Source organism: Microcaecilia unicolor, chromosome 1, assembly GCF_901765095.1.
Source record: "Microcaecilia unicolor chromosome 1, aMicUni1.1, whole genome shotgun sequence".
Taxonomy (NCBI): Eukaryota; Metazoa; Chordata; class Amphibia; order Gymnophiona; family Siphonopidae; genus Microcaecilia; species Microcaecilia unicolor.
Genome location: NC_044031.1, coordinates 384,217,329 through 384,505,686, shown reverse-complemented (window position 1 = coordinate 384,505,686; position 288,358 = coordinate 384,217,329). Strand labels below are relative to the sequence as shown.

The window sequence follows — 288,358 nt, the reverse complement described above, 5'->3', positions numbered from 1 at the left end:
AAAGAGGTTGTTGGGGTGAGTGTGTGTGTGCACATGTTTTGGGGAGTTTATTGTGTTTGGGGGTTTTTTAAAGGAAAAAAAACTTCCAATGTGTGGTTGTGGCCTCATTTTACATTTTAAACATTAATTGAAAAAAGAAAAAGGACATAGACTATGCATTGTTAAAGAGGGGGGGGGGGTCTACATATGAATGTGCAGCTATTTCTGTGTCCAGGTAATTTCCAGGTGAGAAGACTTGGAAAATACAATGTTTGGAAAGGATTGCTATAGATTTAAGACCTGGAGCCTCTTCATGATGCCAGAAGTAGAGCAAAAGACATAGCAGATGGAGCTGAAACGCATGATTGAACAAATTAAAATTTCCTAATTTCCTTAAAGCATTAATATGGCAAATGTTCTCAGGATAAATTTATGGAAATTGTAACTAATTCCAGGTGACTTGAGCTCATTTGAGTTCAGTTTCTTTAGTAGCTACAAATATGCATTATCATTTAACAAGTTAACACATGCTGCTTGGGTTCTAATGAAGAGTTTTTATACTGTCTATAGATAGCTTGAGGGGAAAAGAGCTGCACGTGCTGCAGAATTATTGTTGTTTAAATCATTCTCCTCAGTAAAATGCTAAAGAAAAAGCAGAAGAAAATTATTTGATACCTGTTTACACAACTACTCATCTGCCTCATTTCTAAATTAAAGGTGTGTATTAGCTGCCTTGTTTTCACGTACTCAATTACGGTGAGCAGTGCCATTCCAAAACCCAGAGGTTCAGCCATGCTACTTATGATGCCTGTTCCTGTTTGAGCACTGATATGTCCAGATCTGGTATGGTGTTTTTTCCAGTCAATTAAGCACATTCTTCAGAGCTCAAGCACAGAAAATTCTTCTAAGAGATTTTGGTTTGTTTTTTCGTTTTTAGGGCGTTTGCTCTGAATACACATCATACCTTGAATTTAGTCTTGATGCATTATCTAAACCAGAGAACTTAAAAGTTTAGGATGCATCACACATTCCTAGTACTTACATACATTTGCACATTCTCACTTGGGTTAGAAAAGAGCAGCAAGGCTATGTCAACTGGCCAGTATTTTTCTGCTGGCAAAGATTCTGCCAAAATATGTGTGTGGTCCTGCCAATTTATTTTAAAAATACAATGTTAAATTCAGTTTACTCAATTATTCTTTTCATGGAGTTTTACTGATTCTTTATACACTCTTTACCAAACTAGAAAGCTGCAGTTATGTGGGTAGTTTTCCAGGTAGTCATGTTGCTGCCATTGTTTTCATGAGGTTTTTTTAATGTGCTACTCTTGCCATTTTTCAGTAAAATTCTTTATTCAAAGTTGAAGTGCCTTGCACTGCTATTTAACACTGTGCACACCTATTGGGTGAATATGGGTTGACTGAAATATATTCAGTTAATAGAGATTTCTGTAATCAGGCAACCCAGAAGGTTAGCAAAAGTGACCAGTTTATTGCCTACCCCAGACATCTAGATAAAGTAATTTTGGGTTTAGCAGGTCTGACAATTGCAGTTGAGGATTTTATTTGGTAACATGATTACTGTAACTTCTAATTTTCTAAATGTTATCCTAGACAGAAGTGTGAAAGTGCCAGTGGGAAAACTGCCTTCTCTCTCCCATCCAATTTGGTTGGCCAGGGGCATCCAAGGAAGGAGGAAAGGGGGACCACCTACACCTTTTAAACATGCCACTGCCACTCTTTTTAAATACATACTTAAGAATTAGCTGCTCAATTCTTCATACTCAGTTCACACCCACTATGCTTTGACTCAACTTTACTTGTCTGGCTTGCTTTTTGTTATTTCAGTGAGATGTTTTTTTTCCATCTGCCCACATTACCTTTAACTTGGTTAAAGAAAGTGATGCGATTTTAATTATGTCTAAATTACTGATAAAATTGAATAGAATTGCCTATTTTTTTAAATATTAGTTTAGAGAAAAGCAACAGTTCATGCCATCATTTTTCCGCTTTGGATGTTGCTTTTTTTCCCAGGGTATTACAGTAGTGACAGTGCTTTCTAGTTTTTTATTTTCAAGATATGTTTAAGGGGTAATGTCTCGGAAACAATTTCTTTCAAGACCTTTTTGAGTAAGTTGGATGGCTTTAAATTTGTGAGGCAAAAGCTAGGTACACCAAAATATATAGAAAAGCATAATATCACTTTTATTTACATTTTGGTCTCTATTGGCCATTCTTATATAAGCAGGCCATAGGATATATATACTCATCCTCAAACTTGCCAAAGTCCAGAAGAGCTGCAACTGATATTTCTTCATGCTGACATGTGAAGTAGAAAAAATGCTTTCCATTCTTTTAATCCCAAACTTTCAAATCAACATTGTTACAGCTACTTACCTACCTACCTACTCAATATTTGTAATATACTGCCTGGAAAAAAAATGTCCTGGGTAAGCTCAGGGTTAAGTAATGGATGTGTGTTTATCCTGTGATTTGCTGATACTATAATCCTGAAGAAAGTCTAAATAGAGAACTGAAGTATTGATTACATTATATTCTTTTTTTTTGTCATGTTTTGATGTTTCTGACTTCTAAGTGCTGATTATTTTGCTTGGAAATATGGAGCACCAAGTATGCTCTAGTATGCAGCTCCCTATGCCATGTATATAAGTGTCAGGATAGCAGCACATGTAGAGTATGTCCTCTGTTCCCCTCATGCTGTACATTTTTCAGTTAACCTCTCCCCCCTTTTTTTGGGGGGGGGGGGGGGTTAACACCAATTTTATGAGCTAGGTAAATAGGCAGTGTTTAACTTCCACTGTTTGTGGTCTTCGGATCAGGGCACTCACTTTTGGCTCCATCTTTTCTGATGAAATAAGGAGCTTTCATGTTCTTACCTCTCCATTTCTAAACGTAGCACTTTCCAAATTATTACCTTAGCAGTGGTTCAAAGAGAGGCAGATAGACATTTCATAGCACCTGTGGTGTTCCATAGGGGGATAGAGTCAGCCATTTAAGAGGCTCAAAACAAAACAGCTTGGGAAAGTGCAAATTATTTTCCATGTATCCTCAACTAAAAAAAACTTTATTTACACAGTTGAAATACTGTGATAAATAAACTCAAAGATTATTTCTCACTTTCAGTTTGCATCACAGCTTAGGTAGTATTTTCTTAATAAATAAAATCTTAATATTTTGACATATTACTGCAGCGCTGAAAATGGTTGGGTTGGTTTTTGTTTGTTTTTTTTTCAATTCGCTATACCACCCCTTATATCCAAATATCAAGGCAGTTTACAAACTTAATTAGTGAAAAGGAAAGTAGAACTCAAGGGGGGAAAAAAGGAAGATTGAGTATCCCGATAGAACAGCGGTCCAGAGGGACCAAAAGTCACATCACAGTTCTTTTTGCATCAGGTGAAGGTATAGGATAATCCCCACCCCCCAAAAGCCTGCCGTCTTTGAATAATAATGCCAATATGCCTTATGATAGTTGTGCATAGTTACTGTGAAGCAACTGGACATGTGACCCTTGATTAAAAGTATAAGAACATATCTTGACTTCTAAACTATGTTGGATCTATTTTCTTCCAGGTATAAAGGGTTTTCCAACCTAGCCTGAGACTCTACATACGAGTAATATAATGTGATTCTGATCAGTACGTTAAAAAAAGGATAATCACTGTGCTGTACTTTCTGCTAGATTTCCCAGCCCACCCCAGGCCCCTCATGCCTCACTCCCAGTATGTAACCGTAAATCTTTTAATAACCTGAGGCTGAGCAAGATAACTGTAGAGTGACCAAGGCTGTGGTACTTCCTTTACTGTGTGTTTATATAATTACTATTCCAAACACTGCCGCAACTGCATGATCCAACATTTGGAATGTACTTTAAATTCAGCCTTCACTGTTTGTTCTAAACAATGTAATTGACAGCATTCCATTCTCTGATCCTTTTTTTACATGCTGATTATCAGGAACTGAATTCGTTTCCCACTTCAGGCACAGGCAGCTCCTTGTGACTCTGGGCAAGTCACTTAACCCTCCATTGCCCCATGTGAGCCGCATTCAGCCTGCCTTGAGTGGGAAAGCGCGGGGTACAAATGTAACAACAACAAAAAACTAATTTTCTCAGAGCATTTCAGCTAACCTTGTTCTGCTCTTGAAATTGCCACTGGCTATTTAAAGATTCTAAGCTTTTGTGTGCCTACCATTGCCACACACAACAGATCCTTAGTGAGGCTGATATATGATGATCCTACATGCTCCCTTTTAAATCCACTGTCCTAACGCATTCTGAAGTGTAAATTTGTGAAATTATTGCTTCCATTTCACCCGGTAAGAAAAACATGACCCTGTACCAGTAGCATAAAATTTCCGATAAGCGTAACAAGGTCCCTTTCTGTGCCATTTAGAGATGGTACTGAAAGATGTACAGTTCCAGGCCTTCATCCCCTTATATATGAGACTTTTCTTTTTCAAAATGTTTTGTATATATTTGTCAATTCTAATATTCTGAATATTTTTTTTTCATTTAGTGAATCTGTACTTTTTAAATTAAGTAACTAATAACAAGGCAGCATGTTTAAGGCAAAATCATTCTGAGCTGTTTTGGTTGAGAAAGAATGAGGGAGGACTGAGGAAGGGTGTTAAAAAGATGCTGATTTGTTTGTGAAGGAATTGTTAACCTTTAGAAGCAGAAATGCATCCATCAGAGAACTGGGGTTTCCCAACACATTTTTCCCTGTCATCTTTATTTCCTTTCTTTCCTTCACCATTATCGGAAGCTGCCAAAAGTGCAACATATACTTTATTTGACCATGTTTGACATAAAATTGCACAAGTTTCAGAATGGCTTCCATTTGAGGAGAGAGTTTATGAAACAGCCTTATTAAAGGGATCCAATTGCACAGGGTACTGCAGTATAGCAGGTATTACAATCAATAAATTACAGGAAAAATACATGTATGCGTAACATAGCCCCATTGCACCATTCCATTAGTAAATATAGGGAAAGATTGCTTGGAGCCTGTTGACAGAAAAGCTTGATGTAAACATCTAGCTTTCATCTTGCACATTACAGGTAGATAGGGGACACAGTTCCTGCTGCCCACCCTAAATCAGTATCTTAGACCAGCAAAAATAATGTGGAAACTGCAGGGATTGTTTGGTTTGAAAGTTTTGTTCAGATAATACAGTATTTTGTTTCCCATATTTGAAGTCACCTTTTGCATGAGGGGTGCGAGGGAGTATGTAAGACAACTTTGGAGGTTAGGGCTGGACTTGATTTGAAAACTAGTGAATGTTTTGTTAAGCAAGACATGCTGTCAGCCTCCCAGTGACATTATCAGACAAGGTGAAACTTTTGAAGGGCCATTACAAATAACCACAAAAAAACAGGGAAAGGTTATACTTCTTTGGAAACATCTGGGAGCTCCTGATGCATACTTCATCTTGTTGGCTCAGTGAGAGAGGTGTTAGCATGGAGAAATCGAGAGCATAATGCCATTAAAATTTGTGGTAGTGATGGATCCAGGGAAGAAAATTAACTGCTAGCCAGTGAATATGGCACTTTCATAACAAAGAAGCTGCCACAAGAGCTGTGTTTTGTAGAAAACCTATATTAATAAGCTGGCTCCTGTGGTACTTTATTCACTCCCTGGCCTTCTCTGCCCCTTGTCTTTCTGGTGTGTTCCTGCGGAGTTTGGTGGTTCTTGTTTTCTTCACTTTCACAACAATAGCATCCAAAAGGTATAAGATCAAAAGATTACAGCATGTGCCGTTCCAGGGAACAGCCATCTCCAGGAAAGGAAAAGTCATAATCTTCTCCTGAGCCACAAACATAAGCAGCAGCTTATATTCCTGAATTCCTTTTCTAGGCACTGGGGCATTACTTGGACACAGAAATATTGCACATGAGTAGTGCAGGTGTTTACGACCGGCTGAGACCACACCTTTGTTTTTTCCTTTTAAATATATTTGTATTATTTTAGTGTAGTGGGTACTATCAAAACTGAATAAATCACTGGTTCACTTAAAAGATGTTAAAACTCTACTAATGTACAAATAAGCTCCGTTGCATTTTATGTGTACTTCTGTTGCCATAGCAGGTACTGTATTTTTCTCATGCTGGATTAAAGGGGCTGGGGAGAAGTTGTTTTTACTGGAGTGCGAGTGTAATAAAGAATTCATAAGGAATACAAAGTCATTAGCATTTCATGGGGGGAAAACCCTGTATGATGAGGATTATTATACATATAGAAGAGTTTTCTGAAGTTTTTGTTTTGTGTTTTTTTGTTTGTTTTGTTTTTGTTTTTTGCTTTTAACAGCTTTTTTAAAAAAAATTTTGTTTTCTTTCTGTTTTAGAAAAACTTGATTGTATTATGTGCAACTCAGTTGCTTGCGTTATAACTACGATATTTGGGTTTCTGGAAAAAAATAATAAATGTGTTTGGCTGCTATGTATTTAATACAACAGTTTCCCGTCTTATTTTTTTCATTGTTGTCTGGTGCTTGGATTTAGCTGAAATTGTTTTATTAAAAACAAAAATACATAAATAAAATGCTAATTGTACAATTGATAGCACTTCCAGAGTTCACAAGGTAAGCGATAGCATCTGAATGACAAAAGAGAATTGGCAGAGTGACGTGGCAGGGCATTTTCAAAGGGACGTCCAAGTCAGAATGTCCCAAAGAGACCTCCATCTCGCATGTATTTTCAAACAGTGGAGTGGAGGAGTGGCCTAGTGATTAGAGCACCACTCTTGCAATCCAGAGGTGGCCAGTTCAAATCCTCCTGCTGCACCTTGTGATCTTGGGCAAGTCACTTAACCCTCCATTGCCTCAGGTACAAACTTAGATTTTGAGCCCGCCTGGGACAGAGAAATATCCAGTGTACCTGAATGTAACTCACCTTGAGCTACTACTGAAAAAGGTGGTGAGCAAAATATAAATAAACAGGATAAAGTGTGTTCAAAAATACATGAGATGGACATCATGCACTGAAAACGTCCAGCATGAACATCCATTTTACAAACTGAAACTTCCAAATTTTGAACCGGGAAAAACAAGGGACATGGATGTCTGTGTATCAACATTCTTAGAAAATGGTCACACATATGTCCAATAACCAAAACATCACAACACATTTTATATTCATACATTCTTAAGTATGATGATCAATAAATCCTAATACACTGTGAAGGAGTCTCTGCAGCGATTTTTCACATAAACTCATCATCATTGGCTCCATAATAAACTCACTGCATACTATTTCATCTCTTCCTTAATTTTCAGTTTCTAATCTAACCTTTAAACATAACTTTTCTTGCTCCCAAGCACTAATTCAACACACCCTTGTTACACAGGACTTCTGCCAACATGGGCCATATTTCTGCATCATGAGATACCCCCACTGAAACAAAGCCCTGGACTGGAAAGTGTTGTTTTTCACACAGATGTCCATCCAGAACAGAGGGTCAGCCTAGTGGTTAGTGCAGTGGAATGTAAACCAAGGGACCCAGGTTCAAATCCCACTCTTAACTCTGTTTTTGTAATTGTGAGCCCTCCAGGAACACAAAAATGCTTACTGTACTGAAGGTACACCACTTCAATAGCCTTCAGACTTGCAGGTGGCTTACATATTTAAGTATAATAGGTATTTTCTGTTTCTGGAATGTTCCAAATTTTAAAAAGCTTGAAGCAGGATTTGAACTTGGGTCCTTTGGTTTTACAGTCCACTGAACTAACCACTAGGCTGCTCAGACCTACTTCTTGCTTTAAGAATGCCTATAATACTTGAAAATATCATAGAGCCTGATATCCCCTTCTGGTTTCACTTTCAGGGCAGAGGGAGGGGGACAGCAACCAACTACTACTACTACTACTACTTAACATTTCTAGAGCGCTACTAGGGTTACGCAGCGCTGTACAATTTAACAAAGAGAGACAGTCCCTGCTCAAAGAGCTTACAATCTAATAGACAAGTGAACGGTCGGTCCGATAGGGGCAGTCAATTGGGGCAGTCTGGATTCACTGAACGGTAAGGGTTAGGTGCCGAACGCAGCATTGAAGAGGTGGGCTTTAAGCAAAGACTTGAAGATGGGCAGGGAGGGGGATTAAGGAGGTGGCATGCCTTATATCCTCCAGTGGATAGGTGCTCAGTCAGAGCACCTTTCTTGTAACCTGGATATTCCTGAAATAGGTCTACATAAGAAACATCCTTTTTAGACATGAACATTTCTTCCCCTTTAGAAATCACTGTTGGACATCCTGATTTTGGTCCCTCTCTAGTCCTGTCCAAAACATGCTACTAGGACATACTACAGTGTTGGATTGTCCCTATTCTGTCTTTGCAAAATTGGGATTTGGATGTTTCAAGCACAGAGACATCCATATGCTTTGAAAATGAAGGCCATAATGTTCTAGGTCACCACTTCAGATTTGCCTCAGCTTGATGTGGACTTTAAAGAAATAACCTGTATGTGAAAACAATTTTGTGATCTCGTTGCTGTCAGTGTTTTTTTTTTTTATTGATATGGACATTATTCTGAGTTTGTCACCAATTGGCAGCCACTGAGAGGACAAAGATTGTACAGACATGGACACTTGAGTTTTTCACTCAGCTGTAGACTTATCGGAGTTCTGTCAGGAACATTCCACTGCCACTCACTGTAATGTACCTGTGTCACGTTTCCAAAGCAGGAAGTAGGTTTGTGAGCCCTTGGACCACTGCCGAGGAGCGGCAGCAGCAGGCAAAACCACCCCCAAACCGGAGACGGCAGAACAGAAACTGGAACCCCGGACTGGAGTTGCAGCAGAGGCAAACAAGCAGGGCAGGCACACAAACTTCACCTGCGCATGGCCGCTTTTCACCAGGAGTTGAGCTCCTGGCTGCAGGTGGCCGCAGGACTGGATACCCACTAGGCTGAACCAGGACTGAGGGTCAGAGGGGAAAGGAAAATACCAGGACAGCAGGGCAAGGAAGGGCTAAGCTAAAGGACAAGACTGAAAGCTGCAAGCAGCACACTAAAACAGGGAACAAATATGAAAGACACAAACAAACAAGGGACTAGACACAAGACTACAACTCACAAGACTAGAGAACAAGCAACAACCTAATCTAAAACTACACACAGACTAACTAGAACAGACAAGAATCTCATTCTCAGTTAAGAATCAATACAATAAAGCCAGACTAGACAGACGTGCACACAGCACACCGACAAAACCTCAGGGCCTTAGGCAATGCAAAGGCAAAGCAGAAAGGTTTCAAAACTAGCTAATAAACCCAGCAGCAGCTGAGGCTCACTGCAGCAATCACCTGGGAACTACGGCTGCTGTGTAGGTTCAAACAGAAAGAGCAAGTCTGGAGAGTGGTTCCCAAAAAAATCCGAGTCCCAGTACAGAGTCCATGGAGAGCCTCTAATGGTGAAGGCCCAACTCCCTCACGATTCCATGGTGGTGGACTCTGCTCTCAGAAGAGCCAAGAGTGCTAGAGACTATGGCCTCGGTGCCCCCAGGCAGCGAGTCTAGGACCTTAGATTCTTTTGGGAGGAGAACGTATCAGGCCGCTATGCTCGCCGCCAAGATCCAAACTACCAGCTCTACATGAGCATCCACTTGCAGACTCGGTGAGGCAACTGTCTAGTTTGGTTGAAGCACTTTCTCCGGAGCTCACCAAACCTTTTCACCAGGAGGTCAGTCAACAGAAGGCGTGTCGCAAATTCCTGGCCAGGGGAACTTAAGACACTTTTGATGTAGCATCCCGAGTAGCGTGCTCAGATTATACTGATGTGCAGACTTTCATGGCTCTGTGTCTCTGACCTGGATCATAAGACCCAGCAGGCGAATGGCAGATGTTCCTTGCCCGGGGCATAATCTTTTTGGAGAGAAAGTAGAGGACATGGTTGATCAGATCAAAAAGCACCATGATGCTATGGATTCTCTCTCCCGCCGGGCGTCTTCTGCTACCACCTCCTCATCCAGGAGGTTTTTTGGAGGGAGGAGGAGTGCTCCCTATTCCTATAATAGGCATAGGTACACTCCTGCTTCTCGGCAGGCCGTTCAGGCTCAGTCCCAGCATGCGTGTTCCCATCAACGCAGTGCGCCTAAGGGCCCCTAGGGCTCCCCAGCAAAAGCAAGGGACGGGTTTTTGACTAGCTCCAGTGCAGCATAGCCTCAGAAAAAGTGTCCGGGCCGGACGGCTTGCCCGTCGGGGGGAGGTTATTTTTTCACCGAAGGTGGCTTCTTATAACCTCCGACAGGTGGGTTCTTCAGATAGTCCAGTTAGGATACACTCTCAATCTAGTATCCAAGCCTCCAAATTGCCCACCGGGAGCTCAGTCCTTCAGCTCCCAGCACAAGGCAGGTACTTGCAGAGGAACTCTCCGCCCTTCTGAAGGCCAATGCAGTCGAACCCGTTCCACCAGGGGAAGAGGGGCTGGGATTCTATTCCGGTACTTCCTTGTGCAAAGAAAACAGGGGGGGATGCATCCCATCCTAGACCTAAGGGCCCTGAACAAATTCCTAGTCCAAGAAAAGTTCAGGATGGGTTTCCCTGGGCACCCTTCTTCCCATGATTCAGGAAAACGATTGGCTGTGCCCACTGGACTTAAAGGATGCCTATACTCACATCTCCATACGTCCAGCTCACAGGAAGTATCTTCGATTTCGCTTGGGAACTCAGCACTTTCAGTACTGTTTACTACCCTTTGGCCTCGCAGCATCACTACGCAGACTGGGACGTGCATGTGTTCCCTTATCTCGACGATTGGCTGGTGAAGAGCACCTCGGAGGCAGGGGCTCTAAAGTTCATGCGTATGACTATTCGACTGTTGGAGCTACTGGGGTTTGTAATCATTATCCCAAGTCTCACCTTGTCCCAGTACAGAAATTGAAGTTCATTGGAGCTCTGTTGGACACACAGATGTCTCGAGCTTATCTTTCCCAGGCAAGGGCAGACAATCTCCTGGCCCTAGTGTCCTTCGCTCGAAGCGTCTCAACAGATTACTGCTCGGCAGATGTTGAGACTTTTAGGGCACATGGCTTCCACAGTTCATGGACTCTCATGGCACGCGTACATATGAGATCCGCTGAATGGACCCTAGCTTCCCAGTGGTGCCAGGCCACAGGGGATCTAGAAGATGTAATCCATCTTTCCCACCGATTTTTGCAATTCCCTTCAATGGTGGACCATTCGCTCCAATCTATGTATTATACCAACAAGCGGGGGCACCAGATCTCGCCTTCAGTGTCAGGAAGCCGTCAGGATGTGGCTTTGGGCGCATCATCACGGCATGCGTCTCCAGGTCACTTATCTAGCAGGTGTAAAAAAACAGTCTGGCTGACAGGATGAGCAAGATCATGCAACTTCACGAGTGGTCTCTGAACATGGATGTTGTCCACAAGATCTTCCAAGAGTGGGACACCCCCTCGGTGGATCTTTTTGCCACTCAGATCAATCACAAAGTCCCTCAATTCTGTTCCAGACTTCAGGCCCAAAACAGACTAGCATCAGATGCTTTTCTCCTATATTGGGGGACAGGCCTTCTGTACGCATATCCTCCCATACCGCTAGTAGAGAAGACTTTGCTGAAACTCAAGCAGACAGAGGAACTATGATCCTGATTGCTCCTTTTTGGCCTTGTCATATCTGGTTCCCTCTTCTTCTGGAGTTGCTTCCGAAGAACCGTGGAGATTGGAGTGTTTCCGACCCTCATCACCCAGAACGAGGGTCACTTCTACATTCCAACCTCCAGTCTCTGGCTCTCACAGCCTGGATGTTGAGAGCTTAGAAGTTGCCTCCTTGGGTCTTTCGGAGGATGTCTCCCGAGTCTTGCTTGCTTCCAGGAAAGATTCCACAAAAAAGTGTTACTCAAATGGAGGAGGCTTGCCATCTGGTGTGACAGCAAGGCCATAGATCCTTCTTGTCCTACATGGACCCTGCTTGAATACCTTCTACGCTTGTCAGAGTCTGGTCTCAAGACCAACTCAGTAAGGGTTCATCTTAGTGCAATCAGTGCTTACCAACAGCGTGTAGAAGGTCAGCCTATCTCTGGACAGCCTTTAGTTGTTCGCTTCATGAGAGGATTGCTTTTGTCAAAACCCCTGTCCAACCTCCACCAGTGTCATGGGATCTCAATGTCGTTCTAACCCAGCTGATTGAAAGCTCCCTTTGAGCCACTGAATTCCTGCCATCTGAAGTACTTGACCTGGAAGGTCATTTTCTTGGTGGCTGTTACTTCAGCTCGTAGAGTCAGTGAGCTCCAAGCCCTAGTAGTGCATGCATCTTATATCAAGTTTCATCATAATAGAGTAGTCCTCCGCACTCACCCTAAGTTCTTGCCGAAGGTGGTGTCTGAGTTCCATCTGAACCAGTCAATTGTCTTGCCAACATTTTTCCCCGTCCTCATACCCGCCCTGGTGAAGACAAGTTGCACACCTTGGACTGCAAGAGAGCATTGGCCTTTTACGTGGAGCGAAGAAGCCTTACAGGACAGTCCGCCCAGTTGTTTGTTTCTTTTGACCCCAACAGGAGGCGAGTCGCCATCGGAAAACGCACAATCTCCAATTGGCTAGCAGATTGCATCTCCTTCACTTATGCCCAAGCTGGGCTGTCTTTGGAGGGCCATGTCACGGCTCATAATGTTAGAGCCATGGCTGCATCAGTGGCTCACTTGAAGTCAGCCTCTGTTGAAGAGATTTGCAAAGCTGCAACGTGGTCATCAGTCCACACATTCACATCGCATTACTGCCTCAGCAGGATAGCTGACGCGACAGTCGGTTTGGGCAGGTCGGTGCTGCAGAATCTGTTCGGGATTTAGAATCCAACTCCACCCTCCTAGGCCCATTTCTGTTCTGTTCCAGGCTGCACTCTCACTCAGCTGTGTTTCTTTTTAGGTCAATCTATGTTATGTCCTCGCCGTTGCGAGGCCCAATTGACCAATGTTCTTTGTTTTGAGTGAGGGATACCCCATCAGAATATTCAGCCTGCTTGTCCTCGGAGAAGATGAAGATACATACCTGTAGCAGGTATTCTCCGAGGACAGCAGGCTGAATATTCTTTCAAACCCTCCCTCCTCCCCTTTGGAGTTGTTCCAGTTCTATATTTTGCTTTTTATTAAACTAAGTAAGGACACGCTCACGTCAAGGGTGGGAAGCCGTTCGCGCATGTGCACTGTGCTCCCACGCGACGAACGTTTCCAGATACTTCTTTTTTGCTTTGAAAGTTCCGGTCTCGTGGGCCGTCGCGGACGACAACCCATCAGTGAGAATATTCAGCCTGCTGTCCTAGGAGAATACCTGCTACAGGTATGTATCTTCATTAAACTACTAGATAGTACTGTCAACAGATTTCAGTTTAGTCATAGGGTGCCACTGTCCCACAGTAAGAGTTGTTGCCATATTTCTCTTGCCAGTAGTTGGCAATACACATAGCAATTAGTAGCAAACTACATGTTTCAGTCACTAGGTTTCACAGTTGAATTTACAATAAAGAAAATTAAATGTACACCTAAATCACTAAGACCCAGTTCAGCAAGTGTAGGATTAAGCATATGGAATATGTCACATGGAATAATTTCCACCTTCTCTGTGCATGTTTGTATGTCTGTGACCAAGAGAGTAGAAAAAAAGGGGGAAGCATTTGAAAAGAAACTGCTTCTCCAATAAAAATGTGGGCTATTTATTTCTAAGAGCTTATTTCTCAAACCCCTGGTTCAATGTGGCCCATTTTTATTGTATTTTACTGGCTTTTCCTCAATACCATATTTGAGCCCATTCTATTAAACTTTATTTTGCCTCCAGATCATTCTTTTCAGCATCTATTGGGTTGGAAAGAATAAAAAGGAAAACAGTACCATAATTTTACTTTATATACTGAGCACTCATATAGGCCCTAAAGTGAGTGACTAGATTAGAAAGTGGTTGAGTGGGAGTGTGGTAATTTGAGTGAAGGTGGACCTGGAGCCAGGACAAACTGAAACCATACAAGTGCAGGTGAAAGAGAACAGTTTATTGTAAGTATTGGGTAGAGGTTGGGTTCCGTTCACTGGTGGAGGTAAAAGTCAAACACAAAACTAATCTGCAACCATAGCAATGTTCTTGGGTGGTCTACTCCTGTAGAGCCACAGCATACCTTACTGTCTCCTTCTCTGGTGGCATGCTTTACTTGTCTGGCCTGCTTCCCCACTGTAGTGGCTAGCAGTTACTTGGGTGAAACATCCCCAAAGATGCAAGTTTCCAAGCTGAACGTGGCCTACCCCCCCCCCCCACCCCCGGGTAGCAGTTGTAGTTCACATGTAGGTGGTGGAGGCAAATGCAGTTTGGGTGTCAACTGCTTCCCTCTAGGCTGTCTCGACCTAGCTGGTGCCCCAGGGTTTTATACTTCCTGGACCATACCCTCCTGGCTCCATCTCTCCTGTGTCACTTCACCTCAGGTAGGACTATGGGTTTTAAGGTGGCTCTGACACTGTGAGGGAGTATCCTAAAGAGGAGTGGGCAGCATCCTATAGACTTTGACATAGCCCTCCCCCTAGGCTTAGCCATGCCTGCCACGTCAGAGTTCACCTCTTGCAACAAAAAAAAAAGGCATTGGCATGATCTCAGCCCACCCAATGTTGAACCTCAAAACTAAAGGGGCCGGAGGCTGAGAAACCACCACATGATGTGGGCATTTTGTTTCCTTGTGGTGAGCCATCCATGTGAGGGGTTTTTGGCCTATAACGTCCCAACAAATAATAAATATTTCCAAGGCTCACTTGACAACTAGGGCCTCTTTTTTCAATCACTGCATAGTTTCACTCCCTAGGAAACAGCTTCTAGCAGATGTAGACCACAGGGTGTACTTCACCATCCACATCTTGGGCTAAGACTGCCCCAAGCTCAACCTCCAATGCATCTGTGTCTGATATTTCCTCAGCGAAAGTATCTCTGATATTAATTGTTGCTCTTAGATCATATATTATTTTGTATTAATATGGATTATGTTCTTATGTTGGTTTTTGTAAGTTTCGTAGTTTATTTTTTGTTATTTGCTTATGGATGTGTTTTTGTACTCTGCCCAGAATTGTAGATGGTGCAGATTAGAAATATTTAAATAAATAAATCTGTACCACCAAGGGCTGCCTGAAGTCTGGGCTCACCAGCACTGACTCCAAGCAGATGGCCGCCTTTAGGGTCTGGAAAGCAGTGTCCAGTTCCAATCTCCCATGCACCTTCCCAGGAGCTTTCTTCTGCAGGAGGCAGGTCTTTGGTTCCATCTTCTGAGCACACCTTTGAATGAATTGTCAGTAATACCCAACAAGCCCCAGGAAGGCACACACCTGCTTCTTGGTCTGGGGTACCAGCACTTGCGTGTTCGACTCCATCTTCCAGACCTGGGGTTTCACTTGCCCCTTTTTGACAGAGTATCCTAGGTACTGGACTTCCTGTCCTCCCAGGAAGCATTCCATTGGATTTGCAGTCAATCCAACTATCCAATACTGCTTTCACCTGGATCAGGTGGGTCCTCCAGTCTTTGCGAAAATGACAATGGGAGAAAAGTCAAACACAAATTAGTTTGCAACCAACCAATTTTCTGAGAAGTTCTGAGAGAAAAGGACATTTCTGTGGGTAAGTGACATTATTTTATTCTGTGCTTGGTAACTTAAAGATTGGGCTTAAAAGAGGAATTGTAGGATATTGATAAACACAGAATTAAGAAAAAAAGCATCAAACTTTCTTAGCTAGTCTCTATGCACTTTTCCCCATAGTTTTAAAACATTAATTTTCTGCCACAGCATTAAGCGATAGTCTACAGAAGGCACAGTAGGGCCTAGTTCAGTCTTAGAAAAATAAATAAATAAAAGGGGGTCACGTGATGCGCTGAGAGCAGCAGCAGTGTTTGGGCTGTGCTCCGGGTTCCCTTCTCTCCGTTATTGCATTATAAATCGACAGAACTTCCCTCCTGAATTACCCAAAAAGAGGTGAGAGAGCTTCGCAAGTGTGTATGGACGCCTACCTAGTTTCATGCCCGTCGGAACAGCGAAAAGAACCGCTAAAGGCGATAAAAACAAAGTACACATCCACCCGTTGCTGAATCCAAGATGGCTGATTCAAAGATCGAGACGCAGCCAGAGTTTCGGAAAAGCAGCTTGCACAGCTGACAGCGGCGTCGGGGTTTGCTTTGGAACCCAGATTTGAGTCACTCGCTGGACATTGTGAGAAATTAGAGGCGAACATGGCTATACGACGAAGCGCACTACAGAACTTGAAAAGCGGCATGTCTGAGGCGGAGGACTCCTGGAACAAGCATCTGCCAGTAATCAAGGAGCTTGAGAGAAATTAAAAGCCCAGAGTGTGTAGCTTGAGGACTTTGAAAGTAGGGCGCCGTCGTTCAAACATACGAATTGTTGGAATCCCTGAGTCCACGCCAGAAAAGAACCTGGGGCCTTTACTTGAAACATGGCTGCAGCAGGAGTTCGCGCTTGGGACAGCCGCGGGGGCCTTCTGTATTGAGAGAGCGCATCTGCCTGGGGACGATTACAAACGGAGCAGTCAAGACCACGTGTAGTAATTGTGAAAAGTCACATTACATACACAAGAAGAATTATGCATGGCTACAGGTCCAAATGAGCCACATTACGGTACGACGGCGCTCCAATTTTGATTTTTCCGGATTATCCAGCGAGTATTCAAGAAAAGCGATGACGCTTCCACCCAAAAGGCAAATCCACTTCATGCTGTCCTACCCCGCAAACCTTAAAGATTCAAATCGGAGGCAAATGGCATAAGTTTGACTCGGAGAAAGCGGCACTGGAATTCATAACAAGCAACCCGCAGAATGATACTTCACCCTGAGGGAAATCAGTTGCTAGGATGGCTGTGCTGGTAATAAACCAGGAATCTTACCGCCAGTATAACGAGATTGTGAAGAGGAGGGACTTGAACTGGTGTTAATTTGACTTTTTCTTATGATATTCGGTTTTAAATGCATGACAATTTCAGACGGAGAGGGGGACCCCTTGCATTAAGGTGACGTCCTGTGATGAAAGCCACATCATCACTAAGTTGTGAGACGTGTTGGGGTTTCAAGGTTATTGGGGGTGGGGAGGGAGGGATTGGGAGGGTCAAGCACCTGGGATAAAGGGGAATCTTGGAGCTATGTTATGTGTTGTTAGAGGGCACGTTGATATACTGTATGAGCTTCTTATCCTGCAAAGTAGTGGCACTGAGGAGATTGGTGATGGGGGGAGGGGCTGGGTCCCCACACTCATGGATATAGTTTACCCGGACTTTCTGTTCGATTTCCCACTCAACAGGGTCTCTATCATATAACTTGGTAACTTGGAATGTGGGGGGGATTTCCTCTCCCATAAAACGGACGAAGGTCCTCACACATTTAAAGCGTCTCCATACTGACATAGCTTGTCTCCAGGAGACCAGATTATCGGATGGAGAACATGAAAAGCTGAAGAGAATGTGGGTGGGGCAGGTGGACTATGTTTCCTCGGGAGGGAGAAAGGAGGGAGTAGCCATCTTGTACCGCAGGCACCTAGTTTACTCTTCTGAAATTCTTTTGCAGGATGATGAGGGCAGATATCTGATGGTCAAGCTTAATATACAGGGGAAAGAATTATATTTGCTTCAGTGTACACTCCCACTCCCCAAAAGCCAGGGTTTTTCCGGACCTTCTGCGGGCTCTTCTCCCGTATCGGGACAAGGAGATAATTCTGGCTGGGGACATGAAATGCCATAATGAAACACGCAGGTAGACTGCACAGGGAGAAGGCACATAAGGTTGGACTCGACATGGACAGGGTTTGTTGTCTTCCTTTGCGACCTCTCTGGGGCTGATAGATACCTGGAGGGTCCTTTACCCGGAGGGCAGGGACTTCACACATAGATCACGGGCGCATGGGACATGGGCTCGCCTTGATTACATTTTAATATCTGAATCCCTGTTCCCATGTGTCACAGCGATTGACATTGAGCAGGCGGTGGTCTCTGATCACTCTCCGGTGCGGCTCACACTAGATACAGGGACCGGGGCCCCTTTCAGACAACACTGGAGGTTCCCTGGTTATTTAGTGAAAGACGCAGAGTTTCGTACCTTTCTACAGCGGAAGTGGGAGAAATTCTCGACACATAATCAGGAGCATAGATCTGATCCTGCCCTGATCTGGTGTACCGCAAAAACAGTTATGAGGGGGGAGGTTATCTCCTACATGGCCACTAGGAAAAAAAAAAGTAGCAGCTAGTATCCTCAATCTGACGAGTCAGCTGAATAGGCCTAAACGTACATTTATAGCCACCCCCACACAAAGGCACAGGGACAACTACGAGGCCTTACAGGTTACAATTAATTCTTTGATTCAAGAGCAAACTCAGAAGCATTTCCTGTATCACAAACTTAGGTTGCACAAGTACAGGAACAGACAGGGCAGCCTGTTAGCTCGAATGGCTGGTCCTAGGACAGGAAGCCGCACTATCGTAGCCATGAGGGACGCTCAAGGAACCTTACACAATAAAACCACTGAGCTATTACGGCTATTGCGGCATCATTTTAGTGATGTGTATGCCCCCTCTGAGCCTTCACCTAGTGACGCAGTACACAAGTTTTTGGATAACTCAGGGATGCCAAAGTTGGGCACTGAAGCTCGTGACTGTTTGGGGTTGCCTTTACAACCAAAAGAGCTTCAGAAAGCTATTTGTGGCCTAAAGATGGGTTCGGCACCAGGTGTCGATGGTTTCTCAGGGGAATTCTACAAAACACTGCAGTTGTCCCTAGTTGCACCTTTACTGGACTATTTCCAGGCAGTGATAGATGATGGAGCATTTCCCCAACATGAAAACACTGCCTTGATCACATTATTACTTAAACAGGGTAAACAGGTAGAGGACCCAGAATCATATCATCCTATTTCTCTCATTAATGTGGACATTAAACTCTTGGCAAAAATTCTGGCCAACCGACTGACCGAATATATCCCAGACTTAATAAGCACTGCGCAAGTGGGGTTTGTTCCTAAACGCCACTCGGTCCTCCATATACGGCGAATTCTCCTTGTAATGGCCCAATGCACTGGTCAGAAGGAACCCTGTATGTTGGTCAGCCTAGATGCGGCAAAGGCCTTTGACCGTGTGGATTGGAGCTATTTATTCTGGGTGCTGGAGTGGTTGGAATTCCCGGAGGGTTTTATTAAGTCCATTCGGGTGTTATACACAGGGTTGGGTGCTCAAGTAGTGGCAAATGGGGGACGATCTGATTGGTTCCCAGTTTGTAAGGGGACGAGACAGGGGTGTCCCTTGTCACCGTTTTTATTTGATATCTATTTGGAGCCTTTGATAAGGGTGCTAAACGGTACAAGGGACATTAAAGAGGTGTCTGTTGGACGTGAAGAAGTGAAAACCCTGGCCTACGCGGACGATATTCTGCTAGTCTTGAGAGACCCGCAGACCTCTTTGCAACTTACTTTAGAAATCCTTAGTCATTATGGGACGCTCTCCGGATTCTTGTTAAATCTCCAGAAGTCCTGCGCTCTGGCGCTGGGTGATACACTGCAACAGAACTGGAGGGGGAACTTCCCGTTATGATGGGTGGATATAGAATTAAAGTACTTAGGCATCTTAATTCCCCGGGAATTGTCGACACTCTATCGAATTAATGTTGGCCCCTTAATAGAGAGTATGAAACAAAAACTGCAGCTGTGGGAAGCTCTCCCGCTTTCGTTATGGGGGCGGGCTGCACTCTTTAACATGCTCTTTGCACCACGGTGGCTATACCTTTTCCTACAGCTCCCGTTGTTTCTGCGTGTGAGAGAAGAGAAGGCTGTAAATAAGCTTACACAGAGATTTCTTTGGCAGGGTAAGCATCCCAGACTTCCTTTATCAGTGATTACCACCCCATGGGAGCAAGGGGGGATGGGACTGTTGAGCCTACGGAATCTTTCAGTGGCATGTGCCATGCGTCACATCAATGATTGGTTTCGGGGCACAACAGAGTTTTCCAATACTGAGACAGAGATAGCGGTCTTCCCTCAGACTCACTTTAGTTATCTTCTACACACGGGACGTAGCTTACCCCCACAGGCCTTTCAAAGACATCCCCTTTTACACTCGCTCAGAGCTACTTGGCGGTGGGTATGTCGGAGGCACAATTTTAATGCACAGGTTACCCCATTGCTCTCCATTTGCAACAACCCAGATTTCCCTCCGGGGGTGGGCACTAGTGTTTTCAGCCACTGGAGAGCAAGGGGAGTCATTTACTTGTCGCGGTTGGTTACTGAAGGGGGCAGCTTAAAACATTGGATACCCTCACAAAAGAGTTTCACATTCCTAGATCACACTATTTTGCATATGCCCCAGTTAAAGCACTATGTGTCCTCTTTACAATGGACAGATCTGACGGAAGATGTGATAGAGCCCTTACGGGAATACTCTCTGGGGGCACAGGCCTCAGTTCCCTTACGGTCCACCCTCAAACAACTAAAGACACTACTCAGGGAATAGATTTTGAGCGGGTGACTAATGTTGGACAGAGGATTTAGGCTGTACAATTACACCAGACATTGGTAGGAGTCCTGGGGAGCATACATAGGATGCATTTCTCGGTCCCTCAGGGCGAGCGGCTATATAATTTTTCATGAGAACTTATATGGCGCCAAGATAGTAGCTTGAATAACTGAAGTATGTGATGGGACTTGTGCAGATGTGGAAGTGGGTCAGCTACCCGGGGCCCTTGTTCTGGCTTTGCCGTTGGTGCAACTTCTTTGGGTGCTGTTCTTTCCTCAATACAAACACAATGGGGATGCTCGGTGGTGCGTGACCCTCTGATACTATTTCTAGATATACATTTACAAGGACGCCATCCTAGAAGTTTTAAGAGATATGTTCAGTGGTCAATTTTATTTGGGATCACCACGATTTTGAAGTCCTGGCGATCGGACCTGATGCCACCGACGACGTGTTGGCGTGCGCAGATGATTCAGCAAATGAGGCTTGATAGATGCAGAGTGAAATCGTTGGACAGCGTGGAGGGAGAGGAGTTTCGCCAGCTATGGGAACCTTTGTGGTTAACTTTGCCCTCCAGGGCACGCAGCTATATTTTGAACATTTAAATAGCTCACAAGCGGGGGTGGGGGGGGGTGGGTGGGGGGACTTGTTCTAGTTGGAGTTTGGGGAGGGTAACGTTTCTGTGTATAACTTAAATCCAACAGTGCTGTATTGGCTTGGGCGTTTTGTTCACATTCTGTGATGTCTTATCTGCAATTGTTGTTAATAAAAATGATATTACACATAAAATAATAAAAAAGTGTCACATCTGTGGCCGTGACCACCCTCAGACTTACCTATTTCTGGGGGTCAGCTTCTAAGCTGGCTTCTGCTATCCTTTCTGGAGGTAGTTTTCCTTCTGTGTGCTGGCTGCTTCCAGCATGGCTCTAATTGCTCCACTCTACTGCACCTGGGGGTGCTGCCTGAGTTAGCTCTACCTCTGTCTCCAGCCTGGCTCTGTTTGCTCCTCTGTGCTGCACCTAGGTATTCTAAGTCTCTCTATGTTCTGTGTGGCGCTCTGCCTGCTCCTTGGTTTGTGCTCCTCTCACCCAGCTGGTGGCCAGAGCCAGTGGCTGCCATAGTTTGTCTTGCTGTTCCTACCCATTTCCAGACTTTAGCCCAGTCCAGTTCTTTCAGGCTGCCGGACTTGTCTCTCTTGTTTGTGCCTGGACAGCCTCCGTATTGCTTACTGATGGCTGCAGCTGCTCCTCAGGTGTTGAAGGGCTTTAGTAATCACTTAGAGACTGCAGCCTTGGCCTTGCAGTTGTCTAAGGTCCCTGGTATGTTAGAGTGCTCTGTGCACTGCTACCTTGTCCAGTTCAGTGTGAGTTTCTAGCTTGTTACTAGTAGCTTGGGCATAGCTTTTCTGTTGGTTTGGTACAGCTTTACTAGTTCTCCTGTGTGTTGTGTTGTGTGAGTTCCTAGCGTGTGACTAGTTAGCTTGGGCATAGCTTGCTTGTTAGCTTGTGTACAGCTTTACTAGTTCTCCTGTGTTTTGCTTAGTGTGAGTTTCTAGCTTGTGACTAGTTAGCTTGGGCCTAGCTTTCTTGTTAGCTTGTGTACAGCTTTACTAGTTTTCTTGTGTTTAGCTTTCTGGTTTTCCCGTTGTGTTTTCCTTTGCTTCTGAGCTTCAGCCCTAGTCCTGTCCGCTGCCAGTACTCCTTCCTACTGGAGCTCCAGTCTTGCTGCCTGACCTGACTGCTGCCTGAACCCCAATACTTGCCGCCTGCATGCTGACCCTGCTACTGCCTGAACCAGATATTCTCCTAGCCTGTGGTCCCAGACCTGACTATTGCCGGAACCCGGAACATACCCTGCCTGTCTGCCTTGCTTTCGCCTAGGTGCCTGGGGGCACTTCTGTATCCTGATTCCTGTTGTTCCTGCTTGCTAGTTCTAGTTCCGGTTTTCCTGTAAGGCCTGCCGGCTGCCCGAACCTAAGAGCTCAACCTTCGGGGAACGGTGGCTAAGCATAGGTGAAGCCTAGGTCCAGTGTGTTCCTGTCCAGCGGGTTACGGTCCCATGTGTTCCAGTCCAGTGGACACCACTCCAGTGTGTACCAGTCCAGTGGGTTCCAGTCCACTGCACACCCGTCCGGTGCATTCCAGTCCTGTGTATTCCAGTGCAGAACTCCAGTCCATGGTTCCAGTCCAGCCTTGCCTCGTCTCTGCTTTGAAGGTGACCTTGCCTGCCACTGCCGCTCCACGGTAGTGGTCCAAGGGCTCACAAACCCAGTGCTTCCAGGGAAGAAGCCTGAGAAAGAGAGAGAAGTAAGCATTATTAACTAGTTTCCATAGTGTAAACCCTTTCCCCATAATTTTAAACTGAAATTTTCTATAGAGGTAGAAATTTAACAGCGAAGAGTATAAACAGGATAGTAGCAAGGCTTAAACTGTCCTAAAATAAAGTTATTTTCTGTTCTTGACTACTGGAGAGGTAGCACTGCTATTTACCTGAATCAGGTGTTAATTAAAGTGTGAGGAAGTAGAATATTTACAAAGATTACTACGGGCAATCTGATAACTGGGCTAGCTTCAAAGGGTGTGTTTAAAACAGCCTGCTTAGAATCCAAACTATATAGAGAGGAAAGGTCCCACTTAAATTTCTTTCTGAGAAGTTCAGAGAGAAGAGGACATTTTTGTGGGTAAGTGACATTATTTTATTCTGTGCTTGGTAACTTAAAGATTGGGTTTAAAAGAGAAATTGTAGGATATTGATAACCACAGATTTAAAAAGAAAAAATATAGAGGGTCACGTGATGCAGTTGGAGCGATAGCAACGTTTTGCTGCTGCTCCGCGGACCCCGCTCGCTCCCGGCGCCCTACAAATTGATTGACCTCAACTACACTAACCTCGTCCCATCAAAGTGTGGTGGAAGGTGCATGGACCCATTTCTCGTACCCATGCCGCTTGGAAGCACGAGGAAGAGCTCCAAAACGAAAAAGAAAAGATCCTGATAATGAGCGGCGAATCCAAGATGGCGGCCGCGTCGCCGCGAGGCGGAATTTACCACCAGACAGCTCTCGCAGCTAGTAGCGGCGGTGGGCACAGCGTTAGAGCCTCGATTCCTCACATTAGAGGGAAGCTGGAAAAACTGGACAGCCGATTGGGAGAAATCAATAGTAGAACCGCGGAGGTGGAAAGGAGAGTATCTGAAATCGAAGAAACTTGGCAGCAACAAGAACCAGAACTTTCCAACCTAAAAAAACGCCTGGCCGCCCAAGAGGAGAAGCTGGATGAGCTAGAAAACAGAGCCAGACGATGCAACCTTAGGCTGGTGGGACTGCCTGAAACAATTCCGGATAAAAATCTGGGCACGCTGCTTGAAAGTTGGATGTCTAAAGAATTTGCTATCTCAGACAGCAGAGGCCCACTATGCATTGAAAGAGCACATAGGCTGGGGAAACCACGCCTAAATGGAGCTAAACCTAGAGTGGTAATTATAAAAATTCACAACTATATCCACAAAGAAGAAATCCTACAGGGATTCCGCCAGAAAAGAGATTCGCTTAACTACGCAGGTGCCAAGATTCGCATATTTCAAGATTACTCAGCCAGTATACAAGAAAGGAGAAGGAAATTTCACCCGGTGTGTACAACTTTGATCGAACAAAATACCAGGTTTATGTTGCTTTACCCTGCCACTCTAAAAATTATGGAAAATGGGAAGTGGATATCATTTACTTCAGAACACTTAGCACGACAACATATTAATCAAGAGCTGAAAAGCCAGGAAGCGCCAGCTTGAACCAGTTCTGAGCACATGGTGGTGAGCACATTCTGCAGTTGATTGAACTGTCTTGATGGGACAAACAGCACTGTAAAGACGTGATACATAGAGGTCATAGTTTATGTGTTTTATTATTGCATTGATGGGCCTGGGGGTGAGTGGGGAACCGGCACGTTGTGATTCTGCCTAGATGGGGTTATCCATCTTGGGGCCAATCTTGGAGCAAAGGGGGGGGGAATAAGGGGGTTAGACACAGGGAGGGAGGGAGGGAGGGGGGTGGGCAAGGACGGGAGGGCAGAGATAGCAGTGGAGCCATGTTATAAAATAGCGAAGAAGTTCTTAATAATGTTTGTTCTCACAAATGGAGTATTTGGGACAATGGAAAATCTCCCACATTCTGAATATACCCTCTGGGGGAGGCTGGGCCCCTGGAGGAATAATTTGATGATGTTTAAAATAGTTTCAATGAAATGCAGAAAAGATCAGTCGAACTAGTCTTAAGATTTTGTCATGGAATGTCTCAGGAGTCACATCACCTGTAAAACGATACAAAATTCTGACACAGATAAAGAGACAAGGTATAGACATTGCATGTTTACAGGAAACAAAGTTATCTGACTCAGAACACAAAAAATTATGTCAGCGCTGGGTGGGGGAAAGCCACTTCTCCTCTTCGGGTAATAGGAGGAGCGGGGTAGCAATACTTATTCGTAAGGGATTACCCTGCACAGTAAAGCTAATCCATAAAGACAATGAGGGACGACTTGTACTTCTACAAATAAACTACCAAGGGCAAAAGTTTTACGTTTGTGCAATATATGCCCCAAACACATATAGCTCAGCTTTTTTCCAGTCCCTTATAACACTAGGACTACAACACAGCGATGCTCCCTGGATATGGGCGGGAGATTTTAATCAAGTGCTAGACCCGAATCTAGATAGATCCTCGTCAACCGCCATTCCCGGGTTAGGTAAAGGAAAGGGGATACCAATGCTCTGCAAACACCTCCAACTAATTGATCCATGGCGCACCCTTCATCCCACAACAAAAGACTACACACATCAGTCTAAAGTACATTCCTCCTGGTCCAGAATTGACTACATACTAATATCACAACACTGGTTCTTTAAAGTCCAGCAAGCCATTATTGGCCCGATGGAAATATCGGACCATAACATGATATGGGTGGAGATCAATATGGGTGGAGGTGGTGGAGGAAGCAACAAATGGAGATTTCCTGCATACTTATACCGAGATAAGCAATTATTAGAACACATGCAAGAAAAATGGCAATTGTATGAAGATACAAACTTATTATCATGTGATTCTCCTACAATATACTGGGAAGCCTCTAAGGCGGTCATGCGGGGAGAAATAATAGCATTTCAGTGTGCTAGGAAAAAACGCCTGGCAGCCGGCATACTACAACTAGAATCAGCTTATATAAAGGCCAAGAGAAAATACTTAAGTAATCCCACAATACTTAATAGAGACCTAATGTCGGCAGCCTTAGTAGCATTGAATTCCCTGATACATGAGCAAACAAAGAAACAATTAATAGCGCGACGTTTGAATTTTCAAAGATTTGGGAACAAGTCTGGGAAATTATTGACAAGAGTGGCCAGGGCAACTACCACCCAGCGATTTATCCCCTCGATTGAAAATGCCAGGGGAGACAAGTTCAATCAGCTACAGGACATAGTAAATGCATTCCATGAGCACTTTTCACAGATGTATACTTCACAAAATAGGGTCCAAGGCCCCCTAACTAAAGATTACTTAGAGGATGCAAAAATGCCACGATTGCCAGAGGAAGCCAGGCAAATACTATCTAAACCTTTGCAAACACAAGAAGTATTCAAAGTAATAAAAAATTTACAAATAGGGTCGGCGCCAGGATTGGACGGCTTCTCTCATGAGTACTATAAAATGCTAACGCCACAACTATGTGGAGCACTAACTGACTACCTAGAAGCAGTGGTTGCCAGGGGAGCCTTTTCACCCAGAGAAAATGAGGCGTTAATCACCCTAATACCTAAACCAGGCAAACCTAAAGATCAAGTAGAATCTTATAGGCCTATTTCCCTCATTAACGTCGATGTAAAGATTCTATCCCGAATCCTGGCAAATAGATTGATGCGTTACTTACCAGTATTAATTGGAGAACACCAGGTGGGGTTTGTAAAAGGCCGTCAAGCAGTTCAGCAGGTACGGAAAGCACTATTGGCAGTGGCATATGGGCAAGCTACAGGGGACCCTCTCATATTGGTTAGCCTAGATGCAGCCAAAGCATTTGACAAAGTTAATTGGGACTATATGTTCCAAGTACTTGAATATACAGGCTTGGATGGCTGGTTTTTGAAAGCTACAAAAACACTGTACAAAAACACTACAGCACAACTACTAATAAATGGTACCAGGTCTAAGCCATTCGGAGTAGAACGTGGTACTAGACAGGGGTGCCCGCTTTCCCCTTTACTATTTCTCATATATTTAGAACCGCTGTTGCGTACCATGCTTTTGGACCCAGACATACAGGGAGTTACGCTTCATGGGACACAAATTAAGACCCTGGCTTTTGCCGATGATATGCTTCTCACACTCACTCAACCAAAAACCTCAGTTCAACGTCTATTAGAAGTCATAGACGAATTTGGGTTCTACTCAGGATTGCAATTAAACCTGCAAAAATCACTGGCCCTTTCAGTACAGGACGCGGTGCAGGAGGAGTGGGAGGGTCCTTTTCCCTTTCAATGGGCGCAGGGCTCACTTAAGTACCTAGGGGTCAAGGTACCGAGAGATCTAACAAAGCTATATAAGGAAAATATGGACCCCTTAATGAGACATACAGGGGAGGCTCTGCAGGGGTGGCAGGGCTTACCTTTGTCTTTAAGGGGAAGAATCACTATGTATAACATGTTTATATTTCCCAAATGGACATATACCTTCCAGATGATTCCTGCTGTACTGGGATATAAGGAGGAGAGGTGGCTAAAAAAAACCCTTACAACCTTTTTGTGGCAAGGAAAGCGCGCACGTATTGGCTTACATAAACTTATGAGACCGTGCCTAAAAGGAGGGCTGGGGCTGCTTGATCTAAAGCTTATTTCAATTGCTTGTAACCTGAGACATTTATCAGATTGGTTTCGTTCTAGAGAGTTTTTCTCCTGTACGAAAGTGGAAACCCTGTTGATGGCCCCAATGGGATTTGCTTATTGGCTGCAAGCCCCTCCAGGGGAACTCCCAAACCTGGGCTCATATAGATTTCTATTGAACCCTTTGCGGAAGACATGGAAATGGTTGAGTAAAAAACACAAATGGAATAGTGGGGTGTCCCCATTATTACCTATTAAAGGTAACTCAGCATTCCCGGAGGGAGGACAATCTATGCTATTTAGGAAATGGGAAATATGTGGCATTAAATATCTATTCCAAGTGGTGTCGGAGACAGGGATTATTAAAACATTTCAGGCCCTGTGTACAGAATTTGGACTTGGACAAAAAGACTATTTTCAATATTTGCAACTTAAACATTACATATGCACGTTGCCGGCCATGGCTCTCACCCAACAAATATGGGAATCAATGAGCGAGATGATGGGCCTAGAAGCACAATTAAAAGTACCACTAAAATACTTTCATCATCACTTAAGAGACTTACAGGAAACACCTGACTACACGCAGGTGTCACAGCAATGGCATCAGGAGCTCCGATGGAAACTGGATCCAGAGCAGATAAAACTGAGCTTAAAGAGTGTGTACAGTGTGACGGAGAATGTAACCTGGCAGGAGATGCATTATAAATTTATCATGAGAATGTATATATCACCACACCGGGCCTACAAGGCGACTTTGAGAGCAACAGACGACTGCCCAAAATGTGGAACGAGGGGGGCATCTCTGGGACATATGTTCTGGCACTGCCCAAGGGTAAAGCCCTTCTGGATAGAACTTGGACATCAAGTATCACAAATGTGGAACATACACTGGCAGCCAACACCAGGACAATTATTTGATGTCTTTAAAATTGGTGGCAAGTCACCAGAGAGACTCAAAGAGTTTTGAAAAGAGTAATTCTGATGGGCAAACGTACCATATTACAACTATGGTTACAACCAGACCCACCCGAAGCACCACAATGGCGTGGTGCTATGATGCAATGTTGTATGTTGGAAAAAAAAAAAGTGGGAGACTTAGCCTCAAGGAAGGGAGACCAGTTCTGTAAAACCTGGCTCCCGTTTTGGGATACCTTGACACCCGTTGTGAGAAGTAGGATATTGAATTGTTAACAGAACTTGTAGCGGAATAGTTGAGGGTGGGAGAGGGGGGGGGGGAGGGGGGAGGGAATATACAAAAAAGTTGATGACATTATTGTATGTACTGTTTGCATTATTTGATGTGCTATGTTCATGTTATCAATAAAATGATATGGAAAAAAAAAAAAGAAAAAATAAACTTTATTAGCTAGTCTCCTTACCCTTTTCCCCATAGATTTAAAACTTTAATTTTCTGCCACATCGTTAACAGTCTCTAGAAGGCACAGTAGAGCCTAGTTCGGTCCTCATTCCCGTGTACATTCCCCAACTCTCATCCACTCCTAATTCAACTCTTCATTAATAGTCAATTATTCTAATTAGGAGAAGAGGGGAGTTTTCATTAGTTTTAATTATATTTAATTAGTTTTTGAGAAGCAAACACAAATAAATTATACATTACACCAGTCTTAAGGCTCTTTATATTCATCTGATATCCCTAGAACCTTAAGAAGTTTTAATTAAACAACTCTATAATACTAAGATGCAGAAAGCAATCCAGCAGCGAGAGGGGTGCTATCCAGTCTTTTACATTGAGTGTCACATGTATGATTATGTGTGTGGTCGATGCAAAGAGCTCCTATCTCTCAGAGAATTAGTCCATTCTCTTGAGGCTAGAGGAGCAGAGGGAAACAGAGAGGTACATAGCAGAGGCCTATTGAGACATTGTAGAGAAGTCCCACCTCTAAGCCCCTGTGCTGCCTTGGAGGAGGGAGGCCTTCTAAAAAGAGAGCATCACCGTGGTGCAGCTGGAAGTAATCTTATAGACAAGACCAGCACGCCAGTGATGCAATATCCTCTTGCACCGAGGATGTGTCTCCAGGAGCTACTGCCCAGGAGGGAAGGGTTAGCATTTGATTATTAGGCATGTAGATAGCTGGGTGGATATGAGCATCACCTGATCACTTGCCTGCCTGATGTGAAGATGCCAGACCTCATGCATCACCTAGATAGGATTTTAGATAGTGCTGGGGAAGAGCCAGTTGTCTTGGTACATGTGGGTACCAGTGAAATAGGAAAATGTGGGACAGAGGTTCTGGAAGCCAAATTTAGGCTCTTAGGTAGAAAGCTCAAATCCAGAACCTCTAGGGTAGCATTTTCCAAAGTGCTACCTGTTCCACATGCAGAGCCCAAGAGACAGGCAGATCTCCAGTCTCAATGCAGGGAGGAGGGTTTTAGATTTGTAAGGAAGGTGAGCGAGTCAATATTGTGTATCTGGATTTTCAAAACACATTTGACAAAGTACCTCATGAAAGACTCCAGAGGAAATTGAAGAGTCATGGGAGTGAAGTTAGTGTCCTATTGTGGATTAAAAACTGGTTAAAACAGAGAGTAGGGTTAAATGGTCAGTATTCTCTTGGAGAAGGGTAGATAGTGGAGTTCCCCAGGGGTCTTTGCTGGGACTGCTGCTTTTTAACATACAGTGAAACCTCGGTTTTCGTTGACTTCGGTTATCGTCGGTTTTGGTTTTCGTTGATTTTTTCATTGAAAATTTTGTCTCAGATTTCGTTGGTTGCCTCGGTTTTCGTTAATAATTTTGCGAAAACAAAGGGTGACCCACGCATTCTCCTGCTCATTGTGGCATTGTTTCTCGTTTTGTGAGCATCACCCCGCGCGTCTAACGCAACGCACGCAAGATAAAATCACATGTGCTAAAATCTCATTTTCCCTGTTAAGTGTTTCCCTTGCTAATAAGTTAACCCTTTCCCTTTAGCTCCATCATGGGACTATATTTATTCTCTATAAAATGTGTTTTTGGTATGTATTTTGGAGTGTCTAGAACGAATTAATTGGATTTACATTGATTAATATGGAAATAATTGCCTCGGTTTTCATCCGTTTCAGTTTTCATTGATTGTTTTCGGACGGATTATCAATGAAAACCGAGGTATCACTGTATTTATAAATGATCTAGAGATGGGAGTAACTAGTGAGGTAATTAAATTTGCTGACACAAAATTATTCAAAGTTGTTAAATCGCAAGAGGATTGTGAAAAATGACAAGAGGACCTTACGAGACTGGGAGACTGGGCATCTAAATGGCAGATGACGTTTAATGTGAGCAAGTGCAAAGTGTTTATTGTGGGAAAGAAGAACCCAAATTATAACTAAGTAATGCAAGGTTCCACAATAGGAGCCACCGATCAGGAAAGGGATCTAGGCATCATCGTTGATACATTGAAACCCTCTGTTCAGTGTGCGGTGGCAGCTAACAAAGCAAATAGAAAGTTGGGTCTTATTAGGAAAGGAATGGAAAACAAAAATGAGGAAGTTATAATGCCTTTGTATTGCTCCATGGTGCGACTGCACCTCAAATATTGTGTTCAATTCTGGTCACCGCATCTAAAAAAATATATAGTGGAATTAGAAAAGGTACAGAGAAGAGCGATGAAAATGATATAGGGGATGGGACGACTTCCCTATGAGGAGAGGCTAAAGCAGCTAGGGTTCTTCAGCTTGGAGAAAAGATGGCTGAGGGGAGTTATGAAAGAGGTCTATAAAATAATGAGTGGAGTGGAACAGATACACGTGAATCACTTGTTTACTCTTTCCAAAAATATTAGGACTAGGAGGCACGCAATGAAGTTACAAAGTAGTAAATTTAAAACAAATCGGAGAAAATCTTTCTTCACTCAATGTGTAATTAAACTCTGGAATTTGTTGCCAGAGAATGTAGTAAAGGCAGTTAGCAGGGTTTAAAAAAGGTTTGGACGGCTTCCTAAAGGAAAAGTCCATAGACCATTATTAAAATGGACTTGGGGAAAATCCACTGTTTATTTCTAGGATAAGCAGCATAAAATTTATTGTACTTTTTGGGGATCTTACCAGGTACTTGTGACCTGGAGTGGCCACTGTTGGAAATAGGATGCTGGGCTTGATGGACCTTCGGGCTGTCCCAGTATGGCAATACTTATGTACTTATGACCTGTTCCTGCACGGCCACAGCATACATTACTGTCTGCCAATCTGGTGGCACTCTTGTCCTCTGGCTCGGTTCCCTAGAGTTATCACTGTAGTGGCTAGCAGTTATTTGGGTCAAACATTTATTTATTTTATTTATTGCATTTGTATCCCACATTCCCCCACCTATTTGCAGGCTCAATGTGGCTTACATAGATTTGTTGACATTGTCATATCAGGAAATCAGATACAGTTAGTAGTGTGTAGCGATCAAGAAATGGAAGAGGGAAGAAGGGAGGGAGTGATTTCGGATAGCTGTATAAGGTAAGCTTTCATAGTTGAGAGGGTTGGTGAGGTGAGTTAATGAGGTTATGGGTGCTCATTGTAGGCCTTGTTGAAGAGGAATGTTTTCAGCAATTTTTGAAAGACAGTTGTTTCATTGATTGCTTTCAAGTCTGTGGGTAATGCATTCCATAACTGCGTGCTCATGTACGAGAAGGTAGTGGCATGCATCAGTTTGAAGTCCTTTGCAGCTGGGGTAGTGTAGGTTAAGAAATTTGCGAGATGATCTTGTGGCGTTTCTGGGCAGTAGGTCCACGAGGTTTAGCATGTAGATTGGGGCATCTGCATGAATGATTTTGTGTACAATTGTGCAGATCTTGAACGCAATGCGTTCCTTCAGTGGAAGCCAGTGAAGTTTCTCTCTTAGTGGTTTTGCACTTTCATATTTAGTTTTTCCAAATATGAGTCTGGCGGCTGTATTCTGGGCAGTTTGGAGTTTTTTGATTGTTCTTTGCACCCGGCGTACAGTGCATTGCAGTAGTCCAGATGACTTATTACCATTGACTGTACCAGGGTACGGAAGATGTATCTCGGGAAGAAAGGTTTTACTCTTTTAAGTTTCCACATGGTGAAGAACATCTTTTTGGTCGTGTTTTTCACGTGGGTGTCGAGAGTGAGGTTTCGATCAATGGTGACCTCAAGAATTGTCAAGTTTTGTGAGAACGGAAGGGAACAGTATGGCGTAGTTATGGTGTTGAAGTTTTATGTTGTGAGGTGAGTACAAGGCATTGTGTTTTTTCTGCATTTTTTGCATCTAAAGGTGCAAAGGTTTCAAGCTGAACTTGGCCTTACCTGACTGTAGCAGATGCATTTCACACGTAGGTAGTGGATGCAAGTGTAGTTGGGCGTCGCTGCTTCCCCTCTGGGCCTCCTCAACCTAGCTGTGCCCCAGGGTTTTATAATTCCTGGACCATGCCCTTCTGGCACCACCCTCTTCCTGTGTCATTCTGTAGGGGTATTTACCTGAGATCTCACCTTTGCTGGTCTTGGCCTAAACAATATGGATTTTAGCCTGAGCCTGTAACCATCAGAAACCAGCTTGGTTACAAAGGAACATTAGTGCTGAGCATTGCAAGATGACTTCAAGGAAATATTCTGTGTTGCAAACTGGCTGCTATCTCCTGGGAAGATTATAGGAGAGAAACACAGGGCTACAGGAGTATCTGAGGAGACAGGGAGGTTGCATGCCATTGAACAAAGGCTCACTTCTTGACCATGAAGTTGGCTGGACATTATGTCATTGTATGTGATTGGTCCACAGGTATCATCTGACCCTTGGATACCAAAAAAGTTTTGGACTGAAGAGGAAGAGGAGACGACCGGAGGATTGGCAGGTGAACAGAATGCTTGAAAGAGCCAGAGACTGATTTTCCTAACACCAGTGATCTGCTTGCCTTGTAACCATGCTAATACGTTTCCACTGGCGCCAAAGTAATTGAGTAACTGTAGTAAGATGCGATGGTTCACCATGTCAAAAGCGCTGGACATGTCAAATTGCAATAGTAGAATGCTCTTCCCGAGTGCTATTTCCCGCTTAAAGTTGGTCAGGAGCGTGACGAGCACGTACTCAGTGCTATGAAGTGGATGGAATCCCGACTGTGAATCATGGAAAATATTGAACTTGTCCAAGTATTTATTGAGCTGCTTATTCACCATGCTCTCCATTAATTTCACAAAGAGCGGGATAGAAGCAATCGGCCGATAGTTGGTAAGATCATGGCGTTTTTTCTTTGCATCTTTTGGAATCGGGGTAAGATATTTCCATAATTCTCCGGGTACTTTCCACTGCCAAGCAACTGACAAGGCCTGCTCAGCTACAATATCAGACCTTATCTAAGACTGTATCATTTGTATCCAGAATTCAAATCTCAGACCTTATTCCTGGACTGAGAGACTCACTGAGAATTCAGTTTGAGTCGAGAGGAGAAATCCGCTTCTGAACCATTGGAAGTCTGCCACAGACTGCAGGGAGAGATCGGGATTTATTCCTATGGCCAGGGGGATAATTAGTCCTTAACTTTATTCTGTGACAGATGGGTTATGTCATGACTTATGGTCTGCGAATTTAGCTGCTACAGTATTTTGCATAAGACGTGTGGTATAGCTTCTGATGCTAATCATTAGGATTTCAGTACTGTAATTGGTGGTGTAATCATTCATTTAGTTCATTAGGATAATCATATGTCATTACCTATATTTTGGTTATAATCTTGTATTTTGTTCTTGTATTTTGCTTGGCATTTTGCTGCAGAACTATTTTTATACATATATTTTTCTTTACATATATACACAGAAGGTATATATATATATATATACCTTCTGTGGCATTGTTCCTTTTCCAGCACAGCTAGCTTGTCATTGGGATAAAGAGGTACGCTTCCCTAGACATAAGTTCAGAATATTGCTATTTAGTAGTGTTCTGTCAGCTAAGTACCTCTTGTAAAGAACATACCCTACAATTCCCCCCCCCCCCCCCACTTGGGTGGGACTATGGGTTTAAGGTGGCTCTGACACTGTGAGAGAGAGATTTTAAGGGGAAATGGCAGTAGAGGCAGCAAAGGGTAGTGGTAAATGAGTTAATTCTAAGTGAAAGGGCATCAGTGGTGTACCACAAGGATCAGTCCTTGGTCATTTTCAAGATTTTTATATATATATTCATCTCTGAGGATATGCAGGATATTGACTACATTAGTGGTTTCACTTATGGAGCCCAATGCAGGAATACTACTTCAGTGTAGGTTTCTTTCAACTAGTTCACTGTACATGTGTGCCACTTTCTACCTGCCATGTGGGACCACTTCAATGTTAAGTTTTCTGCAGAGCCAGTCAGATGTGCATTTCCCACATCGTGACAGACTTTTTACATACCAATCAACTTTTTGGACTTTTTGTAATTTTTTATACTTGAGTCCTGTTGGTGTCATACAGTGCTGTTCCTGATGGAGCCTTAGATTTTTCAAACAATGTTTCCATCATTTTTCTTTTTGTTTCATTCTCTGAGACCTAGAGCTCTAGTTAAGTAACTTTGCATTATTGTCTCATTTGATTTTATTGCAGCTATTTTTCTGGATGATATATTCCGAAGAAAGCCTTCAGCAACTTCAAAAATACATCTGATGCAACAGAACCATATCTATAATGGGTTCTTATAATAGATGCTACAGTGCCTGGGGCAGAACATTATTCCTTTTCTTGTAAATGATGTTGTCCATGTCCAGTTAGGATGTTGCAGACACACATGGTTAGTTTCTCAGTAAACTGTTATTGTGATGATCTTAAGGTGGCCAAACAGGTAGAAAAGGTGACGGTGAAAGCTAGAAGGTTGCTTGGGTCCATAGGGTGAGGAATGGCCAGTAGGAAAAAGGTGATACCCTGCATAAGACTCATGCATAAATCTGCTTCTTGAGAACTACCTATCTAATCATACGCGAGATTGCTTGGACTTTCTCCACTCCTGGGACTTTGTCTGCTGTAATCATCAGGCAACCCACTCAAAAGGACACACACTTGACCTCCTCTCCCTCAAGACTGCTGATACACATCCCTTGCAATTAACCAAGGTTCATTGGTCAGCTATCCCTTGGTCGGACCATTTTAAGCTCACATGTACCTTATTATGGCAGGTTAAAGGTTCATATCATACCAAACCCCAGCCATCTTTTAGCACAAGAGGTTTCATTGGTCCCAAGGTATTCTGGCAGACCATCTATGAGACAGCATGGCCAGAACCGGTGGATTCCGAGAATTTCCTCTTACACTGGGGTGACCGATGTGGAAGAGTACTGGATGCCATAGTACCCATCAGAGCAAGGACCAGAAAGCGGGCCGCCACTGCCCCTTGGTTTAACGATGACCTTAAAAAACTAGAAACCATTAGCAGAAGACTTGAACGGGCATGGAGAAAGTGTCAGGACACTCATCATCTCACTGCATGAAAGCAGTCGCAGAGAACGTACAAATATGCACTTAGGCGAGCTAGAAAACTCTACTACAAAACCAAAATTGGGCCGGACTACAAAGACACAAAAAAACTCTTCCATTTTGTTCACAAATTATTAGATACCACTGCACTCACATCATCCAATACAGAGTCCCATCTGCTGCTAGCCTGACCAAATATTTAAAGGAAAAAATTGAAACATTACAGAGTTCCTTACCTCAGAAAAATTATAGCGTAAGTGATTTCATCAATGGCCTGGATCCGGGTACAGTAGAACACCCAGCTGACCGCACTTTCTCAGACTTCAAACCCCTTTCTGAGGATTCAGTCAAGCAAGAGCTCCGCAGATTTTCCAGGAAGTTTTGCAAACTAGATATTTGTCCGACTTACTTGCTCCAATTTGCTCCTAATTGCTTCCTTGCAGATTTAGCACTACATATTTACTTCATGCTTGGCAGTGGAAAGTACCCGGAGAATTATGGAAATATCTTACCCCAATTCCAAAAGATGCAAAGAAAAAACGCCATGATCTTACCAACTAACGGCCGATTGCTTCTATCCCGCTCTTTGTGAAATTAATGGCGAGCATGGTGAATAAGCAGCTCAATAAATACTTGGACAAGTTCAATATTTTCCATGATTCACAGTCGGGATTCCATCCACTTCATAGCACTGAGTCCGTGCTCGTCATGCTCCTGACCAACTTTAAGCGGGAAATAGCAGTCGGGAAGAGCATTCTACTATTGCAATTTGACATGTCCAGCGCTTTTGACATGGTGAACCATCGCATCTTACTACAGTTACTCGATTACTTTGGCGCCAGTGGAAACGTATTAGCATGGTTGAAAGTTTTTTTAACATCAAGAACCTATCAAGTGCACTCCAGCTCAAGCTTATCTCCTATCTGGAAGGCAGCCAGCGGTGTGCCACAGGGCTCCCCACTTTCGCCGACTCTCTTCAACATCTGCTGGTCCCTCTGGCCACTGCCCTATCCAAACTTGGTCTTAACCCGTTTATTTATGCTGATGACATCACTATCTCTATTCCTTTTAAAACAGCAAGATCCATGAGGAAATAAGACTTGGATTACACCATGCTCAATTGGGCCAACTCCTTTCAGTTTAAGCTCAATACTGAGAAAACCCATTGTCTCATTCTTTCCTTCCCTTATAACAAATACGCACCGCAAGCATTAATTACTCCTGAGCTTGCCCTTCCAATCTCTGAATCCCTGAAAATCCTAGGAGTGATTGTCGATCGAAACTTGACGCTAGAGCAACATACGACTTCTACCATCAGAAGCATGTTCTTCACTCTTTTGAAACTTAAACGCATAAAACCATATTTTCCTACAGACGTCTTTCGCACTTTGGTACAATCACTGGTCATTAGCCATCTTGATTATTGCAATGGCATCTACTCAGGGTGCAGAGATGTGCTCCTGAAAAAAACTACAGACAGCTCAGAATACGGCTGCCAGGCTAATTTATGGTGCATGTAGATTTGAAAGTACAAGACCCCTGCGAGAGAAACTGCACTGGCTTCCTGTCAAGGACCGTATCACTTTTAAAATTTGCGCTCTGGTGCATAAAATCATCTATGGTGAAGCCCCAGCATACATGGACACCCTAATCAACTTGCCACCAAGGAACTCCCACAGATCTGCACGATCGTACTTAAACCTCCATTACCCAGTATATAATGGACTTAAATACAAAAGCACCTACGCATCAACTTTCTCCTACACTAGCGCTCATCTCTGGAATGATCTGCCTAAACTGGTGAAACTTACTACTGATCATCCTACCTTCAAAAAGCGCCTCAAGACCTTTCTATTTGGCAAAGCGTATGCACCAACTCCCGCCAGGCATCTCTACCTTCTGATCTGTCTTTACCCCAGTGTCATATTAATCACCGCTGCTCTTTCTCTTTTTCTTTCCCTTGCTTTTGCCTTTTTCCCATTATACTTCTAGGACATTAATTGTTTGACCCCTGATTTGCTGTGTGTTTATGTAGACTGTTGTAAGCCACATTGGGCCTACCCATGAGTGGGAAATTGTGGGATATAAATGCTGTAAATACATAAATAAATATAATTTAGAAGATTGTATACAATTCTGGAGACTGCACCTTCAAAAAGATATAAATGGGATGGAGTCGATCCAGAGGGTGGCTACTAAAATGGTCAGTGGCCTTTATCATAAAGCATATGAAGATGGACTTCAATATCTCAATATGTATACTTTGGAAGAAAGGCAAGAGAAAGGAGATATGATAGAGACATTTAAATTCCTATATAGCATAAATGCACAGGAGACTAGTTTCAATTGAAAGGAAGCTTTGGAACAAGGGGGCGTAGGATGAAAGTGAAAGGGATAGACTCAGAAGTAACCTGAGGGAATACTTCTTAATGGAAGGGGTGGTAAATTTGTAGAACGGCCTCCCTGTAGAAGTGATAGAGATAAAAACGGTATCTGAATTAAAGAGTGCTTGGGACAAGTACATAGGATTTCTAAGGGAGTGATAGGGAGAGTAGATGGCATGGATGGGTAGACTGGATAGGCCATATGGTCTTTATCTGCCTAAATTTTTCTATGTTTCCCTAGCATGATAGCATCAAATTCCAACCAATAGCAGAGTACCTTACCTTCCTGCCCAGCCTAGTGTGCCTTTCTTTCCATCTTTTCTCTTCCACACTGGAATGCAGAAGTTTCAGACTTCTCCTTCATTGTCTAAGGGAAACAATATTGAGACAAAGGATGGTGCTGGGACAAAGGGCCTAAAACAGGTACTGGAGGGCTCACAAAAGCTCAAAGAACAGAGCAAATTTCACCCAAAGGACTCTTCCTGAGTATCGAGGGGGCAAGGCACAAGCTCTTCAGTAACTTCTGCCAGCTCTCCCTCTGGGTGACGCTGCAAATCAATAAATCTGCTCATACAGACAGAAAAAAATAAGCACAGCTGCAAGTAATAAATCTGCCTTTTCCACAGCGTCCCAACAGCACTATACAGAGGGGTAAAGTTGGTGGAGCTGCCAGGAAATCCACACCCTCCCTGCACACAAATTAGTCAGCTGTGCCCCTAACAAACAAGAAAACTGCCAAAGCACACCCAATGTCTCTTACAGTGCTGCTTCTCCAGCAGCACACTTCCATAGCTGTCTCTGTACCAACTTCTGTTCCAGACAACCCAAGAAGCCATTTTACTATTGGTGCAATTATTTCAAATAATATTGCACCAGCCTTCTTTACAAGTTCCAACTAGTTCCTCGCCAGTTCAGCCACAGATTTTCAGGTCCCAGGCTTCCTTACCCTCATAGCCCTTCACCAGCATTATGTTTATTCCCTCAGACCCCATCATCTCAGTCTCCAAGGTGGAACCTGTTTCCCTCTCAAAAGGAATTTAACCATGCTGAAAAGTATCTTATCTCAGAAGGAGCGCTCATAACAGAAGAAATACAACCTGAAACTCACAAACAGGATAGCACTGAATGCAAGGATTCTAATCAAGAACCCTCAGTGGACTCTAGCTACATTAAATTTCTTCAGAAAATTCTTAAAGACCTTGCTTTATAATCTTCTGTTAGCTTTCCAGATAAGAGGTATTTTGAAGCCACCATGAAATCCTTTGACTCCCCTAAAGGTCCAATTGCAGTTCCAATTCACATAGCCTTACAGAATCTTCAATCTAAGATCTGGCAGAATTCCTATTCAATTCAACCCATCTCCGAGCATTTATATTCCTAATGCCTGGCAACAACTTCCTCACTATTCTGTAGTTCTGGATGATGGCCTCAAGTTAAAATTCACTAAAACTACCTTTCAGTACCCTCTGGGTAAGGACCCGAAAGCTATGGACACTGTTGGAAGGAAAGTATTCCTGAGAGCCATACTTACTGAACAAATAGCAGCTCACCAACTACAAATATTACTTTTTTTAGCATTCTCAGCTATTTGGCTTTTCTAATTTAACTGCCTCCCTCTCAGACATTATAGCCAACATAGAGAAGTGCACCATACACCTAATAAAAACACCTGTTATTCAGATTGGGAGCTGTTGGCATAGCTGCTAGAAGAGTTGCATGGCTTAGAGCCTCAGGTTTAAGAGAAGACCTGTATGACAGGTTGGCAGATGCTCCCTAATTGGGAGACCGACCTATTTGGAAATAAAGTTAATGATACTGTCACTCCAGTAAAAGACAACTGTTGTACCATCAGAGAACTAAGTTTTCCAGTTAAAGATCCTGCCTACAGAAAGCCCCATGTGTCATATTCTCGCAAACCATACCGATCACAATATTACCATCAAGCAAATTGTCAAAAGAGATTTCAACCATATTCTAGTCTGTCTCAATCTTTCTCCTCAACTCAATCCTCTTTTCAATGCCAATGAACAAGAGACAAGAAAATACAATCTTCCACTACTGTAGCACCCTCAAAACCTACATCTAGGTTTTGACAGTTATCCAGTATGGGGAAGATTTTGTTGTTTTCAGGATGCTTGGATCTCTGTCATGACAGATTCATGGGTACTACAAATTATCAAAACAGGTTACAAAATAAACTTTGAATGTCTTTCTCCCAACTCACCCCCTCCTCTCAGAACTTCAACTTCACAGTATCCAATCCTGCAAAAAGAAATTAATTATCTCTTCCAGGCCAATGCAATCGAGATTGTACCAACATCAAAGATCAGGCAAGGCAGAGCTTCTTAAACTATTTTCTAATTCCAAAGAAGTCCAGAGGCCTCAGGCCTATCTTTGAGCTCAGAAAATTGAACAGGTTTGTGAAAAAAAGAAATATTCCAAATATACTCCCTAGAAACCATCCTACCATTGCTCACTTCCAAACAGCTAGCTAGCTTGTTTTGCTGGTCTTAAAGGATGCACATACTCACATTCCAATACACCCATCTCATTGGAAATTCCTTTGCTTTCAATTTAATCAAACTCATTATCAGTATAAAGTATTTCCATTCAGTTCCCAGAGTTTTTATAAAATTCCTGGCTGTAGTAACTGCATTCCTCAAAATATCTCAAATATTTATATTTCTCCGAGGACAAGCAGGCTGCTTGTTCTCACTGATGGGTGACGTCCACGGCAGCCCCTCCAATCGGAAACTTCACTAGCAAAGTCCTTTGCTAGTCCTCGCGCGCCCGCGCGGCCGTCTTCCCGCCCGAAACCGGCTCGAGCCGGCCAGTCTTCTTTTGTCCGCACTCGGTACGGTCGTGTTTCACCGTGTCGGGCCCGGAAAGTTGACCTCGCGCGTCCAAATTGTTTTTTGAGCGTGTTTTTTCTTCGGAAAAGCTTTTTCTAAAGTCGGGAAGTGCTCCGGAAACCCTCCACCGGGTTTCGTGTCAATCCTCCCCGTACTTCCAGCTTTTTGCCCCGGTAAGTTTTCTTTCGTCGTCGGGGTAGGCCTCTTTTTGGCCTCGGTCGAGATTTTTCTCCCTCTAAATTTTGGTGCTTCAATTTTCGCCATTTCGGCTTTTGATTTCGCCGGCGTGATTTTTCCGCCCATGACATCGAAGCCTTCCAGCGGCTTCAAGAAGTGCACCCAGTGCGCCCGGGTTATCTCGCTCACTGATCGACACTCATCGTGTCTTCAGTGTCTGGGGGCCGAGCACCGCCCTCAGAACTGCAGTCTGTGTTCCCTGCTTCAAAGGCGGACTCAGGTAGCGAGACTAGCCCAGTGGAACGTGTTGTTCTCGGGCTCTTCGTCGGCATCGGCACCGGGATCTTCGAGTGCATCGACGTCGTCAGCGTCCAGACCATCTTCCTCGGCCGCCCTTGCATCGAGCGCATCGAGGCATCGGGCCTCTGCATCGGCGCCGAGACATCGGATAGCTGCATCGACGTCGGTGGTACCAGGACCTCGTCTGCTGATGTCGTCGGACGGTGGTGCATCAGGTGGAGTGCAGGTGAGGGCTGTCCATTCCCCTGCTGGTGGCGGTGAGCCCTCGGGTGGGTCTCCTCCTACCCTGAGGGCTCCTGCGGTACAGCCCCCCCGAGATCGACCCTCTTCGGTCTCGGCCCCGAGGAAGCGACGGGTGGATTCGACGTCCTCCTCGTCGGTGCCGGGGAGCTCCGGTGACATGCTTCGGAAGAAGTCGAAGAAGCATCGACACCGGTCCCCTCCCCGCGTCGGCACCGAGAGCTCTGGGTCGCCGAGGGAGTCGGCACCCAGCAGGCATCGGCACCGAGAGGACCGCTCACCCTCTGTTCAGGAGGTGTCGATGCGCTCCGCTCTGGACAGCCCGGAACAGCCTCCACGCCCGGAACAGGTACTGACGTCGACGCCTGCATCGACCTCCATGCCTTTCTCTGCAGCTGCTCTGAACGAGAGCCTCCGGGCCGTTCTCCCAGAGATTCTGGGGGAGCTGTTGCGCCCTACCCCTCCGGTACCGGCGGTGCTTGCGCCTCCGGTACCGTCGAGCGTGGCGCCGGCTGGCCCATCACCCGGGGTGAGGTCCCCGACGTCGGTACCGCGTGCGGTGCCGACTGCGGCCACCTCCCAGGAGGGCTCCCCGACTACGTCGGCGGAGGGAGCTTCGCCGATGCGGGCGAGGGAGTCTACCTCTCGACGCCCCCATCGTGGACGTGGCTCCACGGAGTCGAGCCGGGCCCGGTTGCAGACGCAGGTCCGTGAACTTGTGTCTGACACCGAGGGTGAGGCCTCGTGGGAAGAAGAAGAAGATCCCAGATATTTCTCTGACGAGGAGTCTGAGGGTCTCCCTTCTGATCCCACTCCCTCTCCTGAAAGACAGCTTTCTCCTCCTGAGAGTCTGTCTTTTGCTTCCTTTGTCCGGGAGATGTCTACGGCCATCCCTTCCCGGTGGTTGTGGAGGACGAGCCCAGGGCTGAAATGTTTGAGCTCCTGGACTATCCTTCTCCACCTAAGGAAGCGTCCACTGTTCCCTTGCATCATGTCCTAAAAAAGACATTGCTTGCGAACTGGACGAAACCTCTAACTAATCCCCACATCCCCAAGAAGATCGAGTCCCAGTACCGGATCCATGGGGACCCAGAGCTGATGCGCACCCAGTTGCCTCACGACTCTGGAGTTGTGGATCTGGCCCTAAAGAAGGCTAAGAGTTCTAGGGAGCATGCTTCGGCGCCCCTGGGCAAAGACTCTAGAACCTTAGACTCCTTTGGGAGGAAGGCCTACCATTCCTCTATGCTCGTGTCCAAGATCCAGTCTTACCAGCTCTACACGAGCATCCACATGCGGAACAATGTGCGGCAGTTGGCGGGCTTGGTTGATGCTCTTCCCCCTGAGCAAGCCAAGCCTTTTCAGGAGGTGGTCAGGCAGCTGAAGGCGTGCAGAAAATTCCTGGCCAGAGGAGTTTATGACACTTTTGATGTTGCGTCCAGGGCCGCTGCTCAAGGTGTGGTGATGCGCAGGCTCTCATGGCTGCGTGCCGCCGACCTGGAGAATAGAATCCAGCAGCGGATTGCGGACTCGCCTTGCCGTGCGGATAACATTTTTGGCGAAAAAGTCGAACAGGTGGTAGAGTCTCTCCACCAGCGGGACACCGCATTCGACAAATTCGCCCGCCGGCAGCCTTCAGCTTCTACCTCTACAGGTAGACGATTTTTCGGGGGAAGGAAGACTGTTCCCTATACTTCTGGCAAGCGTAGGTACAATCCTCCTTCCCGACAGCCTGCGGCCCAGGCTAAGCCCCAGCGCGCTCGCTCTCGGCAGCAGCGTGCGCCTCAGCAAGGCCCCGCGGCTCCCCAGCAAAAGCAAGGGGCGAGCTTTTGACTGGCTCCAGCAGAGCATAGCCGACATCCAAGTGTCAGTGCCGGGCGACCTGCCAGTCGGGGGGAGGTTGAAAGCTTTTCACCAAAGGTGGCCTCTCATAACCTCCGATCTGTGGGTTCTCCAAATAGTCCGGCAAGGATACACCCTCAATTTGGCCTCAAAACCTCCAAATTGTCCACCGGGAGCTCAGTCTTACAGCTTCCAGCACAAGCAGGTACTTGCAGAGGAACTCTCCGCCCTTCTCAGCGCCAATGCGGTCGAGCCCGTGCCATCCGGGCAAGAAGGGCTGGGATTCTATTCCAGGTACTTCCTTGTGGAAAAGAAAACAGGGGGGATGCGTCCCATCCTAAACCTAAGGGCCCTGAACAAGTATCTCGTAAAAGAAAAGTTCAGGATGCTTTCCCTGGGCACCCTTCTCCCCATGATTCAGCAAAACGATTGGCTATGCTCTCTGGACTTGAAGGATGCCTATACACACATCCCGATACTGCCAGCTCACAGACAGTATCTGCGATTTCAGCTGGGCACACGCCACTTCCAGTACTGTGTGCTACCCTTTGGGCTCGCCTCTGCACCCAGGGTGTTCACAAAGTGCCTAGCTGTGGTAGCAGCGGCGCTTCGCAGGCTGGGGGTGCACGTGTTCCCATATCTCGACGATTGGCTGGTGAAGAACACATCCGAGGCAGGAGCCCTGCAGTCCATGCAGATGACTATTCGCCTCCTGGAGCTACTGGGGTTTGTGATAAATTACCCAAAGTCCCATCTTCTCCCAGTGCAGAAACTCGAATTCATCGGAGCCCTGCTGGATTCTCGGACGGCTCGCGCCTATCTCCCAGAGACGAGAGCCAACAACTTGTTGTCCCTCGTCTCGCGGGTGCGAGCGTCCCAGCAGATCACAGCTCGGCAGATGTTGAGATTGCTGGGCCACATGGCCTCCACAGTTCATGTGACTCCCATGGCCCGCCTTCACATGAGATCTGCTCAATGGACCCTAGCCTCCCAGTGGTATCAGGCCGCTGGGGGTCTAGAGGACGTGATCCACCTGTCCACGAGTTTTCTCGAATCCCTGTTTTGGTGGACGATTTGCTCCAATTTGACTCTGGGACGTCCCTTCCAAATTCCTCAGCCACAAAAAGTGCTGACCACGGATGCGTCTCTCCTGGGATGGGGAGCTCATGTCGATGGGCTTCACACCCAAGGAAGTTGGTCCCTCCAAGAACGCGATCTACAGATCAATCTTCTGGAGTTGCGAGCGATCTGGAACGCTCTGAAGGCTTTCAGAGATCGGCTGTCCCACCAAATTATCCAAATTCAGACAGACAATCAGGTTGCCATGTACTATGTCAACAAGCAGGGGGGCACCGGATCTCGCCCCCTGTGTCAGGAAGCCGTCAGCATGTGGCTCTGGGCTCGCCGTCAGGGCATGGTGCTCCAAGCCACATATCTGGCAGGCGTAAACAACAGTCTGGCCGACAGGTTGAGCAGGATTATGCAACCTCACGAGTGGTCGCTCAATTCCCGTGTGGTGCGACAGATCTTCCAGGCGTGGGGCACCCCCCTGGTGGATCTCTTCGCATCTCAAGTGAACCACAAGGTCCCTCAGTTCTGTTCCAGGCTTCAGGCCCACGGCAGACTGGCGTCAGATGCCTTCCTCCTGGATTGGGGGGAAGGTCTGCTGTATGCTTATCCTCCCATACCTCTGGTGGGGAAGACTTTGTTGAAACTCAAGCAAGACCGAGGCACCATGATTCTGATTGCTCCCTTTTGGCCGCGTCAGATCTGGTTCCCTCTTCTTCTGGAGTTATCCTCCGAAGAACCGTGGAGATTGGAGTGTTTTCCGACCCTCATCACGCAGGACGACGGGGCTCTTCTGCATCCCAACCTCCAGTCCCTGGCTCTCACGGCCTGGATGTTGAGGGCGTAGACTTTGCCTCTTTGGGTCTGCCAGAGGGTGTCTCCCGCATCTTGCTTGCTTCCAGGAAAGACTCCACTAAGAGAAGTTACTTCTTTCATTGGAGGAGGTTTGCCGTCTGGTGTGACAGCAAGGCCCTAGATCCTCGCTCTTGTCCTACACAGACCCTGCTTGAATACCTTCTGCACTTGTCTGAGTCTGGTCTCAAGACCAACTCCGTAAGGGTTCACCTTAGTGCAATCAGTGCATACCATTACCAAGTGGAAGGTAAGCCGATCTCAGGACAGCCTTTAGTTGTTCGCTTCATGAGAGGTTTGCTTTTGTCAAAGCCCCCTGTCAAGCCTCCTACAGTGTCATGGGATCTCAATGTCGTTCTCACCCAGCTGATGAAACCTCCTTTTGAGCCACTGAATTCCTGCCATCCGAAGTACTTGACCTGGAAGGTCATTTTCTTGGTGGCAGTTACTTCGGCTCGTAGAGTCAGCGAGCTTCAGGCCCTGGTAGCCCAGGCCCCTTACACCAAATTTCATCACAACAGAGTAGTCCTCCGCACTCACCCTAAGTTTCTGCCAAAGGTCGTGTCGGAGTTCCATCTGAACCAGTCAATTGTCTTGCCAACATTCTTTCCCCGTCCTCATTCCTGCCCTGCTGAACGTCAGCTGCACACATTGGACTGCAAGAGAGCATTGGCCTTCTACCTGGAGCGGACACAGCCCACCAGACAGTCCGCCCAATTGTTTGTTTCTTTTGACCCCAATAGGAGGGGAGTGGCTGTAGGGAAACGCACCATATCCAATTGGCTAGCAGATTGCATTTCCTTCACTTACGCCCAGGCGGGGCTGGCTCTTGAGGGTCATGTCACGGCTCATAATGTCAGAGCCATGGCTGCGTCGGTAGCCCACTTGAAGTCAGCCTCCATTGAAGAAATTTGCAAAGCTGCGACGTGGTCATCTGTCCACACATTCACATCTCATTACTGCCTGCAGCAGGATACCCGACGCGACAGTCGGTTCGGGCAGTCAGTTCTTCAGAACCTGTTTGGGCTTTAGGATCCAACTCCACCCCCCGAGGGCCCTGTTTGTTCTGTTCCAGGCTGCACTCTCAGTTAGTTGGTAAATTTTTTAGGTCAATCTCAGTTATGTCCTCGCCGTTGCGAGGTCCAATTGACCATGGTTGTTGTTTTGAGTGAGCCTGGGGGCTAGGGATACCCCATCAGTGAGAACAAGCAGCCTGCTTGTCCTCGGAGAAAGCGAATGCTACATACCTGTAGAAGGTATTCTCCGAGGACAGCAGGCTGATTGTTCTCACAAACCCGCCCGCCTCCCCTTTGGAGTTGTGTCTTCCCTTGAAGTGTATTGTCTTGCTACATACTGGACTGGCCGGCTCGAGCCGTTTTCGGGCGGGAAGACGGCCGCGCATGCGCGGTGCGCGCGGGCGCGCGAGGACTAGCAAAGGACTTTGCTAGTGAAGTTTCCGATTGGAGGGGCTGCCGTGGACGTCACCCATCAGTGAGAACAATCAGCCTGCTGTCCTCGGAGAATACCTTCTACAGGTATGTAGCATTCGCTTTCCCTACTTAGACAATTTGCTTATTGCTGGGCAATTGAAGCAGGAATTATTAAACTCAATACAAATTACACTTTCAGCCTTCTGGATCTTAGGATTTTTAGTCAATCTGGAGTGGCCTAGTGGTTAGGGTGGTGGACTTTGGTCCTGGGGAACTGAGGAACTGAGTTCAATTCCCACTTCAGGCACAGGCAGCTCCTTGTGACTCTGGGCAAGTCACTTAACCCTCCATTGCCCCATGTAAGCCGCATTGAGCCTGCCATGAGTGGGAAAGCGCGGGGTACAAATGTAACAAAAAAAAAATTCAAATTTGATCTCCTCTGAATCTCTTCAGTTTACAAGCACGAGAGTTTGTTCTTCAGAATCGAGCACAAACTTTTAGAGACTTAGCTCTCCATGTTCAGTCTTCTCACAGATACAGAGCAATGACAGCAGTCCTTCCATTGGCCAGACTACACATGACACCTATTTTAATGGGGTCTCAAACTTCAGTGGACCCAATCCACTCATCAACTGTCACAAAAAAATCTTGACGCAACTCAAATAAAGGATACACTTCAGTGGTGGACATAAAACCTGGTAATGGAAACTTCCTTCCAAAGCTTCAGCCTGGATTGCACTCTCACCACAGATGCTTCTCTAACAGGATGGGGAGCTCACCTTCTAGACAGACATACACAAGGAGGGGTATTTTCAAAGCACTTAAACTTACAAAGTTACAATAGTAACCTGTGGATCTTTGTAAGTCTAAGTGCTTTAAAAACAAACCCCATAGTCTTTGAACCACAGAAGAAATCAAGCTTCATGTCAATCTATTCAAGCTAAAAGCAATCCACAATGCTGTTGTAGTGTTCCAGACTTATTTATCTGGAATAGTAATCCTACTCAAAATGGCAACCAAATAGCAACATATATAAACAAACAAGGGGGAATGGGCTCACTTCACTTCATGGCAATAGACCTCCCAATTCAATTAGGAACTCACCCATCACTACTCACTCAGCAACAAGAGGACATAATACATCCCAACCTCAAAAAAATTGTCTGTCACAGCATGAAGACTCAAGGGCCAGCTTTAACTCTTCTTTCTGCAAAGATTCAAGAAGTCATCAGAGAATCTAGGAAACAGTCTACTCAGAAATCCTACCATTTTCACCACTCTGTGCACTACTCATGATTCAATCCTCATTCCTTTTCCATTTCTGTTATACTACAGTACCTGATGTACCTTTCCAATATTGGTCTTACTACTTCATCAGTGAGAGTACATTTGGCAGCAATGTCTGCCTTTCATGATCTTTTCAATAATAAAATGATTTCTTCTCATTCTCTAATAGTCAAAAATATCAAGGGAGTAGGGAACATCAGACCTCCCATTCGACTGCAGCCTCCTGATTAGGACCTCAACCTGGTGCTTTATTCACTCATGTCTACTCCATTTGACCCCCTGAGGACAATAGACCTTAAGCTCCTTAGTTAGAAAACACTGTTTCTTGTGGGTATAAAGTTGGCAAGAAGAAGTAGTGAAATCCAAGCACATAAGAACATAAGAGTAGCCATACTGGGTCAGATCAATGGTCCATCTAGCCCAGTATACTGCTTCCAACAATGGCCAAGCCAGGTCACAAGTACCTGGCAGTACCCCAATTAGTGGTAACATTCCATGCTACCAATCCTGGGACAAGCAATGTGCTATGTAAACACTACACTCCTTATACCAGAGTTTTTCCTAATAAAGTAGAACTTCATACACACCCCTAAGTTTTTGCCCAAAGTTGTATCTCCTTTTCAGTTGAATCAGAAATATATCTTCACATCTTTTTTTCTAAAACCCCCACATCTAGTCAGTGGAACAAACTTTGCATACCCTGGACTCCATAGAACATTACTCTACTTTCTGGATCGTACCAAGACCTTACAAAATACATTGCAATTGTGTCTTCTGCACAGTAGTCATTGGGTAATTCTGTGACCAATCGTACTTTATCAAACTGAATTGCTGACTGCATTTGCTTTTGTTACCATTGGGCTAATCTGGTTTTTCCTCACCAAATAGGAGCCCACTGCTTGAGATCAATGTCTATCTCCTCACCACATCTTAGAGGTATTTCTCTACTAGACATTTGCAAAGCAGTAACTTGGTGGTCTTTACATCTTTTTTTCCAAACATTGCTATATTGAGTCTATGTCAAGATCTGATTGTAAATATGGTCAAGCAGTACTGCATAATATATACTTTGCCACCCATTTCTATTGGGTTGCCTGTCTAATTTGATCTATGTAACTGCAACCCTTTGCTAGGGAAGCACCAAGTTTGTTTGCTTTTGCCACATCTAGTTAGGATAATGCAATGTTGCTTACCTGTAACAGGGGTTCTCTGTGTACAGTTGGATAATGCAGACACACCTTCCCACTCACCGTCCCCTCAAAATAATTTTTTTTCAATTGACTCATTGTAAAGACTTTATTTCTTCATGCCTTATTCAGTTTTCCAGTTTAATTAGAACATCTATGAATTTTTGTTCAATGCAGCTCTGCTCTATTCTGTTTTGACAATTCAACCAGTTCTTTGTTTATGATTATATGCAAAAAAAAAATCTTTGGAGTTTATATTGAGAAACAGCTTTATTCTCATTTAATCCCGCCTTTCCTACTTTCTTTATATTGTCCAACTTTTTATACGCTAACTACAAAATGACTGACAAGAAAGGAACCCTAGGATAGATGGGAAAGTAAGGTACTCTGCTGTTGGTTCAACTTTTATGCTATCACACTAGTGAGGGCAGCTCCACACTAACAGCTTGAAGAGAAACTAACCAAGTGTACCCGCATCATCCTGACACCTGTAACAGAGGTTCTCCATGAAACAACTTCGCTTTCATAGATGTCCAAGAGAGGGATTCATGGTCATGAAAAACTGTACAAATAGAATTTTGGCATAGATCAGCCCATTGACGTCATCACCAGAAACATTGGCCTCAATGGGTCCTATAGCTGCAACAAATGCTGGAGATGCATTGGCATTGAGAGTGTCTCAATCACCCTTGATATTGAGCGTCAGCAGAGATCATGGAGATTGATCATCATCACACTCGCACCCAAAGAAAAGGAAGGATTCATCCTTGTCCTCATCGGCATTGAGGGATCATGATGTTGAAGGCTGATGCACATTGACATAGTGCCTCTTTGAAGCAAAATGCCAAGAGCATCAAGACAGTAGGGTCACAAGTGTCCTGGAAGCATCCCTGACATTAGGACTGTTCATCCTCCAGGACATCAGAAGAAAAGTGCCAGCCTCCAAGGACCCAAGACCCTACTTCTGATACACCACAGGTTACTCAGGACATGGATACACTTACTGGTCTTTTGTGGTTTAATGCTGCAGCTTCAACATCATCAATGACATTCACCCCTTCAAATAAATGTAGTAGATTGGTGAGGCAAGATTTCCCTTCACTAAATCCATGTTGGTTTTGTCTCATTAATTCATGCTTATTTATATGCCTTATAATTTTGTTCTTTATAATGGTCTGTACCATTTTGCCCATCACTGACGTAAGGCTCAACTAAACAGGCGGCGACTCGGACTTCTCCTCTAGAGTATTTTTCTGAGCCTGAATTTGAGCATGCCTGGGATCCTATGATCCTGAGGAGGGCTCATCTGGCTTAGCATCAGATCCCTCACCACCTCATGAGAGAAGAAAGTCCCCACCAAAGGAACTCTCATTCATTGATTTTATAAGGGAGATGACTCATGCTATCTCATTTAAGTTAGAGAAGGAGGAGGAGACGGCAGAAATATAAGATATTATCCAGTTCCTTGTCCCTCTGCCCCTTAAAGGAAGCTGTGTCAGTGCCTCCGGTAACCTTCACCCCTTTGTGATACTCCATTTGAGTTTGATCTGCCTGTCCTCTCCCACCCCCACAGCGCACACAATCTGTCTCTCTCCCTCCTCCTGTGCCACCCCCTATTCTCCAGTGACCCTCAACCCTTTGTGGTAGTCACCCCACTTGAGCTTGATCTGCTTGCCATCTAAGTCTGTTCACATAATCCTGAAGGACATACAGATGAGAATGTGGGAGACCCCTATCTCTGTACCTCAGCTTAACAAGAAAGTTGACACACTGTAGAGTCTAGAACCCTGATGGCGAACCTATGACACGCGTAGCCATTTTTGGTGACAAGCGGCCGCATGTGGCCGCATACAGAGAAGCAGCGGCGTCCTTGCTGACACCCGGGCGGATCGCCGATGCACCCCCCCCAGGTGCAGCGCCACCTCCCCCCCCGGCGAAATCACCCCCCCAGTGCATGTTTACCCGCTGGGGGGTGCCATGTGCGCTCCTATTGGCTCCCTCCGAGTCCTCCGCTTGTTCCCTCCCTGCTGCTCCCTCTGCCCCGGCTCCTGCACGGCCGTTAGGGGATCTTTGACCTCACTTCCAGCCGGCGGAGCAGAGAGCAGCGGAATACCGTGGGGGACGCATCTCTGGGGGCCCTGTGATCGCCATTACCAGCAACCACAGAAACCATCATCCAATCTACTGTTCTGGGGTGTCGTGGATTTCTAATTGACCATCATTACTGAGATAGGTGAGGGGGAGGCTGGGAGAGGCAAGGGCATGTGCTATGGGTGCCATTAGCCATCTTAATATACATAAGGTGGTCAGTTAGGCTAGTTAACCCCTAATTGCCTGCAGGGCTAACAGGCTATCTATAATTCTATCTTCTGTCACTGCCCCCCTGATGGAGAACCCAAAAAATAAAAAACCAAGGTTAAGTAAAGGAAGTGGTAATAGCAGTAGCCGACCCTTTCAAGAGACATGGACCAAGATGTATGGCATTATAGAAAAAAATGGCAGATCATTTTGCGTTCTATGTACTGAAACAGTAGTAAGCAGAACGTGGAATATAAATAGACATTTTGAAACTAATCATTCCCAGCTCTTGAAAAAAAGTGAGGATGAAAGGAAGGAATACATTTCCAGGCAGCTACACTTTTATAAGAGCCAATCTAATTCCATCCTTACATTTGTAAAAGGTTCTACAAATTTAACATCTGCAAGTTTGAGCATTGCTCACTCCATAGCTCAGCATGGAAAAGCACTCAGTGAGGGAGAATTTATTAAAGAAACTCTCCTAAGATGTGCACCAGTTCTATTTCACGATATGCAGAATAAAGATGCAATTATTAAGAGAATATCCGAGTTACCACTCAGTAGAAATATCATAAAAGACCGAATAATGAGACTGAACACAAACGTACATCATCAATTAAAGAGAGACATAAGTAATTGTAAATATTTTTTGATCTCTCTTGATTAAACTACTGAGCCAAGGCAAAGTTCTTGAGCACTTTGTGGAGTGCTTTGAAGAAATTAAGGTATTTCTTGAGGATAAGGATCTGGGAAACTTTCCTCAGCTCAATGATAAGTGGGTCAACACCCTGATGTTTTTTACAGATCTCTCTGTTCATATTAATTAACTGAACTTAAAGTTACAAGGTTTTGGCAAAAGTATTGCCGTTATGTTTGGATACATAAAAGCTTTTGAAAGTAAACTTAAAATTTTCAAGCGAGATGTAGAAACAAAGTATTTTGAGAAGGCCAGTGCAGCTATACAAAATGAAATGGAACCCTTGCATATAAAGTACCAGCATGTTTTAGACTCGTTACTTGACCAGTTCAGTGATAGATTTAATCAATTTAGAAACCTAGAACAGACCATGAAAATAATTAAGTATCCTGATGTAGTAGTCTACAGTAGTTTGGAATTAAAATGGTTTCCAATGGATGCAAATTGATGATTTGGAGATGCAACTTGTAGAATTTCAAGACAGCATCTGGGCTCAGGTGTTTGTCGACTTGAGGTCAAAGCTTGAGAATCTGGAAAGGGTGCCGCTTGGAAAATCAAGAGGAGTGCCACTACGAACAGGAAATTTGGAGTGCCTGGAACCGATTACTAGACACTTTTAGCACCCTGAAAAATATAGCAATGGCTTTACTCACAATTTTTCCCTCTACGTACTTTTGTGAAACCTTATTCTCAGCGTTAAATAATATCAAAACCAACAAAAGAAACAGATTGACAGATGAAGTTAGTAGCGCTTGCTTGGGCTTGAAGTGTACAAAATACCAACCTTCAATTGAAGATTTAGCCAATGAAATTCAGCAACAAAAAAATCACTAATAGGCAGATTAGTTAAAGAATTCCCCCTCCCCCTCACTTATCTTAGTTCACGGCACCCCACACAAGTTAAATAATATCAAGACCAACAAAAGAAACCGACTGACAGATGAACAAAGAAGTCACTAAGCAGGTAAGTTAAATAATTAGTTTTTGGTTTATTAAATACAGTTATATATTACAATTATACATTTTTGTTATTTAAACTATAAATATCGCGAAATTATGTTTTTTTTCTCGAAGTGACACACCACCCGAGTTATGCTCGGTTTTTTTGGCGAATTTTGACACACCAAGCTCAAAAGGTTGCCCATCACTGGTTTAGAAGGCTCTTGGATTTAAGAAATGGTAGTCATATCTGTCCTCAAAAGAGCTAAATGTTCCAAGACTCACTCCTTGGTGCCCCCAAGGAGTGAGACTTGGACACTGGAGTATTTTGGGAGGAAGTTTTTTTCACAATGCCATGCTAACCTCCAGCATAGCATCCTACCAGCTCTTTATGGGCATGTACGTATGAGACATTGTGCACGGTGCAGTGGAATTTGCCAATACTCTCCCTAGAGAGAAGGCCAAAGAACTCCTCTCATTAATATCTAAAGGGAAGGAATTTGGAAAATACATGGTCCATGCAATTTATAATATTTTCAACCAGCTTTGCAGACAAAACTAGGGTTTTGGTTTGGCTTATCTCCATAAGAAAATAACAAGTATTCCTGTGTCCATACAGGATAACCTACTGGTAGGAAGGAAGCTCAGCTTCTTTGCAAACTGCTGGTCCCTTATAACTTCTGATCAGGAGTTCTAAAGATCATCCAGCTTGGAAACCATCTTTGCCTATTCAGACTTCCTCCAAATTGTCTAGCTAGAGCATCAAGAATAAGCTCTTAGCATTAGGACATACCTACAAAAGAACTTTCCTCCTTCTTGGAAGCCAATGCAATAGAACCCTGTTCCACTAGAGAAAAGAGGGCAGAGAATTTCTTCATCACAAAAAAAAAAAGATGAGGCGGGTTCCATCCCATTCTAGATTTAAGGACCCTGATCAGAAAGAAGCTCAGTATGGATTCTCTAGGCACTCCAGTTCTGTTCCTCTAAAAAGGAGATTGGCAATGTTTTCTGGACTTAAAGGATATTTACACTCACATAGAGATGCTTCTTGTGATTGTGGTGTATCTCAAATTTGTCATAGGAAAACACTTGCAGTACCTGCTGCTTCTTGGCCTCCTGTCAGCCAGGGGCGTAGCCAGACAGACAATTTTGGGTGGGCCTGAGTCCAAGGTGGGTGGGCATGGAATTCATGCCCCCTTCTGCTCTGCTTCGCTCACTGCTTCATCTGCAAGTCCAAAATATTAAATACCTGATTAGGAGGGGATCTGCAAACCCCACCAGCTGAAGATTTCCTCTTGCTCAGGCAGTCAACGCGCTTCCAAACAGCAGCCAGGAGCACTTTCCTCGAGCTGATGCCACAGCCAGCAGGCTGTGCATGCAGGACAGCTAAGCATGCGCAGAAGGGCTGGTGTTGGTTTCAGTTCGAGGCAAGTGCTGCCAGCTGCCATTTAGAAGAGCACTGGCCGCCTGAAGAGGAGGAAATCTTCAGCTAGCGGGTTTGAGGATCTCTGCCAGCCATAGCAAGAGTACCACAACTTTGGGTGGGCCTGAGTCCAAATAGGGTGGGCCCTGGCCCACCCAGGCCCACCCATGGCTACGCCACTGCTGTCAGCCCTTGGGTTTTCATTCAAATGCCTTGTAGTCATTCAATTCAAATCAATTTTTGTATACTGCTAATATCCCCTTTCTAGGTTCAGTGTGGTTTACATTCTAGGTGAGACAAAAGCAAAAAGTGTTAGTGTGAGGTATGGGAAACATTAGAGACCATTGGTGTAATGCATGAGACTAAAAACATTAAGGCAGTGCATCTACACAAACTGGAATAGCACGTGCTTCCTTATTTTGAACAATTGTCAAGAGTGCTTCTCTGGAAGGGGCAGAAGAATCAGAATGCACAACCTTTCAGGTTCAGGATTTACTAGAATTTTCATAAATTACTCCAAAGTTCACCTAAACCCATCACAATTGGAATTCATAGGAACCCTGCTAGTCATGACTGGGAAACAGCCTTTCTTCCTCAGGAAGATCCATTCCTTCTTGTTTAGAAGGAATGAATCTATGGAATCTTAGTGGAGATTGGGTGGTGAATAAAACTGGTGTAGGACGAACTTCTATGGTCTGTGCCCTGATCGTGACTGAATACATATGGAGGGGCTGGAGTGTAAATTTTAAAGGGCTTCGATGTTAGCTTCAGAACTTTTAGTACAGGAACAGTGCTGGGCAGACTTTTACGGGTCTATGCCTTGAGAAGGGCAGGGACAAATCAAACTTGGGTATACATATAAAGTATTACGTACCATGTAAAATTAGTTTATCTTGTTGGGCAGGTTGGATGGACCGTTCTGGTCTTTATCTGCCGTCATTTACTATTGTTACTATGTTAGGAGAGGATTCCCAATTTAATGTCTATAGGGGAAGAAATCCAAATGAGTTATGTATCAGCATGGTAGATGCTGAGGAGTTTAGGTCACGTGGCCATACCATATATGTCACACCTCTGGTATATCAGAATTTGAGAGAGGCTCAATGGACCTTGTGCACTCAGCGGGCACAGGCTACTGGAATGCTCCAGTATGTACTTTCTGACTCCAGTCCTGCCCCAAATTCACTGTCTTGGTAGATGAATAAATCCAATCTGGGGAAAGATGTCCCCGTCCAAATTCCTCCTGTTCAAGCAGTTTTTATGATAGATGTATCCAAACTAGGCTGGGGATCAAGGTAGATGGACTTCACTCTCAGGGAATGTGATCCTCCCAGATACCTTTATTGGAATTAAAAGCAATATGGAATGCTCTAAAGGTTTTCAAAGACTGACTGGCCAACTGATTTGTTTTAATTCAATCAGGTAGCTGACAGCAGGGAGGAACAGGATCCTACCTCCTGTGTATGGAGACTTTAGGATGTGGAACTGGGACATCTCTCATTAGATGATCCTCAGAGCCACATGCCTAGCAAACTGAGTCCAATTTACAACCACTTGTGGTCCCTGGATGAGAAGGTGACTAATAATTTTAAAGAATGGGGCACCCCTTTGATACATCTTTTTTTTTGCTATGCTTTGCAATAGGAAAATCCCTCAGCTCTGCACCAAGATAGTGACACATAGCAAGCCAGCCTCAGATGCATTCCTCCTAGATTGGGGAGACAGAATTCTGTAGCCGTATCCTCCCATATAACAAAACTGTACTGAAACTCAAATGTTAATAATAATAATACTGTGACTTCACTGAGCCTGCCAGGCAGTATGTCAGAAGTCATTTTGGCTTTCTGAAGAGATCCCACGAGGAGGTCATGCAGTTGTAAATGAAAAAGGTTTGCCATCTGATGTTATGGAAAGGCCATTGAAACCATTTTCCTGTCCCACACAAAACTGCTTGAGTACTGTCTACATTTTTGCAATTTTAAGCCCTTATTGCTCTCTGCAGCTCCTCCCCACTTATGGGCTCATTCAACTTATTGTTTTCTGCCTCCGACAATCTAGGCAGATTGCGCTCCCTAAGGAATGCCTCTACCTGTCCTCTCTGTCCACCCCCTTCTGCTGTATACAATCCTTTGTAAAACTGGGTGAAAATCCTTTCCAACTGCTGCTGCTCTGTAACCACCCTTCCCCCTGGCTCACACAGCGCCGATATCGTTGACTGGCCTGACCAATTTTTAACAACACTCGCTAACAGTTTGCCAGGCTTGTTCCCAAACCTAAATAGCCGATATTTAAAGTAAAATGCATTTTTCTGCGCCTGCTCTTGCAACATATTATTCAACGCTCCTTGAACCCTTTCCAGAGCATGTCTGCCAGCCTCAGTAGGGTGCGAGGTCCACTGCCATTTCAACATTCTAATCTTCCTCTCCAACTCCACCTCTAGCCTGCTGCCTCCGCCTCTTCACCACATATGCTATTATTTCTTCCCTAATAACAGCCTTTCCCGCCTCCCACATCAATATTGGATTGCTTAAGTGGTCCCTGTTGTTAGTGAGATATTACTCCCATTTATTACCAAGATACTGTCTGAAGCCTGGATCTGCATACAAATGGACTGGAAATTTCCACCTCCCCTTACCCTGCTGACCCACTCTTCCCGATTGCAATTGTACCAATATAGGCGTATGATCAGAGATCACTAAAGGCCCAATTTCCGCCCTTAACACTGTGTGAAACAGGTCCCACGTTACAAAGATATAATCAATTCTGGACTTTGTCATATGCGCCCTGGAGATGTGAGTATAGTCCCGCTCCTGTGGATGCAAGGTTCTCCAGGGATCCACGAGATCCAGGCTCTGCAGCACAACTCCCAACCCCTCCTGAGATCGGGGCCTAGACCGCTGTGATCCCGCTGTGGTGTCCATACTCTGATCCAATACTGTATTAAAATCCCCCAGCAGCATCATAGGCCCCGTTATCTTAGACAATTTTGCCACCAAGCTTTTAAAAACCCCTCTCTGTTTTACATTAGGAGCATAGACCGATACCAAAGTAAGCGGTGACTGATTCATCCTACCCTCCACAATTACAAACCTCCCATGTTCATCCTTCAGAACCTGTTTGTGAACAAAAGGAATCCCCTTACGTATCAAAAGGGCCACCCCCGTCTTACTCTTAGGCGCTGATGCATAGTAACATTGTCCCACCCAAGAGCGCATCAATTTCTGGTGTTCTACATCATTCAGCTTTGTTTCCTGCAATCCTACCACATCAGCTTTATGCGAACCCAAATACTGTATAATTTTAGCTCTCTTAATGGGTGAGTTTACTCCCGCTACATTCCAAGACATATATGTTACCCCTTAGGTGTCCCCATCAACCATGAAAAAACAACCTTGCCAGACTAGCCCATTCCCCCTAACCTTCAGGCCTCTACCCTGTGGAGCCCAGCCCTCTCCACAGCGAACATCAAACAATCACTCCACTCGCCCCTTAGATGTCACTCTCCAACTCCTTCCCTCCCCCTCTCTCCTGTCCACCATCCGGTGGAGTGGAGTGGAGGGGAGCAGACATCTACGACAATATTAGACCAATATTTTGTACGTGATTACTCCCTTGATGCGGTCCTCTGGGTCTCACTTCCTAATAGAGCTTACAGGCAATTGACGTCTAACCCTTTTGTGTCTCATCTATTGACGTTATGGGCGTTTCTAAAGCATAAGCTTCAGGGCTCTAGTGGTTCTTCAACGTTTGCGCATCTCACTCAGGAGCCAAGATTTCCTACTGTTTTACAGCGAGTAGCATTTTCAGACTGGACCCGTCACGGTTTTCGTAGGTTTCGGGATTTTTTGGATGTGGGTGAGATGCGTTCTTTTGGGGAGCTGTGTGAGTCTTATGGCTTTTTTTTCCTTCTTTTTGGCATATTTACAAGTAAAACATTATATTTCTAGTCAGAGCTGGCTGCGGGTGGATCCAGATGACACTGAACATTTAGAGAATTTGTGGGCTTCATTAGGGAAAATGGGTAAAGCTATCACTCATGTTTATCGTTTTATTAGGGGATTTGATTTTGTTAAGGTAAAATTATGTATCATACCTGATAATTTTCTTTCCATTAATCATAGCTGATCAATCCATAGACTGGTGGGTTGTGTCCATCTACCAGCAGGTGGAGATAGAGAGCAATCCTTTTGCCTCCCTATATGTGGTCATGTGCTGCCGGAAACTCCTCAGTATGTCGATATCAAAGCTCCATCCGCAGGACTCAGCACTTAGAGAATTACACCCACAAAGGGACACTCTGCCCAGCTCACCACCGCCGAAACGGGGGAGGGGAATTAACCCAGCTCATCCCCACACAAGTGGGGGGGGGGGGAATCCATCCAGCTCATCCCCGCGGAGCGGGGGAGGGACAACACACCCGCCGATGCGGGGGGATCTGGCTTATCCTGCAACCGCGGGAGGAGCTGACTGACCCTAACACCGCCGAAGCGGGAGGGGTACAAAACCGCCCTACAGCCGCACGAAGCGGGAGGGAGCGCCGGCCGAATTTAGGTATCAATCCAGCCCCATAAAACGGGGGGGGGGGGGGGGGGAGAGGAATGCAGCAGCTCACTGTAACACAAAATCGTCTCAACTCCTGAAGAATCCAATTGAAAAAACTTGAACACGAAGTCCTCCTGAACAGGAACTGAAGACTAAACTTGCACCTGAAATGCAACCAGAATATAAACAGTACAGATATCCGGGAGGGGCTATGGATTGATCAGCTATGATTAATGGAAAGAAAATTATCAGGTATGATACATAATTTTACCTTCCATATCATCATGCTGATCAATCCATAGACTGGTGGGATGTACCGAAGCAGTACTCACCCAGGGCGGGACACAGAAATCCCTGACCGCAACACTGAAGCTCCAAACCGGGCCTCCGCCCGAGCAGCCACAGTCAAGCGGTAATGTCTGCAGAAGGTATGAGCCGATGCCCAAGTTGCCGCCCTACAAATCTCTTCCAAGTAGACGGACTCAGCCTCTGCCATCGAGGCCGCCTTCTTGTAGAGTGAGACTTCAGCTGGATAGGCGGCACCTTCCCTGCGGCCACATAAGCCGCTGCAATGGGTTCCTTGACCCATTGTGCCACTGTAGGCTTGGCAGCCTGCAGACCCTTAGGAGGACCTGCGAACAGCACAAACAGATGATCCGACTTCCGGAATCATTGGTCACCTCCAAGTATCTGATGATGACTCGCCTCACATCTAAATATTTGAGAGCAGAGTAGTCCTCCCTACGAAAGGAGGGTAGACAGAGCTGCTGATTCACATGGAAGCGAGGACCAATCTTGGGCAGGAAGGAAGGCACTGTGCGAATAGACACTCCTGCCTCAGTGAACTGCAGAAAGGGCTCTCGACATGATAGCGCCTGGAGCTCGGAAACTCTTCTGGCTGAAGCGATAGCCACCAAAAGACTGCTTTCAACGTCAGGTCTTTCAGAGATGCCCTCGACAAGGGTTCACAAGGCGGCTTCTGCAAGGCTCTTAGCACCAGATTGAGATTCCACGCAGGTACTACTGCGTGCAGAGGAGGGCGCAAGTGAATAACTCTCTTGAGAAAGTGCACCACATCTGGCTGCAATGCCAGGGAAACACCCTTCAGGTGACCCCTGAAGCAAGCAAGAGCCGCTACCTGGACCTTAAGGGAACTGAGCGACAGGCCTTTTTCCAGACCTTCTTGCAGGAACGCCAACACTGATGAAATTGGAGCAGTGAAGGGAGAAAGTGAGCCTGCCTCACACCACGATGCAAAGGTACGCAAAACCCTGGCATAATCAGTAGAAGTAGAGAGCTTCCTCGCTCTGAGCATAGTGGCGATGACCTTGTCTGAGAAGCTCTGCTTGCTCCGACGCTGCCGCTCAATAGCCAGGCCGTAAGACCAAAGGGGGAGGGATCCTCCATCATCACGGGACCTGATGCAACAGGCCCCACTCCGCTGGCATCTGCAGAGGTCCGTCCACTGAGAGCCTGATAAAGTCCGCATACCAGGGACGTCTGGGCCAATCCGGACTCACCAGGATTATCCGGCCCGGATGCTTTGTCACCCGGCCTAGCACCCTGCCCAACATGGGCCAAGGCGGGAACACAAAGAGGAGCTCCTGAGTCGGCCACTGTGGGAGAAGAACATCTACTCCCAGAGATCGAGGGTCCTGTCCTCTGCTGAAAAAGCGCGGCACTTGGCAATTGGCCGAAGACGCCATCAAATCTAGGCTCGGCTGGCCCCAGCGCTTCGTGATGTCCAAGAACGCCTGAGCAATATTCATGACTTCCACAATGTGGGCCGCCGACAGCTGTTCCAGGTTTGCTTCCGCCCACAGGCATAGCTACATGGCCTCCTTGGCTAGAGGGGCACTCCTGGTACCTCCCCGGTGATTGACATAGGCCACAGCCGTGGCATTGTCCAACAGGACCCATACTGGCTTCAGCGCCAGGCCCAGGAGAAACTTCAAAGGCGCCAACCGAATGGCTCTGAGTTCTGGGAGGTTGATAGACCACTCTGTCTCTGCAGGGGACCAGAGCCCCTGCGCTGTCCTTCCCAAGCAGTGGGCTCCCCAGCCCGTCAAAGAGGCGTCCGCCGTGACGACAACCCACTCCGGGGTCACAAGAGGCATTCCTGCGGACGGCGGCTTGTCTGGCCTCAGCCACCAGCTCAGCGCCTTGCGCACTGCTGGATCCAAGGGAAGGCGCACAGCGTAATCCTCCGAAGCTGGAGTCCATCGCTGCAGCAGAGAGAGCTGTATAGGTCTCATATGGGCCCTGACCCAGGGCACTACTTCCATCGTGGCCGTCATAGAGCCCAACAGCTGCCCATAGTCCCGAGCCCGAAGAGAAGAGGCTGCTAGGAACTTGTCCACCTGAGCCTGAAGCTTGACAATCCCATTGTCTGGCAGGAACACTCTGCCCACTTGGGGGTCGAATCGAACTCCCAGATACTCTAGGGACTGAGTCGGGCGCAGCTGGTTTTTCTCCCAGTTGATGATCCACCTCAGGGAGCTCAAAAGAGCAATCACTCGGTCTGAAGCTCTGCCGCACTCTGCATAAGAGGGGGCTTGAATCAACCAGTCATCCAGATAAGAATGGACTTGTACTCCTTTCTTGTGTAGGAAGGCCGCGATGACCACCATAACTTGGAGAAGGTCCGCGGAGCAGTAGCCAACCCGAAAGGGAGGGCTCTGAACTGGGAGTGTCCTCAGAACTGCAAAACGCGGAAAGCGTTGATGAGGAGGCCAGATGGGAATATGCAAGTAAGCTTCCTTGATGTCCAAGGATGCCAGGAACTCCCCTGCCTGTACTGCCGCTATAACAGAGTGGAGAGTCTCCATTCGGAAGTGCCGAACTTCCAAAGCCCGATTGACCCCTTGAGGTCGAGGATAGGCCGGACAAAACCTCCTTTCTTAGGTACCACAAAGAAATGGAGTAACGTCCCTTGCCAGAGGATCTTCTGGCACCGGAACGACCGCACCCAGGCGGATCAGATTGTCCAAAGTCTGCTGCACTGCCACAGCTTGACCGGAGACTTGCAGGGAGAGTGCACAAACCCGATTCTTAAGGGTCGGCAGAACTCTAGCTTGTAGCTGTCTCTGATGACTTCCAGCACTCAAGCGTCCGAAGTTACCCTGGTCCACTCGCCCAGAAACGAGGATAGGTGTCCTCCAATCTGCTCTGGGCCATGGACCAGCGCCCCGTCATTGAGTATGAGACCCTGGGGGAGGACCGGAGGAGGCACCTCCGGGACGGCGGTCTCTGGGAAAGGAATGCTGCTTGGGGGAGAAATTCCTTTTGATGGAAGAGGGCAGAGGAGCTCGACTTGCCCGGGCAATACCGACGGGCTTCCTGAAACCATCCTTTGGAGGAATCGGGGCGGGCACAATTGGCCCGAGCCCTGACCTCCGGTAACCTCTTGCCCTTAGACGTGCCGAGATTGGTCACAATCTTGTCCAGCTCGACCCCAAAGAGCAGCTTGCCTTTAAAAGGCAACTTAGCCAGGTGAGACTTAGAGGCATGGTCAGCAGACCAATGCTTCAGCCAAAGCCACCGCCGTGCAGAGACTGTCTGAGCCATACCTTTAGCCGAGGCTCTCAAGACATCATACAGCCAGCCTGCCAAGTAGGCCAAGCCCGATTCCAGGGCTGGCCAATCAGCCCTCAAGGAAGGATCCGAGGGGGAAGCCCGCTGCGCAAGCGTCCGGCACGCCCTGGCCACATAGGAGCCACAAATTGAGGCCTGTAAACTTAAAGCAGCCGCCTCGGACGACTTTAAAGCCGCCTCCAAACTCCTGTCTTGGGCGTCCTTTAGGGCCGTGCCACCTTCCACCGGCAACGTCGTTTTCTTAGTCACCGCAGTGATTAAAGAATTTACGGTAGGCCCAAGAAAGGCCTCCCGTTCACCTTCAGGCAGAGGATAGAGGCGGGACATAGCTCTAGCCACTTTAAGGCTCGCTTCTGGGAAATCCCATTGAGCCGAAATCAAGGTGTGCAATCATGCACGTGGAAGGTCCTAGGCAGGCGCTTAGTCCCCCGCATAATGGCAGAGCCAACAGAGGCTGAGGGAGAGACGTCCTCCGGAGAGGAACTCTTCAAAATGCTCATGGCCTGCACTAACAGGTTGGGCAAATCCTCTGAGCGAAAGATCCGTGCTGCAGAGGGTTCATCCGCTCCATCCGAGCGGGAATCCATCTCTTCCAAGGAATCCCCAAAGGACCGTTGGGAGAACTCAGATACGCTGCCCTCATCTACATCAGAGGAGATCGAGTCCTCTAGGGCCTGGAAGTCCACCCGAGGGCGTATGCTTCCGGAACCCTCAGCCCCTTGATCAGAGGGGGGAGCCGGGGCAGCATTTATCATAAGAAAAGCCTGATGCAGCAGCAAAAAGAACTCAGGGGAGAAACCCCCTAGACTGTGCACTTCTGTCGCCTGGGCCACGGCCCTAGATGCACCCTCAATCGGCGCTCGCAAGAGCGGGGGAGAAACATGCTGCACATCCAAAATGGCGTCCGGTGCGAAACTCCGAGGAGCCGCGTGGGAAGAACGGCGCTTAACTTTTGCCGCTTTCTTGCCATCGCCCGAATCAAGGGTGACCATAGCATTAACATCTCCCAGCTCGAGAGCGGCCCAAGAAGAAGCCGTCCGAGCAGAGTGGCCGGCCAACATGGAGTGGGCGAGCAGTGGGGGATGGGCGCTTATGGTGGGAAAAACCGCCGCACCGGAGGAAGAACCGGGACACTGACCGGACTCCAAACTGATGCCCAACAAAGGCGATACAGGCTTTGAAAACCCCCGCATCCCCGCTAGACGCACACACGCGGTCCAGGGAGCGAATCTTCGCGCCCTCGCCCTCCGACGCCATAAGCCACGTGGAGACCGAACGGGGAACCCCCTGCCCGCTATAAAAAGGTAAAATTACCTGCTTCTCGCTCCGAGCTGTAACGAACTGGTGTCCCAGTGAGCAGCTACAATAAACGCTGATATAAATGTTGAAATAAACGTTGAAATAAACGCCCTTAAAGGACGTCAAATTTTTTTTTTTTTAAATGGAGCCAGCGGGAGGGGTGAGAAAAGGAGGGACCTGGCACCACCAGGTTTGCACTTGCTCAAGAAGAGCCCTCAACCCCAGGTACTCAACAAAACCTTAAGATTAGGCTTGGAGACCTAGCCAGAGCTGCTGCTGTGTGTGACCACCACCTGCTGAGATAGAGAACATACTGAGGAGTTTCCGGCAGCACATGACCACATATAGCAGTGATGGCGAACCTATGGCACGCGTGCCAGAGAGGGCACGCACGCCGCCGGTCGCCTCACCCGAGACTTTCAGCCCTCCCACCCACCCGGCGTCAATCATTCCTTCCTCCCTCCCTCCCACCCGGCGTCAAGCGTTCCTCTCTCCCTCCCACCCACCCAGCACCAGCCCGCCCGACCTCCATCCCTCCCTCCGAACCGGAAGAAATTTAAAAGTCTTCCCTTGTCTGAGTAGGCGGCGTCAGCATCAGCAGTAGCAGCGAAAAGCGTGCTGCTGGTTCGGCGCATCTTCAGCCTTCCGTCTCTCAAGCTCTCTGGTCCCGCCCTCATTTCCTGTTAGGGCGGGACCAGAGAGCTTGAGAGACGGAAGGCTGAAAATGCGCCAAACCAGCAGCACGCTTTTCGCTGCTACTGCTGACGCCGCCTACTCAGACTAGGGAAGACTTTTAAATTTCTTCGGGTTCGGAGGGAGGGAGGGATGGCGGGCTGGTGCCGGGTGGGAGGGAGGGAGGAATGCTTGACGCCGGGTGGGAGGGAGGGAGGGAGGAAGGAATGATTGACGCCGGGTGGGTGGGTGGGAGTGCTGATTGGAAGGGAGGGAGGGAGGCCTGCCTGGTGCTTGGGTGGGTGTTCTGGTGCTTGGGTGGGAGTGCTGGGTGGGTGGATGGCCTGGTGCTGGGTGGGAGGGAGGGAGGCTTGGGTGGCCTGGTGCTTGGGTGGGAGTGCTGGGTGGGTGCATGGCCTGGTGCTTGGGTGGGAGGGAGGGAGGCCTGGTGCTGGGTGGGTGGCTTGGTGCTGGGAGGCTTGGGTGGGAGGCCTGGTGCTTGGGTGGGAGTGCTGGGTGGGTGCATGGCCTGGTGCTGGGTGGGTGGCCTGGTGCTGGGTGGGAGGGAGACTTGGTGCTGGGTGGTAGGGAGGCCTGCCCGGGGGAGGGCAGGGGAGAGAGGAGGGTGGCTGGACATGGGTGGCTGGAGGGGAGAGGAGGGTTGCTGGACATGGATGGAGGGCAAGAAATGAAGAAGAAAGGAGGAAAGTAAAGAAATAAATGGAAAGGAAGCCCTGGAAACGGAGTTAAGAGAACAGATAGAGAGCAGCAGAATCAGCGACTAGGACCAATATGGATAGAAAAACAATATCACCAGACAACAAAGGTAGAAAAAATCATTTTATTTTCATTTTAGTGTTTGGAATATGTCCAATTTGAGAATTTACATCTGCTGTCTTATTTTGCACTGGGTATACTGGAGCTGTAATAACTTAAAGAAATGATTTATAATGAAAGAAAATCATGTTATTTTTTTCTCCTATACTAGTATAATATTTTCAATGATGTCTGTTTATATGCGCCATGGCTGGTGTAAGGGGGTGTGGCTATCATAGGGGTGGAGTCATATGTGGTGACCCCCACCCATAATGAGTACCGGCACTTCGCGATGAGTAATTAGATTTTGGGTTGCTGTTTGGGCACTCGGTCTCTGAAAGGTTTGCCATCACTGACATATAGGGAGGCAAAAGGATTGCTATCTCCACCTGCTGGTAGATGGACACAACCCACCAGTCTATGGATTGATCAGCATGATGATATGGAAGCTGCCATACATGTGTGCTTGGGAGAGGGACTTGAGATGTGAATTGAGTTTGAATGAATGGAAGGCTGTGTGTTTAGAGGTGAAAAAAAGCATCTATCTTCTTGGTTAGGGAAATCGCAGAGGGAAGAAATGGCAAAGTCAGACTAAGAGGATTAGCCTTGCTGCTGCACAATGACTTATCTCCATTACCACAAAATGAAGAATCAAGGAGATGAAAAATACACAGCTTAATATGGAATCCATATTATTTGAATTTTTGGGTAGAGATTAAAGTTTCATGTATTTTTGCTTTAACTTACATTGACATTTCAAACATTGCACATAAGTATATATTTATCATACAATGAAGGGACTATTCAAAGCCATATGTAAAGAAGTGTTTTACTTGCAGTAGTGGCCGTTTAAAAATTTGCCCACCCACAATGCAGGTAAAATTGTACATGTTCAACAATATGCATACCTTTATCTGCACTACTAGGAGATAGTCAAGATTAGGTTGGGGTGAGGGGTGCAGTAGTACATCTAATATTGGAGTTTCAAATCAACATGCATTGTTTTGAATATAAAAGCTACCCCCAGAAAAAGCTGATACAAATATCTGAATATTTTTTCCTTGTTTAGTAATCAAAGCAAACAATGTGCATAGTTTTGCTTAGATTATTGGTGCAGAGCCTACAGGTAAAAGCTCACCTATGGAGTTTGCACCAATTCAGGTAATTTGATTATTGTTTCCAAAGCGTAATAGCATTTCTTCAATTGGGTTGTCATTACCGGAATTCAAACATGCGTGGGATAAACATAATGGCATCCTGTGCAGAAGGAAGGGATCCTCAGGAGCTTAGCCTAGAATGGGTGGCAGAGCTGGTGGTTGGGAGGCGGAGCTAGTGCTGGGCAGACTTATATGGTCTGTGCCAGACCCGGTGGTGGGAGGCAGGGATAGTGCTGGGCACACTTATACAGTCTGTGTCAGAGCTGGTGGTGGGAGGCGGGGATAGGGCTGGCCAGACTTATACGGTCTGTGCCCTGAAGAGGACAGTACAAATAAAAAAGTAGCACATATGAATTTATCTTCTTGGGCAGACTGGATGGACTGTGCAGGTCTTTTTCTGCCGTCATCTACTATGTAAAACTAGTTATAGTGGCCCACTGGAAACGGAAGAATGGACCTACAATTGCCAACTGGCTGTTGAGAGTAAAATTGGTTGGAGATCTGGAGAAATTAATTAAGCAATAAAGAGAGTGGGGAAGGGGGGATTCAAAAGTTTGCTAATGGGGGGGGGGGGGGGGGGTAGGGCTGGTACTATTAGGGGGGTTACAAGGTAAAATTATGTATAATCATACCTGATAATTTTCTTTCCATTAATCATAGCTGATCAATCCATAGACTGGTGGGTTGTGTCCATCTACCAGCAGGTGGAGATAGAGAGCAAACTTTTGCCTCCCTATATGTGGTCATGTGCTGCCGGAAACTCCTCAGTATGTCGATATCAAAGCTCCATCTGCAGGACTCAGCACTTAGAGAATTACACCCACAAAGGGACACTCTGCCCAGCTCACCACCGCCGAAACGGGGGAGGGGAATTAACCCAGCTCATCCCCACACAAGTGGGGGAGGGGAATTAACCCAGCTCATCCCCGTGGAGCGGGGGAGGGACACCACACCCGCCGATGCGGGGGGATCTGGCTTATCCTGCAACCGCAACCGCGGGAGGAGCTGACTGACCCTAGCACCGCCGAAGCGGGAGGGGTACAAAACTGCCCTACAACCGCACGAAGCGGGAGGGAGTGCCGGCAGAATTTATGTCTCAATCCAGCCCCGTAAAACGGAGGGGAGAGGAATGCAGCAGCTCACTGTAACACAAACTCGTCTCAACTCTTGAAGAATCCAAGTGAAAAAACTTGAACCCGAAGTCTTCCTGAAGTAACTGAAGACTAAACTTGAACCTGAAATGCAACCAGAATAGAAACCATACAGATATCTGGGCGGGGCTATGGATTGATCAGCTATGATTAATGGAAAGAAAATTATCAGGTATGATTATACATAATTTTACCTTCCATATCATCAAGCTGATCAATCCATAGACTGGTGGGATGTACCGAAGCAGTACTCACCCAGGGCGGGACATAGGAATCCCTGAACTCAACACTGAAGCTCCACACCGGGCCTCCGCCCGTGCCGCCACAGTCAAGCGGTAATGCTTGGAGAATGTATGGGCCGATGCCCAAGTTGCCGCCTTGCATATCTCTTCCAAGGAGACGGACCCGGCCTCTGCCATCGAGGCCGCCTGAGCTCTAGTGGAGTGAGCCCTCAGCTGGATAGGCGGCACCTTCCCCGCGGCCACATAAGCCGCGGCAATGACTTCCTTGACCCATCTTGCCACTGGAGGCTTAGCAGCCTGCAGACCCTTACGAGGACCTGCCAGCAGGACAAACAGATGATCCGATTTCCGGAAATCATTGGTCACTTCCAGGTATCTGATGATGACTCGTCTCACATCCAGATATTTAAGAGCAGAGTACTCCTCTGGGTAGTCCTCCCTACGAAAGGAAGGGAGACAGAGCTGCTGATTCACATGGAAGCGAGAAACAATCTTGGGCAGGAAGGAAGGCACTGTGCGAATACTCACTCCTGCCTCAGTGAACTGCAGAAAAGACTCTCGACATGAGAGTGCCTGGAGCTCGGAAACTCTTCTGGCTGAAGTGATAGCCACCAAAAAGACTGCTTTCAACGTCAGGTCTTTCAGAGATGCCCTCAACAAGGGTTCAAAAGGCGGCTTCTGTAATGCTCTGAGCACCAGGTTAAAATTCCACGCAGGCACCATTGAGTGCAGAGGAGGGCGCAGGTGCTTAACTCCCTTGAGAAAACTCACCACATCTGGCTACGAAGCCAGGGAAGCACCCTTCAGGCGGCCCCTGAAGCAAGCCAGGGCCGCTACCTGGACTTAAAGGGAACTGAGCGACAGGCCTTTCTCCAGACCTTCTTGCAGGAATGCCAACACTGAAGAAATTGGAGCAGTGAATGAAGAAAATGAGCCTGCTTCGCCACGCTGCAAAGGTACGCCAAACCCTGGCGTAAGCAGTAAAAGTAGAGCGCTTCCTCGCTCTCAGCATAGTGGCGATGACCTTGTCTGAGAAGTCCTTCTTCCTCAGACGCTGCCACTCAATAGCCAGGCCGTAAGACCAAAGGGGGAGGGATCCTCCATCACCACGGGACCCTGATGTAACAGACCCTGCTCCACTGGCAGCCCCACCAGGATTATCCGGCCCGGATGCTTTGCCAATCGGTCTAGCACCCTGCCCAACATGGGCCAGGGCGGGAACACATAGAGAAGCTCTTGTGTTGGCCACTGTTAGAGGAGAGCATCTACTCCCAGAGATCGAGGGTCCCGTCCTCTGCTGAAAAAGCGCGGCACTTGGCAACTGGCCGATGACGCCAATAGATCTAGGCTCGGCTGGCCCCAGCGCTTCGTGATATCCAAGAATGCCTGAGCCGATAACTGCCACTCTCCGGGATCCAAGGTATGGCGACTGAGAAGTGCGCCTTGACATTCATGACTCCGGCAATGTGGGCTGCTGACAGCTGCTCCAGGCTCGCTACCGCCCACTGGCATAGATTCATGGCTGCCTTGGCTAGAGGGGCGCTCTTGGTACCTCCCTGGCGGTTGACATAGACCACAGCCGTGGCATTGTCCAACAGGGCCCGTACTGGCTTCAACGCCAGTACCGGGATGAACTCCAAAAACGCCAACCGAATGGCTCTGAGTTCCAGGAGGTTGATAGACCACTTTGCCTCTGCAGGAGACCAGAGCCCCTGCGCTGTCCTTCCCAAGAAGTGGGCTCCCCAGCCCGACAAAGAGGCGTCCGTCGTGACGACAATCCACTCCGGGGTCACCAGAGGCATTCCTGCAGACAACTTGTCTGTCTGCGTCCACCAGCTCAGCGCCTTGCGCACTGCTGGGTCCAAGGGAAGGCGCAAAGCATAATCCTCCGACATCGGAGTCCAGCGCAGCAGCAGAGATTGTCGAAGTGGTCTCATATGAGCCCTGGCCCAGGGCACTACATCCATCGTGGCCGACATAGAGCCCAACAGCTGCACATAGTCCCAAGTCCGAATAGGAGAGGCTACTAGGAACTAGTCCACCTGAGCCTGAAGCTTGACAATCCAATTGTCTGGCAGGAACACTCTGCCCACTTGGGTGTCGAATCGAACTCCCAGATGCTCCAGGGACTGAGTCGGGCGCAGCTGGCTTTTCTCCCAGTTGATGATCCACCTCAGGGAGCTCGAAGAGCAACCACCGGGTTCACAGCTTTGCCGCACTCTGCATAAGAGGGGCTTGGATCAACCAGTCGTCCAGATAAGAATGGACTTGAACTCCTTCCTTCCACAGGAAGGCCACGATGACCACCATTACTTTAGAGAAGGTCCGCGGAGCAGTAGCCAACCCGAACGGGAGGGCTCTGAACTGGAAGTGTCGGCCAGTACTGCAAAACGCAAAAAGCGTTGATGAGGAGGCCAGATGGGAATATGCAAGTACGCGTCCTTGAAGTCCAAGGATGCCAGGAACTCTCCTGCCTACACTGCCGCTATAACAGAGCGGAGGGTCTCCATGCGAAAGTGCCGAACTTTCAAGGCCCAATGGACCCCTTGAGGTCGAGGATAGGCCGTACAGAACCTCCTTTCTTTGGAATCACAAAGAAAAAGGAGTAACGTCCCTTGCCAGGCTGATTCTCTGGCACCGGAACGACCGCCCCCAGGCGGAACAGATTGTCCAAGGTCTGCTGCACTGCCACAGCTTTGACCGGAGACTTGCAGGGAGAGAGTACAAACCCGTCTTTTAAGGGTCGGCAGAACTCTAGCTTGTAGCCGTCTCTGATGACTTCCAGCACTCAAGCATCTGAAGTTATTGTGGTCCACTCGCCCATAAACGAGGACAGCCGTCCTCCAATCTGCACTGAGGCGTGGACCAAGGCCCCGTCATTGGGTACCAGACCCTGGGGGAGGACCGGAGGGAGCACCTCCGGGACGGCGGTCTCTGCGAAAGGAATGCTGCTTGGGGGAGAAGTTCCTCTTGAAGGAAGAGAGGGCAGAGGAGCCCGACCTGCCCGGGCGGTACCGACGGGCTTCCTGAGCCCGTCCTCTGGAGGTACCAGGGCGAGTACTAGCCCGAGCCCTGACCTCTGGTAACTTCTTGCCCTTAGACATTCCGAGATCGGTCACGATTTTGTCCAGCTCGACCCCAAAGAGCAGCTTGCCTTTAAAAGGCAATCTAGCCAGGCGGGATTTAGAGGCATGGTCAGCAGACCAATGTTTCAGCCAAAGCCACCGCCGCGCAGAGATTGTCTGAGCCATGCCTTTAGCTGAGGCTCTCAAGACATCATACAGCAAGTCTGCCAAATAGGCTAAGCCCGATTCCAGGGCCGGCCAAACAGCCCTCAAGGAATGATCCGAGGGGGAAGCCCGCTGCACCATAGTCAGGCACGCCCTGGCCACATAGGAGCCGCAAACTGAGGCCTGCAAACTTAAAGCAGCCGCCTCAAAGGACGACCTTAAGGCCGCCTCCAATCCTCTGTCTTGGGCGTCCTTTAGGGCCGTACCACCTTCCACTGGTAACGCCGTTTTCTTAGTCACCGCAGTGATTAAAGAATCCACGGTAGGCCACAGAAAGGCCTCACGTTCACCTTCAGGCAAAGGATAGCGGCGGGACATAGCCCTAGCCACTTTAAGGCTCGCTTCCGGGACATCCCATTGAGCCGAAATTAAGGAGTGCATGGCATCATGCATGTGGAAGGTTCTAGGCGGGCGCTTCGTCCCCAGCATAATGGCAAAGCCAACAGGGGCTGAGGGAGAGACGTCCTGCGGAGAGGAAATCTTCAAAATGCCCATGGCCTGCAATAACAGGTTGGGCAAATCCTCTGAGCTAAAGAGCCGCTGCAGAGGGGTCATCCGCTCCATCCGAGCGGGGATCCGTCTCCTCCAAGGAATCCGCAAAGGACCGTTGGGAGACCTCAGACACGCTGCCCTCATCTACATCGGAGGAGACAAAGTCCTCCAAGGCCTGGGAATCAACCCGAGGGCGTTTACCTCTGGGAACCTCAACCTCTTTACCAGACGAGGGAGCAGGGGCAGCGTTTTGCATGAGGAAAGCCTGATGCAGCAGCAAAACAAACTCGGGGGAGAAACCCCCCCGACTGTGCACTTCCGCAGCCTGGGCAACAGCCCTAGACGCACCCTCCACCGGCGCTCGCAAGAGCGGGGGAGAGACATGCTGCGCATCCAAAATGGCGTCCGGCGCGACACTCCGCGAAGGAGCCGCGCGGGAAGAACGGCACTTAACTTTAGCCGCTTTGTGCCGTCGCCCAAATTAAGGGCGTTCATGGCATTAATGTCTCCAAACTCAAGGGCGGCCCACGAAGAAGCCGTCCGAGCCGCGTGGCCGGCCAAGATGGCGGAGGCGAGGAGCGGGGGATGGGCGTTTATGGCGGGAAAAACCGCCACGCCGGAGGAAGGACCGGGACATTCATCGGTCACGAAACTGTCACCCAACAAGGGCGAATCAGGCTGTAAGACCCCCGCATCCCCTCTAGAAGCGCTCAAGCGATCCGGGGAGCGACCCTTTGCGCCCTCGCCCTCCGACGCCATATGCCACGAGGAGAAGAATCGGGGAACCCCCTGCCCGCTATAAAAAGGTAAAAATTACCTGCTGTCCGCTCCGAGCTGTAACGAACTGGTGTCCCAGTGAGTAGCTGCAATGAACGTTTAAATAAACGTCTTTAAGGACGTTAAAAATTTTTTTTTTTTTTTTTTAAACGGAGCCAGCGGGAGGGGGGGAGAAAAGGAGGGACCTGGCACCACCAGATTTGCACTTGCTCAAAAGAGCCCTCAACCCCAGGCACTCAACAAAACCTAAAAATTAGGCTTGGAGGCCTAGCCAGAGCTGCTGCTGTGTGTGACCACCACCTGCTGAGATAGAGAACATACTGAGGAGTTTCGGGCAGCACATGACCACATATAGGGAGGCAAAAGTTTGCTCTCTATCTCCACCTGCTGGTAGATGGACACAACCCACCAGTCTATGGATTGATCAGCTTGATGATATGGAATGTTAAATCTTGATGTGATATTAAGTATTGTGTATACTTTGGTGTGGTATGGTTTTTTTTTCACATCTGATTAAAAAAGGTTTTGTTTTGTTATCAATCAAATCAAATTACAGAATACAGGATTATTTGGTCCATTGATTTTTCCGGTGGTTGTGGAGTTTAGTGCTTGTTTGCTGTTTTGGGTAGGGTTACCATATGGCTCCAGAAAAAGGATCTTGCCAGGTACTTGACCTGGATTGGCCACTGTTGGAAACAGGATGCTGGGCTTGATGGACCTTCGCTCGGTCTGACTCTGTGCAAGTCAGGACTCCAAAAGCGAAACGGGAGCAAGCACCAAACTCCACAACCACTGGAAAAATCAATGTGCCAACTAATCCTGTATTCTGTAATTTGATTTTATTGATAACAAACAAACAAACAAACAAACAAACAGTTTAATAGTGATTTGGCAAAACTAAAGTATAGCGATTGTCAGGCGTAACCAGCGGTCTATGCCCGATGCGGCCGCGCCTCCGTCCCACGTGCTAGCAAACGTGCGCACGCGCCACAAGTCCACGGCACCGCTGAGGCTTCAGGGGGGTGCGAATGTGTGCTCACACTGGCAGGCTGCCTGTCTCTCTCTCCACGCAGTGAGTATGGCGGCGGGTGGCCCAGACCCTTATGAGACCGAAGCCCCAATGGTTAGTAGTCCTGCCACGTCTGGTTCTACTGCCGGACCGGGCGAGGAGTTCAATCGCTACCGCTCGCCCCTGGTCTCGCGCTATGCCAGTCGCGAGATGGCCTTCAACTTCAGCGAGAGGAAGAAGTTTTGCACATGGCGAACGCTCTGGCTGCTCCTGGCCCGGGCCCAGAAGGTATGGACGTATAGGCGGCGGCACTTCATAATTCATGCGCCCGCGTCTTTCTTGTGACGTCACCGGATAACGTCCCGAAAGAAAGCTTTGATCTGATTGGTTGCTGGGTTTTTCTGTCATTTTTTTCCCTCCGGGGCTTTCAATCATGAAACTTCCTTGTGTCAAGTACTGGTGTGACGTGATGAATCATTTAAACAAGTGGCCCATGGAATGCTTTACAATCGTTTTGTACAATTCTATGTGTCCGTGTTGGGGCCAGGGGCAGTTGGGGGGTGGAGTAATTTGCGGAGTCACGGGACAGTTGGAGTTTGGGGAGGCGTTGGAGTAGGGGTAGATTTTGGCGCGGAGGGGGCAGGTGGGGTAATTTTTGGGGAATGAGGGCAATTTGTGGAGTTGGGGTGTTGAGGCAGTTGTAGCAGGAGTTAATTCTAGAGGGTGTGGAAGCGTCAGGGTGTAGTTTTGGTGATTGGGTGCAATTTGTGGTATGGTGGGGCAGTTGAAGTTTTTTTTTTTTTTTGGGGGGGGGGGGGGGGTTAGTGTAGGTGGGACAGTTGTAGTTGGGGGTAGAGTACAGTTTGGTGGGTTGGCAGAGTAGAGAACTGGGCCATGGAGTTTGAAAGGAGGAATTCAGTAACTGCTATGTTTCCAGCTTGTGTAAGTTTCTATGTAAGGTTGGCAGAAAAGCACAAGGAGACATCAGATAGGTACATTATTAAATAAACCTGACCGTGTTTCGGTAAGCTGCCTGCAACTTATGCAGAAACAAATGTATCAATCGTTTACTAGAGAGATATAATCTGACTTTGTAGACAAAAACAATCTTAAACGGAGAAGATGCCTCTGACGCAAAACAAAACGATGCCATGAAAGCGCTTCCGCATAATGTAAACTTACTGCACTCAGCAAACTGGTGCTGTTGGGTAAACTCTGTCCTAGGCAGTGTTTCTCATGTATCAGTGGTTGCCATCCTGCTCTATATTTTCAGTACCAGCAGTGCTGCCAGATGGTGAACATTTTTCCAGCCCAAAAATAACACAATATAAATATTAATAAGGTCAATATGAATAATAAAGTAGTCGTAATCAGCAGCATAATCAGAATCGTAATCAGCAGCACCCATTATTAGCACAATCAGCACCATAATCACAGCAACATCGTAATCATAATTAGAAATTCATAATCCCATCCACCCACTGCAAACCATCTCTCTCTTTTGATCTAGGCACAGGAAAAAAAAAGATTTTACATGCTGCCAGGTTTCAACCTAAATCATGTTTAATGTGGGATATAAATATTATAAATAAGTAAATAGAAAAACGAATTGTTGAGCATCTGATTCTAATAACGTGATGTCTGTTTTAGTGGCCCTTTACCAGGAGAAAAAAAAATCTCTGCATGAATATGACGTGGGTTTCCCTATAATAAGCCCCACCAAATAACACACTGATTACGATTTATAACAAATTACTACTCTACCTATGAAAAGTTATTCAGTTGTTATGCTTTCTCTGTGTACACCCGTATGCTGCACAAGATGGCATGGTTGAAAGTATAAGTGAGATTAAATAAAAATGCTACCAATAATAAAGCATGACAATGTGGATGCAGCAGCTTGAAGCTGGGCTGATTCCCCCTCCGCCCAGGCTCCCTCCCCCTATCTTGGACTCACTGCGCTGTCTTCTGTCTCCTGTCTGGTGGCGGCCGCAGGTCTCCCTCTCCTGATGATCTGCTCTCTGACTCAGCAGATCAGGAGGGGAGCCAACACTGTCTGTGACCGACGCAGTCACCTCGCCTCTGGCTGAGAAGTACGCCCGGCGTGTGGCACATCAGTCACTCCCAGAGAGTTGAGACGAGAGAGGAAAAAAAAAGGCACGCGTGGGTAGTACTTTAAACAGGTCCAGATCTCACCTCCCGTTGGTTAAGGAGCAGCCAACCTGCGTCTGCTGGGATGAAAAATCTCCCAAACCGCGACAAAAATAACCCAAAAAGCCGCAACTTGTGGACTTAAAAACCCTGCAGAGAGGAGCTGGAAATAGCCCAGATCTGTGGTCTTACTGCAGAATTGGCAATTTTAAATACCAGTTGATCCAGTCTGTTTTATCTCACTGCCTTCAGGGCTGTTGCAAGGGGTGGGCAATCAGGAGACTGGCATATTGCCCATTTGAGTCAGTCTCAGAGTGTAGGCACACGAGCCTAAAAAGGAAGTGGAGGGAACCATTGAAAGCACCCTTTGCCAGGGACTGCCTGAGGGTATCTGATACCCTAGGCTGGGGGTGTCCAACCTTGGCCCTCATCCCAGTCGGGTTTTTAGGATTTCCCCAATGAATATGCATGAGCTCTATTTGAATATAATGGAGACAATGCATGTAGATAGATCTCATACATATTGGGAAAATCCTGAAAACCTGACTGGGCTGAGGGCCAAGGTTGGATACCCTGCCGTAGGAAAACCTAGCTCTTTTTTGTTGTTTTTTTTAATTATCTGGGTTATCTTTCTGATGTACTAGTTATTATCATTTTTTTTTTCAGTGCTCTTCTCAAAGTTGTTTGTTACAACTTCCTTCACTTCAGGCAATTAAATTAACAACTACAAGGAAGAGAGCTTTGAGTAGTATGGAACTTTCATTGTGGAATACATTGCTGCCTAACATTAGTAGCATGACCAGTTGTTTAGGATTTCGTAAATTGCTGAAAACTTGGATGTTTGAAACTCATTTTCATTACTCAGTGGTATGACTGCCATCATGTTTTGTATAGTGCTGCTTTATTTAATTAATGTTTTATAGCTTATTCGATTTATGTGCTTTATATTTAATATACAAGACTAAAACGTTTGTATTAAGTGGTATATCAAGCTAATAAATCCAATTTAGCTGTGCATTCCCCTTCCCCCCCCACCAAGGTGGCTGAAGGCCTCATAGTCCAGCGTTTCCTCTTCCCTTGTCTTCACTGCGCCTATAGTCCAACATCTCATGCCATCAGGTGGCCAGCTTTTCCTGTTCCCCCTTTGTGGTCAGGAATTCCCTTATTCCCTCCCCTCTAACCCCCCCTCCAGTGGCCAGCATATCCCTTCTCTGAGCTGTGCCATGTCCAGCATCTTCCTTCTGTTCCCATCCCCAGGCCCTGTCATGCCTGCTACTGCTGTCTGATGCTGAGGTTGCAGAAGTAACTGGGCATGGTTTGGGTACTTGACCAGGTTCATGCTCAAGTACTGCTGTGACTCTCCCCCCACCCCTCCCGCCCCCCATGCAAACTTCTATTGGTGGGAAAGGGGGATAGGCCTGTTCTTTTATAGGTCCCACACTGTGCTTTGCCACATTGGAGCTTCTGGTCTGGTTTGAAATGAAGTGAGGCAGCAGACTTGGCTCAGCAAGGGGAGAGGGGGGAAATCAGCACTGCCACCTCATATTGTGCTGCCCTAGGTGGACGTCTGTTTTGCCTAGTGGTAGAGCCGGTCCTGAGCTTTACCTAGGACATTGTTTTGCCCAGCAGCTGCTGCCTGCACGGTGTTTGTAGCCCTGCTTTTCAGGACACCAGAACTGTGTCTGTGCATATAGTAGGGTAAAACTAGGACTTGATCAACCTGCCCTGAAAATCTGGAGCCAGTTGACAAGCCTTCATGTGCCATTTTTCAGTTCTAGTCTTAATTACTGTGCCTTTTGAATGTTGAAATTGTTACTGTTTTCTGTGGGCAGCCATGGTTAGATGAGTGCTACATTCCCTCAACCCTGTCCTCAGGGTATACCTACCTAGTCTGGTTTTCAGAATATCCACAATTACTATGTGAATATGCAAAGTTCATATATGTATATATTCATTGTGTATATCCTGAAAGTCAGACTGGCTAGGTGTATTCCAAGGACCACTGTCATAAAACAATCAGTTCTAGAAAGTTAGAAGGGAGTTTGCAGCAAAACTTCTGGGAGTGCAGATAAAATGTGTCCCTGCCTGCAGATCTTCAGAATCAACAAGGAAAAAGTAAACTTTCCCCAGGGAGTGATGTGGAGTGGAGGAGCCTAATGATTAATTAGTGCAGTGGACTGAGAACCGTATGACTTTGGGCAAGTCACTTAACTCACCATTGCCCCAGGTGCAAAAACTTAGGCTCCTGTTTACAAAGCCGTGTTGTACTGCTGACACGTATACAATAGGTAAATTGTTTTAGTTGTAGCACAGAAGAAAGTGTATCATATGCATGACCCATACATCCTGATGAATATATATTACTGCTGCCACATCTGCTTCTATTTGCTACAGGAAATGGGGATTAGTTACATAGAAACAGATTCTGATGATTGATCTTGCATGTGTTTGCACTGTGGAATTCATTAATCTCATTACTAACCTGTATTACCAAATACGCTAATGCACATTATTTAACACAAGCCCCATTAATGTGGATTAGTGAAAACCTATGTAAGGGATGCAGGAGTTCAGGCCTGTAGTGCTGTTAACAGGTCAGGTTTTCAGGATATCCCTAATGAACATGCATGAATGAGATATGCATGCCTACTGCCTCCATTGTGTGCATTTCTCCTTCATGCATATTCATTAGGGATATCCTGAAAACCTGACCTGTTTACAGCACTCCAGGTCTGAACTCCTGCATCTGTGCATTCTGAAAAAATATTTTGGGACAAATACTTATTTTAAAGAAGATTAGTTGAATGAGTAAGAAGAACATAAGAATAGCCATGCTGAGTCAGATAAAGGTCCTCTTCCCACTTGTTTGTTTACACCTTCAAGAGTCTCTTAAATTGGTAAGGCTTGAATTTTCTGAACCTATGCTGACTCATTCCCATTAGCTGTGGCTGTATATATAGTCAGCAATTTTGTTTTTTTAGTATAGCTTTGACCACTTTACATAGTGCTGACAACAGACTTGTTGGTCTATAGTTTTCCTGGATTATTTCTGGAGCCCTTTTTAAAAACTGGCATTAGATTGATCATCCTCTAATCTTTATGTATCGTGGCTTTTTTGAAAGATTGCTAACCTGTCACTACTGATCTGTATTCTATCTCATAGGACTTTTGTGAAATGAGTAACATTTATTTATTTAAAAGATTTATTGGCCGCACAATCCCATAGTACTCAGCGGAGAACAAATTAATATCCATAATGAAAATACAAAACACCTCAAAAACATAAAATACAAAACATGCCCCACTTCACTAAAAACTATCACATCACTGTGTCTTACAGAAATAATTTCACTCAATTTGAGTGAAGAACCTCACAAAAAACTAAATCATTCATGAATTACCCTTCAGTGCACATCCAAATGCATGCTGAAACAAAAAAGTTTTAAAATTACATTAAACTCAGTACAGTTCTGTAGATCTCTCAGTGAGGAAGGCAATTCCAGAGTTTTGGTCCCATAACCTTGAACATTGTGGCCTGATATTCTACAAGTCTAATATGCTTAAAAGTTAGTATTTCTGGGGGGCGTTCCAAGATGGTGACCTGAACGCCGCTGTTGAGACCGGTCTGAGAAGCGCTGGAAGAAAAAAATTTCCTACAATGCCACATACTAAGCGTAAAGGAGCGGTGAGGACCCAGCTGCCGAGGGCACTTATTTCAACTCCAGACCAGCAGACTCTCGACCGTTTTATACAGAGAACCATGCAGGAGTCCGGTTTGGCAAGTCCGCTGTTGAGCCGAGACGAAGGAGCGTCGGAGCTTCTTGGACGAGAGGTTTCCCTCACGCCGCCAGAGTTGGTAGAGCCTCCCTGCCCAGCGAAGGTCAGAGGTGAGGAAACCCCGTTTGTTCCGGAAGGCGCTGCTAGCGGCGTTTCGATCGGCGGATCACCCCAAGACCTAAGCGGGGAAGATTTGATATCGAGGGAAGACCCAGGAGAGGTGACTCTTACGGAGGTTTGGAAAGCGGTTCAAGGTTTGACCGTGGCAGTGACTAAGTCTATCAACGAGATTACAACGGTTGTAAGTAAGTTAGAAAAAAATTGATGCCTCACTTGAAAAAGTTAAAAAAGATGCGTCTGAACAGGCTCAGCAAAACCAAATTGTGGCTAATGAATTAAAATCTTCAGTAGACGCATTGATAAAAGATAAACAAATAACTCAGCGAAAAATTGAACAAATGGAGAACTATAATCATCATTTAAACTTGAGGTTCCTGAATTTTCCTATTTCATCACTATTAAAATCAAGCGATTTATTTAGAATGTACCTTCAGGAAATTTTACAGATAGATTCTTCTAATATGCCCCCATATAATAAGATGTATTATTTGCCTTTAAAAGACTCTGTAAAGAAGGTACAAGGAGAAAAGCAGGAGCCTCAGAATTTAACTGCATTCTTAGAAGAATCGGATGTTAAAATAACTAATCGTGGTACTTTAATTGTTCAATTTGTTTTTGAACAAGATTTAAATCAGGTCTTGAAGCTTTATTTTAAAAATTCATCAAAATTGTTTCATGGACAAAAAGTTTGGGTTTACCCTGACGTTGTGAAAGCAACGCAAGAGAGGAGGAAACAATTTTTGGACTTAAGAAATGAGACCAGAGCCTTAGGGGCGACATATATGTTAGCATATCCATGTAAGTGTAGGATCAATTTTCAAGGAACTAAATATGTGTTTTATGACCCATCACAGCTACGGACATTCTTGGACTTGAAGAACCTAAGTAAATGCAATATAGAAACAACTTTACCAACTAAAGAATAATAGTTATGGTTCCAGGTTAAGCCGATTTATTTTAAATATTGAGGTTAATTTCTCCACTTAAATACCTGTCGCCCCCCTCTAACCACATAATTGAGGTCTAAGGAAGATATAAAGTGTTTCTTTGAATGGATAGTGATGTATATTACTGCTATGTAATTTTAGCAGGGTTGGATCTGTTTTTCCTTTGCAAGTGGATGTTAACTTGTAAAATAAATTTAATAAACAAATTAAAAAAAAAAGTTAGTATTTCTATTAAATTCAAATTTTTTGCTTTTGAGTATGTCAGTTTGAGCTACTTCATCCTCTAGACCAGTGGTTCTCAACCAGTGTGTCATCAGGCGCTGGGAAGTTTTATCATCAAAAATTTGACACAGCAAGCCTGTGCTTTCCTTAATTACTAACTGCTGTGCGAGACTAGAGAGCTAGGGAGTCAGATATTTAAAATCCCCATAACCAGTCCCTTTCTGCTTCCTCACCTCTACCCTTCCAAGGGTCACTTCTGCCACCAGCCCCAACTGGAAATCTGCAGGTCTGCTGTTCCCCCTCCCCCATTTCCTTCAGTCATCACCACCGCTGGGTCCTGCACCTATCTCTGCTGCAGCCATCATAATTGTAGCCACCAACTTTGGCTAGAAATACTGCATTCTGTACCCTCTGTTGTGGTACAGTCGCCACTACCAGGTAGGCCCTGTAATGGGGATTCCTATTTTGGAGGTGGAGAAGAAGATGGCCAAGGAGACTCCCCTTCACTCCAGTGAGTGGAGGAGTAGCCTAATGGTTAGTGCAGTGGACTTTGATACTGGGGAACTGAGTTCAATTCCCACTGCAGCTCCTTGTGACTCTGGGCAAATCACTTAAACCTCCATTGCCCCTGGTACAAAATAAGTACCTGAATATATGTAAACTGCTTTGAATGTCATCATTGGCCCATTTTATATATTTTCTTTACATGAATAAAGAGTGCAAACTTCATTCAAAAAATTCTTAAACTCATCAATTCTTAAATAGTATTTAGTACTTAGCTTTAATCAGCCCATGGTCTGGAAAATCTGTCGGATTACGGTGCTACTGATGGTCCTAAAAATGTTTTTAGGCAGTGATCTGACTTAAAGTGAATGTTTTATATAGACTGAAGACTGAAGTACTGGTTGATTGAATGTAAGCTTAAATAACAAGCCAGAAGGTTTTTACTGGAATTCATTGTATAGAACACTAGCTTAAGTCTGCAGTCTTGCATCTAACTTTGGTGCTAGCATTTGTGAATGCTCACATCCAAAGTCCCAGCAGTTAGACACAGTAATGATAGTAGTATATAACCTTGTGAATATGCCCCCGATCTGCCCATGTCCTCTTTGCAGTTGAATGCGATTAAAATTAGGCATGGAGGTTATAGAATATGGTGTAAGGCATTTCCACTTGTAACTACTAATTGGCTCCAATTAATGTGTGCTAAGATTAATTGATTTAGTGCCAATTGAGCCAATTAACCTATTAAGTTACCCATAGAATTCTGCATCTAACTATGGGTGTCATCTATAGAATCTGGGGGTTTGTCCTGTCATCTCTGTGATCATAGAGGCTGGAGATGGTGAGTTTTAAAAGGAGGACTAGAGGGGGAGGGGTATTGAAAGGGGAAAGCATAGGGGTATGGAGTCTGAGTGGGTGAGACTTGGTGTTAGAAGAGATGAGCCTGGTTCATTTGTGTTCCTACAATAGAGGAACCCTATTTTGGGGTTGACAAGTGGCCTCCCTGAAAAAATGGTTTTCAGGATTGAGATTGGTTGGGCATGAGGAAAAACAGGTACTCAGGGGTTGGGTGAGGATTCAGGGAATAGGTGAGAGTATGGTTAATTAGTTATTGAATAGGGACTTGAGGATGGTGGTAGTAAGGGCAAGCAGCTGGGTGGGAGTATGTGTAGGGATTTGTTAAATAGGATAGGGTGTATAGGAGCAGGGGATAGAATGGTAGAGGGAGGTTAAGAGATGATGTGAAACTGTGGAGGTGCTGGAAAAGGGCTGAGACTGAGGAAAGGAGAGCCAGAAAATGGAAAAATTGAGTTGCTGGAGAGAAGGTAAAAGGGAGTATGGAAACCTAAATGTGGGTAACTGACAGAAGAAAGGACTGGAGGTCAGGGAGGAGATGAGTGACAGGGAAGGAGATGGTGCTGATAATTGAATAAGAGGCAGAGGAAGCTAGATTAGTGCTGGGTGTCACGGAAGTTGAGCCCTTGGGCCGCAGCCGAGTTGACACTCTCTAACTAGCCCAAAGGCTAGGAAGGCCCCAATTAGCAGCAGGCAAGTCATGTGCAGGCTAGGACCAGGGCAGCCAAATCTATAGGTTCACCAGTAGAGTAGAGAGTACTGCAACAGAGGCCTCAGTAGGCAAGCTGGTCCAGATACCAACAATGGTATTGAAGAGAGTCAAGACAGTCCTGGGGGTTGGGTCTGGCTGCGTAGAGGAGACAAGCCAAGATCAAAGCTGAGGTCAGTCCAAGGAAGGGAGCAGAAACAAGGCTGAAGGGACATACTGGAAAAGTGTCAGGCAGATGGGGGAGATGTACTGGAACCAAGGCAGGAAGACTGGGGCGGTGTACAGGATCCAAGACAGAAGGCGGTTCTTAGAAAAACCTTTGGGGGCTTCACGAAGCAAGAACCCTAGAACAGGGCTAAGTAGGTAACAGACAGGAACACAGGGATGGAACAAGGCAGAAACTCAGGAACTGGACAAAGCAGGAACTCAGGAACAAGTGAAGCAAATCATCACAGGCAGAGCAGAAGAGCCCCAGGTTCCTTTATAAGGTCCTAGCTTCATGATGTCATCACCCGGCGTTCTGGACAGATCCTGCCGCTGGCCCTTCAAAGAGAATTATTCATCGTGGATGTGCCTAAGGAAGCCAGCATTGGCCTGTGCTGGGGATGTAGCACAGGAGCGGTCTGCTCGATCGGTGGAGAACCCCAGAATGCCAGGGTTGGCTGCGAAGATGGCCTGCCATGTTGGATCGCCGGAAGCCCCCTGGAATCCAAGGAGCCCGACCTCCAGTGGAAGGGGCGTGGGGCACGGCCGTGGCCATGACACGGGACTAGATGAGGGTTGAAAATTGTGTTTATTTATTTATTACATTTGTACCCCGCTCTTTCCCACATACAGCAGGTCCAGTGCGGCTTACATAGTAAAAGAAAGCATCTTACATGGTAAAGAATACAGTAAAAAACAAATCGACTAAAAGGCAGAAGGGAAGCAGAAGGTTTGAGAGAAAATCTGAGGGGCAGAGAGAATGGGTTGAGTGGGAAGGAGGGGACAAGGGAGATGAAGGGCAAGTAAGTAGGCAAGAGTTCAGGGAGATTGAGGACTGGGGGGTGGAGAGGCAAAAATCTAGCTATAAGTGGATAGAGAGGCACAGAAGAGATGTTTTGGCTTTGTTCATACAGTGGGGGAAATAAGTATTTGATCCCTTGCTGATTTTGTAAGTTTGCCCACTGACAAAGACATGAGCAGCCCATAATTGAAGGGTAGGTTATTGGTAACAGTGAGAGATAGCACATCACAAATTAAATCCGGAAAATCACATTGTGGAAAGTATATGAATTTATTTGCATTCTGCAGAGGGAAATAAGTATTTGATCCCCCACCAACCAGTAAGAGATCTGGCCCCTACAGACCAGGTAGATGCTCCAAATCAACTCGTTACCTGCATGACAGACAGCTGTCGGCAATGGTCACCTGTATGAAAGACACCTGTCCACAGACTCAGTGAATCAGTCAGACTCTAACCTCTACAAAATGGCCAAGAGCAAGGAGCTGTCTAAGGATGTCAGGGACAAGATCATACACCTGCACAAGGCTGGAATGGGCTACAAAACCATCAGTAAGACGCTGGGCAAGAAGGAGACAACTGTTGGTGCCATAGTAAGAAAATGGAAGAAGTACAAAATGACTGTCAATCGACAAAGATCTGGGGCTCCACGCAAAATCTCACCTCGTGGGGTATCCTTGATCATGAGGAAGGTTAGAAATCAGCCTACAACTACAAGGGGGGAACTTGTCAATGATCTCAAGGCAGCTGGGACCACTGTCACCACGAAAACCATTGGTAACACATTACGACATAACGGATTGCAATCCTGCAGTGCCCGCAAGGTCCCCCTGCTCCGGAAGGCACATGTGACGGCCCGTCTGAAGTTTGCCAGTGAACACCTGGATGATGCCGAGAGTGATTGGGAGAAGGTGCTGTGGTCAGATGAGACAAAAATTGAGCTCTTTGGCATGAACTCAACTCGCCGTGTTTGGAGGAAGAGAAATGCTGCCTATGACCCAAAGAACACCGTCCCCACTGTCAAGCATGGAGGTGGAAATGTTATGTTTTGGGGGTGTTTCTCTGCTAAGGGCACAGGACTACTTCACCGCATCAATGGGAGAATGGATGGGGCCATGTACCGTACAATTCTGAGTGACAACCTCCTTCCCTCCGCCAGGGCCTTAAAAATGGGTCGTGGCTGGGTCTTCCAGCACGACAATGACCCAAAACATACAGCCAAGGCAACAAAGGAGTGGCTCAGGAAGAAGCACATTAGGGTCATGGAGTGGCCTAGCCAGTCACCAGACCTTAATCCCATTGAAAACTTATGGAGGGAGCTGAAGCTGCGAGTTGCCAAGCGACAGCCCAGAACTCTTAATGATTTAGAGATGATCTGCAAAGAGGAGTGGACCAAAATTCCTCCTGACATGTGTGCAAACCTCATCATCAACTACAGAAGACGTCTGACCGCTGTGCTTGCCAACAAGGGTTTTGCCACCAAGTATTAGGTCTTGTTTGCCAGAGGGATTAAATACTTATTTCCCTCTGCAGAATGCAAATAAATTCATATACTTTCCACAATGTGATTTTCCGGATTTAATTTGTGATGTGCTATCTCTCACTGTTACCAATAACCTACCCTTCAATTATGGGCTGCTCATGTCTTTGTCAGTGGGCAAACTTACAAAATCAGCAAGGGATCAAATACTTATTTCCCCCACTGTATCTCTGTTGTGTTAAAGTAAAAAAAAAAAAAAAACCCCACAAAACTATTTTTAGTTTAAGGGGCCTTTTACTAAGGTGTGCTAGAGTTTTTAGTGTGAATTAAAAATGGTAGCGCACCTAGTAAAACACCCCAAATGATTTTAAAAAATCTATGTTATTTAAATACTAGTAAAAAAGGCCCGTTTCTGACACATATGAAACGGGCGCTAGCAAGGTTTTCCTCATAATGTGTATGTTTTGGAGAGTGTATGTGAGAGTGACTGTGTGTGATAGAGAGAGTGAAAGTGTGAGTGTGTGTGAGAGAGAGAGTGAGTCTGGGTGTGAGCGTGTCTGTGAGAGAGTGTGTGTGTGAGAATGAGAGTGTGTGCAATTGCGTATGGGAGACACAGTGTGATAGAGAGAGAGAGAGTGTGTTTCACACAGATACAGTGTGTGCGTGAATGAGAGTGTGTGTGAGGCACAGATTGTCTGTGAGACTGAGTGTATGAGACCAAGCGAGTATGTAAGTGACTGTGTGACACATAGAGAGTGAATGTGATACAATGTGAGACATAGAGTGTATGAGAGTGAGAGACAGAAACACATTGTCTGTGAGAGAGAGAGTGTATGTGTGTGTGACAGAGATACCTCCCTCCCTCCCTCCCTCTCTCTCTATGGTGTCAGGCCCCCCTCTTTCTCTGGTGTCTGAGATTGCTGCCACTGCACCTAAGCAATTGGTGTGCTGGAGGAGAGGAAGAGAGAGAGAGAGTGTGTGTGTGGGATGGGGGGGGATGTGTTGGAGGGGTTCAGCTTGGAAGAAGAGGGGTGTGGGGGATTCTGGATGCGCTGCCAGATGAACGTAAGTGAGTATGTGTGTGTGTGGGGGGGGGGGGTTCAGGAAGCAATGGCAGATGACAGAGTGAGGGAGTGTGTGTGTGTGGGGGGGGGGGGGGCAGGGGGTACAGGAAGCTCTGCCAGATGAGAGAGTGAGTGTGTGTGTATGGGGTTTCATGAAGCGCTCCCATCCTTGAACCCCCTCCCCACCTCAGTCCCCTTCTCTCATTCAAGAACCCCCTCCCCAGTCTCTCCCATCCAAAAACCCCAGTCCCCTCCCCACCCGTCCCCTTCTCCAATCCGAGAACCCCCTCCCCAGTCTCTCCCATCCAAAAACCCCAGTGCCCTTCCCACCCGTCCCCTTCAAGCATCCAAGAACCCCCTCCCCCATCCTTGAACCCCCTCCCCACCTCAGTCTCCTTCTCCCATTCAAGAACCCCCTCCCCAGTCTCTCCCATCCAAAAACCCCAGTCCCCTCCCCACTCGTCCTCTTCAAGTATCCAAGAACCCCCTCCCCACCTCAGTCCCCTTCTCCCATTCAAGAATCCCAGTCCTCTCCCCATCCGTCCCCTTCTCCCATCCGAGAACCCCCTCCCCAGTCTCTCCCATCCAAGAATCCCAGTCCCCTCCCCACCCGTCCCCTTCAACTATCCAAGAACCCCCTCCCCACCCCCTTCTGCTTCTTCCATCCATGAACCCCTCCCACCTCAGTCTCCTTCCCATTTGAGAACCCCCTCCCCCCCACCTGAGAGCCCCACACCCTTCCCCCATCTGAGTCCCTCCCCACCTACCAGCTCCATTCTCCTGCCGCCCAGGCCCACCACCCTCACTGCCTTAAAAAAACCCCAATTTGAAGCACTGGAGTAACAGGCAGCAGCGCCTCGCGTCTGCCCTTCTACTAAAAATCTCTTCCACGACGTCATTGGGCCTTCCCACATTGAGTCCCACCCGCCCTCGCGGTAATTGGAAGTTACCTGAGAGGAGGGCGGGACTCAATGTGGGAAGGCCCAATGACGTCGTCGAAGAGATTTTTAGTAGAAGGGCAGACGCGAGGCGCTGCTGCCTGTTACTCCAGCGCTTCAAATTGGGTTTTAAAGGCAGGACAGCGCCGGGAGCGGACTCGCAGCACCCCCCACTCGCTGACATCTGAGGCGGAGCGCCCCCACCACGTCGCCGTCGCGCGTTGCTGAACTTGGGAGGGAGGGAGAGTGGTGCTCGGACGGTCGGGGCGGGGCTACCTGAGGAGCGCGCGGCGCGGTTGGTAGCCAGCGTTTCCTTGGCAGGGGGAGGAGTAGGGAAACACGCTCAGCGTGTTTCCCTACTCCTCCCCCTTCCTTGATGCGGTCCCTGCTTTCATTTTTCTGTTGGTTTTCCGCCCTCGACGTCATGACGTTTGACGCGAGGGCGGGGCAGCAAGTCGTTCAGTGGCTTCACCACCACGAACTTACGAACCGTTCTGGGAGTCTGAGTGACTTCAGAACGTTGTCCTCAGAACGTTGAGGGTGTCTTTTATTATATTAGATAGATCCAGATTTCAACAGTTCAGTGTGACCACAAAATTTGGATAAACTACACAAAACAAATAGGGAATGGATTTTTAAAAAGCGTTCCAGGGGTGATCTGGGAAATTGCAGACCAGTAAGCCTGACGTCAGTGCCGGATAAAACAGTGGAAACTATTATAAATAATAAAATTACGAAACACACAGATAAACGTGGTTTCAACCAAGGGAAGTCTTGCTTGCCTCACCAATATGCTTAGTTTTTTTTTTTAAACGTGAATAAACATGTTGATAAAGGTGAACCAGTTGATGTAGTGTATCTAGATTTTCAGAAAACCTTTGATGAGTTCCTCATGAGAGACTCCTGAGAAAGTATGAGTCATGGGATAGGAGGCGATGTTCTGCTGTGGTTTAGGAATTGATTATTGGACAAAAAACAGAGGGTAGGATTAAATGGCCATTTCTCTCAATGGTGGAGGGTAAATAGGGATCTGTACTGGGACTGGTGCTATTTAATTTAACATATTTATAAATGATCTGGAAAATGGAACGATAAGATGACAAACTATTCAAGTTTGTTAAAACACAGACTGTGAAAAATAGCAGGAAGACCTTAGTAAATTGGAAGATTGGGCATCCAAATGGCAGATGAAATTTAATCTGGACAAATGCAAAGTGATGCATAATGGGAACAATAATCCGAATCTTCCTTGTCATCAGCAGCAGATGAATCCATTATGAATGGGTTGTGTCCACCTACCAGCAGGGGGAGATAGAGAACACTGAAAACCGTAGTGCCTCTAGGATGGCTAGCTCCATCTGCCTCTCAGTATTTCTCTATCTCCCAGTAGGGTTGGACGCAGCTTGTTCAGCTCCTTCAAGATTCTGCCTGAGGTGACTTCTGTGCTTTTGCCAGTTGTAGCAGGGGTGTTGTGGCTAAGTGGAGCCCACTTTAAAGGCGCATAGGTTCGCCCTTTCCCTGCTTTACCCTTCCCCCTGTGTGGATGCAGGCATATAGGTTCGCCCTTTCCCTGCCTTTCCCACCCTCTTCTGCCTCCGGAGTACCTCTGTAGCTGTTTGCCTCCAACTTTCCTCACAGCGTTAAAAAAAAAATGCGCTTTTCAGCGCTGCTATTTCTGAGGCTTTTCCTGACTGTGCAGTGTGACCGGAGCTCGTGGACTTGGTCCTTTGAGGTATGAGCGGTACTCAGCTCCTCCGGGGAGGGCCTGCGGACGGCGTTCCGATCGGGGTGATTTTGACGCGAAGCCGCCATTTTGAATTTTATTCCGCCGTTTTTTGGCGATGGCTGCTGAGGGAGTTAAGCGCTGTTCCCGTTGTGGCAAGCGCAGACCAGCAGCGGGGCTCAGTAAAACGTGCTGTTTACGGTAGAGCCAGTACAAGCATGGCTGAGCGATGATTCTTCCCGCTCGATGGAGCTGGCAGCGGGCGCCATCTTGGAAGCGCCGCATGGTTCGACCCCCGCGGTTGCGGAGGAGTCTGAGAGCAGAGGGGCGCCTCGGGCCGAGGCTACCAGAGGAGCTCCGTTCCCCGTGGCTCCTAATGTGGAGATGGGAGGTCAGGGTGAGTTTTTCTCCCCCGAGTTTGTGCTTATTTTACATAAAGCCTTCATGCTGAAAAGAGCTCTGCCACAGGTGGCTGACACTGCATTGCTACCTGGTCTCCCTCCGACTGATGATGGCCTGGGGCTGATGTCAGATGTGGATGCCCCTGAGCGTTGGATGCTCGCAAAGCATAGACGGGTAAATTCCCCGTCGGAGAGTGGCGCACCCTCATTTTCCCCCCCATGGTCGGGCTGTGGGGACTCTGAGGGATCTGGCAGGCCTTCGTGGTCTGAGGAGCCAGAGGAAGGTGCTGGTTTGCCACTAGATCTGGATGATCCCACTGCGGTTCGGATTTTCCACCACGATGAGCTGCCAGCACTTATCTCTGATGCCTTACAGGCCCTCTCTATTGATGATCCTGTTAAAGGCGAGGCATCCTCTAGTAATCCGAGGATGGCGAGTACTAAGAAGCCTGCTCGTGCCTTTCCTTTGCATGACTCCATCCATGACCCCGAGGGGCCCTTGAAAGTGCCAGGGCGATGGGGGCATCTTTTCCCTCTAAGTGAGGAGCACTTGGCCCGTTTTGGGATGCCTAAAGTGGATGCCTTAGTCACGGCAGTGACAAAAAAGACCACCCTCCCAGTAGAGGGAGGGGTCGCCCTGAAGGACATTCAGGACCGGCGGCTGGAATCAGCGCTAAAATGGGCCTTTGAGATTTCGGGCCTAGCCTTAAGGGTGTTTGTTTGCAGTTCTTATGCTGCTTGAGCCTACCTCTCTTGGTTACAACAGGCAGTGGAACAGCCTGTGGATGGTGCGGAGTCCCTCGCTGCGGTTGCACTGTGCATGGAGTCGGCGTTGTCATTTTTAGCTGACGCCCTCTATGATCTGGTCAGAGCTTCGGCTAAACATGTCTGTGGCTGTGTCCGCTCGCCACCTTCTATGGCTAAGGCATTGGGCGGCTGACATGGCCTCTAAGCAAAGGCTGGTGAAGTTGCCCTTTCGGGGCCTTCTGTTATTTGGAGAGGAGTTGGAGAAGATTGTTAAAGACCCGGGGGATGCTAAACCCCAGCGGTTACCTGAGGATAGGCCGCGGCCTTCTTCCTTGGGTCAGTTGGTTCCCTTCTCCTCCAGACCTCGCTTCCGTGAAGCTAGAAGGTATCGCCCGAGGCGCTCTGCTGGGTTTACTCAACGTGCCCGCTTTCAGCAGAGGAACTCCTTTCGCTCAGACAAGTGCTCCGCAGCGGCAGGCTCAAGGCCAGGAGTTCAGGGCCGTCCTCCACAATGATAAGACGCCGGTCCACGCCTCCTTTACAGCTGTATGAGGACGCCCTTCCCTCTTTCTCGAGGAGTGGACCAAGATTACCTCAGATTAGTTGCTCCTGGACCTGATCAGAGAAGGTTACCGATTGGATTTCGGTGCCCCGGTGAGAAACGTGTTTGTGGAGACCCGATGCGGCACTGCCGTTAAACGGGCGGCGGTAGAGGAGACCTTACAAGTCTTGTTGCACCTTGGAGCGGTGATCTCTGTGCCGCTCTCCGAACACAGCTGGGGTCGTTACTCCATTTATTCTGTGGTGCCGCGAAAAAGCGGGTCTTTTGACCCATTCTCGACTTAAAGAAAGTCAACAAGTCATTAAGAGTGCGGCATTTTCACATGGAAACCCTGCGCTCCGTCATTGCGGCGGTACAGCCAGGAGAGTTCCTCACGTCTCTGGACTTAAAAGAAGCTTACTGGCACATTCCTATATGGCCCCCGCACCAACGGTTCCTCCGTTTTGCGGTGTTGGGAAAATATTTCCAGTTTCAGGCCTTGCCTTTTGGCCTCTCCACAGCTCCCCGAACCTTTTCTAAGGAAATGGTGGTAGTACCTGCCTTTCTCAGGTGAGAGGGTATCCGGGTTCACCCGTACCTCGACGACTGGCTCATCAGAGCAGACTCTGCAGAAGAGAGTCGTCATGTAACAGCCAGAGTGGTCTCAGTGCTGTAATCTCTGGGCTGAGTCGTCAATATTCCCGACCTAAGGCGCGGTGCAAGCTTCAGAATCAGGTCCGTCTGCTCCTGATGATGCCTCGCCCGCGAGCTTGGGACTTTGTCCAGCTGTTGGGGTCGATGACGGCCACCTTGGAAGTGGTGCCATGGGCGAGAGCGCACATGAGACCTCTGCAGATTGCCCTGCTTCAACGATTGTCTCCTATGTCCCAGGATTATCAATGCAGACTCACGTGTCTCCCTGCGGTCCGACTCAGTATGGAGTGGTGGCTCTCAGACAGCATGCTGCGGCGAGGAATGCCGCTAGCACTTCCCGATTGGTGCCTGGTGGTAATGGATGCCAGCCTGAAGGGCTGGGGAGTACATTGCCAGGGAAGCTATGCCCAGGGTCTGTGGACACCTGAGGAAACGGGGTGGTCCATCAATCGCTTGGGACTGAGAGCGATATTCCAGGCTCTTCTGGCCTTTCACAAGACTCTGGAGGGACTTTCTGTCAGAGTTCTGTTGGACAATACGATGGCAGTGGCCTACATAAATCGACAAGGCGGCACTCAGTGTCAAGCACTGGCCGCAGAGCCCGCTCAGATATGCCACTGGGCTGAGGTACATCTGCAGCTTCTGTCAGCAGCTCACATAGCAGGTCAGAGCAACGTGCAAGCCGACTTTCTAAGTAGGTATCAAATCGACCCTGCGGAGTGGGAACTGGCAGACGAAGTGTTCCTTCAGATCTGTGCCAAATGAGGAACGCCCGTAGCGGATCTTATGGCCTCAAGCACGAATGCCAAAGTCCCGTCCTTTTTCAGCAGGCGGAGAGATCCTCGCTTGGCGGGTTGGATGCCTTGGCTCAACCCTGGCCCCCGGGCCTCCTGTATGTGTTCCCTCCTTGGCCCTTAATAGGGTGACTCCTCCTGCAAATTCGGCTGCATCAAGGAGTAGTGATCCTCATTGCCCCGGATTGGCCCAGGCGGCCATGGTATGCGGACCTCCGGCGGATGCTGGTGGAGGCTCCCCTTCCTTTGCCTCTGGTACCGAACCTGTTGACGCAGGGCCCGGTTACCATGGAGGATCCCTGCCGCTTTGGTCTTACAGCATGGCTATTGAGAGGGCGCAATTGAGAGAGAAGCGCTATTCTTACAAGGTCATCTCCACTTTTGCAGGCCCGCAAGCGTTCCACTTCCGTTGCCTATGCTCGGATCTGGCGCCAGTTTGAGGCTCGGTGTGTTTCTAAAGCGATCACACCCATGCGGGCTTCTGTCTCGCCGATACTTGACTTTTTGCCGGATGGTATACAAAAAAGCTTGGCCTATATTTTCCTGCGTGTTCAGGTGGCAGCCTTGGCATGTTTTCAAGGGAAGGTCGCTGGCCTCTCCCTGGCTGCGCATCCGGACATTGCATGGTTTCTTAGAGGGGTGCTTCGGCTCTGGCCTCCTGTGCGGGCCCCTTGTCCGGCTTGGAACCTGGGGCTAGTATTAAAGGCTCTTCAGTGTTCGCCCTTCGAGCGGCTGAGGCGAGCTTCGGAGAAGGATGTGACTCTAAAGACAGTCTTTTTGGTGGCCATTACATCGGTGAGACGGGTGTCTGAGCTCCAGGCGCTGTCCTGTCGAGACCCATTTCTGCAATTCAGAGTCCAGAGTAACGGTACGTACTGTGCCTTCCTACCTGCCTAAGGTGGTTTCAGCGTTTCACCTAAACCAGCCTATTTATCTGTCCTCCTTTACTAGGGAGGAGTTTCCGGAATCTTTTGGGCAGTTGCACCTTCTGGATGTGCGCAGGGCTCTGTTGCAGTAGCTGTAGATGTCTAATGCTTTCAGGACCTCTGATCACCTTTTTGTATTGTTGTCAGGTCCTCGCAGAGGTATAGCCCTTTGGCTTAAGGAAGCCATTTTTTCTGCATATCTGCTATCTGGCCGGCCTCCACCTGATGCCTTTAAGGCACATTCCACAAGAGCGATTTCTTCCGCTTGGGCTGAGACGGGAGCACTCTCTCTTCAAGAGATATGTAGTGCAGCTACTTGGGTTTCTAAGCTCTCTTTTGCCCGTCATTACAGGCTGGATGTGGCTGCCAGGAGGGACACGCTTTTTGGAGCACAAGTGCTTGCGCGTGGTGTGGCTTGTTCCCGCCCTATCTAGGGATTGCTTTGATACATCCCATTCGTAATGGATTCATCTGCTGCTGATGACAAGGAAGGGAAAATTAGGTTCTTACCTTGGCAATTTTCTTTCCTTTAGTCACAGCAGATGAATCCATGATCCCTCCCTGATTGACTCTGTTTTGTGTTCAGTTTTTCCTGAAGACATGTTCCCTCATTGGGAGAAGTTGGAAAACAGTCTTCAGGATTTCTGTTCTACTACAGGAGGTTGAATTCGTCCCTCCTTTGATGCTCCTGTTCTGGGGCGGTGGTTCGCTGTGAGGAAAGTTCATGTTATGCTACTTTGCGGTTTAACACTGCTTTGGAAGCTTCAAAATACTGAGAGGCAGATGGAGCTAGGCGTCCTAGAGGCATTATGATTTTCAGTGTTCTCTATATCCCCCTGCTGGTAGGTGGACACAACCCATTCGTAATGGATTCATCTGCTGTGACTAAAGGAAAGAAAATTACCAAGGTAAGAACCTAATTTTCCCATAGTTACCTGATTCTAGGGTCCACCTTGAGGGTCAGCATCCAAGAAAAAGATCTGGGTGTGGTAGATAATATTCTGAAATCTTCTGCTTAATGTGTGGTGGCAGCCAAAAAAGCAAACAGAATGCTAGGAATTGTTAGGAATGGGATGCAAAATAAGAGCAAGAATATTATAATACCTGTGTATTGTTCCATGCTGAGACCTCACCTCGAGTATTGCATTCGGTTCTGTTCACCTTATCTCAAAAAAGATATAGCGGAATTAGAAAAGGTTCAAAGAAGAGCAACCAAAATAATAGAGAGGGTGGAGCGCCTCTTATATGAAGGGGGATATGATCAAGGTCTACAAAATCCTGAGTGGTATAGAATAAGAGAAGTGGATCAATTTATTTTTATTTATTTATTTTTTAACTCTTTCAAAAAGTACAAAGACCAGGGGACACTCAATGAAATTACATGGAAATACTTATAGGAGGAAATATTTTTTTCACTCGACATAGTTAAGCTCTGGAACTCGTTGCCAGAGGATGTGGTAACAGTGGTTAGCGTATCTGGGTTTAAAAAAGGTTTGGACAAGTTCCTGGAGGAAAAGGCCATAGTCCCACTATTGAGACAGACATGGGAAGCCACTGCTTGCCCTCAGATTGGTAGCATGGAATGCTGCTACTATTTGGATTTCTGCCAGTTACTTGTGACCTGGATTGGACACTATTGGAAGCAGGTCTAGATGGACCATTGATTTGACCCAGCATGGCTGTTATGTTCTTATGGCACGTGCCTCTTAGTTGAAATCTTTTTTAGAAACATAGAAACATGACGGCAAATAAGGGCCAAATGGCTCATCCAGTCTGCCCCTTCTAATTAACCACTTCTTCTTTTCCCAAGGGATCCCATGTGCTTGTTCCACACTTTCTTAAGTTCCAACACAGTCCTCATCTCCACGACCTCCACCGGGAGGCCATTCCACACAACCACCATCCTTTCCATGAAATAATATTTTCTCAGATTCCTTCTAAGCCTATTTCCTCATAATTTCATTCTATGCCCTCTCATTCCACAGTTTTCCTTTATTTGAAAAAGGCTCACCTCCTGTACATTAAAGCCACTGAGGTATTTACACATCTCTATCATATCCCCTCTCTCCTGCCTTTCTTTCAGCGTATACACGTTGAGGTCCATAAGCCTGTCCCTATATGTTTTATGACAGAGACTGTTTACCAATTTGGTAGCCGCCCTCTGGACTGACTCCATCGGGTCCGAAGGAATAGACGCGCTGTTGTAAAGGTGGCCGCAGGATCTCCTGTATGTCTTTCCTCCGTGGCCCATGATCGGTTGGATCGCGCGACACGACTCCGGATTGGCCCAGGCGTCCTTGGTATGCGGATTTAGTGAGTCTGTTGATAGACGAACCGTTGAGGCTGTCGAACATTCCCGGTCTTCTGGTTCAGGGACCAGTGATGCCGTACCTCTATTATAATAGAGGTGCCGTACCTCTATTATCACTATAGGAGTGTCAAGAGGGGTACTTGATTAATTTAAAGCCAGAAATCATTGTTATATTTACATTCCCAGTGATAATGACACTGATGATTCCATTATAAAGGCATTACAAAACCTTTTTGCCTTAGCTTACAAAATTAACTACTAAATCAGGTGTTGATACTGTAGTCTGGTACATTATTCCCTATGTTCAGAGGTTTGTTTTAAGCCACCTTGTTACTACTCTCAGTACAAGACGAACTACTTTTCCATCATAAATTTTGTGTAGGACCACTGCTGTTTATTTTACCTATTAATGCCTGTAACGCAAGTGTACCTCTTTTATTAAGGAAGATATTTATTCTGCTTATGCTGTTTAATTGAACTATTATACATTTCTTTCTAGTTTGTTACATTTTGCTAATTTGTATAGACAGGTTTAGATTGGGTTATTTTTTCCATTTTTAGACTGTTGATTCATCACTGGACCTCAAATAGTAACTAAGCAGACTGTTTTCTACTGTTGATGATTTCTCAATCATCAAGAGGGGAGGTAATGATAACCTTGCCTCTGCCTCCAGTTGTCCAAAAGCTCCCACAGTTGAAGCCTTGGTGCACTGGAAGTATTACACCAGCCACCCTCACCAGTCCAATGATTGCCACTCCTCCTAAACCATTAGCCACCACTTCCTGACCTGATACCTATGTCAGAATGGTGTATTCCAAATTTAAACAAAGAAAAACAAACAGCTGTCCTGTTAAACTATTTTCCTTTTGAGAGGGTTAGTTTGTAATGGGCTAAGTTATATGAAATGTTCAGCATGTATAGAAAAGATATTCAAGTTAGCTAGAAGGAATAAGAAATGTGAAAGTTATTTTAACAGGAATGTATAAGGATTGTATAGTTTCAGAACAGTGACCCCTACAGTTGTGTTGTCGTGACAGGATATTTTGTCATGTTTGATAATGCTTCTGTCTACATAATTAGATTTTTACATATACCTTGAACTGTGCAAAGAATGACATCTGCAAAATGCCCTTAAATTAATGACGTTACTAATGAAGTGGTCAACTATTGGATGGACTGTTCAAGTAATTGGAAACCACAAGAAGCTCTTCAGTAGAAGTCTCCTAGATGTCTTCCATGTGAATCCCCTGCCTGCTTGAGTGGGCCTGCCTGAGTGAATCCTTCAACAGTATACAGACTGCTGTTTCACCATACCTGAACCACCTACAATGAAATTTTAAGTGACTTTGAATTCCCTGATTTCTAGCTGCTTACATTTTAAAACTACACATTCTGGACTCTTTTCCAAAAGATTTTATTCTTGTTACTGAATTATCCCTTTATATCATAAGCTGTTTTAGGCATTGTTAATGTTATACAAATGTTCACCATGCTAGGGAAAACTTTTATATTGCTGTATAACATCCTGTATCAAAAGTTTAGTACAACACCCTATAGCTGATACCAAGCTTATTGGCTGCAACAAAAGGTGTTCCTATGTATTTTCAAAAAACACTATAACTCAGCAGTGCCTCCATATATGATCTAGATCTATTACACCCAGCAGTAAGATAATGGCAAAACTCTTATCTTGCTCATAATTGTAAAACTATTATCTTGCTCATAATTGCAAAACTATTATCTTGCCCATAATTATAAGACTACTGCAGGTTAAGCAGCAGGCTCTTCATATATAATGTAGGCCTATAACACCCATAGCTTACTTGTAATTATAATGCTCCTGAGTTTGCAGTAGTTATTCATTATTTGGCCAATATTAATCCTTTTTAAATGCTAAAATGAAATATTTGTTCCCTATTAACACCAGTTTTAGCTATATTTACACATTCAAAGTTTGACTAATGATAAACTTTGATTGAAAATTTTCTTTCCCTCGCCTTCCAACATCAGCTTTGTAATCATGATATATTAATTAATTGCAATCAAATGCACTTAACCTCATTGATTCCATTGTATGGTACCTAGATTTGGTTGACTTCACATGTTTCCAAGTCTCGCTCCGCCCTAGAGGGGTGGGTGTAGCATAGTTAGACCCCTTGGGTTGGTTATGATAAAAGGGGAATCCTAAAGCTGCATCTCATCCAGCATATAATTATATATCCACATACTGACTCTTGCTATGGCCTTGCCCCTTATTGTGCCAGAGCACCCCTGTCACCTCAATCCTATACATTCCCCCCCCCCACAGGACTCTAAGAGCCCTCTGGAAAGGACGGCCACACCCACACTAGTAGTCATGTGTGCAGCCCCCCCTGAGGGGCCTGGCAAGAGGGGAATGAAGAGTTATGCTAGCCCTTGCTCTCAGTAAAATACAGGCCAATGGCTCATAATAAGAGCTAGGCTTCTTAAAATCAAAATCATCTCTGATACAAAAGAGAGCTAGCTTGTAAGAATCAGTGATCACCTTTGACACAGTTACATTTCACTGTAGCAAGTGCTGAGCTGGCAAGGGAGGGGGGCTTTGCTCCCTGAGACTGGCACCTACAAGACGTCATGAGCAAGATTGCTATAGTTATGTAGAGATAGTACTGGGTCAGCTGCACCCCGGGTGAGAACATCCAAAGGAGGGGGCTAGGGAAAGTTTGGGGAAAATGTAAAGTCATCTAATAAGATGCGCTCTGAGCATATCTTGTTTATACTTAGAGCTTGAGAGTATGTGAAGTCATTTCGATCAACTGATAAGGTCCAAGAACCCTGGTGACAAAGCTAGGGTCCATTGAAATGAATAGGGTGAAAATAGTATAAAAATGGGAGTCAGAAGGGTATTAGATCAGAAGAAGAAGAGAGCAGAAGACTCCAGAAGGTCAGACAGAGATAGGACGTGTCGTGGACTGCTGTTCAAATCATATGACTGCCTGATTTGCTATTGGTAAGATTGAAATAAACTATCTCCTTATATCCCAGCGAGTCCTTCTGATTGTGGAATCCATTAATTCCTGGACTGTGTAAGAGCAGTCTGGGGGAGGATGAGGTCAGAATAGGTGGTGGGAACATGCAGAATTATTAACAATCTCCACGACCTCCACCGGGAGGCCATTCCACACAACCACCATCCTTTCCATGAAATAATATTTTCTCAGATTCCTCCTAAGCCTATTTCCTCATAATTTCATTCTATGCCCTCTCATTCCACAGTTTTCCTTTATTTGAAAAAGGCTCACCTCCTGTACATTAAAGCCACTGAGGTATTTACACATCTCTATCATATCCCCTCTCTCCTGCCTCTCTTTCAGCGTATACACATTGAGGTCCATAAGCCTGTCCCTATATGTTTTATGACAGAGACTGTTTACCAATTTGGTAGCCGCCCTCTGGACTGACTCCATCGGGTCCGAAGGAATAGACGCGCTGTTGTAAAGGTGGCCGCAGGATCTCCTGTATGTCTTTCCTCCATGGCCCATGATCGGTCGGGTGGTCGGTAGGATCACGTGACGTCCAGGAGTAGTCATTCTGGTGACTCTGGATTGGCCCAGGCGTCCTTGGTATGCGGATTTAGTGAGTCTGTTGATAGACGAACCGTTGAGGCTGTCGAACATTTCCGATCTTCTGGTTCAGGGACCAGTGATCATGCAGGATCCCTTCCCATTTGGTCTTACGGCTTGGCTATTGAGAGGTCGCGACTCAGACGCAAAGGATATTCTGAGTCGATGATTGGGACGATGTTGCAGGCGCGCAAGTGATCTACTTCTTCGGCGTATGCTAGGGTCTGGTGAACCTTTGTATCTTGGTGTTCGTCGTCAGGCATCTCACTGGAGTCGGCCCCTCTCATGTCTATTCTAGCCTTTTTGCAGGAGGGGTTTGAGAAGCCGCTGTCATTAAGCTCTCTTAAGGTACAGGTGGCGGCGTTGGCCTGTTTTAGAGGCCGCTTAGGTGGTTGTTCGTTGGCCTCTTATCCGGATGTAGTTCGTTTTCTCCAAGGCGTTAGCCATGTTAGACAGCCTTGAGTGCCGGTGGTGCAGGAATGGAATCTGAACCTAGTACTGCGGGCATTTTTAGCGGGCTCCGTTTGAGCCAATTTGTAAGACGTCTTTGAAGGATCTGACGTTGAAGACGGTGTTTTTGGTGGCAATGGCTTTGGCCAGAAGGGTATCGGAACTTCAGGCTCTGTCGTGCAGGGACCCATTTCTGCGTTTTTCGGAAGCAGGGGTCTCGATTCGTACGGTGCCATCCTTTCTACCAAAGGTGATCTTTCGTTTTCACGTCAACCAAGAAGTGAATTTGCCGGCCTTCAAGTGGGAAGATTACTCGGAAGATTTTCGTCAGTTACGGTGTGGATGTAAAAAGGGCCCTGATGGCCTATTTGGAAGCGACTAATTCCTTCCGGAAGTCCGATCATCTGTTTGTCCTGTTTGCTGGACACAAAAAGGGAGATATGGCTTCCAAAGCTATGATCGCTCGCTGGCTTCGGGAGGCGATCAGGTCTGCTTACCTTTCCATGGGGAATCCTCTTCCTCTTTAGATTCGAGCGCATTCAACTAGGGCTCAGTCTGCGTCATTTGCAGAGTACCAGCTGGTACCGTTGGAGGACATTTGTAAAGCAGCTACTTGGGTGTCGGTTCATACTTTTTTCTAAACATTACCGGCTAGATGTCGCTGCGCATCAGGATGTGCTTTTTGGCGCTTCTGTTTTGGCTTCCGGGGGAGTTCGATCCCACCCTTCTTGAGGATTGCTTTGGTACATCCCACAAGTCTCTGGATTGATCTGGGGATGCAATGGAAGGTAAAATTAGTTCTTACCTGATAATTTTCTTTCCATTAGTCCCATCAGTTCAGTCCAGAGGCCCTCCCTGGGGTTCGTGTTAGCTGATTTTATTTTATTTTTTATTATTTTATTGCATTTGTATCCCACATTTTCCCACCTATTTGCGGGCTCAAAACCTTCCATATATACATCTGTATGATGTATATATGGAAGGTTTTGGTATGGTTGCTGTTGCTTCTGTTCATGTTCTTCTGTTTAGTCTAGAAGTTTTGGTTTAAACAAGTTATTAGAAAACAGTTGTTACTGTGGAGCAGCTTGGAGGTTTTCCTTCAGATTATATGCTGCATTCGAGAGGCAGGAGAGTGAACTATTGTTCAAATGATTTCTTACTGCTTTGGTATCGTATACTGAAGTTAGGCTGGCTGCACATGCTCTCTAGGGGCGAACTTCGTGTTCTCTCTATCTAACCTGCTAGTGGAGGGACATAACCCACAAGTCTCTGGATTGATCTGATGGGACTAATGGAAAGTAAATTATCAGGTAAGAACTAATTTTACCTTCCATCTTTTACAAACAGCAGGCAGATTCCTGGGAAGTTGTCCACACACATGAAACCCACTGGCTTTGATGCAAACACTTTCACATCCTACACTGTACAGGCATTACTACATCAATGGGTGACCTCTGATGATGGGTAATTATTTACAAACAGTATAGAACAAAGTCTCAGAAGGACACAAATTAAGAAGGATAAGAAAAGCTGAAAAAAATAGAAAGAAGGAATGGGGGGTGGGGGCTAGGAGGTGAGGTGTATAGAGATATCTTGGGCCTGTGGATGACGGTGCCTGCCGCTTCTTTTAGCCACAGTTCTAAACTTGTGATTAGAACTCCTCATTTGTAGGCTTAACTGGACTGAAACCTGTGACCTAAAGAGAAGATGTGGTCCCAGAAAGGGAAAGGAGGTAGAGGAGGAGCTCCAGTCTAGAGAATGATACTGGGACAAAATTTTTCCCCGCCCCATCGCCATGGGTTTTGTCTCTGTCCCCACCTTGTCTCTACCCCTGTCCCTTCCCCACAGGTTCTGTCCCTGCCCCCGCCCCATCCCTGTGTGCTCTGTTCTCATCTGCTGAAGCCTTGAACACTTATGATTTTATATTTAAATCTTTTTATTAAACTATGAAAAGGAACAATATGCTGTGCAACTGTTGTGTATAAATTACAAATAGAAAACAATAACAATGAGCAGCTATAATAAACCTTCCCACTACCACCACCCTCTACCCTTCCAACCTCAACAATAGCTGACTTCTACTACCCCAAGGAATCCTAATCCACCCTGTTAAAATGTCAAGGGGTACAAAATACAACCTGTTCTGTATGCCCTAGAGGGGAGAAATATGCCCTATGAAGCACTGTTATGAATTTTTAAATCTGTGGGTGAATAAGAAGTCATCAACAATCTCAGGATTCAGTCTAACTCCTGTCTTCTACAGTCCCTCCTGCAACAGAAGATGTCTTTGTAGCAGGATGCACAGGATCCCCCATGCAAATTTTGCTAGCTGTGGCCAGCATACTTGTTGCGTCAAGCCAACATAAATACAGTCCAGTTCATTAACAGGCTTCAAAGTAGAAAATGACATGGGGACAAAGTTTATCCCTGTCCTCATGGGCTCTGTCCCCATCCCTGTGGTTACCACGGGTCCCCGTCCCTGTGTCATTTTCTACTCCAGTCATTAGCAGATGCCCCTCTGATGTGACACCAACAGGGGGCTCTGCCCCACTCTTTCACACTGCTCTTGAGGCATCCTCCCTCCTGGCAACCGGGCTAGTTGGTCAATGGCACAACTCCGCTAATGCTGATTAGCTACTGGGTTCATAATGGGACTTGGTTAGAGAGCTCTGTCGTCAGAAGAAACATAGTCTTTGGATTCTCAGCCAGTGTCTTTCTCCCTATGTGAATGCAAGGTCTTTGAGGTAAGGGTATTTTTATTGAGAGGTCTGCACTGGTGAGAAGTTGGAGATGACTGAGGTCATGGCTATATTTTTGGAAGGGGAAGGTACTGAGTGCAGCGTTGCACCCTTCCAAGCTTGCTCAGCACCTGTTTGTTTCATGTGTACTAATTCTAGTCTTGGATAGCCTCCATAAACTTGTGCTCTTTGCAAGCTGATACTCAAAGAAATCTGAGTGTGTTTGAGTGCTCTCCATTCCAGAAATATACAAGACAAGCAGCATGGTCTCAGTTCTGATTTCTACTGCTAAATTTTTATTTTTCTGAGTCTGAGGAGTTTTCCCCTTCCTGGCCCTGAGAGCAGCCATGTTAGAAGAATGTCAAACACTTATACTAGTCCAGTGGTTCCCAAATGTTCTCGTGTCACGGCGCAACCTAGGCTACACATTTCCTCTCAGGTCCCTCCCCTTCAACAGTGTTGGGTCCTACCTTTGGTGGCGGGGATGCTCAAGCCCCGCCAACTGAAGAGGTCCACTGCCCGAGGCCCGAGCTCCATGCTGCTTGTGCAGCAAGCAAATCAGTGGCATGATTCAGCCACCGACGCCTGCATCCCCATGCATGCCCTCCTCCTCTCTTTTCATCCAGCCTTTGCCCTCCCTCACTCCCCACTTTCATCCTACCGCAGCCCTCCCTCTACCCCTTCCACTCAGCTTCTGCCCTTTCCCTCCCCTTCCATCCAGCCTAAGCCTCTTCTCTGTTCCCACTTTCCCCACACACCCATCTCTGCTGTTGCTGCTTCTGTAGACCAAAAGCAAAGCAAGCTACAGCCACCACAAGGCAGGAATCTTCTTTCACCCGGCTGCCGGTTGTGTCCCGGAACTGGAAGTGACATCCAAGGAGGTAGGACTGACCCTACGTTGGCTGCTGCTTGTTTTGCCGCTGCTGCTGCTCATCTAGAGAAGCAGTAGTAGCTGCTTGGGTGGCGGTGGGAAGGAGGTGGGGAAAATATGGTGCGACACCCCTGAGCTTTCGCTGCAGCAGCCCAGGGAGCTGTGGCGCACAGTTTGGGAGCTATTGTACTAGTCTGATGGTTCTTGTGTAGTATGTCATTTGTAATACGTTTTAGCTATGGAAACTATAATAGATATATCATCATGGACACTTCCATATCATCATGCTGATCAATCCATAGACTGGTGGGTTGTGTCCATCTACCAGCAGGTGGAGATAGAGAGCAATCCTTTTGCCTCCCTATATGTGGTCATGTGCTGCCAGAAACTCCTCAGTATGTTCTCTATCTCAGCAGGTGGTGGTCACACACAGCAGCAGCTCTGGCTAGGCCTCCAAGCCTAATTTTTAGGTTTTGTTGAGTGCCTGGGGTTGAGGGCTGTTCTTGAGCAAGTGCAAACCTGGTGGTTGCAGGTCCCTCCTTTTCTCCCCCCTCATTTGAGAGTAATGGACACAGGCATGTGCATATAAAAGAGCCACAAAGCAAAGTACGATTGACTTTCTTTTTGTGACATAACAAATATAGTTAAAAAGATGCTGGAGGGAGAGAGATCCAGTTCCATAATAGTGAGAGCAATAGAGGGTACACGGGCCTAGGAGAAGCTCTCCTTTAACACTGCATGGACAGAGGGATGGTGTGGGAGCGTTACTTCCTAGAGCAGTGCTCCTTGATCCTCTCTTGGAGGCACACTTAACCAGTCAACAATGAATATGCATGAGATAAAGGTGCATACAAAGGGTCTCTAATGTAGGTGAGGGTTAAGAAGCACTTCTCTATAGACTGACTGCTCTGGACATATCTTACTGCAGATACCCATGGAGTAAATTATGCTGTGAACTAATACTGTTTTGGGCACATGACTGCCAGCAAGCCAGCTGAGGATTCATTCATGACTTCTTAAATCTGTCCTGGTGATCCCAGAGCTTGACAGGTTTTCAGGATATCCACCAATATGCACGAGATCAATTTTTGCATGTCTTCACTGTATATCGATTGATTTCATGAGTGTTCATTTTAGAGGTTGTAGAAACCCTTATGGTCACCAGGACAGATTTTGGAACTCCTGGCTGAATCAATTCATCTAGGTTCTGGCTTTCAGGATCTTAGAAAGAGATGCACTAAGCTTACTGGGTCAGCACATGCTTCCAGCCAGTTCAGCGAGCACGTTATTGAACGGGGAAATGCACAAGGGGTTCTGCAGGCTTTTTACCATTCATGGCTGCAGACACCAGCAATTGCATGGTAATTTATGTAAGTGAAGTGGTCAGTATTTAAATGTACATTCCAAAGGATACATAGCCATTTATGAGCAATGCACAGAGAGGCATTTTCTGGGCAGTCTGGAACAGCTGTAGTGTAGTTTCTCAGCGGGGCAATCTGCTGCACAACATCGTGGAGGCGGATCAGAGACTTGTGGGTGGTGTGGTGGATCAAAATGTAGGCAAGGCATCAGATGGTTCCAGGGCAGGGATTTTATCAGGTGAAACCAGGCCACGGGGCTGATCAATGTGTACGAACTTCCAAACCTTCCCTATTCCCCGGTACACATGGAGAGCTGGCTGACAGCAGCTTCAGCAAAGCAACTGTGAATTCAAGAGCACATGTGTCATGCTAGCCTAAAGCCTACTTTCCATGTGCCTCTCTTGAAAGAGAAGATAACCTCCCCCTGACCCGTTGTAGCCTGGTGGCAATACCCGCAACGTGCCCTCTTCGTTTCTGGGCAGTGATCACTAAAAACCTGAGCAGCTTAGCCCCAGCACCTACCACTAGGAAGGACAGATCAAAAAAGTTTGAAAAAAAAAAAAAAAAAAAGCTACCCACTGCTTTCATATACAACTTGTATACGTATATGAAAGCTGTGGGTACTACACTGAGCATGCGGAGAGCTGCGGTTGATTGTTCTGCGCATGTGTAACTTAGTGATTAACTTTTTCCATATGGAACTGCTCGGTGTTTTTGCAAGCAGCTCATTTGCATTTGACTTTTTTTTTTTTTTGAGCATCACTTGCTATTTCCACCTTAGTCATTTTTACTGAGGTGGAAATAGTGAGTGGTGGTTTACGGGGACTTTTGTGTATTAGACTCTGATTCAGTATAGATGTCTCCATAATTACTGACTAGAGAAAAATCCTTTGTCAACATGATGCTGAGTCTGTTTCCTTCTGCTGTTGTATTTTCAGCAGATGGTTTTGAAAGCTTGTATACTATGTATCTGTTTTGTTGATCCTTAAGAGGTATCAAAGCTGATAAAAATTGCTAATTTTTTTTTGGCTAGTACCAACATAGCTGCTGTAATTAGCAGCAGTCAGACTGCTGACAGTGGTGATTTAGATAATTCCTTTTATGCAGGCTGACTCTCAGCATGATTTAAATAAAAATTTCATGTAGGTGCCTCCAGGATGGAAAATCTAACTACTGAATTTGGATCCTTGATTTTTCTGGCAGTGTGAGAAGTGGGAAGGCACTTCAGTAAATGCAATGGTGTTTATACTAAATTTTATTTAGGTAACACATCATGTAGAGAGAAAAATGTCAATCACCCATCTAGAGAATTAAAGAAGGCTATTGGAAATCTTGGAACGTTGACTGAATATCTCATCTGGTATCCTGAGTTTGGAAAATGTCTGCTAAGAAGCCCAAATGGTGGTGATTATCCTGATATATTGAGCATATAATGAAGGACTATTTAATAAGCCTCTTCCCAAGTTACAGAATGCATTTTCTGGCTTATTAAAGTATACAGAGGATCACTGTCCCTTTTTTGGAACATGCTGTTGACATGTCCAAGACATCTTTGCATCTCTGATGGAATCTCACAGTGTATGTGCAAAGACTGATGTTAGCCTTATACATTTATGTATCATTTGAAATAAAGCCTTTCCAGTAAATCAGTGGTCGTGCCTTACACTACCATGCATTAAGCCAGTTTCTAAGTCCAGTTTCTTCTCTTAGGTTTGGCCAGGACATGGGAGGATACTACAGAAGTAGCATTCGCAGCCCCTGGAGAAAGATTGGGGTGTTTTCTTACTGAACAGCAACACCAAGTAGTCAGACCCAGGGTACACACACATTATGGGCTCTTGAGGGAGTTGTGGACTCTGGGCACGGAACTGTAACTTTGATGACTAAACTAGACAGCCAAGGGATGAGAATGATACAGAAAAAATATCCAAGTAGTTAGGAAAGCTAAGTTACTTACCTGTAGCAGGTGTTCTCTGAGGACAGCAGGTATATATTCTCACATTTGGGTGACGTCATCCATAGAGCTCAGTGCAGACATATAGTGCACTGTCACTTTAAAACTTTGAGGCAGTGCCCCCACCGCACGTGTGCTAGTGCCTTCCTGCCCATGCGTAGGACCAGCAGTACAGTACTAAAGCTAAGAAGATAATTCCAAAGGTAGACGGGAGAGATGTGAGAATATTATGCGTGCTGTCCTCGGAGAGCATCTGCTATAGGTAAGTAACTTAGCTTTCTCCGAGGTTAAGCAGGCATAATATCCTCACATGTGGGACACGCTAGCTGATAAGCTCAAAATATATTAATGAACCTGGCAACTATGAAAAACCCCAGATGCCAAAAAAAATGGAACCTAGGTTCAGCACCCCTGAGCATATGTTCACTTCGCTGAAGCTGGGGAAGGGAGAAAAGCAGTTCCGGTTTCTCTTTCCTCTACAGCTACATGTTGATGCAGTCACAGGCACGCACACACTGCCCCCCCCCCCCCCCCCCCCGGCGCTGATCAGAAGTGAAGGAAAGAGTGGCTTGTGTCAGGTCACATCTTTCTCCTCTGCTGCTTTGGCACTAAAGGTAAAATTTGAACCTTGTGGTGCTGGAGGAGTGTGCTTTTGACCTGATGCAAGTTCTCTTTCCTTCTGCTTCTGATCAGCGCCAGGTGAGGGGGGTTGACGAGGGAGCAAGATGCTGTCAGGACTTCGCTCTGTATCTTCACAGCTCCAGCACCATCACAGTCCTATCTTTCTCAGCACCATACACCAACCACTCTGAGGATTTTAAGTCCTGCAAATAGTGTCTCAAGAAAACAGGAAATTCACTAAAATGCTTTATTCTCTCCTTAAGTTCAACCAGAGTTCTCCCTCTGCCGGGTATATTCAAACTTTAACACAGTTAGATCTTGATAAGGCTCTTCTACCCCATTCAGAGTAGTCATCTTTTCACTGCAGTTCCCTTTTTACAAAGCTCCTTACACAGTTCAGTAAATTAGGTTTCCAACTGCAGCCCCCTTAGCACTGCTCCAATTAAGCTGCTCACTGTAGCTCACGTTAGCAAAGCTCCTCATGCAGTTCAGTTCAAGTAGGTATTCACTTGCAGCTTAGCCAAGCTCCTCCCACAGCTCAATTAATTAAATTTTTAACTGCAGCTCACGTTAACAAAGCTCTACACACAGTTCAGCTCAATTAGGTTTTCACCTGCAGCATACATTAGCAAAGCTCCTTCCACGGCTCATTTCAATTAAGTTTTCAACCACAGCTCCGTTTACCAATGCTTCCCCATCCAGTTCAACTTAGCAGTGCTTTTCCCCTACAGTTCAACTTAGCAATGCTTTTCCCCTACAGTTCAGTTCAGCAAGGCTTTCCCACACAGTTCAATTTAGCAAGGCTTTCCCCACACAGTTCAGTTCAGCAATGCTTTCCCACAGAGTTCAGTTCAGCAAGGCTTTCCCACACAGTTCAATTCAGCAATGCTTTTCCACACAGTTCAATTTAGCAATAAGGTCCAAGTCACATTCTCACTCTTAGACCTAATGACCCACCTCCCTCATTTGTCAGCACAGAACTTCCTGACATCCACCCACCGGGTCACAGCTAGACATCTTCATTCACTCTCTTATCAATCAATAGGTTATTTTAGGAGCCCTCCACCGTCACCTCCATTTCCTCCTGTCTCTCTTCTTCTTCTACCTCCCCCAGTTCCATTTTCTGATCCCCTTCCTCTCCATTTCGGGGCTCCTCCCCTTCCACATCTGATTCCATTTCCCAATCACTCCCCGTCTCCTCCCTTTCTTGCATGCCAGCCTCTCCCTTCCCCTGATTCCTCTGCTGCTGCACTGCCTTCTGGGGTTTGTAGTTTCTTGTATCCTGATTTCCCTGATGCTGCATTGCTTTCTGGGTTTTGTAGATTCTTATTTCTTGATTCCTCTTAGGCAGTTGATTCCTCTGAGGCTGCACTGCCTTCTGGGCTTTGTAGTTTCTTTGCTCCTCACAATGCGAGTGTGCCACAGAGGGGGCTAAGAGGTGAATGTCTGAGTGCCGGAGTGGGCTGGGTGTCTGTGTGCTGGAGTGCAGGAGCTAGAGAGGAAAGCGTAGATAGAGGAGAGAGAAATCTGGAGAGAGGTATGGGGGTTTGTATAATAGAGAGATTGAGAGAGAGAGAGTGCTACAGGGAAGGCAGAGAGAGAGGGGGGAGGGGTATCTGTTCTGGAAAGGCAGCCCACATGGAGCCTTTGGGAGCCGCCTTAATCAGGAGGATAACCTAACTCCAGCAAGACCCCTAATTCTGTCTGCTCCCAAAGTCTTCTGCAGTCAGTAACTCAACCTCTCATTCTCTCTCCACCCCTTGGCACACACCCTGATGTCTTATTTGTCCCTCCCCTCCCAGCATACAACCCCTACCTCTCATTCCTATTCTCCCGCTCCCCACCCCCCCGGCATACACCCCTACTTCTAATTTTTTCTCCTCCTTTCCCCAGCTATCATTGTGTCTCTCCTCCACCATTCCTACGGCACACCCTCAAACTTGATCTCCTCTTACACCAGTGGCACACTCTGACTTTAACTTGCTGTGCATCACCTTGAGCACATTATGAATGTGATTTATGAATGTGCATAAATAAAAATTCCAGCCATTTCAGGTCTGGTTGGCTCCTAGATCCTAAAAAAACTTGTTAAGCCCTGTCCTAGAGTCTAGGTATATCCTTGAGATTCCGTCAGGAAGGTTTAAGAAACGTAAATCTATGTCATCAAAGCTATCGGGGCTAAAGAGCGAGGGTCTGGGTGGAGGAGGGACCCCTCATTCTGTGTTACTAGGTTTGGAAAAGGATCTAACATCAATAAGTACATAAGTAATGCCACACTGGGAAAAGACCAAGGGTCTTTGGAGCCCAGCATCCTGTCCACGACAGCGGCCAATCCAGGCCAAGGGCACCTGGCAAGCTTCCCAAACGTACAAACATTCTATACATGTTATTCCTGGAATTGTGGATTTTTCCCAAGTCCCAAGTCAATGTTTCATTGGACAATAACTCTAGGAGAAGATGGAACTAAATTTAAATTGGCTAATAGGAAGCAATTAGGATCATGGTCCCTTGATCTTGATGGAGTTTGAAAAGAGTTTTCCCTGTGAGAGGTAGTGGGGGAAAAGCATATAGAAAGTCCATTCCTCAGTGTAGCAAGAAGGCCTCTGGGGCTGTATTGTTGGGAGCATAGATCTGAAACAAAAGCAGTGAAGCTTGTTCTGAGGAGAAGCGGTCTGTTGCTGGGGGTCTACTACTGCTGGAGTAGTCAACAAACTACAGAGATGCTGAGTGACCATTTGTGAGGATGAAGGACTCTATTCAGTTTGCCACAGCATTCTGTTTGCCAGCTAGGTATACAACTCTTGATGTTTCAAGAAGCTGCCCAAGTCCATACCTGGATTGCTTGCCGACAGCTGTGGTAAGAACCTGTTCCTCCTTGTTTGTTCAGGTAATACATTGTAACCCAGTTGCCTGTGCAAATGAGCATTATCTAGTTGAAAATGCAGCCTTGGAAAGTTTTGAGGGCATTCCAGACTGCTCAGAATTCTAGGAGATTGATATGATGTTTCTCTCATGGGGTCCAAGAACCCTGTGTGTGGAGACCATTGAGGTGAGCACCGCAACCTACCATGGAGGCATCAGTGGTGAGTACTTTGTTGAGATGGAAGACCCTGGGTGAGATTCTGGGATACAATCTACCATTGTAGAGAGTGGCGTAGCCGTGGAGTGATTCAAGTACTGGTGAAGAGCAAGCCCTTGGCTTGGGACCACTAAGAGGAGAGTATTCACTGAGGAATGCAGAAGTGGAGTTGAGCCAATGTTATTATATGGACAGTTGAAGCCATCAGACTGAGTAGGTGGAGCATCTGACGAGCAGATACTTGGGTGGATTTGAACACCTGAGCGGAGAAATGCAGTATGTTTGCACTTGGTTGAGGTAGGAAGGCTCAGCTGTGAGTAGTATCGAGGAGAGCTCCGGTGAACTGTAAGGTCTGAACAGGTTGAAGTTGGATTTGGGGTAATTGATCACAAACCTGAGGAATTCTAGGAGCTGTATGGTAGATAAAATGGAAGTCTGTGCCCACTCCTGGGAGGCTGCCTTGTTTAACCAGTCATTGAAGTAGGGGAAGACGTTAGTTACCGAATTTATAGTCCGCTATTACCAAATGTAGTTCAAAATGGATAATAATAAGAGATCAAACATCTAGGAACATACATTAAGTTGATAACAAAGATCATAACTAATTCACTGTATTTAAAACATATTTCCTAAAAAGGTAGGTTTTAAGCATTAACAAAATTAGACAAGGCTGTAATCCCATTTGGGAGATATGACAGAAAAGCTGCTGCTTGATACATAAAAATTGTCTGAAATAATTTCCAGTAATGAACACTTTTAGGACTGGGAGATATTAAAAAATTAGAAAGTTGTATAAGATGCATTCTCCCATATACTGGCCTGCATATTAATGTCAACATATAGCCCAGAATAGCACCATACAATATTTTAAAAATTAGGCTACCCAATTTGAACATAATCTGGCCCTCAACTGGAAACCAGTGAGTCATTACATAGAATGGAGTAATATGTGAAGAAACTTTTAATGAAAAAAATCAGATGGATGGCAGTATTTTGTATAGTTAGCAACCATTTAAAAAGATTCTTAGCCACTCCCAAATAAACTATAATGCAGTAGGGCAGTTTGCTGAAAACTAAAGACTGAACTACCAGTTGAAACTGCTCGCGATTAATATATTTTCTAATTCTCAATTTCTGCATTACCCAAAAACAAATCTGTCTGGTGATTTGTTTGTTCCATCATGGTCATCTTGCAATTGACGATAACCCCTAGAATCTTGATTTTTCTAGCATGTATGTTGTATTGTTCACTATAAATGTGAAATCATCATCAACCTCAACATCTTTCCCAGTCAGCAAAATTTGTCTTTTCCTTATTAAGCAGCAGAAAATTCATACCCATCCAAGACAAATATCTTGTGAATTCTGGCAATAAATCCTCTAGTTTAGATGTAATTGGAAACATTATTGTAATGTCATCAGCATATATATAAGTTTGGTAACCAAGCTTTTAAAATGAGTATCCGAAAGATGATAACACATTAAAGAGAAGAGGCAACAGTGGGAAGCCCTGAGGCACCCCACAACCAGTTGACCACCCATCTGAAAGTTCACCCCGTATCTTAACCAAGTAGGATCTTTGAGAAAGAAAGCCCCTAAACCAATTCAGGATTCTGCTTGATATTCCAATATTGTCTAATTTCTGCAAAAGAACATCATGCAACACTAAATCAAATGAACTTGACAAATCCAGTTGCATTATTAAAGCCTGATCTCCAAAGCTAAAAAGTTGTTAGTTGTGAAAACAGAGTATATAACAACATTTCTGTACTATGTAACGCATAGAAACCTGATTGAGAAATGTGTAAGACATTAAATTGATCTAAATAATCAGCTAAATATTTGGTAACTAGTCCCTCCATGATCTTGACAAAATATGGAATTGAAGCCAGTGGTCTGTAGTTGGTAACTAACATCTGATGCTGGAATTAACGTTGTTCATTATAGGATTGAGAACAATCTTACCAAATTCAATGGGAAATTCACCTAAATCAAAATAATACTCAAGCCAAGACATTAAGTTGCTTCAAAAACAAATTGGTGCAAACTTTATCAGATATGTGAGACACTTATCTAAGATACAGTGAGATTTAGAAAATTTACAGATCAGTTAAGATCCTCTAACATAACTGGTGGAAAAGAGCACCATGGCATATTTTCTGTATAATAATTTAGTCCTATTCCAGAGACTATCTCTAGGCAATAATCTCAGTACTGATTGGTTATTCAACTTTAATTGTAGTTTCTCAATTTTAGATCTAAAACACAAAGCTAACTGTGAAGCTGTGGGTAGCATTAGTTCTAGACGTGATCTTATTTGTATCAGTAAGGTCTCTCACTCTCTGAAAAAGTTTACTGATATTCAAAATATCCCCATCAATTATGTAAGAATAGTATGCTGTCTTAGCCTGCTCTATAGCAAGTTTATATATTTTTAGTTTTTCTCCAGTTCCCTTTATTCACTGTGTTAGGATCTTTACGCCATTTATTCTGATGTTTTTTTTAAACCTTCCTAGTTTGCATTGGTACAATTTTATTTAATACTTGTTCACTAACTTCATTCCAGGTATTTAACCACAATCCATGATCCACTAAATTTTCTGAAATCTTAGATATTATAATAGACCAAAACCGTTTCTGATCAATTTTACCTCTGGTCGTATATATAAGTGGATCACGATTAATCTTTCTCTCTGATTTTAAATATTTCCATTACATTGTAAAGCATAAAAGATAATGATCTGACCATAAAGTAGGAGACCATCTAGTATTTGAAAACAAGATATCCTTTGAATTAGAGAAAGCAAACAGATCCAACTGATGGTGCTTTTCATGGGTTGGTTGATTAGGAGGAAATAAATAGCCTAGACTTGCCAAATTGATTTTCAGACTCAAGTACGTGCTTATTCTCTCTATTTTCAAGATGCAAATTTATATCCCCTATCAATAAATTATTCTGAAAACTCAGGGGGTCTTTTACTAAAGATTAGCTCGAGTTATCTGCTGCAGGGCCCATAGGAATAAAATGGGCCGTGCTGCAGATAACTCCAGCTAATCTTTAGTAAAAGACCCCCACAATGAGTTCTTAAACACAAAATCATAAAAAAATTCTTGTCTCTGTTATCATTTACCCGAGGTACATAAGATAAAATACAATTAAAAAACCCTGATAGGAAAGGGCTTTTATTCTGACAAGCTAGAATCTTTAAAACTGGGGAATTTAAAAACTCTACTAGGTCAACAGAGAAAGAATCTTTATACAATAGTCCTATACCTTTTAACTCTCTGTCCCTGTCTAGCTACAGATAAAAGTGTATATGCTGAAGGACAAAGCCCTTTATAATAGGGTCATCAGATGACTTGAACCAGTTTTCAGTTAAAACATAACATCAGATGAACATTCTGCAATCCAATCTCTTAAAAGTAGTGCCTTATTCACAACAGATCTAACATTCAAGTAAGCACAATTAAGAGATATAAATGATTGTTCTGAAGGTACTGCTAAAGGCACTTTCACAATATTTCTTCTATGCTGCCAACTCGATGTCTAAGATGTTTATAACGCTTTTTTCTATTATGCATGATGGCACTACTCCAGTCTCTATAAGCTGAAAAAGTGGAATGAGGAGAATAACAGTCCACATATAACAAATATATTCAGGATAGTCTTGATGGCTGGTTCAAGGGTACATAGGAATGTGTTAATGGCGTATCAACAGTAGTAAACAAACCATGTTTTTTTGTTTTTTTAAACTTACAATCAATGAGGTGCTTTACATGCAGAAATAAGTGCATAACCAGGTTCGATTCCCTTTGCAGCTCCTTGTGACCCTGGGAAAGTCAGTTAACTCTCCATTGCTCCAGGTACAAAACAACAAACAACGTGAGCCCACTAGGGACAGAGAAAGTGCCTGTATATAATATGTAAACTACTATATGGTAACTGAGAAGGTTCTGACAGGCAGCTCCTTGTGACTCTGGGCAAGTCACTTAACCCTCCATTACCCCAAGTAAGCCGCATTGAGCCTGCCATGAGTGGGAAAGCGCGGGGTACAAATGTAACAAAAAAAATGGTCATAAGTTATTACGATTATTTTACTTTGAATGTTTCTTTTGGAGTACTTTTGTACTTTGTTGCTTTTCGCTGTATAGCAATGGTTTGTCTCTTTGCTGAAGAATAAATAAAGTAAAAAAAAAAGTAAATAAAAATAAAATAAAAAAAATTATACATATATATATATATATATATATATATATATATATATATATATATATATATACACTGCTTTGGTTTTACTACAGAACGGTGGTATATCAAATGCATTACCCCTTACCTTAGAAGTAGACTTCTTGAGGATAGATATTGGGTGGAACTAAAGAACTGCAATATTTGTGGCTATATTATAAAATGAACAAGTATCCTCAGAGACTTAAGAGCAGGGCCAATGCCAATCATGTGGACTAGGCATCCGCCTATGGCAGCACAACGGAGGGGGGGAGCAGCACAGTAGCAGTAATCAGTGTATCTATATTCAGCATCTCCCCATCTGCCTCCCAAGGTGTACAGCTGCTTCCCTTCCTTACCTCAGCTGCACCAGCATGTCAGTCAGCTGATCACTGTGGGGAGAGGATGGAGAGATGCTGGCCACGTGGGTGGTAGGGAAGGAGAAGAGAGATACTGAACACCAGGTGGGGGGAGGTAGGGGAGAAGTGATGCTAGATGTGAGTGGGGTATGGGGGAGGGACGAGCCACCTTGGGGCAGAGGTGAAGCCGCCTGTCTTCAGATAGCCTTGGGCTGACCCTGTTTAAGAGGAATAGCTACTTCTGCTTCAAGCAGATGTAATTTTTGGAAGCTGTTTAATAGAGGTCCATAGATGTGTTATGTAACCTTTTATAAATTAGGAACAATATACTGTATGTATCTTTGTGCTTTCACAACTCAGTCATTCTATTTATAAAATTACCCTCGTAGTCCTCTGTTTCCAATCTTTTAATCTGTTATGAAGCAACAATAGAACACTGTTTACTATTCCAGTCATTTTAATTCTTGGGGAATCTCTCCTTAGGGAGAGGTGGCAATAATTCACCTGCTATCCATGTAGCTAAGCTGTTTAATTAAGGATAGTGAAAAGGCCTAAACTAAATAGCTTTACCTATACGGATAGTAGCTGAATTGTAGCCACTCTCCAAAGATCTGGTCTGTATATCAGTGATACAGATCATGAGTTTTGAGAGAGAGGGTTGGCATGTGTGTGAAAGGGATGTAGGGGTGATTGCGCCCCAGAACAGTGTAAATGCCACCCTAATAGAGGTGGGTATGGGCACAGCAAAGATAACAGTATCTGGAGAAAGTTTGAGGTGGGTGTGTCCCTTCATTTCTTATGTGGAAGATAATGTTTAACAGTTATGGCTTCTGTCTGTTTTTTCATAAGGAGCTGTGTAAACTGTCAACACTTGACTGTCACTTTTATAATAATAATAAAAACAGGGCTTATTACCCGCTCAAGCCTTCCAGTTCAGAGTGGTTCACAGAATAAGAAGCTGGTTATAACCAGGAAATTCAATAAATCCAAACTACTGAAAAGGTTTTCATAAATCTTAATTAGACCAAATTATGTTATTCAGAGTTTAAATATACTTCCTAGATAAAAATGTTTGTTTTGATAAAATTCCAAATAGGAGACAGAAGATCTAATTATAATTGAGATATCTTTTTCTAATCTTGCAGCTTGAAAAGCCAGCAAGCATTCAAGGATTTTTCAATCGTGTAATATCTTTAGGAGATGGAAAAGAAAAAAAAATTGTCATATTCTTTCCTAAACTTCCTGGTGCTAGTCCCCAGCTTAAAATGGTGATAAAAATATGAAGTAACTAAACCATATGAAACATTTATAAAGAAAACATAATTTAAATAAAATTCTCACATCAACTTGGCAGCCAATACAGTTTAACATAGAATTGAGATAGTCTATCAAATTTTTTCAAAGAAATAAAATAAAGTGTTGTGTTTTGGATGGTTTGAAGCTTTTTGAATAACTGTTTTGAACCACCTAGATAGATAACATTTATAATAGTCCAGTTGACATAAAATGATCGATTTTATACTAATATCTTAAACTGATCTTCCATAAAGTACTTATATATCTGCTGTAGTTTCATAAAAATGAGAAATGTTTAACTAATTAAATTTACTTACGACTATAGTGTTTGTTAACTTACTGTCTAGATGAATTCCTAAAATTTTAATACTGGGTGACAGTATATAATTTTTTTAACCATTATTATTGATGGAGTCAAAGTAGATGAATTTCCTAAACACATAAACTTTGTTTTATCTGAATTTAGGGCCCTGTTTACTAAGCCTTGTTATAGGCACGTTAGCATTTTTAACGCGTGTTAACCATGTATGCACGGTAACCGTGTATGTGCCTACAATATCCCTATAGGCACCTACACTTTTAGCGCACTCGCTAATTGTAGGCACGTTAAAAACGCTAATGCGCCTTAGTAAACAGGGCCCTTTGTGTTTAAACATCCACTCTTCTATTAGATCTAATCCCTTTTGCACGTTAGACAACTCCAAATCTCACCAACAACTATTAGGAATTAAAATAGAGATGTCATCTGCATAAATATAGGTTATATATCCATTTTTCTCAAATTCTAATCCCAATGAGTGTAGAAGTACATTAAAAATAATCAAGGACAGTGAGATAAGAGAGGTTTTCCTTAATTAAATGAATGAATGGTGTTTCTGTTCTCTGATTCTCTTCCCCTTCTCCTTTGGCCCTCTCTCTGGCAGGCATTGGGGTTACCAATCACAGATGAGCAGATCCAGGAGATGGAGATGAACCTGGACAACATAGACTTCAAAATGGCGGCCGAGGAGGAGAAGAAGCTGCGCCATGATGTGATGGCCCATGTCCATACCTTCGCCCACTGCTGCCCAAAGGCTGCAGGCATCATTCACCTGGGAGCCACCTCCTGTTACGTGGGGGATAACACGGTGAGGAGGGGGGAGCAGTTTCATAGCATGAGAGGCACTGTCCTGCTTGTCTCTCATATCGCCATGTAAAACTTAGACCTGGCAGGAAGAATGCATGCAGCCACATCTTAGATTAGCTGAGGTTACTAACCAAAGCACATTTTATTTTTTTGAGCATGCTGATGTATTCTTTCCCCAGGTTATGATATCGGACAGTAGCCGTTGTCTGATATCAGAGCAGTAGCAACAGTAGTAAACATTAAAACAGAGTTCTTTATTTCAATTCCTCTGTGCTAGACCTGAGTAGCTATACAGAGAGATGCTGATCTGGAACACTGATCAGCTATTTATTCTAAGGGAATTTTGCGAAAGCCCCCCCCTTACAAATAGACTGCAGAATTTTCAAACTTTTTATGCTGAATTCTCTCATTATAAGGCCTGATGTCTCCCCCAGTCCTTAAATTTACCCCTCCCCATTTGCCTTCCTCAGACTTCACCTTCCCCACCTTCTCTCTCAGCCTTCTGTGTCCCCACAGTTCCCCCTCCCACTAACTTCCAGCAAGACCCCTGTCTTTCCCCAAGATCTCCTCCTAGCACATTAACCCACCTTACCTTCTTTCTCTCCCTCTCCTTCAAGGCACATACTCCCACCTCACCTTCTTTCTTCTTTCCCCTGTAACATGAATTTACACTCCCATCTCTCATTGTTTCTTCTCCCCTAAGGCACATACCCCAAACTTTCATTGTTTCTACCCCCTCCACATATCTAGCTTGCTCCTCCCCCCACCACCATGATGGCACATCTGAAATCTAGCTGTACCCAAATAGCAACTCTGTAGCCTGCTCCAGCGACTCTCACTCTCCCCACCCACCTATTTGGTGCAATCTCTCCCCCAGCTTGATCTATCTTCCCTTCTTGCCTTTATTATGCACAGTCCTCCACCAGCCCCCCCCTTGTGAATTATAGTAATACATGCTTTATACGTAGAGGATGGGAGTCGACCTGTATCCACCCTCGCCTTAAACAGTCGGACCAACATGGGTGACACCTTAGCATTGAATGTTTTATGGAAATCAATAAAAAGAGAGGAAAGAGTCCACACTCCACACCATATGACAAAGGCCAAACACAAGCAGCGAAGTGGATGATGGATGGCAGGAGATTATTAAAAATCCAACTCACCCGACATGTACCATGTATAAGTAAATATAAATGTTAAAATGTATCATGAGAAAAGAATGAAACAATGGTGTGTTTGCAGATCAATCTAAACATATACCTCACAATACAATCATATCGCTAAAATCACATCAGTTAAAAGGTCCAAATAATACATACACAGAGATGGTATCTACAAATAAATAACAGCATTAACAGGGTAATTAATAAGCAATACTCCCAAAAGAAAGTGGGCACAAAAGATTGCAAGGAAAGTGAGAGATCGTGAAGAGTGGAAGAGCAAGAAAAGTGAATACAACCAGACATACTGTAACATGAATTTAGCATATGCGAACTCAGAGTGTGCAGGGGAGAAAATATGTAAATGAATAAGCAAATTGGTGAAAACAATGTTGTGTGGTGAATGCTATCTAAAACAAGGCGGGCTAAAGACTAAGAATAGTCTTTAAACTGGACTGCATTGTAAGTCATAATACAGTGTAGGTACACAAATTGTAGAAAAGAAATGTGGACTAATACGAAGTAGCAAAAATGTAGGAGAATGAGTGCATGTGTGCAACCACTGATGGGATAGTTAAGAGATTTTATAAAACAGATCTGCCTTATTGGAAACGGATAACAAAATAGAAGGGCTTGAAAATGTAATAGCGTCTGTGAAAAAAAAAGATAAGTGGCACAAAAGGGTTATCAGCCAAAATCATTTAATTGAAAAGTGAATATTTGTGCGAAGAAACATTAAAAACAAACTACCCAGTATAGAATACAAGCTAAAAATGGGACATGAGAGAATATCACAAAGATAGTGAACTAAAAATGAATGTACAGGTAACGGTACAGGTAACGGACTAGATTTTATATATCACGCCTAAAATCAGCGCTGAAATGAAACATGCTGAAGCGTATTCTGTAAAGTACACCTTAATTTAGGTGTATTTTATAGAATAATCCTAAATTTCCAGCAGGTTATAGAATACTCTGAATGCCCTTCCTCACAACTAAATTTGGTCGTGGGCAGTTACACCAAGTAAAACTTGGTGTAAATCCTGATGCCTAAACTAGGCGCGGACTAGGTGTTTTTCTAAAACCATGTCACCTTTTCAACTATGCAACTTAAAATTTACACACATCATGTTACAGAATACGTGTAAACAGTTCAGCATGTAAATTCTAATTAATGCCAATTAGTGTCAGTTGCTTAAGTGACAATTAGTGCTGATTTAACTAATTACGTTTTTTTAAATTATATTTTTTGATATACATATAACAAGTTAAATCACTTGATAGGAAAGTACTGCTAATACAATAATATAAACCTAGGGAAATTAAGAAAATTATGAACATTTCTTATTAGCGTCCTTAAAGTCCACAATTAGGGAGTCCAATATTCCAACTATGGAGAAAAAAAGGAAATTAAATAACTTAATACTTAAATCGAGACGTATTCGTTTACAAGCTCAATTACATTTTTTCTTGAGAAACCTTTTTTGATATAAAGGAGATCAATTGAGAGGGATCAAAATACACATATTTTACTGATTGATAGGTAACCAAACATTTACAGGGATATTTTAAATAAAAAGTTGCTCCTATCTGTAGCGTCTCTTGTTTCAATTGCAAAAAAATTGTCTACGTTTTTGCGTTTCCCGCACCAGGTCTGGAAATACACAAGTTTGTTATCCTTTGAAATTTTTTTCATGTTTCTGAAAGAACTTCTTTAGTATCCAGACCTTATCCGAGGTTAATGCAAACGTAGCTAATAGAGTGGATGCTATCACTTGCTCTGTGTCCGAAGTTTCTAGCAAGGCCGAAACATCTAACACTTGATTATTTTCCATATCACGTTTCTGTTGATTCCCTTCTGTCTTTGCAGGAACGTAAATGACCTGTACCATAGGTGGAATATGTTCGTCACTTATATCCAAAACTTCTTTAAAGTAACACTTTAACATTTCCCTTGGGGAAATCAGAGGTTGAAAAAGAAAATTAATGAAACGCAAGTTATTGCCTCTAGGCGTATTTTCAAGAAATTCTGATTTCCTCCTCAGGTTTAATAAATCTTTCACCATAGTCATTTGTACTGTCTGTATCTGAGATTCTTTCTCCAATTTATTAACTTGTGATGACACTGTTTTAACCTTGCTCTCCATTTCTCTTACTTTCCCGTCAAAAACAACCATTTCTTCTTTCATTTTCGTTATTTGGGGGCATATTGCCCTACCAAGGTCTGCAATTAGCAGCCACAAACTATCTAATGTTACTTCCGCAGGTTTTATTTAGGAAACTTGTAATCAAAATATCCTCTGTCTCACCAAATTGTTGTATTTTCTCACTTCCAACCGCTCCTCTTGAATTCTCATTAGATCTTATAGCGGCGTGTGCAGTTGGAGTGGGGGTTGAAAAACACCCCAATTTTTCCGATAACGATAGACTTGCCTCCGGTCCTGCAGAACCCGCAAACACTCCGGTACTCGGGCCTACTGGTGCTGCTATCGGAGAACTGCTTCTCTCCGGTTGAGGGGGAGGATTTCTTCCGTCGGGGCTCAAAGAAACTTCCAGCCCATTGCTCTGCCCATTGTCTCCATTCCTGGGCTGAGCCTGCAGGCCACCCTCCGGTGGTATTGTCGAGCTTGCGGCTCTCTGCAAATATTGAATAATCGAGCCCGATGAGGCTGGAGTCCTTTGCTGCTGGGAGGCAGCAGCGGCAGCTCTTCCCCTCCTCTTCGGCATAATCACAGGAAAAAGCAACCATCTAGTAGAAAGTCAGAGAAGCATTCAGACGCGTCCTTCTCAATCAGCAGCCATCTTGGACTCCAACTAATTATGTTTTGTATGTGAATTCAGAATACAACTGGATTTGCGCACACAACAAGTCATGCTATATAGAATCCGGGGAAATGTGTAACAAGCATAGTGAAAAAAGTCCATTTACTAAAATGGAGTCACATATGGAAGTCCCAATAAGTTGAAAGAAAAATACAAACAATACACACATTCCTAGCGAAAATGCCGACGAGCAATTCTCTCGCCAAAGACTGAAAGGGAGCTCTCAGCTGTGACACATTGCTTATAAACATAATGAGGCAATCACATACTCTGTTCTCCAGCGTTAATGAATAATATACAAATGCTTAGAAAATTAAATCCAGTCTCACTAAGTAACCAATTTAATGATAATATGTCGGCAATAAAAATATATTATTGTATACTGCTACACAATCAAATGAAGCGGAGAAAATGTGTATGTGAATAAAGCGATTGATTCCATCTTTACAATCTGTTAAAAATATGTAAATAAAAAGTGCTGCTATATAAAACTATACCTACGGAAACATGCATATGAAAAAACTAAATTTATGAATCACAGTTGGCCCACAAAATGCTTATATATGTGAATAAGTACAATAAAAAAATTAAAAAAAACCTCAAACCAGCAACTATTGCACATAGGGGCTCTTTAACAAAACTGCAATAGTGATTCCTGTGCTGTAAATGAGAGGAAGCCCATTTAATTCCTGTGGGCCTCCTCTCATTATAAAACTGCGGGAATCGTAACGTAGCTTTGTAAAAGAAGCCCATAATGAATTTCGCTTTGTGTGATGACAACACGATGGAATTGGATCTGTATAAAAATGTGAATCCAAAAGTAGAAAAAAATATATATAAATACATAAATGTGAAAAAAAGCTGTGAGTATGTGATAAAATTCAAGGACTTATTAAAACAAAAATCATATGGTGAATAATAAAAATGCGGCAAATAATAAAAACGTCAAAGGTAAACTATATACAGTGACAACCAAATATAAACATGTGAGACACAACATAATGGCTAAAACCAAATGCAATAAATACATCAGGAATATGTAGCTGTAAAGTATAAAATATATACAAAAAGAATGGTAACTAAAACAAAAATCATAAAACTTTGAAAAAACTATAAAAATAGGTCGCAGATTCTGTTCAAGATTAAGACCACCCGGAGTTACTGTGTTGGGCTCAAAAATGTAATGATCTTCTCTCATGAGAATTAAATCTGTATCTCCCCCTCGCCATCTTAGTTTAATTGTTTTTAAGACAAAAAAAATCCTTGGACCTTCTCTACATAGAGGTTGCCCTTTCTTTTCCCCCTCTGTCTGCCAGCGGCAACTTTGTTTCGTTCAGTTCATTTTTTTTTGCTTTAGCCACTGTGGTTGTCTTTCGCGCTGTTTCACCCTCCTGTTTTCATCCATCAGCTTTCCCGTGCTCTTTCTGTAGATACATGCCACCATATACCTATATTTTCATAATCATTAGCTTTACTTTTTGCCCACACGTGCACGGGTACCTTGTTTCCTCTCTTTTTCTTTCCATGGCGGTTCACCTTTCTTATTTCTGAGACCCACGGTTCTTTGCACAGTTCCTCCTCCTCTTGATTTTGTTTTTTTGGTCATGTGGCTTAGTTTACCATTTGCACATACTAGCACATGATTACACTCTCTCTCACACCACATCGTCTTCTATATCCCATGTATACGGAAGGTACAATTTATCTGTCATTTCATCTGGGTTTTTTTTGTCTTTTTATCCTAGCGCGTTTGTCTGTGCCTTTTTAAGGGCTCGTATGCTCTCTGCGTCGCTGTTGTACCTCTTTGGTATTTTGGTATGTATGGATCCGTTCCTTTTTATCACTATTTGTTTGTATTCCATACTTACACTTGATCGTGATGGTGCCTGTATTTTTAGTCATATTTTTCATTTTTTTTCATTCTTTTATGTATCTGCATCAGTTATGTTTTTGGAATTTGAACCTTAATTTAATTTCTTCTTGATATCATTATATTGTTACAATGCAACTTTGTTACCTTGTGTGGTTTTTTTTTTATGCATAGTTTTTATTGATGATGTTTGCATTTATATTATTAATTTACTAAGTGTGTCCCTATTATCACAATTTCTTTTATATTTTGTTATAACCTTTGTTTTTATGATTTATTATTATTTATTGCATTTGTATCCCACATTTTCCCACCTATTTGCAGGCTCAATGTGGTTTACAGAGTTTTGTTATGACATGTTCATTCCAGGATGTCAGATACACTTAGTATCTGTACACTTACAATTAGTATCGTATTTTTTGGACTATAAGACGCACCGGACCATAAGACGCACCTAGGTTTTAGAGGAGGGAAATAGGAAAAAAAAAAATTTGCTTTTTCCCTTCTCTAAAACCTAGGTGCTCCGGTGCGTCTTGTTCGAATCCCTCCCTCCAAGTTCGGGATCGCCCTCAGGGTTACCTCCTCCCCCCCTCCCCGGCCCTGTCACCACCTCTCCCCTTACTCACGCGATCTTCCCTGGTGGTCTAGTGACGTCGGGGCAGGAAAGAGCCCCCTCTTTCCTGCCCAGCGCGCTGCTCTCCATCCTCCTGTATGCATTGCTGCCTGACGGTCTCGGCGAGATTCAAAATGGCCGCCGAGAATTGAAGTCTCGGCGGCCATTTTGAATCTCGCCGAGATCGTCAGGCTGCATACAGGAGGATGGAGAGCAGCGCGCTGGGCAGGAAAGAGGGGGCTCTTTCCTGCCCCGACGTCACTAGACCACCAAGGAAGATCACGTGAGTAGGGAGAAGTGGTGACAGGGCCGGGGGGGAGGGCGATCCTGAACTCGGAGGGAGGGCGGGCGGCCTGCCGGCCAGCCAGCCAGCCGGCCAAATCTCTACCTTCGGACTATAAGACGCACCCCCCATTTTCCTCCCAAATTTTTTTGGGAAAAAGTGCGGCTTATAGTCCGAAAAATACGGTAATATGCAGAGATAAAGTAAGGGAAAAGAGAAGGAAGGTGTTAAGCAGGATAGTGTAGAAGGTGGCCTTTAATAACTTGGTGGGTTGGTGAAGTAGTTTTGTAAAGTTATGGATTCTCTTTGTAGGCCTTGTTGAAGAGGTGTGTCTTCAGCGATTTGCGAAAGTTAGTTATTTCATCAGTGGATTTCAGGGCTGTAGGTAATGCATTCCACAGCTGTGTGCTCATGTAGGAAAAGGTGGTGGCGTGTGTCAGCTTGTATTTTAGTCCTTTACAGCTAGGGAAGTGTAAATTGAGGAATTTGCAGGCTGATCTTATGGCATTTCTGGGACGCAGGTCCACAAGGTTTAGCATGTAGATTGGGGTGTCTGGGTGGATGATTTTGTGTACAATCGTGCAGATCTTGAACGCAATGTGTTCCTTGAGTGGGAGCCAATGCAGTTTCTCTCTTAGGGGTTTTGCACTTTCGTATTTAGTTTTTCCAAATATGAGTCTGGCTGCGGTATTCTGGGCTGTTTGGAGTTTTTGATAGTCTGTTCTTTGCAGCCAGCGTACAGTGCATTGCAGTAATCCAGATGACTTATTACCATTGACTGTACCAAGGTCCGGAAGATGTATCTCGGGAAGAAAGATTTAATTCTTTTGAGTTTCCACATGGAGTGGAACATCTTTTTTGTCGTATTCTTCACGTGTGCATCGAGTGTGAGGTTTCGATCGATGGTAACTCCAAGAATTTTCAAATTTTGCAAGACGGGAAGAGAACAGTATGGTGTGGTTATGGTGGAGTAATTGTTTGTGTTGTGTTGAGAAGTGAGTATAAGGCATTGTGTTTTATCTGCATTGAGTTTCAGCTGGAATGCATCCGCCCAGGAGTGCATGGTTTGGAGGCTTTGGTTGATCTCGTTGGTGATTTTGTTTAGATCATGTTTGAACGGGATACAAATCATAACATCGTCTGCGTATATGTAAAGGTTGAGGTTTTGATTGGCTAGAAGTTTGGCTAAAGGTATCATCATTAGAATGAAGAGAGTTGGTGAGAGGGGGGATCCCTGGGGGTGATATGTCCGCATTCGTTTTTACTTGGTTTTAAGCATTGATTTTTATGTTTTTAGACCCCTGAGGAAGGCTTGTTGCTGCAACACAGACCGTTAGGGTCCCAATAAACTGTTTTGACACTCTTACTTCCTGTTTGGGCTGGTCATTTGGACTTGGTTCTGCTTCCACCCTTTAGTGTTCTGCCCGGAGGAAATGCCATTTGCTCAGTAGAGTGTATTTCTCCCCGGACCGTGCCCACCATGCAGGTCTTTTCCAGTCCCCCGATTGTCTGAAATGCTGGTCTGGGGTGGACATGTTGGAGCATTCATTTTGGAGCTGTCCAACTATTCAAGGTTTTTGGTCCCAGGTAGTGAGGTATCTGGGTGCCTTACGGGGGTGACACGTTTGCTTTACTCCTGCTGGGGTCCTTTTTGCCTGTTTTCTTATTAGTGGCCAGTTGGCCAAAGGAGACTGTTTGTTTTTAACTAAGGCAGGTCTTCTTGGACGGAAATATATTTTGCAATGCTGGACCACTCCCACACTGCCGTCGTTTTGGCAATGGAGAAATGTGCTGTATTCTTATAACCCTGGAGGCTGTGGACGCTAGATGCTCTTTTAAGCGTAAAAAGTTATTCTTAGAGATTTAGGAGTCTATTTACAATCCCTACCTCATAGAGTTCGCAGCCTGAACATTATAAGTACATAAGTACATAAGCATCGCCATGCTGGGACAGACCAAATGTCCATAGAGCCCAGCACCCTGTCACTGACAGCAGCCAAAAGAACAAGCAATTTGTCCTGCCTATCCTAGAAATACTGTATTCCCTCGTCCATTCAATAACATTCTATGGCTTTTTCCTTCAGGAAGCCGTCCAACCCTTTTTTGAAGTCCGCTAATAAGTTGTAAGTTGTCCCTCAGTCATCCTTAAGGTGGATGGGGGTGGGTGTTGGTCCTTGTAGAAGGGGTGTGGGTGCAAGTGGGTTGGGTAGGAGTTTTTTTGTTTTGACTGCTCAGGGTTTGTTTCATGGTGGCTGCTGCTTTGTCCCTGTTTTTGTTTTCTGTATTATCCCTTGGGGAGAGTTTGGGGCTAAGTGTGTGGGGATTATTTTGTAAACTAGTTCGTTTGTTAAGGTTTTATGCCTAACTCACAAAACCCTATACCTTGGTACCCCAACTTATCTTGTTTCCGTACTAACACCCTACACCCCCTCTCGTGCCCTTCGCTCACTAGATTCTTACCAGCTAGTTCTTCCCACTCCCAGAATTGCACACTATTAATCCACCCGTTTTTTTTTTTTTTTGCTTTTTATTTTCTTGCTCCTTCGCTGTGGAATTCCCTCATTTCCAATCTGAATTGTTGTTTATTAAGTTCAAAGTTTTGTTGAAAACTTTTGTTAGATATGGCTTTCAGATCTCCCCCATGACAGTTTGGGGTTCAGGATGGTCTGTCTGGTCATCAGCTCAATATGTGTTCTTAGACTCCTACAGTGTATGTTTGAATGATTCTTGTTGACTGGTCTTTGCTTTCCTATTTTAGTGTGGCATTCGTCTCAATTTTATATATATTTTATATTTCGTTAGACGCTATGACCTGCAATCAGAGATAGCAGGATATCAAATCTTTTAATAAAAATAAACATACTTGATGACAGAATTTCATTTATTGTTCTTCTTTGGATTCTCTTTGTTAACTTGCTTTTGTGTGCTTCCATTGCTGTTCTGCATTTCTTATCTCATCAATAAAAACATTGAATCCGAAGAACAGTCTTTTGAAATTTGCCACATACAGGTTCGCAGCATTTGGGGGCATGGGGGACCCCATGGCAGTGCCTTTCACTGCAGGAAAATTTGATTCTGAAAACAGAAGTAATTTTGTGTCATGGCTACTGTCACCAAGGTTAAAATAAAGCGATTAGGAATGCATTTAATAGTTGTTCTTTTCTTAAGCATTTCTTCAACAATAAGAAGTGCCTCTAATTGTGGAATATTGGTGTAAAGCGCATCTGTGTCAAGTGTCACCAGCAATGTGTCCTCTAAAATCACCATCAAAGTCTTTAAGCAACTGAATCATGTGAGAAGAATCCCTGACAAAGGATTATATTCGTGCAACACAAGGACATAGAAAAATGTCTACAAATTTGGAGAGTGGCCCAAGGATTGACCCGTTTCCAGAAATAATAGGGCATCAAGGAGGGTGGGTAATAGATTTATGTGTTTTAGATAGATAGTAGGGATGACTGGATTTTTGACGGTAAGAAAATCCTTCTCATTAGTGGTGATGAATCCTGTGTCCAAAGCTATCTTTAATAGTTGTCCAATCTCAGTTTGTAACTTTGCAGTAGGATCGTGATCTAACTTGATGTAATACTGGACCTCTCATTCTATCTCCACAATATAATTGATACGTCTGTTATAACTATGCCGCCTCCTTTATCGGCTAGCTTAGAACAACAACAAAGTTATGGGACAGCATGTCAAGTGCTGTATTCTCTTCTTTCGTCAAACTGAAGTAACATCTGCATCGAATACGCCTTTCCAGGTCCTCTATTTCTTTGATCATACATCTATTGAAAGCCAAAATAGAAGGATCAGCTGAGCCTGGTGGTAGCCACTTAGAGGATCTATTGGAGTTAGATGAATCCGTCTGGCCAGTCTACTTGTCTGAAAAGTGATAGATAATCTGTAATTTCCTGTTAAAGCAAAATAAATCCACACGGGTCTGAAAAGTTTGATAGGAGGTGGTGGGTACAAATGAAAGTCCTTTCTGTAGTACTCGAATTTGGGTGTCTGTCAAAAACCAGTTTAAGAACATAACAGCAGCTATGTAGCCCAGCAGTGGCCAATGTAGGTCACAAGTACCTAATACCAATGCAAACCAGGGTTCTCTCAAGTTAACTTGACTCTGCCAAGAAAATATAAATAGAGAGCCGAGGAATTCGAAAAAATCCTCACTTAAAGTACTCAATCACAAATGTTTGTGTGAAATGGAGATATTCTCAGAGGTTTATACTCACCCAAGTGGACAGCCCACAGTAAGTAGGCTATTCCTAGAGGGTGGATGGGTTTCTCTATCATGGAATGTCTCCAAGTGTTTTTTTTCAATGACACCTGTTGAGCAAACCTTTTGCTCCCAATTTCCAAAAACGTGTAAATGATTAATAATATGTTACACAATAAGCTCTCAATTTATATCTCCATACATATCCTGAATTGAACAAGGGCGCACTATCTCATACTACATAATACATTTTCCAATCAACAAATGTGCTAAAGAAGCCTAAAGCCTTGCTAACTATGTGCTGCTCTTTTTAATTTCTCATGCATTCTCTAATGAATTAACTGGCATGGGCTGAAATATCAGGGCTGGTGTGCTAGCTCTCCTGAACGCTACGGAGAAGCCCCGAGTTACATGACAGACTTGATCGACTTATAGAAATACATCTGAATCAACACGATCTTATCTAAATCTGCCCTACCCAAGCTGCAAAGGACTTAATTACAAAACAACTTACGCATCTAGTTTTTCTTATATAAGCACACAACTGTGGAACGCACTACCAAAAGCCTTGAAAATGACGTACGACCACCTAAACGTCCGGAAATCACTAAAAACCAACCTGTTTAAAAAGGCATACCCTACCGATCCAACTTAAATGCCTAATCTCTGCAACACAACCAAACTAAAGCACATAATGGACATAACACAACTCTTCTGTTCTCCGATTCCCTAATGTGGCTGTGCCACATGAACTTGATCTTACCACAACATCACCCTGTATTTGTTCACAGCGGAGCCTGCAAAGGCCTCTCCGGTACTATGTAAGCCACATTGAGCCTACAAATAGGTGGGAAAATGTGGGATACAAATGTAACAAATAAATAAATTCCTAGCATCCTGTCTGCTTTTTTGGCCGCCACAGCACACTGGGCAGAAGATTTCCTAGGTCTCTTTCTTGAGTGCCTTCTCCTTAAGTGGATCCTAGTATCAGATAACTATAATTTGGATTATTCTTCCCAAGGTGCATCACTTTGCATTTGTCTAAATTAAATTTCATCTGCCATTTGGATGCCCAGTCTTCCAGTTTCCTAAGGTTTTCCTGCAATTTTTCACAATCTGCATGTGTTTTTGAATGGTTTTGTGTCATCTGCAGAATTAATCACCTCACTCATTCAGATTTCCAGATCATTTATAAATATGTTAAATAGCACCAGTCCCAGTACAGACAGTGGCGTACCTAGGGTAGTTGACACCCGGGGCCGGTCATTTTTTAACACCCCCCCTCTCCAAAATCTAGTACTAGGCATGCCGAGAATACAAAACACTCAGGACCTATAGAGCAATTCTAGCATACCATAAGCAGTAATTTCTACAAGTCACACAAGGAAAAGGAAAGCATCTTAAACACTACAGTGAGCACTAGAACATCAATTCACCTACTGTAAAACAAAACCAGGCAGAATAACACAGATCGTCCATCTTGCACAGTCAATGCCAACCGAAAGCCATGTCTTTTTCACAAACACAGATACACCCTAATCCACTATAGAATAAGCAATAATAAACTTTCTATTTAGACAAAAATTAAACTGAACCCCCAAGATGCCAGACTCTGCATACAATGCAACACCACAGAAACAGAAAATGTCCCCTAGTACTGTGCAAAATATAAAGACAGCAGATGTAAATTTGAAAAAACTAACAAATACCAATCACCACTTTACAAATTAACAAATAGAAATAAAACAAATACAGAAAATAAAATACCACCATTTTATTGGACTAATACATTTAGCTTTCAGAGGCCAAAACATCCTTCTTCGGGTCAATACAGTATAGAGTTGTTACAATATCCTATCCAGACCTGAGGAAGGGGGTTTTGTTCTCCGAAAGTTAGCCAAAATGTATTAAAATTAGTCCAATAAAAAGATTACCTTGTTTACATGTTCTATTATAAACATTAACACAGCTACAATACTACTTTATCCTAAAGCAAAAAAAATAAAAATATATATTTTATTTACAGTTTGTTGTCTCTGGTTTCTGCTTTCCTCATCTTCTTTTCACTGTCTTCCTTCCATCCAGCATCTGTCTTTCTTCTCTGTCTGCCATCCAGTGTCTGCCCTCTCTGCTGTCCCCTCCATCCAATGTCTGCCCTCTCTCCCATCTACATCTGCCCTCTATCTCTGCCCCTTCCATCCACCATCTGCCCCTGTCTGCCCTCTCTCTCTCCCCCTTCCATTCACTCTCTCCCCTTCTATCGCTTCCATCCACTGTCTGCCCTTTCTCTCTGTCCGCTCAATCCACCATTTGCCCTCCCTCTCCCATCCATCTAGGGTATGCCCTCCCTCTCACTCCCCCTTCCATCCAGGATCTGTCCCCTCTGCCCCTTTTTTCCAGCTCCTAGTTCCAGCCCCACTATCCCACCAGTCCCCAGTTTCAGCCCCAGTCCTTGTCTCCCACCAGTCCCGAGCTTTAGCCCCCAGCCACTTCTCCCTGTCCCCTTTTTAGCCCCCAGTTTCAACTCCAGCCCTTTTCTGTCACCAGTCCTGAGCTTCAGCCCTAGCCACTTCTCCCTGTCTCCTTTTCAGCCCCCAGTCCCCACAATTTCAGCCCCTGCTGCCTTTCAGCCCCCAGTCCCAGTACTAGCCCCCTTATCCCACCTACCCTCCTTCAGTCCCCAGTTTCAGCCACCTTCATCCACATGCCTTGCCCCCCTTTTTAACCCGACCCATTCTCCCACCTGACCCAGGCATGCCCCATTTTCCATCATGACCCCTTCTCAGACCCCAGTTCCAGCCCCCTTTTCCCATTTGAGAGCCCCCTCCTCCCATCTGAGAACCCCTCCCCACCCCACCCCACCCCACCCCTTCTCCCATCTGAGAACCCCCAGAACACCCCTCTCCTCTCCCATTTGAGAACCTCCACCCCACCCCAGTCCCCTTCTTCCATCTGGAAACCCCCTCCCCACTCCAGTCCCCTTCTCCCATCTGAAAACCCCCTCCCCATCTAAGAACCCCCAGAACACCCCTCTCCCATCTGAGAACCCCCTCCCCACCCCAGTCCCCTTCTCCCATATGAAAACCCCCTCCCCATGTGAGAACCCCCACAATACCCCTCTCCCATCTGAGGACCCCGACCCGACTCTCCTGCTCCCACCCTACCTTTAAAAAAATTATTTTGAAGCGTCGTTGCAGGCAGCGCCTCGCGTCTGCCCTGCAGAAGTAAATCTCTTCGCTTCGAAGTTCGTCGTCGTCGGGCCTCACTATGTCCCGCCCTCCTCTGAGGAAACTTCCTATTTCCGCAGAATACCGGAGAGCTACATTTAAATATAATATAAACGAGGTCTGTGGTATTCCCTGCACGCTCATGCCAGACCCCCTCTGATCATCCGCGCTGGTTAAATGCAGGCGCTATTCTGATGCTAGTGGCCTCTGGCACCCACATTTAGTTTTAATCATTGGGTCCTCAATCTCCGCTATGGCCTTGTCTTCCCTGAGTGCTGCTTCCTGATCTAACGTTCCCACAGATTCACTTGCAAGCTTCCTGCTTCTGATATTCCTAAAAAAAAGTGTTGCTATGAGTTTTAAAAAGATTACATATCAGTATCTCATTGCTATCTATGGTCAAATGTATCTGCCACATCCTCTCCCTCTGCCGCTGGTGGGGTAAAAGGACGATGGATATTGTGCAAGATAATTCCTCAGGTTCTGTATAGGATAATTCCATTATTCATATACTCTGTTGCCTAGGGTTGTAGAAGTAGTTGGCCATATTTTCTTTAAAAAATCATTGTGGGTATTGTCGTCAATGGCAGCCTGAGAAGTAGCTCATAACTGGGAGTGTGAGATGTGGAGGGTTCTCCTGAATCACTTCTGATTCTTTTGCAGCTTCTCATTTCTCTGAAAAAATCTTGTCAAGTATTGGAAACTTCCGGGCTTGAACTAGAATGAGCATGACTGTGTGGTATTTCTGGCTTGCAGTACTGTGTGGGAGCGCCAGACTGTGAGTTTTTCGGATAATTATTTTGGCGATTGCTGGCTGCAGACAGCTTATAATGGCATACTGATATAGGACACAGTGTGATAATAAATATATAGACCACTATGAAGGTCTTCAGATTCTGACGCATGCCTTTTTGTGGCTGAAATATGATCCATGTCGAATCTATTAAAGATGAGTAAAGTGTTCACAGTACCTTTGTTGTGGACTTTTTTTCTTTTGGTCACCTTCACTGAGTTTTTCTCTTGTGTGTCACCCGTGGAGAGTAGTTCTTTGCTTTCTGCTCGCAATTTAATGAGCACCATCTTCCTCTTCCTCTTCCATCAACTGAGGAAGGCCTGCCTTCTCCAACTATGTGTCCAGTCAGTCAATAAATTTGGGGCTCCTTCACCTGGAGTCAACCACTCATTCAATGAGTCTCACTAACCTTATGTTACTCCTATGGGACGGTGGTTTTGCAGTTATTTTAATGTATTTTCCTCTCTGGTTTCTTGACACGTGGGTCCTCAGACTCTCAGTGCGCAGTGCCAGCACATCCAGGTTCTCATTAGCTCTCCAGTTGACTGGTTATATCTAGAGCTTCCTCTACTTGGAAAGCCTTCAGCTGTTGTAGGATTCACTCACCAGCCTCCTAGGTTCTCTTAGGCCTGTTGTGCCGGTGTCCCACCTCTGTTGCAGTCTGTAGGCCCCTGCCATGCTTCTCTGGTTTCTTGGAGGTAGTCGGTGATCTGCCCAGTTTTCTATCTTTCTGCCCTGATCCACTGAGTTGTCAAGCTGATCCTGCTCAAAATCACCAAGGGTGCTGAGGAAAGTTTTTTCAATTAGCATGAACGGAGGCTGATGAATGTTGCCTCAGAAAAAGACTGATATTGCCAGATGATGTTTCTTCAAACTTAAGATGATTTCAGTTTGATATTTACAAAATCAGCTCTACGGTTCTTGTACACTCACTTGGTCATTTTGAGACTAGACTACTGTTATAGCCTCTTATCTGTTATATATACTCTGATTCTCTATTCCATCAGTGTGATTGTAGTTGTATTATATTGTAAGCCACATTGAGCCTGCAAATAGGTGGGAAAATGTGGGATATAAATGCAGCAAAATAAATAAAATAAAATTATACAGAGCAAGGGTATCTGATATCAAACAGCTCCAATACATCCAAAATATGGCAGTAAAACTTATCACAGGCTCATGCAAATACAATCACATGACCCTACTCCTGTGCAAAAAGCACTGGTAACCATTATCTCTCCAAATGACCTTTAAAATCCTTGCTATTACACATAAGGTCCATTTCTCTGGATCGCCAACCGCTGTAGCGCTATAGAAATAAGTAGTAGTAGTAATTCTTTATTGCCCGGACAGAACCCTCAGATCCTCACAATGTAACTTGCTAATGATTCCCTCTTTTCAACATCTATGCTATGACTTTCCATTGAAAGATTTTCAGCATCACAAGCACCATTTTATGGAACACTCTCCCTACCAACCTTCATCTGGAACAATCATTTGAGAAATTTAGGACCAATCTAAAAACTTTTCTATTCCCTAATGCCTTTTCAGCTCAGTAAGCCCTCAATGGAAGGGGTCTGGATGTCCTGCAATACTAGCTCTGTAGTTCCTATTTCTTATTTCCTTCCCTTTCTTATGGTGGTTCTCTCTTTCTTCACCTCCAGCTATATACGCTTTCTCAACTCCTTAAGTTTGATTTACTGTAAACTTCTCTGAAAGTTTTACTCATGGGTGGTATATCAAACTCTTAATAAACTTGAAACTTTCTGTTGCCCCGCTCCTGTAGCCAAAAGGCTTTTAAGATGTCTGTTGTCCCACATCATAGTCCTATGGTGACGACATGGTGAATGGGGTAAATTCAAAATAAGGACAGGTCCATATTTAAAGGCAATTTGGAACCAATGCTTGGAATTATGAGTTTGTGAAGTGATCTTGAACTTGATTTTTATCATATTTGAGCATCCTATTTTTTTTTTAAAGATTTTGAAGAAGTTTCTTGTGGATATTAACCTTTTTAAGATTTTTGATTTCCTCCTTTTATGAGGTATAATATAATTTAATATAGTTTGGCACCAGGTGCCACCCAATGATGAAAACCAGTGAAGGAATTCAGCAAGACATAGGCTATACATAGATGATCCCTATATGGGAAGAAAATGGAATAAAAGTATAGAGTTTTTCCACTCAAAAAAAGAGCATAGAGAGAAGGGGTAACCTGCACCGAGTGACAGTGCAACCCTGGTCATCTTGCTGGGCAGAGTGGATGGACCATGTTGGTTTTTATCTGCCTTCATTTACTATGTTACAATCCCATGCAGCTTTTCTGCTTTCACTGTGAACTGGTGCATGTCATCGCTGCACCAGGAAATCACGGAACGAGAAATAAGAAAAATTGCATTAATCCTGATGCCCTAATTAGTCTACACTGTTTTTGTTGGGCTGGGTATTAATATTGCCAGGGCTTATCTTTCCTATACCCCAAATTGTGCAGGAGTGGTGGTTGTTACTTTGTACTGCAAGGCCTAAAGCAGTCTTTCTTTTGCTTTGAAGCTCTCACCTGTCTGCATTCTGAGATTTATGATCATTCACTGGTAATACTGAATTAATTTCTCAGTGTTAAATTATTCTTTTCTTGTCTTTCAGGATTTGATTGTTCTACGGGACGGCTTTGATCTACTGACGCCCAAGGTTAGAGGGGGAACATCTGTGCCACTAGCTGCATGTTTGTGAAACCAATAAGGCTGAGTCCATATGACTCTTGGCCTGGACACTGCCTTTTGAATTTTTGTCAGCACCAGCAGCCCTTACCTCTGACCAGATGTGATGCTGTGGAGACCCAGAGCTGGTACCCACATGCTGGTCTGATCACAAAAGAAGATGAAATGACGCTGGCAGCAGACAAATACAGAGTGTGCAAATGCAGGACAAGTTGCTTCAAAACAGCCTTGTTTGTACAAGTCAGTTCTGCAACACCTTGGCCATTCTAGTAAAGGAAGCATTTACACATACACACAACTCTGCCAGTGTACTTCAATCCTTCTTTGTTGCATTCCCTGTTATTCCAATACTGGGACACACATACACAGCGTTACCACTGCATCTCAAGCCTGACCTCCAGCACACTGTGCTATTCCTACTGGGACACACACACAGACAGCACTGCCGCTGCCATTGCCTCTTAATCCTGCTCTGAACCAAGCCCTGCTGGTCCAGCAGTGTGACTCCACTGAGGTCTTGATTTATTGTGTCTTTCCTGTTTAATGGAGTTTTTTATTCCCCCCTTTTAACTTATTTTAATGTATTGTACACTGATTAGATATGACACCAAATTCTTCTTCTTAAGAATTTACTATCCTGACCATCAGACGAACTGTCTGGCTGGCTTGCAGTCTAAAAGAAAGGATTAAGGTACTGTAGTTTGACAGGACAAGACACAGTGGGATAGGGGGGTAGAACTACAATAACGAATAGGATAGTGGGGAGAGGGAGGAACACAGGAGCTGTGCGTTTTTGTAGTCAGGGCTTTTTCTGAGGACAAACAGGCCTTCCATATTCTCACATCTGGGTGACATCATCCGACGGAGCCCAGTGTGGATGTTGACTAGCGAGATGATTGTAGAAATTTCAACCAGTGTTCCATCACACATGTGCTGGTTTCAGGTCCCTCAGTCTTCGTTTTTCCTTGGGGCAGGGAGGACATTCTTTGTGTTCTCCTCACAGTGTGTTTTTTTTCTCTACTATTGCAGTACCTTCCTGTGTGGGTATTTTTGTTCCTTTTGCAATTCTTTTATCCTTCATCTTCTGTTACCTTTTATGGTTTAATCTTTTTATTGACACTGAGAAAATGACAAAACAATAAGAAGCAAAACTGTCAAATAATATTCAGGTGTCAACCTTTTTACAGAAATACTGCCCGCCCACAAACCCTTCCCCCATACCCACTAAACCCATCTCCCTGCTACCCTCCCAGGGCCGTTAAGTTAACAATTCAAATATTTAGTAGATAACTATGGGGTCTCAGTGTCAGGGTCCCCAAAAAAGGTTCCCAAATAGCCTGAAAGTGCTGACTAGAAGAGTGCGAAAAGTCTTTAACCCAAAGTCGCTTCATTCTCATTTGAGTGATCAACAGAATTCTCCTGTGTTGCAATGTAGGGCCTCAAGTGTGCAGGCCACACAGTAAGTATCTGTAATGCCATCAAAAGGTTATATCTTTAAAAACCTTGGAAACCTTTACTCTTATGTTCCACTGGCATAGAAGCCCTAAACAGCAAAAGCAACTTCTTAGGAAGTATACAATCCCATAGGCACTGACAGTCTGCAGTACTTATTATTATTTATTATTATTTTATTTGTTACATTTGTACCCCACATTTTCCCATCTATTTGCAGGCTCAATATGGCTTACATAGTACCGGTGATGAAAATAGATACAGAGTGATGTGATTATCGAAAGAGATTATGTGTTACAAAACTAGGAGATTGTAGAGAAGAAGAGTTATATAGTGTTCATTCCGGGCTTTGGTTTCGTTGTGTTGCTGGGTTCAGGCACTTAAGTTGGGTCAGTGGGGTATGCCTTTTCGAACAGATTGGTCTTTAGTGATTTCCGGAAGTTAAGGTGTTTGTACGTTGTTTTTATGACTTTCGGTAGTGTATTCCACAGTTGCGTGCATATATAGGAGAAGCTGGATCCGTAAATTGATTTGTACTTGAGTCCTTTGCAGCTAGGGTAGTGAAGATACTCGTGATGGTCCAATTGTGTTTCTGGTTGGCAGGTCTATAAGCCCTGAAACGTGTCCAAGCGTCGTGACAAGTGTCCTGCACTTAGGACAGGCACCAGAAGATGAAAAGCCCGCGCTCCGGGCTTGGTGAGGTGAGATATATAGTCAAAGAGCAAATTTGTAAAGAGTTTCACGGTGTGCCATATTCACCATATGCTTGTGTAGTCCCAAAATAAAGTCTCATAACTGGATGGGCATGAGTCACACCTGTAAGTCAGTAGACCACAGAGCAGCTATATGTTCAAAGTCAATCTCTGTCTCGGTGTTCTGCAGGAATTTATGATGAAATGAAAGGAGGACCCTCTGGTGGGCTCTCAGGGTCAGAGCCTCTGATAGTTTCCTGCACATCCTCTATGAGATTTGTCCACTTCAGCTACTGAATATAGCAGCGAAGCTGAAAGTAGGCATAGTAATCCTGAGCTGGCAATGAATATTCCTGCTGGAGATCCTGTAAGGACTTCATTTTACCCTCCTCAGTGAGGACCTGCAGTAAGTAGCACACACCCCGATGTGCCTAATGTGCAAAGACAGTGTGACTTTGTCCAGGTGGAAAAGCAGGATTACCTTGTATGGAAAAATAAGGGGTTGTGCAAAGAAGTGGTGTCACCTGCACAATCAGTGCCAGACTTCCTTGGCAGTTCTCAATAAAGGACATGTCCATAGAGCTCACGGCGGCAATCCGCCTGTAGTATTTAACGCAACACTGAAGTGAAGATCTGGCAATAGGCAAATTTCCAAGGATGACACCGAAAAACTGTTAGTATACCTAAACCAATCATTAATGTGGCACATGCCACTAGCCACATTGAGTTACCTAAGGTTAAGAAGACCCATCCCATTGAGAGCCTGCGAGGTCTACAGAACTGTTAAGGGCAATTGAAGCTTTTTACGATGCCACAAATATTTCTGCAGATCCTGCCAAACTGCATGTTTATCTCTTTTGTAAGGAAATATAGGCAACATTTGAAATAAGTAAAGCCATTTGGGTGCCACGAGCATATTAGTGTAAATAAATGTATATGCCCCCAAAGAAACAAAGGAAAAGTTGGCCAAGTTTGTAGTTTCCTCAATATGTCTTGCCTCATTGAGCAAACGTTGAGGGAATACAAAGTGGACAAATCCTTTGGGAGCATCGCCCCCAAATACTGCAAAGACTGTTCAACCCATGTAAAAGAAAAGGGACCTTTTCAGCGTGTGTGAATAGTTGGAATGATTGGTAAAGCCACTGACTTTGCATATTCAGACTAAACCCTGAGAGCCTACCAAAAGTCATTAATACTTTCTGCAAGGAGGGCAAAGCCTTGTATGGTTTGGTCAAGAGAAGTACCAAATCTTCAGCATACGCTAAAATTTTGTTCTGATGATCCTGGAGGGTCTACGCCAGAGATTCTCCCATCCCTTTCGATGACCAATATCAACGGTTCTAGAGAGAGAACAAATAAAAGGGGCAACGGGGGCATCCCTGCAGCATGCTCAAGAAAATTGGGAAAGAAGGTGTTCATTCTCCATTAACCGGGCCCTAGCATCCTGATATAAGGCCCCTATAGCTTGAAGGTACCAGCCTTGGATCCCCACCCCCTCTAACATGGCAAATAGATGGGACCATTTCTCAGTATCTAAATTGAGCCCCATGGCTGGGATATCATGGACCTGACAATAACTCATAGCAATTAAAATTTTCTGCATATTTACCACCAATTGATGTTCGAGGACAAAGCCCACTTGTGACCCTCCCATCAACTGAGGTAAGTGTTCTGCCAGCTGGTTTGCAAGTATTTTGGACAGAAGCTTAATGTCTACGTTCAGGAGGGAAATTGGCCTATAAGAATCAGCCAATTCCCTAGGTTTATTCGGCTTTGGAATTAAAGTGATGAGAGCCATGTTGGCCTAGCAGGGGAAGCACCCTGTTGCACCACCTCTGTGTAATATACTAAAAGAAGTTTCAAGAGAGACAATTGCAAGATCTTGTAGAAATCCCCAGAAAATCCATCCTCCCTGGGAACTAAGTAAGATTTCAAAGATTTGATTGCTGCCTGGAGTTCTTTTCCCTGTATGGGAATATACAAAGCTTGTACCATCTCAGGCGCCAACTACATAAGAATATAAGAGTAGCCATACTGGGTCAGACCAATGGTCCATCTAGCCCAGTTTCCTGTTTTCCATAAGTGGTCAAGCCAGGTCACAAGTACCTGGCAGAAACCAAAATCATGGCAACACTCCATACTACAAATCTCACGGCAAGCAGTTGCTTCCCATATCTGTCTCAATAGCAGACTATGGACTTTTCCTCCAGGATTTTGTCCAAATCTTTTTTAACCAGATACACTAACCACTGTTACTACATCCTCCGGCAAAGAGTTCTAGAGCTTAACTATTCATTGAGTGAAAAAATATGTCGTCCTATTTGTTTTAAAAGTATTTCCATGTAACTTCCTTGAGTGTCCCCTAGTCTTTGTAGTTTTGGAACGAGTAAAAAAATTGATTTACTTCTACACCACTCAGTATTTTGTAGACCTCAATCATATCTCCCCTCATCCATCTCTTTTCCAAATTGAAGAGCCCTGATCTCTTTAGCCTTTTCTCATAAGAGAGGAGTTCCACCCCCTTTATCATTTTGGTCCTTCTTTGAACCTTTTCTAATTCTGCTATATCTTTTTTGAGATGCGGTGACCAGAACTGAACGCAATACTCAAGGTGCGGTCGCACCATGGAGCGATACAAAGGCATTATAGTATTTTCGATCTTACTTGCCATCCTTTCCCTAGCATCCTGTTTGCTTTTTTGGCTGCCGCCCACACTGAGTAGAGGATTTCAGTATATTATCTACGACGACTCCTAGATTTTTTTCTTGAGTGCTGACCCCCAAGGTGTACCCTAGCATCAAGTAACTATGATTCAGATTATTCTTTTCAACGTGCATCACCTTGCATTTGCCCACACTAAATTTCATCTGCCATTTGGATGCACAGTCTTCCAATTTCCTAAGGTCTTCCTGCAATATTTATAAGTCCACACATGTTTTAACAACCTTGAATAGTTTTGTATCATCTGCAAATTTAATCAACTCACTCATTGTTCCAATTTCCATATAATTTATAAATATGTTAAATAGCACCGGTCCCAATGCCGATCCCTGCAGCACTCCACTGTTCACCCTCCTCCATTAACAGAAATGACCATTTAACCCTACCCTCTGTTTTCTGTCCCGTAACCAATTTCTAATCCACATCAGAATCTTGCCTCCTATCTCATGACTCTAATTTTCTCATGAGGAACTTTATCAAAAGTTTTCTGAAAATCTAGATATACTACATCAACCAGCTCACCTTTATCTACATGTTTATTTATGCCTTCAAAGATGTAAATTTCAAATATTCCATTCACTACATTACAAATTAACAACTACAAATAAAACAATTAGCACAGCTACCACACTACTTTTATCTTAAAATAAAAATCTTTTTTTTACCTTTTTTGTCTGGCCACGTACTTCTTTTCATTTGAGTTGGTCCCAGTCTCTGGTTCCTAATTTCCTCCTCTTCTCTTAACTGTACTGCCAGGATTTCCTGTTTGTCATTTTTCTCTCTTCCTTTTCCTTTCTTTGATTTTATTTTCTGCCTCTATCCACGTTCAGTTCTTTCTTACTATCCAATCTTCAATTTACCTGTTTTGACTGTGTCTACCTACAGCTTGTCCCTCTGTCTCCTCTCCACTTCCATCCAGAATCTCTCCCCTTGCCCCCTCCCTCCCCCATCCAGCATCTCTCCCCTTGCCCCTTCTCCCATCCAGCATCTCTCCCTTTGCCCCCTCTCTCCCCATCTAGCATTTCTCCCCTTGCCTCCTCCCTTCCCATCCAACAATTCTCCTAGGGCCGCTGCCGCTTCTCCCAATGAGCAGCAGCAGCGGGCAAACCAAGGAGTAAAAGGAGCGAGGCCATAGTGCTCCGGAACTGGAGGAGATTTGCTCTGATCAAGAAAGCACAAACCGTTTACTCTTCCAAGATAAACAAGGTGTTCTCAACACAGGCTGTGTTTTGGTGTAAAAGCCTTCATCAGGAGAACACTGCTGAGTCTTAAAACCTTATTCTTCTCAATAAGAATTGTAATTATATCATGGAATTGATGCTGATAAAAGCTTCAAAGTTCAAACCGCTGGCGTGCCCGCCAAATAAAAACATCATCCAGTTGTTAGAATCATTGTAGGTAAGAGCCACAACGTACAAGCCGCTAGCAGACCCGCCAGCTGGAGCTGGAGTTAAGAAAGTATCTGGCCAGGGGTACTTACAATTCTTTTGATATTGCATCCAGACTCTCTGCCGTAGGTGTGGTGATGTGTAGACTCTCATGGTTGCGTGTTTGTGACATGGAACCAGTGGTTCAGGAGAGGTTGGTGGATGTACCTTGCCGAAGAGACAATCTTTTTGGGGACAAGGTAGAATAGGTCACTGACCTCATAAAGGAACATACGGATACTATTGTGATAAGTATGGGTAATGCCCCACCAAGAAGAGGCCACCAGAGGGAGCTCTCATGATGAAAAGTCTGTAAAAGGATATAAAAAGTGTCACTAGAGGAATCTATAGGCCAGGGAGGGCCCATAGCAGAGGGAAGAGGATGGTTCCCCTTTAGAAGGAAGCACCCTGGAGAAAGTTCTGGACCCTTCTAGAAGTAGGAGGAGGGGCCCAGAAGGGATGGGCTGGGCTATTAGCATCTATATAAAAGGCAATTCCTGGAAAAAGGTATCCAGAGAAGGAAGGACACCCGGGAGAAGCAAGAAGAATGGAGTCCTGGAGGCAACCTAAGTGGCCGGTTGGAACGGGCTGCGAACCCCGGGGTGTGGACCCCTAAGGAGGTTGGATTGGAGAGAAGGATTTCCATTGAAGGCCTGGGGATGCTTGAGGCAGGAAGCCACATCCTGGAGCAGGAATAGGTACTCAAGGCAAACGTACTTACCTTGAAGTTGGTGCCGTATAAGTGTTGCAGCTACGCTAGGGATCCTAGTATGAGGCAACATTGGGTCATTTTAAACTAAAAATTGGACTAACAACTGAGGGTGGAGGTCAGGACCATATGGTTATGGAGAAAGTTAAATTCCTGTCCATGGGGTGGAGGCTGTTTAACTGAGACCCCAATGTTTTTTTCTTATAAGAAGCGCCAGGGGGCACATAAGACATATGAGAACTGTTGTGTAATCCATGAAGAACTTTCCAGGAGGTGTTCGGACTGGATGACTGGGGGTGTGGAAAAGCCACCCAGAGAGTAAAGAGGACCCCTAGCCCTAACACTGAAGGTACTAGCTGCTGTAGTTGAGAGCTATCTCTGAGCGCTTTCTGATTGGCACTGGAGCGGGCAGTACACTATCCAGTCTTTTATTCACCAACCTCCATTTGTAGTCTCATTTTCTAGGAGGTTTTCAAGTGGGCCTAGGCGATGACCATACTACTCTCAAAGGCATAGGTTTCCACCACTTTCTCTCTCTGCTCAGCAGCCCCAGTCCCAGCCAGCTCCCTAGTCAAAATTCCAGCCAGCTCCCCAGTCAATGTAAGGGATGAGCTTTTGACTGGCTCCAGGAGAGCATATCCGCAGTTCAAGTAACCATCCTGGATGGCCTACCGGTAGGGGGAAGTTGAATTTTTTCCAGCTAAAATGGCTCCTTCTAACATCCAACCAGTGGGTTCTTCAGTTAGTCTGTCTCAGTTACACCCTGCATTGTCATAGTGACCACCAAATTGCCCACGAAGAACATCGTTCATCAGCTTTCAGCACAAGCAGGTATTTGTACAGAAAATCTCCGTCCTTCTACAGGCCAATGCAGTCAAACTCGTGCTTCCAGGAGAAGGGAAGGGATTCTATCCAGGTACTTCCTTTGTGCCCAGAAAGATAAGGGGATTTCGTCCCATCCTAGACCTAGGGGCCGTGAACAAATTCCTTGTCAAAGAAAAGTTTAGGATGATTTTCCTGGGCAACCTACTTCCCATGGTTCAGTGGGAATCGAACCCAGTTTGCCAGGATCAAAGCTCATTGCACTAACCATTAGGCTACTCCTCCACCAACTGGGTCCCAACCGCCTCTGGGTGATTCTCCCACTCTCAAATTATCCCCAAATGATCTCTGATGGTCTAGCAACCAATTCTCCCCCTTACCCCGGTACCTCCGTGTTGGAAGAGGGCGTAGTACTCCCTCCGCTTTCAGCACTGCCTTGAAAATGGTGGTGCCCTGTCCAGAGCATCCTGGGATATGCTGGGTGTGGCTTCCCTACCATATAAGGGAGTTTCTCCCTTATATGGTAGGGAAGCCCAGTGCATTGCACCACCATTTTGAAGGTGGTGCTAGGAGTGCTACTTCTTCATCCAACACGAGGTACCAGGGGGAGGGGGAGTTGGCTACTAGACCACCATGATAGGTGGGGGTTGGTTTTGCAGTCCACTTGGGCCATCAGGGTTTTTGGGGGGGGGGTTAGGGGGGCTGGAAATCCAGTGGATCTCCAGCCCCCTGCCCCCATTTTGCTGTTTTGGTGGAGAGGCACTAGGCACAGGGGTTCCGGGGGTCCAGTGGATCTCTATCTCCTTTATTTGACAGATTCGGGCTTTTGAAAGCCCGGACCTGTCAAACAAGTGCGGGAGGATTATACCTGAGCGCATGCTTAGGCACAGTCCTCCCACACTTTTACCCCTATGATCAGAGCTAATAGCGTGCCGAAATGTGCATGCTATTAGCTCTGATCATAGGGTGTTATTGCCCCGCAATGTTCTGGCGCTAATTTTAGAGCACTGTTTGGAACAGTGCAGGGCTTCTGATCATCGGGGCATTAGTGCACCTCAGTCCTGACCTACAGCAGCCTCTGATGTTCATAGTAAAAGTTGAAAGTCAGGCAATAGTTTTTGAGATTTCCATATATGAAAAGCTAATATATACCAACCCATATGTTATCACCTAACCCCATACAAAAGTGAGAACTTGTTTATTTGTAAGTGAATCTGAATCAGTGCCAGTGATTGTGATGTGTTGTTTCTTCATCTTCATGCAATTCTCTTCTCTGCCTTCCATCAGCTTGCCAGGGTGATTAGCCGACTGGCTGAATTTGCTGAGAAATATGCTGACTTACCCACCTTGGGCTTCACCCACTACCAGTAAGTGCCTGGTGTTGTGTTGCCATGTACCAGCTTCAGTTTAATGACTACACTCTTATATCCTCTCCCAACAATAGCCTCTCCCTTTTATTTACAACAGACCACCTACACTTGTCTACCGTTTGAGGCTATAGCTTGACCAGCCCTCGTCCACTTTTTGATATTCTAATTTGTGCCAACATCAGCCGTAACAAGTAACAATCGGGGATAGCTCATGGATGATGCAGAGGGATGTGAGCCATGTGCAGACTCATTGGGCAGGAATCCTCATGGTACAGCTGACTCAGCATGTGGCTCTACCGTGAGACTACGCCTCCATAAATATCACAGCATGCTACAAGCAACAAGCATGCAAATTACTGCCGCGTTAAAATTGCAGCAGTAATCCACAGCTCAGTGTGAATATTAACCTTCTTGTCAGTACCTGAGCTGTGATTGGATCAGGCCATGTCAGAAAATGTGACATTTAAAAAAAAAAAGTGCTGGAGGTCTGCACCAGCCCCTGATCTCCCCCTCCCCCTCCCCCACCCCTGATTAATATACCAATCCAGGTATAATTTCCCTTGTATCTAGTTACTCTCCAATCCCCAAAGGGGACCAGCTCCAGCCAGCCTCCCACCCCCCCCACCAGAGCCCATCAGCCCCCTCTGTCCTTCCCTGCTTAAAAATGTCTACCTAGCGGGGGGAGGCAAGATGGTGGCCATGTGAGAAGTAAGGGAAGCAGCTCCAGATTGAAAATTTTGCTTCCTGATGCCTAAAAGAAGAGGCAAGCAACGCACTAGCCCTGTGATGCAGTCTGTGCCTTCGGTGGGAACGCTGGATCGCTTCCTGCAGATGAGTGTTCTGACAGGAGCTTCTTTGCTGCCGGTGAGTCTGGGGAGAGGACTGCCATTCTCCCGGCTTGAAGCCGAAACATCTTTTAGCCCCGAGACGCACAAACCCCCTCTGATGCCGGCGGAAACCCCGAGAGTGGCTCTGGAGACATCGGATGCCAAAGTATCGACAGTCCCCGCGTTTGGAATGGCGGGTGACGGAGGGGAGAATATTCTTGGGGAGAACCAACTGGTATTAGAGAGTCAGCCATCGAGGGAGCTAACGGTTGAATCTGCTCTACAAAGTAAGTCTTTTTTGCCTCAGAAACCAGAGACTATAACTTTGGACACAATATGGCAAGCCCTTGTGGGCTTAGAATCTTCCTTTTCACAAAACTTTACTTCAATAAACCAACAATTCAACTATATGTTTGAAAAAATACCAACACTGGAAAAAAAAATTATTACCATGGACAAGGATATTGAAAAAAATTCTAAGACTATACAAGATTGTCAACAGATCCAAGTTAATATGATTTAAAAAAATCTTTACCTTCAAAACAAGATTGAACTCTTGGAAAACTATAAAGGTCTAATACTCTTAGGCTTATACATTTTCCTAGGCAACTATCAATCTCACCTCTTATAACTTTTAAAAAATTCTTAACAGAGGTCTTAAATTCCTGAACAGTCACATCCTCCTATATCTAAAATATATTATATATCACCTTTCCTGAAGAAAGATTTAGACCAAGGAAATAGACTTGATGTGCCTGTGGAAGCCTTAGATACTTCAAATACTTGAAGACGATAAAGTGGGACTGACAACTGCCACACTTAAAGTAACTTTTATTTTACAACCTGATAGAGACTGGATACTTAAGCAATATTTTCTTAATAGAGATCAAAATTTCCTGGAATGCAAAATAAGAATGTACCCAAATGTCTCTAAAATTACACAGAAGAAAAGGCAAGAGTTTCTTAAATTGCATCCAAAAGCTTTGCAGTTGGGTGCCTTATTTTGGTTAAATTTTCCTTGCAAATGTGTTCTAAAGTTAAACTCTGTTAAATATGTGTTTTTTGACTCTAAACAACTGAACTCTTTCTTAGAAACCAAGATTGCTAACTCATCTAAGCCACAACCAAGGAATATAATAACTTCAACGCTGTGATAAGTTTAATAACACTCGACCTTCTTTTCTGCCGCCTTTTTCTTTAACTTTGTTAATAAGTAACTTTTCCTAAAGATGAGCAAAGGCCATGATTTAAATAAGATTGTAAATAATTAGTTTCCTTAAGTTCTGTAATGACCTATAATCATCTATTCTGTTTCAAGATTTGTACTTGAAAAAATTGTAAATGCAATAAAAAAAACATTTAAAAAAAACTGTCTCCCTGGTGTCTAGTGGCACTCTTGCCCCACCCATCTAGAATTTTAAACCCAAGACCCCTTGCTCAAGCCTCACAGTGAGCCGTACCTTGAACGAGGCAAGAGCAGTGCCTACTCACTCCTGCCTCTGGGCTGTCATCTCCAAAATGGCGTCCCTTGCCCTGATAACAATGTTGTTGGTTTTTTGCCTGCTGCTCCCTACTTTACTGTTACTGAATGCTAGATGAACATACACTCAATGCATGGAAACAAATACACTGAAAATACAAATATGCAATAAAAAACCCCAAAAGGTCCTACTATAAAACCAAACTAGGACAGGATTACAAAGACATGAAGAAACTATTCCAACTCGTAAATAAGTTACTAGACACCACCCCTATCACCACAACCACCACAGACATCCCACCTGCAGACAAACTTGCTAACTACTTTAACGAAAAAATAATAAAATTACGCAGCACACTTCCTCATCACAACACCGACATCGAAAACTTCTTCAACGATCTGGACCTAACCTCCGATGGATACCCAGCTGACCGTATTTGGACAACATTTAACCTCCTCAACACCGAATCAGTTACACAAGCGATTCACAGGTCCGCCAAGACCCACTGCAAACTGGATACATGTCCCAGTCATCTACTAAAATCCGCCCCCGACCGCTTCATAGCAGACCTCACATCCCACCTAAACTTCATGTTACAACAAGGTCTCTTCCCTGAAGAATATGGTAACATCCTACTCACCCCAATACCAAAAGACTCCAAGAAAAGCACAAACGATCTTACCAACTACCGCCCAGTTCCGTCTATTCTACTAGTAGTAAAAATGATGGAGAGTTTGGTGACTAAACAGCTTATGGAATACCTGGACAAGTTCTCAATATTACATAATTCACAATCAGGATTCCACTCTCACCATTGTACCGAAACTGTCCTAGTCACCCTCCTGGCCAAATTCAAGCAGGAGATATCCATAGGTAAAAGCATACTCCTCCTCCAGTTCGACATGTCGAGTGCATTCGACATGGTAAACCACAACATACTACTAAGACTACTTTGCCACTTCGGGATTGAAGGAAATGTACTTAATTGGATCAAAGTTTTTCTAACCACCAGAACTTATCAAGTAAAATCAAACTCAAACATATCACCACCGTGGACAGCAGTCTGCGGTGTACCTCAAGGATCACCAATACTCTTCAACATGATGATGATTCCACTGGCACAGTCCTTATCTAATCGAGGTTTCAACCCGTTCATTTACACATATGACATTACAATCTACATCCCCTTCAGACATGACTTGACAGAAATAACCAATAAAATCAACGATGGCTTGAACATCATGGACTCCTGGGCAAACTCATTCCAACTGAAACTGAACACTGAAAAAAAACACTGCCTCATCCTCTCCTCTCAACATAACAAGTACAAACCCACAACCATAAATACCCCAGGACACACCCTCCCTACCTCAGACAGCTTGAAAATACTTGGCGTCACACTCGACCGCAACCTTACTCTTGAGAGCCAAATAAACTCTGTAATAAAGAAAATGTTCTATTCAATGTGGAAGCTCAAGCGATTAAAACCTTTCTTCCCAAGGGAAACCTTTCGAAACCTAATACAATCAATGGTCCTAAGTCATGCAGATTATTGCAATGGAATCTACGTGGGATGCAAAGAACAACTCACACAAAAACTCCAGGCCACCCAAAATACAGCAGCCAGGTTGATATTCAGCAAAACACGCTTCGAAAGTGCCAAACCCCTTCTATAAAAGCTGTATTGGCTCCCAATCAAAGAACGGATTATCTTCAAAATCTGCACTCTAATCCACAAAATTATATATGGTGTAGTCCCAGGATACATGACAGACCTTATAGATCTACCAATAAGAAACTGAGTCGGATCGTCTCAAATTGCAAAGGACTGAAATACAAAACAACTTCCGCATCCGGCTTCTCCTACATAAGCGCACAACTATGGAATGGCCTCCCAAAAGCTGTGAGAACAATCCATGACCACCTGAACTTCAGGAAATCACTAAAAGCCAACCTCTTCAAAAAGGCCTACCCCAACGACCCTACATAAACCTCTTCACCAAGCAACACAGCATGACTAATGATCGTACTGGACAACACACAACCTTCATCCCTTCTACCCTCCACATATACCTCATTCGATCACCATACAACCTTGTATTTGTTCAACCGACCGGGCAAACACCTTTGACGGTACTATGTAAGCCACATTGAGCCTGCAAATAGGTGGGAAAATGGGGGGGTACAAATGCAACAAATAATTAAAAAAAATAGATTCCTGGGCACAAACCATGTATTCATGTGAGCTGCTCCAGGGTGTGCCTGGAAGAATAGAGCATCTGTTTCAAGTAAGGCAATAAAATGAAGAGAAGTGTAGAGATGAACTGAGTCATTTTGACGGGAAACCAATAACTGATAGGACTCTTCATTAGACAGGGTACATTGGATAACAATCAAAGACTTATGCCCACCTCCTATACCAAAATAAGTGAGAGAGATTATGTGAACCAAATGAGCATTTCTGTCTTTTGAAATAGTTGTAATACCAGTGTGTTTTGTTTTGTGCTTGTTGCTAGCAGGAAATCTCAGGCGTTGTGTATTTTTCACTCTGACTGCAGGCCAGCACAACTGACCACAGTAGGAAAACGATGCTGTTTATGGATACAGGACCTCTGCATAGACCTACAGAATCTGGAGCGCACAAGAAATGAGCTCCGCTTTCGTGGGGTGAAGGGCACCACGGGCACCCAGGCCAGCTTCCTGCAGCTGTTTGAGGGAGACCATGACAAAGTGAGTGCGTTGCATGGGGTGGAGGAGACAGCAAGTATGAGCACAAAATGTTTCCAAATCACAGGCAATAAACAACAAATCTCACTGCTGCACAAAGAGGGGACTTGAACAGAGAAAGAATACTGGCTTAGCAAGCTACGTGATAAAATCTAGTTGGTCTTTTAGACACGTGTTAAACTTGAAAACTGTACATGATCATAAACACCCATGAAAAACTGAGTCTGATAAAATGTGTAATCAGGGATTGCCAAATGCTGTTAGACAACTTTTCTAATAGAAGAAATCAGAAAAAGCATCCCTAGGCTTAAACCCAGAAAAACTTTGTAGCACAAGAGAGAATGTAAAGTAGTCAAACTCTTTAATTTGGTCTTGCTGTGTGAGCATTTCCCTGTGACATAGATAGGTTAATTACACCAGTCTACAAACAGGGAAAAATAAAGGCAGATAAAGACCATATAGCTTATCCAGTCTGCCTGTCCATACCATCTACTATCCCTTCCTCTTTCTTAGCTGGGGATACCCCTTTTTTAAGCAGTTGCTGAGAGATCTGTGTCACTGGCGAATAGTAAGCTTGTCTGGTCTCACATGCATATTAATACCATAGCGTGAGCATGTATAAAAATCAGATTGGATTCTTTCTCAAGCATCCAAACACTGACCACATCTTAACTTGACATCAGTTTGAGGGAAATATTGGTATGCCTTGTTGACTTTCATAAGCATTTGAATCAAGTGGACATTTTGATCTGAACCATAAAACATTTCAAATTAGAATGGTGGGAAAAACATGTGATAAGGGGGAGCAGAATAAGAGCATAAGAGTTGCCCTGCTGGGTCAGACCAAGGATCAGTGTAGCCCAGAATCTTGTTGCCAATAATGGCCAGTCTAGGTTAGAAGTACCTGACAGAGTCTCAAAAGTAGCAGGATTCCATGCTACTGGCCACAGGGGTAAGTAGTAGCTTTCCCCAAGTCTCTGTTAATAACAGTTAATGAAGTGTTCCTCCAGGAAATTGTCCAGTGTAGATTTAACAAGTCTCCTGGTACTTGCCTATATATTATTTGAACATACAATATCTACTTAGGGCAAGCTGATCTCTCTAATATAATAATAACTGTAAGATAGTAGAGGAAAAGACTTCAGAAACTCGGTAACAGCTGACAACACTTTTAACAGGACAGCTGACCGCTCTGCTCTGCGTGGCAGAATTTAAGCTCACGCTGGCGAGAATCCTCATTAGTCTGAAAAACCTCTAAAACACTAGCAATGATTATTCTTTCATGTAAATGCTGTGCAACAAAAAAAGTACTATAAAAGTACTTAGCTGTGGTTTGTGCTGGAGCAATTGCAACTTTGTAAGTCTAAGTGCTTTGAAAATGAGCCTCAAAGTGTACCAAATGTTAATATACACTAAAAAGGCAGTCCTCATCAAGATATACAAAACAAATCCCCTTTTTTTTTTAAAGACATTTTTATATAAAAGACAGAAGCCCTCAGATTTAATAACGATATGACACTATTCGGTGCTTGTTATGCTTTAAAACCAGCGATTGTAAGACTAACTGCTGAAGCATTGCTTAGCCGTTATATAACCAATATATCCTCGGGCTTCTCTGTTTTGATGATTACCAAGTGACTGCACAAAATAGTGTCGACTATATTCCAAAAAAGATGGGTAGAGGATGAATTGTTTTAACTGTTGCTTTTTCATATCTAGTCTTCCTCCTCCCTAATCCTTTTCCGTTGACTCATAGTAAGATTGTTCAGAAGGCAGTTTTTGAACAGCATTTACCCAGGTTTAATGTCCTGACTTAAAATTCTCCTCTTCACATGTGGCTCAAAATATGTGCGCCTTCCCTGGCCTGCATGCTGCTAGCTGCATTGAAAATAGGCAGCCCTGTGGGCATTTAAGGTAGGGACTTAAATTAGTGCACACATGGTGGACTTCCAAAAGTATACACTGTTACTTTGCTCCCGTTTGGCCACTTGCACAAACTACAGGTGCAAAGGATGCAGAATCTGCTTTGCACCTGCTCATTTTAAAAGGTAAATAATGTTGTTAATTTCCCTTTTGAGAACTGATACAACACATGTGAGCTAAAATAGGGATGGCACAGATTATTAATGATATAAGATAAAACAGAAAGAGGGAGAATTTCCATGTTCCATTCCATATTCCCTTAATTTGGTGCTAGCCTTTCCACTTGATGAGTGAAACATAAACTGGATAAAAAATGCAAAACTATATTCATAAATATACAAAACATTTCCTAATATAAAAATTGTGATAAGTATGTGCTCAGAAAAGTATATATAAGGAGGAAGTGATGTAATCTATTATGGATGGTTGAGGGGATAGCTCCGTGCCTCCCCTCCACAGATAGCATATTTTTCCAAATTTAAACGTGGCAAAACTCTTACCTGCTGAACTTCTTCAGCATTGAGGGCATTATTGTGAAGGATGACAGTGAAAAAGAAGCCGGTAGATCTACAGAAATTCTTATACTCTACAGCTGGCTCCTTGCAGCAAGAGGGGGTCAAGATGGTGTGTGCCAATGCCATGAGGCATAGAGTTTAGGATACCGCAGGGGCTGAGCAGCACTGTAATTCCGCGATGGAACAACTGTTTTTGCTCACTGACCTTTGGGACTTAACTGTAAAGTTTCAAAGAGGATGTGGTGGCCACTAGAGAGGAAATTGCTGCTGTCTTTACTGATATACATACATACATACACTGCGGATCTGGGGAACAGACGAGAAACTGTGGAGACTAAGCTGGAAGAGTACTCTGATGGTATAGGTGCTTTGGAATCCAAATCTTTCAACAGCAACATATGGATTTGTTCGACAAGTTAGAGGATTTGGACAAACATTGTTGATGCAACCTCTAGATCTGGGGGGTGCCTGACACCCCAGAATATGCAAATGCTGAAATGGTGGTAGCGCAAATTGTGGTCTCCTTGCTGGATTCAGCCCCAGTTGGAGAAGGTGAATCTTGTCAACAAGTGGAGAGAGCACACAATACACTGATTACACCGAGGGCGAATCTGCCACGTGTTATTGTGGTATGTTTCCAATGTTATTGTTTTAAGAAGCTGCTGATAAAAACATAGTAAGTGATGGCAGATAAAGACCTGACTGGTCCATCCAGTCTGCCCAACAGTAACATTCATTATCAATTCATGATTAAATCAACAATGAACATGATGATATATATTTGATATATAAATTATTTATTTGGGATACCCATCCCTTAGAAATTTATGCTGACCTTTCTCCTCTTAGTCTTTGAAAGTACAGGGCTCTGTGGGATTTCACGCTGCAACTGTGTCAAGCTAATGTATGCTACCGCTGGCTATATCCCTTTGGTCTTTCCTTTTAGTGTGTGGGGAAGGAATATAGGGTGCGTTCTAAGGAGGAGGCATCCAGGCTTTGTTGGATGCTGGTCTTCTCTCAGCGGAACATCATACTAAAATTCCTCTACCACAAGGGGACAGGCCATGCTAGCAGAGAGTGGATTGGAACAGATGGAGGCTGCAGCGCAATGGCTCTGGGGATGGGTCTCCTAATGTCCCTCGACCCTAGGGCCCTATTGGATTGGCATCATCAATTGCTTTTCTATCTTAAGTATTTGATGTGAAATTACCTTTGTTGCTTTAGTGTGTCATCTGTCCAGATTGCACGGTTGGGGTAGTATACCACCACTGTTACTTAAGCTTTGCTTTGCAGTTTTAAATTGTGGAGGGGTGGAGGTGGTATCCTGCTGTCTCTCTCTCTCTGCTTTTTACTTTGTGATGGGGAGAGTGATTTGTTTTAGCACATTTGGAGAAGGAATGGGGGAGTATGTAGAAGCTGGGGGAGGGAGGGTGGGAGAAAGGGGAAGTTGGAGGGAATGTTTTAATGTTTTTAATGTTCAATCGCTACGGAGTAAGGGAGGGATATATTTGTTTTGGATTTTGGGGGCATTATCAGGTTTACAGGGACAGTATGGCATGTGGTTACTAGGGCAATGGGTTGAGAATTTCTCGGTATGGCTATATTGAAATTTGTATCCTACAATGTAAAGGGCCTGAATTCTTCCCAAAAGAGGCAATTATATTTTAAGGAGGCACTCCGCAGTAAGGTGGAAGTGGGCTTTTCACAGGAGACTCACCTGCTTTGCCGCTGTGAGAGGCTTCTTATACATAAATCCTACCGCTAATCAGAAACTGCTCAATACTAGTGGGGTTGGGATTTTGATCAATAAAGATGTCAAGTGTGCTCCCTGGGAGCTGAGCCGTTTCATAATGTTGAAAGTGGAAGTATGGGGCAGTTGTTCACTTTGATGAACCTTTATGCTCCTTACCATGGGCAGGGCCAACGTTTTGAAGATCTGGAACAGCAATTGATGAGTTTTTGGACAGGCATTTTGGTAATGGGGGCGATTTTCAATCTTACATGTAACCCTCTAGTTGATAACTCCTAACTCTGCAATTTAATACACAAGGGGGGACAGGGCTCAATTTCTCAGTGCATCATATCGAAAATGCCTCTCCACGTAACTTGGTAAGTCTAAATGCTTTGAAAATAATGCCTCTCTGTATTCAAAGAAGTTACCTCTTGAGATGTCCTTGAAACATTGTTTTTCATGTCCTGCAGCAACTTCCAAAGGCTTTCTAAGGTAGCCACAGTGGGAGAAACTGGCACAGACGCCACTGCTCCTTTGTTGACCTTTTAGAGGCATGACCAGATTAACCGCTTCTTCTGGTTTCTCTGACCCCATTGGAAATGCTGATATTGCCACTGAACACTGTAGCTGTTTAGGCTCTGGAGGGGACCCCGTGACATCTTGTCACAAAGTGGCAGTTCGTCCTTCATACTGCCCCACAGCAGGACCCTCTTCTCTGGTTCTCAATTTGACTGCCCCTATCGGACCGACCGTTCACTTGTCTGTTAGATTGTAAGCTCTTTGAGCAGGGACTGTCTCTCTTTGTTAAACTGTACAGCGCTGCGTAACCCTAGTAGCGCTCTAGAAATGTTAAGTAGTAGTAGTAGTTCTCATCACAGCTCCGGTGGTGAAATGGCCGATTGTCGGCTGCAGTGGAGAGGAGTTTTGGACCAGCTCGGGAACAGCCTTAACCATACCCTTCCTTTTGGTATTCGGCATTGAGGTATAGAAGCAAAATGCATAGCCAATGGAACTCCCACTATGCAGCTAAACTTCAAGACTCACCAGCCAGTGATCATGATGCCATCTTGGACACTCCACAACAACTCAAGGATTTTGAGAGTCGTAAGTACTGCCACATTAGGAGCAAGAGAATTATGCCCTGACAAAGGTATTTCATATGGGGGCGGGAGTGGGACTCGATTGTATAAAGCCCTCCTGCTTGGTCATCTATTTAGATTGAAAGATGAGACAGTGGGAATGCCTTTTGGGCTTTTCTTTGCAGCAGTCACAGTGGAACATAGTGTATAAGAATCTCCTTAAGTTCCCTGTGAATACCAGTGGTATTACACTCCTGACCGCCTTCAGGCGCTCTATAGGTCTGGATCAGGCCACCAGGGGAGAGGGTGTGGTTAAAGTGTCATCTTTATTCTTGTCTGGTGGGACTGTCCTAAAGCAAAACTCTTCTGGTTTACAGTGATACAACTTATAAAAGATATTTTGCTTCGCTCGCTCCCCTTGAATATGTTTATCTTTTTGCTCAAAGGTCCTCATCTGAAGCTGGAGGAGGGAGCACAGAAACTCGTGTCATTTATAGCCACAATTAAATTTAAATTTTTTTAAAAAGTATACATAACACCCTTAAGCAAAAAGCTCTGTGTGATCTTTCTCAATCATTGCACACAAATGTAAAATAAGTATATGCATAATAATTCACCCAAAAATCAAAAAATGTACTTGGAACTCCAAAACAATATCAACTATTCAAATCCACTTTTTCTCAAAGAACTGTTAAAGAATACACTGTACCTATGAATTTAAGAAATATCTTAAATCAACACTGAAGTCTCAACTGCCTCGAGGAAAGTTGTAGACTTTTTAACAAACCTCAGTGAGGTTTACTATCATAGGCTTCTTCTAGACTAAAAAAAACCAGTAGTGGGAAACAACTCCCTAACTAGGGAGAAAAAACCCACTACTGAAAAAAAAACCAGGTTCTAATAATAATAAATTATGCATAGATAAAGTGTCTTCTAATCTCCGTCTTAATTCAGTTGTCCACTTATCTGTCAGTTCTGTTGAACGGAGCTGCAACAAAAACTGTACTGCTTCACTTAGCTTGTTAAGATGCGTCGTTCCATTACAAATGTGGTGAACTGCTTCCAAATCCTACACACTGTCGTGTAACAGCTCAAGTCCAAAACCCCGACAAAGGGCCCCCTTTTTTTGCGTAGCTGCTTCAGGAGGAGGAACAAAATACCAAAAAAACAACTGTTTAAAGATAGCGACGAGTCGGCTTAAGAGCGCCAACTTTCAATCTCCAGTCAGTGTAGGGAAAGGGAAAAGGGACTTGATATATCACCTTCCTGTGGTTTTTGCAACTACATTCAAAGCGGTTTACATAGTGTATACAGGTACTTATTATTTGTACCTGGGGCAATAGAGGGTTAAGTGACTTGCCCAGAGTCACAAGGAGCTGCAGTGAGAATCAAACCCAGTTCCCGCTGTACTAATCACTAGGCTACTCCTCCATAAAGCACAATGCACACAAAGAATGCATCCCATTCTATTCGACCATTCAGTGAAACTCACTGTTTGTAATTTGAAACTCCATCGCTGTTCACACTGTTGCAAAATTTTGGAGATGTCCCCTCTGTGCTTCACAGGTAGTTGATGAGTTCCCATACATTTTAGATCCATAAATTGATGACCATACTCCACACAATGTTTAACCATGGGATCTGCCAATTTTTTTAGCTGTAATGCAGTGTTTGTGTTCTGCCAATCTAGTTTTTAATGCACGTTTTGACTGATCTATATAGAGCAAATCATATAAATAACTCTTCTTGACTGACATGTAGTGGAACAACGTGCCTGTATTTTACTGTGGCCCTTGGGCCACCAAAATTCTTGATACATTATCCCACAAACTGACATTGTCCATAAATGTCAAACATATAAAGGAATGAAATATGTGTAAACTGTAATTTGAAATGTGTTCAGACCATTGAGGCAGTACTGGTTGAAATCTTTATTGCATTGGTATAGTTTACCATTGGTTAACCGACCAGAGTTTTGCTGCATTCTTTGATTGATCTTTGGAACTGTATATCTCAGAGGTCTCTGCCACCCCCCCATTCCCACCCAGACCATCGATGTCTCGTTTGGAAGTCAGCCTGCATTTGGTGAGCCTGTTCTGATTTATTTCAGCTATTTCAGTGCACTAGTGTTGTCTGTGTTACTGTTCCTTTTTAAACACACACAGGACAGGTATGTGCCTTGTTCATTCCTCACAGCAAGGACTCTTTCCTGATCAGCTGCATGAGTTACTGACAGAAAGCCTTGTTCTTCCAGTTTCTTTAAGCAGTTACCCTTGGATTCTGTATAGCGAAACTTGTTGCATACGCAAATCCATCCGTATTGTGGATTTGTGCATGCAACTTAATTAGTTAACAAGCCAATCAGCGCCAATAATTGCCAATTAACAAGCAATTACTGACAATAATTGGCATTAATTAGAATTAACATGCAGAACTGTCTAAGCCTATATTCTGTTTTGTGATGTGCATAAATTCTAAGTCACATAGTTGAAAAGGGAGTGCTGCCATGGGTGTGGAATGGGCGGGTCATGGGCATTTCTAAGATCTGTGCACATAGTTATAGAATACACCCAGTGCGTGAATATACCCGGTCCGTGCATAATTTAGGCAACAGCATTTACACCAAGTTTTACTTGGCATAACTGCCCATGACTAAATTTAGTGGCGCAGATAGGCGCTCGGCATATTCTATAAAGTACGCCTAAATTTTGGCATACATTATAGAACACGCCTAGGCATATTTTGTTTTAGCGCCGATTTTTTAGGCATCATATATAGAATCTAATCCTTAATGTTTATTTGTGACTGTCTATGTGGAGGACTATAGTTTTGTTTATAGATGCTGCTTTAAGTTTTCTGTCAATTTTTTCCCGCCAGAATTCTCTTCCTGTTTCTGTCAGCTGGTGTTTATATTTTTTCTAAATATGCTGCCTGACTCTCCTAGCTGTATGACTCTCAGGCGCCAGTGCATAAAAGTCCCTGTAAAAACCTCATTGCTTTTAGATCATGGTAAAAGTTAATGTTTGAAATAGTGAGTGATGCTCAAAAGAAATCTCATTCAAATGAGCTGTGTTTGCTTAGTACAGCCACCTACTAAGCAGCACATGCATAGGACAGTTGCTTAGTAAGCGTCAATGCTATGAACATGCTCAGAATAGCATGTGCTATGGATGCGTCTCCACAGTATTCCACTGCTACACATAGCTTTCATACACGCATTTTAAGCAATAAACCACCTGTTGTGAAAGTTTTCTTTTTGTGGGGTTCCACGCCAACTTTCATGCCCTGGGGAGTTTATTTGTTCATATGTGCGTGTATGAAACATGTGTAGCTTTTTTCAAAACTGTGGATGCATGGGTGCACCTCCACAACATACTTTTTTGTTTTAAGACAACTTCTTCACAGTTCTGTTACATGTGGGACACACACACGTGCAAATACTATTTAAATATGACAGCAGACTGCTCCACTAAGAAGCCACTGTCATGCTGCGATAGCTCCTGATATTTCCTCAATAAAGGTAGGCACTCCTTTCTGTTCATTGCTTGGAAAAGGCAGTGAATTGCTTGGAATGCACATTTAAATACTAATCAGCTCGTTGTAATACAGTTGCATACGATTCTCATTGGCTGCTACTGCAAACGGTAAAAACCAGAAGAAAACAACAAGACGAGCGGAAGAAATCCAGAAAGACCAAACTGAAGTCACAGATGTTGAGAAACCAAAATAATTTATTAGGACCTATTTATTGGGTCCTAATAAATTATTTTGGTTTCTCAACATCTGTGACTTCAGTTTGGTCTTTCTGGATTTCTTCCGCTCGTCTTGTTGTTTTCTTGGTTTTTTTGCGGGAGATTTGGACTCTCTTTGTTGTTCTTTAATGGTAAAAACCACGCAGAAACTCTTTGTGCATTACTCATTGAATAATGTGCTTGCTAAACTGGATTGGACCGGTCAAAATCGGACATTCTGAGAACAGTAAGCTTTGCGTATCGGGGCCTTGGTAGGCAAATCTGGACGTTTATTAGCTCTTCTTTCCTTACAATGAAAAAAAAGAAGGGAGGCAGCTCACATTAAGTGCCTCTTCCTTTTTATTCTTTCTCAGGTGTGGATCTTGAGGTCAGATAATTGCTAATCTTGACAGCTGTATTTGTGAATATGCTGGTACATACTGCTTGCTGTTCATTTGTATATCTGTTCTCATATTGTGCATTATGTAGCCTTATTCTTCGCAGCGTAAGATCTCCTATCAGTACGTCTGTGCTGGAAATTAGATTGTTTATCTTGGCGTAGGATCTCGGCTGTATTTCCCACAATCTGTTCTCCGTTTTCTGATATTATGAAATAATCTGTAGTTTTACCTGAGAAAATATCAGTTTCAGCAAGGGAAAAAGGATCCTTTTTTTTCCCTTTATTTTCTGTCCTAGAGACATTTCCTACTTGAAAAAACACAACTGCCTTTACCTTTAAAAAAAAAACAGCTGCTTGGGACAGCTCTATGCATGGTTAAACATTCAGTTCAGAAGATTTTTATTTCCTATCTGGTCAGAGCTGTACAATTCAGCTGTTGGCTGTGTTCTACCAAGTTAGATGAGCATAATCTGCTTCAACATGAGCTACTCATCTGGCTTACCAGATTCAGCATGGTAGCACTGTTTTTCTTTTCTTTTTTTTTTTTTTTACCATTTATTTTATTATTTTCATATATAAACATATCAAAGCATAGAACATTTCTAATACAACCATATTGCTAGTCATATTTCTTGAACTATTTCACATTTCTAGTTCCACTCTTTCTGTTTTACAAGACCCCTCCCTCCCTTCCCCCCTCCCCCCGCTTTAACCCACTCATTAATGTCATATATTTTACTATCCCGTATTATCTCGGGTGGATAACCATTGTTCATAGAGCTTCCAAGTCTTTTGATGTTGTACTAGACGACCATTCCGTAGTGCTGTAAGTTTTGACATAAGGCAGATATAGTCTAATTTCTGCAAGACTTTCTGAAGGTCCGGCAGTGACGGTTGTTTCCAAGCCGCTGCTAACACCAGCTTGCCTGCCACAAACAGCTGTCCAGCAAACTGATGTATTGGGTTTTGAACTCCTTTAGGTTTAAAATGTAGCAGACAATAGTCCATCTTCATTGGGTAGGTCACCCCAGTGACCTCAGACAAAAATTTCAAAAGCATGGTCCAGTATGTCTGGGCGTGTGTGCAGGCCCACCAAATGTGGAACATATCTCCTATAGCATTGCATTGTCGCCAGCACGTAGCTGAGCTTCCTCTGAACATCTTTGCAATGTGATGTGGGGTGTAATACCAGCAGTATAATATTTTATGTCCATTCTCGATCATGGAGCTGGAAATCGAGACTTTAAGCAAAGATTTAAATGTTAATTTCCACTGCTGGAAGGTATATGTTTCCCCCAAGGCTTCATTCCATATAGCTAAATAGTGTTCTACTGGGTTGGAGTACAAAAGCAGTGCCTCATAGAGTCTTGATATACTGCCCTTGCCTCCTCCTCTCATCATGCCCATTTCTATCTTAGTTTCTGATAAACTAAGCTCATCCTTTGCCCTTCGCTTTATAAAATCCTGTACCTGATAATATTGGAAGGCTTGTAGAGAGGATAGACCATGCTCTTTGCAGAGCTCCTCAAAAGTTATCGTCTTACTCTCCTCCCACATTTGGCCTAACATACATAGTCCCATATCCTCCCAGCTACAATAGGCTGTGGTGTGCCTTCCTGGTGTAAAGTGAGGAGCAAATCTAAGGTACATGTGCTGAAAAAACCTGCGCCCTGGAAAAAACTGTTCTCGCACCTTACACCAGGTGTGTAAGGACCACTGCAACAGTGGCGGACATCCCTTAATAAGCTCATCCAACTCCTGTTTAGCTAGCCATGGTATAGCCCTAAGTGGGAAGGGACCCATCCAACCCTGTTCCATCTTTATACTTAATTTCTCTGTATCTGTAAACCAAGCAGCTACTGTTCTAAGATGTGCTGCCTGGTAATACAAAATGATAGAAGGGACCCCCATCCCTCCCTGCTGTCTTGATTGATACATAACATCTCTTCTAACTCGTGGGGGTCTTTTTTTCCCAAATAAATGAGAAGATGTCCCTCTGGAGGCCTCGTAGGAAGCTGTCTGGGATGGAAATCGGTAACGCCATAAAAAGATATAATATCCTTGGGAGTACTACCATCTTTACTGCACTTATCCTCCCAACCCAAGACAGCTGGAGACCCTCCCACCTCTGTAAATCTTGTAGCAACCGCTTCGCTACCTCGGGGAAATTAACCTGGAAGAGCTCCTTAACGCCTCTGGGAATATTAACCCCCAAATATCGAATGTATCGCGGTGCCCATCAGAACGGAGCTGCGTTTTGTAGACGGGATTTTTGTTCAGTAGATATATTTATGTCTAGCGCTTCGGATTTGTCTAAATTAATCTTAAAACCCGAGACTTTCCCATAAGCGTCTAACATCTCCAGTATTCTCGGAAAGGAGGTCTCAGGGTCCTTCAGCATTAGCAGGATGTCATCTGCAAAGAGAAGAGTCCGCGTTTCGATTCTACCTAATCGTGGCCCCTTAACCTCTGGGTGTGTCCGAAGCCCAACCGCTAGTGGCTCCATTACAATAGCAAAGAGCAGGGGGGATAGTGCACATCCCTGCCTTGTTCCTCTATATAGATTAAAGGGCTCTATCAGTCTGCCATTTATTCTAATGGAAGCTTGAGGAGTTCTATAAATTAGATGGAGCCAATGAAGGAAGCGTCCCATGAATCCCATTTTATCTAGCACTCCAAACAGGAAGGACCAACTCACTCTATCAAACGCCTTTTCGGCGTCTAGCGACGGGATACATAGTGGAGACTGCGTGTCCTGTGCATGGTATGCCAAATGCAAGGCTCTGCGTATGTTATCGAATGTCTGCCTCCCATACACAAAGCCTGCTTGATCTTCATGGACCAGAGAGGGCAGTTGTTTTTGTAATCGTGTCGCCAGAATCTTCGTGAAGATCTTATAGTCTATCCCTAACAGTGAGATAGGTCTATAAGATCCACAGAGCTGCTGGTCCTTCCCTGGTTTGTGGATGACCGTAATATTGGCCAGATTCCATGTTGGCGGGAGCCCTGAACTGGTCTCCAAGGAATTAAACACCTGCAGTAATAATGGGGCTAGGAGCTTCCCAAATATTTTATAGAATTTGTTAGTGAAGCCATCGGGGCCTGGCGCCTTTCCTGCTGGGAGCTCCTTAATAGTATGAATGACCTCATCCAATTCAATGGGGTGTGATAGCATCTGGTTAGCACTGGCTGCCAGCCTTGGGAGCTCTAGACCCTCTAGATAGTCTGCTATCTCTGTGTGTTCTATCTCCTCACCCCTAGCATATAGCTTCTCATAGAAGTCTTTAAATGCTGATTCTATATAATCAGAGTCTGAATGGGTGTCCCCTCCCTCATCTCTTAGGCTCGCAATTATGTTGCGATTTGCTCGCTGTTTAAGCCTGTAAGCCAGAAGACGGCTGGCCTTATTGCCAAATTCGTAGTGGGTCTGTTGGGCCTTCTGGAGATCCTCAGAGATATCCGCCAGCTCCAGATCACAAATTTGGTTCCGCAGCCGGCGAATACTATCCAAGCATGTCTGCAAGTGCTCTGACCCAACACTATGAAGTCTGGCTTCTTCCTGTTCTAATTGTTTCCGGAGAGTCGTCTCCTTGGACATCCGCTGTTTCCTAGTATGTTCCTTTAGCGCTATAAGGTGACCCCGCATGACTGCTTTAAATCCCTCCCAGACCATTATCGGTGAAACTGTCCCATTATCGTTGAATTGGATATATTCTTTAATATTGTTTTCAATGCTAACTAAATTGGCTGGGTCTTGCAAAAGAGCATCATCTAGACGCCAGCTTTTCTGTCCCCCTCGCGTGTTAGGTAATATCAACTGCAGCAGAACCAGGGAATGGTCTGACCAGGTCCTGGGTAATATCTGCTGTGTCCCCATCAACCCTGCTATTGATGCCTCTCCTAGCCAGTAATCAATCCGGGAGGATGACTTGTGGACTGTAGAGTAGTACGTATAACTACGCTCTCTTGGATGTATCTGTCGCCACAAATCTATTAGGTGCCAATGATTGACGAATTTGTGCAATCGTGCTCTATCTCTACGGCCATATTGTATACTACTCGAGGAATTGTCTAGGTAGGACTGCAAGCTAAGATTAAAGTCTCCCCCTACCATGAGGGAGCCCTCTACATGTTTCTGGATTAATAGATCTATCTCAGAGAAAATCCCTCCTGGTGTGTATTAGGTCAATATACGTTTACTACAGTGTAGACCTGTCCCAGCAGTGAAAAAACCACCAGGAGATATCTTCCCCCTCTATCTCTAACCACTTTGAGAATGTCCCAGGGCTTATCCCCCACAAATGCCATCAGTACCCCCTTACTCTTCGTGTTGTCGCCATTAGACGCAAAGTATATGTTGGGAAATTTCTTATGGTGACATAGATATTCGTGTCTGGGTAATAAGTGAGTTTCCTGCACCAGGGCCACATCTGCTCGCAGACGGAGCATTTCTCTAAACAGGAGTTGTCGCTTTCTCGGAATATTCAACCCTCTGGCATTGAGCAATAATAAATTAATAGCTGACATGCAGTATCATAATAGGTCTCTCTATTGCCTGCTGGAGTCTGAGTTAGTGTGTTCCTCTGCTTTTCTTCCATTTGTCACCTCTGATTAATCCTCCCCATAGCTTTCTGATAGGTCTCTTCCCCGTCCCTTTCCCCTTGTTTCCCTCCCTTCCCCCCTCATTCGAAAGCTGCCCCTATATATCACTAAGGGCATCCTAGGAAGAAGTGTGAGCCATTCAGTCCATATTCCCGCGGATGCTCTTGTATATTTAATCAAAGCCCTGTTTCTTTTCAAATTTAACCTTTCTATAAAACTATGTGACAACTTAACAACATAACTGGTGCTTGCATATTATTAACAGAACAAAATACATCACCCAATCACTTCTTAGGGTCCATCGTCTCTTTATCATTGCCACTGAACGGCTATATAGGTAGCTTCTGTCTTTCAGCTGATCTGGCAATTACTCACAAACAGAGGTCTCCCCATGGGTTGCTTCTCGTTCAGGTCACTTTGGTTGCCGATTGTTGGCGTTTCAGACGTCTCTGACCATTGCCTGCTCGTTGCCACTTTGGTGGTATCACCTATGATGGACCTCGTTTTGCCGTTGCCGCCAGATTTGATGTCTCCATCTCGTCGTCTTCTGGTAGGATTTCTTTCGCCTCTGAAAGTGTTCTTATTTGCTGCATTTTTCCCTCTTTGTAAAAGACTAATGCAAATGGGTGTCTCCACTTGTACCGGATCCCCAGTTCTTGAAGTCGCCTAGTGACTGGCTTGAGTTCCGCTCTGTGCTTTAACGTAGTGGCGGCCAAGTCCTGATACACTTCAACCGCGTATGTGTCCCATTTGAAATTTGGGGTCTGCCGCGCCGCTTTCGCCACTTGCTCCTTCATCTTGAAGTCCCTAAAGCATACTATTATGTCTTTAGGCAGATTGGCTCGTGGAGAGCTGAATGCCCGATGGGCTCTCTCGATGAGGATCGAGGTTGGCTCTATCACAGTACCTCCAGCTGCTAGTAGCTCACTCACTAGCTTTTGTATAGTTTCCTCGCAGTCCGTATAAGCAGGGGATTCTGGTAGTCCGCGAAAGCGCAAATTGCATCTGCGGCTACGGTTCTCCAGGTCTTCTATCTTATCAAGGACTTGTTGGTGGGCTAGCAGGCTCTCCGTGGTTCGCTGGTCCAAGGCCTCGATTGAATCTGACTGGGCGTCAAGTCGGTTTTCTGCCTCCTCCAAGCGGGATCCCAGCTCTCTGATTTCACCTTTAAGGTCTGCTCCCATAGTCACCAGCTCGCTGCGCATCGCTTTCAGGTCTGCCCGTATCTCTTGTAGCCATTTCTGCCACTCCGGGCCCATCTCTTCTTCGGGTCCTCCCTGGTCTGTGCTGGTGTTCGTCTCCTTTGGGGATCCTGATTCTGCGAGGTCCGCTGCTGCGGTCGCTAGTTCTGGGCGGTTCGGTGGTGCGGTCGCCATTTTATTTTCTCCTCGCGCCAGCAACGTATATGCGAAGCGGGAGAAATTCACTCTCTCCGCCTCCATCTGCATCAGATGTTTGCTCCCGCTGTGTTGCGCTTTCCTCCGCTAGCGGTGGGTAGTGATTTCGTCGCTTTAAACAGGCTTTTTAGCTTATTAATCTCCGCGGGTTATAAGGAGCTCAGCTAGCATGCATCCATGCCGTTTCGTGACGTCACTTCCCCCCCTTTTTCAGTTATAGAAATAATGCAGCCAAAGAAGTATGGTAGCCAGTGATGATTCAGAGCTGGCTCAGTTGCCCAGTTGCCCAGTTCTTTCATTCAGCTGTGCTGCACTTCACATGTAATGCGCAGCTCTTACTATATCTTCCTGTGCTTCACAGCCCCTGTGTGGTGCTATTGACCACCTGGTTGCTCAGTGGCACTGTTGTTCACCATGTTTGCAAGCTTTCTGCACCCACTTATATTGTACAGGACAGTGGCCTCCTAGGTTGTGTGGTTGCAGCAACCACCTTGGTTGCATAGTGACATAGGCCACCTATGTGCCACATTCTCAGCAAACGTCTTGGTTGCACAATGGTGCTGGCCACCTGTTTGGCACATTTGCAGCAACTGTCCTGGTTGCATAGTGGTGCTGGCCACTTGTTTGTACGGTAGCAGTAGCCATCTATATCGCATAATTGCAGTACCCCTTTGGGTTTCTTCCAGGTAGCATTAACCACCTGTATTGCCATCCTATGCGGCTGACAGTCTAGCTCTCCTGCAACATCTACCTCTGTGGCTCCTGCTATCACTACCTCTGTTGTGTAGTTTCAGCGGTCACTTGTTTTGCTTAGCTGCAACAACTGGCTCGTTTCCATAGTTGCAACAACTGCCGGTACTATTCAGCTTAAGCAGCTGTCTGTTTTCTGTTCTTGTAACAAGCAGCTCGGTTACACAATACCAGTATTTCATAGATGCCGCAGCCATCTGTCTTATACAGTTGCACAAATCAGCTGCATTATGTGGCTGTAGTATCTTTATGTGCACCTGCTGTCTGTATAGCACAGGTACAGCAGTTATCTGTATGGCTCAGTTACGCAAGCTGTGTATATGGCAGAGTTGAAAAGCTGCATATCCATACATCAGATATAATAGCTGTGGGACATTTCTGTGGCTTCCCAGGCAGCAGCTGACTGCATGACCTCGGCTGCACTGTCAATAAGTAGGGTATCAGATGCAGCATCCAAGCACTTGCCATAGCTGTCATATTACCCGCAGCATCTGTAGATATGGCTTCAGCTGCAGCATGCAGGCGTGTGGCTTCAGATGTAGCGGCCACCTGTATGATGCCAGTTACCACAGATACCTCTACCACTCTGCCTGTTTGGTTCCAGCTAATGCAGCTGTCTCTCTGTCACCAGTCACCACAGCCACCTGTATGACACCAGCCACCACAGCCAACAGTGTTACACCATCCATTGCACTTGCCAGTATTACACTAGCCGCCGCAGCGCCTCTGTGACACCAAATATCATGGCTTCATGTATGGCACTACCTGTCATGGCTGACTACAATGTACTTGCTTCTGCGGATGCCTGTATGGATACAGCTGCTCACTTGCTTATATAAGTCCTGCTACAGCGGTGGCATGGATGTCTCTAGTTTTTACAGTCACATCTATAACTCCAGCTACTGTGGCTACATGTATAACATCTCTTGATGTATTTGCTTATGCTGCTTGGCTGCATCAGTAGACTGCCTTCTGATTGATCTTGGTTCTTTCTACTGGGTTTTGCTGGGAAGGATTTCTAAGGCTATTCCAGTTTATCTCTCTCTTGAGTGTTTTCATCTTTTAGTTTCACCCCATGTTGGGGACACTGCTTTGCTACATCCCATTGGTCTGGACTGGTCTGATAGGATGCTATGGATGGAAAAGTTATGTCTTACCTACTATCCTTCTTTCCTTTAGTCCTATCAGACCAGTCCAGAATCCCTCCCTGGTTGATTAATTTTCTTTTAGTTACAAGCTATATTTTATGTTCAAACGTTTTTTATTGACATTGTATCAACACCAACATTGTCATACAAGCTCTGCATATAACGTCCATCCAGCCTCAATCTAAATATACAACAATTGCTAACTAGCATACAGCATTTGTAAATTTTTGCCAACATTATTACCCCATCAAATATACCAATCCTCCCCCCGCCCTCTCCCATTCCCTCCCTTACCCCCCCTTTTACCCCAGACCTGGATAACCATTCAGTATCAGCCCGTGGAGTTCACCCTGTATTTAAAAGTAAACTACGGCCTCTATGGCTTAGACTTTGCAAATAAGGGCCCCAGATAGCCAAAAATGTGACTCTCTTTTTCTGTGAGAACCTAGATTCTCCCGCCTCCCACGACACCAGCTGATGTAACTGGTTTCTCCAGTGCCAGTATGCCGGAGGATCTTTGACCGTCCAGTACTGTAAGATACATTTCCTGGCCAATAGGCTCATCTTACGGAGCATTAATGTTTCAAAGCGATTCCGCCCTCTAAAGGACCCCGGAATGTCTAAAATCAGTTGTTCAACTGTCCCCAAGATCCGCAGCCCCAACCGCTCCTCCCAAAATCCTCGGACTCGTGTCCAGAACCTTTTTAAAATTGGGCAGCTCCAAAACATATGCAGCATTGTGCCAGGATGTCTTCCACATTTAAGACAGTCCGGACTACGATTTCCTCCCATATGTGCTAGTTGAGCTGTAGTTACATATCCCCTATGAATGCAACGATAGGCACATTCTCTCAAACGAACATCTGATACTAACAGGGGTATTCGTGCTATTGATTTAGTGATGTCCCATGAGGTCACTACAACTCCCAATTCCTTTTCCCAAGCACTCCTCAGTTGTCTATAGTCCCTGGGGGGCAGCCATCCTGATATTGTTTTGTGAAGTAAGGATATTGTGAGTTCTCCCTCACCAAAAGAGTGAAAGAATTCTCGTATCCTTTCCCCCAACCGAGTTCTCAGAGGATCTGCCGGTAGAGAAGTGATATAATGTCGCACTTGACGTATAGCAAATCTATTCCCCCAGGAGTCGCCTACCTTTCCCAATAACTCCTCGTCGGTAAGGGGCTGCCCATCTTCACCCACCAGGTGTTCCAATTTAGAAATTCCCCGCCTAGCCCATTCAACAAAATATCGGCTTGACAATCCTGGCAAAAATGCACCGTTCCCACGTATGGTTATCAAATCTGTTGTTGTTGGGTCCCCCCCTAGTTGACGTATAAGCACTCCCCACACCTCTCGGAGCGAGCGCAACAGCACACTTTTACTGAATCCCTCCGGTAGATCTCGCATTTTGTGATGTAAAAGCGAAAAAAGGTGATAAGGTTCCCAAAGTGCTGCCTTCAGCGCCGTGGGAGTATATCGCTTACAAGCTATATTTTTTCAGATATCACTGATTCTACTTTTAAGTTTCCTAACCTATTGTATGTCACATGTCTGTTGACTCAGTGAAATATCTGCATGACAGTAAAGTATATGTTGCAGTGGCTGGTGGGGTTCTTACCCAATTGAGACATTTGGTCTCAAAGTTTCAATATTGGCCACCAGGCGAATTTTGAGCATAATTGCTTGGGTATTTGCTTGGGTAGAATGGACTATTGAGCAAGAATCGCCAGTACCATGGACCCTGAAGCAGGAAGTGTATGAAACACCGAAACCTGGACCAGAGTCGGCCGTGGCATAGAAAGACTGAGCGACAAGAGAAACGATAGTAAACAGAAGTAGCAATAAGTCAAAAACAAAGATAAGTGGTTTTATTGACCTTCAATATGGACAATAGTCTGGTTAAACATAGACTGTGAATAAACAGTAGGGGACAAGGAGGTTTTTTGAGCCTATGATGACAGCAAGTTCTCCAATAAAACAGTAGCCGTATAGCTGATTTGTGGGAGTCTGTTGAGGCTTTTTTCTCCGTAATAAAGCATAAAGAAGTACTTAGAGTTTGAAGTTAGGAACTTAGGATTGAAAAGTGATAGTACTTAGTAAGTTTATCCTAAGGAACGCTACACTATGTATAATTATGGTACAGCCAGAGACCCCCCCACTGGAATGGTGGAGGGCCCAGTCATAGAGCTCAGGCCATTACAGACCTTGGCTGAGTCAGAAATCTGATGGCTGACATAACTGGGAGCTTACTGGAAAAGTATGACCTAGTTTGTAGCCCAGATTGAGGCCTAAAAGTTAAGTCAATAGATATGGAAACAAAATGGAGGATTTCAACACAAAATGGAAGCCCATATCTGTTACAAAGTGGAATTTTCTCTAATGTAAGTTAGAAAAACAAGTTGAGAAATAAGTGAGTCATAGCAGGTGCAAAGAAAATAGGGAACTGGCTGTTCCAGAGAGGAGGGAGACTTCCTGTGAGCAGGATTGTGGTCAGCTGGTGTGAGAAAGGAAAGGCGTAGCAAGATAGAAGCTACTCATTAGCATGAGCCAATCAGTGACAACCATGACATTAGCATAGATCCAATCAGGTATATCTACTGTCATATTATCCATATCCTGAGGGCGCCTATAAAATTCAGGGTAGTTCCTGGTTTAAGTTAGAGAGACAAGGGTTGGCACTCTCTCTCCAAGGGAAACCAATGTGTCCAGCAGAATTAACAAATTACCTAATTGCTTTCCCTTGTAAAACCTCTAATTGGTAAAAGAAATTATAAAAGATTAGCAAATAATTAACACCTGTTTGCAGCTTATTATATTCCTATAATTAATTGATTGTACATGCCTGTTGTCAATCACTGATTTGACTTATACCTTGGCAAATAAACTCCTCATTCCAAATGATGATTTGTGGGCTTCACTTAATGATCAAAGGCTGTAAGTATAAATGCATTGTATAACTTGTCATAAGGCTGGTATCTTTTCCTTAGACCTAACTTCTCCCTTAGAGGCAATAACTCCCTGATTACCCCAGTACTAGTGTTATTTAGAGATGGAGTCAGATTAAGGTCACTCTAGCCTTCTTGGGGGGGCTCGGGACCCCCCAATTCTCAACAACTAAGAGAGAATATTTGAAATATTGAACATTCTATGTAGCACAATACCCTTAAGGGACGAATCACATGAGAACTATTTTCATTCTCTATCTTCATCCACTACTACTACTACTACTACTTAGCATTTCTATAGCGCTGCCAGGGTTACGCAGTGCTGTACAAGTTTAAACATGGGGAAGGACAGTCCCTGCTCAAGAGAGCTTACAATCTAAAGGTAACAAACTATGTAGTCAGTGTAGGTATCATGAATGGGGAAGGTGGTTAGGCGCCAAAAGCAAGGGAGAAGAGATGGGCTTTGAGTAAGGACTTGAAAATGGGCAGGGAGGGCGCATGGCGTGTGGGCTCGGGAAGTCTGTTCCAGGCATAAGGTGATGCGAGGCAGAAGGGGCGGAGTCTGGAGTTAGCGGTGGTGGAGAAGGGTACAGATAGGAGTGATTTGTCCTGAGAGCGGAGGTTACTGGTAGATGGACACATCCCATTGGTCTGGTCTAGTCTGATAGGACTAAAGGTAAGACATAACTTTTCCTTATAGTTTGTTTGTAGATAATCAATATTCATTTTTGTCTAAGGAGCAATGATTAAGATAGAGCTTCCTATATAATAATCTTATGATGTGAAATGAGCCATAACTGTGTGAATACTTCATATTCTATTCAGTTACATGTCCAAGAGTGTACTTTTTATGATCCACTAGTTTTGTTAAGAAATCCACACTGCTTCTGAAGTGCCTTTGTTCTGAAGGAACTCATCTTTTGGGTCCCTGTTATCTAATTTCATTGCTCCTTGTATCAAGGTCTCTACTGTACATCAAATTCATTGGACCAAAATTTGTTACATTTTAATGTTAAACGCTGAGTCAGTAGCTGTAGCTGTGTCTTGGGATTTAGTAATTTTCCAAAGCCTGCCTGAATAGATTTTGCTTCTCAGACAGCTTTGCTACTTTACAGGGTGATGCCATAAAACCATTCCTATATCTGTAGGGCTGTTAACAGAGTCTGGCCAACAGCTGTGACCTACAGAGAATTATGATAAAAACATATACTTAGCAGGCTTCTATAAAGTACAAGAAGGTGAACTTTTCAAACTGAAAAGGAAATTGAAGGACAAGGGGGTCATGACATGAAGTTGGAGAGAGGCTGAACAAGAGCAGTGAAACACATTTATTGTTGGAAGGGGCCAAACAAATCAATCTCCAGCTTCCATCCCCAAGCTGTATAGTTGCTGATGCTGTGATAGGCTTAGATATTGGACGGACTATGGCCTTAGTGGTCCACCCCACTTCACTGCCTGTGGTCTGAAGGAAATGTGAGAAAATACTGCTTTATGGATAGGGTGGTGGGTGTTGAATAATCTTTGAGAAAGAGAAATTGTTTGCTTGTGGATCTCTCCTAGTCAAGCAACAACCCTCAATCCTTTTTTCCCTCCTGGGAGAGGTCAAGGAAACAGAAACTCACAAAGATAAAAGGTTATAGTTAGTATATACAGAAGCTTCTGAGAGAAAGTTTCGGGTTACACTTAATAACAGTGAGCTCACCCTAAACTGTCTCAAATCCCTCAGGTCTTTTGCTCTTTTAAGACAGCATTAAGTCATGGATTAACGGGACAACGGGTTTATATCAGAAATCATGGGACACAAACTCTGAAAAATAATTTACTAAGTTATATTCTGCTTACCATCAGCAAGATAAAGGGGGTTCAGGGCAAAGTTCAACAGCTGTGAACCATTTTGGTAAAAAAAATCTAACTATAATAAGAAAGAAGAACGGCTTTACAACTAGAATACATCGCTTTCAGTTCCCTGATCTCTTTAAGAAATGTCTGTGTCTGTCTTGTAACAATTTCCAGCATTTGGTAAGAACATTGCTTAATAAGCAGGCCTGAAGCTGTCAATTCAGCATTTCAACAGATAGGGCAGACAAGCATTTATTAATTTTCATCTTATTTTCCACATTAACATTTACCTTCTAATATTCCCTTAACATAATCATAGCTTAGCCAGGGCCTAGAATTCCTGATTCCTAGGTCACCAGTGGCTACTAAGAAAGTTGGGTAAGTGACTTATTAACTGTAAAATATGAGCAGGCACCAGGGTATGCTCCATCACTTTCACCTCCCCTACCTTCTGCAGCATGTTGGTATGATTATCAGCACAAGCACTCATAACCATTACAGCTCTACTCCAGGCGAGTGCTTCACCCCATGGCCACTCACTGTGCAGTGCCAGCAAAGGAGTGCATTGTTTATAGTTCAGACCCTTTTATTCTGGCTTGTCATAACACACAGCATAGCATATAACTAAAATGTGTTTAAGTACATAAGCATTGCCATGCTGGGACAGACCAAGGGTCCATCGAGCCCAGCACCCTGTCACCGACAGCGGCCAAAAGAACAAGCAATTTGTCCCACCCTTCCTAGAAATACTGTATTCCCTTGTCCATTCAATAACATTCTATGCCTTTTTCCTCCAGGAAGCCATCCAACCCTAAGTTAACCGCCTTAACCACCTTTTCCGGCAGCGAATTCCAGAGTTTAACTACGCGTTGAGTGAAGAAAAATTTCCTCCGATTCGTTTTAAATTTACCACACTGCAGCTTCATCGCATACCCCCTTGTCCAAGTATTTTTGGAAAGCGTAAACAGATGCTCCACATCGACCAGTTCCATTCCACTCATTATCTTTTTTTTTTTTTTTTTTTTTTTTATAAAAGTTTTTATTAACACATCAAAAGAACAACATCTGGAGTCAAATACTCCTTAAAAATTTTCAAAAATAGCAACATTCAAGCAATTTCACAATCAAGTTTTTTTTTTCTTTTTTTCCCCCCCCCTTCCCCCCTCCCACCCCCCCTGAGCTCCCAATCCCCCTCCCTCCCGCTTCCCAACTCTCCCTCCCCCCCTCCCTTCCCCGTCCTCATCTTGTACCCCAAGTTTATTGCTCCTTTAATCATCTTTCCATATTTCAGCTAAGTGTAGCCACTCTTCTGCATTCGGGTTATAGTGTCCCCTACGTCTATCCGTTAATTTTTCCAACCCCATCATTAACTGAAGTTTACCCTTCCAATCTTGCCCTGTAGGGCCCAGCTTCTGCTTCCATTTCAATGCAATGGTTGTTTTTGCTGCCGCCAGGCCCATTCGTGTAATTCTATTTTGCCATTTCTTCCTTCCCTTTTTTCCCACTCCTAGTAAACACCATTGGGGTTCGCAAGAATATTGAAATCCTACCGCTAGTGATATATAACCAGTAACTAACTCCCAGTATATCTGTATCTTCGGGCATTCCCACCAGATATGAAAATATGTTCCTTTCCCCTCCTCACACCTCCAACAGGTATCCGAGGCATTAGGATACATAGCTTTTATTCGGTCTGGAGTAAAATACCAGCGACTCAAGACCTTATAGGCATTTTCTTTAATTAGGACACACACTGATGCCTTTTTCACCTCTTTGCAAATATTCCTCCATTGTCCCTCATTAATTTCCATTTTAAGATCTTGTTCCCAAGCCTTCATATAAGGAAGCTTTACCATCTCAGAGCCCCTTATATGTTCATATAGCTTTGTGATTCCTTTCCCACCCTCTCCTATTCTTCCCCATAAATTTTCAAACTTCTCGCCCTCCAACCCTTTATCTTTAAACCACTTTTCCTTGCTCATGTAATTCTTTACTTGTAAGTATGCATATAGGTCAGTCTGTGGAAGATTGTATTCTTGTTGTAACTGTTCAAAGCTCTTAAGATTCCCCTCCTCCATGAGTTCTCGAAATCTTATCAGCCCCTTATCAAACCACCTTGCAAATGTATTATTCTCCCGCCCACCAGGGAACCCTGGTTCTTGAGTTATCCAGGCATAAGTGGAGCGGGTCTGAGTACCCCTCATGTTCTTTTTAAGTTTCCCCCATATTGTAAGTAAGTGGGAAATAAATGGATTTAGGGTCAAGGATCTATACATGTTATCCGGGGCCGAACCCCACAGCAATGCATCCAAATTTCCCTCCTGGACAAAGAGCTGCTCAAATCTCGTTACGGGCGACAAGTCCACACTACTCCAAGCCCCAATTTGCCTGAGTTGTGCCGCCCAATAATACCAGCTAATATTTGGCATGCCTCTTCCTCCCTGTTCTACCGTCTTCCACATTATTTTCTTTGATAGTCGAGCTGGGTGTCCTCCCCATACGAACTCCCCCACCTCTGCTTGTATTTTCTGTAACTCTCTCTTAGGGACAGCAATTGGTAGAGTCTGAAAGAGGAAGAGCAACCTTGGTAATATATTCATTTTTACCGCCGCTATGCGGCCCCACCACGATAACCATCCTTTTTTCCAGTGGATTAAATCTCTCCTGATTGCCGCTATTAGTGGTACATAATTTAACTGATACAGTGTATTAAGATCACTTGGAATATGTATACCTAGGTACCGAAAACTTCTGTCGGTCCAACGGAACCCGGATCTTTTCATTTGTTCCACCTCCTGCTCTGTTGCTATTATCCCCATGAGTTCCGATTTGTCAAAATTTACTTTAAACCCGGACATTCTTCCAAACATGTTTAATTCTCTAATAAGCACTGGTAGGGTATTCCCTGGGGAACCTATATAGAATAATAGATCATCTGCAAATAGGGCTAACTTGTGTTCTTGCCCTCCCATCCGAACTCCTTTCACGTCTTTAAGCTCCCGAATTTGTTGAGCTAAAGGCTCAATAGAAATAGCAAACAATAAAGGGGAGAGGGGGCACCCCTGTCTAGTTCCTCTTTGTATACTAAATATGTTTGACCATCCCCCGTTGACCTTAATTCTTGCTACTGGCTGCTCATATAGCCCTTTCACCCACCCCACAAAAGGTCTTCCCAGCCCCATTTCTAACATTACTTCCCATAGGTAATCCCATTCCACTCTATCGAATGCCTTTTCCGCGTCTATTGTGAGAAGTGTCATGGAATCCCCCCTTGTCTGCGCTCCCCAAATCAAATTAAGAGTTCGTCTAATGTTATTTGCCACTTGTCTTTGACGTATAAAGCCAGATTGATCTTCATGAATAAGAGAAGGCAAAATCTCACTCAATCGATCTGCCATAAGCTTGGCCAAAATTTTTACGTCTACATTCAGCAAGGATATCGGGCGGTAGGAGCCACATAATGTTGGATCTCTCCCAGGTTTTAGGAGCACCGATATTCCGGCTTCATGCATGCTTGGCGGTAAACCCTTTTCTACAAAACAAGCATTGCCCAATCTTACCAGTAGTGGCCCTAGCTCTTGATGAAAGAGCTTATAATATTTGGCCGTGAACCCATCCGTCCCAGGGGATTTCCCCCCTTTCAGCCCTTTGATAACTTTTACTACTTCCTCTAAGGTCACCGTAGCTTCAATTTTCTCCCTCTGTTGTGCCGTTACCCTCCGCAGTCCCAGATTCTGTAGATATTCTCTAATTTCCCCTTTGGAGGCTTTAGATTCCTTGCTATATAATGTCTTATAGAATTTTACAAATTGCTCTCTAATTTCCCCATCCTGATGAAGCATTGAGTCTTTTGGCCCTTTTATTTTAGTAACCGTGTTTCGAACCCTTCTATCCCTTAGCCCTCTGGCTAGCATTGCACCCGCTTTATTGCTGAATTCAAAGAATCTCTGTTGTAATAACTGTCTCTGGAACTCCATTGCTCTCAGCTGAATTTTTTGCAGCTCTCCCCTCCACTTTTTAAGCTCCAGAAGCTGCTGGGGTTTACCCTCCCTCTGGTGTAGTGCTTCTAGTCTTGCCAAGTTATGCCTTACTTCCATCTCATGAGCTGCCCTCTTCTTTTTCAGGTATGTTCCTTTACGTATAAGCACCCCCCTCACCACCGCTTTAAGTGCATCCCAGAGTATCCCCTCTGACACTTCCCCTGTATCGTTTAGTTCTAGATATTCTTTAATAGTGGATCTTATTTCTTGACAGTCTTCGACCTTGTCCAAGAGGGATTCATTTAATCTCCAAATTTGACTTCCCTTCTGCTCCCCTAACCCATCTAGCTTCACCCATACCGGAGCATGATCAGAGGCATGAATGTTTTCAATTTCTGCTTCTCGCACTTCCCCCCACTCATTCCTGCTCCCCCAAATAGCATCAATTCTCGCATATGTTCCCTGTACATGTGCATAGTGCGTGAATTGTCGTCTGCCCGGATGTTTCAGTCTCCATATATCAATCAAATCCAATTCTCTCATCAATCTGTGGAATTGTCGCCCGTTATATCCGCCCCCTCCTCTCTGCCGTATGGAGTGGTCCAGTGTTCCCACTGAATGATTAAAGTCCCCCCCCATCAGCACTCCCCCCCTCACAAAAGGGAGCAATTCTTCCCGAAGCGCTTCAAAGTATTTTCCCTGCCCCACATTAGGAGCATATACATTAATAAGTGTAACATTTCGACCATTCAAATTCCCTTTAATTGCTAAGCATCTTCCCTCTCTATCTTTATAGACTGCTTCTTTGTTAAACTTCAAGTGGTCTTTCACATAAATCACCAACCCTCCCGTCTTATTTCCCCTGGAGTCTGCTAGGGCGTACCCCTTTCCCAAACCTTTGTTCATGATTAGGGATTCATCACATTGTTTAATGTGTGTCTCTTGCAACATTACTATATCCCAATTCAGTTTCCGCAGTTCCCTAAATATAATACTTCTCTTACCCGGGTTATTTAATCCATTAACATTCCATGATCCGATTCGTACTCCCCCCTTCCCCAACCCCAACCCCCCTCCCCCCCCCCCCCTAGTACCCCCTTGTAACTGGCAAACTATGTCTCGTGCCAGTCTTACCCTTTAGGAAGCTAGCCTTCCCCAGAGCCTGACCATTCCAATGTTTATCCATAGAATCTTAACCCCCTGCGTTTCCAACCTAATCATTAACATTTGTTCTCTTCCACTTTAACATCTACATATAACATTCCTTTCCCCATGTCTCTCACCAACTTCAATCAAAACATGAATAATTCAAATCCAGAAGTTGTATAGCTCTCATTCAGGTAACTGCTACTGACTGATCTTCCTCTCTGTCCTCCCTTGGGGGTGTACGCTTTTTCTTTTCCCCAGCCTTCTGCCAGCCATTCTGCTCCATCCTCCTCGAATTGTTAGTAGATTGCCTGTTCACCTCTTCATCTCTGGGAACATCTGTACATCCCATCTCTCTCAATAGTTTCCACGCTCCTTGATGTGTGTGTAGACGCTTGGTATTATTTCCCACTGTAATCTGTAATCCAAATGGAAATAACCAACGGTATCGCAGTCCTGCCTTTTGCAGATAAACAGTAATGTCTTTAAAGTCTCTTCTTTTCTGCAACGTTTCCTTGCTAGATCTTGGAAGATTTTAACTTTAACTGACCGCCAGTTTACTTCCCCCATTTCTCTTGCTTTTCTCCATATTCTCTCTTTAACAGTATATTTATGGAAGCATGCCACTATGTCTCTGGGCATTCCCCCTCTTGGTGGCCCTAAGCTTCTGTGGGCTCTTTCCAATTCTATGGGCTCCATTTCTTGCTGCCCGTTAGAGTCTTGCTGTAGTAAAAAGAAGCAAATTTCCTTCACTACCTTTTCTGGATCTTTATACTGGTCTTCCTCGGGGATACCCCTAAATCTCAAATTGCACCGTCTTGTGCGATTTTCCAGATCCTCCAGCGCTATTTCCAAGTCTGCTCTTACTTGTTTTTCAGCTCTAAGAGCTCCCCGAAGTTCTTTCACTTCCGCTATTGCTGCCTCCGTTTTTTCCTCATTCTCCGCCACTCGATTACCAATCTCTTTTATTTCTTCGTGCAACTCCGTTACAGCGGTTTGAATACTTCGCCGAGTCGCCACCAATTCAGTTTTAAGATCTTTGAACCAACGTACGAAGTCCCGTTTGCTCAGCTCCGTTTCGCTGTCCATTTGCTCTTCGGGATCTGGGTCGGATTCACTCTCCTCGGCGGCCATCTTTGCACCGCGTGTCCGGAGGTTCGATCCTTTACTCGTATTGGGCGTATCAGCCCCGAATTTATACTTCGCCAACTTTTTCTTCGCTGCCATCGTTCCGATGGTTTCTCCGCCGTTTGGGTGAGTGAATTTCTTAATTAAACGCAGGGGAAGCTCCTATTTTGCTCCGGAGACAGCAGAGCTCTGAAATCAAGCTGCCATCTCTAGGGCTGACGTCACTTCCCTCTCCACTCATTATCTTATAGACCTCTATCATATCTCCCCTCAGCCGCCTTTTCTCCAGGCTGAAGAGCCCCAGTCTCTTCAGCCTGTCCTGATAGGGAAGTCGTCCCATCCCCTGTATCATCGTTGTTGCCCTTCTCTGCACCTTTTCCAATTCCACTGTGTCTTTTTTGAGGTGCAGCGACCAGAATTGAACACAGTACTCGAGGTGCGGTCGCACCATGGAACGATACAACGGCAGAATAGTATCCTTATTTTTGTTTTCAATCCTTTTCCTAATGATACCCAATATTCTATTTGCTTTCCTAGCTGCAGCAGCACATTGAGCAGAAGTTTTCAACGTATCATCAACAACGACACCTAGATCCCTTTCTCGGTCCGTGACTCCCAACGCTGAACCTTGCATGATGTAGTTACAGTTTGGGTTCCTCTTTCCCATATGCATCACTTTGCACTTGTTCACATTAAATGTCATCTGCCATTTAGACGCCCAGTCTCCCAGTCTTGTAAGGTCCTTTTGTAGTTTTTCACAATCTTCCCACGATTTGACTACTTTGAATAACTTTGTGTCATCGGCAAATTTTATTACCTCACTAGTTACCCTCATCTCTAGGTCATTTATGAATATGTTAAAAACCCGAGGTCCCAGTACCCATCCCTGAGGGACCCAGCTAACTACCCTTCTCCATTGCGAATATTGACCTTATAGTCCTACTCTCTGTTTCCCATCTTTCAACCAGTTATTAATCCACAGTAAAGCACTACCTCCGATCCCATGTCCCTCTAATTTCCACTGGAGTCTTTCATGAGGGACCTTATCAAACGCCTTCTGAAAATCTAGATACACAATATCAACCGGCTCACTTTTGTCCACATGTTTGTTTACCCCTTCAAAGAAATGCAGCAGATTGGTGAGGCAAGACTGCCCTTTACTAAATCCATGTTGACTTTGTCCCATTAGTCCATGCTTTTGAACGTGCTCTGTAATTTTGTTCTTGATTATAGTCTCTACCATTTTGCCCGGCACCGACGTCAGACTCACCGGTTTATAATTTCCCAGGTCTCCTCTGGAACCTTTTTTTAAATATCGGCGTTACATTGGCCACCTTCCAATCTTCCGGTACCACGCTCGATTTTAAGGATAAATTACAAATCAATAACAGTAGCTCCGCAAACTAATTTTTTAGTTCTATCAGTACCCTAGGGTGAATACCATCCGGTCCAGGAGATTTGCTACTCTTCAGTTTGCAGAACTGCTCCATTACGTCTTCCAGATTTACAGATATTTCAATAAGTTTTTCCGACTCTTCAGTTACGAATACCCTGTCCAGCACCCTTGCCCGTTCTATGTCTTGTCTATCTGTTCTACCTAGATTGTAAGCTCTTTGAGCAGGGACTGTCTCTCTATGTCAAGTGTTCAGCGCTGCATGCGTCTGGTAGCGCTATACAAATGCTATTAGTAGTAGTAGTAGTTCTGGTGAATTTATTTTGTTGAACTCCTCACTCATGTCCAGGAAACATATCTGTCGGATTTTGTGCAAAGGCTCCACTGTTTTTTTCCAAGTGGGCCTAGACCCCTTCCTTATTGAATTATTTATATAATCAAGAAAGGAGGAGAACAAATGATGATGAGAAAAGGGACAGCAAGTGAGAAAAAGCAAAAGAGTGAAGAGCTAGGGAAGAGGATCCAGGGCATTGGACCACTGCGGGGAAGAAAAGCTGTGACATGGGGCAACAGAGGAAGAGGAGCTTAAGTAGATCTGAGGTGGGTGAGAGAAGTTGGAGCAAGAGAGGAAGAGGTGAAGGTGAGGAATGAGGAGCTAGTGGTAGGGAAAGAGAGAGGAGGTGAGGAAGAAGGTGAAGAAGAAGTATCCAGTGGTGGGGAGAAGAGAGGAGGTGAGTAAGTAGGTGAGGAATGAGGAGCCAGTGATGGGGAGAGGAGGGGAAGAAGGTGAGGAATGAAGAGGTGGTGGTGGGGAGCGGAGGTGAGGAAGCTGAGGAATGAAGAGCTGGTGGTGGGGAGGTGAGGAGGAAGCTCAGGAACAAAGAGCTGGTGGTGGGGAGGGGAGAAGAGGTGAGGAAGAATCTGGGATGATAGAAGAATCAGGGCATATTGCTGTCTTTTGTTTTTTTTTAATTTTTAGAAGTCTTTATTGTACTGATTTAGATACAGGACAAAATATAAACATCTGATAACATTTCCAAATTGTAACGGTAATATTGATACAGAAATAAACAGTGATCTCAATTCGTATCAATTCTAACTGAGATCCTCAAGTAACTTCAACTTTTTCATGTTTATACAGAAACTACTCCCTCCCGACCTAACCCCCCCCCCGTAACCCCCCGCCCCCCCTCCCTCCCCCCATACCATACTGTAATACTCCCACCTATAGTCGGTCCAGTGACGTTCCCCCTACTTGGCATTCAGGAATGGTAGCCATATTCTCTCCCACTTAGGCAAGACCTTAGATTTAACTGCAGTCAATCTCTCCATCTCACACACATATCGCAATTTGGTAAGCCAGCGTATCAGTGGTGGCACCAAAGGCGACTTCCAACTCTGAGCCAGATTCACTCTTGCTGTCTGTAAGGCTCCCCTTGTCAGAAGCCATTCATGTTCTCTGAGACCTTCTGGTCGCTGACCCAATATAAATATTAGTGGATGCCACCGTACAGGTCTACCAACCCATTTTTGAAGGCGCGCCTGCACCGCCTTCCAGTACGCTTTTGCCTTAGGACATGTCCACCATATGTGGCCCATTGTACCCACAGCCCCACACTTCCTCCAACACTGTTCGGTAACCTGCGCAAACATATGGTGCAAACGCGCCGGAGTGAGGTACCAGCGAAAGAAAACTTTAATTGCATTCTCTTTCATGGACACTGACCTCGCTGAACGCATAGCCCCCCTTTCCAGCTGTAACCATTTTTCTTCCGTTAAAGTAAAACCTAATTCCTGCTCCCACCTTCTCCTATGTAGCAGTGAAGGCTTTTGGTGGGCGACCAAAGCCGCATATAGAAAGGTGATCATACCCCTTGTACTATGATATTGCACACACACTTCTTCCATTGGGTGCGTTTCCCTCTTAAGACAAGCTACATAATCATGCCCTTTCAAGAAATGTCTCAGTTGAAAATACACATAGTAATCACTTTGCCGCAACCGAAAGTCTTCCTTCAGGGTTTCAAAGGAAATCACGTCTTCTCCTACATGCAACTGGCCCATCATGTCCAATCCGGCTTCCGCCCAGCGCTCTAGGACAGGGTTCCCAATGCTCGGTCCGAACAACGGGTTGTTAGCTATAGGTGCCAGACCCGAGACAGGTGGTTGCCGTTCAATAAACATACGATCCCAATAATAAAAAGTGGCCTGCACAGTCGGAGGAAACCGCTCAACCCGCCCTCTATATTTATTGGGTAGCCACATTAAATTGCCCAGTTTGCGGGACCCCACCATGGATTGTTCCAAATGCACCCAGAGCTTATGGTCCTCCCCCCTGAACCACTCTACCGCCGACCTAGCCTGAGCAGCCCAGTAGTACCAACACAAATTTGGCACTGAGAGGCCGCCTTGATTTTTACTCCGATACAAGATAGCCCGTGCCAGACGGGGCCTCTTCTGATTCCATATAAAGCGCAACAGGCGATCTTGCAAACTAGACAAATAAGACCGGGGCACCCTCAAGGGGAGGACCTGAAAAAGGTACATTAGCCGAGGTAGGATGTTCATTTTGATCGCCGCTATCCGGCCCAGCCAAGACAGTCCCATATGAGCCCATCTATCCAAATCACTGTAAATCGCCTTCTGTAGTACCGGGTAGTTAACAGAAAATAACTCCGACTGTACCGCAGGAATCTGCACCCCTAGATATTGTATGGATCTGGTTGACCACTTAAAAACAAATGACGTTTGCAGCGTTTCAGACACTCTTAACGGCACTCCCACCGCCATACCTTCTGACTTATTGGCATTAAGCTTATATCCTGAGACTCGCGAATAGTCCTCTATTTCCTTTAATAGATTAGGCAATGAGGTTAACGGATTAGTTAGAGACAATAACACGTCATCCGCAAATAACGCGATTTTATATTCCTGCCCCCTCACCTCAACCCCGGATATGTTCACGTTCTCTCGGATGGCTGCCGCCAGTGGCTCCATTGTCAAGGCAAATAGCAATGGAGACAGCGGACATCCCTGTCGGGTGCCCCTCCCCAGCAAAAACGCACCCGAGTTCCCACCGTTGACCCTAACACACGCCTGTGGTTGAGTATAAAGTGATTGGATCCAAGATCTAAATAAGGGCCCTATACCAAATCTGTGCAGCACCCTATCCAGGAACCCCCAGTGGACTCGATCGAAGGCCTTCTCCGCATCCAGTCCCAACAGGACCAACGGACAGGCCCGCGACCGAGCCCAGTGCATCAAGTCCAGGGTTCGACGCACGTTGTCCATGGCCTGTCTCTTCGGCACGAATCCCACCTGGTCCGGGTGGATCAAGGTAGGCAACAACCCCCCTAGACGATTAGCAAGCACCTTAGCCAAGATTTTTACATCCGTGTTCAAAATTGATATGGGACGATAGGATGCACAGTCCGCGCCATCCTTCTGAGGCTTAGGTATTACCGCCACCCAGGCATCTAACATAGTTCTTGGCAATGCCTGCCCGTCTCTAACCGAATTGATAACCAATGTCAAGCAAGGCGCCAGTTCTCGCGCAAACTTCTTGAAAAACTCATTAGTAAAGCCGTCCAGGCCTGGCGCCTTGCCCGTCGGCAAGGCCTTAATAACCTGCAGCACTTCTTTTAATTGCACTGGCTCATCCAGTTCTCTTTTCTGCTTTTCAGATAGCTCAGCCAGCCCTCTGTCAGCTAAGTATTGGTCTATCCCCCCAACCTGCACGGCAGCATCCTCCCTGTATAGAGACTCAAAGAACTGAGCAAACCGCTCTCTAATTTGAGCAGATTTATACAACATTTTCCCATTCACATCTTTCACACGCACAATGTGTCTATCAGCTCTCAGCTTTCTTAATTTCCGAGCCAATAACCTCCCTGGCTTGTTAGTCCCTTCATAGTACACCTGTTTCAATCGTGCATGAACAAACTTCAAGCTCTCCTCATGTAACGCAGTCAATTCCAATCTTGCAGCTTGCGGTAGTCTGCCACCCGACCAGATGCCCTGTATTTTATTTCTAGGTCTCCAATTTGCGCCATACATTTCAGCAGGCGCTCTCTGTGGGTCCTGTTTTTGTGACTAGCACACTTAATAAAATGTCCTCGTGCCACCGCTTTAAAAGCATCCCATACCGTGCTCAAGGATGGCCCTGAGTCCATATTGATCTCAAAGTACTCCTTCAAGACCGGAAGGAAACCCGCCACAATCTGAGGATCCTGCAATAAGCAATTGTTAAATGACCACCTGAGGTCTCTTCGCTCCCCCTCTAAAGAGGGAACGACAACCCATGCCGGGGCATGGTCTGAAATTGTAATATGGCCAATGGCGGATTCCCCTCCCCCGTCCGAAAGAGTCTTGTCTAGGAATACATAATCTAGTCTAGAGTAAGACAGGTGTGCTTGAGAATAAAAAGTGTAGTCTCTGCCTCTTGGGTGACATAGTCGCCACCAGTCACACAGACCCATTTCTTCTACTAAATTCCGTAAAGCCCGTGAAATGTTATAATCAGCTTTAGCAGGAGGAGCCGACCTATCCAGTCCAGGTTGCATGGTTGCATTGAAGTCTCCCGCCATGAACACCCTCCCCCGGGAGAAAAGTTGCAGTTCCCTGTGAAGGTACTTAAAAAACCTTTCCTGGTGTTCATTAGGGGCGTAAATATTGGCCAAAGTAAACTCCTCCCTCTCAAGCTGCACATGCAGAAAGAGGAAACGCCCCGCTGTGTCTCTCTTCATATGGAGAACCTGTATGTGAACATCCCTATGAAACAGGATAGCAACTCCTCTTTTTTTCCCCCCTTTAACGTCAGAGGCACAGTATACTCCCGGATACATTTTGGAAGCCAATAAGCCCTCATGCTTTGGTAACATGTGCGTTTCCTGTAAAAACACCACCTTCGGGCACATTAAGCGTAGCTCACGCTGAAGGGCGTGGCGCTTGTATGGAGAATTAAGCCCTTTGACATTATATGTAAGCACTTTGAAATCAGACATTAAGCTTACTCAATATATCACTCCTATAAAACAAAGCAAGATTAACACTCAGACCCTCATATACCCAAATCCCCATCTCTCCTTCACTGAACCTTCCGCAGATAGTATAACTCTTCATCCTCCCTTCTTTACCCCGTAACACATACATTACCTGATAGAAGACCCCCCCACCCCCCCCTATACTCCCTCCCCCCCTCCCCCTCCCTCCCCTAATTCCACTAGCGAGGATTTTAATCCCCCGTCTAGGAATGTGAAAGGAAGAACCCATTAACCCAATCAGCTACCCAGAATCCTCCCTCCGCCCCCTCCCCATCCTTACCCCTACTCATCCCTCTATGTTCTCTCCTCTGTATTACAAAACCCTCCCCCATATGAAAATAAATCGCCCTTTTCCCACTTCTCCTTTCATACCTTTCATATTTTCCTTCCCCCTTCACTCTTAATTATATAATTATGTTCAACATAAACAGGTTAACACGACTCTCATCTATAGATCACCATACAGGATCATACTGTCAATTCAGGTGCCTGTCCGAGTCTTTTTCACCTTGCCCTGGACACGCTGCCATTTTTGCAGCTTGGCTCTCGTTGTCGGATCCAGTTCCGCTGGTGGGCCATCTGTGGTTACCAGCCCCTCGGATCGTAAGGTCTTCCACACTTCCTCCAGGGACCGGGCTCGATACAAATGCCCTCCCGTGGTGAAGCAAAGGGCAAAGGGGAAAGCCCATCTGTAGGGAATTTTATGTTTCGTTAGGGCTTCCAATGCTGGCTTCATCCCTCTCCTCAGTGCCAAGGTGTGTGCCGACAGATCCTGGAAGACTGTAATTTGCGCGTCGTTATACTCAATATGCTGTACTTGGCGCGCTTTCTGCAACACCTGCTCCTTTATGGTGAAAGTGGAAAAACAGACCACTATATCTCGTGGTCTGTTATCCGACCGTCTTCCTAATGCTCTGTGTGCGCGTTCAAAGGTAATGTCCAGAGAGTCTATCAGCTTGCTACAAAGCAACTTTACAATGGCGCCAACATCTTCTTGTTCCCCCGCTTCCGGAACTCCGCGAAACCGCAAATTATTGCGGCGCCCTCGATTTTCCAAGTCATCTAATTTAAGTTGCATTTCAGCATGCGATGCAAGTACCTTAGCCAGACGAGTCTCAGTATCAATCAACTTTTCGGCGTTCTCGTCAACTCTCACCTCCAAGTCTTCCACGCGGCCTCCCATCTCCCGGAGATCCACGCTCAGCACGTCCATCTTTTCCAGGATTTCCTCCTTTGATGCTTTGATTTCTTTGCGGATCTCCGATAGAAATCTCGCCAAATCTTTGGGCAGGCTCCGCTTACCAGATGATTTACTCGACTCACACAGCGAGGGAGCTGAATCCGAGTCTGAATGAGAGGCGGGTGCAGATGAGAGCACATGGCGTCGCGTGGTCCGGAGCGCTGGCTTCTCTACGGTACGATCACTCTCCTTCCGAGCCGTCGCCATCTGTTTCGACGGGGACTTTCTCTTTATGTTCCACACCCCACGGGGAACGTTATGTTGCCAAATTTAGCCCGTTTGACAAGCTGAGGAGCGCTATTATAGCTCAATTACAGAGGGTGGCGTCGGAGCTAGATCCCTAGGCAGCCATTCAGGTCCGTGACGTCACTTCCTCCCATATTGCTGTCTTTTGTGAGCTAAATGAGAGTACCAGGAATCAAGTTTAGTGCCAATGCACCTCATGGGCAGGTGAGTTTTCTGTTGCAGTCTTATTATTGGCAGTTACTGGCATGAAAGGTGCAGTGATGCCTACATGGTGATTTGTGACCATCTCTGTCATCCGTCATCCCCTCAAAATCTCAGGCTGAGGAACTCTGAAGATTGCCGTCCTAACCTCCCAGGACCATAGGAGTTCTGTGGTGGTTGTGCATATTGCTCAGTGAAAAAAGTCCATGTGCATGTTCTACTCTTGAGCATTTTATTTGCGTGAGCCCCCACCTCAGGGGGGTGGGATCAGTGAGTAATTTTACTATAGTTTCCAAGTGCTGGCCTTTCTCATTGTACCACATCACATACTCAGAGTCTTGCAAAGTGCACTGCTTTTAGAGTTGCTTACCTGTACCTCTTCACCGAGGAGGATTTGGGGGGGACACCGGTGCCGGAAAGAATATTTGAAGCGGGGGAGTCGGAGAAACTAAACAAATTCTCTGTAACCTTGGAGGATGTAATGGGTCAGTTCAGCAAGCTGAAGAGTAGTAAATCACCGGGACCTGATGGTATTCATCCCAGAGTATTAATAGAACTAAAAAATGAACTTGCGGAGCTACTGTTAGAAATATGCAATCTGTCCCTAAAATCGAGTGTAATACCGGAAGACTGGAGGGTAGCCAATGTTACTCCGATTTTTAAGAAAGGTTCCAGAGGAGATCCGGGAAATTATAGACCGGTGAGTCTGACGTCGGTGCCGGGCAAGATGGTGGAGGCTATTATTAAGAATAAAATTGCAGAGCATATACAAAAACATGGACTGATGAGACAAAGTCAGCACGGATTTAGTAAAGGGAAGTCTTGCCTCACCAATCTAATGCATTTTTTTGAGGGGGTAAGCAAACATGTGGACAATGGGGAGCCGGTTGATATTGTATATCTGGATTTTCAGAAGGCGTTTGACAAAGTGCCGCACGAAAGACTCCTGAAGAAATTGCAGAGTCATGGAATCGGAGGTAGGGTATTATTATGGATTAAGAACTGGTTGAAAGATAGGAAGCAGAGAGTAGGATTGCGTGGCCAGTATTCTCAGTGGAGGAGGGTAGTTAGTGGGGTCCCGCAGGGGTCTGTGCTGGGTCCGTTGCTTTTTAATGTATTTATAAATGACCTAGAGATGGGAATAACTAGTGAGGTAATTAAATTCGCCGATGACACAAAATTATTCAGGGTCGTCAAGTCGCAGGAGGAATGTGAACGATTACAGGAGGACCTTGCGAGACTGGGAGAATGGGCGTGCAAGTGGCAGATGAAGTTCAATGTTGACAAGTGCAAAGTGATGCATGTGGGTAAGAGGAACCCGAATTATAGCTACGTCTTGCAAGGTTCCGCGTTAGGAGTTACGGATCAAGAAAGGGATCTGGGTGTCGTCGTCGATGATACGCTGAAACCTTCTGCTCAGTGTGCTGCTGCGGCTAGGAAAGCGAATAGAATGTTGGGTGTTATTAGGAAGGGTATGGAGTCCAGGTGTGCGGATGTTATAATGCCGTTGTATCGCTCCATGGTGCGACCGCACCTGGAGTATTGTGTTCAGTACTGGTCTCCGTATCTCAAAAAGATATAGTAGAATTGGAAAAGGTACAGCGAAGGGCGACGAAAATGATAGTGGGGATGGGACGACTTTCCTATGAAGAGAGGCTGAGAAGGCTAGGGCTTTTCAGCTTGGAGAAGAGACGGCTGAGGGGAGATATGATAGAAGTGTATAAAATAATGAGTGGAATGGATCGGGTGGATGTGAAGCGACTGTTCACGCTATCCAAAAATACTAGGACTAGAGGGCATGAGTTGAAGCTACAGTGTGGTAAATTTAAAACGAATCGGAGAAAATTTTTCTTCACCCAACGTGTAATTAGACTCTGGAATTCATTGCCGGAGAACGTGGTACGGGCGGTTAGCTTGACGGAGTTTAAAAAGGGGTTAGATAGATTCCTAAAGGACAAGTCCATAGACCGCTATTAAATGGACTTGGAAAAATTCCGCATTTTTAGGTATAACTTGTCTGGAATGTTTTTACGTTTGGGGAGCGTGCCAGGTGCCCTTGACCTGGATTGGCCACTGTCGGTGACAGGATGCTGGGCTAGATGGACCTTTGGTCTTTCCCAGTATGGCACTACTTATGTACTTATGTACTTATGTAGTGCCACTACCAGAGGCTCACTGGTTTCTGCCTATTCAAGGTGACTGAATGTACTTGGAAAATGGGAATGTTTTCAGTTTTTCTCGTGAATGTTTTTGTTGAGGTATCCAATGACCAATCCAGTTACAATCAGACTCTAAATGCAGTTTCCACTCAGATTTCTAACAACCATTGGAGGGGGGAAAGGAGGCAGGGGAGTGGGTCTTTATATTTTTTAATGAAATAAAATTCAGGGTTTCTGTAATATCTTTCCCTACTACTTTTGATGTAGAGTTTTTAGATTGAATATAAAGAAAAATTGATCCAAAATACTGAACTGTGGGCCTGAAGGCTTATAAACCTTGGTTTATAGAGGCTTACATAATCATCTTAACTTATTTATTTTCAAATCCAAAATCCCTGGGCAAACTCTGCTGCTGTGTTGCACTGTGTGCAGGCACTGCCTTCCCTTTACCTTTGGGTTTCTATCTCCTCAGCTATTCAGCTTATGCTTTGTGTGCAGTAGAATAAGATAACATTAAAGATTCTCAAGCAACAATTTTTGAAAAGGCACCTAGAATAGGGATGGGGGTTGATCTTAGCTTCAGGAATGGATGTGGGTGAGTTCACTTCTTCCTTGCCCCCCCCCCCCCCCCCCCCACTGCTGGACAGCTTATGCTGAATTTATGTCATGATCTGTATGTTTTCCTTCTGCAGGTGGAGGAGCTAGACAGACTGGTGACCACCATGGCAGGATTCAAGCGGTACGTATGGAAATAGCGATGGAGTTGATTTGGTGTGATGGGGAGGGAAACTTTAGAATGCAGTCCAGTAGTTCAGAGTAATTGCTGTGTGTTGCTTAATGGGAGTTCTGAGTTCTCCTCTTGGTTCTGATTCTGCTGTTTCAGCTAGCAGTATGACAAAGGAGAGCCTTGAAAGAGGAATGTGCAGAAAGTTTAATGTGACACTTGCTTTTTAGTCTCATCCAAGGTCAAACTGAAGGCCAGCAGGGTCAAACTCATAGTAACTCTCCCTGGCCATTTGCAGGAGAGTTCCTGTCTCTGCTCAACCTGCAGAAAGAAATATGAACAGACCACCAGTGGGAGGAGCACAGGAAGAGGGTGGCTTACAGAAAAATGTGAAGGCCCAAAACAAATTTTGTTTATATTGCTATGCTCCTACCCCATGGGTTATAGCTACTATTGAGCAAGCTCTGCAAAAAGCCCAAGACTGTCTACTATTTGACCGGTGCCTTCCTCTCAGGTTCTCTGCTCCCAAACCCCCAGGTCTCTCTCTTTTTCCTTCCCTCCCCCACCTCCGTGAGTCTGGCATCTTTCCCTCCCCCTGCCTCTCGCAGTCCTCTAAACTCAGTGCATCACTAGCAGCAGCAGATCTGAAAAATGTAAGCCATAATGAGCCTGCAAATAGGTGGGAAAATGTGGGATACAAATGCAGCAAATAAATAAATAAATAAATAAAAATGCTGTTTCTGGTCAGCAGAGCCTTTCCTCTGGCCTGTCCCGCCCATAGGAAGTTGCATTAGAGATGGCAGGACACAACAGAGAGAAGGCCCTGCTGGCCGGAGGCAACTTGTTTTCAGGGCTGCTACTGCCAGTGACATGTGAGTTTTGTAGGATCGCGGTGGGGGGAGGGAGATGCCAGGCCCATGGTGGGGAGTGAGGATGGGAGGAAAGAAGATGTGCCAGACCTGCAATGGGGTATGGGGGAGAGAACGAGACCAGATTGAGGGAGGGCGTGGAAGATATGCTGAAGCTGGGTGGAGGGAGCAGAGAGAGAGAGAGAGATGCTGGCCCCAAGGTGGGGGGGGTGTGGGAGGAAGGGAAGAGAGACTGAAGAACCTAAACATGGGGGGCTGGGGTGATAAAGACAGAGAAGAGATGCTGAATCCAGGAGGAGGGATAGGAACACTGAAGGGAAATACTGGGCAGGGCAAAATAAGGATATAGAGGGAAGATGCTGAGTATGATGGGAGGACAGGGACACAGAGGGAAGATGCTGGATAGAATGGATAGAGATGTAGAGGGAAGATGGATGGTGAACATGAAGAGAGAAGAAATGGCAAACACGGGGGAAAAAAACAGAAAAGCAGCAGAGACAATGGGATCAAAGTGAATGAAAAAAATAAAATGCTCAGACAACAAAGTTGGAAAAAAAGTATTTTATTCTCAATGTATTAATTGTTTCTCCAAGGACAAGCAGGACAAATATATCTTTACACTTAGATGATGTCATCCCGATGGAGCCCGTGTGGACCCTGCCCAACACACACTATAAAGAAGCCTTTGGCAGCGGTCCCACCGCGCATGTGTGAGTAAGGGACCCTCAGTCTAGTTTTTTCCACAGACCAGGGAGGTCGCATCTAGTGGATCTCCCCCTCAGTGCTTCTTTCTGAAAAGTTTGTTCCTTCCCATGTGGGTCTTTATGAAATTTTCTTTCATAGTTTTTTTTTTCTGTCTCCTTTTAGCTTTTTTCTGCACTTTTAAGTTTTCTTTCTTTTTTCATTGCTTCTGAGGCCCTCTTAGGCTGGAACACCGAGCTCATGGACACACACAATTGGTGTGTAGGGTGTCTGGGGCCTGACCATGATCCAGCTGTGTTCCTTGTTTACAAATGCAGAAAAGAACACAGAAAGTGTGTCAGACCCATCAGAAGGAACTTTTTAGCTCCTCCTTGTCCGGTCCATCAGCATCAGAAGCACTGACCTTGATGTCTGCCAGGGCTGTGTCTAACACTGAGAGTGCACTGGCATCAAGGAGGTGTCCCTTGATGTTGGGTGCTAGTGGCAGGCCTCAGGACCGATCTACATTGGACCCATTGCTGAGGACACGTGGGGATTTGATGTTGTCCTCATCAGCACTGAGGAATGCTGATATCCAGAATTGGGCAAAGGCCAAGAAGCATCAGCATTGGTCCCCTTCAACGCATGGTGTTGGAAGCTCCAGGGCATCAGCATTACCGGCATCCAAGGTGTCTGCACCAAGAGGACTGTTCCCCCTCGGTTATTCTGGTGCTTTCACTTTAGCCCCCACGCAGCAGGGACCCTGCTTCCGATTGAGAACCTGCAACTCAGCAGACTGACTCCACACTGACATTGGTCCTCCCAGCCTTACCGATGCCAGCCCTTGATGTCTGGTTTTGGAACATGCTGAGAGAGGCGCAGGCAGGTTTGCTTCAGCTTCGAAGTTTCAGGCATTGAGGGTGCTTGCGTCAGCCATAGCACTCAGCCACTCTGACCTTGAGCCCACATTGCGCCTGTGGAGTAGTTCCTGACCTTGTTTCGAGGGGCATTTGGTGTTGGTACTGCCCCATGCACTGCAACATTCGATGTCGAGGGAGGAAGCGCCCTCAAGGTTCAGAGGTGAGCATGCACCTCAGCGCCTGACCCTGAGGCCTGGACATCAAATTAGCCAACTGAGGCAGGCACAGACTTGGACATTTCGTGAAGACTATTTTGCTGAGCCTGATATGGACTGGTAATGGAAGTCTGGGGGTGAGCTAGACTGCTGCTCGGAGGAGGGGTCTTGTGGCATAACCTCAGATCCCTTTCTGCCCGATGAGAGGAGGAAATCTCCACCTGAACCCATTTTCTTCACCCGTTTTGTCAACAGCATGGTAGATGCCATTCCCTTTAAGTTGGAATTAGAGAATGAGCCTTGGGCTGAGTTGTTACAGGTTCTAGAGTTTGATTCTCTGCCCAGAGATGCTATGACTGTCCCTATGCACCGAGTTCTTTGGGATGCACACATGAAGAACTAGGAAACCCCTCTCTCTGTGCTAGTGGTACCCAAGAAGATGGATTCCATGTACCGAATCCAAAGGGCCTTGTATTTGAAAAGGCCCAGTTACCTCACCACTCTCTGGTGGTCGAATCTGCTCTCAAAAAGGCCAGGTCTCATACCCCGGTGCCCCCAAGCAGAGAGGCCCAGACTTTGGATTTTTTTGTGAGGAAAATTTATCAGGCCTCAATGCTCACTTCCTGCTTCCAGGACTACCAGCTGTACACAAGCATTTACTTACAGTCTTTGGTTCACAGTGTGCTTGCCTTTTCAGACTCTTTCCCATCAGATGAGCTTCACCAACTGGTCAAAAAGCAGAAGGCGTGTTGGAAGTATCTGGCCAAGGGTGCATATGATACTTTTGCATCCAGACTCTCTGCTTTAGGTGTGGGGATGCATAGACTCTCATAGTTGCACATTTTTGACCTTGAACCTACGGTTCAGGAGAGATTAGCAGACGTTTCCTGCCGGGGTGACAATCTTTTTGTGGACAAGGTGGAGGAGGTTGCTGACCTTATTAAGAAACATCCAGTCTCTCTCCCAGCAACCTTCTGCATCCTCCACCACTTTCAGGTGTGCTGGAAGGTCCCAAAGGAGTTTTTACTACTCTCAAAGATGTAGGTACACTCCTTCTGCCAGTCCTCATTAACAGGCCCTGCCTCAACACCCTCTGGCCCTCCAGCAATGCCAACAAAAGTCACAGTCTGGACCCCAGTAAAAAAGGGGACAAAATAACCGGTTATCTCCGCTGAATATTAGCACTTGGTGCATAGCAGCTAGCCAGCTATATTCTGAATGACTATTCAAGCACTGGCCGGCTAAGTTTAGCAGGCAAATCGGACTACATAAATAGCAGTCCTATCTTTGCCTGCCACTAACTTAACCGGCCAGCGCTGAATATTCACATAGCCGGTTAACAGTGGCGTACCTAGGGTAGTTGACACCCGGGGCTGGTCATTTTTTAACACCCCTTCTCCAAAATCCAGTACTAGTCATACTGAGAATACAAAACACTCAGGACCTATAGAGCAATTCTACCATACCATAAGCAGTAATTTCTACAAGGAAAAGAAAAGCATCTTAAACACTGCAGTGAGCACTAGAACATCAATTCACCTATTGTAAAACGAAACCAGACAGAATAGTACAGATCATCGATCCTGCACAGTCAATGCCAACTGAAAGCCATGTCTTTTTCACAAACACAGATACACCCTAATCCACTATAGAATAAGTAATCATAAACTTTCTATTTAGACAAAAATTAAACTATACCCCCAAGATGCTAGACTCTGCATACAATGCAACACCACAGAAACAGAAAATGTCCCCTAGTACTGTGCAAAATATAAAGACAGCAGATGTAAAATTGAAAAAACTAACAAATACCAATCACCACTTTACAAATTAACAAATAGAAATAAAACAGATATAGAAAATAAAATACCACCATTTTATTGGACTAATACATTTTATTATTATTATTTGTTACATTTGTATCCCACATTTTTCCACCTTTTTGCAGGCTCAGTGTGGCTTACATATAATCGTTAACAGTGTTAGCCGATTCCGGTCTGAACAAATACATAGTATGAATGAATTCAAAGTGATATTGTGGTAGAATGAGGTTACATGTATGGTAGGTACAATTGGGGGGGAACTTAGGGAGGGAAAGGGGGAAGAAGAGTCCGGTAATGTCCGTTACGGTCTTTGGTTACATTGTGTCGCAAGTGTCCAGGTATTTTTACGTTGGGTCGGTGGGGTATGCTCTTCTGAACAGGTCTGTCTTTAGTGCTTTCCTAAAATTTAGGTGGTCAAGCGTAGTTTTTACTGCTTTTGGTAATGCGTTCCATAGTTGTGCGCTTAGGTAGGAAACGCAGGATGCATAGGTGGATTTGTATTGAGTCCTTTGCTGCTTGGGTAGTGGAGGTTTAGGTATGATCGTTCAGATTTTGTGGTGTTTCTGGTTGGCAGGTCGATAAGGTCTGTCATGTATCCCGGTGCCTCGCCGTAGATAATTTTATGGACAGTTGTGCAGATTTTGAAAGTGATACATTCTTTGATTGGTAGCCAGTGCAGTTTTTCTCGGAGTGGTTTGGCGCTGTCAAAACGTGTTTTTCCAAATACAAGCCTGGCTGCTGTGTTTTGGGCGGTCTGAAGCTTTATGATTTGATCCTTGCATCCCGCATAGATTCCATTACAGTAATCTGCGTGGCTTAGTACCATTGACTGTACCATGTTACGAAATATTTCCCTCGGGGAAGAATGGTTTCATGAGTTTCAGTTTCCACATTGAGAAAAACATTTTCTTTAAGGTGGGATTCGCTTGGGTATCTAGTGATAGGTTACGGTCGATTGTTACTCCGAGAATTTTCAGACTGTCTGAGATAGGGAGGGTGTATCCTGGGGTGTTAATGTTTGTGGGTTTGTTTGTATGTATTGTATTGGGATGAGATGATGAGACAGTGTGTTTTTTTTCAGTATTGAGTTTTAGTTGGAATCCATTTGCCCATGAGTTTATGATGTTTAAGCTTAGCTTGATTTTGTTGGTGATTTCTGCCAGATAATGTTTGAAGGGGATGTATAATGTGATGTCATCAGTGTAGATAAATGGGTTAAGGTCTTGGCTAGTGGAGTCATCATGCGGTTGAAAAGGATCGGTGATAATGGTGATCCTTGTGGTACTCCGCAGCCTGGTTTCCACGGTGACAATATGTTTGTTTCTGATTTCACTTGATATGTTCTTGTGGTTAGGAAATCCTTAATCCAATTGAGAGTGCCACCACTGATTCCGAAGTATTCTAGGAGTCTTAGCAATATGTTATGGTTAACCGTGTCAAACACACTTGAAATGTCAAAGTGGAGGAGGTGAATGCGCTTGCCTATTGCTATTTCCTGTTTGAATTTGTTTAGGAGAGTGAGTAGTACTGTTTCGGTGCTGGGTAGGGGTCGAAATCCTGATTGTGACTCGTAGTATAGTGAATTTGTGTATGTAGTCATTGAGTTGTTTTGTCCCCAGTCCTTCCATTAGTTTGACTACTAATGGGATAGATACTACTGGGCGGTAGTTGGTAATGTCATTCTTTTTTTACTTGGTGTCTTTAGGTATTAGGGTGAGCAGGATGTTGCCTTTTTCTTTAGGGTAGATACCCTGTTGAAGCATGAAGTTTAAGTGGGATGTAAGATCTATTATGAAGCGGTGGGGGGCAGATCGTATTAGGTAGCTGGGGGCAGGTGTCCAGTTGACAAGAGAGTATTGTTTTATTGCTTGGGTAACTGTGTCGGTGCTGAGGAAAGCAAAATTGGACCATATTTGGTCAGCAGGGTATTCACCAGGGGTTGGGTCTAGATCATTAATGAAGTTTTCTATGTCCATGTTATTCTGGGGTAGGGTTTTGCGTAGGTTTACGATTTTTTCATGGAAATATTTAGAAAGGTTGTCTGCAGATAGAATGTCAGTGTTGTTGTGGTGACCGGTGTTGTGTTTAGTAGTTTGTTCATGAAATGGTATAGTTTCTTCATGTTTTTGTAGTCTGGCCCAATTTTAGTTTTGTAGTACAACCTTTTGGTCTGTCTTATTGCGTATTTGTATTTCCTTTGTAGTTGTTTCCATGTGTTGAGTGTGTGTTTGTCTTTTGTTTTTTTCCATGCACGTTCCAGTTTCCTTGATTGTGTTTTTAGGTTTTTCAGTTCTTCGTTGAACCACGGTGTCGAGTTATGTCTACGTGAAGTTCTTATTTGTAAGGGTGCTATTTCGTCTAGTATGTGTCTGCATTTTTTGTCCCATTCTGAGAAGTAATATATGGATTCCGTTTGTGCTGTTCAATCGTTGTTGTATATCTGTTGCCAGAAAGTAACCGAGTCTATTTGGCCTCTCGTGGTATAAGTTGTGTGTTCTCGTGTGTGGAGAGAGCCCCTTTTTCACAATTTTAGGGATAGGTTTAGCTTGTAATGGTTGGTCCATGGTGTTTCTGTCCATCTAGTTTGTGTTATGGTTAGGTTCTGATCAGTGGACAGTTTGTATGAGATGAGGTCGAGTGTGTGACCCTTCGCGTGGGTTGTTTGCATGTGTGGCCATGTAAGGTTACATAGATGAAGGAAGTCCTTGCAATCTCGTGCGTTGGTAGAGTTTGGGTCTTCAAGGTGAAGGTTAATGTCTCCTCATACTAGTGTATTGGAGTTAGATACACATATATTTGAAACAAAGTCCATGAAGGTCCGCCTGGCTTTCGTTCCAGTTACATGGTGGTCTGTAGAACAGGACGTAATTTAGGTAGTCGAGCAGGGTTTTATGCTGGATTCTGATTGAGGCTATTTCGAGGTGGGTTGTTACAGATTCCGCAGTGGTTTCAATCATGAGGTGAGATCGGTAGATGAGTGCTATGCCCCCTCCTCTTTTTTCTTTTCTGGTCCAGTGAGTGATTTTGTATCCTGGAGGACATAGGTTTAGCTTTCAGAGGCCAAAACCTCCTTCCTCAGGTCAATACAGTATAGTGCTGTTATAGTATCCTGTCCTGACCTGAGGAAGGGGGTTTTGTTCTCTGAAAGTTAGTCAAAATGTATTAAAATTAGTCCAATAAAAAGATTACCTTATTTACATGTTCTATTTATAAATATGTATTAACACATCTACAATACTTCTTTATCCTAAAGCAAAAAAATAAAAAAATATATTTTATTTACAGTTTGTTGTCTCTGGTTTCTGCTTTCCTCATCTTCTTGTCACTGTCTTCCTTCCATCCAGCATCTGTGTGCCCTCTCTGCTGTCCCCTCCATCCAATGTCTGCCCTCTCTCCCTGCTCCTTCCATCCACGTCTGCCCTCTCTCTCTTCCTTCCATCCACATCTGCCCTATCTCTCTCTTCCATCCACATCTGCCCCTATCTCTGCCCCTTCCATCCACCATCTGCCCGTCTGCCCTCTATCTCTGCCCCTTCCATCTGCCCATCTGCCCTCTCTCTCTCCCCCTTCCATCCACTGTCTGCCCTTTCTCTCTACCCCTTCAATCTACCATTTGTCCTCCCTCTCCCATCCATCCAGGGTCCGCCCTCCCTCTGGCTCTCCCTTCCATCCAGGATCTGTCCCCTCTCTCTCTCTGCCCCCTCTTTTCGGCCCCAAGTTCCAGCCCACATCTCCCACCTGCCCCCCCTTTTCAGCCCCAGCCCTTTTCTCCCACCAGTGCTGAGCTTCAGCCCCAGCCACTTCTCCCTTTCCCCTTCATCCATATGCCTTGCATTAGGGCCCCCCTTTTCAGCCCCAGAACCATTCTCCCACCTGCCCCAGGCATAGCCCCATTCTCCCTCCTGTCCCCTTCTCAGACCCCAGTTCCAGTCCCCTTCTCCCATCTGAGCCCTCCCCTTCTCCCATCTGAGCCCCCCTCCCCGACCCAGTCCCCACCTGCCTACCAGCTCCGTCGACAGATGACCCTCTTCTCCTGCCACCCAGCACCTGACCCAACCTTTTAAAAAAAAAATCTGTGAAGGTGGCGGCACAGCGCAGCACCTCGCGTCTGTCTGCGTGTAAAGGAAGCAAATCGCCTTGTCGGCCGGCCTTCCCTCACTGTGTCCCGCCCTCTGGTATAACTTCCTATTTCCGCGAGGGCAGGACACAGTGAGGGAAGGCCGGCCGATGAAGTCATTTGCTTCCTTTACACGCAGAGCAGACAGACATGAGGTGCTGTGCTGCACCGCCGCTACACAGATTTTTTTTAAAGGCTGGGTCAGGTGCCAGGTGGCAGGAGAAGAGGGTCGTCTGTCGACGGAGCTGGTAGGCAGGTGGGGACTGGGGCGCCAGTGGAGCACCCCCCACCTGCTGACACCCGGGGCGGACTGCCCCCACCGCTCTGCCCTTGGTACGCCACTGCCGGTTAAGTTAGAGCATGCCAAAATATTCAGTGCTGGTCACTGGAAACAGCCTAGCATTGAATAACTGGGGTCAGTGCTGTCGCCGGCTGGATATCAGGGGGATAGTGCACCAGGCAGCATCCACACTGGGCTTCATTGGGATGACATCACCCAAGTGAAAGGATACCTGTTCTTCTGTCCTCGGAGAATACCTGTTACAGGTAAGTAACTTTGCTGTATGTCAGCTTTGGCACGTGTTCATCTCTGATGTTTTGTATTTCAGTTTCTTTAGTATTGCTGTGTATTTAGATCTGACTTCCTGAGGTTTAAAGGTTTTTGTCTGCATATTTCTATTACTGCTCTGTGGTCTTTGCTTCATATTTGTTGAAGGTCTGTCTGTATTTTGGGTCTGTGACAAAGATGCAATATTCTGCTAGCGCATAGTCTTTTTTGTTCTGTTTTCTCAGTAGGTAATGTATTGATGCTTTAGGGTGTACTGGTGTTTGTGTGAAAAGGCAGCACTATAAAGTGTTGCTCTTTGAATCCTGAGAGTTAGTGCTATTAAGGTATGATAAGGTTTTGAGTGTTTTCTTTGGCACAAGTTTTGCATAATGGTTTGCAGTGGAGAGATTATGTATTGGCTGTACAGAAGTGACATCTAGGGTGCTCCTTTTATAGATGGAGTTTTTGCTGTTTGAGTCCTTGATGTTAGTGCTGCTTTATTATGACAGGTTTTCTATAAAGGTCTGGAATGTATTTTTTGCAGGGTTTGGTTATTGGAACTCTGAAGGGGTCTCCTCTCCCTCCCTTCAGTCCCCACTACCTTTGGAGAGATGGTGTTAGAGGGGCCCATCTTAACTTTTCCACCCAGGGCCACTTAATCCTAGCTATACTACTATCCTGTCCTATATCCTCACCCCAGTTTGCTGCCTTTTAATGGAATCAAAAGTACCACAGAGTGGACTAGAGATATTTGTTTGTGGACTGTTAAGGTATAACTTTGACCATGTGTGGCACTACATGTGTGGATGGGGATGGTGGAGTAAGAAAGCTGAGTAGTAAATGTTTGTGTTTTAACATTTGTTTTCTTATTTAATTGTTAAACTGCTTTATTGTAACTGCTCTGATTTTGTTTTGAGAAGAGCAGGGCTTCAAATTAGAACTGGAATAAAGCTGCTTCTGCTGGCAGTGTTGTGTGCTTCTTCCAATGTATTTAAGTTCTCTGACATTTTCACAGGCTCCTGCCTTTTGCCTGTGTAAACTAGTGCCTATGAAATTGCAGTTGTGTAATTTTTATCAGTAGAGGCTGACCAACAGTCAAACCAAACTCGGGAGATGGTGCTTGAAAAACGTTTTATTGATTGCTTGCACAAAGGACCCGACACGGTCCGTGTTTTGGCGTGATAAAACGCCTGCTTCAGGGGTCACAAATGGCATTCATAAAGTATATCAACTGTGACCCCTGAAGCAGGTGTTTTATCACGCCAAAACACAGACCATGTCGGGTCCTTTGTACAAGCAATCAATAAAACGTTTTTCAAGCACCATCTCCCGAGTTGGTTTTGTCTGTTGGTCAGCCTCTGCTCCTGTTGTTCTGTTTTGCTTGATGTGGAGCCGGAGGTCTCCCCTGTTTGCTGTTCCTGCAAGTTTTATCAGTCCCAGGAAGTGCCATTGTCTGTGTGCTCATTGGTAGGACCTAACTGACAGAGCTGAGCTGCTCATAGATGACTCTTTCTTATTTTACACTTCTACCTGATTCCCAGTGTCCTTCCCATCTTACAGTGCTTACATGGTGACTGGACAGACCTACAGCCGGAAGGTGGATGTGGAGGTCTTGGCAGTGCTGGCAAGCATGGGTGCCTCTGTGCATAAGGTGAGGGACCCCCACCCTAGAGCCATTTCCCCTGTATTTCTGGTCTAGCTAAGGATGGACATGCGGGGCCCTGAAGCTGCTCAGCCACAGGCAAGGTCCATGGAGCAGATAAACTTACAGATGAGATTCATTCAGATATGGCAACTTCCTCCCAGCTGATTAACGATTCCAGGATGGTCCCCAAGCACCCTGAGGTGTAGAAGTGTAGAATTTCTTCTTCAGAGCATGACTGGCAGTGACCTCAAGTAACCCATTGTTGCTGCCGTAGTCTGAACATAAGAACAGCCATGCTGAGTCAGATCCAACATCGATTGAACCCAGCATCCTATCTCCAACAGTAGCCAGTCTGGAACACAAGTACCCAGTAGATCCCAAAAGTAGATCTGTTTCCCATAGATCCTTTCCATGAATGAACGCTGGCTTTCCCAAGTCTACCTGGCTAAATATTTTTTATGGACTTTTCCTTCAGGTCTAGGCTCTCTTGAATCCTGCTATGTTGATCACCTTGATCACATGCTCAGGCAGCACCTCGAAAGGAAGGAGGAATATGAGTCGTGGATTTCTCCAACCCACTGTGAAGCCTCAATGTATTGCCTTTGTAATACACTTGCACCCCACTAGATTCCAGACCTAAAAAGAGGCCACTTGGCATTGTGTACAAGGCAGACCAGGGTATCAAGCTGGGGAAGACTGACTCATTTCAAATCTGTATACTGTCCTGTGAACAACAGACCATCTGCTCATTGAAAGAAATAGATTGGAAGTTAAGATGATTATTATTATGTTGTTTGTTTTATGTTTAGATTTGCACTGATATTCGCTTACTGGCAAATCTGAAGGAAATAGAGGAACCCTTTGAAAAGGAACAGATTGGTAAGGAACAGTAGGCGATCTGAAATTGACCCTGTGGCAGAAGGACTGGCAGGAAAATTTGTCTTTTTGTAGGCGACTCTAAGGTTTGCAGCAGAACCGGTGCTTTAGGGTGTAGTAATAAAACTAATATATGATTTAGGAAGACATGAGGGTTTGTGGAGAGCATAGCATCAGGGTTTTAATGCAATAAATACAGGGTCATGTATTCAGGGCACAGAAACCTAAGAATGAGGTACGAGTGAGCACCAAAGAGAGGAAAGGTGTGGGGGTGATTATATCACATGATCCCATGGCTGCCAGACAGTGAGGCAAGGTGATACAGGGAGTCAATGTGATGCTAGGGAGCATATCAAGAGGCATAACCAGCAGAAAAAAGGAGGGGATAATGTCTCCATACAAATGATTAAGAAGATCTGATCTAGAGATCTGTGACAAGATTTGAAAACCAGAATGATACAGAGTTGTGGGATTTTTTTGATGATGGTTTGTGATTTGTTTGTTTATGGTTTTATGGATGTTTTTATATAAACTGCTTACTTCAGTCATTAATTTGCATTGTTTAGCATTATATAAAAATTTTAATAAAGATAAAGATGAGGCAGACCAGTGGAGTGTTACAATAATAGTGCAGTGTAAATCCTATGAAATGAGAGAGTCATTGAGAATGTAAATCCTAGTATTATACACACAGATTACTTTGCACCCTTCCTTCCTCTCCCCACCCCCTCCTCTTTGTTTTCTCTTATCTTTATCTGTTTAATGCATCTTCTTACCTTCTCTTTTCCTTGCTTTACCTCCCTTTCATGTTTGCTATGTTGTCCCCATTTCCTTCCTTCTCTCTCCTGCAGGGTCTAGCGCCATGCCCTACAAGCGAAACCCCATGCGTTCTGAGCGCTGCTGCAGCCTTGCACGTCATCTCATGACCCTGCTCCTGGACCCACTCCAGACAGCAGCTGTACAGTGGTTTGAGCGCACCCTGGATGACAGCGCCAACAGGTGAAGATCATAGTTGCAGGCCTGGGGAGTATGGCCTTAGGGGAGGTGTGGAGTTGGACTTGCAGTTCTGTTTGTTATGTTGGATTACCAGATAAATGCCATTAAAGATAGGCTAAGCCAAGTCTGGTTCTGCCCTGTTGCCTCTGTGGCCTTGTAGATCCAATGTATCTGAGAACGTTTTGGTCATAAACTCACTAATATAGTGGAGTGGAGTGAAAGCAGAACTGCACTAAACTGCCCCAGTAACATGGTGTCATTCTTCCACTTATCTCAGCTGCTGTTTGTCACTCTGCTAAGAGGCAAGAGGTATCTCCACCCCCCCCCCCCCCCCCTCTGATAGATATGTGGGATTCTGGGTTGAGGAAAGTTTGGGTGGAAGGAGGGACTCTCTTCCATGGCAGGGACAACCCTTTACAGATGTGTACACAGAGGGTGATTTTCGTAACACCTGTAAAGCTTGCAAGCAAATTTTCAAAAGAAACCCTCCCTCTCAGGTTTTCCTTTTGAAAACCTGGGCTGGCAGGGGAAAATGGCTGTTTTGTACTTATGTCCTTTAAATAGGTACAAAATGCATCTATGAAAAGTATGCACAGGAACTTTTAAACTCCCCCTTGCACTTTGTCTCCCCTGATCTAACCTCCCAAAATGGCACTTCCCATAGTGGGTAAATTATGCCTATTGTGAATAGAAAGTGTACATCTGCCATCCCAAAGGGCAAACTCTAACAAACATTTTATGCAGGTAAACATTGGTTTTGAAAATCATGCCTTTTAAGTGTGTGGGTTTTTTTTTAATGTCCTGGACTCCTGTTTGATTGTAGACTTACGTTGCTAGCTTAAAACAAGACAATGCACATTGAAAAAAAGAAAAATTTCATGGTTTCAGTCAATTACATCTGTACCTCAGAGGAACCTTAAAGAAACTATGGCTATGACTTCAGACTTTGTGAAGTGATGGAGTATTTGGGTTGGTGACTGTTACAAGTGTTCTTGAGCTGTAGTAATAATTCCAAAATTTCAGGTTGCAGCACTAAGAAAAGTATCTTTACATAGCACCTTTGTTAAGTACAATAGACTAAGACCCTGTTTCATTAAAACTTATCTTCTAGGAAAAGACTTGGATGAATTGGGCCCTAAATCACTAAAAGTAGACTTTTTGTTCCTGAGGCATGATAGTTTTTTTTTTTTTTCAAAGCTCCACTATCACAATTGTGCATACTTAGATGCTACAGTTCTGCTCGTCATCAGAATCCCCTTGTCACAACTGAGCAGTGGCACTGCAAGAAGCACCAGTTCATGTTCACCTATAGGAGCCTCCCTTCCCTTTGGGTTGAGCCTTCCAGTACTTAGAAGTTGCCAGGACTTAAAGCATGAGCCCAAGCTGTTCCTCACCAGATAGTAAGAAGAGGCCGCAGAATGTGAGGGAGTCTATAAGATGCTGTCACTTCTCCTTAAGGATATCCCTTCATGGTGCCAGTGCCAGAACCACTTTAAAACTCATAGTTCTGCCCAAAGGGGAAATGACCTGGGAAGGGTGGAGCCAGGAGGGCAGGGTCCAGGAAGTATAAAAACTCAGGGCACAGCTAGGTTAAGGGGGCCAAGAGGGAAGCAATGATACTCAAATGCAAATGTCTCCACCAGAAACCTGTGAACTGCGACAGTCAGGTAGGCCATGTTCAGTTTGGAACTTTGCAAACCAATATCTTTGATCTCAGCTGGATGCAGGCCAGCCTATGTTTGACTGCTACCTATTGTACTGGTATTCTGGGGAGCCAGACCAGAGCCCAGCAGTGTGTGTTGCCTTCTGAGCGATCATAGTGCATGCCATGTCCCTGCAGCAGCAGGCCATGAAAGAACATCCTTATATCTAAGGACTAGTTTTATGTTTACTTTTCTTCCCCCATCTGTGAATTGAACAGGGACCCCTACCTGACCCCTGAAATACGATTTTGTTCACTTTAACCCGCTGTATGGCTTCAATTTATCCTGGCTTTAGGGCCCATCCTTTTTCATATGTGTGAGACCTGTGAGTTCTTGTACCAAGTAGAGTGCTGCTGGGCCCGGTACTCGGACCAGGTTCTGCTTGACGGCTGGACAACTCTGGGTTTCACCTGCGCTGACCGCCGTTCTCTAGAGGTTGAGCCCCTAGGTGCGGGCGGCCTGCATGGCTTATGAGATGGTGCAGGAAGTGGGGTGATGAACGTGATGGCCAGACAGGCAGCAGGCAAGAGAGTGATCCAGGTGCAGGCAGCAGGTACGAGAGTAATCCAGGAACAGGCAGAGTCAGTAGGCAGGCAGCAGGTACGAGAGTAATCCAGGTACAGGCAAGGTCAGTAGGCAGGCAGCAAATACGAGAGTAATCCAGGTACAGGCAAGGTCAGTAGGCAGGCAGCAGGTACGAGAGTAATCCAGGTACAGGCAAGGTCAGCAACAAAGAACAAAGTAGAGGAGAAGCACACTACTGAGCAAGTAACACCTACCAAAGTAGAAGCCAAAGCAAGGAGTCTAGGGAGAGCTCAGCTGATAAAGTGCTGGCGTCTGACATCAGCAGGGAGAAGGGGCACAGCCATAGGGCAAGAACAGGGGAAGGAGGAACCGGAAGACCAATAGGAGAGAAGCATGGGAAGCCAGGCAGAGGAAGAGCAGACCCAGGTGGGTGGAAGCAAAGCAGTCAAGAACCCGAGGAATCCTACCCCATGCTTAATCCTGCCTGTGTTGCCTCCACGACTGTAGTTTCGTCTGTCAGCACGAAGACCTCTGTTCCACCCCAGTCCAGGAAGAAGGTTCTCAAATAGGGACACGTTTGCTGGTAACTCCGGATTCCGCAAGACTTTTCATTTAATCTCTCAGTACTATTGGTGGCCACGCATGGCTCAGGGTGTCTTACATTTTGTTTCCACCTGTCCCATCTTGCCCAAAACAAATCCTCTCCTGACAAGTCGTGGGGATTCTTACAGCCACTGCCAGTTCCACAGCTCCCTTGGCAGGAAGTATCCATGGACTTTGTTACTGATTTACCACCGTCCCAAGGTCACATGGTCATTTGGGTAGTGGTGGATTGATTCTCCCGTATGGCCCATTTCATTCCCATGAAATCTCTCCCCTCGGCCGCTACTCTTGCCAAGAATTTCATCCAGCATATTTTTTGTTTACATGGTCTACCTCTCTGGATGAACTGCTGGTAGTAGTTAGCAAACCCCAAAAAACGTTGCAAGGTCCGGAGACCCTGGGGCATGGGCCAATCCCGGATGGCTCGGAGTTTGGTGGGGTCCAGCCCCTCTGAAGAGACGATATATCCCAAGAATGGAATAGACTGTTGATGAAACAAACACTTCTCTAGTTTGGCGAAGAGACGGTAGTCCTGGAGGCGTTGGAGAACGGTGTGGACATAACGAGGGTGGTCTTGAATAGAAGTAGAACAAAACAAAATATCATCCAGGTATACTATGACTGAGGAGTACAGGAGATCTTGAAAAATGAAGTTAATGAATTCCTGAAAGACTGCAGGTGCATTACAAAGGCCAAATGGCATGACTAGATATTTGAAATGTCCTTCATGGGTATTAAAGGCGGTCTTCCATTCGTCCCCATGTCAGATTTGGACCAGATTGTAGGCGCCCCGGAGATCCAGCTTGGTAAAGATAGATGCTCCTCAGATGGTCGAAAAGTTCTGGAATCAGAGGAAGTGGATACTGGTTCTTAATGGTTATTTCATTAAGACCTCGGTAGTCTATACAAGGTCGCAGTGAGCCATCCTTCTTGGTTACAAAGAAGAAACCTGCCCCCCCTGGAGAGGAGGAGGGTCTGATGAAGCCCTTTTGGAGGTTTTCTTGAATGTATTCCCGCATGACTTTAGATTCCTCCCGGGAGAGGGTATACAGCCGACCCCGAGGTGGTGTCTTGCCCAGAAGTAATTTGATAGGGCAGTCAAAAAGACGATGCGGAGGAAGGGAATCAGCCTACTGGGCATTAAAAACATCTTGGATATCTTGATATTCCACAGGAAGGGAAGCATCGCAGGAAAGCAGGCCCCCGGAGGAGGCAGAAATAGTCCTCAAAGGAGGAACCACCGGCGTGAGACAGGAAGAAAACATTGGGAACCCGAACTGTCGATATCGCTAGTGGTCCAGTTGATACTTGGTGTGTGTTGTCGTAACCAAGGCAGGCCTAAAATAACATGATGGATGGCCCGGGGAAGATCCAGAAGCTGAATCTCTTCCTTATGTAAAATTCCTACTTGCATCTGCAACGGCCGAGTGACATGGGTAATGGAGTAGGGTAGAGTCAGTCCCTGAATGGAGATAGTGAATGATACATACCTGTAGCAGGTGTTCTCCGAGGACAGCAGGCTGATTGTTCTCACGACTGGGGTGACGTCCGCGGCAGCCCCCACCAACCGGAAAAAAGCCTCGCGGGACGGCCGGCACGCAGGGCACGCCCACCGCGCATGCGCGGCCGTCCTCCCGCCCGTGCGCGACCGCTCCCGCCAGTTGAATGACTAGCAAAAGATGAAACACACAACTCCAAAGGGGAGGAGGGAGGGTAGGTGAGAACAATCAGCCTGCTGTCCTCGGAGAACACCTGCTACAGGTATGTATCATTCACTTTCTCCGAGGACAAGCAGGCTGCTTGTTCTCACGACTGGGGTATCCCTAGCTCTCAGGCTCACTCAAAACAAGAACCCAGGTCAATTGAACCTCGCAACGGCGAGGGTATAACAGAAAATTGACCTACGAAGAACAACTAACTGAGAGTGCAGCCTGACCAGAATAAATTCGGGTCCTGGAGGGTGGAGTTGGATTTACACCCCAAACAGATTCTGCAGCACCGACTGCCCGAACCGACTGTCGCGTCGGGTATCCTGCTGGAGGCAGTAATGTGATGTGAATGTGTGGACAGATGACCACGTCGCAGCCTTGCAAATCTCTTCAATAGTGGCTGACTTCAAGTGGGCCACCGACGCTGCCATGGCTCTAACACTATGAGCCGTGACATGACCCTCAAGAGCCAGCCCAGCCTGGGCGTAAGTGAAGGAAATGCAATCTGCTAGCCAATTGGAGATGGTGCGTTTCCCGACAGCGACCCCTAGCCTGTTAGGGTCGAAAGAAACAAACAATTGGGCGGACTGTCTGTGGGACTGTGTCCGCTCCAAGTAGAAGGCCAATGCTCTCTTGCAGTCCAATGTGTGCAACTGACGTTCAGCAGGGCGGGTATGCGGCCTGGGGAAGAATGTTGGCAAGACAATTGACTGGTTAAGATGGAACTCCGACACCACCTTCGGCAGGAACTTTGGGTGGGTGCGGAGCACTACTCTGTTGTGATGAAATTTGGTATACGGAGCATGAGCTACCAGGGCTTGAAGCTCACTGACCCTACGAGCTGAAGTAACTGCCACCAAGAAAATGACCTTCCAGGTCAAGTACTTCAGATGGCAGGAATTCAGTGGCTCAAAAGGAGGTTTCATCAGCTGGGTGAGGACGACGTTGAGATCCCATGACACTGTAGGAGGCTTGATAGGGGGCTTTGACAAAAGCAAGCCTCGCATGAATCGAACGACTAAAGGCTCTCCAGAGATGGCTTTACCTTCCACACGATAATGGTAAGCACTAATCGCACTAAGGTGATTCCTTACTGAGTTGGTCTTGAGGCCAGACTCTGATAAGTGCAGAAGGTATTCAAGCAGGTTCTGTGCAGGGCAAGAACGAGGTTCTAGGGCCTTGCTCTCACACCAAACGACAAACCTCCTCCACTTGAAAAAGTAACTCTTTTTAGTGGAATCCTTCCTAGAGGCAAGCAAGACCCGGGAGACACCCTCAGACAGACCCAACGCAGCGAAGTCTACGCCCTCAACATCCAGGCCGTGAGAGCCAGGGATTGAAGGTTGGGGTGCAGCAACGCTCCGTCGTTCTGCGAAATGAGAGTCGGAAAACACTCCAATCTCCACGGTTCTTCTGAGGACAACTCCAGAAGAAGAGGGAACCAGATCTGACGGGGCCAAAAGGGCGCTATCAGAATCATGGTGCCGCGGTCTTGCTTGAGCTTCAGTAAGGTCTTCCCCACCAAAGGTATGGGAGGATAAGCATACAGGAGGCCGGTCCCCCAATGAAGGAGAAAGGCGTCCGACGCTAGCCTGCCGTGTGCCTGAAGTCTGGAACAGAACAGAGGCAGCTTGTGGTTGGTCTGAGAGGCGAAAAGGTCCACCGAGGGGGTGCCCCACGCTCGGAAGATCTTGCGTACCACTCTGGCATGGAGAGACCACTCGTGCGGTTGCAATACTCCGCTCAGTCTGTCGGCCAGACTGTTGTTTACGCCTGCCAGGTACGTGGCTTGGAGGAGCATGCCGAACTGACACGCCCAACGCCACATCCCGACGGCCTCCTGACACAAGGGGCGAGATCCGGTGCCCCCCTGCTTGTTGACGTAATACATTGCAACCTGATTGTCTGTCCGAATTTGGATAATTTGGCAGGACAGCCGATCTCTGAAAGCCTTCAGTGCGTTCCAGATCGCTCGGAGCTCCAGGAGGTTGATCTGCAGATCCTTTTCCTGGAGGGACCACAGACCCTGGGTGTGAAGCCCATCGACATGGGCTCCCCACCCCAGGCGAGATGCATCCGTCGTCAGCACTTTCGTGGGCTGCGGAATTTGGAATGGACGTCCCAGGGTCAAATTGGTCCGGATGGTCCACCAGAGCAGTGAAGTGCGGCAACTGGTGGAGAGGCGGATGACATCTTCTAGATTCCCGGTGGCTTGAAACCACTGGGAAGCTAGGGTCCATTGAGCAGATCTCATGTGAAGACGAGCCATGGGAGTCACATGAACTGTGGAGGCCATATGACCCAGAAGTCTCAACATCTGCCGAGCTGTGATCTGCTGAGACGCTCTGGTCTGCGAAGCCAGGGCCAAGAGATTGGTAGCCCTCGCTTCGGGAAGGTAGGCCTGAGCCGTCTGGGTATTCAGCAGCGCTCCTATGAATTCCAGAGACTGAGTAGGCTGGAGATGGGACTTTGGGTAATTTATCACAAACCCCAGCAGCTCCAGAAGTTGAATAGTGCACTGCATGGACCGGAGGGCTCCTGCCTCCGAGGTGCTCTTGACCAGCCAATCGTCGAGATATGGGAACACGTGCACTCCCAGCTTGCGTAGATACGCCGCCACCACCACGAGGCACTTTGTAAACACTCGTGGGGCAGAGGCGAGCCCAAAGGGCAGCACACAATACTGAAAGTGCCGTGCGCCCAGGCGGAATCTGAGATACTGTCTGAGAGCTGGCAGTATCGGGATGTGAGTGTATGCGTCCTTTAAATCCAGGGAACATAGCCAATCGTTTTTCTGAATCATTGGCAGAAGGGTGCCCAAGGAAAGCATCCTGAACTTTTCTTTGACCAGGAATTTGTTCAGGCCTCTCAGGTCTAGGATGGGACGCATCCCCCCTGTTTTCTTTTCCACAAGGAAGTACCTGGAATAGAATCCCTGCCCTTCCTGCCCGGGTGGTACGGGCTCGACCGCATTGGCGCTGAGAAGGGCGGAGAGTTCCTCTGCAAGTACCTGCTTGTGATGGGAGCTGAAAGACTGAGCTCCCGGAGGACAATTTGGAGGCAGGGAGGCCAAATTCAGGGCGTATCCGCACCGCACTATTTGGAGAACCCACTGGTCGGAGGTTATGAGAGGCCACCTTTGGTGAAAACATTTTAACCTCCCTCCGACCGGCAGATCGTCCGGTACGGACACTTGTAGGGCGGCTATGTTCCCGTGGATCCAGTCAAAAGCCCGTCCCCGGCTTTTGCTGTGGAGGCGCAGGGGGCTGCTTAGGCGCACGCTGTTGACGAGAACGAGCGCGCTGGGGCTGTCCCTGTGCCTGACGAGGCCTTCGGGCCGGCTGGTTGTACCTACGCTTCGCAAAAGAATAGGGTGCAGCCTGCCGGGCCCGGGAAAAACGTCCACCTGTGGAGGTGGATGCTGAAGGCGCCCGGTGGGAGAGCTTGTCGAGAGCGGTTTCCCGCTGATGCAGTTGGTCCACCATCTGCTCGACCTTCTCGCCAAAAATGTTATCCCCCCGGCAAGGGACGTCGGCCAGTCTCTGCTGGGTGCGGTTGTCCAGGTCAGAGGCACGCAACCATGAGAGCCTGCGCATCACTATACCTTGGGCCGCAGCACGAGATGCCACGTCACAGGTGTCATAGATACCCCTGGACAGGAACTTTCTGCACGCCTTCAGCTGCCTGACCACCTCCTGATAAGGCCTGGACTGCTCCGGCGGGAGCTTCTCGACCAGGTCCGCCAGTTGATGCACATAGGTCCGCATGTGGATGCTCATATAGAGCAGGTATGATTGGATGCGGGTCACGAGCATGGAGGATTGGTAGGCCTTCCTCCCAAATGAGTCCAGAGTGCGAGACTCCCGCCCCGGGGGCGCCGAGGCGGTATCCCTCGAACTCCGTGCCCTCTTGAGAGCAGAATCCACGACCGCTGAGTCATGGGGCAATTGTGGCCGCATTAGCTCTGGGTCAGAGTGGATCCTGTACTGGGACTCTGCTTTCTTGGGAATGGTGGGGTTAGTTAATGGTCGCACCCAGTTCCGAAGCAGCGTCTCCTTAAGGACATTGTGCAGCGGCACCGTGGAGGACTCTCTAGGTGGTGATGGATAGTCGAGGACCTCGAGCATCTCGGCCCTCGGCTCTTCCACAGAGACCACGGGGAAGGGAATGCTGATAGACATATCCCGCACAAAGGAGGCAAAGGAGAGACTCTCAGGAGGTGAGAGCTTCCTCTCCGGTGAAGGCGTGGGGTCCGAGGGAAGGCCCGTAGACTCCTCTGAGGAGAAATATCTAGGGTCCTCCTCTTCCCCCCACGAGGCCTCATCCTCGGTATCGGACATAAGCTCATGTAGCTGAGTCCTGAACCGGGCCCGGCTCGACGTCGAGGCACCAAGGCCTCGGTGTCGTCGAGCGGTGGACTCCCGCGCCGGCGGGGACGAAGCTCCCTCCATCGACGTCGACGGGGACTCCACCTGCGTGGCGGTCGAGACCGGCACCGCAAGCGGCAGCGGTGTCGACGGCCCCGGTGCCGGGCTAGAGCTCGCCGGCGCCACAGTCATCGGCGCCGAGGGCGCAAGCACCCCCGGCGCCGGCACAGCCTGGCGCATCAGCCCTTCCAGGATCCCCGGAAGGATGGCTCTGAGGCACTCGTCCAGGCCCGCTGCCGAGAAAGGCGGTGGGGCCGGTAGGGGTGTCGGTGCCCGGATCTGGTGGGAGCCAGGAGACTGCACCGAGGTGCCAGGACCCTGTTGCGTCGGCACCTCTATCACCGACGGGGATCTCTCCTCTCGATGGAGACGCTTCGGCGTCGACTCCTCTCCGACGTGCATCGAGGGCGACCGGTGACGGCGCTTCTTATCCTTCTTCCGATGCCCGTCACCGGCGCCGGGAGGCATGGAGGAGGAGGATGACGATCCCCCTCGGTCTCGAGGAACCGGGTCAGACAGGGTTCGGTCCCGTGGGCCACGGGCTGAGGGAGTGACCGGGGCCGACTGCCCACGCGGCCTCTCACCTCTACCCTCACCGGAGGACCGGCGGGCCGACGGGACCTGTTCTCCTGGGGTCGATGCCATCGGTGCCGATGTCTCGGGCATCGATACCGGTACCGAAGGACCGGGCGTCGATACCGATGCCGTCGAGGTCGACGTCGAGGGGCCGGCGCAAGTTCCAAAAATACGGTCCCGTTGAACTTGCCTCGCAACCTGAGTCCGTTTCCGGAGACCGAGACACAGGGGACACGACTTGAAATTGTGCTCCGGCCCGAGGCACTGGAGGCACCAAGCGTGGGTGTCGGTCTGCGAGATGGGCCGGCCGCACCGACCACACTTTTTAAATCCACTCGGGACCTTCGAGGACATCGACGGAAAAATCGCGTCGGCGAAATTAAAGTCGTCGATGGTTGCGGAAATCACACCTCGAAAATGAAAAACGACCGTGCGGCCACTAGGCCGCAACGCTACGTCCCCGCTGGAAGCGAGGGAAAATGGGAGCGCGTGCTCCTTTTTTTTTTTTTTTTTAAAGAAAAGAAAAGTGGAGCGCGCAGCGATAAATTAAATATAAAAGAAAATAAAAAGGTTCGCGTAAACGCGACGGTTTTTCCGGGGCTGAAACAGAGAGAGCGGCACAGGCACGACTCTCTCCAGGCGCGGAAAAAAAGGAACTGGCGGGAGCGGTCGCGCACGGGCTTGAGGACGGCCGCGCATGCGCGGTGGGCGTGCCCTGCGTGCCGGCCGTCCCGCGAGGCTTTTTTCCGGTTGGTGGGGGCTGCTGCGGACGTCACCCCAGTCGTGAGAACAAGCAGCCTGCTTGTCCTCGGAGAACACTTGTAACGTAGGTTTACAGGCCATTGAGAGAGTTCCAAGCTGGACTAAGAGACTGGCGTCAATAAAATTCTCTCCGGCCCCTGAATCGATCAAAGCCATAGTGCTAATACAAAGTTCCTTCCAGCGCAAGAAAATAGGGACGGAGACAAGATTATCCGGAAGAGGTGAGAATCGACCCAGGGCCACCCCCTTCAGAGGCCCTGGGTCAATGCATTTCCCAGTTTATTCGGGCAATATCTCAGGAAATGGCCAGCCTGTCCACAATAGGGGCAGAGTTGATTGTCCCGACGGTGAGCCCTTTCCTTCTCAAAGAGGCGATGCCGCCCGATAACCATTGGCTCTTCAGAGATTCCAGAAGTGGTGCCAGTAGCTCCTTTGTAGGACTACCACACAGGAAAACTGGGCTAAAGGGACTAGCCCTGCTCTAGTTATGAGCTGGAAAAAGTAGTACGTGCCAGACAGGCAGGTTTTATTTTTGTTTATTCCCCTTACACAGTGCGTCCTTGTGTGTAGTAGGTTTACAATGAAAACATGGAGAAAACTGATCCAGGCCTTATTGGAGAGCCAACAGCAGCAGCAGCAGCAGCAGCAATTTATGCAAACTGACTTGAACAGCAGCAGCAGAAGATGCGGCAACAAATGTTACAGAAATTGGTAGAGCTGCAACAGGGCATTACTGAGCCAAGAATGGTGGTTTGACCCCCACCTATACCGGATTCCAGAAGCCCAGCAGCAGGACATGGCGAAGGAGGTTGCTGAGATGCTGGAACTGGGGTTTATCAAGGAATCTACCAGTAATTGGTTGTCCCCAAGTGTGCTAGTGCTGAAATCGGACGGGAGCATCCGGTTCTGTATTGATTTCTGGAAGGTGAAAGCCATTTCCAAACTGGAAGCCTACCCAATGCAAAGGGTTGATGAGCTTATCGAAAAGCTGAGAGGAGCCCAGTTTATCTCAACACTGTGCCTAACCAAAGAGTACTGGCAAGTACCCTTTATTCCAGCTGCCAATGAGAAGACAGCGTTTTCAACACCCCAAGATCTGTTCCAGTTTACTGTACTTCTTGTTGATCTTCATGGGACTCCTGCAACATTTCAACACCTTGACGACTGCCTGCTAAAGCTGCATGCTGATTTTGTGGCTGCCTATTTGGCCAACGTCATCACTTAAGCAAAGACTTTAGAACTCACCTATTCCAGGTGGAAGTGGTACTGGACAGTTTAAGAGCAGCTGGATTGACAGCAGAAATGAAGAAATGCTTCCTAAAAGAACATATCCTGGGCATCCTTGTTTTTCTTTCAGTTGCCTAAGCACTCTTTTTTAAGTTTGGTAGCTATTTGTCTTTTGTTCTTTCAGTGCAACCCATATTCAATGAATTTGCCCTGCTTTCAATGCCTCCCACACCACACACAACTCCTCCTCCCAAATGTCACTCATTGCTGTATACTCCTGCAGCTTGTGACCCAACTCCTCCTCAAACAGGTGGAAACAAGATGGAATATTTTCTGAATGCAGACCTTGGACCTGCTTCTCTCTCTGTGCCCACAGTACAGGGTAAAGTGGAGGGGAACATGACCTGACCAAGTGATGTAGACTCTCCTGCACTCAGGCTCATACTCACTTGAACAAGGAAATAATTCCAGAATGGGAATTACACACATGCAAGTAATAACTATAAGTCCTTTCCTGTAGGTGTCTCTTCATATATCTGTTTAACTAAACTGTAATCTTTAATAAGAGATATGAGTCTCACCCAAGACTTTGTGCTTCATCAGCCATAACTAAATCAGACACACATACGCAAACACCCTTCCAAACTGGGAGCATAGGAGAGATCAGCTTTCTTTATACACCTTGTGAGTATTGGGGGGGGGGGGGGGGAGGAGAGGAACATTTCAGTCCTGCAATGAGTGTTCATCCTCATAAATACAGGGATCAATTTTTTTAAACTTATCCAGCTTTAGTTGTGGACTCTGAATGATAGTCCCTCCTCCCCAACCTCTTTTTTTCAGTATGAGCAAATCTTCCTCTTTTGCTGTTTATAGTTTATTAAAACTTGATATACTGCCCAAGCTGACTCGCAGAACTGAGCGGTTTACAAATAAATTAAATACAAAATAGTAGGAAAGGAATTACATCACTGTGATAGGAAAACGAATGAGACAGTCAAACCAGGACAAAGCACAGCAGGATTGGGGGAAAAGGCAGGATGGGGGATGGTGACAATGAACCCAATACTGAGTGTTACTGCTTTGATTGCCTTATACCTTACTGTTGATCATTCTGCCAAAGTCTACATTGATTATTTATATTGCCACAATTGAATCATTATCAACTAAATTATTATAATAATATTTTCACATAAAATACATAAAGGCAGGAAGGGGTTTTTTTGGGTCAATGATGACATTAGTCACAAGTGGGATTTTTTCATTCTTACTGAGTTGCTATTCAGCAGTATATCCCAGTGATCGTTGAGATCCTTTTCCCCCAACATTATATATTGTACATCTTACAACATACATCTAAGTGAGCACTGGGTCTACTTTGGTGTTTAGGTTGTATCTTAGAGATAGTAGCCCATCCAAGCCAATATATATTTTAAAGTGTTCTTGCCCCTTTTTTAGACACCATCGAACCGTTTAGCCAACGAGGTTTTCACGTCCATGTCCACGAAGACTCCCAGTGGCTTCAAGCGCTGTACCCAGTGCAGTCGGACTATCTTGGGAAAAGACACCCATTCTTGGTGTCTGCAGTGTCTTAGGCCCAACCATAGCCCTGCTAACTGTGTTCTCTGTCTTTGCATGAAGAGGACCCAGTTTTCCCGAGAGGTTCAGTGAAAGACAATTTGTGGAGCCAAGTCTGGTTCCTCGGCATCGATGTCAAGCATTGCACCAGCATTGGGAGCGGCGTTGGTGTCAAGGCCTCCTGCTCTGCAGGCTTCCTGGGACTGTCCATCGTCAGACCCAACCCTGAGGCAACGTGAGGATTCAACGTTGTCCTCATCAGCACCAAGGAGCCTTTGTGACACGCTTCGGGTGAAGGCCAAGAAGCATCATCATTGGTCACACACATGGTGCTGGGAGCTCCCTGACGTTGAAGGATTCGGCACCCAGAAGCGTTGGCGCCGAGAAGATCACTCTCCCTCCATACAGGAGGTGCTGATTCGCCTGTCTCCAAGCAGCCAAGATACTGCTCCTGCATCAACCCCAGCAGTTCTGCAACCTGCACCTCAACCGGCACCCCAGCTTTTCCCAGTGTCGGCCCTCAATGAGTGCACATGAGCCTTGCTCCCAGAGCTGCTGGATGGCCTTATGCAGCGATGTGCATCAGTATCAGTGGTGCTTGCACCTGCCATACCTCCCGTTGCAGCCCCGCCTGGCCCTCAGCCTGCAGTGCGGCCTTCAATTCCTGCGCTGCTTGCAGCCCCGGTGTTGACTACTACCCAAGCCAGTACCCCCTCGACGTCGATGGAGGAATCTTCGCCAGAGTCGAGACGGGAGCCATCTTCTCGACGTCGCTCTCGAGGACACGGTTCCTCAGCATCGAGGCAGGTTCGGTCTTGGCAATCCCATAGGAAGGTATGGTCCGACACCAAGGAAGGAGCGCTCAGGATACTCAGAGGAAGATCCCAAATACTTCTCCTCAGATACGTCTTATGGGATCACCTCTGAACCCTCCCCTCCACTTGAAAGGAGACGGTCTCCACCGGAGAGCTTTAATTTCCATCTTTTGTTAAGGAAATGGCTGATGCCATTCCATTTCCTTTGGAAGTGGAGGATGAGCCCAGGGCTAAGATTCTCAAGGTCCTGGATTACACATCTCCTAAGGAGGCTGTGACTGCCCCTCTCCACGAGGTACTCAAGGAAGTCCTCGTCAGGAACTAGGAGTCCCCTCTGTCAGTCCCTGTCGTGCCCAAGAAGATTGATACCCAGTATCGGATCCACAGTAAACCTGGTTTTGTTAGGCCTCAGTTACCTCACAATTCCATGGTGGTGGAGTCCGCTCTCAAAAGAGCCAGGAGTACTAGGGACTATGCCTTGGCGCCCCCAGGCAGAGAAGCTAGAACCCTGGATTCTTTTGGGAGGAAGATGTACCAGGCTTCAATGCTCATCTCCTGTATACAATCCTACCAGCTCTTCAGAAGCGTCTACTTGCGAAACTCGGTGTGACAGCTGTCAGACTTGGTGGATTCACTCCCTCCGGAGCAGACCGAGCCTTTTCACCAGTTGGTCAAGCAGCAGAAGGAGTGTCGAAAGTTCATGGCCAGGGCCACTTACGACCCTTTTGATGTAGCATCCAGGATCTCTGCTCAAGGTATAGCAGTGCACAGACTCTCATGGCTGCATGTTTCTGACTTGGAACACTCTGTTCAGCAGCTGTTGGCGGATGCTTCTTGCCTGGGGATAACCTTTTTGGAGAGAAGGTTGAGGAGGTCACTGACCAAATCAAGAAACATACTGATAGAATCTCTTCTCTCTCCTGCCGGGAGCCTTCTGCACCTACCTCCTCAGCTAGGAGGGTTTTTGGCAAGCCAAGGAGTGGTCCCTAATACTATTCTAGGTGTAGGTACATTCCTTCGTCTCGCCAGCCTACTCAGGCTCAGCCCCAGCGCACTCGTTCACGTCAACAGCATGCACCTAAGGCTCCTGCTGCTCCCCAGTCAAAGCAAAGGACGAACTTTTGACTGACTCCAGCAGAGCATAGTTGCAGTAAAAGTGTCTGTCCAGGATGACTTGTCAGTCAGGGGGGAGGCTAAAAGTTTTTCACCTAAGGTGGCCTTTTATAACCTCCAGCTGGTGAGTTCTTCAAATAGTCTGTCTTGGATACGCCCTCAATTAGCATCTCAACCCTCCAGATTGCCTGCTGAAAGCTTATTTATTCATCTCTCAACACAGGCAGGTACTTGCAGAGGAACTCTCTGCCCTTCTCAAGGCCTATGCGGTCGAACCCGTTCCACCAGGGGAAGAAGGGCAGGGATTCTATTCCACGTACTTCCTTGTGCAGAAGAAGACGGGGGAGGGGGGGGATGCGTCCCATCCTAGACCTAAGGGCCCTGAACAAATTTCTAGTCCGAGAAAAGTTCAGGATGATTTCCCTGGGCACTCTTCTCCCAGCTTGTAGTGTCAGCAAGCTTCAGGCCTTAGTAGTGGATGCACCTTACACTAAGTTTCATCACAACAGAGCGCAGCTTGCGCTCTACAAAGCTCTCTCTTTTTTACTATGGCAAAAGCTGGACCAGGCAACATGGATCAGCCTCACCCACTTGTGAGAATATGAAACCTGCTGTCCTTGGAGAATACCTGCTACAGGTAAGTATCTTCTTTTTCTGGAAGACTAACCCGAAGGCTTTAAAAGTGAGAGTAAGCAATTTAAAAATGATACACTGTTCTGTTGGTAGCCAATGAAGTCTTTGAAATAGTGGAGAAACATGATCAAATTGATGAGCATGACAGATAAGTTTAATCGCCGTATTAAGCCTTTTCAGATTCAAACGGGAACTGCCTAAATAGATATTACAATAATGAAGACGGGTAATGACAGGACAAGGGTATGAAAAGTGGGTTGGTCAAAATATGTACGAATAGAGTACAGTTGACTGAGAACATAAAAGCTGGACTTACATAAACTAGCAATTTGTGGGGAAAAAGTTAAATAGGAGTCTAAAATAACTCCCAGGGCGCACTTGAATACCATATCTCTCAGCTCCACCTGAGCCTCATCCCGATCCACTTCTATCTGCACAAGAAGCTCAGTGCTGCATTACTGGATTTAATTGTGCTCAGTTTTACCTCAGTGCTCATTGCCACAGCAGGGTCTGATACTGGAGATGAGCTACATGTGAAACTCAGTGAGGCCCTGAGCACCATCTTGTACAGTTAAGCACTCCTGTACCATTTGCTGTCAGGACGCCTTTGCTAGTTTGAGGACTGCACAAATCTGTCTGCTGCCTACTTCTGCTCCAGTCGGGTCACCATCACCTGTATATTTTTTCCTGTCAACACTGATGGTAAGCTAGGATTTCACCCCTGCTCAATGGAAGTGCGGTTTGGCACGTTCTGCCATTCAGCCAGCCATTACATGACCCCCCTTGGCGGATGATATCCTAAGATGGATGTTTTTAGTGGATAGCCCCATCTTGACCCCTACTTTGAAGGTGAGAGCTTCACAGCAGTGAGTATCAGCTAACTACTTCTGTCTTGCTTCTGGCTGAAGGCAGGGCAGACTGAACATCCTGCAAGATTTCCTTCATGTGATGGACAAATTGGCACCTCAGTAGAGACAGGAGTGTGAAGAATGGCTTTAATATGCATTCTGTGCACACAATAAAATGGCATAGATTTTGTGGAACTGTGGGTGTTAAGCTGGAGAAAAGGACAGTTTCACCCTTAATTGCTTGCAAAACACTCCAGAACTTCAGTTTATCTCCATCTGAAATAATGAGGGTAATTTTATTAGCCTACGTTCTTAAAAAAAATATTAGTGCAAATCTATGGGTGTATTTATACACCTTGCCCAGAATTATCCCACTAGTGGTGAATATCGCCTCTAAGTGGATAATTGCTGACATCACCTCTGCCCCATCTCTAATCTGAACCCTAATTATATGAATAATATTTGGCAGTTTAGTGATGTAAACAATACAGCACCATATTATCCATATAACGTTTGAAAATACACTGATAGGCAAGTTTTGTGTTCACCATAAGCTAGTAGGGGTAAGAACTGAAGAGGATGAACAGGACCACAGCACAAGCAGGTTGGTATTTTTGAAGAGCCAACCCAGTGCTGCTGCTTTTTTGTTTTGTCAGAAAGAGAAAAGGGTCCTAATATTCACTGAACAGCTACTATATTACATCATTTCCTTAACAAAGAAATGGATCTGGACATAGGTTTGAGTATTATATGTTCTAAACTTTTCAGTTAAAAGAAGAAAATACATACACTTATTTATTTTGTTATGCTTATTGACTAATTTCCTGATCTTTGGGGGGAAAGTACCCAAAGAAGTGTATCCCTTCATGGGGAGCAGTACTTTTTCCATACATTGTTGCATTAGACTATTTATTGTCCCTTAAATCACTTCAGTCATATAATTGCCAAAACATGGTTAGATGAAGAGGTTTAAGGGCAGTTTTCAGACCACCTGCATATCTACAAAGTTCATGGCTATTTTTGTACTGGCAGATTTTGCTTTAGTTTTCTAAGTGAAAAGATAAGCGAGTACTTTCACTCTGAAAACTGCCCAGCAAATAATTATCAGCTCCTGCTTTATTTACAGATATTTTATTCAACCAAAATAAGGCACACAGTTTTGAAAATCCAAAACACATGCACTGTTTTCTCCCCCAAGATAACCCTATTCTGAGAACACCTCCAATAAAATGCAAATAAAAGTGTAGTTCCACAGGTATGTTTACCTTCATACTAGGTAGTCAATTTTTAGACAGTCCATTTACTTGGATAAAATGCTTCTACTTGTGGAAATTGCGCTGAAAATTGCGTTCTTTATGGCTCAACTGTCTTTAAAATATATAAATTTGTTATGTTAAAAAATAATAAAAATTCAAAAGAAAATTAAATGGAGTTGATAGAGTAAGATTAATGGAGTGGTTCTTTTTGTGTTCATACAGTTAGCAAAATAAAGGAAATCTCAACACAAAAAATGACTGAAAAGTGTGCATTAAGAAGAAAACAACAACAGAATAGTTCTCAAAATGCCAGTCCATAAATAGAGAGATGAGGAAATCAATTAGCAATCACAGATAAGGAAATAAGTCAAATAACAGGTACATAACATCCCTATGTACAGACGATATCAATATCTTAACATTTCCTTGTATATTCTAGTTTCTTATGTAGTAAATTAGAAAAACCAGGAAGCAAAAAAAGATTTTATTCTGTCTATTCACTTTGAGTTCATTTTCCCCCAGAAGCAAGCATTGGCTACTGAAATGTTGCCATGTTGGGACTCCTGTTTTAATGCCTTTTATGAGCCAATTATTTATGTTATATACCTTTTATTCTTGATAGTGTACTATATTATTCTCTGCACACATTTATGGGTCAGTATTTAAACTCCATGTTGGATGTTTACATTGTTCATGGATATTCAGTGCTGCTATCCAAGTAGATTTTTAAACTACTATCCAGATGGCGAATTGCAATTTTTTTCTGTCCTGACTTTAATGGTCTGAATATCACTGCACTCTGGATTACTGCCAGCTCCACCATTGCACTGCCCACACACTGGCAGAGCAAGAAGATCAGGATATTCAGAGATGCTATCCAGAGAGTGCTGCTGAATAGCCATGGGCAGCTGCCGTAATTCAGATAAATGTCTTTGAATATTGACCCAAAAGATTTTAGACATTTGTAGTTTGCAGTATTAAAAGGATGCTGAATGAAGAGGAGTTACTCTGTGAGTTTGAATCCTGCTGCTGAGCTGCTACTTGTTGCTGTTTTTATTTGGACTACCTACTAACTATTAAGTGCAAGTGCCCTTTGGAACCCTAATAGTTGTAGCCCCTGATGCAGCCTCTAGGGAGGTGAAACGTGGCCATGTTGGGCATTGTTTGTTTTAAGTGGCAGGAATAAAGCCTTTTAAAGATCAGAAGACACGTGTTCTGCTTTTGTGGACTGCCTCTCTTTTTTTTCTGCCATTGCATTGGGGCTAGACAGGAGGAAGGAGAGGATGAGACACAATCATGTAAATGAGAAAAGAGTGGGCAGCAAAACCTTCTGCCTTCTCGGGCAAAATTTTAGTATTTTCCAATTAAAAGAAGTTTGACTAAATTTCATAATGACATACATGAGTAGATAAAGGTGCAGATGATGTGCAGTATCACTGTCCCTCAGCCCTCTCCTCTCCCCTTCACTCATATTCCCTAGATATCTGTTCAGAGTCCTCATCCCTTTCCCTTCTACTCCTTCAAGGTTTGTGTCCATCTCTTCTGTTTCCCTCTGTTCCCTTTCTTCTTCTCCATCACTCCTCTTGTCCTTCAAGTATTTCTTCATCTCCCATTCTCTTAAATTTATCTCCATCTCTTCATTTACTTCCCTTTCATTTTCATTGCCTCTCCCCAGGATTTTCCACAATTTTCTCATCATGTGCCCACAGGGTTTCCTTCCATCATCTTCTGCCTAGTATTCCTTTCTTTCTCTGCCCTTCCTTTTCTTAGGTCCTTCTCCCTTTCTCCTCTCCCTCCTGATGCCCTGGTTTCTCTCTTTCCCCTCTGCCTCTTCTGCAGATTCGTCTCTTTTTTGGAGTACAGTGCTATAGACAGAGTAGTAATAGACTGATAGGGCAGGAACAGGATGATTGTGTGCTCCCAGCCCCCTCAGCTGCTCTTCTCTTATGGTGTACACTTTTGCAATTAGGTAGTATAGGAGGGGGGGGAGGAAGAGGAGCAGTCTTGGAGATTGGGAGTTCCTGCTTACTGTCCCTGGCCTCCTGCTGCTCTGACTACCAGAAAAGATTGGAAACAGCAAGGTCAGCCTTTTAAATGCTGATGTTTGGTATTAAGATTTCTTCAAGGTCAAGCAAAATAGCGAGTCCTTGCAGCATGGGCAACATCAACAACAGAGCTTTGGTTACTCTAGAACAGGCTTGGCCAAGTTCAGTCCTCGAGGGTCACAAATAGACCAGATTTTCAAGATATCTTGAAAATCTGGTCTGTTTGTGACCCTCGAGGACTGAACTTGGCCGTGCCTGTTCTAGAAGATAGTGAGCAGCCTCATTGCTCATGTATGCTATTTCCCATCTTTCTTTTCATTTTTCTGTGGACTCAATCGGACACATCACCAAAGCTCCCTGTCAAGAATTCAGTTTGTCAGCATTTTACAGGTTTTTATTTTGTGTTGTTTTTTTTTGTGTGTTTGTGAATTCTTCTGTTTTTGTGCTGTTCCCAGTACCCTGGTAGTACATCAAGTAGGTTTGTGTCCAGTTCTAAATTTTCCTTTTTTTTTTTTTTTGGTGTTCATTTGATTTAGGCCTTTAGTGAGGGCCTTGGGCACCCTGGTTGCCTACTTTTCAGAACTAAGTCATTGATTTTCCTGTAGCTGTGTTTTTTTCTGGCATCATGTCTCAAAGAAAAGCCCCTTATCAGCTTTAAAAAGTACACCTAGGTGTGGCAAAACCATATCCCTTATGGATACTCAAAATTAGTGCTTGCAGTTTCTGGGATCTGATCATGAACTCTGTTGTTGCAATTTGTATTCACAGTTGTCAATAAGAGGAATATTAAGAGAAGTAGTATAAATGAGGGCTGAGAGAAGCAGAATAAATGAATTTTTGGTGTCTCTAAGGCAATATTGACATCAAAGGAATTGGTGTCCATGGGTCCAGGAGCTACATGGGACACTGGGGATGCATCAGCACTGAGAACTCATCAATCATCCTCAACATCAGTAGAGGCCATCAAGATCAGATATGTTCTGATTTCAGCCCAAAGAAGAGGAAAGATTTGTCCTCATGTTTGTCAGCAAGAGAGACTTCCCACCAAGACCTTGAAGGGCCTCGGGATTAGTGTCAGCTGCACTGTTGCCTATCTCCAGTATATTAGGGAGGATGCTTCCCTGAGATATCAGAGATCTTCATTATCTCAGCACTCTCACGCAAGACCCATTCCACACTGAGGAATGAAAATTAAGACAGGCAGAGACTCAGACATCTCCTGTAGAATATTTTTTAGGTTAGGCTCTAAGCACTCCTTGGACTATGACAGCCAGAGGGTTCCACTGGCTTACCATTAGCTCTGTCTCCACCACACAAAATCAGAAAATCCTTACCTGAGCCACTCTCCTTCATTGAGTTCCCAGGTTTAAAAAGCAGAGGCTTCCTCACCATTCCATGGTGGTGGAATCCACTCTCAAAAGAACCAAGAAGTCCAAGTCCTCTTCAGTGTCCCCTTGGAAGGAATCTTTTGGGAGGAAATTCTTTCAGAAGGCTGTGCTCACCTCTCGGAGTGTGGAAAATACATAGTTCAAGCAACCTGTGGTATTTTCAAGATGAAATCGAAAGTGTCTACCAAGGGTGTTGGTGCCCAGAAACTCTTACGGCAGCAGGCTTCAGATCTTAGGTATGATGTACAAGAAAAATTCACTGATGCATCGTGCCATGGAGAGTATTTCTTTGAGATGAAGTTCTTATCAAGCAGGGTAGTGATACCCTTAAATCTCTCTCCAAGCTCACTTGTGACCCAGCCTCCTCATCTTCTAGGAGGTGTCAGAGTAGAGGGCAAAGGAGATTCTATTGTTCTTAAAGGCATAGGATATGATCTTTGCCAGTCTTATTGGTTGGCTGACCATCCCTCTGCTTCAGGGCTTCCAAGTCAGGGTCAGAGCGCTGTGCTTCCTGAAAAGCATGTCTCTGTCCTATATCAGTATCCATATCTGGAAGGGTGACTGACAAATCAGGGTCATCAGTCTGATCAATAGGTGTGTCAGTTAAGTCAGGCTGTTCCATATTCATGGCCCCGGTCACCTCTGGAACTGGTGCTGCTGGAAGCACTGGAGCGCCACCTCCTGTTGCTTGGTCAGTTGGCTCCACCTGGATTGGCTCGGGATTTGGAACTAAGAGGTAATCTCTGCTGCTTCTGCTTGTTGGGCCGCCCGGGCCTGACTACAGGTCACCATAGCGGAAATGCTGACTCCACTATCAAGGTTCATTGGACCCATATCAGTCCCACACAGCATTGATACCGGCATGTTTTTTATCATGCCTACTTCTCTGTATCCAGGCTTGGGTACCCCAATCCAGGAATACTCAAGCAATTGGTACAGTCTCTCTGTATCCACTGGCTAGCACTCCCTCTGCAGTGCACCCTGGTAGAATAGCATCTTCCGGCACTAGCTCTGGTCATAACAAAGTCATGCTAGAGCCAGTGTCCACAAGCCCTGCCACCTGGGTCTGGTTCACAGTTACTGGAGTACTGTAGTGTTGTGGAAATCCATCTGCTTCCTTGCTTGATGAATGGCTGCTGCAATTGTATGGGTCATCTTCGTGGTACTGGAGCCACCCACAAAAGCCGCCAGCTTAGATGCAAGAACTGGAATGCTCTTTAGTGCAGGCTTGGGATTATCTGGGCAATCCACTTTGAAATGTCCTGTACACACACACTGGAAACAAGGACATTCATGCCTAAAGTCTTTAGGTTTTTGGGGAACATTGGAGGATTTGCTGACAGTCTCTGAGGTTACAGGGATATTTGGCTTAGGGCCCTGGCTGCTGCAGATAAGGGCGGCTTCTCTTTGCCAACCATTAGCCATAAAGATGTCAGCCAACTCAGTCACCTTCTCTGGAGTATGGGGCTGGTGATCGTGAACATGTTCTCTCACCTCAGGACGACAATGGTGCAGAAACTTCTCCAGGACCATCAGCTTTTGGCAGTCCTCCAGGGTTTTAACTTCAGCTCCACTGAGCCACCACTGATGCTGGTATCATATTTATTTAGGATTTATTTGCCGCCTTTTTGAAGGAATTCACTCAAGGTGGTGTACAGTAAGAATAGATCAAACATGAGCAATAGGCAATTACAGCAGTAAAAATATCCAAGTAACAATACAAAGTATGGCATGGTATACTACTTGCAATGACTACACAATATGTAATAGAACATTATAATTGGTAGTGAAGGGTAAGGCAAAGATGTAACATATAGATTTATTTATTTATTGCATTTGTATCCCACATTTTCCCACCTATTTGCAGGCTCAATGTGGCTTACAGAGTTTTGTTATGACATGTTCATTCCAGGATATCAGATATAAGAAGTATCTGTACAATTACAATTAGTAATGTTAAGCGATAAAGTAAGGGAAAAGAGAAGGAAGGTGTTAAGCAAGATAGTGTAGAAGGTGGCTTTTAATAACTGGGTGGGTTGGTGAGGTAGTTTTGTAGAGTTAAGGGTTCTCTTTGTAGGCCTTGTTGAAGAGGTGTGTCTTCAGAGATTTGCGAAAGTTAGTTATTTCGTCAGTGGATTTCAGGGCTGTAGGTAATGCATTCCACAGCTGCGTACTCATATAGGAGAAGGTGGCAGCGTGTGGCAGCTTGTATTTTAGTCCTTTACAACTGGGGAAGTGTAGATTGAGAAATTTGAGGGCTGATCTTATGGCGTTTCTGGGAGGCAGGTCCACAAGGTTTTGCATGTAGATTGGGGCGTCTGCGTGGATAATTTTGTGAACAATCGTGCAGATCTTGAACACAATGCGTTCCTTGAGTGGAAGCCAGTGAAGTTTCTCTCTTAAGGGTTTTGCACTTTCGTATTTACTTTTTCCAAATATGAGTCTGGCTGCGGTATTCTGGGCTGTCTGGAGTTTTTTGATCGTCTGTTTTTTACAGCCAGCGTACAGTGCGTTGCAAGTAATCCAGATGACTTATTACCATTGACTGTACCAAGGTCCGGAAGATATGTCTTGGGAAATAAGGTTTAACTCTTTTGAGTTTCCACATGGAGTGGAACATCTTTTTTATCGTATTCTTCACGTGTGCATCGAGTGTGAGGTTTCGATCGATGGTAACTCCAAGAATTTTCAGGATTTTGTGAGATGGGAAGAGAACAGTATAGTGTGGTTATGGTGGAATAATTTTTTGTATTGTGTTGAGAAGTGAGTACAAGACATTGTGTTTTTTCTGCGTTGCGTTTTAGCTGGAATGCATCTGCCCAGGAGTGCATGATTTGGAGGCTTTGGTTGATCTCGTTGGTGATTTCGTTTAGATCATGTTTGAACGGGATGTAAATCGTGACATCGTCCACATATATGTAAGGGTTGAGGTTTTGATTGGTTAGAACTTTGGCTAAAGGTATCATCATTAGGTTGAAGAGAGTTGATGAGAGGGGGGATCCTTGGGGAACTCCACATAAAGGTGTCCATGGGGGTAATGTGTCCGCGTTCGTTGTTACTTGGTAAGATGAGTAAAAAAAAAAGTAGGAAGAATTAGAAAGTAAGGTGACTGATTTGAAGAAAGTTGCATGAGGTCAGAGAGATGGTTAAATATAATCTCAGCTAGGGTAGGAGTGGATAAACATGTCCCGCTGCAGTGTGTGCAGCCCGAGTCAATCCTTGTGTGTGTGTGCGTGTGTGAGTGAGACTAACAAGTTAGTTACTTCTTCCATTAAAGGCTTGGTTGAAGAGCCAAGCTTTCACCTGCTTGCTGAAGTACAGATAGTCTTGTGTTAAGCGGAGCCTTTCAGGCAATGCATTCCAGAGTGTGGGGGCTACTCCGGAGAAGGTTCGCTTGCGGGTATCACATCGTGTAATGTCTTTTGGAGAGGGTGTAGTTAGTGAAAGTCCTTGGTGGTGTGTGGAGGATCATCCTATTCTTCAGATACTCGGGGCCATTTTCTTTCAGGGCCTTGAAGATCAGACATAGAGTTCTAAATTTAACCCTGTATTGTACTGGTAGCCAATGAAGGTTTTGCAAAAATGGTGTGATGTGGTCATGTCACTTGCAACCTTCTATCATAGCTGAATCACAAACTCGCTGTGAGTATCATCCACCCCCTTTTTGCAAAGTCTGGAACTTTTAGCCTATAGGTTTCGGGGGGGGGGGGGGGGAGGGTTGCGGCATAATGGTTCAACAAAGCTTTGCGCACCTTCTCAAACTGGGAGCATGTCTCCATGGACAGTCCTTGGAATGCCTCAAGTTCTCTACCACTGAGCTTTCCTCCCAGATAGTGCACCCAGTCTTTCTGAGGAATCTCATTAAGGTGGCAATTTTTTTCAAAGGCAGTTATCTAACTATGTCACCTCTGGTATCATCTATGTCACCTCTGGTATCATCAAACTGCAAAAACAAGTTGGTCCCAATCCAAGTTGTGGATCCTGCCTTGGGCTTCAGCGCCGGTGTTGGGCTGGAGCTTTGGATATGAGCCATTTCCATCTCCATCTTTAATTTCTGCAGCTGGAACGCCCACTCCTCATGCCGCTGTCGCTCTTCCCATTCCTCTCGCTGCTGTTTCTCTCCCCACTGTCGCTCTAGCATGTAGATCTGCCAGATCTCAGCTGGTGTGGCATCTGGCCCTGCCAACTCACAGGCCTCTGCCCATAAGGGGTCTGCTGTCACCCCACGAGAACTCTGCACAGGCTGGTCCTGCAGCTCCTCGCTGAGGCCATCTGGTTGCTCTTGTGTTAGGACAGGCATCTCTGGTGCTTGCTGGCTGCTGCCAGTCACCATCAGCACACTGTTAATCTCCTAACACTACAAAAAAAAAAAAAAGCCTAAACAGGAAAGGGACCCTGCTACTGCTGCACTTGTTCACTGTGCTCTGTGTCTGGAGTTTACAGATAAAAAGACTCTGAACCACTCAGTGAACTGTGACCCTCACACCACACACTGAGCCTGACAGTCCCACCACACTGCCACCAAAAAGGGCAAAGTCTGTCACGAAATACCTAGCCACCTGCATGGGGTTACCCCGTGGCCAAGAGGGTCTATCCTCAGCACAGCTCAGGTCCACCTGCACCTGCTGCTTATGCTCTACACTAGCATCCTCCTCCCACCGACTGGGTCACAACTGCCTCTGGGCGAGTCTCCTGCTCTCCAGTTATCCCCAATGATTTCTAGGTTACTGGAGCCACACTCCCAGTGGTCCCACAGTTCCCAGAGAGCATTCGCAGACCCAACACACAAACCACCAGGATTCTTTATCAGTCCAGACAGGCAGAACGAACAAACAATTGGAACAGTAGACAAAAATGTGCAATTGGCAAACAATAACAGGTAACTGAAATATGGATCAATTAGAACACTAACTAAACATCTATACACTGTCTAAACCTTATCTGGGAAGATCGGGACATATAATTCACTGAGCCTCAGCAAAGAGATCTCTCTCTCTTTCTTCCTGGCTAAGACTGAAGGCAAAATCAATACATTCTAAAGGAAATGAGCTCCTATGCCAATCGGAGCCCAGTCAACAAGATTTGAAAGTATACTACTGCTTGCTTCCTGCTTCTGTTAAAGAAAAAGAACATTTAGTTCCCTATAATAGCTTTACAGCAAAGAAACACCACCTGCTGGCCAAATAGGAGAAATACACTTCAGGACATAATTAAAATAGGAAAATATCTAATACATTTTACAGGCTTAAAACACACTGTTTCTTCGCAAAGGGTATCAGTGAAGTTTTTGAATGGATACCTGTGAACCAACAAGTAATGGATTTTGCAGTATTAAGGACAGGTTTATGGGATGAAAGCCAGTTAGAAACCAAAGAGAGTGCTACTTGTAGCGGAGTTAAGTCTTGGGTTGAGCTTGATGTAGAGAAGATTATAAGGATATTGTCTGTATAGATGTAAAAATGGAGGTTGAGATCCTGTAGCAAGATTGCTAGTGGACTAATAAAGATGTTAAATAGCATTGGCAATCAGATGGAGCCTTGTGGAACTCCGCAATGTAGAGGAATATTGAGTGACACAGATACGGAAGTATGAACCCTATATCTCGAAGACGTGCAAGAACAAGAGTGTGATCAACCAGGTCAAAGGCGGCAGAAAGGTCCAAAGATACTAAAAGAGCAATGTTACTCCCATTCAAAATAGAATGAAGTTACCTGCCTAAACTGACCACAAGCAAAGTTCTCTCAACAGTCCACTCCAAGGTTGTTTTCAGCTTGCGCCCCCCCCCCCTCCATCCACACAAGATCGGAACATGCGAGGACGTCCAAATCAAAACTTTTTGGACGTCCCTCCCTCCAGGTCTCAGCCAATCCCAGCGCGTTTAGCAGTTACCAGTATCAGCTAAACGCGCTGTGATTGGCTGAGAGAGACCTGGAGGGAGGAACGTCCAAAAAGTTTTGATTTGGACATCCTCGCACGTCCCGATCCTGTGGGGGGGGGGGGGGGGGTGCAAACTGAAAACATTGCAGGTAGGAAAAAGACGTCCAAGAAGGATGCCCGTCACAAAAGCTGCAGGAAGACGTCCAGCTCGTGTTAGACGTCCCTGAGGAGCACTTGGATGTTTTTTTTCTTCACAGAAGTCCTTCCTAATTGCCTGATGTAAGCCTGCCTTTAACATGCAAAGCAGTAAACAATGGAAATGTTACACAAGCAAAGAGCAGTAGCACTTAAATTAACTGGGGCTCTTTTCAGCACTCTTTCTCTTCTGAGGTTCAGGCTGCTGACAAGTTTCCTGCTCGTCAGGGACGTCCTTCTTTTTGTTTTTTTGACTGAAGGACGTCCATAAAGAACGTCCTTGGCATGCGCAGAGCAGCCGGCATAACGCTTGGCTGCTCTGCGCATGCTCGACTGGCCGACTGGCTTCCGAGGGAATAGACAATGCAAGTGAGCTACAACGAGCAGCTCATTTACATTCCGTTTCCTTGATACATTCCCGTTGCTTACCGATTCGCTAAGGAATCGGTAAGGGAAGGGCATTAACGATTGTTTTAGTGCATCTTCCCCTGAGTAGCACAAACAGTAAATATGACCCGCCGCTGACAGGTTGCTTAAATAGAAGACTTCTGGGTCTCAGGAGGTCCTCTTACGTTGTGGTCACGTGAAAAGGCACCATAGCATTGTGGTCCCTAGACCTAGAGGTAGCTCAGAGGATATTTGGAGAGTGGGACACCCCCTCAAAAGATCTTTCCGTTCCTCAACAAGAAAGACCTCAGTTCTGTTCCAGAATAGGGCCACACAACAAGCTAACCTCAAATGGCTTTCCTCCCAAATTGGGAGTAAAAGGCTTTTGTACACGTCTTCTAATTTCTCTAATAGTGAAAATTCTCCTGTAACTCAGAAGGGATGAGGGAACCAGGATTCTCATAGCCCTTTTTTGGCAAAAACAGATATGCTTCCGTCTTCTCAATCTTTCCATAAGAAGATCTGTCAAACTGGGGAATTCTCCAACACTAGTCACACAGGCTTTGGAAACTCTGTTGCACCCCAGCATCACATCCCTTACCCTTACAGCTTGGATGTTGAAGGAGTACTTTTTGTTTCCCTGAATCTGCCTAACAGTGTATCTCAAGTTATTTTGGCTTCCAGAGTAATTCTAATAGAAGGACTTGGTTTTAAATGGAAGAGTATCATGCCTAGAGGAGGGTGAGTCCTTTTACTGCAGTTGGAGTGTGAGTAACCCACCCTGAAATTCAGGTGGGCCCTGCTCAGTGGCAGGTGAGTTGACCCAGCAGACACCAGGACAATAGGCAGCCCCAAAAGACTGTAGTGGGGGGGGGGGGGGGGGAGGTAGCACTGAAGTCTACCTCCCCCAGAAGGAACTGGAGCCTGGAAGCCTGGACTACATCAGAACAAGAAACGAGACTGAGGAAGAGGCTGCAGACGAGGACTAGTGGAGACGACTGAAACATGGATAGGAGACAATACGAGAACAGGGACTGGAGACGATGCTGGAGCAAAGACTGAAGCCAATGCAAGAACACCCAGGAGACCCGTTGCAAAGGCGCACGCTAAGGATCTGATGCTCCATTTGAAGAAGCTGGCCCTTGACGTCATCCCTAGGCATCTGACCAATAATTGACAGGCAGAGCCCTGAAGACAGGATCTCCTGTGCACGTGTATGCCTAGGACACTCGGTGCTGGCTGGCATGGAAAATCCCTGCAAGAAGCAGCTTGCAGGATCGGGGGTGCCCCCATGATATTGGAAGCTATGATGGTGGCAGTCCACTGCCGCAAGGGAACCACCTAGGATCTGGAAGAGCGCCATGGACCCCGACACTCACCGAGTCCAGCAGGTGTGTCGCAGGGCAAAAGGCACGGTGGTGGCCGTAACAGAGATTTGCTATCTGGTGTGTTAGAAGGGCCCTAGATTCATTTTCTTGTCCCAAACAGAAGCTGATTGAACACCTTTTACATTTGTCTGAGTCAGAATTGAAAATCAGCTCCATTAGGGTATACTTTAGTGCAGTTGGTATTTATCACCATGTAGAAGGTAAATCCATCCCTGTACAGCCTTTATTTTCAGATTCATGTGGGGCTTGTATCTGTTGAAGCCTCCCACAATATCTTGGGACCTCAGTGTCATGTTATCCCAGCTGATGAAAGCTTTTTTTTTTTTTTTTTTGAGCCACTGTTTTTGACAGTGTAACTTTAGCATACGGAGTGAATTCTAGGCTTTAGTTTTAGATCCACCTTATACTAAGTTTTACAACACGTGGTTTTGCATTCTCCGCCAAACTTCCTTCCTAAGGTAATGTCAAATTTCCATCTTAGTCAATTGTCCTGCCAATATTTTTCCCCGTGTGTCATGCCCACAAAGGTGAAAGCACAATGCACACATTTGATTGCAAGAGAGCCTTAGTCTTCTTGGAGTGGCAGATAACTGTTTTTAAAAAGCTTTCTTCAAAAATGCTGGTGGTTTTGAGTGAATGGATTGTACTATTTTTTTAATAACCTGATGCAATAAGTGGTGGTGTGTTTTGAATATAGAAACAAAAAGCTGGGTTGACTTCTTTGTTTATTTGACCTCAATAAACCAGGGGCTGCTGTTAACCAAATGCACTCTATCTAGCTGACTAGCAGACTGCATTTCCTTTGCTTATGCCCATGTCAGCAACTCATAACATAAGAGCTATGGCTGCATTGGTAAACCACTTGAGGTCAGCCTCCGTGAAAGAAATTTGCAAGGCTGCAACATGGACTTACAGTCTCATCCCACCACTGTCTAGAAAGAGGCTCCCAACATGCCAGTCTGTCCTGTAGAATCTCTTTGGGGACTAGAATCCAACTTCATCCCCCCAGACCCATTTCTTTACTTATGTGATCCACAAAGAACTATGGATTAAGCAGAATAGAAGACTTATAAATAATAAAATATGTTAGTATCTGCCTGTTCCACTGCCTTGCGCATTTATTATTTTCTCCTTTTTTCTATTGAAGGTGGCCTGTAGCTGTAAAGATTGCTATCCTTCTTGTCTGAAGAAAACCAAGTTACTTACCTGTAGCAGATGTTCTCTGTAGACAGCAGGATACAAGTCCTCACATATCCACCTACTTCCCCAAGGAGTTGTGTTCTACTGTAAATTTTATTACTGGACTGAGGTGGTCCCCTATGAAAGTGGTAGGCAAGAAAGTGGCACATGTGCGTGGTGAGGCTGCTTGAAAAACCTCTAGAGCAGGCTTGTCTAAGTTCAGTCCTCAAGGGCCACAAGCAAGCAAGATTTTCAGGATGTCCCAAATGAATATGCATGAGATAGATTTGCATACCATGGTGCTGTTGGCCATGCAAATCTATCTCATGCATATTCATTACGACTATCTTGAAATAGTGGACTGTTTACAACACTCAAGGACTGATTTTTTTTTTGGACAAGCTTTTGCATGCAGGACTCCATCGTTGACAACTCTTGTGATGTGAGAACACGTTATCTTGCTGTCCATGGAGAAAATCTGCTACAGGTAAGTAACTTATTTACTAAAGGGGTGGCCTCTATTCTGGGGATATATCAGTGGTTATTCTACTGCATGCACTGGAGTACTGAGCACCAGCAAGTGGGTCATATTACAAAGAACATCCAAAATTGATGGGGCTGCTCTTATCTCCTAGGCGCATCTCTTTAGCAGAAGCTTTTCTGACAGCGGATATTGTCCTGACCACACTGCAGAACATCACAGAGGGCCTGGTGGTTTATCCAAAGGTGAGCAAAGAAGCTGCATCAGCAGACCATCCATTCTGAACTTCTATATATAACACATAGGCATAGGACAACAGAGAGATATCAGACAGGCCCTTCTAGTGGCAAACCATGAAGAACAGCTGCACTTCACAACAGTGACAACTAGGGCTACATTTCAGTAAAAATTTTAGTTGCAATTAATCACACAATTAAAAGTATTTTTTTTATTTATTTCCCGCTGCAGCTCCTTGTGACTTTAGGTAAGTCACTTAACCCTCCATTACCCGAGGTACAAAATAAGTACCTGTGTATTATATATAAACCGCTTTCATTGTAACCACAGAAAGGCAGTATGTCAAATCCCATCCCTCTTCCCTAAAGGACTGATAATCTCTCTGTCTTCCATCCCCAGATCCTACATATCTTCCTTTCTGTTCCTTCTCTCCCTCTCCTCTTTCCCCAGATCATAAGAATAGCCATACTGAGTCAGACCATCCTCTTACCAACAGTGGCCAATGCAGGTCACAAGTGCCTGGCAGAAACCCAAATAGTAGCAACATTCCATGCTACCAATCCTAGGGCAAGCAGTGCTGTCCCATATCCATCTCAATAACTGACTGGCCTTTTCCTCCAGGAACTTGTCCAAACATTTTTTTTAAACCCAGATACTCTAACTGCCGTTACCCCATCCTCCAGCAACGAGTTCCAGAGCTTAACTATTCTTTATTGAAAAAATATTTCCTCCTAGTATTTCCATGTAATTTCTCAGGGGTCCATTCTCTCTCTCTTTCTCACTCTCTTCCCTCCCTCCTACACCTCTCTCTCCTCCCTCCCCTCTCCCTTCTCCCTCCCCTCCACCTCCAGGAGTAGTGACACAAACTTATTTATTTGTGATATTTGTGTTCAAAGTGGATTACATATAAGAAAGCATCAACATAGTATATAATCAGATAGGTTGCATGACTCTTTCTAAATAAGAATGTTACAATGAAGCAAAGGCAAACGCAGTTATTAGGAATGAAAACCAGGCCGATAACATACAAGTCAATTTGTTTTCTTAATAAGAGAAGTGCTTAATAGGAAAGCTTTTAATAATTTGCAAAACCTTAAATAATCATTTATATTGGGAGTGGGCAATTAGCATTAATAGCATTTTAACGCCGGCTGATTTTTTAAAAAACGTAGACCCTTCCCCCTGCATTTACCTCAGCAGCAGGGCTCGGGCTTTTCTTTTCTTCCTCGCTACCTCAAGTCCTTTTTCTTCCCCTGCACCGGGCTCTGCAGATACTTGAACCGCACCGTGCAGGAAGTTGGGGGAAGTCTCACTGTTTCAAGTCTGGTGAGACTCCCCCCAACTTCCTGCACTGCGTGGTTCAAGATTCTGCAGAGTCCAGCCTTGCAGGGGAAGAAAAAGGACTTTGAGGCAGTGAGGAAGAAGAGAAAAGCCCGAGCCCTACTGTAGAGGTAAATGCGTGGAGAAGGGGGCGGTCTGCATTTACAAAATTGGGGTGCATGAGAGAATCTGAGTGAAGGCTGGGGAGGGAGGCATAAGAGAATCTTGGTGAAGGCTGTGAGGGGGGGCATGAGAGAGACTGGGTAAATGCTGGTGAAGGTGGCATGAGAGAAACTGGGTGAACGCTGATGAAGGCTGGGGAGGGAGGCATTAGAGAAACTGAGTGAAGGGGACATAAGAGAATCTGAAGGCTGAGGAGGAGGGCATGAGTTAGAAGAAACAGGGTGAGAGAGATGAGCCAGTAGGAAAGGGTGAGAAATGCCCAAAATGCATGCTGTGATTAAGCACAATTAATCATTCAATTAAAATTTTTAATCATTGCCCACCCCTAATTTATTTATCTGTTGTATAGGTAATGAGTTCCATAACTTAGTACTCTGGTATGTAAAGCTGATGGCATGGATGAATTGAGTTGTATAGTAATTTCTTGCAAGTAGGGTAATGGAGTGTGAGATATTTTCCTGAGGTTATTGATACATTGTGTGATGGCAATTCAGTTAGGTGTTGCATTTAAGAAGGCAACAAACCATATAAAATTTGGTAGATGAATACACAGATTTTAAAGGTGGTTCTAGTGTTTATAGGAAGCCAGTGTAGTTTTAGTAAAAAGGGAAGCTTTCATATAATGAGGAACTCTGCAGACAAGGTGAGCAGCAGTGTTATGGGTTGTTTACAGTTTTCTGAGGAGAGAATCTTGATTCCTGCATATATAGCATTGCAATAATCAAATTTGTAAAGAACCAGGGATTGGGTGATAGTATGAAATAATGAGCTAGAGAAGAAAGGTTGCAATCTTTTTAGTTTCCAATGTGCATGGAAGACACTCGATACCACCTTAGAAACCTGGTGTTCGAATGACAAGTACTGATCAATAATAACACCCAGGATTTCCATTGTTTGGTCTAAGGAGTAGGACGTATCTTCAGTGATGAAGTTTTTAGAGGATATAGGGTGATAAAGGTTGGTTAGTATTTAGTTTTTTCCCTGTTAAGTTTCAGCTTAAAGGTAGTCTTCTGTTGGTCCTCGGCAGTGGCAGTGTTGCACATATGCTGCCTGGGGCCTGGTCCAGAACTTTCCCTTTGATCCGTCCTGCCCATTCAGAAACAGGAAGTGATGTCAGAGGCAGCGGGATGGGCCAGAGGGAGAGCTTCAGACCAGGCCGAGTATGTGCATTGCTGCCGCTGCCGAGGACCAACAGAAGACTTACCTTTAAGGTAGACTGGTGTGAGGGGGGAGGGATGTTGAATTGAGGATGGGGAGAAAGATGCCAGATTGTGCTGAGGACAGGGGTTGGAGTGGAAGCGTATAGAAGAGATTTTTGGAGGAGACACTGTAAAGTGATTCATTATTTAAATCGTGATTAATAATTAAATCATTAATTGCAGCATTAACTGTGATTAACTTGCAGCCCTAGTGACAACTGCTTACTCCACAAGGGAGGGCCACATTTTACACTGCCCATTCAGCATCACCTTGTAATTGATTGACATGGCGTTGGTTCCCAAAGCTTCCTATTACCCTTGCAGACTAAGCCCTACCTCCTTCCTTGGTTAATGTTATTTATTTTTCTACTCTCTTTCTTTTTTCCCCTCTTGTTCTGGATTTCACATGCTTGTTGTCCAGGTGATTGGAAGACGTATCCGCCAAGAACTGCCTTTCATGGCCACAGAGAATATTATCATGGCTATGGTGAAAGCTGGAGGGAACCGCCAGGTACTTTCTGCAACTTCTTCTCCCTCTGCAGACCCTTTCAACTCATTATTCAGCCTAAAAAAAATCCTTAACCTGAGCCCTTAATGCACCAAAACTACCATGACAAGCTGGGTTAACCAAATTACTTCTTTGCCTAGTTATGTTTATGACATTTTGAGATAGGAAGTGATATCAGGTCTAGATAACAGACCAACACTGCTTAACGGTGACATCACCTCCTGTCTCGACTATATAGTCCAGTGGATCTGTATTTACCAACTTCATATTTTCATTTTTTATTTGCTCTCAACTTGTGATGATCAAAATTCATTGTATTCATATCTGTAAAGGCCTCTTTTACTAAACTGTGCTAGTGATTCCTGGTGCGGCAAATGTGCTGCAGCCCATCTATTTTGAATGGGCTGCATTGCATTTGCCATGTGGGAATTGCTAGAGCGGTTTAGTAAATGAGGCCCTATGTTTGTTTTATTTATTTATTAGGCTTTATTTACTGTCTTTGAAGAAATTCACTCAAGGTGGTGTACAGAAAGAATAAGTCAAACATAAGCAATATATAACTACAGCAATAAAATTATTCAAATAACAATACAACGTATGGCACTACAATGTCAACACAATAAAATATTTTAATAGCATTGTATGATGTCCTTTGGAGAGGGTGTGGTTAGGGATACTCCTTGGGAGAACCTTAGTGACTGACCTTGGAGGTGTGTAGAGAGAGATCCTGTTCCAGTACTCATAGCCATTTCCTTTAAGGACCTTGAAGATCAGACATAGAATTTTAAATTTAGTCCTGCTATGTCTGCAAGATACAAATTAAGACACAAGTAGCCAGTGTTTCAAATTAAAAAAAAAATATGCTGCCACTAAGAGGGAGAAGTGTGCATGCAAAGACTAAAGATGAGGCTGTAGGTTGTGAAGATATTTCAGTAATACAGATAGATGATTTCTTTAAATGTGTTTACATAGTAAATGTGTGACTATAGAAGGTGTAAAGCTCTAACATTGTCTTTCATAACTGGTTTATTTCTGTGATTTCAGACCTCCCTAATAAAAACAGCTCTAGATACAGGCCAAAACATTCCTTATGATCTAGAACTCCCAAGTTCCCACACACAACATTGCTTAGATTGCCAAGAAAACCTTTCATTCTCTGTATGGGTGTAGGAATAGCACAAATATTTCTCACTACACAGGTTCTATGTTGGACCTTTATAGGATTTCTCGGTCTTGGCACACCTGGTGGTAGGCTCAGCGTCTTCTCAGAATGTTGCAGAGGTGACCTCATTCTTTTATTCAACATCTCTTTCCAGGACTGTCATGAGCGGATCCGAGTGCTCTCCCAGCAAGCAGCTGCTGTGGTCAAGCAGGAAGGAGGCGACAATGACCTTATTGCCAGAATTCAGGCCGACTCCTATTTTGATCCAATTCAGGAGCAGCTGGAGAGCCTTCTAGACCCGAAGTCTTTCATAGGGCGTGCTCCCCAGCAGGTGATATGATGTGAAATAAATGAGGCATTAATAGAAAAGCAAAGGAGAAGTGAAGGTTTAATGAGGCATCAGAACCTTAAAGGAGGAAACAGCTATATGGAGATATCAGCATCAAAAATTGAGGCTTTAACTTCTATAGATATTAATGTAGATTTCAATATGTAGGATAATGGCTGAACTTCAGTTAAATCCCAATTAATATATGTATCCATAATGAAAACAAAGTTACAAGTCCCACAATGTTGACAATAATGAACACCAATACTAATGTAACTTCTTCCTTAGGACCTAAAAACATCTGGAACAGGTCCCTGCTGTGTTTTGAGAGACGTTAAGGTTTGAAGGTGAGGGTATATATTTAACTTTCTTTTCCCCCCCCCCCATTTTTTGATAGGTGGCAAAGTTTCTGAAGGAAGAAGTAATCCCTCTCCTGACTCCATACCAAAGCAAAATGGATGTGAAGATTGAGCTTGAATTGTAAATGATTTAGGACAAATATTTATTTTGGAAATAAATCTTGAACATGTATTGATACAGCAAGATGTTGTGTGTGTGTTTGAGATGGCATGTTTCTGTTTCAATCTTACAACTTATTTGCTGTTAAGAAGCTTCCTGTGTGGGAAGTATCTGCATGTTGCACACGTACCACACCCCTCTAGAACACATGTAAGGTTTTTTTCTCTTTTTACATCTCTTTTCATCAAGTTCAGCCATTGCAAAAACAGTATTTAGTCATGAGATGTAGACTGCTTCTCCCCCAGAGCCCAGTATGTATTCATCCCAACCCACATGATTTTTTTGTACATATACTTTTCTTGAGCTTTCTTCTCGTACTCTCTCACTCACACCCCCCATCTCTTGAGCATTACGCGCTTTTGTCACTGTCAAGTGAGACCAGGTGCCATTTGGTAATGTGTCTCTATTACAAGACTATCTGCCAAAGAGAGGCGAGATGCTGTTGGATGATGGCCAATTTTGAAGGTTGCTTGTGATATGCACAGGATGTGCTGTCTTCTGCATTTCTGTTTTGTCCCTCACCTCATCAGTCCAGCCTCCTGCTTCCAGCTTTATCTGATGGCTGCTTCTCCAAGGCCTCAAGCATCCAGCATTTGGAAGAGATATTTACTTGCATATGTAGAAGGAGAGTTTTGGCATGGTGTATAATTAATTGCTGCAAAATTAGGCACAAGTTCAAAGGTTTTGTAATGCCACTTCAATTCTAAACAGTTTTTGTTATAATGTATGAAAACTTTTCAGCTTCTTTTTCTAATAAGTACTAGGCGTTAAGCCCGTTAAAACGGGCAAGATTTGTGTTTTGCAAAATGTAATAATTCTCACCTCCATCCATCCATGTCCAGCAAACCTCCTCTCTCCCCTGGCCTCCCCTCCCCCCAATCCATGTCCAGCAGCCCTCCTGTATCCCCTGGCCTAACCCCGTCCACCAACCATCCTCTCTCCCCTGCCCTCCCCCCATGTCCAGCAACCCTCCTCTTTCCCTTGGCCCCCCCCCCCCCCCCATCCACCAACCCTGCTCTCTCCCATGCCCTCCCCCCATGTCCAGCAACCCTCCTCTCTCCCCTGTCCTCCCCCCATGTCCAGCAACCCTCCTCTCTCCCCTCCCCTCCATCGATCCATGTCCAGCAGCCCTCCTCTCTCCCCTGGCCTCACCCCGTCCACCGACCCTCCTCTCTTCCCTGCCCTCCCCCCATGTCCATCTACCCTCCTCACCGCTGCTCCCTCCCCCCTCCGTGCCGGGCCCCCTGCACTGACATGAGAGCGCCTCTCACCTCCGTGTGAAAGCGCTGCAGGCAGCAGCAAATCGCTCTGCTGCTGCCTGCAGCGCTTCCACACGGAGGTGAGAGGCACTGTCATGTCAGTGCAGGGGGCCCGATACGGAGGGGGGTGGGAGGAATGGGGGGGGGTGGAGGTTGGTGCACCGGCGATGTTGCTTCGGCTCCAGTGGCAGCGTCAGTTTCCCTCTGTTCCGCCCTCTGATGTCATCACGTCTTGAGGCGAGGGCGGGACAGAGAGGGAAGTCTCTACTGCGCATTTGCAGGTGAGTCGGTCACTTGTCATTTATATAGTTAGATTTTTTTAAAGATTCCCCTTAAACTGTCCTAGATTTGAATTATAAAGTGTATCTGACCATATCTGAGAATTCTTCAGGTTTGACCTGTAGTTCTTGGGTTTTAATCTCCAGCTCCGAGTCTCTAGAAGAGTTCCCAGGATCTAAGTGGTAGTGAAGCAGAAAGGAATCCTACATATTGTAGCCTTGTGAATGTCCTCAGCCATGCTTTGCCTGTAATGTTTCAGGGAACACCAACAGAAAGCAAACTGCTCAGCCCTTTTACAAACCTGCCTGTTTGCTTTTGCCTGTAGGCCAGGGGTTCTAAATCCAGTCTTTGGGGCACATCTATTCAGAAAGGTTTTCAGAATATCCACAGTGACTATGCAGGGGATAAATTTGCATGTACTACCTCAATTCTTTGCAAGTTCAGCAGGAAACTCTCTCTTTGGTGGGTCATCTCCTGCACTCTCGACCAAGCGGAAAATTCTCTCGCTGAGACACTGCCACCACTGCACCCGCCACTACTGCTTCTCCTGATGAGCAGCGGCGGCAGCAAAAAAAGAGCAAAAGCAAGCGTGGGGCCTCAGCCTTCAGGCATGCATCAGGCATGATGGTCGTCTGCCCCTGCTGATGTCAATTTCCCATTCTGGGGCAGAGGATCAGCAGAGCCAACAGTGCATGCCTGAAGGCTAAGGCCCTGTGCTTTCTTTTTGTTCTTTTGCCACCACCACTGCTCATTAGGAAACAGAAGATACCAAGGGGAAAGGGGGACATGGAGAGATGCTGAATGGAGAGAGGGAATGAAAAAATGATAGAGTGGGGACACTGAATGGAATGGGGTAGAGAGAGCAAGAAATGAGAAAGATGGGGAGAGAAAGAGAGGACACATTGGATGGGAAAAGGCTGGAGAGAGAGAAGATGCTAGGGAGACCCTGGCTGAAAGGATGGAAAGAGAAAGGAGATGCTGGAAGGGGGGAGAGAAAGATGGAAGATGTTGGAAGGATGGAGACGGAAAGAGGGGAGACCCTGGATGTGAGAATGCAAAGAGGAAAGACGCTGGATGGAGGGGTAGGGAGAGAAAGAGAGGAGATGCTGAATGGAAGGATTCAGGGAGAAAGGGGGAGACACTGAAAGGATGGGGAGAGAAAGGGAAGGGTAGGGAGAGAAAGGGGAGACGCTGGATGGAAGGATGCAGAGAGAAAGGGGAGGCACTGGAAGGATGGGGGAGAGAGAGGGGACATGCTGAATGGAAAATGGTAGAGAAAGACACTGAATGGAAGGAAGGGGGAGAGAGGGAGACACGATGGAAGGATCAGGAGAGAAGGTAGATGTTGGAAGGATGGGGAGAGAAAGGGGGAAGATGGTAGAAGGGTAGTGAAACATGAGTTGCTGCTTGGAAGGATGCTGGATGGAAAGGGGGAGAGAGGATAGAGTTAGTGAAAGACAGGAGAATAAGAGAAATGGGGGGAACAAGAGTGAGGGAAAGATGAAAAGCCATAGGTAGATTAAGTAAAAAGATGGAAATTAAAGACTGGGTACTAAGAATAACTCAAACCTGGACAGCCAGGCAGAAAAATAAATTGAAGAAAACTGAAAGAAAAAGGAGAGAGAAATATGACAACTGGACAGAAAACCCTGGAAAGAGAGTTAAAAGAAGATGAAGGAAAATAGAAACAAGAGACTGGGACCAACATAGAAAAAGTAAATAGCCAGACAACGGTAGAGAAAATAATTTATTTTTAATTTAGGCTAAAGCAATATGGTAACTGTTAATAAAAGTTAATAAATACAAATAAAAACACAACATAGAAAATAAAATGATACCTTTATATTGGAATAATTTTAATAGATTTTGACTAGCCTTCAGAGACCAACTTCCTTCCTCAGGTCAGAAGAGGATACCATAACAGCAGTATACTGTCCTGACCACATACAGTAATTCTGGGAAAACTCTAAATTAATCTTACCCCACCCCCTCATGCCCTAAATCCATCCCTATTGCCACACATTTTTTATGTTCTTAAAATCAGGAGTTTAATGAAAATTTGAGTATAAATTTAGGCACTCGGCCCTAGTAAATTTTCAAAGAGGCAATTTAGGAGCATAATTATCAAAATTAGAAGCATTAATTATTTGAATATCAGGTTATTTTTCTTTACTTCCTTTATTGCTTTAGTATAACTAATAGCTTTTATTTTATAGGCTAGTCTGGTGGAATTAGATCATTTCTTCCACCGTAGTATTGTAAACTACTATAACACTGTTTAGTCTTTAGCGGTATATCAAGTAATGAAATCAAAATATTTGTTGTGGCTTTCTCATACCTCTTTTTACTGTACCACAAACCACTGATGAACCAGGAAGCAGGTTTCTTAACATTGCCTCCCTGGAGTATGTAGGGAGAGGAAGAGCCAGCAGGAGGTGATAGTGCCTCTGTATAAATCTCTGGTGAGACCTAATTTAGAGTACTGGAGGGATTCTCAACCAAGTCCTTGGGATACACCTAGCCAGTCAGGTTTTCAGGATATCCACAATGAATATGCATGAGACTAATTTGCATACACTCCATTGTAGACAAAAGTATTTCATGCATAATCATTGTGGATATCCTGAAAATGTGACTAGCTAGATGTGTCCTGTGCTGAGAACCCCTACTTTAGAAGGTGGGGGGGGGGGGGGTCTTAGGATAAGGATATATAAGGGGAGTAGTCTGGAGTGGAACACAGTGCAAGGTGAATCTGTTTGCTATGTTCATTTCTTGGAACTGTATTTGTAAAGTCTCTCTGTCAGTATGCGTACAATGGGATTATTTAATGGTTGCTTTGGTAAATAGGGCACAATTGATGATGGGGTAAATGGGGGATAGGAGTTATTTAGGGGGATACATTTGTAAAAATGGAAAAGCTCATGGATTGAGTTGGATCTTAGAAAGTGCCTTTTGGTTATTGTATTCTCAAAGATGTAAGATCTTTTTAAGTGTTTAAGCTAATAAAGAAGTTTAACATTAAAATTTTATTAGTTCTTATCAATTAGGAGGACAAGACCTGGTTACTACCAAATGATAAAGAGATCTAGGAGTAATAAGTCTGGAGGGCATGAAGAGCGCTAGTCAGCATAATAGGCAGAGGGAAGACAAAGGAGAGAAAAACAGGCTGGTTAAGTATTGATTTACATACCTATTTAAAGCATACTCATTTGTTAAAGCATTTTTTATTTAATAAGATTTATTGTTTATTATTTTGATGTATTTTATGTGTATTTATTGTAACCCGTCTAGTTAATGGGCAGGCTATAAATTAATAAAGAAAGAAATAATCCCATCTACCTGTTAGAAGGCCAAAAGGTGTAGCTATGAAAACTTCCTTCTCTTGAACTACACAGCAGTATGGCCGCATCAAGATTCTTGGACAAGGTGGCAAGGTCAACCTGCATAGAGTGGCAGCAGGGCTTTAACCTTGGCATCATTGTGCATTGTGATGATGGACATTTATCATTAATGCATTTGACGGTCTTAATTGTGGAGATGCTCTCCAGCAGTGACCACAAGGTGGCAGTATTCCATTATAATAGACAATTCTGATGCTCTATGGCCACTGTTTGTACTGCAGTTGCAGTGACTGGCATTTCCCAGCAAAGATACAAGAATACTATCACAACAATTTCATCCTGAATGTTTCCTAGCAATTCTGGACAAGTATTTTTAGCGTTCATTTCCCTGCAAAAAGGGAAGATATTCTGTATGTTTAAGCTAGTGGTTCCCAAACCTGGCCTGGGGAAATCCCACCCAAGCAAACCAACCACAGGGTGGAAGAAAACAAGTCCAAGTGACCAGCCAGAACACAGAAGTAAAAGCTCCAAACAAAGTTTATTGGGACCCTACATGGCCCATGTTTCGGCAACAAGCCTTTTTCAATGGTCTAAAAACACACGAAGTATTAAAAATAAAAACAAAATGGAGATCACGTGATGAGCTGAAGGGAGCAGATGCTGAGTAGCTCCTTTCTCGAGCCCTCCCTGCCCTCGGGACACAAAACATTGGAAAATAGAAACTAAATCGGGAGAAAATCACAGAAGAAAGGAGGCGCAGTTATATGGACCCCTTTGTTATAAAGTTGGAAGCAGGGATGCCGGCGAAAAGCGTAAAGAAAGAGGGGGATAAGACAAAAGCTGGAGAATTGAAAATGGCGGCGGGCCCTACACCGACGCCAGAACCGCCTGCTTTCACTCCACAACAACTGCTCCAGATAACAGCAGCAGTAAAGGACGCTTTGGAACCCCAATTAAAACATCTCTCGGATCAACTTACCACGATGGAAACCCGATTAGAGGATACAACGAGACGCACTGGCGAATTAGAAAAAAGAGTCTCAGAGATTGAAGACGAGGGTGCTGGCAAATCTACGCAATTGGAGGAATTGCAGAAACAGGTGCAATTACAAGCACAACAGCTCGATGAGCTAGAAAAATCGATCGAGACGAGATAATCTTCGAATTGTAGGAATCCCGGAGTCGGTGCCAGAGCACATGTTATAAACAGCTTTGGAAAGATGGCTGACCTCGGCGATGGCGCTTTCCGATAGCACAGAAAAACTGTGCTTAGAGCGGGCACATCGCATAGGACGCAGGCCCGAGCAAAGTCAGAGGCCCAGGGTGGTAATTATAAAGATCCATAACTTTACACATAAAGTTGAAATAATGAAGGGTGCATGAATGAAGAGAGACACGCTGTGCTATAATGGACATCCGATAAAGATTTTTCAGGACTATTCCTACAGCCTTCAAGAAAAAAGAAAGGAATTTCACCCCCTGTGCAAAACATTAGCGGAAACAAAAAAAGAAATTTGCCTTGGTATACCCAGCTACCCTTAAAATATTCCATCAAGAGAAGTGCCACTTATTTAAATCTCCACAGACAGCCAGGGCGTTTATTACTGCAATGGAACCAGCTTGAAAACAAAGGTGGGACAGGACAGAACACCGTTGCAGAGCCAGTAACGTCTATGATATATATGGAAAAACTAATTGTATAATTGCAATCCAGAACAGGTATCCGTAGACTGTTGAACTAAATATAAGGAAGACTGCTGGACAATGTTGTTGAATGAAAATCAGGGGAGAAAGGAAATGGGCCTAGAATGGTAGAATTTTGGATTTGTAAAATGTAAATGTGTATCCGGGGGGAGGGGGGCTCAACATCACATGATCTTAGAAATTCTAGTTTGGAGGAAGGGTTTTGGCCAGGAGGGAGAGAGGAGGGAGGGGGGTATGGGGAGAGGGAAGGAAGCGAGGGGGGGGACTCCAGTGGTAATATATAATATCAAGAGATTAATAGTCTTTTGTACTTGCAGAGAAGCACAGGTATGGTTTTCTATCACATTACAGTGGGAACGTAGAAGGAAGGAGGGAGTAATATGGACCCTTTGCAGACTCACGGGTGAAGCTGGGCGTCTGGGAGTAGACTTATTAAGTATAATTGCTGAGACAGACTCCAAAAATTCTGTAACAGATTAAAACACTCAAATTTGCTACGTGGAACGTGGGAGGGATAACAACACCGGTGAAAAGAACAAAAATCCTTTCTGCCTTAAAGAGACATAAAATTGATATTGCATGCATACAAGAAACCAGATTATCCCTTGAGGAACACCTGAAATTAAAAACACGATGGGTGGGGGAAGTTTTCTCTACCACAACTGGGACCCGCAAGGGAGGAGTAGCTATATTGGTCCGTAAAGGTTTGGCAGTTAAATCAGAATTAATCCAAACCGATCCCAAAGGGAACTATATACTAGTTAAATTGTGGATACAAAATAGAGATTACTTACTATTAGGATTATATGGGCCTAACAGATACGATCCAAAATTTCTGGCTAAGTTGGCAGATATTTGTATGCCCTATAAAACTGCCCATCTCATGGTCATAGGAGACTTTAATTTAATCACTGACTCGAAGTGGGATTGTTCAGCCCCAGACGTGGCGCATCGCAGAGGACCAAAATCACAAGCTATGACATTTTTTATGCGCTCACTTAACCTGGTAGACACATGGCGTGCATTACACCCGGGGGAGCGAGATTACACGCACCAATCGTGCGCTCATGGTACATTTTCTAGGTTGGACCACATATTGATTAGCCAACCCACATTTACCAAGGTACTTACAGCAGAAATAGGTCCAGAGGAGATCTCCGACCACTCCATAGTGTGGATAGAGGTGGAGACCACAACATATTATCAAGGGGCAGGGGGTTGGAGATTCCCATCATACCTATATCATAATAAAGAATTTCGGGAATTCTTAAGCCAGAAATGGGAGGAGTACGCGCATAATAATAAACAGCATATGGGACACCCGACATTCTGGTCAGCAGTTAAGGCTGTGATAGCGTACATTCACGCTAGGAACAAGAAAAACTCCATAGCAATCTTGCAGCTGGAAGCTAGGCTCCGGAAGGCGAAAGCCAGATACATACAGAGGCCAAACCCGACGACTAAGGAACAGCTACATACAATACAAGTGACATTGAATTCCCTAATACACGAGCGGGTGTGCAGATCTATGGCCTACCAAAAATTTAAATTACAAAGGTTTGGAAATAAGGCAGGGTCGATGATAATGAGGTTGGTTAAGTCCAGGGGGACGCGCAAACCCATAACAGTAGTTAGAGATGAAAAAGGGAAATTATGTAATCACAGTGAAGACATAGCTAAACTTTTTAGAAGGTATTTCCAGCGCATGTATGATAGCCCGAGCAAACCAGACCCAGTAGAAATTGAGCAATATCTAACACAGGTAGGGGTTCCCAAACTTACGGAGCGAGAAAGTGAAGACCTAGCTAGCCCACTAAAAGGGAAGAGGTCATTAAGTCCTTACCCCTAGGCTCAGCGCCTGGCCCAGATGGATTTACGGGGGAGTTCTATAAATTACTGCCACTCACATCCCTGGGTCCCATACATGACTATTATGAACGAGTAGTCAAAGAAGGCATCTTTCCACAATATGCAAATACAGCACTAATCACCCTTATCCACAAGCCAGGACGCCCCGAAGATCAAGCAGCGTCATATAGACCAATATCACTACTAAATGTAGACATAAAAATACTGGCCAAACTGCTAGCTAATAGGTTAGCTGCAGTACTTCCAAGGGTGATCGGAGAGGATCAAGTGGGATTTGTCAGGAATCGACAAACAGTAAAGAATGTTAGGCGATTACTCCTGGCAATGGCAACTAGTCAACAGAAAGAGATCCCGGCATGCCTCTACAGTTTGGATGCCGAAAAAGCATTTGATAAAGTAGATTGGACATACCTATTCACCACGCTTAAATATATGGGGTTCCAGGGGTGGTTCTACCAAGCCATACTAACATTATATAAAAATCCAGAAGCTTCCATACTAGTGAATGGCGTTAAAACACCAGTATTTAATATAAAGAGAGGCACGAGGCAGGGGTGTCCCCTATCTCCCCTACTTTTTGTGATATCTATAGACCCCTTGTTACGAACTTTGAGAGCAGAGGGAGATCCCAGGGATAGCAGTGGGCGGAGAGGTGATCAAAACATTAGCCTTTGCAGACGACTTAGCAGTGATTACAGCCAACCCCCAGGCCGCACTAGGGAAAATCCTGCAAGTAATTGAACAATATGGCAAGCTATCAGGTTTTTCATTAAATACTACTACTACTACTATACAGAAATCAGTAGGATTGAGGGTATATCCAAGTGAAGGGGACATAAAGAAAGGTAATTTCCCTCTGACGTGGGAAGAAAAAAACCTTAAATACTTAGGTACCTACTTATCACAGGATTTACCACAGCTATATAACAATAATGTGGATCCACTATTAAACAAAACACTGTTACTATTACGAATGTGGCAAGAATACCCATTAACATTGATGGGGCGGATTGCATTGTATAATATGGTGATTGTGCCCAAGTGGCTCTATATCTTCCAAACACTACCACTCTTCCTCAGGTCAGATGATGAGAAAAAACTGAACAAACAACTGCAATGGTTCCTTTGGAAAGAGAGAAAGGCCCTAATGTCAATTGAAAGTCTCCAGATTCCGGTGGAGTATGGAGGCTTGGGACTTTTGAGCATAAGATACCTTACAATTGCATGTGGTATGAGACATATCACAGATTGGTTTCGCAAAACATCAGAATTCACGGCAACAGATATAGAACTGGCGCTCATGACAGATACGCATTTTAGTTGTTTACTACACACTGGAGGTGGACAGATGCCCCCAGTACTGAGCCATACATATATCTTGCTGACAGCAAAAGCGGTATGGAGATGGATTTGTAAGCTGCATCACTTTTCCGCACGGACAACCCCCTTTCTATCATTGCGTGGCAACCCACACTTCCCCCCGGGGGAGATGCATAGTGCCTTTCAGCGCTGGGAAAATAAAGGCTTGAAATATCTATTGCAGATACTGACAGACGACGGCCATATTCAGCCATTTCAACAAATTAAGACCACCTTCACACTCCCACAATCAGACTTCTTCTATTACCTCCAACTGAAACATTATATTTCCGCCCTAACATGGGAGGACCTAACTGAAGACGTTCAAGAAGAACTGTCTTCCGCTTTCTCTCTGAACTCACAAAACAAAGTTCCACTGAAAATGCACCATAGGCATATCAGAGACACGGTACAAGAACCGAATTACAATCAACTGGCACGAGCTTGAAGTTTGGATCTGGGGATTGAAGTTTCCAGTAAAATGCTACAGACTCACATATTATCCTTGCGAGGAAGCTGCAAAATGGCAGCCCTCTGGGAGCAACAATATAAAATGGTAATGCGCCTCTTTATAGCACCACGGAGGGCATTTCATCTAGGAGTATCAGCTGATGGAGCATGCCCCAAATGTGGGGCACCAGGAGTGCTCCTGGGGCATATGTTTTGGAACTGCCCCAAAATAGTGAACTTTTGGAAAATCCTATTAAAGACCATCTCAACTATGTGGGGAGACGAATGGAGATACAATGTATACCTACTATTTGGGAGTCCTAGATTACCTTCCCCAATCCCGGCGGGACATCGAGGATTTGTGACTCGAGCAACTATGATAGCCAAAAAAGTAATACTTGCTGAATGGATTACAAATAAAACACCAACCATCGCACAATGGAGGTGCCAAATGATTTGTTTGATGAGGTTTGAGAGAAGAGTGGTAGACCATACACCCAGTTTTAAGGAAGAGGACTATTGTAAAATATGGACCCCATTTTGGCTGTCGCTGCCGGCAGCAGCAAAGGGACACATAATAAACATGTAACTCTGTAGATAGTGATACAGTACATGTGGTTTATAAATTAATACACCACTGGAGTGGGGACTTAGGGAAGGGGGGAGGGGAAGGAAGGCGAAGACATGGTGGGGGGAAGGTAAATAAACATGGTGTTATGATTGGAAGGGTGGTGAAGATGTCATACTGATTATGTTTAATATGAATACCAGATATATCACCATTAATAATAAGATATAACTATAAAGAGGGAGGGAAGGGAAGGGGGGAGGCATGCTGGGAGAAAAAAAAAGAAGAAAATGATTTGACGTTTGGAAAAGGCTGATAGTTGACTGTTAAATTAGAAATTGTTATTGGTTAGAAGCTGTGAATGTTTATTTGCTTCATTATGTCAATAAACAGACTTAAACATAAAAATAAAAACAATAATAATAGGAAAAGCATTTACAGATGGCTTGACGGCCAGCAAAGAATCTATTGGTATGTCTCAGTGCCCCCCTTTTTTTCAGTTTGTTCGGCTTTTATTAATAAGACATTTCCAGTTTTATATATCCTTTACTTTAAATATATTATCGCTGAGTTTTTATTTTTTTTTAATGTTTTGTGGATTGTAATTGTGTGTGGTTTATATCTTTTATATATTTTAGAATGTTTGCATATAAATAGTCTTAATTTTTGGTACAATTTACAATAATGCATTACTATATATGTGGTTATGTTTATTATTTTTATTTTTAATACTTTGTGTGTTTTTAGACCCATGAAGAAGGCTTGTTGCCGAAACACGGACCGTGTAGGGTCCCAATAAACTTTGTTTGGAGCTTTTACTTCTGTGTTCTGGCTGGTCACTTGGACTTGTTTTCTTCTACCCTGTGGTTGGTTTGCTTGCGTTACTGTGGAAGGAGTGGACCCCCTCCACCTTTTTTTCCTTTGTTTCCATTGGGGAAATCCCAGCCAGTCAGGTTTTCAGGATACCCACAATGAATATTCATGAGTTAGAGCTGCATGCAGTAGAGGCAGTGCATGCAATTCTAACTCATGAATATTCATTGCGGATATATTGAAAACGTGAGTGGGTGGGATTTCCCCAGGCCAGGTTTGGGAACCACTGGCTTAAACATATATATCTGAATGTAACTCATCTTGAGAAGTTCCAAGAGAAGACATTTCTCTGGTTAGTGAACACTATTTTGCTTTCGGAACTTAAAAATTGGGGTTTAAAGGAAGAATTGTAGGCTAGTGTTAGGCAAAATAAAAATATAAAAAGTAAATGTTATCAACTAATCTCCATAGTCTTTTCCACTTAGTTTTAAAAACTTTGTACCACAGCATTAACAGATAGAATCTAGCAGGCACTGCAGGATCTAGTTTAGTATTAAGGGGAGAATAAAAGAGAGATAGAGAGGGAAAAGCTAGTATTAAGGGGGGAATAAAGAGAGAGAGAGAGAAGCAAGCAAGCAAGCATTATTAACTAGTTGCCATAGTGTACAAACCCTTTTCCCATAGTTTTAAACTGAAATTTTCTCTAGAAATAGGCATTTTCCCCATAGTCTTAAACTGAAACCTTTTCTAGAGGTAGAAATTAAACAGCCCAAAACTCTTGTTCTAAAAGGCAATTATTTTCTGTTCCTTGGCTGCTGGAGAGGTAGCACATCCAGCAACCTCAATTATGTGTTAATTAAGGTGTGGGAAAGTAGAATACTTGGCATAGGTTGCTGAGTCAGGTTCAAAGAGCCTGTTTAAAAAAAGGCCCCTTAGATTCAAAACTATATAAAGAGGAAAGGTCCCACTGAACTTTCTTTCTGAGAAGTTCCGAGAGAAGAGGACATTTCTCTGGTAAGTGAACACTATTTTGCTTTGTGCTTTGGGAACTTAAAGATTGGGGTTTAAAGGAGGAATTGTAGGTTAGTGATAGGCAAAATAAAAAATATAAGAAGCAAATTTTATCAACTAATCTCCATAGTCTTTTCCACTTAGTTTTAAAAACTTTGTACCACAGCATTAACAGATAGAATCTAGCAGGCACTGCAGGATCTAGTTTAGTCTTCCCGCCCATCCCTAGGAAAACTCTTCATTTATAGTCAGTTATTGTAATTAGGGTAACAAGCAAGGAGTGCTCTTTCAGAGTTTTAAATACATTTCATTACCATCTAAGAAAGAAACACTAAATAAATCATACAATATACTATATAAACTAAAATACACTTTTATATTAGGCTAATATCCTTAATAAATACTGTAGCAAGTTTTAAATTATTGAAAAACTCAAAAACACTAAGATGGAGTCAGCAGTCCAGCAGCGAGAGGGGTGCTATCCAGTCTTTTGCATTGAGTGTCACATGTATGATTATCTCCCAGTTGGTGAGATGTCATATGTGTGTGCCCGATGCAAAGAGCTCCTAGCTCTCAGAGAACGTTTCCGTTCTCTTGAGGCTAGAGTAGCAGACTTGGTGGAGCTGAGGGAGATAGATAGGTACATAGAGGAGACCTACAGGGATGTTGTAGAGAAGTCCCATCTCCAGTCTGGTAGCCCCTGTGCTACCTTGGAGGAGGGAGGTCTCCTAGAAGGAGAGCATCACCCTGGTGAAGTAGGAAGTACTCCTGTAGCCAGGACCTGCCCACCAGGGGATGTACTGTCCTCTCACACCAAGGATATGTCTCCAAGAACTGAAAAAAAAAAGGTTGTTGAAATAAAAGTTTTTAGCTGTTTATGAAAAACGAGCAGAGATTCACTAAAATGTAAAGTTGATGGTAATGAATGCCATATTAAGGGGCCCGCAATCATGCACAGTGAATTCCTGTATTCTTCCAATTTAATATGCCTGAAACTGGGAACCTGCAAAAGGTACTGACTACTAGATTTCAAAGTATGGGTTGGCATATGGATTTTCAAGGTGGCAGCACAACAAGAAGGAGGTTTGTCATTCAGAACTTTAAAGACACTGTTACATATGTCCTTGTCACATTTGGGTACCCACAGTTACACCTGCTGACATAACTGCAGATCCCTAAATGTAAGATGCACTGATATCTGGTTATGCTAATATGTACATTGGAATCTGAGTATCCAGGGGCCATTATCGAGGCTTTCACCGTACGGCATTGTGGGCACCTAAATGGAGGCACCTATTTGTAAAGACTTGTCCCAATAATTTCTTTTGAATATCATGTCCACTGCCTACCCCTTATCTCCACATTCTGTTAATCAGAGAACTACAAAAAACATTTTTTTTTAAATTTAACTGTCAAATACCAGAGGTTCTACAGGGTCAATTTCTGCCACTTCAGAGACTGCTCAAAGGGGCTGAGCCATTGGACCAGGTGGATGGTCACTTTTAACTACACATGAATCTGTTCTCCAGTGTTGCCCAGGTGTCAGCCAAATCTATAACCCAAAGTTGCTTCCAAACTAGCCAATTTTTGAATGGAAAGCCATCATATATTTTTTATCCATACATGGCAATGAATGCTAAAGATGCTAGTCCCTTGTGTGAAACAACGGCAGCTCAAAGAGTACAAACCATTTCAATAAGTGAAAAAAAATGAGAGACTTTATGTATATTTGCCTGGAACTGAGGGTTAGTGGATGTGGGGACTTCAAGCTATCTGAATTTTGTTAGAGCAAGCAGCTGTTATGATGTCAAGAGTAGCAGATAAATACTGTAAAGGCAGAAGTTGCATCTTCATTCATTGATGTGTTGTCTAGAGGAGATATGATAAGATGCATGGCAGAGAGCAGAGTTTGCACCTCTTACACCTTGATATTCTACCATAATTCCACATATGATGTCTAAATCCAATTTTGGACATTTTAGGAAAACGTCCACAAATCCAATAGCAAACATGGCCATTTTCGAACCTGAAAAAGTCTCCCCCCCCCCCCCCTAAAATGGCCATTTGGTAGACATTATTGTGCTCAGTGCATCTATCATTTTGGACTATTAAAAATCTAAGTGAAAAAAAACGCACAAAATCAAGCCATTGGGATGTAGGAGGAGCCAGCATTCTTAGAAAACTAGTCACACAGACATCCCAGCAGAGCAGTGGGGCACTCTAGGGGTCACTGCAGTGGACTTCAAATAAAGGCTCCCAGGTACACATCTGACAGTTACCTCCTTATATTGTATGTTGAGCCCTCCAAAACCCACCAAAAACCTTCTGTACCCAACTGTACACCACTACAATAGTTCTTATGCCTGCAGGTGTCATATAGGAGTACAGTAGGTTTTTGGTAAGTTTTGGAGGGCTCACATTTTCCACCACAAGTCTACCAGTTAGAGTGGGATATAGGCCTGGGTCCCTTTCTCCCACAGTGCACTGTACCAACCACTAGGCTACTGCAGGGATCTGCTTGCTGCTCTAATAGGACTGACTGAAGCTGTCATAGAGCCTGGAATGTACTGTTTCTTTTGTGTCTTAGGGGGGTGGGAGGGGGTCAGTGACCACTGGGGGAGTAAGGGGGGTCATGCCTTAATCTTTCCAGTGGTCATTTGGGACACCTTTTTGTAACTTAGTCATTATTAAAACAGGTGTAGCCCTAAGTGTCCAACTTTAAGCCCTGGATGTTTTTGCTTTGTTCCATCATGGTAGAAAAGTGTTCAAGTGTTAAGAATGTCCAAATCACACCCCTGACACCCTCTTATGATTTGGAACCACTTCAGACGAACTGCATAGAAAAATGTCTTTAAATGGGTTTCAAAAATAGTGAATTTGACCTTTTGGGGGTGGGGGGAAATGTCCAAATGCTGCTCTGTTCTGCTTTTTGGCCTCTTTTCTATTTTGAAAATGAGCCCCATAGTGTGTAATTCATAGCACTACGTGGTTTACAATGATTAGCAACAATATGGGGAGGAGGGGAAAAGACATGAACAAACAAATAAAAGGCTGAACAAAATGAGGGAGAAGACAGAAGATACCAAAGTTATAAACAAAACTACAGAAGTACACCGCCTTGAGTAAATCCTTTCAAAAAGGCGGTAAATAAATCCTAATAAATAAATAAGGGGGGCGGTCTAAGTGGAGGGGGGGAGGATGAGAGGGGAAGGGTAAAATGTTAAAATCCTGGTGACAAGCTGTATTGTATTGTAATTTGTGGAATCACCCTGTGATATTATGTTGCTGTTTGTTAAGGTTGGTCACTTAATAAAAAAGGTGAAACATAAATAAATAAGGAACACAATTCTGATACAAAGGCCAGGTCAAAACAAAACAACATCCAGTGGCAAAGTATAAAAGAATAGGAAGTAAATCTGAGGGAATGCCTGTTCAAAATATTAATAGGTCAATATTCAGCCTCCATGGTCAGCATTTTTATTTTTAATTAAAACATTTGTTTTAATGTTAAGAATTTTTTATTATTATTATTTATTCATAGTATTTCAAACATTATTACAAGATAAACCTTGCAAAAGAAATACGGAGAAAATATCTAAATTAACAAGAAAAGCAAATTCTAATATAAGTAAATCTAAGAAGAGAGGTTTATTTACTTATATTAGAATTTGCTTTTCTTGTTAATTTAGATATTATCTCCGTATTTCTTTTGCAAGGTTTATCTTGTAATAATGTTTGAAATACTATGAATAAATAATAATAATAAAAAATTCTTAACATTAAAACAAATGTTTTAATTAAAAATAAAAATGCTGACCATGGAGGCTGAATCACTAATTTAGGAAGAGGGGTGGGGTCAATTAAGTTGAGAACATATATATAGAGACAGGAGTGGCCTAGTGGTGGACTTTGGTCCTGGGGATCTGAGGAACTGAGTTCGATTCCCACTTCAGGCACAGGCAGCTCCTTTTGACTCTGGGCAAGTCACGTAACCCTCCATTGCCCCATGTAAGCCGCATTGAGCCTGCCATGAGTGGGAAAGCACGGGGTACAAATGTAACAAAAAAATATATATCATATTGATTCAAGTTAAGAAACAAGGCCTGGACTCAATCCATGGGTTATTTAAAAAAATATATATCTCAAAACTAGCCCTGAGAGTCATTTGGTAAAGCGAATGCTACATACCTGTAGAAGGTATTCTCCGAGGACAGCAGGCTGATTGTTCTCACTGATGGGTGACGTCCACGGCAGCCCCTCCAATCGGAAATTTCACTAGCAAAGTCCTTTGCTAGCCCTCGCGCGCCCGCGCGCACCGCGCATGCGCGGCCGTCTTCCCGCCCGAAACCGGCTCGAGCCGGCCAGTCCAGTATGTAGCAAGACAATACACTTCAAGGGAAGACACAACTCCAAAGGGGAGGCGGGCGGGTTTGTGAGAACAATCAGCCTGCTGTCCTCGGAGAATACCTTCTACAGGTATGTAGCATTCGCTTTCTCCGAGGACAAGCAGGCTGCTTGTTCTCACTGATGGGGTATCCCTAGCCCCCAGGCTCACTCAAAACAACAACATTGGTCAATTGGGCCTCGCAACGGCGAGGACATAACTGAGATTGACCTAAAAAATTTACCAACTAACTGAGAGTGTAGCCTGGAACAGAACAAACAGGGCCCTCGGGGGGTGGAGTTGGATCCTAAAGCCCAAACAGGTTCTGAAGAACTGACTGCCCGAACCGACTGTCGCGTCGGGTATCCTGCTGCAGGCAGTAATGAGATGTGAATGTGTGGACAGATGACCACGTTGCAGCTTTGCAAATTTCTTCAATGGAGGCTGACTTCAAGTGGGCTACCGACGCAGCCATGGCTCTAACATTATGAGCCGTGACATGACCCTCAAGAGCCAGCCCCGCCTGGGCGTAAGTGAAGGAAATGCAATCTGCTAGCCAATTGGATATGGTGCGTTTCCCTACAGCCACTCCCCTCCTATTGGGGTCAAAAGAAACAAACAATTGGGCGGACTGTCTGGTGGGCTGTGTCCGCTCCAGGTAGAAGGCCAATGCTCTCTTGCAGTCCAATGTGTGCAGCTGACGTTCAGCAGGGCAGGAATGAGGACGGGGAAAGAATGTTGGCAAGACAATTGACTGGTTCAGATGGAACTCCGACACGACCTTTGGCAGAAACTTAGGGTGAGTGCGGAGGACTACTCTGTTGTGATGAAATTTGGTGTAAGGGGCCTGGGCTACCAGGGCCTGAAGCTCACTGACTCTACGAGCCGAAGTAACTGCCACCAAGAAAATGACCTTCCAGGTCAAGTACTTCGGATGGCAGGAGTTCAGTGGCTCAAAAGGAGGTTTCATCAGCTGGGTGAGAACGACATTGAGATCCCATGACACTGTAGGAGGCTTGACAGGGGGCTTTGACAAAAGCAAACCTCTCATGAAGCGAACAACTAAAGGCTGTCCTGAGATCGGCTTACCTTCCACTTGGTAATGGTATGCACTGATTGCACTAAGGTGAACCCTTACGGAGTTGGTCTTCAGACCAGACTCAGACAAGTGCAGAAGGTATTCAAGCAGGGTCTGTGTAGGACAAGAGCGAGGATCTAGGGCCTTGCTGTCACACCAGACGGCAAACCTCCTCCAATGAAAGAAGTAACTTCTCTTAGTGGAGTCTTTCCTGGAAGCAAGCAAGATGCGGGAGACACCCTCTGGCAGACCCAAAGAGGCAAAGTCTACGCCCTCAACATCCAGGCCGTGAGAGCCAGGGACTGGAGGTTGGGATGCAGAAGAGCCCCGTCGTCCTGCGTGATGAGGGTCGGAAAACACTCCAATCTCCACGGTTCTTCGGAGGATAACTCCAGAAGAAGAGGGAACCAGATCTGACGCGGCCAAAAAGGAGCAATCAGAATCATGGTGCCTCGGTCTTGCTTGAGTTTCAACAAAGTCTTCCCCACCAGAGGTATGGGAGGATAAGCATACAGCAGACCTTCCCCCCAATCCAGGAGGAAGGCATCCGACGCCAGTCTGCCGTGGGCCTGAAGCCTGGAACAGAACTGAGGGACCTTGTGGTTCACTTGAGATGCGAAGAGATCCACCAGGGGGGTGCCCCACGCCTGGAAGATCTGTCGCACCACACGGGAATTGAGCGACCACTCGTGAGGTTGCATAATCCTGCTCAACCTGTCGGCCAGACTGTTGTTTACGCCTGCCAGATATGTGGCTTGGAGCACCATGCCCTGACGGCGAGCCCAGAGCCACATGCTGACGGCTTCCTGACACAGGGGGCGAGATCCGGTGCCCCCCTGCTTGTTGACATAGTACATGGCAACCTGATTGTCTGTCTGAATTTGGATAATTTGGTGGGACAGCCGATCTCTGAAAGCCTTCAGAGCGTTCCAGATCGCTCGCAACTCCAGAAGATTGATCTGTAGATCGCGTTCTTGGAGGGACCAACTTCCTTGGGTGTGAAGCCCATCGACATGAGCTCCCCATCCCAGGAGAGACGCATCCGTGGTCAGCACTTTTTGTGGCTGAGGAATTTGGAAGGGACGTCCCAGAGTCAAATTGGAGCAAATCGTCCACCAAAACAGGGATTCGAGAAAACTCGTGGACAGGTGGATCACGTCCTCTAGACCCCCAGCGGCCTGATACCACTGGGAGGCTAGGGTCCATTGAGCAGATCTCATGTGAAGGCGGGCCATGGGAGTCACATGAACTGTGGAGGCCATGTGGCCCAACAATCTCAACATCTGCCGAGCTGTGATCTGCTGGGACGCTCGCACCCGCGAGACGAGGGACAACAAGTTGTTGGCCCTCGCCTCTGGGAGATAGGCGCGAGCCGTCCGAGAATCCAGCAGGGCTCCGATGAATTCGAGTTTCTGCACTGGGAGAAGATGGGACTTTGGGTAATTTATCACAAACCCCAGTAGCTCCAGGAGGCGAATAGTCATCTGCATGGACTGCAGGGCTCCTGCCTCGGATGTGTTCTTCACCAGCCAATCGTCGAGATATGGGAACACGTGCACCCCCAGCCTGCGAAGCGCCGCTGCTACCACAGCTAGGCACTTTGTGAACACCCTGGGCGCGGAGGCGAGCCCAAAGGGTAGCACACAGTACTGGAAGTGGCGTGTGCCCAGCTGAAATCGCAGATACTGTCTGTGAGCTGGCAGTATCGGGATGTGTGTGTAGGCATCCTTCAAGTCCAGAGAGCATAGCCAATCGTTTTGCTGAATCATGGGGAGAAGGGTGCCCAGGGAAAGCATCCTGAACTTTTCTTTTACGAGATATTTGTTCAGGGCCCTTAGGTCTAGGATGGGACGCATCCCCCCTGTTTTCTTTTCCACAAGGAAGTACCTGGAATAGAATCCCAGCCCTTCTTGCCCGGATGGCACGGGCTCGACCGCATTGGCGCTGAGAAGGGCGGAGAGTTCTTCTGCAAGTACCTGCTTGTGCTGGAAGCTGTAGGACTGAGCTCCCGGAGGACAATCTGGAGGTTTTGAGGCCAAATTGAGGGTGTATCCTTGCCGGACTATTTGGAGAACCCACTGATCGGAGGTTATGAGAGGCCACCTTTGGTGAAAAGCTTTCAACCTCCCTCCGACAGGCAGGTCGCCCGGCACTGACACTTGGATGTCGGCTATGCTCTGCTGGAGCCAGTCAAAAGCTCGCCCCTTGCTTTTGCTGGGGAGCCGCGGGGCCTTGCTGAGTCGCACGCTGCTGACGAGAGCGAGCGCGCTGGGGCTTAGCCTGGGCCGCAGGCTGTCGGGAAGGAGGATTGTACCTACGCTTGCCAGAAGTATAGGGAACAGTCTTCCTTCCCCCGAAAAATCGTCTACCTGTAGAGGTAGAAGCTGAAGGCTGCCGGCGGGCGAACTTGTCGAATGCGGTGTCCCGCTGGTGGAGAGACTCTACCACCTGTTCGACTTTTTCGCCAAAAATGTTATCCGCACGGCAAGGCGAGTCCGCAATCCGCTGCTGGAGTCTATTCTCCAGGTCGGCTGCACGCAGCCATGAGAGCCTGCGCATCACCACACCTTGAGCAGCGGCCCTGGACGCAACATCAAAAGTGTCATAAACTCCTCTGGCCAGGAATTTTCTGCACGCCTTCAGCTGCCTGACCACCTCCTGAAAAGGCTTGGCTTGCTCGGGGGGAAGAGCATCAACCAAGCCCGCCAACTGCCGCACATTGTTCCGCATGTGTATGCTCGTGTAGAGCTGGTAGGACTGGATCTTGGACACGAGCATAGAGGAATGGTAGGCCTTCCTCCCAAAGGAGTCTAAGGTTCTAGCGTCCTTGCCCGGGGGCGCCGAAGCATGTTCCCTAGAACTCTTAGCCTTCTTTAGGGCCAAATCCACAACTCCAGAGTCATGAGGCAACTGAGTGCGCATCAGCTCTGGGTCCCCATGGATCCGGTACTGGGACTCGATCTTCTTGGGAATGTGGGGATTAGTTAATGGCTTGGTCCAGTTCGCAAGCAATGTCTTCTTCAGGACATGGTGCAAGGGAACAGTGGACGCTTCCTTAGGTGGAGAAGGATAGTCCAGGAGCTCAAACATTTCAGCCCTGGGCTCGTCCTCCACAACCACCGGGAAGGGGATGGCCGTAGACATCTCCCGGACAAAGGAAGCGAAAGACAGACTCTCGGGAGGAGAAAGCTGTCTCTCAGGAGAGGGAGTGGGATCAGACGGAAGACCCTCAGACTCCTCGTCAGAGAAATATCTGGGATCTTCCTCTTCCTCCCACGAGGCCTCACCCTCGGTGTCAGACACAAGTTCCCGGACCTGTGTCTGCAACCTCGCCCTGCTCGACTCCGTGGAACCCCGTCCACGATGGGGGCGTCGAGAGGTAGACTCCCTTGCCCGCATCGGCGAAGCTCCCTCCGCCGACGTGGTCGGGGAGCCTTCCTGGGAGGTGGCCGCAGCCGGCACCGCACGCGGTACCGACGTCGGGGACCTCAACCTGGGCGATGGGCCAGCCGGCGCCACGCTCGACGGTACCGGAGGCGCAAGCACCGCCGGTACCGGAGGGGTAGGGCGCAACAGCTCTCCCAGAATCTCTGGGAGAACGGCCCGGAGGCTCTCGTTTAGAGTGGCTGCAGAGAAAGGCTGAGAGGTCGATGCAGGCGTCGACGTCAGTACCTGTTCCGGGCGTGGAGGCTGTTCCGGGCTGTCCAGAGCGGAGCGCATCGACACCTCTTGAACAGAGGGTGAGCGGTCCTCTCGGTGCCGATGCCTGCTGGGTGCCGAATCCCTCGGCGACCCAGAGCTCTCGGTGCCGACACGGGGAGGAGACCGGTGTCGATGCTTCTTCGATTTCTTCCGAAGCATGTCACCGGAGCTCCCCGGCACCGACGAGGAGGACGTCGAATCCATCCGTCGCTTCCTCGGGGCCGAGACTGAAGAAGGTCGATCTCGGGGGGGCTGTACCGCAGGAGCCCTCAGGGTAGGCGGAGACCCACCCGAGGGCTCACCGCCACCAGCAGGGGAATGGACAGCCCTCACCTGCACTCCACCCGATGCACCACCGTCCGACGACATCAGCAGACGAGGTCCTGGTACCACCGACGTCGATGCAGCTATCCGATGTCTCGGCGCCGATGCAGAGGCCCGATGCCTCGATGCACTCGATGCAGGGGCGGCCGAGGAAGATGGTCTGGACGCTGACGACGTCGATGCACTCGAAGATCCCGGTGCCGATGCCGACGAAGAGCCCGAGAACAACACGTTCCACTGGGCTAGTCTCGCTACCTGAGTCCGCCTTTGAAGCAGGGAACACAGACTGCAGTTCTGAGGGCGGTGCTCGGCCCCCAGACACTGAAGACACGACGAGTGTCGATCAGTGAGCGAGATAACCCGGGCGCACTGGGTGCACTTCTTGAAGCCGCTGGAAGGCTTCGATGTCATGGGCGGAAAAATCACGCCAGCGAAATCAAAAGCCGAAATGGCGAAATTTGAAGCACCAAAATTTAGAGGGAGAAAAATCTCGACCGAGGCCAAAAAGAGGCCTACCCCGACGACGAAAGAAAACTTACCGGGGCAAAAAGCTGGAAGTACGGGGAGGATTTACACGAAACCCGGCGGGGGGTTTCCGGAGCACTTCCCGACTAAGAGAAAACTTTCCCGAAGGAAAAAAACACGCTCAAAATAAATTGGACGCGCGAGGTCGACTTTCCGGGGCTCGACACGGCGAAAACACGACCGTACCGAGGGCGGAAAAAAGAAGACTGGCCGGCTCGAGCCGGTTTCGGGCGGGAAGACGGCCGCGCATGCGCGCGAGGGCTAGCAAAGGACTTTGCTAGTGAAGTTTCCGATTGGAGGGGCTGCCGTGGACGTCACCCATCAGTGAGAACAAGCAGCCTGCTTGTCCTCGGAGAATTCTCTTTAAAGCAATAACACTTTTTAGTTGGCCCGGATCATAGAAAATGTACTTATTGTCCAAATATCTTATCAAGCATTTAAATAATTTTTTTTTAATGCTGGCTGTGGTGGTGAAAAGATACTCAGATATTTAGCACCTGTATCTGGATAATGACTGGCACTGAATATCCAGAAAAGGCAGTCAGCACCAGAACTTATCCAGGTAGTGGCAAAATTGACGTTATCAGGATAGCAGATTGAATATTGGCACTATCTGCTTAGGTGTGCATCTCTAAATGGCTGTGTACATTCAGAAAGCAAAGTACACTCATAAATGTTGGTATTCTAATGCTGTGAGCAAAATGCAAACAAAAAAAAAATACAGAAATAACTCAAACAAAATTGTGAATATTATAATGCCTTTGTATCGCTCCATGGTGCGACCGCACCTTGAGTACTGTGTGCAGTTCTGGTCAACATATCTCAAAAGTGATATAGCAGAATTAGAAAAGGTATAGAGAAGGGCAACAAAAATGATAAAGGTGGTAGGACGAGTTCCCTATGAGGAAAGACTAAAGCGGCTAGGGCTCTTCAGCTTGGAGAAAAGACAGTTGAGGGGGAGATATGATAGAGGTCTATAAAATACTGAGTGGAACAGATAGAGGTAAATCACTTGTTTACTCTTTCCAAAAATACTATGACCAGGGGGCACACAATGAAGCTACTAAATAGCAAATTTAAAACAAACCGGAGAAAATATTTCTTCGCTTAATGTGTAATTAAACTCTGGTATTCATTGGCAGAGAATGTGGTAAAAGCAGTTAGCTTAGCAGGGTTTTAAAAAGGTTTGGATAATTTCCTAAAATAAAAGTCTATAAGCTATTATTAAGATGGTCTTGGGAAAATCCACTGCTTATTTCTAGGATAAGCAGCATAAAATCTATTTTACTCTTTTGGAATCTTGCCAGGTGCTTGTGACCTGGATTGGCCACTGTTGGAAACAGGATACTGGGCTTGATGGACTTTTGATCTGTACCAGAATGACAAATAAATGAAAATTGACATTCCTATGTGAACATTTAAAAAAGTAGATGTCAATAATCAGCTACACACTTTAATGTAAGTACACACTTATCTTTGCTGCTGTGTACTTTGCAGGTGGGCATTCACGTGGGTAACCCATGGGCAGGGCACACACATAAAAATTTACATATATCTCTCTCCAATCTAGATGTGAACATTTATACATCTGTTTATTATGTTTTTTTAAATATACTGCCTTTCGTGTGGGCACATACCAAAGTGGTTTGCAAACAAATATCAAAAGAAAAAGCGAAAAGAATTCCATAATTAAAATAGGGCAATTGAAAGATGAGGAATTAGTTCTGCGAGGAAGGAATGTGGAGGGAGGAAGGAAGGAAGAAGAAGAAGACGACATAGCTCAGAGTTGGCATATATGTAGGTTACAGAATCCTCAGGAGAAATTGGGGGGAAAAAACCTCTATGAGGAAACAAGATGCAGCACGGAGTAGAGGATGACTTGACTCTCAGGATGAGAGTAGCAGTAAAAAAGTGCTACTCCCTTCTTGACAGTCGTGGGTCATCCTCTACTCCGCGTTGCATATGTGTAGGTTAAGCAGACCAAAAAGCCTTGGAGGAGAGGTATGTGTTCAATGCAGATAGAAACTTTCAAGTAGGACGGTTCACATTGAAGGACTAGGGGAAGTTGGTTTCACAGTGTTGGGGTGAAGAAAAAGAAAGTAGAATTCTTTGTACAGTCATGTTGTGAAAGAGCTATGAGTGGGATGGCTAATCTGAGCCCAGTTGCAGAATGGAGAAAACGGTATGAATTCTTAACTTTTATATTTGCACACACAGCAGTCATATGAGAAATATTAGAACTGAGGTAGTGCCCAGAAACATTTTTGCACTATGTGCGATACTTGTGATTCAAAAGGCAAAGATTGATCTAGATATACTCTTAGGTAGCGGAAAGAGTGACCCAGAGTAATAAGAGAGCCTAATAAAGTAGGTGCTAATGAGGGACATGTTTTTGTAGGGTTTATAACAAGATGGTTATCATCAATGCTGGGCAGTAGTTAACTACTTTGTAGTTTAACTATGTAGTTAACTACATAGTTAAACTGTTTCTCAGTACTTAATCCAAAAGGTTTAACTACTCAGAAAAAGTTGGTAGTTGCCCAGTATTTAAACCAGGGGTGTCCAACCTCAGCTCTTGCCAGGTCGAGTTTTCAGAATTTGCACAATGAATATTCAAGAGATCTATTTGTATACAGTGGAGGCAGCACATGCAAATAGATCTCATGAAAACATGATTGAACTGTGGCCCAAGAGGACCAAGGTTGGATACCCCTGATTTAAACTATATTTTAAGTAGTTAATTACTAAGTTAACTATATTTTAAGTACTTAACAAAAAAAGCAACCTAAGTTGTGTTTTTTCCCAATTCTCTTTATTATTACATAAACATAAGAACAGCACTTTGCTAAGAAATGTCAATTTCAATCAGTTACAGTGCAACAGCTTTTTAGAGGTAGTTACAGCACAATTCCATGATTCCCCTTTAAGTAAAATTATTTAAAACCAAATGAAAATATTCCCTGAAAGGTTATCCTCCCCTGGACAGAAACATCAATAGTCAGCCAAAGCCAGATGAGACACAACAATCAATTAGCTCAGCATCTTAGACTGTACATTTCTCCAAGTTATATATTTGTCCTAAATTCTATGAAAGGCAATCACCAGTTTCTCTGGGCTGTTAATTTAGACATTAATCCCCCTGTTTACAAAGCTGTGTGGCAATGCCGACACAGCCCATTCACAGTGAATGGGCTGTGTTGGCATTAGTACATAGCAGCCGCTAGCACAGCTGAGTAAACGAGGGAGGGGGTAAACACACAATGTCTTAATTTACGCAGTACTGAATCCAGTGTCGGTGTATTAATTTATTTCCAAAATCGGGCCAAGAGTATCTTGCCAGTGGTGAAAAGTTGGATAGAAAATGTATGAGTTGTTGCTTCTGCTGCTGGGGCTTTGAAATGAAGGTGACAGCTGTCTGCGAGTAAGAGATGTGTGTAATTTGCTGCAGCAGGGCAAGGCTATTGTTCCAGTATTGTTGTGCTTCAGAGCAGGACCACCAAATACGGTAAAAGTCCCCTTGTTCTCCACACTGCCTCCAGCAAAGAATGGATCTTGTGCTAAACATCTGATGCAGCCATACAGGGGTGTAATACCAGTGATAATGGAATTTTATATCCATTTTCAATCATGGTACTAGATATGAATACCTTATGCAGGTAGTTAAACACCTTCTTCCAGCGTGTCTGCCTCCCACTTAGCTGTGTAAGTCAACATAGGCAGATGTTGACAAAGTAAGGCTTGATACAATCTAAAAATGCCACCCCTACCACAGCCCAGCTTCACGGCTCTCACAAGAGCTGTCTCCTGCAAGCAAAGTTCTTTACTAGTCTTAGGCACAATCAAATCTTTAATTTGTTGGTAATGAAAGCCATCTCCCCGGGTCAGTCTGTACTCAATAAGATCAGACAAAGGGAGGATCTCTCTATCTGCCCACAGCTGGTCTAGGGTGTGTAGAGATAAGGTGGCCCACCTTTTTATTGGCAGTGTCTAGTTTACCAGGCAAGAACCTTGGTGCATACATTATTACTGTTGAGAGAAAGCATTGTCTTTCTGGAAAGAGGGACGAAAGTAAGGTCAGTTGTGTCCGTAATGGCGTTTGCATATATAAATTCACCTTTCTAGTACAGTTCAAAAGGTCAGGTTTGGGCAACCAGGGAAACGCCTATAATGGAATGTCCTCCAGAAGAGCCTGTTCAATTTGTAGCCATGATTTTGCAGAACAACACATCCACTCTGAGACAATTTGTAATTGTGCTGCTTTGTGATACTGTTCAAAGTATGGAACTAACGAGATCCAACGAATAAAACTGGAAAAAGAAACCCCTATGTATAGTCCAACAATCACAGGGAAGTAAGGGTAGACCAAAGCCTTCCATGAGGTAGTTGTGGGTGTATTAATATTTATTCTCCGAGGACAAGCAGGCTGCTTGTTCTCACTGATGGGTGACGTCCACGGCAGCCCCTCCAATCGGAAACTTCACTAGCAAAGGCCTTCTTCCCGCCCGAACCGGCTCGTGTTCGTCAGTCTTCTTTTGTCCGCGCTCGGTACGGTCGTGTTTTCGCCATGTCGGGCCCCGCAAAGTCGACCTCGCGCGTTCGTCGTGTTGTTTCAAAAAAAAAAAATAAAAAACCCCATTCTGTGTGGAAAAAGACTCTTTGGTCTTTTTTCCCCCCGCTATTTTCAGCTTTTTCGCCCCGGTAAGTTTTCTTTCGTCGTCGGGGTAGGCCGCTTTTAGGCCTCGGGTCGAAGTTTTCTTCCCCTTGTTTTTCAGGTGCCTTTTCCGCCATTTCGACTTTTGATCTCGCCGGCGTGATTTTTCCGCCCATGACATCGAAGTCTCCCAGCGGCTTCAAGAAGTGCACCCAGTGCGCCCGGGTCATCTCGCTCACTGACAGGCACGCGTCGTGTCTTCAGTGCTTGGGGGCTGGGCACCGCCCGCAGGCCTGTAGTCTGTGTTCCCTTTTGCAAAAGCGGACTCAGGTAGCGAGATTGGCCCAGTGGAACGTTTTGTTCTCGGGCTCTTCGTCGGCATCGGCACCGGGGGTATCGAGTGCATCGACGTCTTCAGCGTCCAGAACTTCATCCTCGGCCACCAGTGCATCGAGTGCATCGAGGCATCGGCGCTGAGACATCGGACAGCTGCATCGACATCGGTGGTATCGGGACCTCGTTGGCTGATGTCGTCGGACGGTGGTGCTTCGTCTGGAGTGCAGGTGAGGGCTGTCCATTCCCCTGCTGGTGGCGGTGAGCCTTCGGGTGGGTCTTCCCCTACCCTGAGGGCTCCTGCGGTACAGCCCCCCCGAGACCGACCTCCTTCGGCCTCGGCCCCGAGGAAGCGACGGCTGGATTCTACGTCCTCCTCGTCGGTGCCGGGAAGCTCCGGTGACATGCTTCGTTCCAAGAAGTCGAAGAAGCATCGTCATCGGTCTCCTTCCCGTGTCGGCACCGAGAGCTTTGGGTCGCCGAGGGAGTCGGCACCCAGCAGGCATCGGCACCGAGAGGACCGCTCACCCTCTGTTCAGGAGGTGTTGATGCGCTCCACTCTGGACAGCCCGGAACAGCCTCCACGCCCGGAACAGGTTCTGACGTCGACGCCTGCATCGACCTCCATGCCTTTTTCTGCAGCCGCTCTGAACGAGAGCCTCCGGGCCGTTCTCCCAGAGATTATGGGAGAGCTGTTGCGCCCTAACCCTCCGGTACCGGCGGTGCTTGCGCCGCCGGTACCGTCGAGCGTGGCGCCGGCTGGCCCATCGCCCGAGGTGAGGTCTCCGGCGTCGGTGCCGCGTGCGGTACCGGCTGCCGTCGCCTCCCAGGAGGGCTCCCCGACTACGTCGGCGGAGGGAGCTTCGCCGATGCGGGCGAGGGAGTCTACCTCTCGACGCCCCCATCGTGGACGTGGCTCCACAGAGTCGAGTCGGGCGAGGTTGCAGACACAGGTCCGTGAACTTGTGTCTGACACCGAGGGTGAGGCCTCGTGGGAGGAGGAAGAAGACCCCAGATATTTCTCTGACGAGGAGTCTGAAGGTCTTCCTTCCGATCCCACTCCCTCTCCTGAGAGACAGCTTTCTCCTCCCGAGAGTCTGTCTTTTGCTTCCTTTGTCCGGGAGATGTCTACGGCCATCCCCTTCCCGGTGGTTGTGGAGGACGAGCCCAGGGCTGAAATGTTTGAGCTCCTGGACTATCCTTCTCCACCTAAGGAAGTGTCCACTGTACCCATGCACCATGTCCTAAAAAAGACATTGCTGGCGAACTGGACCAAGCCTCTAACTAATCCCCACATTCCCAAGAAGATCGAGTCCCAGTACCGGATCCATGGGGACCCAGAGCTGATGCGCACTCAGTTGCCTCATGACTCTGGAGTTGTGGATCTGGCCCTAAAGAAGGCTAAGAGTTCTAGAGAGCAAGCTTCGGCACCCCCGGGCAAAGACTCTAGAACCTTAGACTCCTTTGGGAGGAAGGCCTACCATTCCTCTATGCTCGTGGCCAAAATTCAGTCCTACCAGCTCTACACGAGCATACACATGCGGAACAATGTGCGGCAGTTGGCGGGCTTGGTTGATGCGCTCCCCCCTGAGCAAGCCAAGCCTTTTCAGGAGGTGGTCAGGCAGCTGAAGGCGTGCAGAAAATTCCTGGCCAGAGGGGTGTATGACACCTTTGATGTTGCGTCCAGGGCCGCTGCTCAAGGTGTGGTGATGCGCAGGCTCTCATGGCTGCGTGCCTCCGACCTGGAGAATAGAATCCAGCAGCGGATTGCGGACTCGCCTTGCCGTGCGGATAATATTTTTGGAGAGAAAGTCGAACAGGTGGTAGAGCAGCTCCACCAGCGGGACACCGCATTCGACAAGTTCTCCCGCCGGCAGCCTTCAGCCTCTACCTCTACAGGTAGAAGATTTTTTTGGGGAAGGAAGACTGTTCCCTACTCTTCTGGCAAGCGTAGGTACAATCCTCCTTCTCGACAGCCTGCGGCCCAGGCTAAGCCCCAGCGCGCTCGCTCTCGTCAGCAGCGTGCGCCTCAGCAAGGCCCCTCGGCTCCCCAGCAAAAGCAAGGGACGAGCTTTTGACTGGCTCCAGCAGAGCATAGCCGACATCCAAGTGTCAGTGCCGGGCGACCTGCCAGTCGGAGGGAGGTTGAAAGCTTTTCACCAAAGGTGGCCTCTCATAACCTCCGATCAGTGGGTTCTCCAAATAGTCCGGCAAGGATACACCCTCAATTTGGCCTCAAAACCTCCAAATTGTCCACCGGGAGCTCAGTCTTACAGCTTCCAGCACAAGCAGGTACTTGCAGAGGAACTCTCCGCCCTTCTCAGCGCCAATGCGGTCGAGCCCGTGCCATCCGGGCAAGAAGGGCTGGGATTCTATTCTAGGTACTTCCTTGTGGAAAAGAAAACAGGGGGGATGTGTCCCATCCTAGACCTAAGGGCCCTGAACAAATATCTGGTCAAAGAAAAGTTCAGGATGCTTTCCCTGGGCACCCTTCTTCCCATGATTCAGGAAAACGATTGGCTATGCTCTCTGGACTTGAAGGATGCCTACACACACATCCCGATACTGCCAGCTCATAGGCAGTATCTGCGATTTCAGCTGGGCACACGTCACTTCCAGTACTGTGTGCTACCCTTTGGGCTCGCCTCTGCGCCCAGGGTGTTCACAAAGTGCTTGGCTGTAGTAGCAGCGGCACTTCGCAGGCTGGGGGTGCACGTGTTCCCATATCTCGACGATTGGCTGGTGAAGAACACATCCGAAGCAGGAGCCCTGCAGTCCATGCAGATGACTATTCGCCTCCTGGAGCTACTGGGGTTTGTGATAAATTATCCAAAGTCCCATCTTCTCCCAGTGCAGAGACTCGAATTCATAGGAGCTCTGCTGGATTCCCGGACGGCTCGCGCCTATCTCCCAGAGACGAGAGCCAACAATTTGTTGTCCCTCGTCTCGCGGGTGCGAGCGTCCCAGCAGATCACAGCTCGGCAGATGTTGAGATTGCTAGGCCACATGGCCTCCACAGTTCATGTGACTCCCATGGCCCGCCTTCACATGAGATCTGCTCAATGGACCCTAGCTTCCCAGTGGTTTCAGGCTGCTGGGGATCTAGAAGACGTAATCCACCTGTCCACGAGTTTTCTCGAATCTCTGTATTGGTGGACGATTTGGTCCAATCTGACTCTGGGACGTCCCTTCCAAATTCCTCAGCCACAAAAAGTGCTGACCACGGATGCGTCTCTCCTCGGGTGGAGAGCTCATGTCGAGGGGCTTCACACCCAAGGAAGCTGGTCCCTCCAGGAACGCGATCTGCAGATCAATCTTCTGGAGTTACGAGTGATCTGGAACGCTCTGAAGGCTTTCAGAGATCGGCTGTCCCACCAAATTATCCAAATTCAGACAGACAACCAGGTTGCCATGTACTATGTCAACAAGCAGGGGGGCACCGGATCTCGCCCCCTGTGTCAGGAAGCCGTCAGCATGTGGCTCTGGGCTCGTCGTCACGGCATGGTGCTCCAAGCCACATATCTGGCAGGCGTAAACAACAGTCTGGCCGACAGGTTGAGCAGGATTATGCAACCTCACGAGTGGTCGCTCAATTCCCGTGTAGTGCGACAGATCTTCCAGGTGTGGGGCACCCCCTTGGTAGACCTCTTCGCATCTCGAGCCAACCACAAAGTCCCTCAGTTCTGTTCCAGGCTTCAGGCCCACGGCAGACTGGCATCGGATGCCTTCCTGCTGGACTGGGGGGAAGGTCTGCTGTATGCTTATCCTCCCATACCTCTGGTGGGGAAGACTTTGTTGAAACTCAAGCAAGACCGAGGCACCATGATTCTGATTGCTCCTTTTTGGCCGCGTCAGATCTGGTTCCCTCTTCTTCTGGAGTTGTCCTCCGAAGAACCGTGGAGATTGGAGTGTTTTCCGACCCTCATCACGCAGGACGAAGGGGCGCTTCTGCATCCCAACCTCCGGTCCCTGGCTCTCACGGCCTGGATGTTGAGAGCGTAGACTTTGCCTCTTTGGTTCTTTCAGAGGGTGTCTCCCGTATCTTGCTTGCTTCCAGCAAAGATTCCACTAAGAGGAGTTACTTCTTTCTGTGGAGGAGGTTTGCCGTCTGGTGTGACAGCAAGGCCCTAGATCCTCGCTCTTGTCCTACACAGACCCTGCTTGAATACCTTCTGCACTTGTCTGAGTCTGGTCTCAAGACCAACTCTGTAAGGGTTCACCTTAGTGCAATCAGTGCATACCATTACCGTGTGGAAGGTAAGCCGATCTCAGGACAGCCTTTAGTTGTTCGCTTCATGAGAGGTTTGCTTTTGTCAAAGCCCCCTGTCAAGCCTCCTACAGTGTCATGGGATCTCAATGTCGTTCTCACCCAGCTGATGAAACCTCCTTTTGAGCCACTGAATTCCTGCCATCTGAAGTACTTGACCTGGAAGGTCATTTTCTTGGTGGCAGTTACTTCAGCTCGTAGAGTCAGTGAGCTCCAGGCCCTGGTAGCCCAGGCCCCTTACACCAAATTTCATCATAACAGAGTAGTCCTCCGCACTCACCCTAAGTTCTTGCCGAAGGTTGTGTCGGAGTTCCATCTGAACCAGTCAATTGTCTTGCCAACATTCTTTCCCCGTCCTCATTCCTGCCCTGCTGAACGTCAGCTGCACACATTGGACTGCAAGAGAGCATTGGCCTTCTACTTGGAGCGGACACAGCCCAACAGACAGTCCGCCCAATTGTTTGTTTCTTTTGATCCCAATAGGAGGGGAGTGACTGTGGGGAAACGCACCATATCCAATTGGCTAGCAGATTGCATTTCCTTCACTTACGCCCAGGCTGGGCTGGCTCTTGAGGGTCATGTCACGGCTCATAATGTTAGAGCCATGGCAGCGTCGGTAGCCCACTTGAAGTCAGCCACCATTGAAGAGATCTGCAAAGCTGCGACATGGTCATCTGTCCACACATTCACATCTCATTACTGCCTGCAGCAGGATACCCGACGCGACAGTCGGTTCGGGCAGTCAGTTCTTCAGAACCTGTTTGGGCTTTAGGATCCAACTCCACCCCCTGAGGGCCCTGTTTGTTCTGTTCCAGGCTGCACTCTCAGTTAGTTGGTAAATTTTTTAGGTCAATCTCAGTTATGTCCTCACCGTTGCGAGGCCCAATTGACCATGGTTGTTGTTTTGAGTGAGCCTGGGGGCTAAGGATACCCCATCAGTGAGAACAAGCAGCCTGCTTATCCTCGGAGAAAGCGAATGCTACATACCTGTAGAAGGTATTCTCCGAGGACAGCAGGCTGATTGTTCTCACAAACCCGCCCGCCTCCCCTTTGGAGTTGTGTCTTCCCTTGTCTTTGTCTTGCTACATACGGGACTGACGAACACGAGCCGGTTCGGGCGGGAAGACGGCCGCGCATGCGCGGTGCGCATGGGCACGTGAGGACTAGCAAAGGCCTTTGCTAGTGAAGTTTCCGATTGGAGGGGCTGCCGTGGACGTCACCCATCAGTGAGAACAATCAGCCTGCTGTCCTCGGAGAATACCTTCTACAGGTATGTAGCATTCGCTTTAACCAAAGCACCTCGCAGGATCAGATATCAGGGATATTTTCCAGAGGTTGGGGACTGGAGGGGGTTGATCATGTGTGGATGGGTGAATGCTGATAGACACCAGGGATATGGTTTTCGGGAGGGGAGGGGGAAGGTCTGGGGAAGATGGGATAGAGAAAGGGGAGGAGCTGAAACAAAATGCTGCAGCATGCTTGTGGGTTTTTTTGGATGTCTTACTTCCTGTCAGTGCCTCAGACAATCACTGCTCAGGCACTGACAGGTAAGGTGACATTTAGCACAGATTTTTAATGCGGCAGTAATATGCATGCTCATGATTACAGGATGCCACAGTATTTTTTAACACTGTGGTAGAGTGCAGGCTCTATCCTGATGCTTCATGTGAACAAGCTGAGATTGACAATTGAAAGGAAGAAGGGAGGACACCCAAGTAAATAGTAAGTAACCACACAGATAGAAATGTGTTGAGTGGGCATGTCATTCCTCTTAAAGAGGAAAGCAATTGAGAGAATAAAACTACTAATCAGATTTAAAGAAGTTCAATTAGTAGCTAATGAGTTTCTCTGTATTGGAATTTGATCTCAATCAGCAGAGGAAGCAGGCTGGGTGAGAGCAGAATATGGAGGGGGCCAGAGTGGGGCTGAAATGATGATACAGATCAGTCATGGCGAACCTATGGCACGCGTGCCAGAGAGGGCATGCAGAGCCCTCTCTGTTGGCACGTGCGCCGCCGGTCGCCTCAGCCCGTTCCAGCCCTCCGTCATCCCTCCCACCCACCCGGCGTCAAGCATTCCTTCCTCCCTCCCTCCGAGCACGAAATGTAAAAGTCTTCCCTTGTCCGAGTTAAGGCGGCGTCAGCAGTAGCAGCGAAAAGCGTGCTGCTGGTTCGGCGCACCTTCAGCCTTCCGTCTCTCAAACTCTGGTCCCGCCCTCATTTCCTGTTAGGGCAGGACCAGAGTTTGAGAGACGGAAGGCTGAAGGCGCGCCGAACCAGCAGCATGCTTTTCGCTGCTACTGCTGACGCCGCCTTAACTCGGACAAGGGAAGACTTTTAAATGTTGTGCTCGGAGGAAGGGAGGGATGGAGGCCGGGCGGGCTGGTGCCGGGTGGGAGGGAGGGAGGGAGTAATGCTTGACACCGGGTGGCCTGGTGCCTGCTGCCGGGTGGGTGGGAGGGAGGGAGGCCTGCTGCTGCTGCCTGCTGCCGGGTGGGAGGGAGGCCTGGATGGGTGGCCTGGTGCTTGGGTGCGAGGGAGGGAGGCCTGGTGCTTGGGTGCGAGGGAGGCAGGCCTGGTGCTTGGGTGCAAGGGAGGGAGGCCTGGTGCTTGGGAGGGAGGCCTGGTGCTTGGGTGGGAGTGCTGGGTGGGTGGCCTGGTGCTGGGTGGGAGGGAGGGAGGCTTGGTGCTGGGTGGCCTGGTGCTGGGTGGGAGGGAGGCAGGCCTGGTGCCTGGTGCCGGGTGGCAGACCTGGTGCTGGGTGGCAGGCCTGGGTGGGTGGCCTGGTGCTGGGTGGGAGGGAGGCCTGCCTGCCTGGTGCTGGGTGGGAGCGAGGCCTGCCGCTGGGAGGGCAGGGGGGAGAGGAGGGTGGCTGGAGGGGAGGGCAGTGGAGAGAGGAGGGTGGCTGGACATTTGTGGCTGGAGGGGAGAGGAGGGTTGCTGGACATGGATGGAGGGCAAGAAATGAAGAAGAAAGGAGGAAAGTAAAGAAATAAATGGAAAGGAAGCCCTGGAAATGGAGTTAAGAGAGCAGCAGAATCAGTGACTAGGACCAATATGGATAGAAAAACAAAATCACCAGACAACAAAGGTAGAAAAAATAATTTTATTTTCATTTTAGTGTTTGGAATATGTCCAATTTGAGAATTTACATCTGCTGTCTTATTTTGCATTGGGTATACTGGAGCTGTAACAACTTACAGAAATGATTTATAATGAAAGAAAATCATGTTATTTTTTTCTCCTATACTAGTATAATATTTTCAATGATGTCTGTTTATATGCGGCATGGCTGGTGTAAGGGGGTGTGGCTATCATAGGGGTGGAGTCATGTGGTGACCCCGCCCATAATGAGTACCGGGACTTCACGATAAATAATTAGATTTTGGGTTGCTGTTTGGGCACTCGGTCTCTGAAAGGTTCGCCATCACTGATATAGATCATCAAGTTTTGAGCTGAAATAATCCACAAAAGAGGCAGCAGATAGGGAGTTGGGAATTGACTGTCAAAGATAACTAGATGTTAATGAGTTCACAGCGATTTTTTTCTGGGTTTAGTAAAGTGTAGGGGTTAAAAACAATGAATTGAGGGGGAGGTGTGCTGGAACTCAGAGCAAAGTACTGGGCTGTTGGGAATTCCATGAGAGCACAAAAAATTGTGCTATTCTCATGCTAGCACATATTTTTTTTTTTCACTGGGTTTATTTGCATACTAGTTAACTGCGTTAGAGAGCGAATCTTTGGCATTTGTTTTGAATTAGGAAACTGCTAAATGTCAGCAAAAGGGGCTTAGTCATCCCTCTATTTTGGGGGGGCCTAGTGAGGAACTGGGGGTACAATGCACTTCGTCCCCCCCCCCCCCCACACACACACACACACACACTTTAAAAATATTACCTTTGCTGGTGGGAATGCACACAAAGAAAAAAAAATTTAAATGGATGTGTGAGGCTTTTTTTTTTCTATGGAACTTTGGAAGGCTAAGTGCTTTGAAAATATGCACAGTCTCCCTTGGCAACAGCTTGCTTGGGAGTGGGGAGAGGGGCTGAAGACACGAAAGAGTGAAGATGTGTGTAGGAGCTCTGACTGCATGACAGGATATCTGAGACAGTAAGTATGTGAAAGTAAGTTTTTCTGCAAGTGTTTGAGCACCGAGTGCAGGTGAAGTGAGCTGTTGGAGAAAGGTGTTGGATTTGAGCAGAGAAAAAAAGTTCTAAAACTGATTTTTTTTGTGTGTGTGTGTGCTGTTTATAAGTTTTGCAAGTTAAGACTGAGGTAGAGAGACCAACCAGCTTATTTTCGAAAGAGCCCATATTTCGACCCAACTCGGGAGATGGGCGTCCGTTTCCCGTGGGCGCCCAAATCGGTATAATCGAAACCCGATTTTTGGCGTCCTCAACTGCAGTCCGTCACGGAGACGAACAAAGATCACGGGGGCGTGTCGGAGGCATGGTGAAGGTGGGACTGGGGCGTGGTTATCGGCTGAGGAGAGATGGGCGTCTTTAGCTGATAATCGAAACAAGAAGGGCATTTTTGACGAGAATTTGGTCCGTTTTATTTGGACCCTTTTTTTTCAGGTCCAAGTCCCAAAAAAGTGCCCCAACTGACCAGATGACCAATGGAGGGAATCGGGGATGACCTCCCCTGACTCCCCCAGTGGTCACTAACCCCCTCCCACCAACAAAAACCCACTTTACAAACTTTTTTTGCCAGCCTGTATGCCAGCCTCCAATGTCGTACCCACCTCCATGACAGCAGAATGTGTTCTATCCTCTGACAAGCCTTTCCCTGGTTCTGATGTGGGTCTCAGGTGAGTGTGACACCTTTTCTGTTAAGGGCACTGCAGAGTCACATCAGCAATGCATTGTGGTGGGTGTAGGGTATTGGGCTCCGTGATTCCACTAGCTTGTGTTAAATGCTCACGATGTTGGTAGTTGGTAGGCTCTATTGCCATGGTGCTTTTCCCTCTGCTTACTGGGTCAGAGTGTGCCCTGTTTTGTTTCCGGTAGTCCATGAGGTAGTGGCCATTTGTGTAAGATACTTTTAGATCCCTTTCACGTGTTAGCCACGTTACAGCACTTAGTTCTTACCTTGAATGTTGCTGAAAGAGGGCATTGTACACCATTCTGCCAGCTCGGACCTACTGCTAATCTCAGTACTAATGAGACTCGTTGCCAGTGGGGCACAACCTCTGATCTGCAGTTAACTGTGAGTAAACGTGCTTATTCAAATAAAGGACGTTTTCAGCTAGATTAGTCTTCAGGTGTCAACTGCTGTGCCAAGGTTATACAGCAGCAACAAGTCCCTGGAGCACTTTTAGTGGGTACTGCAGTGCACTTCAGACAGGCAGACCCAGGCCCATCCCCCCCCCCCCCCCCCGTAACACTTGTGGTGATAAATGGGAGGCCTCTAAAACCCACTGTACCCACATGTAGTTGCCCCCTTCACCCCTAAGAGCTATGGTAGTGTTGTTCATTTGTCCCTCCCACAACCAAATGGCTTGGATTAGGACGTTTCTGAGCTGGGCGTTTTTAGTTTCCATTATCGCTAAAAAAAAACCCGCCCATCTCAGAAAGGACCAAATCCATAACATTTGGGCCGTCCAAACCGTATTTTCGAAACGAAAGATGGACGCCCATCTTTTTCGAAAATACGGTCTATCCCGCCTCTTCACATACCTGTTTTCAGACATAGACGCCCATGGAGATGGGCGTTCACATTCGATTATGCCCCTCCACGTGTATGATTCTGTAAAACAAATTTGTGTAAGTTAATTAATCCCAGTTAAGCCACTAGGAAAACTGGTCTCCAAGGCTTAAGGTTGGGCTTGCAGCATGTGTGTTCTGCATGATCTGCTGGTGTGCTAGTGTGGAAGAGTGCATGATTATGGAGAGACCAAATTGCTATGGGCAGTGTGACTACAGTTAGGGAACTCAGTAAAAGAATATAAAAACTATTTAAGGTTACAAAATTATTAGTTATTTTGTTAGAAAGCCACAGATATCTCTGAATCCCAGCTAGGGCTGTTCCTGGTGTTAGTCAGGAAGGATGTTTTTTTGTTGATTTTCTTTAAAGTGTGAGGCAGTAGGTTCCTGAACTGGAAGAGAATAACCTGAGCGCCAACGTACAAGCAAGGAGAAGAAAGAAGCTCCAAGGAAGACCAAAGATAAGTCTGCATTCCCATTCACAGCTAAAGAAAGGACACTGAAAGGTCACTGAGTTTAATGTGATTTACCTGTTCTAGAGACTGGATCTGGGTGTTCTCACCTGAAAGTCATAAATTAGTTCAAAAAGAATCAATTCTTGAGACATACACTATAAAGGAAAGTTATAATTATAGAGTAAGAAAGAGCAAATAAGATACTTTGGTTAATACTTATCAGATGGTTTTACTGTTGTTCTTAAGCAATACTACTGCACCTGTTAGAGAAATTTCTGTTGTTAGTTTATGTTTAAATGTATGTTTATGTAACAAAAGAATCTAATGTGTTAACAACATCACATTTTCTATACCCCAAATTGGGTTTAAATAAACAACTAGTAACTTGTACTTACCATCTGTCTGGTTACTGGGTCTTAAAATCTTTTTAGTTTTCTTTCCTCTCCCTAATTTAGACTAGGTTAGTTTAATTGTCTCTGAGCTCAGAGGTGAACTGCAAGCTTGAGGTATTTGGCTACAAAAAGGCAATTTGAATAAAAAAAAGATTTGAAGAAAGCAATTTGTGGTAATTTAACTCCCTCCTTTGAAGTCTCTTCTCAAAACCCGAGATCAATTCCTCCTTTTGTAGTTGGGTAGACTACCTCCTCTACGTTCATGGGCCACTTCCTCATGAATTAGTCCTTTTCTCTGGGGGTGAGAGGTTGGGTATCTCAGAATCTGCACTCTCTCTAAAAGATACACTCCACCAAACATATGTCTGTCAGGAATCTGATTTAAGTACTGGTGTCTATCCCATGGACTTTCTACTAGAAAATTCCACTTTCATATGAAAAGAATAAGTAACCTTGAGGAAAGGCACCAGGGGAAATTACTTCAGATTGGCAAGGACAACATTTAGAAAAACATCTAGAAAAACAATTAATACAAAACAGCAATAAACAGAAAATGTAGCCCAACGTGATGACGCTGAGCTGAGTGGTGGCTCTCACCCGCAGCTCCGACCCTCCCATCGGGTTCAAATAGGGCACCTTGTTGCCTCTCCTTACCTGCTGCTGGCTGAGCGGGGTAAGAGTGTGCTGGTATGGAGATTGCTGCAGTCTGCCAGTAAGGACCCCATGGTCTGTGCAGGAAAAGCTGCCATTAAGTACTGGCAAGATGGCAGCGGTTCCCCTTATGCTGCCGCTGATGTTCATGCTACAGGATGAGTGGTCAAGGAGCTTACCAAGAATCTGTTGGCAGTAATAGACAACCACCTCTCAAAGCTGCAGGCTACCATAGATAACATCTGGGAGTCTCTGGAGCACCAGGGTCAGTGCATATCCATGGCAGAACAGATCTCCGACCATGAGGACAGAACGGGCATGCTGGAGACATGAGTGGGGGAGCTGGAGTCTTATTGTAGCATGTTGATGGCAAGGCTCGAAGACCAAGAGAATCAGAGCTGCCAAAATAATATCAAGCTGGTGGATCTTCAGGAGGAGGTTCGCAACTCTGAGATGTGGTTTAGCAGTGGTTCCTGCAAGCAGTGGGCCTGGACACCGCGGGAATGTGGCTGCAGGTAGAGCATGTACATCATGTTGGGCCACAGTGAGAGGATAATTCAGATGGGCCCCAACCTGTTCTGAACCGCATTCTCAACTAGGCTGACAAGGAGAGACTTATGGCATGCTATTACTGAAAGGGCGCCTTGGAATATAAACTTCCAAGGTCCTGCTTTTCCAGGATTACTTGGCAGCAGTGTCTGCAAGTCGCCGAGTGTGGCATCGTATTGTGCTGAGCTTCAAAACAAGGGCCTTCACTTTATGGTCCAGTTTCCAGCTAGAGTGAAGATCTTTATTGAGTCAGGCCCAAAACTATGTGCTTCTTTGGAGGACATTAAGCATTTATGCAAGAGCTTCAGCACACTGGTTAATGTGGCACAGGGTGTACCTGAGACAGTGTGGAATGGCCATAGAACTTAGAACTGGTGGTGGTCTGCCTTGGATCTTCTTTCCCTCCTGGCAGGGGTTTGTTCTGCCACATTTCTCATCAGCACTGTGTGTCACCTATGTTTGCATTGTGAGACATACCTTTTTTCTGGAGGACATTATGGGGCTCCCGTTTTTATATGTCTCTGTGGCCTGGACCTTGCGGCCTATTGTTTGGGCCATTTGGTTGGGTCCCCTGGGCCTGGGATGCTGCCCTGCTGTCCATGCTGATGTGGGTTTGTTTGCCAACAGATGCCTGGTTATTTGTGTCTGGGATGTGTATGCCTATGCCTGTTAAATGATCTGTAACTGTTTGTGTTTCTTCACTGTTACCTGGGGTGGGGGGTCAGCGACTGGGGGGTATGGTGGGTGTTTTTTATGGGTTTGGCTGTTTGGGTTTGTGTGGATGTGGTGGGGTGGGGTGATTTGGTGGATAGTATGTATGGGTTTTGGAAGTGGGTTATATGCGTTTTGGATGTGGGTTATGTGTGTCAGCATTGGGAGTCCCTTTTAATTCTGGGTAGTGGGGGGATGGGTTGAGGGGAGGTGGTTGATGGGGGAAGCAGGATTGGTGGGAGGGGAGGGGTTGGACTTGGGCACCCTAGTTAACCTTTGGCTGCCCTGGGTGGTTCAGTTGAGAGACCACTTGGGGTGCATTCTGGCTTCCTGCTTTTCTGACACACTGCCATTTTTAGTAGGGGATCATGGCTGAGCTGAAATTCCTGACTCTAAATGTCACGGGCTTGCATTCCCCCATTAAACGCACCGAGCGTCTGGAGTATCTGAAGAGGGCGAAGGTGGATGTGGCCTTTCTTCAGGAAACCCACCTCAGTGCCGGCGAGCATACAAGCTCCGCAGGGATTGGATGGGAGATCTGGCTTACTCCTCTTACAACTTGACATTTTAATTCATAAAGGTGCTGCCTTCACTACACATAAACTGAATCAAGATGCCTAGGGTCGTTATGTTATCTTAGCAGGGGAGTTGTGGGGACAGAGAGTTGTAATTTATAACCTTTATGCACCAAATACTTACTCTCATTCCTTTTTTTCAAAAGTGTTGGGTAAGGTTGTCACTTTCCCCAATTATCATAGGTTAGTGGCGGAGGACTTCAATATTCCTAGTGATCCCCTGGGGTGCCTTCATGTGACAATAAGAGGTTGAGAGTGAATTTTATTATGGGTGAGTTGGACATGGTGGACGTATGGCAGACATCACCCAGGGAAGGTTGACTTTACCTTCCACTCCCGGGTTCACAACAGTTTCTCCCACATTGATTATATCTCAGTCCCCGCTGGCTACTAATGATTCTGATGATGTGTTGCATGCTATTGGGAGACTAAGAAGACTTTCTTATGAGGACAAATTATTGCTTATACATTGCACCAGTGTAAGCAGCATGATGCTGAGTTGGTTTCCCTTTCTACTCAATTGCATATGTGTCAGCGGAGCTATACTGCAACGCTCACTGCTGACAGCAAGGCATGATACCAGGAGCATAGCCAGACACCCAATTTTGGGTGGGCCTCGGCCCAAGATGGGTGGGCAGAAGAACTCTGCCCTTTTCCACAAGTGATTTGGTCTCTCCCTCTCTCGCCTGCATGCATATGGTCTCTCAAACATCTCCCCTCCCCCACATACCTTTTAAATAGCAAGTTTTCACTGGCAGCTAGCAGCAACTAATACACACTACTCATATTGACCCCACAGCTTCTCTCTGATTCAATTCTGTTTCTGCATAGGCGGGAATACATCAGAGGAAGGCTGTAGGGTCGGTGCGAACAGTATGTATCAGTCGCTGCTCGCTACAGGCGACGATCTGCTATTTACAAGGTATGCAGGAGGGATAGATGTTGGGAGTTTTCGGCTGGTGGGGCTTGGATCCCTGCCAGCCACATCATAGGTGTGCTGCTACTGGGTGTGCCCTGAGCCCAAAGTGCGTGGGCCTGCCCACTCTTGGCTACACCACTGCTCGATACTAGGATATTCGGAAGTGTATAGATGCTCCTATTGTCAGCCAAAGTCAGATCCCACATAGATGTGTACAGGTGCACATTGCATACAAAGGCTGGGAAGCTTCTGGCCCATTTGGTTCAGCCTGTGCTTAAGGTAACATGGATTTCCCAGATTAAAGGGGAGGGGGAGGGGGGGACGTATCTACACTCTAGCTTTTTATAGAGATCTGTACAGCAAAGGTCCATTTGAAACTTCTGTCAGGGATGCCTTTTTTTAACCTCTCTTAAGCTTCCCAAGATCACCCCTGCCCAGTTAGCTCAGCTGAATGCCCTGGCCACTATGCAGGAGATTCAGCTGACTATTGGGGCACTTAAGTTGGCAAAGTTGCTGGGCCCTGACAGGATGGGCCCTGAAATTTTATAAGATCTTGTGATATCAGGTAGGCCCGGCACTGGCAGCTATGTGTGCCAAGTTTCAGAATGGGGGCCGTTTCCTGAGCAGTGCCATGCACATATTGTGGTTCTTCCAAAACCGGGGCAGGATCCTAAGCTAGTGGGTTCCTATCGCCCCATCTCACTGTTGAATCAGGATATGAAACTTACCACTGCTGTCCTGGTGTGGCATCTTAGTCAAGTGATGCTGAGTTTGATTCATACTGACCAGGTGGGCTTTGTTCCAGGCCATTTTGCTTCCTCTAATATTTTGAAGGCACTGGCAGCCCTGAGGGAGGGCAGAGGCCAAGTGGGGGATGATATCCTAGCCAGTTTGGATGTGGAGAAGGCCTTTGACAGGGTCACTCCCCCCCCCCCCCCCCCCCCGGTTAACTAAACTGTGCGGCAATGCTGGCACAGCCATTCAAAGTGAATGGCTGTGCTGGTATTAGAGCATGGCAGTCACTAGCACAGCTTAGTAAACACGGGGGTTTGTGAAGTAACACAAAACCCTGCAAAAAAAAAAAAAGACACTCAGAACTGAGCAAACAACATGCCAAACAGTATCAACTCTCACAATTCAAACTGCAAATTTGGAGGTGTTTTTTTTTAATGTATTTTTCAAGATAGTATTTTACTGTGGTGCAGGTACATACATGATGCACTAATGATTTGGAAAGGAAATGAGGATAATTTCTTAAAATTTCACACATGGTTGAAGGGGCGTAGCTACTATGGGGCCACGGGGGCCTGGGCCCCTGTAGATTTGGCCCTGGACCCCCTGCCGACAACCCTCTCAACCCCCCTCCCACCGCCAACCCGCTGTCGCTGTCTGCTACCTTTGCTGTGGGGGACCCACCCCCGCCAGCCGAAGTCTTCTTCCTTCATTTGGTTTCTGAGTCTGACGTCCTGCACGTACAATGTGCAGGATGTCAGACTCACAGAGAAACAGAATGAAGCCCTGCAGATTGCAAGGCTTCACCAAACGAAGGAAGAAGACTTCGGCTGGCGGAGGTTGGGGTCCCCCGCCCGGAAAGGTAGGTGACGGCGGGTGGGGGCGGGTCGAGAGGGTCACTGGCGGGGGGGGGGTCAAAGTTGTTGGTGGTGGTGCTGGCAGCGTGGGGTGTCGGCAATGGGCGGCGGCGGGGGGGGGGGGCTAAAATGTGGCTCCCTCCCCTCGGCTCTGGACACCCCCTCCCCGCCGAAGTCTGGCTACGCCCCTGATTCCTAGGGATGAGAATTTAAAATGTCAGTTGCAGTATAATAAAAGAGAGAGCTCATTTTTAGATATCAGAATTTTATACCAGAATGGCAGTTTTGCTACCACTATCTATCATAAGCCAACAGATGCTAATAAATTGCTCCATTACATAATTTGTTCTGAACAGAAGGACATGATGAGACAAGCTAGTGTATGGCCTCAAGGTTTATCAAAGAGATTATCCTAGTAAATACATCAGGATAGGATTTGATAGAGCTGTACACAAGATAAGAATTCCCTTTTGCAAGTACATTCTAGGAAAGTTTAAAAATATAGTTTGCACACTGTCTCTCACCTGTTTACTAGCCATGACTTTGAATGGGCTGTGTCGGGATTGGTGCATTACTTAGTAATCTGTTCACTGATATTATAAGTACACTTAAGAAACATTGGGCAATTATACAACGTATTCCTGGATTTGAGATTACCATTATGTAGGAAATGCGAAACAGGAGCATTTTGCAGTTGCTGCTCCTTCTTCTTTGGAATGACTTGCCAGGATATTTGAGATGCTGCACTAATATGTCACTATTCAGAAACTACTAAGATTCATTGTTTCGTGAGGGTTTATTCAGAAATATGATAAGATGAAGTGAAGTATGACTTGCTTTTTCCTACAGTGCTGGTCTTTGGACTGTATAGGATCTTTTTTGTCTAATTTGGTCTAATTTAAGCTGGAGGTTTTTGTATTTTGTAACCCGCTTTGTATTTATTTTTATTTATTTTATTTCCATTTTGCTCCACACCCTTTTTCAGTAGTAGCTCAAGGTGAATTACATTCAAGCACACTGGATATTTCTCTGTCCCAGGATAAAGTGGGATATACATTTTAAAATAAATAAACCATGATTGCGTTCAAAAGAAATTAAATTTGACTAAGACCTATTGGCACCTTCTGCTCTTTCCAGTCCCAGGAAAGAAGGACACACTATATGGGGTCATTACCCATGCCTTAATTGCTCAATCTGTCATGTCAATCCAAAAACTAAGTTTTGGTTGTGACACCCATTACTTGAGATATTTTTGAACTATGGCAGGTACTCAAACTGTAACACTGCACGTTATCTATGTAGCTGTCTGCCTGTGCAAACTGTTACATATTGGGGAAAACCAAGCATGGTCACTGAATAAGCCATTATTGAGCATCGATGTGCAATAAAAAGAACACATTAGAGAAACCTTTAACAGAGCATATGCGAGATAAAGGACACAGGTTCCTGATTTGAAATTTACTGTTCTGTGCAAGGTGATTCCCCAATGGCGAGGTGGAGGACACAGAATTCTATTGCTTAGAAGACAGAGGTTTATTTTCCAAGAACTCAACAGTAACCACAAAGTGGGTTTAAATCAGGAATCTGATCTATCTATTCTCACTGTGAAGTCACTGGTACAGTGTCCTGGTCCTGTAAAATGCTGACCAACAGGGGTGGGAACCCTACTGGCACCAGTATTGTTCATGTGATGTCTATGTGGTATATATCATTCAGTGTAAAAAATGTAACGAAGGATGCTATATTGGAGAAACAGGCCAGATGCTTAAGACAAGATTCAATTTACATAGACATCACATGAACAATACTGGTGCCAGTTGGGTTCCCACCCCTGTTGGATCAGCATTTTACAGGACCAGGACACTGTTACCAGTGACTTCACAGTGGAGAATCCTGAAAGGTAACTTTAAAACCATACAAGAACATAAGACCTTTGAAGTCAGAATGATTGAAATATTTTACACCCAACAGAAAGGACTTAACAAGGAGCTGGGTTCCTAAGCCCATTATAAACCATAAAGCTGTATGTCTCTGTTGATCACCCCACCCCTCACCTATCCACAACCCATCCTGTGAGAATATCAATGATATGCTTTGATGTCCCCATGCATACCTCCTACCCACCCCCCATCCTCCCACCCTGTCAGACGTCATAGTAATGCTTGAATGTTTTCACTTATATACACTGTCAGCTAACACATTTGCTTATTTCCGATCTGACGAAGAAGGGCAACCTTCGAAAGCTAATCAAGAAATGTATTAAGTTATGTCCAATAAAAAAGGTATCATCTTATTTTCTTTTCCATTTTTTATTTTGTTTGATTTCTATTGGCTCTCTTAAAAATGGCACACTTTTAATGTGATGACCACATGATTTTCATATTTTGGTACCACATTTATATTGTGGGCCCTGTTTACTAAGTGCCCTAGCATTTTTAGCCAAGCTGAAAATTAGCACGCGTTAACCGTGTAGACACCCAAAGGAATATTATGGGCATCTACACGATTGGCGTGCACTGCTTAGCGTGTGCTAAAAACACTAATGCGCCCCTAGCACTGCTTAGTAAACCAGGTCCTTTCTTAAGTGCGCATACTTAATGTTACTGTATAGCTATTGATTTTCTTACCGATAAGTTTTAAAAATCTATTTATTCAATGCATTGTATGTTATAGATGATTTTATTTTGGATTTAAGTAATCTTTTATGTTAATGCATCTGTCATACCTTTTTATCAATTTTCATGCCTGATTTTGAGTTATTGTTTATCATTTTTTTTTTTTGCTTATACAGCACTTCCTAGTCTTTTCTTACCATGATTACGTCATTGGAACACAAAAATAAGATGGCCACCAAAACGCACAATTTTTTTAGTTTTTAAATGTGATTTTTGGATGATTTATATATAATTTTCACTTAATATTTAGCGATTCACAGGCAGGGCACAATGAGTCCCACCGTTTGAAATATAAAATGAGCATTTTTAAACAATTGATTTTTTAAAGCCCTTTCAAAGCCATTTTTGGCATTTTAGAACAAGTTGTACATTTTTTTAACATAATTAAAGTCATTTAGTATTTGTCCCTTTGTGGGACAGAGAAAAATTATCTATTGTGGAAAAAGAGGTTTCATAAATAAGTATATTGCAGGCTTGACCTTTTACCTTTATGGGATCAAGTAAAGTTAGTTGAACGGATAGAGGATAGTCATATGATGTGATGTTTTGGAGCGGCAGCAGCTGAGCTCTGACAAACCCTCCCGAAATCAGCCACAAAGCCTGCTATATTTTATATTTTGGAATGCAATTTGTGTACCCTGAGGGACCACTTGCAAACTGTGCAAGTCGAATTGAACCAGGGGGCCAGGGCATCAGGTCAGCAAAACACTACAGGCTCCAGTGAAAGGACCGGGAGGTACCTGGAGTGGTGACCAAGATGGCGTTCTGGACCGAGCTTGGCGGGTCTGCCTGTGAGCTGGCACATAGACCACCGAGATCATCAAGGAGGGTTACAGCTGCGGTTGAAGCGGCCTTGATAAAATGCTCCAGAAAAGCTTTTGACAGGGCGGAGGAAGCTCATGACTGAATTGACACGATGGAGCTGGAGTGCACAGAAACCAACAGTGTACGAGCACCCTGGAGAGACCAGACTCGGGCTATGGCGCGCACCCAGGAATCTCTACACAAAACAATTCTGGTACTTGAGCAAAAATGTGGCCAATTTGGAAAATCACTCGAGCCATAACAACCTGCACCTAACTGGGATCCCGGAGCCTGTGCTGGAATGGGAGCTTAATGGATTTTTGGTGACCTGGTTACCATGAGAGCTTCCAACTGGGGGACCAGGCCAAACTTTTTCATGTGGAGAGGGCACATTGGCTGGGACAATGGAGGGCTGAGGGAGGTTGCCCAAGGCCAGTCATTTTTTGAGTCCTCAACTTCGCACACAAGCAGGCAGTCAGAGCGCTATATTCGAGCTGGCAACATCTGCACTATCGAACACTAAAGTGATTTGTTTTCAGGGACTATTCACCGCCAGGCGTTTGCGCCCATTTGCACAGTGCTGTTTGAGCGGCAGAATAACATTTGCCTTGCTTTACTCTGCTAAAACTGCTAGTCCAACTTAAGAGGTCAGACAAATATTTTTGACAAATTGGACAAGGTAAATGCATATCTGGCTCAGTTTGGAAATTCAAATAGTACTCATGGAGCACCAGAGTGACTGTGCGGGGCTTGCTGTGGAGTACAAATGCTAATCCCTGTGCACCCAGGACTTTGCCTCACTGAATTCTAGCCTCTGGGACTTGGGGATCCTGTAATCTAGTTTTTGGACGGTTGATGCAGTGTTGCTTTAAATTAGTGCAAGCTATGTTTGATGTTCTATGATGCGTGAAAGCGTGTTATCCTACTGTGCGTGGTATGCATGCCTTGAGGGTTTCTATGGGGATCATACAGACATTGAGATTTGGGATTATGCTCATTAGGAGGGTGGTCTTTCAGGTGGGGGGTGATGTGTTAAATGTGACAAAACCTGTTAGAGAATACCAAGGGTAGGTGATAATGGGAGTGGTTCATGGTAGGTGTGATTGGGAAGGGGGGACTGTAGGTCAGGTGGTGGGAGGGGCGTGGAGGGGGGGGGGGTTGGTGCTCAAGTGGGAAGTCTGAATTGGGAATGCACTGTGGCAGGGTTTTCCTGGCGGGTGAAGTTGAGCGAGGGAAGCTGGGTGCCCAAGCATCCGATTTTGTTAGTGGGATAGTAATAACTTTTCTAGCTGGGAACATCTCCTCCTTAAAAATGGGGCTCCTGGAATGTAGCTGGGATTAATTCCCCTATCAAGTGATCAAAAGTCATACAGGAGTTTAAGAAGCAGAAGCTGCATATTGCTTGTCTCCAAGAGACACATCTTTCAGAGCAGGAGCATCTTAAATTGCGTTGGATAGGGTGGGGAAGTTTTTTTTCTGTCATAGGGCACTACCCATGGTGTTGGGGTTGCCATTATGCTGTGCAAGCATCTCCCTTATACTGTTCAACGTGTTGGAAAAGGATAGCATGGGGTGCTATGTCTTAGTTGTATTTACATATTCAAGAGATCCAAGCTGGAGCTGCCTCAATGTCTATTGCGACAAATACTTTGAATCCTACATTTTTTCAGAAATTGGTTTAAAGTTTGTGGTCCTTACTTGCAGAGGCCATTAGTGGTCCTGGGGAGATTTTAATGCTACTTTGGACCCTCTGATGAACAGACGGGTCCTTTTCTGGGGATTCTAGGTCTGTTCGTTGACTACAGTGCTTCTGCAAGGTGTTGGATCTGATTGAATTATTTGGCAGGTGTTTCAATCCACTTGACAAAGGATTTTACTCATAGTAGCCCAGGCCTACCCTAATATAGCTGCCTAAAAGAAAAGTCCATAAGCCATTAGTAAAATAGAAGACATAGAGGCATATTTTTCAAAGCACTTTGGAGGCTAAGTTCCATAGGTTTCTATGGAACTTTGGGAGGCTAAGTGCTTTGAAAATGAGCCTGTGTAATGGGAGGAAATCCACTGCTTATTTCTAGGATATAATACACACATTGTCCCAAAACACAGTAGTCCTTTAGAGAAATATTTTTAACTCTATGTAGTAGTTATTCATAATGATATCCAAGGGTGCCATCAAATATTCTTATATTTATGCAGTTTTTAAATTGTATACATTTGTTATGGGGATCTTCAGATTCTAATGCAGCTCACACCATACGAACGTGGCGTTCTTATTAGATAAAATGGTTTGTGGCATAAATCGTCATGGATCCACCTATTTATGTTTTTTTAAATTGCTTCAATTTATCTAACTTCATATTAAACATTTTTCAAATCGTGATTAGCATAGAACAGCACTTATGTTTTGGCTGGCAGCGAAATTTCAGCACAGGAGAACCTCCGTTGACTTGGCCAAGTTTCTGAGAAACTTCCTCAGGGAAGAGGTTTCTAGCTACTGATGATCAAGCTCCTGTATAAGAAGAAACTGGCCATCAAAGTAAACTATCGGGAGAATACCATCAGTAACTCAACACCACAATCCCTCAGCCTGTGAATCCCCCCTCCCCTTATCCAACAAGAACAGCAGGGGAAGTGGTGGGGGTGATGTTAGAGGGTGTTGTGAAACAATAATTTGCACACTTATGTTTACTGAAAATTGGTGAGAATGAGTTCTTGTCTAGTGTGGACTCCTAGCTGGTGTGCACCCTGGTCGATCTCTGGAACGTTTTCTTGTAAATGACTATGGTCTTGGCAGCTTTTATTCCTTTGTTCAGTTATACACTTTAGCATTTTTCTGCAATAAGAAAAACATTCCCAACTGCCATGTTATGGCTGTTTTTTGGACCTTTTTCTCTTTCAAAATGAGGTCACCTTAATGTACTCCCTATGCTAGTGTTTCATTTCCGTCTCTGTACTTTATTTCTTTTATCTTTTCCTGCCATTTCTCTTAATATGCCTTTTTATCTTCTTTTAGCTAGACTTTATTTCCCCTTTTCCCTCCATATACTTGATTCGTCTTGTCACATTTCCATTGTCTTTGGATTCCTGTCTTTCAATCACCTTCTAGTTCCTTAATTTCACTCTCTGTACTCATATCCTACTCATCCTCATCTACCTCCACCTCTCATCCCCTCATTAAACCTCGTTCCTTCCCTGTCACTCATCTCCTCTGCACCTCCAGTCCCTTGCTTATGTCTTACCCCTTAAAACAGGCTTCCAATTCCCCTTTAATTCCCCATTTCCATCTTCTCTCACTTCCTTCAAATACTTGCCTTTGTATCTCACCCCTCTTCATAGCCCTCCTGCCTCTTTATCCTTTTTCCCCAACATCTATTACCCCCACCCATCTCTAGCATCCATTCTCCCATCTCTTTCCCCTACCTTTTTCTTGTGACTTTGGGCCAAATCACTTAACCCTCCATTGCCCCAAATACAAAATAAGTACCTGTATATAATATGTAAACTGCTTTGATTGTAACCACAGAAAGGCAATATATCAAATGTCTTCTCATTTCCTTTTCCCACTCATATGCCTCCTCCTCCAATATCAATTCACACTGTCTTTTCTATTTGCTCCAGCATTTAACCCTCTACTCCTCCATCTCCACCGTCCACTGTGATGCCCTTGTTTCACCCCTGCCATACCTGTCTATCATCCTTTCTTTCTCACTTCCCCAGCATCAACCCCTTTTCATTGCCATCTGCCAACATCGTCCCCCTTCTCCTAGAACCCCCTTCTATCAATTCAATTCCCAGGTCATGTGTCAGCCCTCAGCCCCCTTCTTCCAGCCTCAGCATCAGACCCTTTTCCGCAGATCAGCTCCAAAGCTCAGAGTCTGCCCCTTGGTCCCTTTTTCTCCCAGTGTCTTTCTTCTCCCAGCTCCAAAAGACCCTTCTCTCTCTCCTCATTTCCCTAGACCCCAGGCATGTGCCTTGTTCTTCATACCCTAAGTCTGCTCTCCTTCCAGTCCCCTCCCACATCAGACCCCGCTCCCACCCCAAAATGGTCTCAGCTTTTAAATTTTCGTCCCGCTTCCCTCTTGTCAGCTG

General features: G+C 45.4%; 1 protein-coding gene across 1 annotated transcript; it reads left to right on the top strand.

The window, feature by feature from the left end:
* The first annotated feature begins 73,711 nt into the window (after nt 1-73,711).
* ADSL (adenylosuccinate lyase) lies at nt 73,712-237,347 on the top strand. The gene is made up of 13 exons (XM_030210566.1): nt 73,712-74,017; nt 117,077-117,280; nt 134,911-134,955; nt 144,095-144,174; nt 149,044-149,215; nt 188,501-188,547; nt 199,205-199,295; nt 200,099-200,168; nt 201,017-201,164; nt 232,028-232,118; nt 235,234-235,323; nt 236,637-236,813; nt 237,208-237,347. The coding sequence occupies exons 1-13, from the start codon at nt 73,799-73,801 to the stop codon at nt 237,292-237,294; spliced, it is 1,521 nt and encodes a 506-aa protein (XP_030066426.1). The 5' UTR covers nt 73,712-73,798; the 3' UTR covers nt 237,295-237,347.
* Nucleotides 237,348-288,358: the final 51,011 nt, after the last annotated feature.

Excerpts from the sequence above, each read along its gene's own strand:
- ADSL (XM_030210566.1), top strand. The coding sequence starts at position 73,799 with ATGGCGGCGGGTGGCCCAGACCCTTATGAGACCGAAGCCCCAATGGTT. Across the intron at positions 134,956-144,094 it reads TTGATCTACTGACGCCCAAG|CTTGCCAGGGTGATTAGCCG; the intron begins GTTAGAGGGGGA and ends GCCTTCCATCAG. Across the intron at positions 235,324-236,636 it reads AAGCTGGAGGGAACCGCCAG|GACTGTCATGAGCGGATCCG; the intron begins GTACTTTCTGCA and ends ATCTCTTTCCAG.